Here is a 258796-nt window from a genome sequence, read left to right on the forward strand (position 1 = left end):
AGACAGAAGCATTGCCTTTCATGGGGCAACTTGGGCCCTGCATGCACTACTGAGACATGTTGAGGACAACCAGTCTATCACATTACAGGAAGAATAATTATTGGTCCATATAGCCGCCCGAGCAGCTTTGACCTCCAACCTCCTCTCCATACCTCCCCTTCACATCTCCCCATCACACCTCCCCACCACGCCTTCCTACTAGCTTGATTTAGATTTAGGTCAAAGGGTTGGTTGTTTGGTCAATAACCAATAAGAAATACCACAGAAACTTCTTCCATTCCTATCATTGACACTTCTGTATCAATTGTTGTGTTTCTCAGACAAGTCAGTCAATGAATGGGTATTGGATAAGATATATTTTGCCTCGTGGCATCACCAGTGATCCATGATCTGGGATGGAAAGCTGGATCCCACTGAAGGATGGAGACAGAGGCCAAACTCAGTGGGGAAGACACTGTTCTGGTAAGAACCCAGCAGTTTGATACTTTATGTATCATTGTCGTACTGGATGATTATTTACTTATTTCAAGCAGACAATGTATCCATGAAATAAACTGACAAAGTTAACTTTTTTCCACTTCCCAATAATAGGAAGTGCTATTACATTGCTCATAATTGTTTCCCCCTCAGTAAAATAGAGCTCAAACATGACAAGCCAATTAACAGAGTTCTGAAACAAATACCCAGTGGTGATTATTTTATTTTATTATAAAATCACACATTAAAAGCACATCATCACCACATCAAAGTCATAAGTCTTTGTCAGGACAGCTCTGGGGTCTAAGTAACCCCCTATCAGCCATTCTCAACATGGGTATGGACACACACACACACACACACACACACACACACACACACACACACACACACACACACACACACACACACACACACACACACACACCAGATTTCCTCAGGGTTGGAAACCAAAATAACCTACAAGTGCATGTGTGGTAGTATAACTCAACCAAGCCTGGTGCAGAACCATTAAATTAAAACAATTAATTTGTGAAGTGTTGCGCAGTCGGTCTATTCATCTGTCAGCTCAAACATTGACCTCTCCCCCTCTGGCCAGTCTAAAGGCTCTCTAGCCTTGTTGTTCTCTCTCATTTCTCACCATGAGGCATCTGATCCTCCACTTCCCATTCCAGAGACATGGCATCCTCACAACAGAGACCTTGGTGACAAATCTCAGTATGGCACGGCAACCAATTAGGCTCTTTAATGGGACTCCGGCAAATATGGGTATAGTAGGCGACTAGGCGTGCATATCCAAGTACAAGTGCCTTGCATGAAGCATAAGAATGTCAATTTGCTAGATATTGCTCTCCACCCAGCTCTATAACATTTCATGAACTCTGAACTCATCATGAGGGGCCCAGATGTAAAGATAGACAGGGCATGATGCTTGATTAACATATGTAGGATACGGTTCTGAGAGGTGTTCCAATAGCCTGCCAAAATGCTTCAACTAAGTCTACATGAGCCTACATGGCATTGCTGCATACATATCGTATGGTTTGTATTGTAGCTACCTTAACCCAACACCTGGTGATCTCATCAGAAGGTTTGGACATCTTGGCGTAATGGTTATAGTGTTTGCTTGACGAGTCCGGATCAGGGCTACCCACCGAATTCGCTACGGTACATTACAGGCAGTAAAAACTAAGGACATGAAAGTAACCCACCGTGCGTTTCTGATTATTTCCTCACCACGCGCACAGAGAGTGGGAACCTTGAACGAATAGACTAGATAGCAGACACCGACAGGGGAGGCGGAACTTAAAACAAGCCATACAGCTCAGCTATAGTCCATTTACAAATGCGGTTCATCTCTCAATGAACATTTTTCTTTTACTACAAACTACATGAGATAATTGAGTGCGCGTTATTATCTTAGAGATAAAAAAGAGAAGAGACCGAGGAGTCAAGAAAAGAAGAGGACAGCGTTGAGAGTAAAGAGTTGTAAAATATATAATTAAACGCGGAATTAATTCACAGCGTGGCACTCGACTCAACTGGTAAGATTTTAACAGTATTTCAACGCTTGCCTCTGTGTTAAGAAACACGATTCATTGATCACTGAATTGTCGAATGTTTTGATTGATTGTTCCACAATTGAATACATAGTTCATTCAAAACTGAAGTTCAAGAATCTATTCCATTTATGAAACCCAATTGACGCGTACTGCCAACACGTTGGTGAAGACAATGAAGAATAAAAATAACCATTCCTTATTCACATGAATGAGCAATGCCTTCATATACCATATACGATTTAATGTGCCTTATTTCTTATCCATTAGTTTAGTTTTTCCCCTCACAAATATTAATAGGCCTATGGAGTGACGCGCAAATGTCACCAACATGTGCCTTCTTAGAAGAAAAGTGTCAGTTCGTTTAATTGTGTCTTACTCGTCCAGACCTTGGTGCCTTGAAGACTACATAAAAAACACATTTCCATTTGATTTTGCCACCTTCACAATATCTTGTGCACTCCATGTGTGTTGGCACATGTGACTCAAGTTTCATTGCCAGATAGCATAACCATTAAAAAAACAGAGCATGCATGGCCCCTGAGAGTACCTAAATGAATGGTATAATGGTCTATGTATATGATTTTGTAAGGAAACCCCCTCACTGAATGAGACAACATGTGATGGGTATGTGGGATAAATGATATCCATTGTGCTAATCAATTTATTTCTATTCAATCAGATTTTTTAAAGAGCAAGTCTCTTGTTGTATATAGGTCCCCCCTCTCCCCCACATAATGGAGCAATAGTACCTCAGACATTGGGGACTTGAAGCGCATGATTCTTAGTCTGTGCATAATGGCATTCTTTGATTTTAAACAAGCTTTTTCAGGCCAGTATAAGTAGCCTTTGCCCATACTTTGTTGAAATATGAGTCCTGGTCATGTGGAATGTAGCAGTGGATAAGTATCATAGACCGCATGGGGGACCATTTATTTCCCAGTATGCCTACCTCCCACACTCCCACCTCAAAACCAATGATGTATATAAACCCTGGATTGCTGATGCTATGTATTGGCCATTGAGAGGCTCTGAAGCCACTGGTCAGCTGTATTGACACTCCCCAGAAGAAGCAGTCCTCCTTAGGAATGAATGTAATTCTACAGTATGTCAATTATATGTTTTAAGTACTAAATTACATGTATTTAAGTGTGTTGTTGTTGTAGTGGGGACAGTACCAGAACTTTCCAAAAAATATACTTAAAGGAAAATGTTTTTATATATATTTTTTATGTTAATGTTTAGCTCATATACTATTGTTTAAATGTATGCACTAGGGTGTCTGTAATATAATAAACATGGCAAAAACAAATGTAGACATTAATAAATGTATTTCTATAGCTTCCAAAATAGGTTTTACAATGGTAGTTTGAAAGTGCCAAGATAGACGGGTGGAGGCTTCAAAACAGCACCCCCTGTCAGTCATCTAGTGTATATATAAATCAATGACCATGTTTACATGCTCACAGTATTCCAGATAGTGGCTCATAACCCTCTTCAGGTCTTATTCAGGATCAGCTGTTTACATGCACCTTTGAAATCCCACTCACGAGTATCCCTGTATCCATGAATTAAATCATATTTATCATTTAAGTTCATATGGGTTTAACAGAATGGTAAGTGAAATGTGGACACTGACTATAGGCCTATAACATCTCACATGTAGTATAATATGATATTCACTCCTGCAGAATTATGCATTTCTTGCAGTAGAATTGTACAACAAATGTTAATTTTGTCTCGGAAACAGGAGTGGAGAAATATGACTTATTTCTTTCAGCACCTCTTGAGAAAATGCAAATGCGTGTGTAACGTGTTACCTGTGACACTGTCAATGCAAGCACACAGTCTTTCAACCTCGTAAAATATGCACTCGAGACAAACTGAAGTCTTATCAGAAACATGTTTAATCTTTTCCTCAGCTTTTCATTTCCTTAAAACCGGTTAAACTGATGACCTTTGGACATTTTGCACGTGAACAATCTTTTCCCTGTTTTGGAGTTATTGCGTTTTCTCTCCGGTCCGTAAATGAAACAGAGAACTTTACCAGTGAGGCTGGAGAACAGGGCTGATAAGCAGGGCTCCAGTCATTGACCCCCCACCCCAACTAGGGCATGGCGTGTTGGAGTAGCTGATTGGTTGACCTGGCTCCGCATTCAAGATGGGATTGGAGGGGAGGCTGGTGGGTCTGTCCTGAGATTGGAGGGGTGGCTGGTAGGTCTGTCCTGGGACCAGGCTGGATGGGAAAGAGGCAGCTGTGCTCTCCTGTCAGTCTGAAGTGAAGAGCCCTGTGAATAGTTCTGTTTGAGCCAAGCCGCCAGCTCCGTTAAAGTGGAGTTTATTCTTATCCCAGTCCTTTCCCTATCTGGCCCGGATGGGTCCCCTTCAGACATGACCTTGTCATTTGACATTCTGTATTTATATGGATCAAGTCACAGGACAGTTACCCGTCTTTGTTTATATGTTTTTATGTATTGTTCCAGCCACCTATAGGGTCCTTATATAGCTGCTGGTGCCTGACTGAAGTTGTACTGTTGAGGTTTCCAGCCCAGCATATTCCAAAGGATGCCAAGCCATGCCATTGCTTTCATGAAGGAATGCTGATAGTTATGACTGTATAATTTTCCTAGTTGGTACAGTACTGTAGTATGTCACCGGCCACGTCTGAAATAATATTTAAATATTTAGATAAGATCATATTCTGATCTTCCATGAAAAGAAAAACTAACAATATAACAGCTGAGGTATAAAGCAGCTGTAAAGAGGCCTTACTGGAGCCTCACAGGGAAACTGGCATTCTGGCTGCTGCTGTACAACTCCTGATATACCGCTTCATTAAAACACTACAGCCATTAAACTATGATTGTGCAGCGATGATTGAAGGTGTTTTATTCCGACAGGGGCTTTGAATAACGGGAGTAAATCAGAGTGAACTATGCTGAAATCTCACACAGACGGAGACCGACAGAGCGTGTGATGTTACAGAGTCGTGTGAGGCAGACCTTTAGTTTGCACAGTCACAAGTGTAAGCCGAGCCAGTGGAGCTAACCTGACCTGGGCTCAGACCCAAAGTTGTGCCTCAAGTGTCAGAAGAAGCGAAGAAGGGCCTGGAGTCTTATTGCAAAGTTGCCCTGTGGCTAACACTCTGTTACTAGGCTGTTTCTTAGAGCTATATTCTAAGCAGCCAGCTAACCTCTATAATGAAGTAAGCTCAGAATGTTTGCCAGAACCAAACCAGAGAGGAGGGAGGGAGTTCGCATCACAAAATGGTTTGTGTTGGCTTTGCTTAACCAGGTTTGTAAAAGGGAGGGGTTCATTTGCGTAAAACAATTTTCCCATGTTGTGTTTTTACCAGGTTTGAAAATGCTTTGGTTGCCCTTTGTTTGCTTGGTTTGAGGACAGGGGTAAAACACTTTTGTAGTGCACTCCTCCTGTGTCTGTTTGGTTGGATCAGGTTTTAGGTGAAAAGTATCTGTGTAGCTCTGTTAATATTGCTTACGTGCCTGGCACTCACCATATTCTAGAGCTCTTCTTATGACTCTTGACCTTGACTAACCTTCTGTGTGTAGACGTCACATTCTACACCAGTGTGTTGTCATAGAGCTACTATATCCATTAACCATGTGTTACTACGCCATGCTATGTAAATTGAGAAATCATGTGACTAAACTGAATAATAAGAAGAAACTACACTATGATACCATCACATTTAAGGTATGACCCAGATGCAGACAGTGTTGAAGAAACAAAAGTTTATTCCTTAAACGGGGGCAGGCAAACAACAGGTCAAAGGCAGGCAGGGGTCAATGATCCAGAGAGATGGGGTAAGTGTTAGATTAATTTACTTCTTACGTGTTCATTAACCAATTCAATTAAAACACTGTCTGTTTCTGAGAATTTGTAAGGTTCTTATTTGCATAAAATGGACAGAGACCAGCCACCAAAATTAGCCAAAAGCGTTTATTCTTGAGAGCTCTGGTCATAATACCATGTACATTGGTTTATATACCTCACATTTCATCATACATGTCCCTCCTCCTCTCAGATACAATGGCAATATAGTTCACAAGCCTTCTCACATTGTCTGCCACCTGTTAAACAATCTACTACAAGCCCACGGTCTCTCCCCTCCCTGGGTAGAGACAGAATGTCCTGTAAGGAACACAGTATTCCAGCCGGTCTGACGATAGCTCCATTAGTTCTAACAAGGAACAGAAAGTCCTTGTTCTAATTCTTGACTAAAACTACACACATTATATTCAATATTATGATTATAATAAGATTCATACATTCATACAGTAACAGAGTAGTATTCTGTTTAGTTATAGTTCTAAGTTAAATGTATACATAATTTAGTCATTCATAAAAATCGCAGGCAGTCTTAGGGTCAGGGCAGGCAGAGTGGTCAAAACCGGGAAGGACTCAAAAACAGGAGCAGGGGAACAAACGCTTGTAGGTTTCACAAAAAAATCGAACTGGCAACAGACAAACAGAGAACACAGGTAGAAATACACAGGGGATAATGGGCGACACCTGAAGGGGGGTGGAGACAAGCACAAAAACAGGTGAAACAGATCAAGGTGTGACAGAAATAAAGATTAATGCCATAAAGAATGATAGTAAAAAGATTTGGAACACCTTAAATTATATTTTGGGGAAAAAAGCAAACTCAGCTCTGTCATTCATTGAATCAGATGGCTCATTCATTACAAAACCAAATAATACTTTAATGTTTTTTTTTCATTGGCAAGATTAGCCCATTTAGGCATGACATTCCAGCAAAAAAACGCTGACACTACACATCCAAGTATATCTGGCCAAATTATGAAAGACAAGCATTGTCATTTTGAATTACGTAAAGCCCCCTACCCTCGTGCCTTGAACCTCGCGCGCCCACCTCTATTTCAGTGGATACAGCTGGAGAACTGCAAGGCAATCCCATTGTGTGCCACTCGAGAGCCATGACCCATATGACGATATATATTGTCCTGGTAATAATGGGGTTAATAATATATCTGTGTGAATGTCCAAGGGGCTTTTATATAATTCTAAATTAATAAAAATAATAATTGCTTTGTTTAAAAAAATAACAATATTTTGGAGATGATTTCGTTTTCAAATAAAGTAAAATGAGTGAGAAAAAGGCCACTCTTGAACATGGGGTGAGATATTGTTACTAATTTGTAAATAAAGCCAGTTTGTTATTTAGAATGATTTATTTCTGTTTTTAGAGGGAGAGAAACCAAAAACTACAGTCATATCATGGATCTCCCAGTTGAGACAGGCTCAGATATTGAACCAGCATCTGTAACAACACAGGCTGCACTGTCTTAGACCACTGCGCCACTAAGGCACTGTACAATGTGACTGGCCGGGAGTAGGCTCCAGTACTACAGAGACACCAAAAGCATAATCAGAGCTTTAACTCCCCCTTGCGCTGGCCTGGAGAAATGAAGTAGTGACACAGGGTACTGTACTAAACCACAAATTACCTCTAAGTCCCGCAGCATAATGGCAAAACTTTTAGTGGAGCAACCACTGTATGTATGCGGATGACTCAATACTATGCATGTCAGCTACTACAGCGACTGAAATGACTGCAACACTTAACAAAGAGTTGCAGTAAGTTTCAGTGGGTGGCGGGGAATAAGTTACTCCTAAATATTTCTAAAACTAGAAGCATTGTATTTGGGACAAATCATTCACTAAACCGTAAACCTCAACTAAATCCTGTAATAAATAATGTGGAAATTGAGCAAGTTGAGGTGGCTAAACTGTCATGGTCAAAACATATTGATACAACAGTTGCTAAGATGGTGAGAAGTCTGTTCATAATAAAGTGTTTCTCTACCTTCTTAACAGCACTGTCAACAAGGCAGGTCCTACAGGCCCTAGTTTTGTCACACCTGGACTACTGTTCAGTCGTGTGGTCAGGTGCCACAAAAAGGAACTTAGGAAAATTGCATTTGGCTCAGAACAGGGCAGCACAGCTGACCCTGGGATGTACACAGAGATCTAACATTAATAATATGTCAATCTCTCTTGGCTCAAAGTGGAGGAGAGCTTTTCTTCATCATTACTTGTATTTATGAGAGGACACCCATGGGGCGGCAGGTAGCCTATTGGTTAGAGCGTTGGGCCAGTAACTGAAAGGTTGCTGGATTGAATCCCCGAGCTGACAAGGTAAAAATCTGTCGTTCTGCCCCTGAACAAGGCAGTTAACACACTGTTCCTAGGCCATCATTGAAAATAAGAATTTGTTCTTAACTGACTTGCCTACTTAAATAAAGGTTCAGTTTAAAATTACCCCACAAAACCTGCCACAAGGGATCTCTTTACAGTCCAGAACAGACTATGTGAGGTGCACAGTACTACATAGAGCCATGACTACATGGCAGGGTAGCCTAGTGGTTAGAGCATTGAACTAGTAACTGGAAGGTTGCAAGTTCAAACCCCTGAGCTGACAAGGTACAAATCTGTTCTTCTGCCCCTGAACAGGAAGTTAACCCACTGTTCCTAGGCTGTCATTGAAAATAAGAATTTGTTCTTAACTGACTTGCCTACTTAAATAAAGGTCAAATAAAGAATATTCCACATCAAGTAACTGATGCAAGCAGTAGGATGTGATTTAAAAAAGAGATAATAAATACACCTTATGGATCAGCAGGACTGTGAAGCCACACAGGCATATATGTACACATGGATTTTGTACTGTAGATATGTAGTGGTGGAGTAAGCACCTGAGGGTGAACAGTGTGGGGAAATCTGTGAATTTATTGTAATGTTTTTAAAATTGTATCAACTGCCTTAATTTTGCTGGACCCCAGGAAGAGTAACATCACTCAGAGGGTGTTCTTTAATGGAAGCCTCTCCAACATAATCCATAATAAATAAAAATACAAATGGTCTATGGAAAGTACCACAGCTATCATGGTTTTCCATTACAGTGGGATCACTGAGTTACATATCAAATATCATGTCACCCTGGCTTCAGTACATTTCAATGGTTTCCCGCAAGCTATTATAATTGTCGCCTGACGTGACAGAATTTGATGAGACGTGTAACGGAGAAGAACAGCTGCATTTCTCAACGTGGACTGTCTGTGCCCATGTCCCAGGGGCACCCCAATCCCATCACACAGTCGCTGGATCCAGTCCACTTGGCTGTGTTCTCTGTGTATGTATCTCCGTGCACAATTCTCCATGCACACTTAAGGTGTCAGGTAGCCTAGCAGTTAGACTGTTGGGCCAATAACTGAAAGGTTGCTGGTTTGAATACCTGAGCCGACAAGGTGAAAAACACAACCCTAATTTGGGAGGCGTAAGCCCAGGCAGTGTGAGAATGGGATGGTGGGTGAGATGTCTACAGCGTTCATCCCAGTTCTATTGCTGGAAAACGGTTTGGTTCCACTCTCTCTGAAATACAAGGTAATTAACTAGCGAACAACTATGAACAAACTGCTGATGGGAAAAGTACATTACAGACAGCCCAAGGTTCATCTAGGGAGGAAGAGATGCAAATCCAAACTAGAACATTTTGCCCCACAAATGAATCGTCACACAAATTATGCCAAATATTTTATATTGGCATTATACTGCTGATTAACATTACTCACGTAATCACAAGCCGCATAACACAAGTGATGATGTCGTCATGTCAAAGCAAATGTTAAGTATGAGTTCATGTTTTTTTTAACTGTAGGTTGCATAACCCGCTTCTGCAACGAGACAATACCCCTCCTACACACACACACACACACCCTATTGTCAACTTTGCCAATGTGGACTGCAGAGGGTCCCATCCCATTCAGAGGGCTGCCAGGCAGGAGGGAAAGTGATCATGTGTCCCTTTGTCTCTGAGCACTCAGCGGGCACGTGGCTATGGAGGGTGAGGAGCAGGCACTACCAGGATCTTTGTGTTGGCACCTCGTGGTGGCTGCTCCTGACACACGGCCTGGGCAGTGGGCATCTCCTCATCCATCCACATGTGCCCATTGCCCACTTAGCCCCTCTCACCCCCGGCTCCGTGCTGGATTAATTACAGCACTCAGGCTCTTTCAACTCACCTCATGTCAGAGGGGTGTCCTATGAAGCAAGCTAGATCTACTCAGGGTTTTCTAAAGCTGACCATTTTCAGTTAGTTTCACATTCCAGCTCAGGCTCCATCTGTACTACGATATTGCTTGTCCGCCTGCCGCTAACACTAGCAGGTTTGTAACTGCTCGTGCATGTCACACGTGGCTAGTGAATGCTGAACTTTTCATTGAGACAATGCTGAAACATCAATCCATGGGCAAGTCAATGCCACATTTTCATTTGTGCTGAAATCCTAATGAAAGTGAAGTTATCTTGTGAATTCAGCAGGCTATAGTGTGAAATAGGCTTTTAGAAAGTGTTGTCTTTATTTGATTAGTAATCGTTAATGCTTTGGTGTTTTTATCACAACCATAAGCACTGTTTTTCCCACTCTTATCGATTGTATTGATTATACAGAAGTGTTACTGGCGTGAAGTTTAAAATGCGTAATGTAATATATTTTAACACAACTATTTTTAAACAAATAACATTTGATTAAAATGCACCATACCGGCTGTATTTCTATATGGTTACTTTTACCCCCCAATTTTGTGGTATCCAATTGGTAGTTACATATTGTCTCATCGCTGCAACTCCCATACAGACTCGGGGAGAGGCAGAGGTTAAAAGCCGTGCGTCCTTCGAAACACAACATAACCAAGCCGCACTGCCCACCCGGAAAACCAGCCACACCAGTGTCAGAGGAAACACCATGCACCTGATAGGCTAATTGACACCATTTGAGTCAATTGGAGGTGTACCTGTGGGGAAATCAAAAGAAATCAGCCAAGACCTCAGAAAAACAATTGTAGACCTCCACAAGTCTGGTTCATCCTTGGGAGCCATTTCCAAATGCCTGAATGTACCCTGTATGAAGACCATGGGACCACGCAGCAGTCATATCTCTCAGGAAGGAGACACGTTCTGTCTCCTAGAGATGAACGTACTTTGGTGCGAAAAGTGCATATCAATCCCAGAACAACAGCAAAGGACCTTGTGAAGATGCTGGAGGAAACAGGTACAACCGTATCTATATCCACAGTAAAACAAGTCCTATATTGACATAACCTGAAAGGCCGCACAGCATGGAAGAAGCCACTGCTCCAAAACCGCCATAAAAAAGCCAGACTACGGTTTTCAAATGCACATGGGGACAAATATCATACTTTTTGGAGAAATCTCCTCTGGCAGAACAGAATTGTTTGGCCATAATGACCATCGTTATGTTTGGAGGAAAAAGGGGGAGACTTGCACGGCGAAGAACACCATCCCAACCGTGAAGTATGGGAGTGGCAGCATCATGTTGTGGGGATGCTTTGCTGCAGGAGGGACTGGTGCACTTCACAAAATAGATGGCATCATGAGGTAGGAAAATTATGTGGATATATTGAAGCAACATCTCAAGACATCAGTCAGGAAGTTAAAGCTTGGTCACAAATGGGTCTTCCAAATGGACAATGACCCCAAGCACACTTTCAAAGTTGTGGCAAAATGGCTTAAGGACAACAAAGTCAAGGTATTGGAGTGGCCATCACAAAGCCCTGACCTCAATCCTATAGAAAATGTGTGGGAAGAACTGACAAAGCATGTGCGAGCGAGGAGGCCTAAAAAACTGACTCAGTTACTACAGCTCTGTCAGGAGGAATGGGCCAAAATTCAACCAACGTATTGTGGAAAGCTTGTGGAAGGCTACCTGAAACATTTGACCCAAGTTAAACAATTTAAAGGCAATGCTACCAAATACTAATTGAGTGTATGTAAACTTCTGATCCACTGGGAATGTGATGAAATAAATAAAAGCTGAAATAAATCATTCTCTCTACTATTATTCTGACATTTCATATTCTTAAATTAAAGTGGTGATCCTAACTGACCTAAGACAGGGAATTTTTACTAGGATTAAATGTCAGGAGTTTAAATGTATTTGGCTAAGGTGTATGTAAACTTCAGACTTCAACTGTATGTAATGGGGAGTTGATAAAAATAAACAATCAAATGGCCAACAATGCACACAATGAAACAGTGAATGTGCAAGAATTGTCGGGAGACAGCCGAGTCATTCTGGAAAGCTGAGCGCATGCATTCTGGAGAGAGGCATGCCTATATCTTTGCCACACACCCCTCCCCTTCGTCTTGTCTCAACATTTTTATTTATTATACTCCAGACACATTATCTTAACACATTTTAGATGCTTTTCACTGACAGCCACAACTCAATAATCAGCTAGTCCTATTGCCACGTGTACTGCCCAAATTGTGCGCTTCCCAAAGAGTCATACTGTAGTACAAGCTTGTGATTTGAAACAAAATAAGCTAATGATCCTCTGTACCTAAGTCATGCTTTCTGGTGAAGTATTTTGAATTACTTTATTTATTTCTGTATAGGAAGGAGTAAATGTATAATTTTGGTAAATGTATTTAAATGTACTTCAGGGGAAGCTTAGTTTATTAGCCCATTGGACGCACCACGTATTCAAAAGTAGGTTACATTCACTTGTTCGTCCAAAATAATTCCAGCTTTTCCAGCTTCCAGCCGACTTTAATTCAATTCACAAGTGGCTGAAACTATTTCACCGGAGAAAGCATCCGAGCGAGCAAAACAGCACCCCTCTGTCTTACAATGTGTAGCCAATGTATTTGAGGGGGATAGTATTTTTGGCCGGACAGCATCAGATAAATGGGCTACACATACTGAGCTAGAGAGTTCAACAAATCAAAATATATTTTACATTTGAGATTCTTCAAAGTAGCCACCCTTTGCCTTGATGACAATTTTTCTCTTAGCATTCTCTCAACCAGCTTCATGAGGTAATCACCTGGAATGCATTTCAATTAACAGGTGAGCATTGTTAAAAGTTAATTTGTGGAATTTCTTTCCTTTTTAATGCGTTTGAGCCAATTTGTTGTATTGTGACAAGGCAGGGGTGGTATACAGAAGATATTTGGTAAATCCAAGACCGTAGACCATATTATGGCAAGAACAGCTCAAATAAGCAAAGATAAATGAGAGTCCATTATTACTTAAGACATTAATGATAGTCAATCTGGAAAATTTGAAGAACTTTGAACGTTTCTGCAAGTGCAGTCGCAAAAACCATCAAGCGCTATGGTGAAACTGGCTCTCATGAGGACCACCAAAGGAAAGTAAGACCCAGCATTACCTCTGCTGCAGAGGATAAGTTCATTAGAGTTACCAGCCTCAGAAATTGCAGCCCAAATAAATGCTTCACAGAGTTCAAGTAACAGACACATGTCAACATCAACTGTTCAGAGGAGACTGTGTGAATCAGGCCTTCATGGTCAAATTGATGCTAAAAAACACCAATACTAAAGGACAAGATAAGAAGAAGAGACTTGCTTGGGCCAAGAAACACGAGCAATGGACATTAGACCGGTGGAAATCTGTCCTTTGGTCTGTGAGATTTTTGGTTCCAACCGCTGTTTCTTTGTGAGATGCAGAGTAGGTGAACGGATGATCTCTGCATGTGTGGTTCCCACCGTGAAGCATGGAGGTGTGATTGTGTGAGGGTGCTTTGCTGGTGACACTGTCTGTGATTTATTTAGAACTCGAGGCACACTTTACCAGCTTGGCTACCACAGCATTCTGCAGCGATACGGCATCCCATCTGGTTTGCGCTTAGTGGGACTATCATTTGTTTTTCAACAGGACAATGACCCAACATGCATCAGATGACCTGGTCTCCACAATCACCTGACCAAACCCAATTGAGGTGGTTTGGGATGAGTTGGACCGCAAAGTGAAGGAAAAGCAGTCACCAAGTGCTCAGCATATGTGGGAACTACGTGAAGACTGTTGGAAAGGTATTCCAGGTGAAGCTGGTTTAGAGAATGCCAAGAGTGTGCAATGCTGTCATCAGGGCAAAGGGTGGCTACTTTGAAGAATCTAAAATCTAAAATATATTTGTTTAACATTTTTTAGGTTGCTACATGATTCCATATGTGTATAGTTTTGCTGTCTTCACTATTATTCTACAATGTAGAAAATTGTAAGAATAAAGAAAAACCCTTGAATGAGTAGACGTGTCCAAACTTTTGACTGGTACTGTATATTTAATTTGGAAGGGCAAGGAGGTGTGGTAATGTATACAAACTCCTCCGGGATCGGATGTGGTACATAGTGTGGTACTGTAGGGACATCCTTGCATCTGTTCCTCTCCCAGGGGCAGCAGCACCTGCAAGACAGCCAGGCAGGGGGCTGGTGCTGATTAAATGTTTGTTAACCTCCCATGTGGCTCTGTGTGGCACCAGAGCAGGTCAATACTGGCTGATTAACTATGTTGACTCTGGTGTAAAAATGGAAAGACACCTACGATTACTAATGGTGCCCACTCACCTTAACTTCCCCCCTGAATCACAGTACGAAAATCAGGGATGCCTGGGGTGTATTCATTAGTGGACACTAGCAAACTGTAGCAAATATTTTGCAATGAAAACAAGCTAGTTCCATTTCAGCCGTTTTGCTTCCTTTTGGATCCTAGTGAATAGACTCCTGGTTTGTGTGTTTGGTTGGATTGGGTGGGGCTACGGATGCCAGCTGTAGGTCACTTGCCATGCTCTCAGGAGCATCTGGCATCTGGATTGGCACTGAGTAAGGAAACAAATAGCACAGGGCCACATACGGTACAGTGTAATACAGCGTCATAACAACCTACGATAAATATACCAATATGGAAAGAAGTGTGCATGTAAAGATGGAAGACGTCTTACCTGTGGACCCATCTCTGTAACAAGAGTACATTTACATTTGTGTTATTTAGCAGACACTCTTATCCAGAGCGATTTATGGGAGAAATTAGCATTAATTGCCTTGCTCAAGGGCACATCGACACATTTTTCACCATTTTTCACCTGGAACCAAAATGGTTTGAATCTATGTAGAAGCATTTTGGGTTCCATGTAGAACCCTCTGTGGAAAGGGTTCTACATGGAACCCAAAATGGTTCTACCTGGAACCAAAAAGTGTTCTCCTAAGGGGACAGCTGAAGAACCCTTTTGGAACCCCTTTCTCTAACTCTCTAAATGCGAATCCTTTTATCTGATCCCGAACTGACCATCTCATATTTTCCAAAAAGTGTGGCCTGCCAGTGACCTATATCACCATTCACCACCCAGGGTCATGCATATAAAGGCCTAAATGTACCAGTGTTTGAATACACACAGCTACATCTATATCTAGCCTTCTGCTGGCTTATCTGCTCTTTAATAACATTTGATAGATGAACTCCTGGATCTATCTGCTTGATCCAATTCTTGCCAGGCAAGCCCTGCAGTCTACCAAGTTGGGCTGTCCCCGCTGTCCCCGACTAAAAATCTTGGTTGACTAAGAGTCGTCTGTTCTTTCGACCAACCGATTGGTTGAAGATTTTAAACTTGTATTTTTCCATTTCCTATGTGTTTTAATCAAATCAACTATATTCACTGAGCTTGTCTGATGCTTTAAGCACACTGTTTGATTAAATAATGAAGACACACAAATTACTAGAGGGAGTCCGACCAGCAATTGATTTGATTGCGCCGGGCCAGGCTCAGACTTGCTGCACTGTGTTTAAAAAAACAAAACTGTGAGTGACTGTGTGACTAGCACCCTTTGTCTCTCTCTCCTTCCTGCTGCAGCAATGTCACAGAACATCAAAGTGTTTATCGCGCTGTCCGTGTTGCTGACGCTGCAACATAATTACAGCCATTTCTGACTGAAAAGTAATGTTACCGAAATCCCTAGTTTTTAGGAAAAACATTCCCTATTCCCTCAACCCTTGCTTTCTTTACGTGACACATGTATGTATCTTATCGGCAGACTCAATAGCCTTGGTGTCACGCCCTGACCGTAGAGAGCTTTTTATGTCTCTATTTTGGTTTGGTCAGGGTGTGATTTTGGGTAAGCATTCTATGTTCTCTTTTCTATGTTTTGTATTTCTTTGTTTTGGCCAGGTATGGTTCTCAATCAGGGACAGCTGACTATCGTTGTCTCTGATTGGGAACCATACTTAGGTAGCTTTTTTCCACCTGTGTTTTGTGGGTAGTTGTTTTCTGTTTAGTGTTCTGCACCTGACAGGACTGTTTTGGTTTCGTTTTGCACTTTGTTATTTTTGTTTCAGTGTTCAGTTTAATAAAAGTCATGAACACTTACCACGCTGCGCTTTGGTCCGATTCTTCCTGGAGTGGTGGTTGATTGATTAACAGCTGTGTGGCGAGCTGCGACTAAAGATACTCTGGCAGGCAGGGGGACACTTGTTGTGGTGACACAATGGGGCTGCTGTCTGCTGTCTTCACCCAGGAAGCTGCTCCCATCACAACAACACTGCCCATTGTCTGTCTGTGGAACTGACCCCTTGTGAGCCTCTGAGATCACAGAGGAAATTGGAAATGAGGTGAATCATTGTCACTGAGGGCATGCAACCTGGTGGGGAGTAACTATACCATCACTGCAGAAAGGTTAACACCCGCACATACATTATTACTCTGCAGGTTTAGTGTGTTGACCTTTCAGACAGAGATCGTATATCATAGTCGTCTCCATCTCCTTACCCTCCAACTCAACCTCTCATCTTTACCTTCATACCTTCAGACCATGGTCAAAACCCGAAACATTTACAGTTACATGACCAGCTATGTTAGCTTAAGGATTTATCTATACTGAACAAAAATATAAACGCAACATGTAAAGTCTTGGTCCCATGTTTCAAGAGCTGAAATAAAAGATCGCAGAAATATTCCATATGCACAAAAAGCTTATTTCTCTCAAATTTGGTGCACAAATTTGTTTACATCCCTGTTAGTGAGCATTTCTCCTTTGCCAATATAATCCATCCACTGAACAGGTGTGGCATATCAAGAAGCTGATTATACAGCATGATCATTACACAGGTGCACGTTGTGCTGGGGACAATAAAAGGCCATTCTAAAATGTGCCATTTTTCCACACAACACAATGCCACAGATGTCTCAAGTTTTAAGGGGGCGTGTAATTGGTATGCTGACTGCAGGAATGTGCACCAGAGCTTTTGCCAAATAATATAATGTTCATTTCTCTACCATAAGCTGCCTTCAACGTCGTTTTAGAGAATTTGGCAGTACGCCCAACCGGGCTCACAATCACAGACCACGTGTGACCACGCCAGCCCAGGACCTCCACATCCGGCTTCTTCACCAGCGGGATCATCTGAGAGCAGCCACCTGGAAATCTAATGAAACTGAGGTGTATTTCTGTCTGTAATAAAGCCCTTTTGTGGAGAAAAACTCATTCTGATTGTCTGTGCCTGGCTCTCCAGTGTGTTGGCCTGGCTCCCAAGTGGGTGGGCCTATGCCCTCCCAGGCCCACCCATGGCTGCGCCCCCACTCAGTCGTGTGAAATCCATAGATTAGCGCCTAATAAATGTATTTAAATTGACTGATTTCCTTATGACTCAGTAAAATGGTTGACATTTTTGCAAGTTGCGTTTATATTTTTGTTCTGTATAGTTCCATTCACGTCACTATCCAGCTAGCACATTTGGTTCCTTGGAAGTTGTGCAAACTTATATTTTTGGTTTCACATTGGTTGTGGGAACGAAGCCATATGTTTCCTGACCAGAAAACGGAGCGTTTTTTAAACATTCTGAGAATGGTAGGGAACATTTTGCCTGTTCTTGGAACATTTATATTTAGGTTGCTTCTGATAATGCTTTAATCTGTTTCCTGGAAGGTTTTATTAAGGCTCTGAGAATGGAAATTATAGGTTATTTGGAGTGTTTTAATAACTTCCTTAACTTTCACTGAATGTTTCAATAATAATTTTAATTACACCATTAGCTTATTTTGGATAAAATGTTTAAAGCACAGATGGAAATGTTTTCATTAAGCATGCCAACACAATTATTTTTGTGAGATTTGAACTAGTGAAACTGGTTTCCTTGTCCTCATCCATTGAATTAGTCCACTGCGCCACAAGGCTGGAGCTAGCATGCCATGTTTTTTTACACATACAAAGCTGTTTATTTTAGCCTATTCAGACAGACCCCATTTTAAAGGAAACAAGCACTCATTGAGATCAGGTGTGGCCAACACACCTACACACACTTAACAAGATGTAGTGTAGAGAGAGTTTTGTTGATGCTGAGTGTCACACCCTGATCTGTTTCACCTGTCTTTGTGCTTGTCTCCACCCCCCTCCAGGTGTCGCCCATCTTCCTCTTTATCCCCATTGTATTTATACCTGTGTTCTCTGCTTGTCTGTTGCCAGTTTGTCTTGTCTGGTCTGAGCAGTCTGGTCTGAGCAGTCTGGTCTGAGCAGTCTGGTCTGAGCAGTCTGGTCCGAGCAGTCTGGTCCGAGCAGTCTGGTCCGAGCAGTCTGGTCCGAGCAGTCTGGTCCGAGCAGTCTGGTCCGAGCAGTCTGGTCCGAGTCCTGGGCCTGCCTGACTGACTCTGACCTGTTTACGAACCTCTGCCGGTCCTGATCCTGCCTGCTGTTCTGTACCTTATTGACTCTGCCCTGGATTATGGACCTTTGACCTGACTTTTGCCTGCCCCGTTTGGGTCAATACACATCTGTGACTCTAGCTGTCTGCACCTGTGTCTTATCCTGAGTTCTGATACTGAGAGCAGAATGTATATGTATATGAATAACATTCTTAGACGTTACAAAAGTTTTCTTGTGGTTTTTATGGAAAGTTTAATTAATGTTCTTGTAACAATTTGAGAACATGACTAAATAGAACCACGAGGAAACGTTATGCAGAAGTAATGAAATTCCAACATGGTATGTGATACTTGGGTAGGTTATGTGTGGCTGGTGTAGTTTGTGTACATAGGCTAGGCGTGGGAGGAAAGTGTCTGTGTGACAACATTACGTGGGACCTGAACTGAGGGTTAAGTTGAACCACCTCCGTTCTCAGCTCTGAGAAGCTGACAGGCCTTGTGACATCACTGAGTGGAACACCATGAGCAAACAGTGTAATGATGATGTGACGTTGGCTCAAACACACAAACTTTGACCCCATGCTTTGGACCTATTTGCATTACTTGGTATTGTAGTAGCCCAAAAAGCATAGTGTCGTGGCTTGAGTTGATTCAGAATTATTTATACCATAAGTAAGTGTGTGAAACAGGTCAGATCTTGGATGTTGAAGTGACAGTTTTACTGTGTAAATAAATGAGTCACCACAAATCAAATTCAAATTTTATTGGTCACATACATATGGTTAGCAGATGTTATTGCGAGTGTAGCGAAATGCACACAGTCATTAGCAGAGAGAGAGACTAGCCGTTGAAGTTTATTGTTGGATGTTTTTTTTAACTGAATGCCTATTTATACATATACAAGTGTCACCACGTGCACTGTATCCTGTAGATGCACAACAAGACAGATAGGGGAGTAATTGTGGGATCTGTGTCAATGAAATGCCTTCTCTCTCTGCTCTAGATACCGGAGGGAGCAGACTGAGAGGACCACACGCAGTGTATCATAACTGCTGCTTAGAGCATGGAGCCAGACCAATCAGAGATGAGCATCTTGGGACAATCGCCCAATGGGAAAGGTCACGACCTAGAAGATGACGCATATGTGTCCATGAAGACCATGGCAGAGGAATTAGACACGTGAGTTTACTTCTCCTGTCCTTTCTTTTCCCCACACCGCTCTAACACCTACCTCAATTATTGTTGTTAGACTATTGAATTGTTCAACAACTACCACAACTATAAAAAAATCTCTGTCCGATGAGCAGCTGAGAAGGGCCATACACTTGGCTCAAAACAATGACTTTAGTCACAGATTACACCTGATTGGTGCGGCAGGTTATAGCGGTTAGAGCATTGGGCCAGTTTTACAAAGTTTGCTGGTTTGAATACCTGAGCCGAAAAGATGAAAACCTCTCAATGTGTGCTTGAGCAAGCCACTTAACCCTAATTTGCTCCAGTGGCGCCAACCTACTTTGGGTTGTCCCTGTAAAACAACACATTTCACTGCACCCATCTGGTGTTTATATTTTTTTGAATGTTGTTGCCTCTACTGCATACCACAGAAACATTACATTGTATATTCCATTCCAATTGTTTTTGAAGGGATGCTTTGATCTTACTGTCATATAAGGGTGGTGACATTTATTTTGCCCACTGCATGCAGTGTTATGCCCAGCCCTCGTTATTCCAGTACCTTAGACTGGAGAGAGTAATGGCTTTGTCCTCTGTTGTGTTAGTTTGTGAATGTACCATGTGTTGCTGTCATCTATCTACCTGTGTGGAAACCAAAAGCCATTAAACAGCCTGTAAATGTCACCGGTCAATACAATATATTCATCCACATTATTCCAAACACTGGTAATTAACCATAAAATACAGAGACACTGTTTGTATCACAAATGGCACCCTGTTCTCTACATAGTGTGGTACTTTCCCTATAGTCCCTGGTCAAAAGCAGTGCACTATAAAGGGAATATGGTGCCATTTGGGATGTAGAGGTCTTATACAAGGACCTCATAAAACTCTGTTTCAATTTCCGCCATTGCACATTGTGTTTGCTTGTCCTGTCCTCCTTGTGCTAAGTGTATGACATCAGTAATGAGTATGAAGTGTTTATAGAGCGTGAATGACGTCTGATTTCCTGAGTGGTGTTTGTGTTTCTAAGTGCATGTTTGCCTTGTTTTTGTCCTTCCTACGCCCCGTGGACGCTCTGTTTCCAACACAGAAATGGTACTCAAAACGTCAGGTAGGTTTCTACTTTCTACACACAGTCACACCGACAATCTCTACCTAGTAGGCCTACTGACGATGTCAAATCATTACTCACAAACAATCCTTTAAGTGAAGCATTTTTAACACTGTTTTAACAATTAACTCCCTCCTGTCTGTGTAGCTTGTGTCCCCATTTTAAGCTGCAGGTTTTGGAGACTTTCGATTGTAACAAGGTTTTTTGTTTCATCCAGGTTTGATGATCCTGATGCCATCCTGGAGAATGAGGAGTTTCTGCCCAACGGAGATGGGAGGAAGCCCATGCGCTTCGCAGATGTGAGTGTAGCTGACTTCATTAACTCCACATGTACCTCAACTCAAACACCACTCCCTGGCTTTGTTCCAAGTGGGTACCCTATTCCCTATGTAGTGCATTACTTTTGACCATAGGGGTTTGTTCAAAAGAAGTGTACTATATAGGGAATAGGGTGCCACTTGGGATGCACACACTATGTGATTGGAATCTGGTAACACATTCTGCCTGTCACGTTCCACTTGATAAAAATCATGAGTTTAAAAATGTAAGAACAGCAGCAATTTTCTGCTTTACCTCAGTATTGAATGAACTGAATCTGAGATTGTTATATTTGTTTTGATCAGTTTGAGGGAAAGACGTCTTTCGGCATGTCTGTGTTCAACCTGGGGAATGCTATCATGGGCAGTGGAATCCTGGGACTGGCTTATGCCATGGCCAACACTGGCATCCTCCTCTTCCTGTAAGTCAAACCGTCAGCGATATAGCACTGTACTGTGAGTCGCTCTGAATAAGAGTGTCTGTTAAACAGTGGAGGCTGTTAGTAGGAGCTAAAGGATGAACAGCTCATTGTAATGGCTGGAATGGAAGAAATGGAACGATATTAAACACATCAAACATATATAAACCACATGTTTGGATCTGTTCCATTAATTTCATTCCATCCATTATAATGAGCCTGTCCTCCTATTGCTCCTCCCACCAACCTCCACTGCTGTTAAATGAGCCAAAATATAATGTAAATGTAATCTAAATGTAATGTCTAGTCCTGCCCCTTGCTTCTTAACTGTCTCCTAGTCTCTCCTTTCCCCAGGTGGCTTAGTGTTTCTTCATTCCTCACCTCATAAAACCCTGAAACCGCAAGTGACACACTGAGCACCAACACAGTAGGAGTCACACATTAGCCATTGGTCTGTTGCTAGTCGCACTGCCTCTGCCAGCTTGTTGTGGTGTGATCTCCCTTTGCCTAAGCAGAGAGCCTGTGGAGAACGTACTCCCCAGTCCCAGTGATAGCCTTTAGGCTGCACATAGATACCACACAGTGGAAAGGGCTGGAGTGGGAGTTGAAAATAGCCACAACCTTCGCTTGCAGGAGGGAGCTGAGACGATCAGAAATGCTCTCTGCCCAGAGGCCTAGCCTGCCTGCTTCAAGAGGGATGCTGGGCCAGGATGGGGTGAGAAGGGGCCAGGGTGGAGCTGGGGGGTCTGTGGTGAGGTGGTCCACACTATCCTCTCCCTCCCATCCTCCCCCATTGCTCCAACTCTTGTTCCCGCCCCTGTGAACACAAGCAGACCCTAGAAAGGCTACAGCCCAGAATAGCCCCGCCTTCCAGTCCTCACTCCCCCCCTCCATTCATGTGACGCTGTGTTGGTTTGTTTAGCTGCAGGGAGCAGGACTTCAGTCACAACTCTGCATGGGAACACAACCTATTCTATGGATTCTAAAGAGTTTCTCCTCTAAAGATGGAGTCAACAGCAGAACCCTTCCTTAGAGCTCACGGTCACCTGACGCATCATCACCATCGCCATGGTGATTGTTATCATCTTTGTTGCAAATTTTGTCCCAATGACATGGTGCTCATGCTGAACTTATGCTTTTCCACAAAGACTAATGTCAAACAAGGCCACCTTTGAGAAACTTTGGTGAATGAAGAAACCCTTCGACCTGAAAATAAATGTTACCAAGTAACAAAGCTGTCTTCATGAAGGCTTTCTTCTTTATGAACCTACTAGGAATTGTTTTAGTGAGATTGCAGCAAAGAAAAACCTATTGTTTAAGTCTCTAATGCAGCTTTTATGAAATAAATCCCATTAACAGAGGCATTTCTCTGGCTTTGTGACTTCAGGTTATTGTTCAACAGCTTCAGATGGATGTATTTGTTAGAAGCAGGAATCAATTCACATGGATTTGTTTGTCTGTGTATTCTGACCCAAGGATGTTTCTTCCCATCTAAGTATAGTATTACCGACTTTGGACTCGTCTTCTGGTAAAAGTATGTCTCGATTCCGGTAGCAAACAAAATGTGATTACAAGTCATTGGTCCAAGTCCTTTCTTTTCCCATGGAAAAACAGACTATTTTATATTGAACAACTATATTGTAGATTTGTGGCATTGTTGGTGTGACCGACGCAGAACCTTCTTTGTGTCTCAATGGTAACCTACTGTAACTCAACATAGAAAACCCCCATTTCTCAAGAGAACTAGGAGACCCAAATATAAGTTATCTGCCTCCTCAGCACATGGGAGCCGTTTCAGGGCTCCCCCCACATCACTTGGAAATGCCATACACCGTAGCAGTCCTCAGGGGACGTGGGGGGGAGCCCTGAAACCAGTCCCATTCGCCTTGCAGGAGTGATATGTTATGATCTTCCATGATGCATCACTTAGCGTTTCCACGATGCCTTACTCAAGTTTTGAGTTTTAGTCGTATGTATAGGATACACATGGTATACACCGTCCACGAAATGCTTACTTGCAGGTTCCTTCTCGACAATGCAACAAGAATATGAAATAAAATATAAGAACATAAATGAAATGGTTCAGTAAAGTATAATAAACATTTTAGCATAGGTATAATAGAGGATGGAACAATTTATAGTCCAGCATTTACACGTGTTTTGGGGGATGGGGGGCATGTCCAGCATCACTCAGCGTTTCCATAATTTCTTTCTCATCAACTCTCAGCGTTTCAATGATTTCTTTCTCAGCATCACTCAGCGTTTCCATGGTGTCTTACTTAGCATCACTCAGCGTTTCCATGATTTCTTACTCAGCATCACTCAGCATTTACATAATCTCTTAATCAGCATCACTCAGCGTTTCCATGATTTCTTAGTGTCACTCAGCGTTTCCAGGATTTCTTACTCAGCATCACTCAGCATTTACATAATCTCTTAATCAGCATCACTCAGCATTTCCATGATTTCTTAGTGTCACTCAGCGTTTCCAGGATTTCTTACTCAGCATCACTCAGCATTTACATAATCTCTTAATCAGCATCACTCAGCATTTCCATGATTTCTTAGTGTCACTCAGCATTTACATAATCTCTTAATCAGCATCACTCAGTGTTTCCATGATTTATTTCTCAGCATCACTCAGCATTTCCATGATTTCTTAGTGTCACTCAGCGTTTCCATGATTTCTTACTCAGCATCACTCAGCATTTACATAATCTCTTAATCAGCATCACTCAGCGTTTCCATGATTTCTTACTGGGCATCACTCAGCGTTTCCATGATTTCTTACTCAGCATCACTCAGCATTTACATAATCTCTTAATCAGCATCACTCAGCGTTTCCAGGATTTCTTACTCAGCATCACTCAGCATTTACATAATCTCTTAATCAGCATCACTCAGTGTTTCCATGATTTATTTCTCAGCATCACTCAGCATTTCCATGATTTCTTAGTGTCACTCAGCGTTTCCATGATTTCTTACTCAGCATCACTCAGCATTTACATAATCTCTTAATCAGCATCACTCAGCATTTCCATGATTTCTTAGTGTCACTCAGCGTTTCCAGGATTTCTTACTCAGCATCACTCAGCATTTACATAATCTCTTAATCAGCATCACTCAGTGTTTCCATGATTTCTTACTCAGCATCACTCAGCATTTACATGATTTCTTAGTGTCACTCAGCGTTTCCAGGATTTCTTACTCAGCATCACTCAGCGTTTCCATGATTTCTTACTCAGCATTTACATAATCTCTTAATCAGCATCACTCAGCGTTTCCATGATTTCTTACTCAGCATCACTCAGCGTTTCCATGATTTCTTACTCAGCATTTACATAATCTCTTAGTCAGCACCACTGAGCATTTCCATGATTTCTTACTCAGCATCACTCAGCATTTCCATGATTTCTTAGTATCACTCAGCGTTTCCAGGATTTCTTACTCAGCATCACTCAGCATTGACATAATCTCTTAATCAGCATCACTCAGCGTTTCCATGATTTCTTACTCAGCATTTACATAATCTCTTAGTCAGCACCACTCAGCATTTCCATGATTTCTTACTCAGCATCACTCATCGCATGATTTCTTACTCAGCATTTACATAATCTCTTAGTCAGCACCACTCAGCGTTTCAATGATTTCTTTCTCAGCATCACTCAGCATTTACATGATCTCTTAGTGTCACTCAGCGTTTCAATGATATATTTCTCAGCATCACTCAGCATTTACATGATTTCTTAATCAGCATCACTCAGCGTTTCCAGGATTTCTACTCAGCATCACTCAGCATTTACATAATTTTAATCAGCATCACTCAGCGTTTCCATGATTTCTTACTCAGCATCACTCAGCGTTTCCATGATTTCTCAGTGTCACTCAGCATTTCCAGGGTTTCTTAATCAGCATCACTCAGCGTTTCCATGATTTATTTCTCAGCATCACTCAGCATTTCCATGATTTCTTAATCAACATCACTCATCGTTTCCATGATTTCTTACTCAGCATCACTTAGCATTTACATGATTTCTTAATGTCACTCATCGTTTCCAGGATTTCTTACTCAGCATCACTTAGCATTTACATAATCTCTTAATCAGCATCATCTCAGCGTTTCCATGATTTATTTCTCAGCATCACTCAGCATTTCCATGATTTCTTAATCAGCATATCTCAGCATTTCCATTATTTATTTCTCAGCATCACTCAGCATTTCCATGATTTCTTAGTGTCACTCAGCGTTTCCATGATTTCTTACTCAGCATCACTCAGCATTTACATAATCTCTTAATCAGCATCACTCAGCGTTTCCATGATTTCTTACTCGGCATCACTCAGCGTTTCCATGATTTCTTACTCAGCATCACTCAGCATTTACATAATCTCTTAATCAGCATCACTCAGCGTTTCAATGATTTATTTCTCAGCATCACTCAGCATTTCCATGATTTCTTAGTGTCACTCAGCGTTTCCAGGGTTTCTTAATCAGCATCACTCAGCATTTCCATGATTTCTTTCTCAACATCACTCAGCATTTCCATGATTTATTTCTCAGCATCACTCAGCATTTCCATGATTTCTTAATCAGCATATCTCAGCGTTTCCATGATTTCTTACTCAGCATCACTCAGCATTTCCATGATTTCTTAGTGTCACTCGGCGTTTCCAGGATTTCTTACTCAGCATCACTCAGCATTTACATAATCTCTTAATCAGCATCACTCAGCGTTTCCATGATTTCTTACTCAGCATCACTCAGCATTTCCATGATTTCTTAGTGTCACTCGGCGTTTCCAGGATTTCTTACTCAGCATCACTCAGCATTTACATAATCTCTTAATCAGCATCACTCAGCGTTTCCATGATTTTTTAATCAGCATATCTCAGTGTTTCCATTATTTATTTCTCAGCATCACTCAGCATTTCCATGATTTCTTAATCAGCATATCTCAGTGTTTCCATGATTTATTTCTCAGCATCACTCAGCATTTCCATGATTTCTTAATCAGCATATCTCAGCGTTTCCATTATTTATTTCTCAGCATCACTCAGCATTTCCATGATTTCTTAATCAGCATATCTCAGCGTTTCCATTATTTATTTCTCAGCATCACTCAGCATTTCCATGATTTCTTAATCAGCATCACTCAGCGTTTCCATGATTTCTTACTTGGCATCACTCAGCGTTTCCATGATTTCTTACTCAGCATCACTCAGCATTTACATAATCTCTTAATCAGCATCACTCAGCATTTCCATGATTTCTTACTCAGCATCACTCAGCATTTCCATGATTTCTTAGTGTCACTCAGAATTTCCAGGATTTCTTACTCAGCATCACTCAGCCATTACATAATCTCTTAATCAGCACCACTCAGCATTTCCATGATTTCTTACTCAGCATCACTCAGCATTTCCATGATTTCTTAGTGTCACTCAGAATTTCCAGGATTTCTTACTCAGCATCACTCAGCCATTACATAATCTCTTAATCAGCACCACTCAGTGTTTCCAGGATTTCTTACTCAGCATCACTCAGCATTTACATAATCTCTTAATCAGCATCACTCAGCGTTTCAATGATTTATTCCTCAGCATCACTCAGCATTTCCATGATTTCTTAGTGTCACTCAGTGTTTCCAGGGTTTCTTACTCAGCATCACTCAGCATTTACATAATCTCTTAATCAGCACCACTCAGCGTTTCCAGGATTTCTTACTCAGCATCACTCAGCATTTACATAATCTCTTAATCAGCATCACTCAGCGTTTCAATGATTTATTCCTCAGCATCACTCAGCATTTCCATGATTTCTTAATCAGCATCACTCAGCATTTCCATGATTTCTTAGTGTCACTCAGTGTTTCCAGGGTTTCTTAATCAGCATCACTCAGCGTTTCCCATAGCACTAACAACAGAGTGGGAATAATGGTCCTATAACAGGACATTTAGACCTGAGACCTGAGAACTGTGACTTCCTGGACATGGAACCAAACCAACCATTGAGCAGCTCATACTCAATGCTGTGGTCTCATTCACCGGCTGTTGTGACTCATGGAGGAATGGCCACATAGGCCTACATACCCAAGGCCCTGCTCTTTTGGTGGTCAGTGGAATGTCAGGGCTTAACCTCTGTGCCCACGCTGACTGTGGCCAGATGCTAGGATCCTCACCTCTGCTGTGGTCAGTAGTCAAGGGGCCTCCATCTGGCTGTAGGGGCCAGACTCTGAGGTCTGGGAAAGGTGATGGCATCGAGAGTGCCCTCTGACCCTCTAGGAATGCTGATCGAAGGGGTCAGTGTTCTGTAGGCGGACTGCGACTCCGCTCTGCGCTCCCTTTGGCACAGGGGCATAAGGGGAAGAGCAGTTGTGGGAAGCACTGTTTCTCAGAGTATTACAATAGACCAGGATGGCTGGACGCAGACTTACGTCCTTTATTAAACCCCCCCACACCTAGTTCCTAAGTTTTTACCCTTGACATGATTTTCTCAGACTCATACAGCATTACCTTTTTCATGACTTTGAGAGTCTGCTGAGAAAGCGCTTGCCTTTATTAACTGTCTGTACTTGATCCTTTAGATCAAATGGCTACAGTTGGACATTACAGTTGGTGGTTAGCCAGCCAAAGTTGGCTTTGTTCGAGCTGTACTTTTTCACTGTTCATCCTAGTAATCCCATCATGATACAATTAATGTATTTCAGTAAAACCTTTAAATGTATATCATTGGAATTATACCCAGACAGTTGTAATCTCAAACTGTAATTTATTTTGTTCTATTGGCTCCTAGTCAAGCCACTAAGTGCAGGGCTTGACGTAGAAATGTGTGTGTTTGTACTGTATTATTACATATTGTCAGAAAGAAGTTCACTTCCACAGTTAATAATGAGCTTGCTCAACTAAAGACCTTTCACTGCATTGAAATGAGGTATTGATGTGTTTATCATGTACTCTTTCTCTCTCTCCTCCCAGGTTTCTTCTGACTGCTGTGGCGGCTCTGTCCTCCTACTCCATTCACCTGCTGCTCAAATCCTCTGGCATTGTGGGTAAGCTGACCCTCGTCTTCAGTGGACCTCATGCTTGAATGGTGCTTGTGTAGCTATGTGTACTGTAGTTATACATACACATCATTGTTTGATCCAGTGGCAACACTCCAAGATGTAGGGGTGTGTGACACTATTGCTGAACCATTGAGAGGAGATGACGGTACTACATATGTTGGGCTGCTGCTGTGTCCAGTCACAGGGACAGGGCCAAATGGAGAAAAAGTGATGGCTGGCATATAATTACCGTTTTAGCATTCGCATGTCTTGATTGCAGCTTGGATAGATTAGCTTGGGGAAGTAATGTGCTATTACAATGTAATGGATCCCCAATGGCCCAGCATTAAGGATGTTGACAAATGTTTATATATTGTTGTGCGTTTATATTCCGGGATAGGGGCCTAGTATGGAAATAGAGGCCTGGCATGGAAATAGAGGCCTGGCATATTAACTTCTGTAGATTAACCTGTAGATTCTACACGGACTATATAACTAAGTGTGGTTTGATTTACTACCTGGGTGTCCCCCTGTAAAGCTGTGTAATGATGATGTTGCACAACCCTCTTCCTCTTCCAGGAATCCGAGCTTATGAACAACTAGGCTATAGAGCCTTTGGCACCACAGGCAAGATGGCCGCCGGTATCGCCATCACACTACAGAACATTGGAGGTGAGAGGACACTGTGGTCACTGGTCTAGTTTATCTCAACAATACACATCTGTGTGTATTTGTAGTGGTTATAGTGTTATGATGAATCACAAAGCTCAGTAGTAGACAGGCAGGCAGACTGTTTGGTCTTCCTGTTCACTTGGAGTTCAGGCCTTCACATTAGCCCCCCCCCACCCCCACCCCATTCTCCATATTTATATAGTACTAGTAATACAGCTCTAGCCCTCACTGTCTCTCTCTCTCTTTCTGTGTGTGTGTATATATGATATGGCAGTGTATTAAGGAGCTAAGGCCAGCTGTCCAGTTAGCTAACAGCTGCTGCCTTGGTTACGAGGTGGTGTGTTGGCGTTGGCAGTGTGTTGGCTGCCTGCCTTCCTGCGTGGTCTGATCCCTAGCTTTGACTGAGGCACAGGCAGCACCAGCCAGCACCAACCAGCCAGCCATGTTACCATTGTGTTTCTTACTGTAGCAGTGAAGTGAAGTGTCTCCTTGTACCACACAGAGAACACATAACACAAAGTACTGTCTGAGAATCATGAATCAGGTTGTTTTAGGTCAAGGCGAGGAATTACACATGGAGAGTAAGAATAGAATAAGAACAGTTTGATCAAATTCAGAATGTAGACATTAATTACATGGACAATGCATGGTCACTTATTCAGTTGGATGTGAGGGCACATGAGGGAATAACCACTTAATAACACATGAGCAGTGCACAATTGGCCCAGCGTCGTCCAGGTTTGGCAGGTGTAGGCCGTCATTGTAAATACGAATTAGTTCTTAACTGACTTGCCTAGTTAAATAAAATTTCAATAAAATAAAAATGTGCTGAAATGTGGACACATTATGAAGAAGAGGATGTGTTCTGAAATGGGGGAAAACTTTAATTTGCTTTGAGAACTGTTGAATAGCTTTTTATGTTTCTATATCGTTTTAATAATTCATGCCTTTTAGAAAATCTCTTTCCACACTGTGCAATTTGTTCTTTTCTAGACGTCTGTACGTCTGTCTTTCCCCAGGTGAATGTTCTATGTGGTGACTGAGTGAGTCATCCATATGTGAAGGTGTTAGCTACGTCTTGATTAAATGTCACTGACTGTGTCACTCATAGTTTCTGTCTGTCTCTACTCCTCACAGCCATGTCCAGCTACCTGTACATCGTCAAGTCTGAGTTCCCATTGGTCATCCAGGCCTTCAGTAGGGCAGACCCCACGGCTGAGTGAGTACTATTTTTGGTCTGTCCACTAGATCTAACATGTCTCTACATTCCAGGCCCACAGTAGGCAAATGTTGAACATAGAAAATGCAAGAGTAGAGTGGATGTGATACCTAATTTTGCATGTAAGTGAGACATGTTTGTTCTATAAAGTATATCGGAATGTTCCACAACATTGTTCCCTGCTAAACGCCCAGATGAAGGCCCTTTCTGCCTGTGGAGCTGTAGCTGGTAGCTTTGCATGGACCCTGGTTCACCTGGCATTGCCTCGTATTCCAGGTGAGAGGTGGGGCAGGGGTGGGAGCCTGCTGTCTGCTAGACAGAACAGAGAGGATTGTCAGGAATGGCTAGCACACGTCTCTTCGACCACCCATGGGTTGTGGTGACAACGCCTCCAAACAGAAGTGTTGTGGTGGTGATGCGGGGAGTGGTGTTTTGGGCACCCCTACGGTCCCTGGCTGTCTGAAGTGGTTTCCTGCACTGCTTCTCCCTCTGGCTGGATCTAAAAACAAACCCTGGACTGGACACGACAGGGAGTGGAGAGAGCTGAGCCCTGTCCTTCCCTACCCAGCCAGCCAGCCAGCCAGGCTGCTTTAGGAAACATCACAGCTCCCTTCTCTATTAGCCTGGTCAAAGGGCTCAGCCCTGCATCAAAGCACACTGGCTGTAGTTGACACGGGGAAGTTGAATACATGAAAGAAATGTACAGTAGTGCAGCCAGAAGAGCAGTGAAAATGACTCATATTTATCTCAATGGTGTTGGCCTCCTGACAAATGGAGGTGAGATGAGACGGCTTCTCCGTCCGTCCTCTGTGCTCTGGCTTAGAGCCCTCTGTTATCCAGCTAGTCTGATGCTCAGACCACATGTCTCAGTGGGTTTCTGTGTGTCCTGTAGCTAAGTGATTGTAGTGTGTTGAACTGTTGTTATGGGTGTGCGTTTCATTTCTGGGAGAGTGCAGGTATTTCTCCATGGGGATATTAGAGTTCTCTGAAGGCCTGTCATCACCCTTTGTTGTTGATGAGGAGGGGTGTGACAGGGTCAGATTGTGACGCGTGTGTGTGTGTGTGTGTGTGTGTGTGTGTGTGTGTGTGTGTGTGTGTATTTGGGGAAGGATCAAACACATATCAAGCAAACACACATACACACATTCTCAGGTGACAGCTGAGAGCTGTCTGGCCTGGGGGGGCAGCTTCAGTTCAGGTCACACTAAAGGACAGGTCAACTCAGGCACAAACACATACACAGGAAACTTTATGGCCAGACATTTAAACAGTACACACACAACAGTATGCATACACAACAGTACACACACAACAGTATGCATACACAACAGTACACACACAACAGTATGCATACACAACAGTACACACACACACAACAGTATGCATACACAACAGTATGCACACACAACAGTATGCACACACAACAGTATGCACACACAACAGTATGCACACACAACAGTACACACACACACAACAGTATGCATACACAACAGTACACACACACACAACAGTATGCACACACAACAGTACACACACACACAACAGTATGCATACACAACAGTATGCACACACAACAGTATGCACACACAACAGTATGCACACACAACAGTATGCACACACAACAGTATGCACACACAACAGTATGCACACACAACAGTACACACACACACAACAGTATGCATACACAACAGTATGCACACACAACAGTATGCACACACAACAGTATGCACACACAACAGTATGCACACACAACAGTATGCACACACACACAACAGTATGCACACACACACAGTACACACACACACACAACAGTATGCACACACAACAGTACACACACACACAACAGTACGCACACACAACAGTACACACACACACAACAGTATGCATACACAACAGTACACACACACACAACAGTATGCATACACAACAGTACACACACACACAACAGTATGCATACACAACAGTACACACACACACAACAGTATGCACACACAACAGCATGCACACACCCATACTTCTTTAGCTCCCTCTATACATACATGGTCAGTACATATATTCTCTGGTTTCAGGTGCTTTTACATTTGTGGAGTAAGGGTTTGTTTATGGCCCAAGGTTATTAAAATAGAAATGGGTTTACAGTGATTCATACAGTGTGTCTGATTGGATAAGTGCCTGTCACTCACTCTCACACAGAATAGTAGAGGGCTACATATGAAGGACGAGGATAGTAGAGGGCTACATATGAAGGAAGAGGATAGTAGAGGCTACATATGAAGGAAGAGGATAGTAGAGGCTACATATGAAGGAAGAGGATAGTAGAGGCTACATATGAAGGAAGAGGACAGTAGAGGCTACATATGAAGGAAGAGGATAGTAGAGGGTAACATGAAGGACGAGGATAGTAGAGGCTACATGAAGGAAGAGGATAGTAGAGGCTACATATGAAGGAAGAGGATAGTAGAGGCTACATATGAAGGAAGAGGATAGTAGAGGGCTACATATGAAGGAAGAGGATAGTAGAGGCTACATATGAAGGAAGAGGATAGTAGAGGCTACATATGAAGGAAGAGGACAGTACAGGCTACATATGAAGGAAGAGGACAGTACAGGCTACATATGAAGGAAGAGGATAGTAGAGGCTACATATGAAGGAAGAGGATAGTAGAGGCTACATATGAAGGAAGAGGATAGTAGAGGCTACATATGAAGGAAGAGGATAGTAGAGGCTACATATGAAGGAAGAGGATAGTAGAGGCTACATATGAAGGAAAAGGACAGTAGAGGCTACATATGAAGGAAGAGGATAGTAGAGGCTACATATGAAGGAAGAGGATAGTAGAGGGCTACATGAAGGAAGAGGATAGTAGAGGCTACATATGAAGGAAGAGGATAGTAGAGGCTACATATGAAGGAAGAGGATAGTAGAGGCTACATATGAAGGAAGAGGATAGTAGAGGCTACATATGAAGGAAGAGGATAGTAGAGGCTACATATGAAGGAAGAGGATAGTAGAGGCTACATATGAAGGAAGAGGATAGTAGAGGGCTACATGAAGGAAGAGGATAGTAGAGGGCTACATGAAGGAAGAGGATAGTAGAGGCTACATATGAAGGAAGAGGATAGTAGAGGCTACATATGAAGGAAGAGGATAGTAGAGGGTAACATGAAGGACGAGGATAGTAGAGGCTACATATGAAGGAAGAGGATAGTAGAGGCTACATATGAAGGAAGAGGATAGTAGAGGCTACATATGAAGGAAGAGGATTGTAGAGGCTACATATGAAGGAAGAGGATAGTAGAGGCTACATATGAAGGAAGAGGATAGTAGAGGCTACATATGAAGGAAGAGGATAGTAGAGGCTACATATGAAGGAAGAGGATAGTAGAGGGCTACATATGAAGGAAGAGAAGAGGCTACATATGAAGGAAGAGGATAGTAGAGGCTACATATGAAGGAAGAGGATAGTAGAGGCTACATATGAAGGAAGAGGATAGTAGAGGCTACATATGAAGGAAGAGGATAGAGGCTACATATGAAGGAAGAGGATAGTAGAGGCTACATATGAAGGAAGAGGATAGTAGAGGCTACATATGAAGGAAGAGGATAGTAGAGGCTACATATGAAGTAGAGGATAGTAGAGGCTACATATGAAGGAAGAGGATAGTAGAGGGCTACATATGAAGGAAGAGGATAGTAGAGGCTACATATGAAGGAAGAGGATAGAGAGCTACATATGAAGGAAGAGGATAGTAGAGGCTACATATGAAGGAAGAGGACAGTAGAGGCTACATATGAAGGAAGAGGACAGTAGAGGCTACATATGAAGGAAGAGGATAGTAGAGGCTACATATGAAGGAAGAGGATAGTAGAGGCTACATATGAAGGAAGAGGATAGTAGAGGCTACATATGAAGGAAGAGGATAGTAGAGGGCTACATATGAAGGAAGAGGATAGTAGAGGCTACATATGAAGGAAGAGGATAGTAGAGGGCTACATATGAAGGAAGAGGATAGTAGAGGCTACATATGAAGGAAGAGGACAGTAGAGGCTACATATGAAGGAAGAGGATAGTAGAGGCTACATATGAAGGAAGAGGACAGTAGAGGCTACATATGAAGGAAGAGGATAGTAGAGGCTACATATGAAGGAAGAGGATAGTAGAGGCTACATATGAAGGAAGAGGATAGTAGAGGGCTACATATGAAGGAAGAGGATAGTAGAGGCTACATATGAAGGAAGAGGACAGTAGAGGCTACATATGAAGGAAGAGGATAGTAGAGGCTACATATGAAGGAAGAGGACAGTAGAGGCTACATATGAAGGAAGAGGATAGTAGAGGCTACATATGAAGGAAGAGGACAGTACAGGCTACATATGAAGGAAGAGGATAGTAGAGGCTACATATGAAGGAAGAGGATAGTAGAGGGTAACATGAAGGAAGAGGATAGTAGAGGCTACATATGAAGGAAGAGGATAGTAGAGGCTACATATGAAGGAAGAGGATAGTAGAGGCTACATATGAAGGAAGAGGATAGTAGAGGCTACATATGAAGGAAGAGGATGATAGAGGCTACATATGAAGGAAGAGGATGATAGAGGCTACATATGAAGGACGAGGATAGTAGAGGGTAACATGAAGGACGAGGATAGTAGAGGCTACATGAAGGAAGAGGATAGTAGAGGCTACATCTGAAGGAAGAGGATAGTAGAGGCTACATATGAAGGAAGAGGATAGTAGAGGGTAACATGAAGGAAGAGGATAGTAGAGGCTACATATGAAGGAAGAGGATAGTAGAGGCTACATATGAAGGAAGAGGATAGTTGAGACTACATATGAAGGAAGAGGATAGTAGAGGCTACATGAAGGAAGAGGATAGTATGTACAGTACAGTATAGACAAAATCATAGGCAGCTGGATAGAACATAAGGTAAGGGACTCTTCCTCAAAGACAGAGCAGGAGATGGACAGGTGGATCAAAAGTGGGTTTGACACAGGGTCAAGACCCCCCACCCCCACCTCCTGATCTCTAATAAAACATGATCATAAAGATTAAAATGCCATGAAAGTCATTCTCCAGGGACTCTCTAAAGTTTCTCTCCCCCCACACAAGAGCAGACACGCCCACGTACAGTGGAGCAAAAAAGTATTTAGTCAGCCACCAATTGTGCAAGTTCTCCTACTTAAAAAGATGAGAGAGGCCTGTAATTTTCATCATAGGTACACTTCAACTATGACAGACAAAATGAGAAAAAATAATCCAGAAAATCACATTGTAGGATTTTTTATGAATTTATTTGCAAATTATGGTGGAAAATAAGTATTTGGTCAATAACAAAAGTTTATCTCAATACTTTGTTATATACCCTTTGTTGGTAATGACAGAGGTCAAATGTTTTCTGTAAGTCTTCACAAGGTTTTCACACACTGTTGCTGGTATTTTGGCCCATTCCTCCATTCAGCAGATCTCCTCTAGAGCAGTGATGTTTTGGGCTGTTGCTGGGCAACACGGACTTTCAACTCCCTCCAACACGGATTTTCAACTCCCTTCTATGGGGTTGAGATCTGGAGACTGGCTAGGCCACTCCAGGACCTTGAAATGCTTCTTACGAAGCCACTCCTTCGTTGCCCGGGAGGTGTGTTTGGGATCATTGTCATGCTGAAAGACCCAGCCACATTTTATCTTCAATGCCCTTGCTGATGGAAGGAGGTTTTCACTCAAAATCTCACGATACATGGCCCATTCATTCTTTCCTTTACACGGATCAGTCGTCCTGGTCCCTTTGCAGAAAATCAGCCCCAAAGCATGATGTTTCCACCCCCATGCTTCACAGTAGGTATGGTGTTCTTTGGATGCAACTCAGCATTCTTTGTCCTCCAAACACGACGAGTTGAGTTTTTACCAAAAAGTTATACTTTGGTTTATCTGACCATATGACATTATCCCAATCTTCTTCTGGATCATCCAAATGCTCTCTAGCAAACTTCAGACGGGCCTGGACATGTACTGGCTTAAGCAGGGGGATACGTCTGGCACTGCAGGATTTGAGTCCCTGGCGGCGTAGTGTGTTACTGATGGTAGGCTTTGTTACTTTGGTCCCAGCTCTCTGCAGGTCATTCACTAGGTCACCCCCGTGTGGTTCTGGGATTTTTGCTCACCGTTCTTGTGATCATTTTGACCCCACGGGGTGAGATCTTGCGTGGAGCCCCAGATTGAGGGACATTATCAGTGGTCTTGTATGTCTTCCATTCCCTAATAATTGCTCCCACAGTTGATTTCTTCAAACCAAGCTGCTTACCTATTGCAGATTCAGTCTTCCCAGCCTGGTGCAGGTCTACAATTTTGTTTCTGGTGTCCTTTGACTGCTCTTTGGTCTTGGCCATAGTGGAGTTTGTGACTGTTTGAGGTTGTGGACAGGTGTCTTTTATACTGATAACAAGTTCAAACAGGTGCCATTAATACAGGTAACGAGTGGAGGACAGAGGAGCCTCTTAAAGAAGAAGTTACAGGTCTGTGAGAGCCAGAAATCTTGCTTGTTTGTAGGTGACCAAATACTTATTTTCCACCATAATATGCAAATAAATTCATTAAAAATCCTACAATGTGATTTTCAGGATTTCTTTTTCTCATTTTGTCTGTCATAGTTGAAGGGTACCTATGATGAAAATTACAGGCCTCTCTCATCTTTTTAAGTGGGAGAACTTGCACAATTGGTGGCTGACTAAATACTTTTTGCCCCACTGTACATGCACACACTCACACAGAGGACAGCGCATTCGCACACTGTATTCTGTAGGCCAGCCCTGTTTGTTGTATGGCCTGGCTCACAGAGAGTGTTAAGAATAACAGGTTTAGCAGCTTAACCAGAGACCCTCTGATACCCAGGCTTTAGAAGACAATATGCTGTAGTCTATAGGCAGTGGCGGTTCTAGCTTGTATGGCTCCCTGGGCGAAACCCCCTTCAGCACCATTCTATACTAACTGTCATTTTTATTCAGACATTTGGAACAATGCAAATTAATAATCATAACATTTAAAATGATATAAATAAACTCACGTCCTCTCATTGTCAACTGCGTTTATTTTCAGCAAACTTAACATGTGTAAATATTAGTATGAACATAAGATTCAACAACTGAGACATAAACTGAAGACGTTCCACAGACATGTGACTAACAGAAGTGGAATAATGTGTCCCTGAACAAAGGGGGGTTCAAAATCTAAAGTAACAGTCAGTATCTGGTGTGGCCACCAGCTGCATTAAGTACTGCAGTGCATCTCCTCATGGACTGCACCAGATTTGTCAGTTTTTGCTGTGAGATGTTGCTCTTCGCTGGCCATGGCAGAACACTGACATTCCTGTCTTGCAGGAAATCACTCAGAATGAGCAGTATGGCTGGTGGCATTGTCATGCTGGAGGGTCATGTCAGGATGAGCCTGCAGGAAGGGTACCACATGAGAGAGGAGGATGTCTTCTCTGTAACGCACAGCATTGAGATTGCCTGCAATGACAACAAGCTCAGTCCGATGATGCTGTGACACACCGCCCCAGACCATGACGGACCCTCCACCTCCAAATCGATCCCACTCCAGAGTACAGGCCTCGGTGTAACGCTCATTCCTTCGATGATACGCAAATCCGACCATCACCTAAAAAAATAAACGTCCCTTTTTCAGGACCTTGACATTCAAAGATAAAAGCAGTGAGGGGACGTTTATTTTTTTGCTGAGTTTAGCTTGTTCCCTTGATGTTAATGTTACTAGCTTGTTTCCTTGGTGTTATTGTTACTAGCTTGTTCCCTCGTGGTTATTTATTGTAACTAGCGTGTTCCCTTGGTGTTAATGTTACTAGCTTGTTCCCTTGTGGTTATTTATTTAACTAGCTTGTTCCCTTGATGTTAATGTTACTAGCTTGTCCCCTTGATGTTATTGTTACTAGCTTGTTCCCTTGGTGTTATTGTTACTAGCTTGTTCCCTTGGTGTTAATGTTATTAGCTTGTTTCCTTGGTGTTAATGTTATTAGCTTGTTCCCTTGGTGTTAATGTTATTAGCTTGTTCCCTTGTGGTTATTTATTGTAACTAGCGTGTTCCCTTGGTGTTAATGTTATTAGCCTGTTCCCTTGGTGTTAATGTTATTAGCCTGTTCCCTTGGTGTTAATGTTACTAGCTTGTTCCCATGGTGATAATATAACTAGCTTGTTCCCATGGTGATAATATAACTAGCCTGTTCCCTTGGTGTTAATGTTATTAGCCTGTTCCCTTGCTGTTAATGTTATTAGCTTGTTCCCTTGGTGTTAATGTTACTGGCTTGTTCCCTTGGTGTTAATATAACTAGCTTGTTCCCATGGTGATAATATAACTAGCTTGTTCCCTTGGTGTTAATGTTACTAGCTTGTTCCCATTGTGATAATATAACTAGTGTGTTCCCTTGGTGTTAATGCTATTAGCCTGTTCCCTTGGTGTTAATGTTATTAGCCTGTTCCCTTGGTGTTAATGTTATTAGCCTGTTCCCTTGGTGTTAATGTTACTCGCTTGTTCCCATGGTGATAATATAACTGGTGTGTTACCTTGGTGTTAATGTTATTAGCCTGGTCCCTTGGTGTTAATGCTATCAGCTTGTTCCCTTGGTGTTATTGTAACTAGTGTGTTCCCTTGGTGTTAATGTTATTAGCCTGTTCCCTTGGTGTTCATGTTACTAGCTTGTTCCCATGGTGATAATATAACTAGTGTGTTCCCTTGGTGTTAATGTTATTAGCTTGTTTCCTTGGTGTTATTGTTACTAGCTTGTTTCCTTGGTGTTAATGTTACTAGCTTGTTCCCTTGGTGTTATTGTTACTAGCTTGTTCCCTTGGTGTTAATGTTATTAGCCTGTTCCCTTGGTGTTACTGTTACTCGCTTGTTCCCATGGTGATAATATAACTAGCTTGTTTCCTAGGTGTTAATGTTACTAGCTTGTTCCCTTGGTGTTAATGTTACTAGCTTGTTCCCTTGGTGTTATTGTTACTAGCTTGTTCCCTTGGTGTTAATGTTATTAGCCTGTTCCCTTGGTGTTAATTTTACTCGCTTGTTCCCATGGTGATAATATAACTAGCTTGTTTCCTAGGTGTTAATGTTACTAGCTTGTTCCCTTGGTGTTAATGCTATTAGCCTGTTCCCTTGGTGTTAATGCTATTAGCCTGTTCCCTTGGTGTTATTGTAACTAGCTTGTTCCCTTGGTGTTAATGCTATTAGCCTGTTCCCTTGGTGTTAATGCTATTAGCCTGTTCCCTTGGTGTTAATGTTATTAGCTTGTTCCCTTGGTGTTAATGCTAGCCTGTTCCCTTGGTGTTAATGCCTAGCCTGTTCCCTTGGTGTTAATGCTATTAGCCTGTTCCCTTGGTGTTAATGCTATTAGCCTGTTCCCTTGGTGTTAATGCTATTAGCCTGTTCCCTTGGTGTTAATGCTATTAGCCTGTTCCCTTGGTGTTAATGCTATTAGCCTGTTCCCTTGGTGTTAATGCTATTAGCCTGTTCCCTTGGTGTTAATGCTATTAGCCTGTTCCCTTGGTGTTAATGCTATTAGCCTGTTCCCTTGGTGTTATTGTAACTAGCTTGTTCCCTTGGTGTTAATGCTATTAGCCTGTTCCCTTGGTGTTAATGCTATTAGCCTGTTCCCTTGGTGTTAATGTTATTAGCTTGTTCCCTTGGTGTTATTGTAATTAGCTTGTTCACAGGGCAGCGGCAGCAGCAGGACATGGCCGAGCAAGCCTGAGGTGTTTCACATAGACACTGTTGTGGCGAGACTTATTAAAAACCAATTAGATGTTAGGAATGGTTCTCTCAGACTGAGCCTGGGGTGAACAGTTACTGGCCCTCAACCTGTCCCAAGCCACCATGTGATCTGACCATGGGGTCACCCTGTGTCCAACATTCTCAGCGCTGAGAATGCAACGTGACATATCTCAATGCCTGTTGACGTGCACATGGAGACCGTTATGCATTATTAGTGGCTATTTAGAAGCCTCAAATCCGTCTGGATCACGTATGTTATGATGTAGCAGACCTCCCAGATGAGGATAGAGCATATAGAGAGCACTGTCCTTGCCTGTGTTTGGCTGGTGGCAGGGAGCTCGTACTGGTGCTCAGGCCAAGGCCCTGTGGAAGGAAAATATGCTTGGGTGGAAAGTATGTGTGGGGTGGGTCCCTATATGCTACCCTTATTGGAACTATCAACGCCCATGTAAATCAATAGCCTTTATATAAGAGAGTGCTTCAGACCCCCGTGCCAGATGAAAGAGCAATGTCACGCAGAAACAATAGTCAGAAATAGACATATTTCCCCAATAAGCCCAACAGGCGTTCCACTGTAAACCTAGCCTGGCTCTTACATAATAGACCAGAGCAGAACTATTAGACAGACTATATTCTGACTCTGTGGCAGTGACTCAATCAATCAATCAGAACATTTAGTGTGGTGTTATGCAATTTCCTCTCTAATACTGTAAGTTATCTCCCTTCTCTCTCTCTCTCTCTCTCATGTACACAACATGCATGCACATACTTTGCCAGGGGTGATGTCAACGAGGTGGGCTGAGTTGTTTGGTCCAAGCACTTCCCCAAAAGTTGCCAATTGACAAACAGACAGCTGAACTCCAATGGGGGATCATACATGGGGCGATAGACACCAATATAAATTTGGTGCACCTAGAGCCAAGCGTTTAGGAAGGTTGTCTGTTTTGTTCTGAGTTTTTTGTCAGAAGTAGCCAAGCTAGCCATCTAGAAGACCAGAAAGAACTGTACGGACAGGCGTTTCATCCATACATAGGGCCTTCAGAGGGGATTGTGCTCTGTTGACAATGAGGGGGATCTTGTCCTTATAAACACTCTCAAATGTCTGTTTTTTCTTACATGAGCACAGTGGTGCATGATTCCTGAGGGTTGAATGTTCATGTGCCTACTCAATAAAGGGGATTTTAAAATTCTCTCTCTCTGCCTGTCTCTCTCTCTCTCTCTCTCATTCATATATATATATATATATATATATATATATATATATATATTGCTCTTAGTTTGTGGTACCTGAATGGGAACTACCTGGTGATCATGGTCTCCATTAGCGTGATCCTTCCTTTGGCCCTGATGAAGCAGCTGGGTGAGTTGCACCTCTTCTTCTCCCTTCCAACCTCTTTGTTTTCCCGCAAAATAACAGCAAGCTCATATGTGACACTAACCACGTAATAAACCTGGGTTGTCCACAACACACAACTGAATACTGTGTTAGCTAACTAAGCTAAAGGCCAGCCGTTAGGCTCTGGGAGCTAACATGAATCTTCGGGTCTCAGGCAAGGCTAGTCATCAAGAGAGTGTAGTTCACTGAACCACCTCCACTACATAAGGACATATGCGCAGCTGTCCTGCTGGGCCAGGTCTTATGAAAGCCTCAGATAGCTTTACATTAGGTTATAACAGGTACATGTGGTTAGATGTGAGAGCTACACTCTTACTGAAGCAAGGTGGAGGTGAAGGTGGAGGAATACTGCAGGGTGTATTAAGGCTTCCATTGCCGTGTGGAGGTCCTGACAGCATTGTCAACTCTCCTGGGTCACACAGCAGCCAATCAGACCCTCACACCGCTCCTGCTACCCTGGCCCGGTATTGGTTCTGCCGTGGAAACGGCAGGGATCCAATTAGCCTCCTATGTCTCTATGGAGCCCAGAAACACAGAGTCGTAGACGACCAAGTCAACACTAACACAGATGAGATGCTGCATTGTGGTGCGGTTACACACACACACACACACACACACACACACACAGTGCAACACAATGTGTGGGTTGCACTGGCAATCATGATTGGTCCACGCCCCTGCAGCACACTGATTACATTTTAAGAAATGAAGCGCAGCAATCTCCTCCTGTCACTGGTACTCATTTCCATGTTAAAGGCATGTAATTGGATGTGGTCTTTCCACCATTAGTAGCCTACATCTAATGTGACCACCAAACTTAAATAGCTCACAATTCTATTCCATTATTTCTAATATGTCATTGTTTTGTGCTCTACAGGCTACCTGGGCTATACCAGTGGTTTCTCCCTTAGCTGCATGGTCTTCTTCCTCAGTGCGGTACGTTTGTTTCTTCACTCTCCTCTCCCTCCTCTCCTTCCTCTCCCCCTTCTCTCATTCCTCTCTCCCTCCTCTCTCCTCCCTTTGCTTCCTCGCCTCCTCCCTCCCTCGTTCATCTCATTCCTCTCCCTTCCTCTCAAAGACTGAGTCATCTAATCATAAGAAATAGCTTTTCTGAGCTCCATAATACTCCCTCTCCTTCCCTCCTCCTTCCTCCCTCATCCCTCCTTCATCTCTCATACTCATGTCTATTCCCTGTGTGTGTATGACACTGATCTCAGACATGTTGCTGTGTTGCTTGATGTGTATCCTACCTCTCTCCTCCTCCCATTCCAACTCCCTCTATCTCTCCTCCCCTCCTCCTCCCCATCTCTCCCTCTATCCCTTCTCCTCCTCCTCTCTCTCTCTCTCTCTCTCCCTCTACCCATCCTCCTCCTCCTCTCTCCCTCTATCCATCCTCCTCCTCTCTCTCCCCCATCTCTCCTCTCCCTCCTCCTCTTCTCTCTCCTATCTCTCCTCTCCCTCTCTCCCTCCCCCTTCTCCTGTCTCTCTCCCTCTATCCCTTCTTCTCCTCCACTATTTTCTCTCTCTCTCTCTCTCTTCTTCTCCCCCTCTTCTCTCTCTCTCCCTCCCTCTCCCTCTATCCATCCTCCTCCTCTCTCTCCCATATCTCTCCTCTTCCTCCACCTCCTCTCTCTCCCTCCTCTCCCCTTTTCCCTCCTCCTCCCATTCTCCTCTCTCTCCCTCTATACCTCCTTCTCCTCCTCCTCTCACTCTTCCTCTATCTCTCCCCCTCCTCCTTCTCTATCCCTACTCCTCCCTTTCTATCTCTCCTCCCCCTTTTCCTCCTCTTTTCTCTCTCCCTCTTCCCCCTTCTCCTCCTCCTCCTCTCAATTTAAATTCAATTAAAGGGGCTTTATTGGCATGGGAAACATAAGTTTACATTGCCAAAGCAAGTGAAATAGATGATAAACATAAGTGAAATAAACAATAAAAAGATGAACAGTAAACATTACACTCACAAAAGTTCCAAAAGAATAAAGGCATTTCAAATGTCATATTATGTGCAAATAATTACTGGTTCTTCACTGGTTGCCCTTTTCTTGTGGCAACAGGTCACACAACTTGCTGCTGTGATGGCACACTGTGGTATTTCACCCAATAGATATGGGAGTTTATCAATTTGTTTTCAAATTATTGTGGGTCTGTGTAATCTGAAAGAAATATGTGTCTCTAATATGGTCATACATTTGGCAGGAGGTTAGGAAGTGCAGCTCAGTTTCCACCTCATTTTGTGCGCAGTGTGCACAAAGCCTGTCTTCTCTTGAGAGCCAGGTCTGCCTATGGCAGCTTTTCTCAATAGCAAGGCTATGCTCACTGAGTCTGTACTTCCTCTGTAGGTGATCTATAAGAAGTTCCAGATCCCCTGTCCGTTTGAGGAGTTCTCTGCAGCCAATCACACGGTCTCTCACCTGGACATCCACCTGAACGTCACTGATAACCACGCTCTCCATGATAATGGTCTGTTGCACGAGGTGGATGACTCCCACTGTGGTGCAAAAATGTTCACCATGAACTCTCAGGTACAGTAGACCAGACCACAGGGCCAATGTTTCACCAGCCCTGGGCTAGGGTTAGGACTGTTTCCCAAATGGCACCCCATTCCCTATATAATGCACTACTTTTGACCATAGTCAAGCTCATTAGGTGTTTGTGTGTTTCCTTCACAGACAGCATACACCATCCCGATCCTGGCCTTTGCCTTTGTGTGCCATCCTGAGGTTCTGCCTATCTACACTGAGCTCCGCAAGTGAGTATGCCTACCTTACCCAACCTTGTTCCATCTGTCTCCACACGGTGCCTCCCTAGTGTCAGCACTAAACCTCTGTTCATAGGTTCCTACATGCATATAGTATACGGTGCATTTGGAACAAATTCAGACCCCTTGATCTTTTCCACATTTTGTTACATTACAGCCTTATTCTAAAATGGATGAAATAGTTTTTTGTCCTCATCAATCTACACACAATATTCCATAATGACAAAGTGAAAACAGGTTTTTAGAAATGTTTGCAAATTAATAAAAAATAAAAAACAGAAATACCTTAATTACATAAGTATTCAGAACCTTTGCTATGAGAAATTGAGCTCAGGTGCATCTTGTTTCCATTGAACTTGGAGTCCACCTGTGGTGAATTCAATTGATTGGACATGATTTGGAAAGGCACACGCCTGTCTATATTAGGTCCCACAGCATGTCAGAGCAAAAACCAAGCCAAGAGGTCGAAGGAATTGTCCGTAGAGCTCGAGACAGGATTGTGTCGAGGCACAGATCTGGGGAAGGGTACCAAAAAATGTCTGCAGCATTGAAGGTCCCCAAGAATACAGTGGCCTCCATCATTCTTAAATGGAAGAAGTTTGGAACCACCAAGACTCTTCCTAGAGCTGGCCGCCCGGCCAAACTGAGCAATCGGGGGAGACGGGCCTTGGTCAGGGAGGTGACCAAGAACCCGATGGTCACTCTAACAGAGCTCCAGAGTTACTCTGTGGAGATGGTTGTCCTTCTGGAAGGTTCTCCCATCTCTGCAGCACTCAATCAGGCCTTTATGTTAGAGTAGCCAGACAGAAGCCGCTCCTCAGTAAAAGGCACATGACAGCCCACTTGGAGTTTGCCAAAAGGCACCTAAAGAACTCTCAGAACATGAGAAACAAGATTCTCTGGTCTGATGAAACCAAGATTGAACTCTTTGGCCTGAATGTCAAGCATCACATCTGGAGGAAACTAGGCACCATTCCTACTGTGAGGCGTGGTGGTGGCAGCATCATGCTGTGGGGATGTTTTCAGCAACAGGGACTGGTAGAGTAGTCAGGAAAGGTGAATGGAGCAAAGTACAGAGAGTTCCTTGATGAAAATCTGCCTCAGAACGCTCAGGACCTCAGACAGCCCGAGACTGCAGTGCAGTAGCCCGAGACTGCAGTGCAGTAGCCCGAGACTGCAGTGCAGTAGCCCGAGACTGCAGTGCAGTAGCCCGAGACTGCAGTGCAGTAGCCCGAGACTGCAGTGCAGTAGCCCGAGACTGTCGCTCAGTAGCCCGAGACTGCAGTGCAGTAGCCCGAGACTGCAGTGCAGAGAGCAAAAGAAATATCAGCCCGTGAAGAGAAGCATGAGATTGAACTTCACTCAACTTTCTAGTTTTCCTTGTTAACACTAACACTGTTTTCCTTTACTGTAGCAACTGTGATTGAATCAAGTCAATATTAGCCACTTTCAATGCAGCATACCGAAACAAAACTAACTATGCAAGAGATTTTGTTGTAGGCAGAAAGCAGTAGGATTCTATTGCATTGACACCCACTACTCAACCCCTACTCTACACAGACCGGTGCGACATAACCAATCAGCGCTGCAGTAGGCCTATATTTATTTTTATTTTATTTTATTTTACCTTTATTTAACCAGGTAGGCAAGTTGAGAACAAGTTCTCATTTACAATTGCGACCTGGCCAAGATAAAGCAAAGCAGTTCGACAGATACAACGACACAGAGTTACACATGGAGTAAAACAAACATACAGTCAATAATACAGTATAAACAAGTCTATATACAATGTGAGCAAATGAGGTGAGAAGGGAGGTAAAGGCAAAAAAGGCCATGGTGGCAAAGTAAATACAATATAGCAAGTAAAACACTGGAATGGTAGTTTTGCAATGGAAGAATGTGCAAAGTAGAAATAAAAATAATGGGGTGCAAAGGAGCAAAATAAATAAATAAATAAAAATGAAATACAGTTGGGAAAGAGGTAGTTGTTTGGGCTAAATTATAGGTGGGCTATGTACAGGTGCAGTAATCTGTGAGCTGCTCTGACAGTTGGTGCTTAAAGCTAGTGAGGTAGATAAGTGTTTCCAGTTTCAGAGATTTTTGTAGTTCGTTCCAGTCATTGGCAGCAGAGAACTGGAAGGAGAGGCGGCCAAAGAAAGAATTGGTTTTGGGGGTGACTAGAGAGATATACCTGCTGGAGCGTGTGCTACAGGTGGGAGATGCTATGGTGACCAGCGAGCTGAGATAAGGGGGGACTTTACCTAGCAGGGTCTTGTAGATGACATGGAGCCAGTGGGTTTGGCGACGAGTATGAAGCGAGGGCCAGCCAACGAGAGCGTACAGGTCGCAATGGTGGGTAGTATATGGGGCTTTGGTGATAAAATGGATTGCACTGTGATAGACTGCATCCAATTTGTTGAGTAGGGTATTGGAGGCTATTTTGTAAATGACATCGCCAAAGTCGAGGACTGGTAGGATGGTCAGTTTTACAAGGGTATGTTTGGCAGCATGAGTGAAGGATGCTTTGTTGCGAAATAGGAAGCCAATTCTAGATTTAACTTTGGATTGGAGATGTTTGATATGGGTCTGGAAGGAGAGTTTACAGTCTAACCAGACACCTAAGTATTTGTAGTTGTCCACGTATTCTAAGTCAGAGCCGTCCAGAGTAGTGATGTTGGACAGGCTGGTAGGTGCAGGTAGCGATCGGTTGAAGACCATGCATTTAGTTTTACTTGTATTTAAGAGCAATTGGAGGCCACGGAAGGAGAGTTGTATGGCATTGAAGCTTGCCTGGAGGGTTGTTAACACAGTGTCCAAAGAAGGGCCGGAAGTATACAGAATGGTGTCGTCTGCGTAGAGGTGGATCAGGGACTCACCAGCAGCAAGAGCGACCTCATTGATGTATACAGAGAAGAGAGTCGGTCCAAGAATTGAACCCTGTGGCACCCCCATAGAGACTGCCAGAGGTCCGGACAGCAGACCCTCCGATTTGACACACTGAACTCTATCAGAGAAGTAGTTGGTGAACCAGGCGAGGCAATTATTTGAGAAACCAAGGCTGTCGAGTCTGCCGATGAGGATGTGGTGATTGACAGAGTCGAAAGCCTTGGCCAGATCAATGAATACGGCTGCAGAGTAATGTTTCTTATCGATGGCGGTTAAGATATCGTTTAGGACCTTGAGCGTGGCTGAGGTGCACCCATGACCAGCTCTGAAACCAGATTGCATAGCAGAGAAGGTATGGTGAGATTCGAAATGGTCGGTAATCTGTTTGTTGACTTGGCTTTCGAAGACCTTAGAAAGGCACGGTAGGATAGATATAGGTCTGTAGCAGTTTGGGTCAAGAGTGTCCCCCCTTTGAAGAGGGGGATGACCGCAGCTGCTTTCCAATCTTTGGGAATCTCAGACGACACGAAAGAGAGGTTGAACAGGCTAGTAATAGGGGTGGCAACAATTTCGGCAGATAATTTTAGAAAGAAAGGGTCCAGATTGTCTAGCCCGGCTGATTTGTAGGGGTCCAGATTTTGCAGCTCTTTCAGAACATCAGCTGAATGGATTTGGGAGAAGGAGAAATGGGGAAGGCTTGGGCGAGTTGCTGTTGGGGGTGCAGTGCTGTTGTCCGGGGTAGGAGTAGCCAGGTGGAAAGCATGGCCAGCCGTAGAAAAATGCTTATTGAAATTCTCAATTATGGTGGATTTATCATTGGTGACAGTGTTTCCTATCTTCAGTGCAGTGGGCAGCTGGGAGGAGGTGTTCTTATTCTCCATGGACTTTACAGTGTCCCAGAACTTTTTGAGTTAGTGTTGCAGGAAGCAAATTTCTGCTTGAAAAAGCTAGCCTTGGCTTTTCTAACTGCCTGTGTATAATGGTTTCTAGCTTCCCTGAACAGCTGCATATCACGGGGCTGTTCGATGCTAATGCAGAACGCCATAGGATGTTTTTGTGTTGGTTAAGGGCAGTCAGGTCTGGGGAGAACCAAGGGCTATATCTGGTCCTGGTTCTAAATTTCTTGAATGGGGCATGTTTATTTAAGATGGTTAGGAAGGCATTTAAAAAAAATATCCAGGCATCCTCTACTGACGGGATGAGATCAATATCCTTCCAGGATACCCCGGCCAGGTCGATTAGAAAGGCCTGCTCGCAGAAGTGTTTCAGGGAGCGTTTTACAGGGATGAGTGGAGGTCGTTTGACCGCTGACCCATTACGGATGCAGGCAATGAGGCAGTGATCGCTGAGATCTTGGTTGAAGACAGCAGAGGTGTATTTAGAGGGGAAGTTGGTTAGGATGATATCTATGAGGGTGCCCGTATTTAAGGCTTTGGGGAGGTACCTGGTAGGTTCATTGATAATTTGTGTGAGATTGAGGGCATCAAGTTTAGATTGTAGGATGGCTGGGGTGTTAAGCATGTTCCAGTTTAGGTCACCTAGCAGCACGAACTCTGAAGATAGATGGGGGGCAATCAGTTCACATATGGTGTCCAGAGCACAGCTGGGGGCAGAGGGTGGTCTATAGCAGGTGGCAACGGTGAGAGACTTGTTTTTAGAGGTGGATTCTTAAAAGTAGAAGTTCAAATTGTTTGGGTACAGACCTGGATAGTAGGACAGAACTCTGCAGGCTATCTTTGCAGTAGATTGCAACACCGCCCCCTTTGGCAGTTCTATCTTGTCTGAAAATGTTGTAGTTTGGAATGAAAATTTCTGAATTTTTGGTGGTCTTCCTAAGCCAGGATTCAGACACAGCTAGAACATCCGGGTTGGCTGAGTATGCTAAAGCAGTGAATAGAACAAACTTAGGGAGGAGGCTTCTAATGTTAACATGCATGAAACCAAGGCTATTACGGTCACAGAAGTCATCAAAAGAGAGCGCCTGGGGAATAGGAGTGGAGCTAGGCACTGCAGGGCCTGGATTCACCTCTACATCGCCAGAGGAACATAGGAGGAGTAGAATAAGGGTACGGCTAAAAGCTATGAGAATTGGTCGTCTAGAACGTCTGGAACATAGAGTAAAAGGAGGTTTCTGGGGGCGATAAAATAGCATCAAGGTATAATGTACAGACAAATGTATGGTAGGATGTGAATACAGTGGAGGTAAACCTAGGTATTGAGTGATGAAGAGAGAGATATTGTCTCTAGAAACATCATTGAAACCAGGAGATGTCATTGCATGTGTGGGTGGTGGAACTAATAGGTTGGATAAGGTATAGTGAGCAGGACTAGAGGCTCTACAGTGAAATAAGCCAATAAACACTAACCAGAACAGCAATGGACAAGACATATTGACATTAAGGAGAGGCATGCTTAGTCGAGTGATCAAAAGGGTCCGGTGAGTGGAGAGGTTGGTTGGTGATTTAGACAGCTAGCCAGGCCATCGGTAGCAAGCTAGCATAGGATGGAGGTCTGTTGTTAGCCACCTCTTGCGTTCCGTCAGTAGATTAGTGGGGTTCCGTGTGGTAGAGGGGATTAATCCAAATCACACAACAACAACAAAAATAAAAACAATAGATATAGTTATAGAGGCCCAAGAAGAAAACATAATAATAATAAAAATAAATAAATTGTCCGATATGCAAACAGACCATTGCCATATATGGATCTGTGCCATTCTCTTTGAACTGGATTGTGTTTACAGCATGAGCGTGAGTAGATACTGCTTGTTTTGACATCAAAGCGAGAGCTGCATGTAGCCATGTGTGCACATTTGTTCATATTCTTTGCTAGTTAGTGAGTTCTTAGCCCAGTTATAGATCATCTGTAGTCAGCAACGGGGGAGTATTTGCTTCCAACAAGAGCACAAAACATGTACATTTCTAGACATCTTAGGAAAAGGGAGTCGGGTAAAGAGGTTTTTTGTCTTAAAGGGGCAGTGTTGTGTTTTGAGACAGGTTTGAATAAGCTAAGTAGCCAATAGGCAGAGGGTAGAATAGTTTGTCTGATTCTCTGTAATAACGGTATGGGAATAATAATGCATTTTATTTTGTAAAGTAGTTTCTTGCATCAAACAACACAACAACATATTCTGTCACCTCCTTGTCAGAAGGACAAGTGGATAAACAGACTCATGTCAAGCCCTGCGTGTTTTTTTTCTTTTAAAAAGTCTCATGGAATGTAGGCTTACATTGAACACCACACGTTGGCTGCTACTGTAGGCTGAATGATAGAACAGCTATTTCCCTGTTAAAATGTTATTGGATGCATTTTCTCCATTGTTTTTTAGGGTAGGCCACTCTGGTAGGCCTTACATTATGATCAAATAGCCACAGTAGCCTACTTGGCCACTGTTCAAACTGTAATTTTAAGCAGGTACAGCCTCAGTTTGCGCTGGAAGTTTGCGCTCAGCAGACCTGAAATTTGCTCAGTGACGGAACAAAATTTGAAAGAACATTGCTCTTACCCTAACCCACTGAGCCATTGGATTGGAACCACAGGATTTTCCAGTCAATGTTGGCTGTTAACCAGTGTGTGTGTGTGTGTGTGTGTTATCCAGCCCTTCTCAGAGGAGGATGCAACATGTCTCCAACCTCTCCATCCTGGTGATGTACACCATGTACTTCCTGGCTGCTCTCTTCGGCTACCTGACCTTTTACGGTGAGCACCTCCTCTTCACCACTTAAACTCCTGCCCTTTCCTCAGGCTGAAATATACCGTAGTCATGATTATGTGTGCCGTAGTCTCAGAAGCCCAGGCTTATCACGTTAAGTTGGAAAGCCTGGGAGGATCTCCTCAGAAAGTAGTCTCACGTATCTGGTGTTAAGTAGAGTGTAAATGGAAACTAGTTAAACTTGCCACTTCTCCAACCAATCAAGTATTTTGCATAGGTTCTAAAGAGACATTGTATTTCTAAATAATTTTCTGACTTGCAACAAGCTAGCATAAGATACAAAACAAATGCCTCATAGGCCACGAGACTATATTTGCAGTAATGTACAGTTTAAACATAAACACAATATCCATATTGGACACTCCTCCTGTTCCCTCCTGAACATTTGCAATGTTATTGAACCGAAACAGTAAGTGCGTTTTCTCAGTCTTTTGGAAATAAGAGCATAACTCCCCCTTGTGGTCATTATTGAATACTACACATTGTAATATTATTGTAGCTTGAGACACATGTTGTTTTTATGGCTTTCAACGAGGAACAGCAGACCTCAATGTATGAGTCAACATAAGTAAGGCTACGTTTGGAGGTTCAGTGTGCAATACTGTGATTATTGATTTTACCCCTGTTACCTCTAATGTTTCCCTGATGTTATCTCTAATGTTACCTCTAATGTTTCCCTGATGTTATCTCTAATGGTACCCCTAATGTTTCCCTGATATTATCTCTAATGTTACCCCTGATGTTATCTCTAATATTACCCCTAATGTTTCCCTGATGTTATCTCTAATATTACCCCTGATGTATTCTCTAATGTTACCCCTGATGTTATCTCTAATATTACCTCTAATGTTTCCCTGATGTTATCTCTAATGGTACCACTAATGTTTCCCTGATGTTATCTCTAATGTTACCTCTAATGTTTCCCTGATGTTATCTCTAATGGTACCCCTAATGTTTCCCTGATATTATCTCTAATGTTACCCCTGATGTTATCTCTAATATTACCCCTAATGTTTCCCTGATGTTATCTCTAATGTTACCCCTGATGTTATCTCTAATATTACCCCTAATGTTTCCCTGATATTATCTCTAATGTTACCCCTGATGTTATCTCTAATATTACCCCTGATGTTTTCTCTAATGTTACCCCTAATGTTTCCCTGATGTTATCTCTAATGTTACCTCTAATGTTTCCCTGATGTTATCTCTAATGGTACCCCTAATGTTTCCCTGATATTATCTCTAATGTTACCCCTAATGTTTCCCTGATATTATCTCTGTTACCCCTAATGTTTCCCTGATATTATCTCTAATGTTACCCCTGATGTTATCTCTAATATTACCCCTAATGTTTCCCTGATGTTATCTCTAATATTACCCCTAATGTTTCCCTGATATTATCTCTAATGTTACCCCTGATGTTATCTCTAATATTCCCCCTAATGTTTCCCTGATATTATCTCTGTTACCTCTAATGTTTCCATGGTGTTATCTCTAATGGTACCCCTAATGTTTCCCTGATATTATCTCTAATGTTACCCCTAATGTTTCCCTGATGTTATCTCTAATGTTACCCCTGATGTTTCCCTGATGTTATCTCTAATGTTACCCCTGATGTTATCTCTAATATTACCCCTAATGTTTCCCTGATCTTATCTCTAATGTTACCCCTGATGTTATCTCTAATATTACCCCTAATGTTTCCCTGATATTATCTCTAATGTTACCCCTGATGTTATCTCTAATATTACCCCTAATGTTTCCCTGATATTATCTCTAATGTTTCCCCTGATGTTATCTCTAATATTACCCCTAATGTTTCCCTGATATTATCTCTAATGTTACCCCTGATGTTATCTCTAATATTACCCCTGATGTATTCTCTAATGTTACCCCTGATGTTATCTCTAATATTACCCCTGATGTTATCTCTAATATTACCCCTAATGTGTCCCTGATGTTATCTCTAATATTACCCCTGATGTATTCTCTAATGTTACCCCTGATGTTATCTCTAATATTACCCCTGATGTTATCTCTAATGTTACCCCTGATGTTATCTCTGTTACCCCAGATGTTATCTCTAATATTACCCTAATGTTTCCCTGATGTTATATCTAATGATACCCCTGGGGTTATCTCTAATGTTACCCCTGATGTTATCTCTGTTACCCCTAATGTTACCCATAATCTTACCCTGATGTTATCCCCTGATGTTACCCCTGATGTTACCCCTGATGTTACCCTTGATGTTACCCCTGATGTTACCCCCTGATGTTACCCCCTGATGTTACACCCTGATGTTACCCTCTGATGTTACCCCTTGATGTTACCCCTGATGTTACCCTGATGTTACCCCCTGATGTTACTCTGATGTTACCCCCTGATGTTACCCCCTGATGTTACCCCTGATGTTACCCATAATCTTACCCTGATGTTACCCTCTGATGTTACCCCCTGATGTTACCCTAATGTTACCCCCTGATGTTACCCTGTTATCTCTGATCTTACCCTGATGTTACCCTCTGTTTCTCCCTGATGTTACCCTGATGTTACTCCCTGATGTTACCCTAATGTTTTCCCCTGTTCTTACCCTGATGTTACCCCTTGATCTTACCCCCTGGTGTTACCCCCTTATCTCTAAAGTTAACATCAGGGGTATCTCTAATATTACCCCTAATGTTGCCCTGATGTTATCTCTGTTACCCCTGATGTTATCTCTAATGTTACCCCTGATGTTATCTCTAATATTACCCCTGATGTATTCTCTAATGTTACCCCTGATGTTATCTCTAATATTACCCCTGATGTTATCTCTCATGTTACCCCTAATGTGTCCCTGATGTTCTCTAATGTTTCCCTGATGTTATCTCTAATGATACCCCTGGGGTTATCTCTAATGTTACCCCTGATGTTATCTCTGTTACCCCTAATGTTACCCATAATCTTACCCTGATGTTACCCCCTGATGTTACCCTGTTATCTCTGATCTTACCCTGATGTTTCTCCCTGATGTTTCTCCCTGATGTTTCTCCCTGATGTTACCCTCTGATGTTACCCTCTGATGTTACTCCCTGATGTTACCCTAATGTTATCCCCTGATGTTACCCCCTGATGTTACCCTAATGTTATCCCCTGATGTTACCCCTGATGTTACCCCCTGATGTTACCCTCTGATGTTACCCCTGATGTTACCCCTGATGTTACCCTGATGTTACCCCCTGATGTTACTCTGATGTTACCCCCTGATGTTACTCTGATGTTTCCCCCTGATGTTACCCATAATCTTACCCTGATGTTACCGTCTGATGTTACCCCTGATGTTACCCATAATCTTACCCTGATGTTACCCTCTGATGTTACCCCCTGATCTTACCCTAATGTTTTCCCCTGTTCTTACCCTGATGTTACCCCTGATGTTACCCCTTGATCTTACCCCCTGGTGTTACCCCCTTATCTCTAAAGTTAACATCAGGGGTATCTCTAATATTACCCCTAATGTTTCCCTGATGTTATCTCTAATGTTACCCCTGATGTTATCTCTAACGTTATCCCTGATGTTATCTCTAACGTTACCCCTGATGTTATCTCTAATGTTTCCCTGATGTTATCTCTAATGTTATCTCTGATGTTATCTCTAATGTTTCCCTGATGTTATCTCTAATGTTACCCCTGATGTTATCTCTGTTACCCCTAATGTTACCCCTGATTTGACCCATAATCTTACCCCCTGATGTTACCCTGTTATCTCTGATCTTACCCTGATGTTACTCCCTGATGTTACCCTAATGTTTCCCCTGTTCTTACCCTGATGTTACCCCTGATGTTACCCCTTGATCTTACCCCCTGGTGTTACCACCTGACATTACCCCCTGATGTTACCCCCTTATCTCTAACGTTACCCCTGATGTTATATCTAATATTACCCCTAATGTTTCCCTGATATTATCTCTAATGTTACCCCTAATGTTTCCCTGATATTATCTCTAATGTTACCCCTAATGTTTCCCTGATATTATCTCTAATGTTATCCCTGATGTTATCTCTAATATTACCCCTAATGTTTCCCTGATATTATCTCTGTTACCCCTGATGTTATCTCTAATATTACCCCTAATGTTTCCCTGATGTTATCTCTGTTACCCCTGATGTTATCTCTAATATTACCCCTAATGTTTCCCTGATGTTATCTCTAATGTTACCCCTGATGTTACCCCTGATGTTATCTCTAACGTTATCCCTGATGTTATCTCTGTTACCCCTGATGTTATCTCTAATGTTTCCCTGATGTTATCTCTAATGTTATCCCTGATGTTGTCTCTAATGTTACCCCTGATGTTATCTCTAATGTTTCCCTGATGTTATCTCTAATGTTATCTCTAATGTTATCCCTGATGTTATCTCTAATGTTACCCCTGATGTTATCTCTAATGTTTCCCTGATGTTATCTCTAATGTTACCCCTGATGTTATCTCTGTTACCCCTAATGTTACCCCTGATTTGACCCATAATCTTACCCCCTGATGTTACCCTGTTATCTCTGATCTTACCCTGATGTTTCTCCCTGATGTTACCCTGATGTTACTCCCTGATGTTACCCTAATGTTATCCCCTGATGTTACCCCCTGATGTTACCCTGTTACCCCCTGATGTTACCCCTGATCTTACCCTGATGTTACCCTCTGATGTTACCCCTGATCTTACCCTGATGTTACCCCTTGATGTTACCCTCTGATGTTACCCTCTGATGTTACCCCCCTGATGTTACCCCCTGATGTTACCCCCTGATGTTACCCCTGATGTTACCTCTGATCTTACCCCTGTTCTTACCCTGATGTTACCCCTGTTCTTACCCTGATGTTACCCCCCTGATGTTACCCTGATGTTATCCCCCTCTGATGTTATCCCCTGATGTTACCCCTGTTCTTACCCTGATGTTACCCCTGATGTTACCCTAATGTTATCCCCTGATGTTACCCTCTGATGTTACCCTAATGTTACCGTTACCCCCTGATGTTACCCCTGTTCTTACCCTGATGTTATCCCCTAATGTTATCCTGATGGTACCCCTTGTTCTTACCCTGATGTTACCCCCTTATCTTACCCCGTGACGTTACTTTGACATTACCCTGATGGTACCCCTTGACGTTACCCTGACAGGTAAGACTGAGCCAGAGCTGCTACACACATACAGCAGAATCGACCCTTATGACACGCTCATCCTGTGCGTGCGATTGGCTGTCCTCACCGCTGTCACACTGACTGTCCCCATCGTGCTCTTCCCAGTAAGTTACACCCACCCCCTCCCGTTCTCCACTATAGCCTCTTCCCTCTTCTGACAGACATAGAAAACTGATATTGTATACTGGCCGTTGGGGTGGGATTGGTGGGGTGTCTGGGGGTTCCGTGGGTGGCTTACAATTAGTTTGATTCCTCATGTCTTAATTTGAAATGGTGGGTGTCATGGCTTGATGAATTACAGTAAAATGCTCATTTGAAGAGGAATGACACGGTTGTTTCTGACAGTAACTCTGCCCCTTTCCCTCCTTATTCCTCTCCCTCCCTCCCTCCCTCTCTGCCCCCTCAGGTGCGCAGTGCCTTGAACCAGATGTTTTTCTCCAGTAAATCATTTAACTGGCTTCGTCATGTGGCCATCGCCATCACTCTGCTCTCCTTAATCAACATTCTGGTCATCTTCGCCCCCAACATCCTGGGAATCTTCGGCATCATCGGTTAGTTACACAGATTAAATTTAGTCCTGGACTAAGAAGTACAGAATAAAACCTAGTCCTGGACTAAGAAACACAGATTAAACCTAGTCCTGGATTAAGAAGTACAGATTAAATTTAGTCCCAAACTAAGAAATACAGATTAAACCTAGTCCCGAACTAAGAAATACAGATTAAACCTAGTCCTGGACTAAGAAGTACAGATTAAACCTAGTCCTGGACTAAGAAATACAGATTAAACCTAGTCCTGGATTAATGACAATTCAATGATGATTCTCCATTGAAAGTGCTTTTTAGTCCAGGAACAGAAACCATCCCTTTAAATTGACATACTTTACCTGACCTAGCCAAAAATATTTGACATGTAGAAGTTGCTGTTGTCTGGGATGTTTTACATGGTTAAATGTGTGGTTATGCACCTGCACCTGCACCTGTAATTCTTGATTCACTTTCTCTCTTTTGCTCTAATCGAAGTGAGCAGTGGATCTCTGTTTTGATAATATCTCCACTGTGTCTGGCCTTAAAACACAACACAAAACGTGACCAGCGGGCCAGTGTTTATTGACTCAATGATAAACACATGACCTTTAGTCAATATTTTTTTACATCTCTTTCCCTTGAATGAACAACATGTTTCATGTTATGGAGGTCAAAGTCAAGGTGGTTAAAGGTCATGGACCAAGCCACAGCACCAATCATCATCCACTAAAAGAGGGAAATCTGACAGTGTTTGTGAATGTTGGCCTTGGCCCATATTCTGTTTTTGGACAGTTTGTTCTACTGGATGTCCTGTGTAAAATGATCTGTAGCTCTGACCTTCATCTCTCCTCCTGTTCCTCCTCCAGGTGCCACATCTGCCCCCTGTCTCATCTTTATCTTCCCTGCCGTCTTCTACATCCGCATTGTGCCTAAAGAGCAGGAACCTATGTTTTCCACCCCCAAGATACTGGTGAGCACATATCTCATCCTCTCCATGATAATTGTAATATTCTCATATCTTGATTTGATCTGTGTAAGATTCTTCATCATTACTGTTATTGTGTGTCCTTATGACTATGGTTAGAGTATGGTTCTGGTTACCATATACTAATAAATATTCTAATGATGGTGTTTCCTCTGTCTTCCCAGGCTGCCTGTTTCGCTGGTCTGGGCGTCGCCTTCATGACCATGAGTTTGAGCTTCATCATCATTGATTGGACAACAGGGAGCAGCAACTCTGGCGGTGGTCACTAGAGGCCGTCCTCTGCTCTTCACATGCCGGGGTCATCTGGGGGTTGGCAGAGGCTTTAAGGGGATGCCTAGGTGTGTGTTTAGAACTGTTTTCATGTAATTGATGCACTATCCCCTCCGTGGTAGAGCAAAGGTCAAAGGCTTCAGTGAGGTTGGGGGTAGGGAGGGGGAGACATAATCAACCCGCTGGGAAAAACCATGCTGAACATTTCAGTCCTCTTGAGACTAAAGACTCGGACAAAACAGTCTGTACTATTGTAAAGCAGTAGAGAACTTATTTGAACAAAAGGTTTCATAATCACTGTATGTAGGCCATCACAGAGGAGTACTTTTACATGAATCATCAGGACTAAACAGGGTCTTTTTTTAAAATCATGCTGATTATTATTATTTATCAGTGGGATAGTGCATCCAAGTCAATGGAAAATCCAGAAGAAAGAAACTCATGCTGGTTCCACCTTCTTCACTCCCTCCTTCCTTCCCTCCATCCTTCTCTTTCCATCCACCTGTTTCTTTCTCCCTGACCACTGTATTCATGTGAACTGCAGCTACATGTACTGTAGTACTGTACATATGTAGATATGGTGGAATCTATATGTAAAGAAGACAAAGGAAGCACATGACTACATGATAGGGAAGTGACTCTACATTATGCGTCATATGGTATTTTTGTACTATAGAAGAAATGGTTACATCTATAGGTTAGGTAAGTGCTGTAAAACATACAGTCTGTGGTTCTCTTGGTATTCCTGTCAATCACTTTCTGCCATCAGCACGTACTTTAACCATCAAAGTTTACCACGCTTTTCCAAATATTCTATTTGTGCGGGCATACACAGATAAAGTATATGTTCACATATAGGAGTGCCATTAGCCTGTGTTGTTTTATCTGCCAAAGCTAAGGGTGCATGTGGTTGTTGGGCTTAGTTCAAGAATATGTCCCATGATGCATTATGTTATTGAACTCTTCCTGTGTGCCTGGTACCTACAGTACACTCAGATGATGGAAGAATGACTCAACCAACCACACAAATAGCCTATACAGTGAAATAGTAATCTCTATTTATTTTACTAGATGTATCCATGTTTTTTAATTTCACAAGGTGTGCTAATGGACTCCGAACAGAGTATTTAACTATATGATCAGGTATTTTGATAGACTTTATAGATGGTATGTACAGTCCGTAGTGTATTGTATGATATTGCATATTGGAGGGTTTAGATGACCGTTGAAAGTGTAGGAGGCATCTCGAGGGCAATGAACTGATTAAGAAGAAAAAGATAAACAGCCTTTTACATTCATGTTAGTTAGATGATCAACTGACATCCTAGATACAGTATTGACAGATTTTTATGATCAATTGTGCTTTTATCAATTTAAGATGAATGACTTAAACTGACCTTTTTAACACTAATAGCACATATTCAATTAATACTTACATTTCTACAATGAATTTGTAAACCCTTGTCTAAATTCAGAACAGTTCAACTGTGACCTTTCAGTTACAACTGGGGTTTGGCTTACTGTTTTTGGCATGACGAAATATGGAGGAAAGTGTTTTGGTTATGTGGTTATGTTGTATTGTATATTAACATCTCTTTTCTACTTGTTTTGTGATTGGTGGTTGAAGTTTTAGTGGAGGAAGCAAGAGTGTCACCTGTCTGTTGATTGGCTGATTTATTAATTGATTAATTTAACACACTAAATGAACTACTGTGATATTCCAGGCATAGTATGCTGATATCAGGACTCTATTTCCAAAACGTGTGGCTATATGGCTGTATCTCCTAATGTATCTGGTTTCTAAACGTAAGGTCTTGTGATTAAGTACAGTTTTTAAAGCGTTGATGATGAAGTGAACTGAGATTGTTAGATTTTAATGTGATTCAAAACCCCTTCTTTAGGCTTCTCAATTTCATAACGCAGCATTTGATACATGATTTTCAAAACAACACTGTGACATCTGTTCTCTCAAAAAACTGGGATAGCATTGTAATAACATTGTAATAACACTAACTTTGTTAGTGGTGTTTTCTCATCTCAAACGTATAATTTGCCAAGTCCTACATATGTAAGACAATTGCTATTTTATATTTCATTATTCTTATACACTGCTTCTGATGTTGCTTTGTCTTTGTGCACAATAATTGATTTTAATTTTTGAATCAAGAGAATATTGTTGAGCGGTCTTTCTTTTACTCAACGGCTAAAAAGTTAATGCATGTATCTGCCTCAAACCCATATTTCTCCTGGTCTTGCTGAGGCAGTGGTTGTGGTATAAAGGAGGCAACACCTTGCCATAGATCAAGAACAGGCAACTCAACAGTCTGCTGGTTGTCTCTGCTCCCTGGTACTTCATTGATCCATAACGATCATTGGGTTCTCAGGTCTCTATCAGTCGCTGAGTTGAATGAATAATACAACAATAACCAGTGGACACTATGGTCCAGCCCGTCCCTGCCATATATTATAGTGTAATACCTTAATCCTTAGGCCTCTTCTGTCTGGGAATGTGCCTATAGTATCTAGCTACTACCAACTGTTTCTCTCTGAGAGCCCTTGCGCTTCAACTTTCGAGCTTTGCTATCACTGTTAGAACGTCTGGGGCAACATTTTCAAAATGTTCTCTTGTACCCAACCCAAACTATGCAAGCCAGTTAACATGTTGTTATAGCTCTTGTTTTAACTTTGCAATTTATTTCTGAGGAAATGACAGCACTATGCGTGAATAACAAGTTATGTATGAACTTTGGGCTTATATAAATAATGTATATAAATGTAAACCCTTTATATTTCTGATGCATATCTAGCTTTTATAGTGTAAATAGCAGGGACAGTTTCAGTCTGACAATAAAACAAATGTAAAAGTTTTTACACCTGAGTCATTTCTGTCCTTATTTGTTGTCTGTATTATCACCACACATACGCACGCACATGCGCGGGCACACACACACACACAGGTTTGTTATAGCTTCTGTCAAAGGGTTTCTGCTCTATGGTCAAGTAGTACATGGTCTATCGTCTGCCATACTGCTCAAGGTAAAGATGTGTTTAGATAAACACACTTAAACTTGCCCTGGATCAGTATGCCCCTGTCCTTGCCTAACAACACTAATGTTTACGGGACAACTATGGGAGATTTTCTTGTCAGATTCCAGTTAGGTCTGGTTTTACTTTTATTTATGCGTTACCAAGAAAAATCTCACTGAATATTCCTAATTCCCAACACATGGGGGCGCTACAAATAACTCCATAATATACTCTTGCACACCAGGTCATTAGAATGTGCCTTCTTGGATGGATGTTTCATTCAAAAAAGTACTATAAAAAACATGCTCTCTTTTCATCTTCCAGTGCAAATCAAATCCATTTGCAGTCTTGCCACTATTCTCAGATGCATGTGCAAATGAAGCCCCTCGAGAGGTCACGAGCACTATTCAGCTCAGTTAACCATGAACAATTAACACTTTTATTTTAAATTAATATTATACATAAATACATTTTATTTAGTCTCAAATAAATAATGAAATGCTTAATTTGGTTTAAATAATGCAAAAACACAGTGTTGGAGAAGAAAGTAAATGTGCAATATGTGCCATGTAAGAAAGCCAACGTTTAAGTTCCTTGCTCAGAACATGAGAACATATGAAAGCTGGTGATTCCTTTTAACATGAGTCATCAATATTCCCAGTTAAGAAGTTTTAGGTTGTAGTTATTTTAGGAATTATAGGACTATTTCTCTCTATACCATTTGTATTTCATACACCTTTGACTATTGGATGTTCTTAAAGGCACTATAGTATTGCCTAATCTCAGGAGTTGATTGGCTTGAAGTCATAAACAGCGCTGTGCTTCAAGCATTGCTAAGAGCTGCTGGCAAACGCAGGAAAGTGCTGTTTGAATGAATGCTTATAAGCCTGCTGCTGCCTACCACCGCTCAGTCAGACTGCTCTGTCAAATATCAAATCATAGACTTAATTATAATATAATAAACATTAGATCTTAGTCCTGTATTGACGCTTTGCCTGTTTGATGGTTTGGCGGAGGGCATAGCGGGATTTCTTATAAGCTTCTTGGTAAGAGTCACGCTCCTTGAAAGCGGCAGCTCTAGCCTTTCGCTCAGTGCGGATGTTGCCTATAATCCGTGGCTTCTGGTTGGGGTATGTACGTACGGTCACTGTGGGGATGACGTCATCGATGCACTTATTGCTGAAGCCAATGACTGATGTGGTGTACTCCTCAATGCCATCGGATGAATCCCGGAACATATTCCAGTCTGTGCTAGCAAAACAGTCCTGTATCCAAACATTTCAGACACAGTAGTTATTCATATGAATCATAAATCTTCTTTAATCAGTATTAAAACAACATGCTTATGAAGAGGACTAACTCTTCCCTGTAGGCCTACATGAAACAGTCAAAAATCAGTGTGAGGGTCCCTTCAACAGAACATTGCTTAGTTGTTGGCAGTAAGGTTGTTAATTAAGTTATAGGATATGTGTTCATGAGTAGGCTTTTGAACATGAAACCATATGAGCATAGTTTGGATACAAAGAAATCACTTAAGAAAAATACAGCCATCTGTTTTATGTGTTGTAAGACTCCCCCTTGTGTCCAGATCAATGTATCAATTTACCTACACTGTAATAACACTAGAACTATACCTGCCGTGTAACTAGCCTACCATACAATTGTAGGCCACTTAATGTAAAGTGCAACAGATCCATTTAAATGTTTAGTGCAGTCCATTGCTGGTGGAGAGGTTTCATAGTCATCCCATCCCATGTTCATTTAGATATATGGACACATTTCTTATTTATCATCTGGAAAAAAACATGGATTCCTATAATTAGACCACCATGAATATTATCCCAGTGAATGATGATGCTCACGCAGATCATTGCAGTGCTCACCCTCTACCTAACCTATTTACAGTATATTCCCATAATTGCTCGCCAAGTAGGCTGCCTCAACTTTGAGCGCAGACTAGTTTTTTTTAAATGAATACGACTCCCGAGTCGCTATTAGTCGAAACTTCAAACATGTAAATTCTTAAACCCTTGTCGTGTACCTATGTTTGTCCACTGATGATTAGTGCCTTCTTTATTTGCTGAAATCCATACTTTTTAATAAAACGTCAATCAAATAAAACCACAGACTGTTTTTTCGTATTGCTGTTGCTCTAAAATGGCAACAGCGCGAATGCGCATGTGCCAATTAAAACAAGGAAACAGTCGGTGGTTGAATTTGATTACCATTTACTAAAAGGTATGTGTACTCCATGGAGTTGAGGTAGGCTACTACAGAATTGCCTACATTTCCCATAAGACAAGAGACGTGCAAATCACGGCATTTACAGCAGGGTTTCAAATAGATAGGATGCATTTGGCACTAGGCTATGTATTTAATTTTTTATTTTACTAGGTAAGTCAGTTAAGAACAAATTCTTATTTTCAATGAGGGCCTAGGAACAGTGGGTTAACTGCCTGTTCAGGGGCAGAACGACAGATTTTACCTTGTCAGCTCATCTTGCCTCCATTTACTGCAGAAAACGTACCAACAGTGGTCTATCAACCATTTGTTAAATCTACGACACACAATGTTGATATATTATATCAACTGAGCACAGAAAGGGTGTCAACAAATCCCCGTAGAAGGCAAGCAGCAGGTTGGCAGCTGAAGGGCGCCAGTTTGTCTGGATTTCCACTGGATATGTTCACTTGACTGCGCGGTTGAGTCTGGGAGCGCAGTCGCTCGCTAGGAACACATCCATGTGATTGAATCCACCTACCTTCACTTGGTCGAAAGAAACGAACGAACGAGGAATACGATTGACTAGCTTATATCGGTGCGACTGTCAGAATTTATTACCAATGGTCAATACTACAGAACCAATTTGTATACGCCACCTGAGAATTGACTGCAACTTTCAGTGGTATTCCTTGAAGTAGCATCTCCAAGAAGATTGCTCTGCGACCAAAAGGATATAGCTAGGTATTGACCGAACATTTGTTTATATCACTCAGAATAACGACAATTTGTGCGTGCCATTTGGATTGAACTAGACTACAACATTTTCACGCGTACGTCTCTTGAACAGGACAGGAAGGATTTTGAATAACCGTTTCTTTTTTGTTGGCGTATCAAACAGCAGTCAAGACGAAATCCTTCAAGAATCCTTGCGCCGGCCGTCAGTGCGCGCGTGCTTTTGGAAACATGGGTTGTACATTAAGTGCAGAAGATAAAGCGGCCGCGGAGAGATCAAAGATGATTGATAAAAATCTCCGCGAGGATGGAGAGAAGGCGGCAAGGGAGGTGAAACTGCTCTTACTAGGTATGGGATGCCGTTTATTCTACTAATTTGCTTGTCCGAATGGACGACTAGCCAGTGTAGGTTTACGTTCCTTGTTGGGCTCTGTTTCGAGGTTGAGTGCTTCAAACTCTTAAACAGAATTGTCCACAATTTTGATCATAAGTGGTAGCTTAATGGGCTGCATCACAAGCCATCATCACTTTGCCTTTTGGCACCGGTAGGGTGTCCATCCGCCGCGCGTCTGCTAGGCATCAACCCACAACGCACGCATTGTTTATTTTCTACGGAGCGTTGACTGCTATGTGGTCGACTGTTGATGCTGAGCTTGCTCTGCCAACGCCTTAGAACAAATTACATAATTACTGTAGCAAAGAACAATAAGCAATTATCCTAGTGCAACATAGCTCTCGGTCAAGCAGAGATGTTGTATTCATTCATCAATGTGGTCCTAAATTGCTTCTCCTTGTGTGACAATGCATATGCCATGTATCTGTTTGGGTGAAAATCACTGGTTCCCAGCGGTGGTACTTGGCCTATCCACAGGGGGTACTTGAGAAGAATGATGAGACCATAGACTTACTGGTTAAATGCACACGAGGTAAAATGCTCATGAGGTGGTACTCCAGGGGTACTCGTGGCAGAGTAAAATTTGGTTGGTCATACAGTAACCGAAAAAGGTTGGGAATGGGAACCACTGAATTAGTCAGTCAATATTTTGTTCAGAACAGGTAGCTACATACTTATTATTACACAGGCTGTGTTAAACAGGCATAGTAATGTATGTTGGAGCGTATGACATTGCAATCAGGAATTTGACTGAGCAGGGGCAGAAAGTAGTAAACACTTCACCTCCTCTAAGTCACATTTTTACACAAATGAAGGTTTTGGGCTTCAGCAAAACAATGTAATAATCTAAACTAATGTGATGTCACTGTGCAAGGCTAAAGAGATAGAGTCAGTGTATTGGGGAGTGTGTTTATATAATAATCTAAACTAATGTGATGTCACTGTGCAAGGCTAAAGAGATAGAGTCAGTGTATTGGGGAGTGTGTTTATGTAATAATCTAAACTAATGTGATGTCACTGTGCAAGGCTAAAGAGATAGAATCAGTGTATTGGGGAGTGTGTTTATATAATAATCTAAACTAATGTGATGTCACTGTGCAAGGCTAAAGAGATAGAATCAGTGTATTGGGGAGTGTGTTTATATAATAATCTAAACTAATGTGATGTCACTGTGCAAGGCTAAAGAGATAGAATCAGTGTATTGGGGAGTGTGTTTATATAATAATCTAAACTAATGTGATGTCACTGTGCAAGGCTAAAGAGATAGAATCAGTGTATTGGGGAGTGTGTTTATATAATAATCTAAACTAATGTGATGTCACTGTGCAAGGCTAAAGAGATAGAGTCAGTGTATTGGGGAGTGTGTTTATGTAATAATCTAAACTAATGTGATGTCACTGTGCAAGGCTAAAGAGATAGAATCAATGTATTGTGTTGTTCACAACAGCAGTATTAGGCCTAGCCTACCCTGGGTAGCCTTCTTGTTATTGCTGATTCTTATCTCAGACTCTAATTTGTTGGTAGGCTGCAAAATGCCCCACTCCTTCCAGCTGCAGTGCTGGATTCACAACAACACATTCACCTCTAGTGAATATGAGTATTTTGCATTATGATTGATGCCACACATTCCTACCAATCACAGTACTGTGAACAAAACACAGAGGTTTTGAAAATGCCTATTTGCAATATGATTGACATTGGAACCGTCCAAGGTGCCCAAAACAAAGCCAAATAAATTATGGAAATATGGAGTCGATTGCTTAGGGTCCCGACTTGCACAGGTTCCCGGTTTGCAGAGGGAACCACACTGGAGTTGTTATGACCTGGGATGGGCATAAATATATTACAGTAACCTCTGCTGACATTGCTTGGCTGTACAGTACCTCTCTGGTCCTTTTAGCCAATGTTCTGAAAGAAATACGGTGTGCCTCAATATAGAAATCCTCCATTTACACACTGGCTTGGTCACAGAAAATGGGCCAAGTTGAAAGACCTACATTTGGGAGCTGCTTGGAAACTAAAAAAGCTATGGCATAAAAAGGAAAGGGGCTAGTGTAGTCCTATGGATTTTCAGGCAAATCACCTGGTCATCTTGTCACATCTATAGGCTAGCCTACACTCTTAGAAGTAAAGGAGTATAACCTTTTGCGTTTCACTTGCCACATCATCACAATGACCCAAAATGCATAATTTGATTTAAAAATGCATCATCATGATGATGTGGCAAGTGACACTTTGCTTCTTCAAAGTCCAATATCTTATTAACTTGACTGCTGACATGCAAAACATGTTGGGACTGTATCAACAGCGGACTAATGAAGAAAATACCAAAATATAGTTTTTAGGAAGATTTTTCCATCAATAACTCAGCAGCAACAACCCAACAAAGTGACCCAATGCCTGCAACCCAGCAGTTGGGTCATCTGAACAACCCAGCATTCTTAAGAGTGTAGGCTAGGTTGAAGATACTGTAGCTGGCTAGCGACTTAAGCCAACTAATAATTATCATCATAAACAATTCATTACCATCACAATATTCAGGTTTTTTTGTAGAAAATTATTGAACTATTACATTTGTTTAATAGTACTATTAAATTAGTACTCATAAAGGAATGGGTAATTGTTTACAAGTTGCTAGCTATCCCATAAAGCCATTGCCCGAAAACCACATATTTTCATCTTCTTCTGAGTCTGGCAGCGCAACAAATCCATTGACAAAATAAATTCAACGTGTCCTGCACGACTCTGACAGTATCTGGGTAAAGATTTTACTGAGAAACAGTCATATGTCACCACCAGGCTTAACACCTGGAGACATGATAGGAAACGAAGATAGCCACTGTGGATAAGAACTGAATAGGCTCTCTGCAGATGGGATTCTGCCCATAAAGTCTTGTGCAGCAGTTATTGCCTGTGCAACAGGGACACAGTCAGATTTATTTTTTATTTCACCTTTATTTAACCAGGTAGGCTAGTTGAGAACAAGTTCTCATTTGCAACTGCGACCTGGCCAAGATAAAGCAAAGTAGTGTGACACAGACAACAACACAGAGTTACACATGGAGTAAACAATAAACAAGCCAATAACACAAACAAGTCAATGACACAATATGTCACGCCCTGACCTTAGTATTCTTTGTTTTCTTTATTATTTTGGTTAGGTCGGGGTGTGAGATGGGTGATATGTGTGTTTTTGTCTCATATAGGGTGTTTGTACTGTCTAGGGTTTTTTGTAGATTCATGGGGTTGTTTCCATCTAGGTGTTTATGTAGGTTTATGGTTTCCTAGATTGGAGGCAGGTGTTTATCGTTGTCTCTGATTGGGAACCATATTTAGGCAGCCATATTCTCTGGGTATTTTGTGAGTGATTGTTTCCTGTGTCAGTGTTTGTGCCACACGGGACTGTTTCGTTTCCATTTCACTTTGTTCTTTTGTATTTGTGTCATGTTCAGTCTTTTCTATTAAAACATGGACACTTACCACGCTGCGTATTGGTCCGATCCTTGCTACACCTCTTCAGACGAAGAGGAGGAAATCTGTGACACAGTAGAAAAAAAAAGTCTATATACAGTGTGTGCAAAAGGCATGAGGAGGTAGGCAATAAATAGGCCATAGGAGCGAATAATTACAATTTAGCAGATTAACACTGGAGTGATAAATGAGCAGATGATGATGTGCAAGTAGAGATACTGGTGTGCAAAAGAGCAGAAAAGTAAATAAAATAAAAACAGTATGGGGATGAGGTAGGTAAATTGGGTGGGCTATTTACAGATGGACTATGTACAGCTGCAGCGATCGGTTAGCTGCTCAGATAGTTGGTGTTTAAAGTTGGTGAGGGAAATAAAAGTCTCCAACTTCAGTGATTTTTGCAATTCGTTCCAGTCACTGGCAGCAGATAACTGGAAGGAAAGGTGGCCAAATGAGGTGTTGGCTTTGGGGATGATCAGTGAGATATACCTGCTGGAACGTGTGCTACGGGTGGGTGTTGTTATCGTGACCAGTGAACTGAGATAAGGCGGAGCTTTACCTAGCATAGACTTATAGATGACCTGGAGCCATTGGGTCTGGCAACAAATATGTAACAAGGGCCAGCCGACTAGAGCATACAGGACGCAGTGGTGGGTGGTATAAGGTGATTTGGTAACAAAACGGATGGCATTGTGATAGACTGCATCCAGTTTGCTGAGTAGAGTTTTGGAAGCTATTTTGTAGATGACGTCGCCATAGGTAGGATAGTCAGTAATATGAGTCTGGAAGGAGAGTTTACAGTCTAGCCAGACACCTAGGTATTTATTTTGTCCACATATTCTAGGTCGGAACCATCGAGGGTGGTGAGGCTAGTCGGGCGGGCGGGTGCGGGCAGCGAACGGTTGAAAAGCATGCATTGGGTTTTACTAGCGTTTAAGAGTGGTTGGAGGCCACGGAAGGAGTGTTGTATGGCATTGAAGCTTGTTTGAAGGTTAGTTAGCACAGTGTCCAAGGAAGGGCCAGAAGTATACAGAATGGTGTCGCCTGCGTAGAGGTGGATCAGGGAATCGCCCGCAGCAAGAGCGACATCATTGATATATACAGAGAAAAGAGTTGGCCCGAGAATTGAACCCTGTGGTACCCCCATTGAGTGGGGCAAAATAGATAAGTGATATCCCAGACAAACAACCCAATCAGCGCAAGCCAAAAAGCGTCTGCTCATAGAAGATGCGTGACTTTGCGTAATCTTCATAAAATAGGCATATTTTCTGGAAGTATATACAGTATTTATCAGTGTTTCCCTTAAATAAATTTAGCAAAGGCGGGCCGCAGCTGCTAAATCATGGCTGCCATAAAAATAAGATGTTCTGGATGCTATAATGTTTTCAGTGTCAACTTAAATGACTAAAATCATATATAAAGTATGTAGAAAAGATAATGGTGCTGTATAATTTTTAATAAGATCATATTTGAGAACTAACAATCATCCGAATAAAAAACAGACAGTGAGGGAGAATTGATTTTGATATAATGTTTGAGTCACTCAGATAGCCATGACATAAACCATGGCAAAATGTGTACTGTAGAATTGCAGGAAACAGATTCTAAAACTGTTAAATGTTCTCTCTGCCCCATAGAGACAATTTGTAATAAAAGGAATCATATTTCATAGAAATCTGTAAACACTGGGCAGTTACATTAAAACAGAAACATTTTGTCTAACCACTGTAGCTAGTATTGACATTATAATAAAATCACAATGGATCTATTTGCATGAAACAGGGGTCTGTGTTAGCTGCCGAGTTAGTGCAGTATCCTTAGCTAGCTAGCTATGTTTTGCTAGCTAGTGAATATGCTAACGTTTATCTAGCTAGCTAAACATTTGGCGATGGGCTGGCACTGGCCGTATGGCATTATGGAGAGTGAATTCATTTGTTTCTTCATCGTCTTCTCAGGTATCTGGAGGTAGGGAAAGGTATTTAGGGAAATTAAATATAATGCTTTGACTAAGTGTCAATGTCACTTTTATTTTGTCAACACTGCCATGCGCCAAGAAAGGATATGAGCAAGGTACATTTCCCTGTGTAAGTGTAGCCAAGTCCAGTGTAAAGGGATTTTTTGATTGCAGAACAATGTAGGGGCACTTCTCTTGGACACTGTAGACATCCAAGGGAATATCTGAGTAGGCTGGAGAGCAACTTACAATAATGCGTGCATAAATTATTTGTATGGGTGGCCCCAGCAAGAATCAAACCCACGATTCTTGGCGTTGTGAGCGCCCTGCTCTATCAACTGAGGCACACAGGTTGTGTGTTAGTAAACGCTGTAGATGGCATGTGTAAAATATCGCCGCCATCCATGGTAACTCGCCTTCATGCAGTATCTCATGCATGGCCAATACAGAGTTTTAAAAGGAGAGATACTGTAGGATAGATCAAGTGCATATCCATCTGTTATATACAAAACAGTGTAACCTGTCCTCATCTACACTTTCTCTGTCATACTAAACTGATGGGAGGGTGGAAAAAGGGTTCATCTCTCGGTCCTACCCTCTTGTTCAACAACATGTTTTTCTTTGTCAGACATTGACCTATAGGTAAGCCTTAGGTCTATCCTTTCTAAAATAGTTTCCCAGCTGTTCTTACCTATTTCATTCCCCTTTTCCACAATTTCTGTAATGCCTCTTGCAGTTCAACAGCTGAGTGGATGTCTTCTCGGCACTTGCACTCCCCAATTATTTGGGAGAGAGAGAGAGATATGAGGGACAGTGTCTGACAAACCAACCAATCAGCATATGTCCTCTATGCTTATTGTTAAATGTATGGTTATTTTGACCCTTGATGATTGTTGTTACTGTTATCCCGTTGACAATATTTATTAACATTATTAATTATGTTAATATTGTAAATCTCCAAGGTAAGCTTTGGCAATATGTACATTGTTACATCATGCCAATACAGCAAATTATAGAGAGAGAGAAAGAGAGAGAACAACATGATGAATCTCTCAGTGAACTAAGCGTCTCAATTTCCATACGGGCCTCCACTCCTCAATGCAGACATTATCCCTGTGGTAATTGGATGGTCTGGCACACACTCATACATATGAAAAGACATGCAACAGAGGCAGCTAGCCCTGGTGGGAAGTGGAGGAGTCTAAACTGTACTATCCTGTAGCCTATCCTATACTATGTTGTGTATACCACCAGCTGTTTCCTGAAGTGTGTGCCGTGTGAAACTTTAATGTTATTCTGTCACGACCATAGGAGGTGGCCATACATTCAGCTTAGTGACAGCAGCTGACTGTTTGGCTGTCAGGGCTGCTTTGTGTGACAGTACAGTCACGCCAGGGGCCAGGTGTGACAGCCACACATTCAGCAAAATATAAATTCCTCTGCTTGGTATCTTCAGGAAATGACTGAAAAAGACAGGGAACTAGTGTGAGGAGCTAGAGGAGAGGGAGTTAGGAATGAGTTGAAACACTAAGAGAAAGATGATAGAAATCATGCCCTGTAATGTTTCCTTGTCTTGAGGTTCTTATGACTCATCAGAACCATTGGGAAATCCCAGAGCAGGGTTTTTCCAAGCCTCAAATGAAGACAAACCTATTCTACTCTGTTCTGACCCTGGCTCCAAAAATTCTTCCTCCACCAAATCTACGCAAATGACATTTAATTTCATGAGTGTCAGTACAGGCCCCTTGTCCCTATTTTGGGACCACTTGAGATGTAGGAGAACAAACATTATTATAGCCTGAGAGAACCCAGACCGTTGAAAGATTGAGTTTGAAGTTAATATTTCCACTTTTAAAGTCAAATCAATCAACTTCAATTACCTGGTCTCCAGAAAAGGTTATTATAACATGGAGGTCAATGTTATCCTGTTCGCTGAGAACAAAGATAGAGAAAGGTAAAGCCATCAGAGTTCATTAAAAAACAATTCACTCTCAGCTCCTGGGTCACCCCAGACTAATAGCCCAAGATTAATTGAACGTGAATACCCTATTATTTTGAAATCAACAAATGCTCTACTCTCTTTCCTAGAAACACAACAGAAGGCATTAAGCTAGCTCTCCCCTAGTGTTATCAGGAAAACCATTTGTTTTGGGACATGGTGACATGTTACCCCCTAGCCTCTAGCAAGATCTCTTGTGACCGTAAAACAACTCATCCCATACAAGTGACAGAGATAACATTGCCAGCTGTGACAAATAGTGACTGTCTGGTCATGTGTTTTATTTGTGCTATCCAGCATGCAATCCTATGTGTGCAGATGTGTAGAATGAGAGAGGATATTTAGATTTTTGATTTATCAGGATCCCCATTAGCTGACGTCAATGGCGACAGCTAACCTTACAGGGTTCCGAAACATAACAAAAATATATATTACAGACTAAAGACTTTACAATTTACATACATAGACATGTAGTGTGTGTGTGTGTGTGTGTGTGTGTGTGTGTGTGTGTGTGTGTGCGTGTGCGTGCGTATTGCTCTGTTCTTGGCCATCTGCAGCTTAACTCAGTCTTTTTTTGCATCACTTGACCATATAACTGGACTCAAGATAAATAAAACTAGAGCCAGAGGAATATGTCGATGATACCCCTACCCCACATTATGAACGTTAATATTTTTCATAATAATTGAAACACTAATTGTCCCAGAGGGATTTGGGTGTGTGAAATGGGAATGACTGTAGGCTCTCTGAAATACGAGATCAGAGAGTTAGATTACAGGTCTGTAATCTAGGAATCATGTTATAATCTATAATCTGATTACACTCTGAACTCGTTTTAACACCACATGTAATTCTTCTTGCCCTTTTAATTATGTGGTGCCGTCTGTAGGCCTCAGACCAGTTCAGAGTTCCCAGAGTACACCACACCAGCCCGTGCCACTGCAGGGAGCTGGGAATGGTTCTGCTAATGGACTTTTACATTGAGGGTCAGCTGAGCACATGCAGTGGAGTGGACTGCAATCACAGTATTAGGATCATTTCAGTTGTACACAAGGAAACAGGGCTGCTTGCCACTATCCAGTCAGGCCTGAAGGAAGGGCTATGATACGTCAGACTCTTTACTAGCATCGTGGTCTCTGACCGACTGAGCCTGCTGTTTGTCATCGCAGGGCCAGGAAAACAAAACCGCTCCTTTTTCTCAGTAAACTGAGTAAACCAGGTATATTGATCAGAGCCCTCGGCCCTCTCCGTGTCCAACCTGGCTGAGTTGATGATTTGTCAATGGACCAGCTACGCAGTACCCACAGTGACTAAGAACTGACTGGGCTGGTTGGGCATGGTCAGACAGCTACTCAGAAACAACAAGTTCAGAGAAGTGGATGAGGAAGGTACAATCTTGATTAAGAGCATTGTGGAACTGCTGTCGGCGTACTGCCAAATTAAACTGATTGATTTGTTGCTTTTTCTATGAATAGGTTGAGTTTTCAAGAATTACTGTTGACAACAGGACATTTTTCACAGAATTTTCAGTTGAACTACTCTGTGTTCCCAAACAGAGCAAACATTGTCTGGAAACCATGTTTGATTGTGCCACACACCAGATCTGTAACTTAGAAGTTGGAGCCAGCTAGACCCTTGTAAATAAACGATATGATATAATGTGTTTCTCACACTGTGAACAGTACTCACAGCATTAGTTAGATGAGTAGCAGTCCATACTTGTCATTTCAATGCTGTGAAACATGGGAGGGCTGTGTTACCTTAAATGGGCAGTTTTGAAATTGTTGTATAGATGTCATACTGTACACCAGTCAGGCTTGTGGTCTGTGCCATTTTTGTTGGTCAAAAAATAGTATCTTGTGTCACTAATCAATCTGGCCCAATTCTGCTGACATGAAAGGACAAGTCTGAAACTTTAAAAGAGCTATGATTCAATACTATAGAACCCTCAAATTCAACTATGGACCTAGAAACCTGTTCCACTGCTTTTATTCAGGGCCTTGGCTACAAGTTCAGAGGTTTCTCCCCTTTTACGTTTCTCTCTTTGCTCACCCTCTCCTGGACCATGATGATGTGGACTATCTCTGCCTCATACTCCTGAACAGCTGGAATAAAAAAAAACTGCAGCGATTTAAATAAACATTCACATTTTTGTTGTTGTTGAAGGCTATACAACCTTCTCTGTCTGTTGTAACGGATATTGCAATTGCACAAGCAGGACACAATCCCTACACATTGCATTGGAGCAAAAACAATGAACCTTTTGTGTGATCATTTAGGCTAATCTTTATAGTTGCTGCCATATCGTAGCCACAAGCCAGAGTTCCTCACTTGAGTTTTGCACTGGGGCAAAAAACGATCTGTGTTTTAACCACTCAAAGATCATGCAAGTACCACATGAATAGACTACCTAGCTGTTCCACCTCTGGGCAGCTGAATGTTCTAGGCAGCCGAGCATGTACGGTACCAGTCAAAAGTTTGGACACACCTACATTCCAGGCCTTTTCTTTATTTTGACTATTTTCTTCATTGTAGAATAATAGTGAAGTCTTCAAAACTATTAAATAACACATATGGAATCATGTAGTAACCAAAAAAGTGTTAAACAATCTAAATATATTTTATATTTGAGATTCTTCAAAGTAGCCACCCTTTGCTTTGATGACAGCTTTGCACACTCTTGGGATTCTCTCAACAAGCTTCATGAGGTAGTCACCTGGAATGCATTTCAATTAACAGGTGAGCCTTGTTAAAAGTTAATTTGTGGAATTTCTTTCCTTCTTAATGCATTTGAGCCAATTAGTTATGTTGTGACAAGCTAAGGGTTGGTATACAGAAGATAGCTCTATTTGGTAAAAGACCAAGTCCATATTATGGCAAGAACAGCTCAAACAAGTGAAGAGAAACTACAGTTCATCATCACTTTAAGACATGAAGGTCAGTCAATGCAAAACATTTTAAGAACTTTGAAAGTTTCTTCAAGTACAGTCACAAAAACCATCAAGCGCTATGATGAAACTGGCTCTCATGAGGACCACCACAGGAAAGGAAGACCCAGAGTTACCCAGAGTTCAGTACCAGTTCATTAGAGTTACCAACCTCAAATAAATGCTTCACAGAGTTCAAGTAACAGACACATGTCAACATCAACTGTTCAGAGGAGGCTGTGTGAATCAGGTCTTCATGGTCGAATTACTGCAAAGAAACCACTACTAAAAGAAGAAATAATAATAAGAAACTTGCTTTGGCCAATAAGAAGAAGAAACTTGCTTGGGCCAAGAAACACAAGTAATGGACATTAGACCGGTGGAAAGATGTCCTTTGATCTGAAGAGTCCAAATTGAAGATTATTGGTTCCAACTGCCATGTCTTTGTGAGACGCAGAGTAGTCGAACGGATGATCTACCCTTGCGTGGTTCCCACCGTGAAGCATGGAGGAGGTGTGAAGGTGTGGGGCTGCTTTGCTGGTGACACTATCTGTGATTTATTTAGTATTCAAGGCACACTTAACCAGCATGGCTACCACAGCATTCTGCAGCAATACGCCATCCCATCTGGTTTTCGCTGAGTGGGACTTTAATTTGTTTTTCAACAGGACAATGACCCAAAACACACCTCCAGGCTGTGTAAGGGCTATTTGACCAAGAAGGAAAGTGATGGAGTGCTGCATCAAATGACCTGGCCTCCACAATCACCCGACCTCAACCCAATTGAGATGGTTTGGGATGAGTTGGACCACAGAGTGAAGGAAAAGCAGCCAACAAGTGCTCAGCATATGTGGGAACTCCTTCAAGACTGTTGGAAAGGTATTCCAGGTGAAGCTGGTGGAGAGAATGCCAAGGGTGTGCAAAGATGTTATCAAGGCAAAGGGTGGCTACTTTGAAGAATCTCAAATATAAAATATGTTTTGATTAACACTTTTTTTGGTTACTACATCAAATCAAAGGTTTTTTGTCTTTTTTACCCCGTTTTCTCCCCAATTTCGTGGTGTCCAATTGTTTAGTAGCTACTAACTTGTCTCATCGCTACAACTCCTGTACGGGCTCGGGAGAGACGAAGGTTGATTAACCACTGCGCCACCCGGGAGGCCCAAAGTTTGTTTGTCATGTGCGCCGAATACAACCTTACAGTGAAATGCTTACTTACAGGCTCTAACCAATAGTGGTATTAGGTGAACCATAGGTAAGTAAAGAAATAGAAACAACAGTAAAAAGACAGTGAAAAACAGTAGCGAGGCTATAAAAGTAGTGATGCTACATACAGACACCGGTTAGTCAGGCTGACTTGATTTGTGTTATTTAATAGTTTTGATGTCTTCACTATTATTCTACAACATAGAAAATAGTCTAAATAAAGAAAAACCCTTGAATGAGTAGGTGTGTCCAAACTTTTGACTGGTACTGTATATCCGGACCGCTAGCCAGAGTCTGACATTGGGTGAGTTAATTTTGCATCGCTCAGTGCACTATTATTCCTTACTTTATTTGTATACTGTTACAACAGACAACAAAGTTTGTACCAACATGTAGGCTACATCATGAAAAAATAACATGAAATTGTGGTTGAGGCATGGAATGCATAGTTCGAACATGTCGACCATATCTTTATTTATTTTTATTTCACCTTTAATAAAGCAGTTAGGCCAGTTGAGAACAAGTTCTCATTTACAACTGCAACCTGGCCAAGATAAAGCAAAGCAGTTCGACAAAAACAACAACACAGAGTTACACATGGGATAAACAAATGTACAGTCAATAACACAATAGACAAATCTTTAAACTGGAGTGTGTGCAAATGAAGTAAGGAGGTAAGGCAATAAATAGGCCATAGAGGCGAAGTAATTACATTAGCAATTAACACTGGAGTGATAGATGTGCAGATGAGGTGCAAGTAGAAATACTGGTGTGCAAAAGAACAGAAAAACAAAACAAATATGGGATGAGGTAGGTAGTTGCTTGGATGGGCTATTTACAAATGGGCTGTGTACAGCTGCAGCGATCTATAAACTACTCTGACAGCTGATGCTTAAAGGAAAGGCGGCCAAAGGAGGTGTTGGATTTGGGGATGACCAGTGAAATATACCTGCTGGAGCACGTGCTACGGGTGGGTGTTGCTATGGTGACCAGTGAGCTGAGATAAGATGGAGCTTTACCTAGCAAAGATTTATAGATAATCTGGAGTCAGTGGGTTTGGCACTGTGATAGACTGCATCCAATATGCTGAGTAGAATGTTGGATGCTATTTAGTAAATGACTTCGCTGAAGTCAAGAATCGGTAGGATAGTTTTACGAGGGTATTTTTGGCAGCATGAGTGAAGGTGGTGTCGTGTCTTTACTATCATTAACTGAAGACTGATAGTTTTTATCAAAGATTCTCTGTAATTAGTTATTACGCGATTAGACTGATTAATCATGTAACCGTAATTACTAGGAAGTCGGGGCACCAAGGAAAAATATTCAGATTAGAAAGTTATTTCCTAAAATAACTTTTCAGATATTTTATCTGATCAATTAGTCTTCGAATTAATGAATTATTTACTTTACCTCACGTTAGTCTCATTCCAAACGCCATAAATTGTTGGTTATCTGCAAGAACCCAGTCTTCACTATGAGTCATCCATACATCAATTGTCTTAAATCATTTATTTATTACTAACTAAGTAATTCACAGAAATGCATAAACAAACAAGGTAAATGTGGTTACATGAAATGACAGGAGAATGTGACCTAGTGGGCTAAACCGGCATAGCGGCTTGTTAGACAAAAGGGGAAGTGGGGGTCGACTGAGAAGTCACTACAGAGTTAATAATTATAACAATTGAAATGCTAATCCTTTACACATGAACGCTCACTCATTCGGGAACAATTGCAATCAATCAATATATTTACGCTCAGTGTGTCGTCTTGATCGCTGGTGAAAAGTTTGTTTCTTTTGTAGAATTGTCTGTCTCTCCCTCTCTCGGTTGTGGTTAGAGGGGATTGTTCAGAGTGACATTTGTTATATAATGAATGTTTCGGCGGTTGTCGTTCTTCACGTTCAATGATACCGAATTCCTAGCTGCAGACTAGTAATTAATATCAAAGACTTGTTCTTATTCTGTCGGCATCGATAGTCTAAGAGTTTAACCACGTGGTATGGTTAAAAGATTCAGCAATGGTCTACAACCCTTGTCCTCCTAATGGAGAAAAACATGGTCTGCAACCTTTAGCCATCTCGTAATTGAGGTAAGCTCGGTCTGCTGATCAAAAACCAGAGTGGGGTTTTTATTCAGAATGGCAGAAAAGGGCTGTGCCAGGATGTCTGACCCTAACTGGGCTCAGGGGCGGTCCTCTGATTTAGTTCAAATCCAATTCCCTTTTTGAGTTTTCCTTCATTAAACAGTCCAAAATCACATTGTAAAATTGTGTAAACAGTATCATACTCACTCATTCATCTTATACAACAATTAGGTGTAAACCTCACATCTGAGGCTATTATATAAACAGCATTATGGTAATGTTGCCACACCGTCTCTGTCACGGTCGTCCTCCTCTTCATCTGAAGAGGAGAGGCGAGAAGGATCGGAGGACCAAAATTCGGCGTGATACGTGTTCATCATGAATTTTAATAAAGAAAACACTGAACACTATACAAAAACAGTAAACAAAATAACAACCGTGAAGCTAATGCGAGCTGCGCTGAAACAAGCCATCAACATAGACAATCACCCACAAACAAACAGTGCAACCCAGGCTACCTAAGTATGATTCTCAATCAGAGACAACTAATGACACCTGCCTCTGATTGAGAACCATACTAGGCCGAAACATAGAAATACCCAAATCATAGAAAAACAAACAGACTGCCCACCCCAACTCACGCCCTGACCATACTAAATAATGACAAAAACAAAGGAAATAAAGGTCAGAACGTGACAGTCTCCCATGAGCTTCCCCAAGTTGTGACAAACGGACCAGTTCGTAGCTGGATTCTTCACCGATCTTTTATACTTTCTCCGGAACATGAAATTTGTTCGTACTTCGAGTTCTGTGAGGTGGAAGGATTTCCTTTGTTTTCCATGAAAATCTACTCTCTCCATACTGTGTGTCCATGTGGCAGGGTCTTCTCAGGAATTTACGACCTCTGACCACAGCAGCCTAGTTGAAGGAGGCAAGGGGGAGGCAGGGAGAGGGGGATGGGGTTGCTATACCCAAAGAGGCCAACGTCATGACAGTGGCTTTGTTGCGAAATAGGAAGCCAATTCTAGATTTAATTTTGGATTGGAGATGCTTAATATGACTCTGGAAGGAGAGTTTACAGTCTAGCCAGAAACCTAGGAATTTATAGTTGTCCACATATTCTAAGTCTGAACCGTCCAGAGTAGTGATGCTAGTCGGGCGTACAACATCAAGTCTTTACCCCTTCATGTCAATGAGGGGGAAGTGGCAGTGGGAGTTCTGAGAACCAGCAATGTAAAAGAAACATCCGCAGAAATCTCCCTATCAATAGCCATGGTAAGTCGGGTTCCAGAAAATCCCGCACATCCGCAGAAATCTCCCTATCAATAGCCATGGTATGTCGGGTTCCAGAAAATCCGGAATCTAAGCCACTTCATTATTTTCGTTGTTCCCCTCTAATCCGGGACTGATTTAGACCTGGGACACCAGGTGTGTGCAATTAATTATCATGTAGAACAGAAAACTAGCAGGCTCTGGACCTCGTATCGTAAAAGTTGAATAGCCCTGCTGTAGAACATAGGCTCAATTGCATATACTTAAGTCAAGAATAAACTTACAGTTGACCACATATACAGTACATCGTGTTCCCTCAGACAGAAGGACTACAGAAAGGGAATAAGGCATTCAGAGGAGTGTGACTTTGAGTCTGTAGTGTCAATAAGTCTGTCTGTCCATCTGAAATGTGACTCAGGTCCCGCAGCTCTCTTGCTGGGTGGCTGAGCTCAAGGACAAAGGAGAGCCATCGCTCCGAGCCTGCCTAGCTTAAACAGGTGATAGCCCCATCTCACTGCACTGACACACTTACTAGTTGTCATGAACCTGTATGACTCCATTTCTCTGACAGATACTTGCTTTTATGAACTTTCCTCCCAGATATGTATCTAACTTACCGTATAACATAACACAGACCACCTCATGAAACCAATTGACCTCTGTGCTTCCGTTTCGCTAACTTCAATAGTTGAACGACGCTGCTGTTCCATACTCACGGAGCACATTTAGAGGCATAAGGATTGGTTAATAAATGACTAGATAGATTCCGATAGGCATGTCTAACGTTGGCCGTATTGTGGAGCTGGGGAGTTTCTCCTCAGTGTTACAAGCCACCATTTATTAACATCTGCTGCTGTTGGCCTGGGGGTTAGAGGCCAGACCAGTCCACCCAGTGTGTGTTTCATTGCCTGTATGACATTGCCTGTATGTGGGTGTGAAGTGAGGGTGATTGTGGGGAAGAGGGTGGCAGTAAACATTAGGAGTAAGTATTAATGACTATTTTAGTACTAACCGTTGCGTAACACAACCTCATCATCCCCTTAGGTTTTCTCTCAAACTCAGTGCCCCTTCAGCTTCTACGGCCAACGTTAGACTGTCTGACTAGTAATGATATGGGTGGCCACACCAGTTATCATTGTGTCTCTGTGGCATTAAAATGCTCAGATAGAACACGGGCTCGTAGCCTACTGTGCTTTCTTCTCATTCATTGTGTGTGTGTGTCACACATTACAACAACACACACAACTACACAAACCCTTGCATGCCATTATCAGATATTTTCCGATCTCTTCTGAAACAGCATGTCATCTCCAGACGACTTCAGCAGCACCACATGCGCCTATACTAGCACTTCCTCCTTACTGCTACGTGTAGGTGTGAATGAATGAATATCGCCAGGCTTCAGCCCACTTGTAGGTAGACTTGTATATGGACCTTGTGATTGGTGCAGAAAGATAGATGCTTGGATGTAGGGCCATACGGTACACACTGTATTCCACCAATGTATTCCATCACTGTATTCCACCTGACCACCACTGTATACCCTGCCTGTACCCTAAGGTCTAGTTTAAGCCCAGGAGTTTGGGCCTACTCAAACCATGCTGACCAAACGATCCACAAACAGGTCACCTGAGACAGTGTGAGTTAGCAAGAGAGAGGAACAAGAAGAGACAGTATCTTATTGAAATGCAGCTTGGCCCCCACACTGTGATTTATTCGGTCGTCATTAATTTATGCAAGTGCCCTGGATAAAGGCAAAAAAGGAGCAGGGTTTGAAAATGTCTATCTTCCACAATGTATTTTTCATGAGTCAGGGTAGAGAGAGACATGCTCTGACTTCTCTGTGGGCGATGTAGAGCGGGATACCGAGAATTTCTCTGGGTGTCTCTGGTCAGATATGGACATTGGATGGCATTGGGAATACCCCTTTCCAGAGGCATCAGATATGGGTTTCCCTGTTCCATTGTTTGTCTCGTGCATGTGATGGGACATAATATTCTTCTTGCCATGTTTCCTGGGGAATGAAGTGTACTTCCCCCATAGCCAACACACCTCATATTGAAGTGTACTTCCCCCATAGCCAACACACCTCATATTGAAGTGTACTTCCACCATAGCCAACACACCTCATATTGAAGTGTACTTCCACCATAGCCAACACACCTCATATTGAAGTGTACTTCCCCCATAGCCAACACACCTCATATTGAAGTGTACTTCCACCATAGCCAACACATCTCATATTGAAGTGTACTTCCCCCATAGCCAACACATCTCATATTGAAGTGTACTTCCCCCATAGCCAACACATCTCATATTGAAGTGTACTTCCCCCATAGCCAACATATCTCATATTGAAGTGTACTTCCACCATAGCCAACACATCTCATATTGAAGTGTACTTCCCCCATAGCCAACACATCTCATATTGAAGTGTACTTCCCCCATAGCAAACATATCTCATAGTAATGTGACTCTAGGAATACCTCCAACAAACAACCACCCCCTGCTGCCCTGGTAACAGGGCTGGAGGAGTAATTACATCATCTCCCTGAGCCAACCCCTGCTGGGGAGGAAAGACTATTCGTGGGAGGGCTTAAATTAGGCTCTGCAGGATGGCCTTTTGAAGTGCCTGCTCAGAAATGGTTAGAGGTCAACTCAAAGTTTCTCAAAAAGTAGTACAGCTGAACCATTGAGAGCATCTTGACTGGCTGCATCAACGCTTGGTAAGGCAACAGTGGCGGTCAGTGCTGTTTATGATGAGGGAGGCACATTTTCCTTTCATGAGCATGGTCTTATTTCTATTCCAGCATGTTGGATGACTGTCAGTCATATTCCATTCACCTAGTTCAATGTGACAGCGATAGGTTTTTAGGCTACTACATCAAATCAAATCAAATGTATTTGTCACATACACATGATTAGCAGATGTTAATGCGAGTGTAGCGAAATGCTTGTGCTTCTAGTTCCGACAATGCAGTAATAACCAACGAGTAATCTAACCTAACAATTCCAAAACTACTACCTTATACACACAAGTGTAAAGGGATAAAGAATATGTACATAAAGATATATGAATGAGCGATGGTACAGAACGGCATAGGCAAGATGCAGTAGACGGTATCGAGTACAGTATATACATATGAGATGAGTAATGTAGGGTATGTAAACAAAGTGGCATAGTTTAAAGTGGCTAGTGATAAATGTATTACATAAGATGCAGTAGATGATATAGGGTACAGTATATACATATACATATGAGATGAGTAATGTAGGGCATGTAAACATTAAATTAAGTAGCATTGCTTAAAGTGGCTAGTGATATATTTTACATAAATTTCCATCAATTCCCATTATTAAAGTGGCTGGAGTTGAGTCAGTGTGTTGGCAGCAGCCACTCAATGTTAGTGGTGGCTGTTTAACAGTCTGATGGCCTTGAGATATAAGCTGTTTTTCAGTCTCTCGGTCTCTGCTTTGATGCACCTGTACTGACCTCGCCTTCTGGATGATAGCGGGGTGAACAGGCAGTGGCTCGGGTGGTTGTTGTCCTTGATGATCTTTATGGCCTTCCTGTGACATCAGGTGGTGTAGGTGTCCTGGAGGGCAGGTAGTTTGCCCCCGGTGATGTGTTGTGCAGACCTCACTACCCTCTGGAGAGCCTTACGGTTGTGGACGGAGCATTTGCCGTACCAGGTGGTGATACAGCCCGACAGGATGCTCTCGATTGTGCATCTGTAGAAGTTTGTGAGTGCTTTTGGTGACAAGCCAAATATTTTCAGCCTCCTGAGGTTGAAGAGGCACTGCTGCGCCTTCTTCACGACGCTGTCTGTGTGGGTGGACCAATTCAGTTTGTCCGTGATGTGTACGCCAAGGAACTTAAAACTTACTACCCTCTCCACTACTGTCCCATCGATGTGGATAGGGGGGTGCTCCCTCTGCTGTTTCCTGAAGTCCACAATCATCTCCTTTGTTTTGTTGACGTTGAGTGTGAGGTTATTTTCCTGACACCACACTCCGAGGGCCCTCACCTCCTTCCTGTAGGCCGTCTCGTCGTTGTTGGTAATCAAGCCTACCACTGTAGTGTCGTCCACAAACTTGATGATTGAGTTGGAGGCGTGCATGGCCACGCAGTCATGGGTGAACAAGGAGTACAGGAGAGGGCTCAGAACGCACCCTTGTGGAGCCCCAGTGTTGAGGATCGGCGGGGTGGAGATATTGTTACCTACCCTCACCACCTGGGGGCGGCCCGTCAGGAAGTCCAGTACCCAGTTGCACAGGGCGGGGTCGAGACCCAGGGTCTCGAGCTTGATGACGAGTTTGGAGGGTACTATGGTGTTAAATGCTGAGCTGTAGTCGATGAACAGCATTCTCACATAGGTATTCCTCTTGTCCAGATGGGTTAGGGCAGTGTGCAGTGTGGTTGAGATTGCATCGTCTGTGGACCTATTTGGGCGGTAAGCAAATTGGAGTGGGTCTAGGGTGTCAGGTAGGGTGGAGGTGATATGGTCCTTGATTAGTCTCTGAAAGCACTTCATGATGACGGAAGTGAGTGCTACGGGGCGATAGTCGTTTAGCTCAGTTACCTTAGCTTTCTTGGGAACAGGGACAATGGTGGCCCTCTTGAAGCATGTGGGAACAGCAGACTGGGATAAGGATTGATTGAATATGTCCGTCAACACACCAGCCAGCTGGTCTGCGCATGCTCTGAGGACGCGGCCGTCTGGGCCTGCAGCCTTGCGAGGGTTAACACGTTTAAATGTTTTCCTCACGTCGGCTGCAGTGAGGGAGAGTCCGCAGGTTTTGGTAGCGGGCCGTGTCAGTGGCACTGTATTGTCCTCAAAGCGGGCAAAAAAGTTATTTAGTCTGCCTGGGAGCAAGACATCCTGGTCCGTGACGGGGCTGGTTTTCTTTTTGTAATCCGTGATTAACTGTAGACCCTGCCACATACCTCTTGTGTCTGAGCCGTTGAATTGTGACTCTACTTTGTCTCTATACCAACGCTTAGCTTGTTTGATTGCCTTGCGGAGGGAATAGCTACACTGTTTGTATTCGGTCATGTTTCAGGTCACCTTTCCCTGGTTAAAAGCAGTGGTTCGCGCTTTCAGTTTCACGCGAATGCTGCCATCAATCCACGGTTTCTGGTTTGGGAAAGTTTTAATCGTTGCTTTGGGAACAACATCATCAATGCACTTTCTAATGAACTCGCTCACCGAATCAGCGTATTCGTCAATGTTGTTGTTGGACGCAATGCGGAACATATCCCAGTCCGCGTGATCGAAGCAGTCTTGAAGCTTGGAATCAGATTGGTCGGACCAGCGTTGAACAGACCTGAGTGCGGGAGCTTCTTGTTTTAGTTTCTGTCTGTAGGTAGGAAGCAACAAAATTGAGTCGTTGTCAGCTTTTCCCAAAGGAGGGCGGGGGAGGGCCTTATATGCGTCGCGGAAGTTAGAATAGCAATGATCCAAGGTTTTAACCAGCCCTGGTTGAGCAATCGATATGCTGATACAATTTAGGGAGTCTTGTTTTCAGATTAGCCTTGTTAAAATCCCCAGCTACAATGAATGCAGCCTCAGGATATATGGTTTCCAGTTGGCAAAGAGTCAAATAAAGTTTGTTCAGGGCCATCGATGTGTCTAGTTCAAGTTTACACCGTAGGTGCACAGGTTGAGAGAAACATTTGAGATGACAGACAGTGACACATGGACAGACAGTGGCACATTCAATACCACCTTGCCTGCACCTTGCCTGCATCTAGCTTGTCTAGGGTGTAATCATTATTCCAATAGTTGCAAACGAGAGTTTCTAATGGACAAATTGTGGTATTTGTATTGCCGTTTCGTTTGCTTCCGTTTAAGAAACGTTTTTCAACAGAATCGGCAGAATGAATACACCCCTGATCACGCATAAACACAGTTCACAATCAAGGCAGCCACGTTGTATTACTTCTCACCTCTATGCACTCTCCTCCTCTCACTTTTTCCCTTTGTTTGTGGACTACAATGCACAACACATCAGCTGTATGTGACCAGGTGAAAAAAAACTTTCCAAGCCAAACCATGTCATAACCACTACACACAGCCTACATCGTTTTCCCCATATTAGCTAAAGTAACGTCCTAGTCAACATAGCTAATAGAACTAATGTGTTAGTAAACCCACTACAATCATGCAGTAAGGTTACACTGTATTGGCAGTAAGCAGTTCCACGGCTGGTCACGGTGGCAATAAATTCCTAAAAACCAAAAGCTTACCTTAACTTGGAAGAGCTCCAGTGTTGTGTTGGATAGTCATAGCCAGCTAGCAAACATAGCATCCCTCTGTTTGAGCTGGGTGTTAGAGTAACTAAAATAGCCTGCTGCATTTGCTGGCTAAGTAAGTGAAACTGAAAGTTTTAAAAAATAACAATCTCTCTCCTGCTTCTTAATTTTTTGAAAACTTATCCTTTCAGTACTATATTCATTCTCTGATCCTTTGATTGGGTGGACAACAGTCAGTTCATTCTGCAAGAGCTCTGCAAGGTTGGAGGACCTCCTCTGGAAGTTGTCATAATTACTATGTAAGCCTATGGAAGGGGGTGAGAACCAAGAGCCTCCTAGGGTTTGTACTGAAGTCAATGTACCAAGAGGAGGACCGAAGCTAGCTGTCCTCCGGCTACACCATGGTGTTACCCTACTGTTGAGGCTACTCTAGACCTTCATTGCAAAACAGTGTGTTTTATTAAATTATTTGGTGACGTGCATATATATATGTCACTTATTCCTAGTTGGTGTACATGTCTTATCTAAAAAGGATATATTTTTCAATGTTTTACAATTTGTATTTGTATTAAATTCACTGAGGAGGATGGTCCTCCCCTTCCTCCTCTGAGGAGCCTAAACTGTATGGCAACTGCTTGGCATCCACAAGGATACAGAGGGTAGTGTGTATGGCCCAGTACATCACTGTACAAGGCCCTAAAAATTGTCAAAGACTCCAGCCACCACATCTGGAACCAACAGCACCCTGAACAGCATCTGCCGCCATGCCATAAGACTCCTAAATAGTTTGTTAAATAGTTCACCAAATACCTACCCGGACTATCTGCATTGACCCTTTTTGCACTAACTTTTTTGAGTCATCCAATATGATACTGCTACTGTTTATTATCTGTCATGTACATATCTACCTTAATTACCTCGTACCCCTGCACATCCACTTGGTACTTGTACCACATGTAGCCAAGATATCATTACTTATTGTGTATTTATTATAACTTTTATTATTGTGTGTTTTACTTGTCTATTATTATTTTAAATATATTGTTTAATATATATTCTTTATTTTCCCCAAACCCTATGTTGGTCAGTATTGCCCTGAAGGCTCTAACATGACTGTAGAATCATGTGATGCCGTCTAAGAACACCATAGGCTATGCTACTGCTTTTTGCTTGTAACAGCAATGACCAAAGTCTTTGTGTGACCATACATTAACCCATAGCAGATTTGATGAAAGATTCAGCTGTGGTGTCATCACAAGTCAGTGGTTAATTCCACACTACCCCCCCAACCATTTCATTACTCCAGATCCAGAATAATGCCTTCTTGTTATTTTACTCTTAATTTCTCTCTCTCTTCAAACTGGAAAGTACCGGTTTAGAGAGAGTGATTACCATCATCAGCCAGTGTTTGACTTCAGTAGTCAGTCAGTCCCTGTCATTATGCTGTCTCATCATGACCTCTCAAGCTCATTGTGTGTCAGGCATAGGCAACTCTGTTGTAGTTCAGAGTCTATGACCTGAGGAGACACAGAGGAACACACACACTCACTCCACTATAGAGTAATGATGTGGCTGAGCCGAATCTGAAATAATATTGAATTAATAAGATGATAGCCCAGACGCCAGCACGTCTCACTGCCAGCCTAGCTGTGGATGGTAGCACAGGATCTCATTAACAAGGCTTCACCGCCACATTATTAACTTCTTGAAGGAGCCGCTTGATTAAAATATGAAATATCTTCTTTAATTTTGAGACAGAAGAAGATTTATGTTGGAGACAAAAGCAAAGGTTTCTTGTCAGGCGTGTTTAAAGTGGCTTATAGTGGGTTTAATCACACCCTTGCGAATGGTGTTGTTGGACACAGCTCTTGACAACCCTGAAAGCCCAGGGTTGTTAAACATTTTCCTGAGTGGAGCCACTAAGCAGGAATACACATGGCCATCTGCTCAGATGTACATTTGCATTGGGGGAGGGAGGGAGGGAGAGAGGGAGAGAGGGAGAGAGAGAGAGAGTCAGTAATGCATCTCTGTGCAGCCAATGGCAAAGTCCGCTTTAGGTATAATGCTGTGCGATGTTTGTGGATTTGACAGCTGGAACACTGGAAACAGTAGTGGTGCGTGGATAAAATTACTGAAAATGCCAAGCCAGGGGAAAAAGCCATATTACAACTTATGTCAAATCAAAGTTTACACCTTACAGTGAAATGCTTACTTAAGAGCCCCCAACCAACAATACAGTTTAAAAAAAATATGGACAAGAATAAGAGATAAAAGTAACAAGTAATTAAATGGTGGAAGTACATTTCAATATGAGATGTGTTGCAGTAAAACAACAATAGCGAGACTATATACAGGGGGGTACTGGTACAGAGTCAATGTGAGGGGACACCAGTTAGTTGAGGTAGTATGTACATGTAGGTAGAGTTATTGAAGTGACTATATATGACAACAACAGAGAGTAGCAGCGGTGTAAAGAGGGGGATGGGGCAATGCAAATAGTCTGGGTAGCCACTTGATTAGATGTTCAGGCGACTTATGGCTTGGGGGTATAAGCTGTATAAGCTGCCTCTTGGACCTAGACTTGACGCTCCGATACCGCTTGCCGTGCGGTATCAGAGAGAACAGTCTATGACTAGGGTGGCTGGAGTCTTTGACAATTTTTAGGGCCTTCCTCTGACACCGTCTGGTATAGAGGTCCTGGATGGCAGGAAGCTTGGCCCCAGTGATGTACTGGGCCGTTCGCTCTACCCTCTGTAGTGCCTTGTGGCCGGAGGCCGAGCAGTTGCCGTACCAGGCAGTGATGCAACTAGTCAGGATGCTCTCGATGGTGCAGCTGTAGAAACCTTTGAGGCTCTGAGGACCCAAGCCAAATCTTTTCCTGAGGGGGAATAGGTTTTGTTGTGCCCTCTTCATGACGGTCTCTGTGTGCTTGGACCATGTTAGTTTGTTGGTGATGTGGACACCAAGGAACTTGAAACTCTGGACCTGCTCCACTACAGCCCCGTCGATGAGAATGGGAGCGGGCTCGGTTCTCTTTTTCCTGTAGTCCACAATCATCTCCTTTGTCTTAATCACATTGAGAGAGAGGTTGTTGTGACCTCTGACCTCCTTACTATAGGCTTTCTCGTCGTTGTAGGTGATCAGGCCTACAACTGTTGTGTCATCGGCAAATTTAATGATGGTGTTGGAGTTGTACCTGGCCATGCATTCATGAGTGAACACGGAGTCTAGGATGGGACTGAACACACCCCCCTGAGGGGCCCCTGTGTTGAGGATCAGTGTGGTGGATGTATTGTTAACTACCCTTACCACCTGGGGACAGCCCTTCAGGAAGTCCAGGATCCAGTTGCAGAGGGAGGTGTTTAGTCCCAGGGTCCTTAGCTTATTGATGAGCTTTGAGGGCACTATTGTGTTGAACGCTGAGCTGTAGTCAATGAATAGCATTCTCACATAGGTGTTCCTTTTGTCCAGGTGGGAAAGGGCAGTGTAGAGTGAAATAGAGATTGCATCATCTGTGGATCTGTTGGGGCGGTATGCAAATTGGAGTGAGTCTAGGGTTTCTGGGATAATGGTCTTGATGTGAGCCATGACCAGCCTTTCAAAGCACTTCATGGCTACAGAAGTGAGTGATATGGGTCGGTAGTCATTTAGGCAGGTTATCTTAATGTTCTTGGGCACAAGCGCTATGGTGGTCTGCTGAAAACATTTTGGTATTACAGACTCGGACAGGGAGAGGGAGAAAATGTCAGTGAAGACACTTGCGAGTTGGTCAGCGGATACTCGCAGTACACGTCCTGGTAATCCGTCTGGTCCTGTGGCCTTGTGAATGTTGACCTGTTTAAAGGTCTTACTGACATTGGCTGTGGAGAGCGTGATCACACAGTCTTCCGGAACAGCTAGTGCTCTCATGCATGATTCAGTGTTATTTACCTCAAAGCGAGCAAAGATGTAGTTTAGCTCGTCTGGTAGGCTTGTGTCACTGGGCAGTTCTCGGCTGTGCTTCCCTTTTTTAGTCTGTAATGGTTTGCAAGCCCTGCCACATCCGGCGAGCGTCAGAGCCGGTGTAGTATGATTAATCAAGCTTAGTCCTGTATTTACGCTTTGCCTGTTTGATGGTTAGTCGGAGGGCATAGCGGGATTTCTTATAAGCTTCCGGGTTAGAGTCCTCCTCCTTGAAAGCGGCAGCTCTAGCCTTTAGCTCAGTGCGGATGCTGCCTGTAATCCATGGCTTTTGGTTGGGGTATGTACGTACGGTCACTGTGGGGACGACGTCATCATCGCACTTATTGTTGAAGCCAATGACTGATGTGGTGTACTCCTCAATGCCATCTGAGGAATCCCGGAACATATTCCAGTCTGTGTTTGCAAAACAGTCCTGTAGCTTAGCATCTGCTTCATCTGACCACTTTTTTATTGATCTAGTCACTGGTGGTTCCCGGCTTTAATTTTTTGCTTGTAAGCACGAATCTGGAGAATGGAATTATGGTCAGATTTGCCAAATGGAGGGCGAGGGAGAGCTTTGTATGCTTCTCTGCGTGTGGAGTATAGGAGGTACAGAGTTTTTCACCTCTTGTTTCTAATTTAACATGCTGATAGAGATTTGGTAAAATGGATTTAAGTTTCCCTGCATTAAAGTCCCGGTCTACTAGGAGCGCCACCTCTGTGTGAGCATTTTCTTGTTTGCTTATGGCGGAATACAGCTCATTTATTAATGTCTTAGTTCCAGCCTCTGAATGTGATGGTATATAAACAGCTACAAAAGATACAGATGCAACTCTCTAGGTAGATAGTGTGGTCTACAGCTTTCATGAGATACTCTACCTCAGGTGAGCAATAACTTGAGCCTTCCTTAGATATCGTGCACCAACTGATATTTACAAAAATACATAGTCCACCGCCCCTTGTCTTACTAGACGCTGCTGTTATGTCCTCCGGGTATAGCGTGTAACCAGCCAGCTGTATGTTGATAGTGTCGTTGTTCAGCCATGACTCCGTGAAGCATAAGATGTTACAGGTTTTTAATGTCCCATTGGTAGTTTAATCCTTTGCGTAGCTCGTAAATTGTCTTCTCCAAAGATTGTACGTTTGCTAGCAGAATGGAGGGAAGTAGGGGTTTATTCGATCGCCTACAAATTCTCCGAAGGCAGCCCGCCTATTGGCCCCTTTTCTCTGCCTCCTCTTCATGCAAATTGCGGGGATCTGGGCCTGTTCCCAAGAACGCAGTATATCCTTTGCGTCGGGCTCGTCAGGGTCGTGAAAGGAAAAAAGGATTCTGCCAGTCTGTGGTGAGTAATCACAGTCTTGATGTCTAGAAGTTATTTTCGGTCATAAGAAACCGTAGCAGCAACATTATGTACAAAATAAGTAAAACAATAAGTAACAACAACGCAAATAATTGAACAACAGAACACAATAGGTTGGGGACATGTCTGCCTTCCTCTCCGGCGGCATCTTACTCGGTGTTGTGATAATTGTGTTGTTTGCTCTATAACCTGTTAGTTCATATGCATTGCCACTGTGATATACAGTGCATTCAGAAAACCCCTAGACTTTTTCCACATTTTGTTACATTACAGCCTTGCATTTCAATTAAAAGTTCATTTATGGAATTTCTTTCCTTCTTAATGTGTTTGAGCCAATCAGTTGTGTTGTGACAAGGTAGGGTTGGTATACCAAAGATAGCCCTATTTGGTAAAAGACCAAGTCCACATTATGGTGCAGCTTTCTAACTTTTTGAGGATCTGAGGACCCATGCCAAATATTTTCAGCCTCCTGAGGGGGAAGAGGTGCTGTTGTGGCCTCTTCACAACTGTGTGGGTGTGTGTGGACCATGTTAATTCCTTAGTGATATGGACATCAAGGAACTTGAATCTCTCGACCCGCTCCACTACAGCCCCAATCCGTTTCCTGTAGTCCACGATCAGGTCCTTTGTCTTGCTGATGTTGAGGGAGAGGTTTTTGTCCTCGCACCACACTGCCAGGTCTCTGACCTCCCTATAGGCTGCCACATTGTCGTCGGTGATCAATCCTACCACCGTCGTGTCATCAGCAAACTTGATTATGGTGTTGGACACGGCAACACAGTTGTGGGTGAACAGGGAGTGGAGGAGGGGACTAAGCACACGCCTCTGAGGCACCCCCATGTAGATGGTCAGCGTGGCGGATCTGTTGTTGCCTACCCTTGTGTGGCACAGCTTCAGTACATCCCCTCAAGCCACTACCTAAACAAGTGAATAGTCTATAGATTGCCATCACCATGTACTTCAGACTTGATGTAACACTATCTTTAGTAACACTTTGTAACATAGTTTAAGATGATAAGAATATCAATTGGCTGGTGCTTTCTGTATGTTATCAATAGAATACTGTCAGTAGACCTGCTGCCTATGATTCAGAAGATAGATGGTTATAGCTGAGTACCGCAGGCCTGGTATGGAGGCCTGGTGTGCTTCCCCTTTCATCTCTGTAGCCCTGACCTTTCTGACAGGCTCCTGATGAGTGCTGAATCGTGGGTAATTGTCACTGATGGCCCACGCCTGTGGTTCTCGTCAGTCTTCACTTTAGTTTATGTCATTCTTTGCTTATGTTTGTTGTATAGTAAATATTTCAGCTTTTATTTCCATTGTTTTTTTTTCTTGTTTTTTTTCTTTTGTGAAACACATTGCATTGCATTTCATGTCTGAAATGTGCTGTATAAATAAAGCTTGACTTGTTTGATTTAGACTATTTGCAGAGGCTTGGTTCAGAAGCGTGGTGCTGAATACAGGCAAACAAAGCTGACAGACACATCCGGGCCAGAGAACCATGCCTAATAGATTTGTAGAGAGGAACGCGCTGACTGTTTGAGAGGATTTATTCTGACGGTCCTGGGCACAGTGTCCAACTGTTGCTCCTGTCACCATTTCACACCCCCTGCAGGTAAAAATAAGCATTATTGTCGGTGTGCTTTTGCTTGTTTTGTAGGTTTTCTTATTACTTAATTTGACCTCATGAGCTTTCTTTAGAGCTGGTGTTATGGTGTCTTCACGTAGTAGTAGCTCTCTAGTAGATGATGTTATTCCACACCATCAAAATAACAAACCACTGGTGCAGAGTATGCGAGCAGAGTTGAGTTGGAGCAGAGCGAGGAACGGAGCGTTCCCAATTTGACTGGAGCTCAGAGCGAGATTCCCAAAGGCTAGAGCGTTAGCCTTCTCGTCCGCTTCGCTCCAGTCCGCTCCAATTTCGCTCCAGCAGAGCTCACTTCACGAGCTCATGCATTTGTAGTCTACTAGTGTGCTGCTAAATCCCCTTGCTTTAGCTACTGTCATGGAAATCGCAAAATATTTTCATAAAGAAACTGATAAAACACACAAGTGCAAAATCAAAGTGACTTACAAAGATGATGACCAAGAGCAAGAGGGAGTGCGGTGATACTACGTGCACATGCTAACAGAAAGGAACAAAGTGGGTAGCAAACTAAGTGTGTCATTGTAGGAAAGTATTTATAAATATTTTTTTTCTATTATAGGCTGTGATTGATTTCAGCTCCCGAGTGGCACAGCAGTCTAAGGCACTGTATCTCAGTGCAAGAGGCATCACTACCGTCCCTGGTTTGAATCCAGGCTGTATCACATCTGGCAGTGATTGGGAGTCCCATAGGGCGGTGCACAATTTGCCCAGCGTTGTCCAGGTTAGGGTTTGGCTGGGGTAGGCCGTCATTGTAAATAACAATTTGCCCAGCGTTGTCCAGGTTAGGGTTTGGCTGGGGTAGGCCGTCATTGTAAATAACAATTTGCCCAGCGTTGTCCAGGTTAGGGTTTGGCTGGGGTAGGCCGTCATTGTAAATAACAATTTGTTCTTAACTGAAAATACACTTAAAAAAAAAAATCCACTTTCAAGGAACTTTCTGTTTTGATTGGGTTATTTTGCCTAAAAACCTTTTAGGCCTACCTATAGAAAAGAAAAATCAACTCTACATCTCTGTGCAGCCTGGCAAGAGTAGCCTGAAGTGTGTTTAGCATCCCCAGTGGCTCTGCAAGCGGGGAGAGGATATTTTCCGCTGCTGGCCTGCTCACCAGGCAGGCACCATCGCATGAGTTCAAAGGCACTAATAAGGAATTTTTAATTGAATCTGTATTTAAGTTAGTCACAGCCTATATAGTCTATAAATTGCGCATAATTATTTAATAGAATGAAATGTTGTTAAAATGCTGAGCGCTTTATATCCCTGCCAGCCTAGTCTCACACTCGTAAATGCCTCACAAGGTATTTCTTTGGAGGCTATAGCCTTGAAATAATTGAAATAATGCCTAAATAATAATTAATTTTTGGCTCCTGATCTATTTAATGTTTTCATGCTATAATATGACATGTTGTAAGGACAGGCGCTGGGAGACGAGAAGCAAGTGCAGGAAGTGAACATTTAATAAACAAAGGACATGAAATGGAACACGGACAGCGTCTGGACAGGGGAAACAGAACTACAATAATGCTGACACAGGGAACAAACTGAGGAACAGACAGATATAGAAGGGGCAATCAACAAAGTAATGGAGTCCAGTCCAAAGACGCGCTGGTGCACGTAACGAGGATGACAGGTGTGTGTAATGTAATGATGGGCAGCCTAGCTCCCTCAAGCGCCTGGGAGCGGGAGCAGGCGTGAAAGTAGCCTCCTCCTATAGGGGTGCCACCCGGCATCACACCTAGGAGAGGCTGATGGGCCGGCCAAGACATGGGAGTCGGACGAGCCGGCAGAGGCGTGGGAGCCCGACGAGCCGGCTGAGGCATGACATGGGATAGGAGCCTGCTGAGCCAACCAAGGTAAGGAAACCTCTCGAGCCAGCTAAGGCGTGGAAGCCCGACGAGCAAGCTAAGGCGTGGAAGCCCGACGAGCCAGCTAAGGCGTGGAAGTCCGACGAGCCAGATGAGACACCCCCGGTTCCTTCGGGAGCAACAAAAACAAAAACTCCCTGATGCTTCAAATTGTGGTGTCAGCATTCTGTAAGGACAGACGCTGGGAGACAAGAAGACATGAATCAGGACACGGACAGCGGTACGGAGCTCAGTTTGGCCTCTTGTGTGCCTCCAGAGGCTCCCCAGTTGCTTCATACCATCCATTCAACGCCTTCCGACCACATTTTCGGATCAAGCATAAATTGGCTCTAATTTAGTCAATGCTTTTGCTTTCAGGTAATGTTTTGGCAGATAGGGAGTCTGGCCGATAGGGAGTCTTGGCCGGGTGGTGCCAGAATAACAACCTATCCCTCAACGTAACCAAGACTAAGGAGATGATTGTGCACTACAAGAAAAGGAGCACGGCCCCATTCTCATCGAAAGGACTGTAGTGGAACAGGTTGAGAGCTTCAAGTTCCTTGGTGTCCACATCAACAACAAACTAGAATGGTCCAAACACACAGAGACAGTTGTGAAGAGGGCATGACAAAGCCTATTCCCCCTCAGGAAACTAAAAAGATTTGGCATGAGTCCTGAGATCCTCAAAAGGTCCTACAGCTGCAACATCGAGAGCATCATGACTGGTTGCATCACTGCCTGGTACGGCAATTGCTCGGCCTCTGACCGCAAGGCACTACAGAGGGTAGTGCGTACGGCCCAGTACATCTCTGGGGCTAAGCTGCCCCCCCCGCAACCCCTATTTTTACACTGCTGCTACTCTCTGTTTATAATATATGCATAGTCACTATAACTATACACTCATGTACATACTACCTCAATTGGGCCGACCAACCAGTGCTCCCGCACATTGGCCAACCGGGCTATCTGCATTGTGTCCGACCCACCACCCACCAACCCCTCTTTTACGCTACTGCTACTCTCTGTTCATCATATATGCATAGTCACTTTAACCATATCTACATGTACATACTACCTCAATCAGCCTGACTAACCGGTGTCTGTATGTAGCGTCACTACTTTTATAGCCTCGCTACTGTATATAGCCTCGCTACTGTATATAGCCTCGCTACTGTATATAGCCTCGCTACTGTTTGTCACTGTCTTTTTTATTGTTGTTTTTATTTCTTTACTTACCTATTGTTCACCTAATACCTTTTTTGCACTATTGGTTAGAGCCTGTAAGTAAGCATTTCACTGTTGTACACTGTTGTATTCGGGGGGGCACGTGACAAATAAACTTTGATTTGAAGCACAAGGTTTGTTATTGAGCTGTCATCGATTGCAGAAACACTTGAGTCATTAGCATAGAGCCATTTCCATTCTCGCCCTCCAACGTGTGTTCGTGTGCGCGACCATTTCCATGTGTGTTCGTGTGCGCGACCATTTCCATGTGTGTTCGTGTGCGCGACCATTTCCATGTGTGTTCGTGTGCGCGACCATTTCCATGTGTGTTCGTGTGCGCGACCATTTCCATGTGTGTTCGTGTGCGCGACCATTTCCATGTGTGTTCGTGTGCGCGACCATTTCCATGTGTGTTCGTGTGCGCGACCATTTCCATGTGTGTTCGTGTGCGCGACCATTTCCATGTGTGTTCGTGTGCGCGACCATTTCCATGTGTGTTCGTGTGCGCGACCATTTCCGTGTGTGTTCGTGTGCGCGACCATTTCCGTGTGTGTTCGTGTGCGCGACCATTTCCATGTGTGTTCGTGTGCGCGACCACATGTGTGTACATGAGCAGTGTGTATCCCAAAGTGAGCTTGAGCCATATTCTGCTCATTTCTCGTTGTCTATTTGAATTTTAGAGTACAAAGCGGAACTATAATCATCACGATGTGTATTTGTGTGTTTTGAGCGATTATTCCTATGTGTACTATACAAGAGTGTGTTAATGTCCTCTCCTCTGGCATTATTAGAAAGGATGGGTGGTTGTGCTGGTATCCATGGCTACCTGTTGTAGCTGTGTTTCTGGGCTGCTGGTGCTGTTGTGAGTAGCAGGGTCAGCTGAGGAGAAAGCCAGGCCCCATCCCTGGCTCCATCCATCCCTGGCCTTTCCTTCCTGACCTGATCACATCAATAGTAGCTCCACAGGATAGCAGCCAGCACATACGTAGCACAGCCAGCCTCAGCTCATTTATCTTACTGAATACAGCATCAGGTGTAAATTGAGGGAGGTGGATGACATGCTGTGTTACAGAGATGTGTTTAAAAAGTGGCCATCAGATCTAGTTTTGAATACACAGCCTCACATGACAATGAACCAACGCTTTCTAGTGGACTCATATCATTTCCTTTTAGATGCTCTGCTTTCATCTGCATCCTTAAATGTCACTTTGAATTGGCTTCCTGGTCAGGCTGGTCACAAAAAAAGAGCTGTAGATTTCGGGCGTTAACCCTGTAACCATGCGGAATTAACCCTGTAACCACGCAGAATTAACCCTGTATCCACGCGGAATTAACCCTGTAACCACGTGGAATTGATGGACGGCAAATTCCGAAATTAAACTATGAGTTCAGGTTGTCCTGGTTGTGACCTTTAAACAAAGGCTTCCCCCTATTATCAGCCTGGACACACACCAAACAATATTCACCAGTGGCTAATGAGATGATCGATTCTAATGTCTATCTTAGTCTTGATCTCTCACTTACTCTCGCCATTGCCATTACCCTGGGTCAGTTTCCATTGAAACTGAAGCAGACACACAAAGCAGAGATGCTGTGTCTGTTCCTTGTTAGTCTGCTACAGCGGGCCTTCATGAACAGAGCCTGCCTTTGAGTGGAAGGCACTTTACAAGCAACCAGTCCCACAGCCATGTAATCACTCTGTAAAGTATTTACAACAATAATCCATTATTCATGAAGTGATGTGGGTCGTTGTGTTCCTGTTTAGTGTTTCCTCAAATCTAGTGCACAGGTGGCTGGTGGCACCTTAGTTGGGGAGGTCGAGGTCGGGCTCGTAGTAATGGTATTGACACATCAAACACAGGGTTTTGTTTTGTTTGATACCATTCCATTCACTTAATTCCAGTCATTATTATTATTATCCTCCCCTCACCAGCATCCTGTGATCTGGCATTTGGCATCGCAGAGCCAATTCTTGGCAGGGTAGTGAAATCAGAGCACCATACAATAACTGTCCATTCCCACTACTAATGATGAACTACCGCTCACTTGGCTTCACACACATCCAAAAACATCAACAGTCATATGGTCTCTCTTCATAGGAATCATGCTAGTCTTACTCATTCAACGTTTTCCTGCAGCTCTCATGCGGTATTGAACATTTGGTTTGTCATTCAAACAACCCAAGACATATGACATGTCTGGGGTGTTACTGTTTTACTGTAAGTAGGAACTTTGCAATGTTTTCAAGTTAACACTAGGCTCTGAAACTGGTCAGCTCAGCAATGACAGGCGTTTTTTTTCTTATTGCGTCTTTATTCAGCAACATGAATGTCAAAAATGTTCCAGCCTTGGTTTTACAGGACCAGCGGGATGGTGTCACTAAATGTCGAGGGCGTTTCAATGCTATGCCGATGTGAATGAGAAGTTACAGCATAGATGAATTGACTTTTTATACACCGTATTCATGAATACCTCAACAGAAGTTTACACTGAATGTACATAACATTAAGGACACCTGCTTTTTCCAAGACATAGACTGACCAGCTGAATCCAGGTGAAAGCTATGACTTCTTATTGATGTCACTCAACTTCAGACAGTGTAGATGAAGGGGAGGAGACGGATTAAAAAATGATTTTTAAGCCTGAGACGATTGAGACATGGATTGTGTATGTGTGTCATTCAGTGGGTGAATGGGCAAGACAAAAGATTTAAGCGCCTTTGAACAGGGTAGTAAGTACCAGGCGCACTGGTTTGTGTCAAGAACTGCAACGCTGCTGGCTTTTTCACACTCAACAGTTTCCTGTGGGTTTCAAGAATGGTCTGCACCTATAGGACATTCAGCCAACTTGACACAACTGTGGGAAGCATTAGAGTCAACATGGGCCAGCATCCCTGTGGAATGTTTTCGACATCTCTACATCTTGTAGAGTCCATGCACTGAGGAATTGAGGCTGTTCTAAGGGCAAAAGGGGGGTGGTGGCTTAACACTATTTGACAGCTGCTAGGCAAATGTGGCGATGTCACACCTGCCTTGCTGTCTGAGAAAGACGGGGAGCTGAAAGAGTGAGATAGGTCTCTGTCTCACTGCCAAGCAGCCTGCTGTGGTGATCTGTGACAGAGGAGGGGATGTCTGTTTGATGTGGCAGGTCTAGTTTCACTGTACAATTATTAGAACACTGGTTGGTTTGTCGTTGGCTTTGTTGCCAGATAGTTGATTTGTGGAGGTTTTCCTCTGGGTTACTTTTACTCTCCCCTCTTTCCCTCTGGTTTGCCCCACCCCAGCAGGGAGCAAACAGCAGCATATCTCTGGAGACCGGCCAGAGTGAGAGTGAAAACCTTTTTCCACACATCTGTAGTTTATATGATCCTTTTTTATGTTCTACTGTTATGAGCACTATAATGAATTGCAGCCCTGTATCACATCAAGTTCTTTTCACTGAGCTGCAGCCGGGTTGCTGCGGTGGTTTTGGAGCAACATGTCCTATTTGTATGGTACCTTGGTGTGCCTTCCCTCAATTGAGAACCTCTCGTGACCCAGTAACATTTAACCAAATGTAACCATTTACGTGATCCTTGACTTTTAAGGTCAAACTGATGGCCAGTTGCAGTACATACTGTATATTGTGTGGTGGTACATGTGTGTCTTCCTTGTAAGCCTGTTTATGTTCACTACCCAAATATGGAGGGGCTCTCTTTCTGTGTTAACATTCTGTGTTAACATTCTGTGTTAACATTCTGTGTTAACATCTGCAACATCAACATCCTCTGTGTTGGTTGTCTGTAAAAAGTGGAATCATCTTTATATTGATTATCACATCATCGTCACCATGGTGCTCACAAATGAGTAATGGGACAGTCGATGGTTTAAATCAAACCTTTAGTAGATGTATCTCTTATGAGAATCATTAATATGTATTCTCAGAGTTATGATGCAGTCTTTTGGTAGTTCTCCCTGTTTTTATCTCGTCGTTAAATCAGTAACGGGGCAAGGCATTAATGGGGAGAGAGAGAGTGTGAATGCAGGGAAACCAGAGGTGTCATGCCCATAGGGGGCACAGGGGCACGTGCCCCCTCAGATTTGTCCTGTAAACATATATATTTTTTAAAGTTTCTCTGTAATACTACACGGTTTTATGAAGTTGGCTTTAGTTAGCCCAGATAGTTTCCCAGTCTCCCAACCTTATAACTTGCTACCACGTGCCCCCTTTTTTTGACACCACACTGAACAAAGCAAGTCCTGCAGGCTCTAGTTTTATCTTATCTTGATTATTGTCCAGTCATATAGTCAAGTGCTGCATAGAAAGTTGCATCTGGCCCAGAACAGAGCAGCATGTCTTGCTCTTCATTGTAATCAGAGGGCTGATATTAATACTATGCATGCCGGTCTCTCTTGGTTAAGAGTTGAGGAAAGACTGACTGCGTCACTTTTTGTTTGCGTCGTCAACTTGCACACAGCGCTGACACACACACACTTACTCCACAGTCACAGTCCCCAGGTCCAGAACAAATTCAAGGAAACGTACAGTATTATGCAGAGCCATGAATGCATGGAACTCCCATCCATCTGCAAATTGTTACAGGTTTTCGTGTTTCCCCCGTTGCAGGCTTGCTTTTCAGGCCCTTACCCCGGAAGATATATTGTTGCTGATGGTGTGTGTGTCAATGTGCATGTACTTGTGCGTGAGTGTGTGTATGTGTGTGCATGTGCGTGTGTGTGTAGTGAGGTGGTAGAGCACGAGGGCTAGTCCATAATGTTCTTAGGAAATGTGCTTGCTGTTACAGCTTCAATGTGAACAGTACTGACCATACATTCCCAGGAAAGACGTGAGTGTGAAGGAATGGTTTCGTAAGTTATAAACCGCCACTTCACTGTAACCTGGCATGATGCCACCGCTAAAACTCTGCATACCTGGCCGGGCCATGTAGAGCAGACAGAAGGTATGGGTTCCTGCAGCTAATCTAATGAAAGGTCTGTTCAGATCTTTTATTTTCAAAGCCTTTAAGGGTAATTATTAAACAGATGGCTTTTCCCAGGGCTCCACTCATCCATTATGTAACACACAACTCATATAAATACATACAAATTGCACATTTGGGGCAGCGATAATCTGATTTGTATTTATTTATTTTTTATTTCACCTTTTATTTAACCAGGTAGGCCAGTGGAGAACAAGTTCTCATTTACAACTGCAACCTGGCCAAGGTAAAGCAAAGCAGTGCAACAAAAACAACAACACAGAGTTACACATAAACAAACGTACAGTCAATAACACAAAAGAGAAGAAAAATTGAAAAATCTATGTACAGTGTGTGCAAATGTAGGGAGGTAGGCAATAAATAGGCCCCAAAGTCGAAAATAATTACAATTTAGCATTAATACTGGAGTAATATATGTGCAGAGGATGATGTGCAAGTAGAGATACTGGGATGCAAAATACCAAGAGGGTAAGTAATAATATGGGGGATGAGGTAGTTGGGTGGGCTATTTACAGATTGGCTGTGTACAGGTACAGTGATCGGTAAGCTGCTCTGACAGCTGATGATTAAAGTTAGAAAGGGAGATATAAGGCTCCAGCTTCAGTGATTTTTGCAATTCGTTCCAGTCATTGACAGCAGAGAACTGGAAGGAAAAGCGGCCAAAGGAAGTGTTGGCTTTGGGGATGACCAGTGCAATATACCTGCTGGAGCGCATGCAAGGGTGGATGTTGCTATGGTGACCAGTGAGCTGAGATAAGGCGGGGCTTTACCTAGCAAAGACTTATAGATGACCTGCAGCCAGTGGGTTTGGCGACGAATATGTAGTGAGGGCCAGCCAACGAGAGCATACATGTCGCAGTGGTGAGTAGTATATGGTGTTTTGGTGACAAAACGGATGGCACTGTGATAGACTACATCTAGTTTGCTGAGTAGAGTGTTGGGGGCTCTTTTGTCAACGACATCGCCAAAGTCAAGGGTCGGTAGGATAGTCAGTTTTACGAGGATATGTTTGGCGGCATGTGTGAAGGAGGCTTTGTTGTGAAATAGGAAGCCGATTCTAGATTTAACTTCTAGCACAACGTTGGGAAATGTAGCTGGCTATATTCTTTCAATGAAAAACATGATGGCCATGCATGGTTTTTGCAAAAATGACCTGGCTTTTTCATTGTAAGCTAATTAACTTGTGTGACTGCTAACCAATTAGCGCTGCACTTCAGCCGAATGTGTTGCACTAACTATAGTTGCATGCCCCTGACCACTCTGTAGAAGCCCCCAAAAAACACTGTCAACTTCCAATATGGTGGTGAAATGGTTTCGAAAATGCAGGTTTCTGAAAGCTAATGCGAACCCCTGCTGGCTGCTGCTATGGAGGCACAGCGTTTGAACCAGGGAGAATAGCCTTTGTTACAATACAGGGAAAGTAGGTTAAGTTTCTCCTCCCAGTCTCAGCCAATCTGGGCCACTCTACTAACGCACTGTTCCAACTGAAAGGATGCAGTTATCTCCAGGAAAGCTGCAGAACAAAGCAGACTAAATGTTATTGGTCGCATACACATATTTTACAGATATGTTGCCCTGTAGGGGCCGTTGCTCAGCCCCCGCAGGGCAACATGCTAACACAGCCCCCACAGGGCAACGTGCCAACACAGCCCCCACAGGGCAACATGCTAACACAGCCCCCACAGGGCAACATGCTAACACAGCCCCCACAGGGCAACGTGCTAACACAGCCCCCACAGGGCAACATGCTGCCCCCACAGGGCAACACCAACACAGCCCCCACAGGGCAACATGCTAACACAGCCCCCACAGGGCAACGTGCCAACACAGCCCCCACAGGGCAACATGCTAACACAGCCCCCACAGGGCAACGTGCCAACACAGCCCCCACAGGGCAACATGCTAACACAGCCCCCACAGGGCAACATGCTAACACAGCCCCCACAGGGCAACGTGCTAACACAGCCCCCACAGGGCAACATGCTAACACAGCCCCCACAGGGCAACGTGCTAACACAGCCCCCACAGGGCAACATGCCAACACAGCCCCACAGGGCAACATGCTAACACAGCCCCCACAGGGCAACATGCTAACACAGCCCCCACAGGGCAACAGGCTAAAAGCCCCTGCAGGGCAACATTTTAACACAGCCCCCGACAGGGCAACATGCTAACACAGCCCCCACAGGGCAACATGCTAACACAGCCCCCAGGGTAACAGGGGCAACATTTTAACACAGCCCCCACAGGGCAACATTTTAACACAGCCCCCACAGGGCAACATGCTAACACAGCCCCCACAGGGCAACATGCTAACACAGCCCCCACAGGGCAACATGCTAACACAGCCCCCAGAGGGCATCAGGCTAAAAGCCTCCACAGGGCAACATCCTAACACTGTGGAGGAAGAATAGACTAAAATAAAAGACTAGGCAGAGGGAGAGAAGAAAGGGTGAAAACGAAAGAGAAGGCAGACTAAATATAAGAGCATGCTTCCAGACATGACAGACTGTGTTCTGCTCTGTGAGGTTGGTTGGTATGTAGTTGTAGCTATTGGTGGCTGACTGATGGTTTGATACTAGCTCTATAACACATGTACTGTATGTTCTATTTGAGAGAACAGAGTGGAGTCAGTGATCTTTACATGTATGTCTCTGTAGGTGCATAGGTGGTCCATGTCTCTCTCTCTCTCTCTCTCTCTCTCTCTCTCATAAACAGCACTTACTGCACTCATGTTCTCTTTGGCACCCCAGTAAGAGACATGGTATATGTTTTTCTAGTTTTTGGACACAAAAAACATCCTGCTGAGACATGGGTGTGTAGATTAGAGGGAGGAGAGAAAGATGAAACTCTCTACTGGCTCATCTTTGAACCAATATGAAGAAGAGTCTTCCATGTTTGCACCGTAAGCTGTCATGGTGGAGCACTAACAAAAACTGTGGAAGTGGTGGAGTTGTGTATGCATTGTGTATGTTATGTTAGCTGGTGTGGTTATGAGTAATTGTGTGTGTGTGTGTGTGTGTGTGTGTGTGACAGATTGATACAGAAATATTTTCCTCGTGTTTATCCTGTTGCAAAGTGAGGTGTTGTGAAGAATGATGTGGATGAGGCTAAATAAATATTTTCTTTTGATTTATTTCATAAGGCACATTTTATTTTAGCAGTATTAGGCTATTTAGATTATTATCTCTGAGCATCAATAAGTATTATGTTGCTAAGTAAAAACAAAGTGTGAAGTAGTCTATTATATTATTTCTTTCCACCTCAATAAAAAAATGATATTTGTCAGATACACTTACATTACCTCAAAACAGGCAAGGGAAAAGCAAAAATGCTAACAACTACCGGCTCTCAAAATAATGTCACGACTACTTGTGTTAATCTCTCGTCTGCAGTCAGCACAGAGCCTGGAGCAGTAAATAGCCATGGCGTCATTGTTGTTGTGTGTCTTGTTCAAATGTCACAAATGCCTGGAAATGGTTAACCTTCAATAGCTGTAACAACCAGGAAGTGGTATACTTTACCAGTCAGAAGTTTGGACATACCTACTAATTCCAGGAATTTTCTTTATTTTTACTATTTTCTACATTGTAGAATATAGTGAAGACATCAAAACTATGAAATAACACATATGGAATCATGTAGTGACTGCATTGATGACAGCTTTGCAAACTCTTGACATTCTCTTAACCAGCTTCATGAGGTTGTCACCTGGAATACATTTCAATTAACAGGTGAGCATTGTTAAAAGTTAATTTGTGTAATTTCTTTCCTTCTTAATGTTTTGAGGAAATCAGTTGTGTTGTGACAAGGTAGTGTTGGTATACAGAAGATCGCCCTATTCGGTAAAAGTCCAAGACATTTTTATGGCAAGAACAGCTCAAATAAGCAAAGAGAAAGGACTTGCTTCATCACTTTAAGACGTGAAGTTCGGTCAATCCGGAACATTTCATGAACTTTGAAAGTTTCTTCAACTGCAGTCACAAAAACCATCCAGCGCTATGATGAAACAGGCTCTCATGAGGATTGCAGCTCAAACAAATGCTTCACAGAGTTCAAGATTTTTTTATTTTACCTTTTATTTTACTAGGCAAGTCAGTTAAGAACAAATTCTTATTTTCAATGACGGCCTAGGAACAGTGGGTTAACTGCCTGTTTAGGGGCAGAACGACAGATTTGTACCTTGTCAGCTCGGGGATTCAAACTTGCAACCTTTCGGTTACTAGTACAACGCTCTAACCACTAGGCTACCCTGCCGCCCCAAGTAACAGGCACATCTCAACGTCAACTGTTCTCAGAGGAGACTGTGTGAATCAGGCCTTCATTGTCGAATTGCTGCAAAGAAACCCCTACTAAAGGACACAGATAATAATAAGAAGAGACTTGCTTGGGCCAAGAAACAGGAGCAATTGACATAGACGGGGGGAAATTTGTCTTTTGGTCTGATGAGTCCAAATCTGAGATTTTTGGTTCCAACCGCTGTCTTTGTGAGACGCAGAGTAAGTGAACGGATGGTCGCCGCATGTGTGGTTCCCACCGTGAAGCATGGAGGAGGAGGTTTGATGGTCTGGGGGTGCTTTATTGGTGAGACTGTCATTGATTAATTTAGAATTTAAGGCACACTTAACCAACATGGCTACCACAGCATTCTGCAGCGATACACCATCCCATCTGGTTAGTGCTTAGTGGGACTATAATTTGTTTTTCAACAGGACAATGAACCAACACACCTCCAGGCTGTGTAAGGGCTATTTGACCAAGAAGGAGAGTGATGGAGTGCTGCATCAGATGACCTTTCCTCCACAATCACCCGACCTCAACCCAGTTGAGATGGTTTGGGATGAGTTGGACCACAGAGTGAAGGAAAAGCAGCCAACAAGTGCTCAGCAAAAGGGTTTTCTAATGATCAATTAGTCTTTTTAAAATGATAAACTTGGATTAGCTAACACAACGTGCCATTGGAACACAGGAGTGATGGTGGCCTATTTAAATATTCCATAAAAAATCTTTCCAGATACAATAGTCATTTACAACATTAACAATGTCTACACTGTTTTTCTGATCAATTTGATGTTCTTATAATGGACAAAAAAATGTGCTTTTCTTTCAAAAGCAAGGACATTTCTATGTGACCCCAAACTTTTGAATGGTTGTGTGTGTGTGTGTGTGTGTGTGTGTGTGTGTGTGTGTGTGTGTGTGTATATAATGGTAGAAAAGGTTTGTACAGCAGTAGTTAAGTAGGATGACTAGAATACAGTATATACATATGAAGAGGGTAAAACAGTATGTAAACATTATTAAAGTGACCAGTGTTCAGTGACTATATGTACATAGGGCAGCAGTCTCTAAAGGTGAAGGGTAGAGTACCGTGTGGTAGACGGCTAGTAACAGTGACTATAGTTCAGGGTAGGGTACTGGGTGGAGGCCGGCTAGTGGTGACTGTTTAACAGCTTTAATAGCCTGGCTGGATGCGGTTAACTTTGAATAAAAAATACATGTTTTATTGTCACATACAACGTGTAGGTGCAATTAAATGATGCTTTGCAGGGTCAGACATAGTTACAGCACCCCTGGAACAAATTAGGGTTGCTCAAGGGCACATCAATAGTTTTGTTACCTTGTCAGCTTGGGTATTCAAGCCAGCGACCTGTCAGTTGCTGGCCCAACGCTCTAACCGCTAGGCTAACTGCCGCCCTGTTAATAGTTAGGCTGGATGTGGTTAACCTTGAGTAGCTGTAATAACCAGGCTGGATGTGAGCAGTCGTGATGCTGAGCTGGTGGGGGACTGGGGTGTTGGAAGAGGAATCGTGTCACAGCCAGCATGATGAGTCACTCTCTGATGATGATGATCTCTGCCTGTTAGCCAATAGACAGCAGGCTGTGATAGTGCCATATGTTTTGATGTGTGACTGTGGCATGATGAGGCTGCAGCTGCGAGGGTTGTGACGCTCAAGATTGTTTTTTAACTGGCGGAAAGACAGGGCTCCGGTTATACAATGAGAGGACAAAATAAAGTTTTCTTCACAGATGTTGTGGAGATAAGAGGAGTGATGTGATTGATTATCCTGTCTGCTCTGAGACAGAAAAGGTGAAATTGAGAGCAGGAGTGAAGTAAACTGTTATCAAGATAAATTCAACAGTAAAAGACAGAGTGTGCGGATAGAATTTCAGAAATGAAGATGCTTTGCGAAAAAAACCTCAATAGTGGTGCCTAACACACCCTTTTTTTTGCAATATAGAACTTGTTTCTCAGCTCTATGACTCTATGAATATGGCACATCTAAGCAGAGATAAGTCAATGCAGTAGCAATAGCAGTTTGACAACGCACCAGTCCCTCTTCAGACTCAGGCAGAATGTAGCAGCCGCTAACGAGATTTCAGCCTCACAGATTATGTTGTGCCTGCAGCCACAACAGGCCGTCACTAACTCATCCATTATGTACAATCTTCTGGGACGCACTTTGTTCTGCTTTAAAAGAGCGGCCTGCATCGGCTCAGTCCCTGCAGGCCTGTGATGTGTGGAATTGTCTTTGCCATCTGCGCAGTGCAAGCTGTCTCTCTGGTTCAACACAGGGGCCCTGGAGGTCCAACACACCTTTCTTCCTGTATCTCTCTCTCTCTCTGGTTCAACACAGGGGCCCTGGAGGTCCAACACACCTTTCTTCCTGCATCTCTCTCTCTCTGGTTCAACACAGGGGCCCTGGAGGTCCAACACACCTTTCTTCCTGTATCTCTCTCTCTCTGGTTCAACACAGGGGCCCTGGAGGTCCAACACACCTTTCTTCCTGTATCTCTCTCTCTCTGGTTCAACACAGGGGCCCTGGAGGTCCAACACACCTTTCTTCCTGTATCTCTCTCTCTCTGGTTCAACACAGGGGCCCTGGAGGTCCAACACACCTTTCTTCCTGTATCTCTCTCTCTCTCTGGTTCAACACAGGGGCCCTGGAGGTCCAACACACCTTTCTTCCTGTATCTCTCTCTCTCTGGTTCAACACAGGGGCCCTGGAGGTCCAACACACCTTTCTTCCTGTATCTCTCTCTCTGGTTCAACACAGGGGCCCTGGAGGTCCAACACACCTTTCTTCCTGTATCTCTCTCTCTTTCAACACAGGGGCCCTGGAGGTCCAACACACCTTTCTTCCTGTATCTCTCTCTCTGGTTCAACACAGGGGCCCTGGAGGTCCAACACACCTTTCTTCCTGTATCTCTCTCTCTCTGGTTCAACACAGGGGCCCTGGAGGTCCAACACACCTTTCTTCCTGTATCTCTCTCTCTCTGGTTCAACACAGGGGCCCTGGAGGTCCAACACACCTTTCTTCCTGTATCTCTCTCTCTGGTTCAACACAGGGGCCCTGGAGGTCCAACACACCTTTCTTCCTGTATCTCTGTCTCTCTCTGGTTCAACACAGGGGCCCTGGAGGTCCAACACACCTTCTTCCTGTATCTCTCTCTCTCTGGTTCAACACAGGGGCCCTGGAGGTCCAACACACCTTTCTTCCTGTATCTCTCTCTCTCTGGTTCAACACAGGGGCCCTGGAGGTCCAACACACCTTTCTTCCTGTATCTCTCTCTCTGGTTCAACACAGGGCCCTGGAGGTCCAACACACCTCTCTTCCTGTATCTCTCTCTCTCTCAACACAGGAGCCCTGGAGGTCCAACACACCTCTCTTCCTGTATCTCTCTCTCTCTGGTTCAACACAGGGGCCCTGGAGGTCCAACACACCTCTCTTCCTGTATCTCTCTCTATCTCTCTCGGAGCCTGCTCCTGAAACACAACCTAAACCAAGACATGCTACTGACTCTCTATTAAACCCCTTGCATCCCGCTACTATCAACATTGGACCAGCTGATTTTGTGTTGGACATGAGTCCGCACGGAAACACGGTCTTTATAACATCTACGAAAGGAATACAGTGTGTTGGCAAAAGTCAGGTTGTGTCTTTGCTTTGGGGTTTAGGGAGGCATTTTGGATAACCTGAAGTAACACTTTTTGTTTTCAGGTCTATATATAGAGCTCTCTGCCTTGATAAGAAAAGTTGTTTTTGTTTCCGCCGAGTTCGGTTACTGGTGGGCGGAATGAACTGAATCACTGCAGAGAGGGCTCCAGTGCACAACATACCTGCATTCGGAGAGGGAGAAAAAAAGACTTAATTTGAGTGTTATTTCTGTGACTTTCCTCTCATTCCCCTTTTTACATTATATCTCTGTATGCTTGAGCCTAGTCTCTACCCGACAGGCAATTGTGACCTGGCAAGAGCTCTTTAACTGGCAAGAGAGTCTAGATTGAGGGTAAAGTCACTGTCCATTAACTATTGAGTAGACAGGGTGGGGGTGGGGATTGGCCCTGGCATATAGGCTTTTACTGCTATTGATATCCTAACAGCCTTTATTTGCTAGTGTGACTGCGCTGGGCTTCCCAATAACACTGGCACGCATGGCTTTGGACCTTATTCCAGGTATGGGTATAGCTCCGTATTTATTGTTAACTGATCGTCATTCATGTTCCAGATGAGGATGCATAGACACACACACCAGCTTCTCTCTAAAGGCTCTCTCTTCAGTATCTCATTTGGGTGGCTGAGTGGCTCATATAACTGCTATAGGATGCTAGCTTCACAGATTCTGACTGTCTAGATGAAAAAAATCTCCCTCCGCTCTCTTTGGGGAAATTCCACTGTTTGATTGTAATTCTCTCTCTCTCTCTAGGCTTTCATCGGATAAGACAGGCATGTTTGATATGGTGCCTCTGGAGGATGGAGAGATTCTCCCCAAGGCCAGTAGCACTGGGGATTTAAAGAGGAAAAAGAACCCAGACTGCCGTCATTGTATTTGTTGCAGTCTAATTACCACTATGTCTAATGTCAAAGGGGCAGACTTGTTTAAGCTGGGTAGTTAAGCATTGAGTCTGATTATAGACTTAATTGGTCCCAAATTGATTCCTAAGTAGGATATTTGTTATAATTGCTATAAATGAAAGACAAGTTCTCAACTTCCATGAACTTCCCTTCAACGTCAGTCATCCCAATCCCTAAAACAGCTCACTGGGCTCGGTGAAGATGCACGTGTGTGTGTGTGTGTGTGTGTGTGTGTGTGTGTGTGTGTGTGTGTGAACCAGAGGAAGTGGCTGTAGCCAACCCACTCAGATTGCTGATTGTAAACACAACCTGGGGCCCTGTGAATAAGAAGAGGTGCTGCTCTCTCTCTGCTAATTGCCAGGGAGTGGATGTGGCTCAGCGTGGATGTGGCTCAGCGTGGGTGTGGTTCAGAGTGGATGTGGCTCAGCGTGGGTGTGGTTCAGAGTGGATGTGGCTCAGCGTGGATGTGGCTTCGCATGGGTGTGGTTCAGAGTGGATGTGGCTCAGTGTGGGTGTGGTTCGGAGTGGATGTGGCTCAGCGTGGGTGTGGTTCAGAGTGGATGTGGCTCAGCGTGGGTGTGGTTCAGAGTGGATGTGGCTCAGCGTGGGTGTGGTTCAGAGTGGATGTGACTCAGCGTGGGTGTGGTTCAGAGTAGATGTGGCTCAGCGTGGGTGTGGTTTAGAGTGGGTGTGGTTCAGAGTAGATGTGGCTCAGCGTGGGTGTAGCCAGCGTGGGTGTGGTTCAGAGTGGATGTGGCTCAGCGTGGGTGTGGTTTAGAGTGGGTGTGGTTCAGAGTAGATGTGGCTCAGCGTGGGTGTGGCTCGGCATGGGTGTGGTTCAGAGTAGATGTGGCTCAGCGTGGGTGTAGCCCGGCATGGGTGTGGTTCAGAGTAGATGTGGCTCAGCGTGGGTGTGGTTCAGAGTGGATGTGGCTCAGCGTGGGTGTGGTTCAGAGTGGGTGTGGTTTAGAGTGGGTGTGGTTCAGAGTAGATGTGGCTCAGCGTGGGTGTAGCCAGCGTGGGTGTGGTTCAGAGTAGATGTGTCCCCTTGTTTTGTTGAGTCTTACCGGTCTACTATACATGGGCATACCAACTGCTCTACATCTGCATTGCTTGCTGTTTGGGGTTTTAGGCTGGGTTTCTGTACAGCCCTTTGTGACATCGGCTGATGTAAAAAGGGCTTTATAAATACATTTGATTGATTGAACTGTGGTGTTAATCAACCAATGAGAAGAAACAAAAAAACATTTAGAACAGAACAAAAATTAATCTGAGATGCCATTTTGTTCTCATTGACTTACGTACTAGGTAAGTTAGCTACTTAGCTAGCTTGGTTCATTTAGGTAGACTTGTGCAAATGTTCACTTCAAGTGAACTCCTCTATGAGCATAGAGCGAGGGCAAAACAAAAGCATGGTAGACTAGATATAATGTATACTGTCAACCGTACAACAACAGTAAAGCCCCACTTTAAATATACAATCATTGTTGTCGATGCAATAGCCATGGCCTGTGGCTGAGTGCATTTTACAATTCATACCCTTTGAATGTTATTTCATTAAGTGCACCATCTGCCTCACACAACACCTCTCTCTCTCTCTAACACACACACACACACACACACTGTCCCCTCCTGTCTCTATGTAAGGGGCTAATAAATGATGAAGTGATCTCAGCCGGAGGGACACAGTGAATTAGCGTCCTATCTCCACTCTGTTATCCAGTCACGTAGCTGCTCCATCCCTCCATCCTGGAGCGTTACTATGGAGATTACCATAGTTACAACTTTAAACACACAGTATCAAACCAAACAGTCATCTAAGTTATCTGAACGGTGTTGCTCCCTTTCCTCATCAATGTGTAGTGATGATACACTGAACTGTTGAAGCCTAGAGAGGAAAGCCATTTCAATCAGCAGTTGCTTATTTTTCTCTGGCAATAGACACTAAAATCTTCCCAAGTTCTAGACAATTAGAGAAGACAATTAGAGAAGTAAGCCAAAACCCAAAAACAATTGTATCTCGAGCAGCCTCTGTCAGATATGAGCCAAACCAAATGAAGGAAATCAAATGTATTGACATACAAAATACATGTATAAATAGTTATTTAGCCCTTTAGGACTGAATACTTCTGTGAACGCAGATGTTACAGTTGTAACCATGAAAGACAGAACACTACTACGTGAACTTAGTAAACCATGTAATGGGTTACACCTGTGTATGGCAGCTTTAGTTTCTTCCCCTTAATAATTGTTACATTGTCTGCTCTGAGTTACAGTGTGATTCCCTTAGTGAGCTGAATAGCAGTCGGTAGTGTGTTCTGTTTGTTTAATATGGCACAGCCTTCAGTAAATTCGTCCTTTCACCTGTGTTCAATTTAAGCACCCTGTTTTTATTGGCTCATAACACTGTGATGATAACCTACTCAGCTGTAATTGATTAATCCTGTGTACATCATACTGTATCAAGGATAACCTCTTTCCTCCTGGTGATTGAGCTTTGTTTCGCCTATTAATAAGCTGAGCTGAGGTGAGCAGAGGTGAGCTGACACCCTGAATAAATAACTGGATTGTTATTCTGTGGCGTCCCTCAGGGATTCATCACAGGACTGCTATAGAATCCATTAGGAGATATTATGAGAGTAAACCTGGCCATCAGAGAGAACCTGATACTCTCAGGGTGGTGTTAGTTATTCCCCCTGCACTCTAGCTGCTAGATGTTTTGTCTTGAAGGGATCACAGGCAATGCTTGTTTTCCATGGGTCAGGTATTCCTCTCTGTGTCCTGTTGTGTTTCTCATCATGCATCTATAGTACATCTACGTATTATCCAGAGTGACTTATAGTAATGATACATTTTTGTACTGGTCCCCCGTGGGAATCAAATTCACAACCATGACGCTGCTCTACCAACTGAGCCACACAAATCCATAGTCTATCTGTACCATGACAGAAGTTTGGTTGAATTTTCATTTATTTTGGCTCGCTCATTGCTAGGTAGTCCTGAGCGATTAACCGAAATGTTGGTTATTTTTCATTTTTTAAACAACTTATCGACCAACGTTGGTTCAATTATTTGAATTCAATTTCGTATTTTATTTTTCCTTATTTTCTGTGAGCTCAATGTGCACATCGCACAGTTTCTCTAGAGGGTTATAGTCTCCAACAGGTCAATATTCTACATAGTTTAGCACATAAAATGTGGTAATTAACTACAGTGACCATAATCCATTGCACATCTACTTGTCCGGTCTGTGTTTCTTTTTAGGACTGCTAAGGAATAGACAAGAATGCTTAGCGAGGTATCCCTACCAGAAAATACATGATCTAAGTGATTGATAGTTGGTATTCAGCAGTCATAAATTATGCTACCAAAATAGTGAATTTGTCAGACAGCATATCCAGCAGCTCTATAGAGATGAGATGAGGACTTGGAATGAAATAACAAAGTCATCAAATAAAACAAATGTAATATACACAACTAAAATATTTTATTAAAGTAATGTGAATAAATGATGGTTAATAAGTGATAAGCAGTAATGGGAAGTCACTACCATTATTAATTGTTTTATTCTGTGTTGTTACAGCATTGAACCCACATAATGCACAGTGCATTTAATGTTTAAACAAATTATGGAACCCAAACCAAACCAACCTCAAAAAGCACTAATCACTCTGCACTATTGCCAGGTAGAGTGAAGCATTTATGTTGGTCGTGTTTTAGAGCAATCATGGGGCTGAGCAAACGGAATCCTGTTATGTGTGTCCTCATGCACTTCCTGCTGTTCACAGAGATAAGCAGAACATAATGTAATCATTATACTGTGTCCTCATGCACTTCCTGCTGTTCACAGAGATAAGCAGAACATAATGTAATCATTATACTGTGTCCTCATTCTTCCTGCTGTTCACAGAGAGAAGCAGAACATAATGTAATCATTATACTGTGTCCTCATGCACTTCCTGCTGTTCACAGAGAGCCAAGCAGAACATAATGTAATCATTAGACTGTGTCCTCATGCACTTCCTGCTGTTCACAGAGATAAGCAGAACATAATGTAATCATTATACTGTGTCCTCATGCACTTCCTGCTGTTCACAGAGAGAAGCAGAACATAATGTAATCATTATACTGTGTCCTCATGCACTTCCTGCTGTTCACAGAGAGAAGCAGAACATAATGTAATCATTATACTGTGTCCTCATGCACTTCCTGCTGTTCACAGAGAGAAGCAGAACATAATGTAATCATTATACTGTGTCCTCATGCACTTCCTGCTGTTCACAGAGAGAAGCAGAACATAATGTAATCATTATACTGTGTCCTCATGCACTTCCTGCTGTTCACAGAGAGAAGCAGAACATAATGTAATCATTATACTGTGTCCTCATGCACTTCCTGCTGTTCACAGAGAGAAGCAGAACATAATGTAATCATTATACTGTATGCTCATTCACTTCCTGCCGCTCAGAGATAAGCAGAACATAATGTAATCATTATACTGTATGCTCATTCACTTCCTGCTGTTCACAGAGATAAGCAGAACTTAATGTAGTCATTATACTGTATGCGTAGCGCAAGGCCAATTTGTCCCCCACCTCTGCTCTGCGTTCCAGTAACACAGCTCATTTACCCAAGCCAATTCATGCTCAGAGTAAAGACAAACATGTTTCTATAGTTTACCCAGTGAAATATTAACAGGCTGAATTCTAGGCAAGAAGGTGACCTTCGCGGAATGTGTACAGAGATTCTCGTCTCAGATGTCGTCATCCCCATTTTTCCCTACAAAGTATATTTTGTACTCAGGTCACCTCCAGTGTTGTCTTATTTATCTTTCTACTTTGCATTTGTCACAGCGAAGCCAACCAGAAGCAACAGGGGGAAGATAGACACACTACTTAGTCTCAAAAGTAGTCTTTATTCCTGCACAGATAGAGAGAGGAAGGAGAGATGAAAACATAGTCTAGTGTTGATCATCTGATAAAGCCTAGACAGGGTATGATATGAGCTGTGTGGACTAGAATATATCAGCACAAGTATGATGCGCTTTTTAAATGAGAGGAGCTTCTAGTGGAATTGTGAAGCTAATGTGTGTAGCCAGTGTGTTTGTGTGTGTAACATTTTCTACATTTACTAGTATGTTTCCTGGTGTCATGTGTTAGTGTGTTTTTCTGTCAGGTCATAGCAACAACCTCTCTCCGTATCGCTCATTCTCCTCACCGCCTCTCTCCTTATCTCTCATTCTCCTCACCGCCTCTCTCTGTATCTCTCATTCTCCTCACCGCCTCTCTCTGTATCTCTCATTCTCCACACCGCCTCTCTCTGTATCTCTCATTCTCCTCACCGCCTCTCTCCTCTCATTCTCCTCATCGTATCTCTCATTCATTCTGTATCTCTCATTCTCCTCACCGCCTCTCTCTGTATCTCTCATTCTCCTCACCTCCTCTCTCCATATCTCTCATTCTCCTCACCTCCTCTCTCTGTATCTCTCTTCTCCTCACCGTATCTCTCATTGTATCTCATTCTCCTCACCGCCTCTCTCTGTATCTCTCATTCTCCTCACCTCCTCTCTCTGTATCTCTCATTCTCCTCACCGCTCATTCTCCTCACCGCCTCTTCTCTCTGTATCTCTCATTCTCCTCACCGCCTCCTCATTCTCTCTCTGTATCTCTCATTCTCCTCACCGCCTCTCTCATCTCTCATTGTCCACACCTCCTCTCTGTATCTCTCATTCTCACCGCCTCTCTCTTATCTCTCACCGCCTCTCTCTGTATCTCTCATTCTCCTCACCTCATTCTCCACCGCACTCTGCCTCTCTCTGTATCTCTCATTCTCCTCACCGCCTCTGTATCTCTGTATCTCTCATTCTCCTCACCTCCTCTCTCTGTATCTCTCATTCTCCTCACCGCCTCTCTCTGTATCTCTCATTCTCCTCACCTCCTCTCTCTGTATCTCTCATTCTCCTCACCGCCTCTCTCCGTATCTCTCATTCTCCTCACCGCCTCTCTCTGTATCTCTCATTCTCCTCACCGCCTCTCTCTGTATCTCTCATTCTCCTCACCGCCTCTCTCGTATCTCTCATTGTCCACATCGCCTCTCTCTCTGTATCTCATTCTCCACCTCCTCTCTCATTCTCCTCACCGCCTCTCTCTGTATCTCTCATTCTCCTCACCTCCTCCTCTCTCTCCTATCTCTCATTCTCCCACCTCGCCTCTCTCAAATTGATGAAGCCAGATCTCATTCTCCTCACCGTGAAATTGTGAGATTCTCCTCACCTCCTCTGTATCTCTCATTCTCCTCACCTCCTCTCTCTGTATCTCTCATTTTGTGTAATTCTCCTCACCGTCACTGCTGAATCTCAACTATATGCCTTTTGTGAAGCAGAATGCATCAGCTAATCAACTTTGACTTTGTGTCAGAATGCATCAGCTATCAGCTTTGACTTGCGCAACTATGAGATATTGAGTAGTATCATGAGTAGTACTGTGTTAGTGTTAGTGATTTTTACATAATACATTTTGCACTAAATATGGACCCACAGGGGTGTTCCTGAGACAACTCAGTAAAACTTCAAGTTACCACATTTAGGTAATGGAACAACATGCCTTATAATGTATAAAGGGAAAGGAAGTAGTAAGTTATTCACCAGATCGTACTATTATTTTGGCTCAATGGAGTATGAACCCAGCAGCCAGAGTTCCACTATAAAACTAGAAATTCCTGTCGTGAAGTAAAACAAATCCACAATTTTAGGACTGTTTTTATCGTTATTCAAACAGACTCTGATAGCTGCCATTTCATTGCTGCTCTCTGTGTGTTTTTATCTGAAAACAGTAGAGTTTTCTAGCATCGTTGTGTTTGGCCTACTCTGTCACCAAGGTCTGTCCCTTCAGATCAATACATCATTCTCCATGGTCACCCCTACACTCCCTGCCCAAATACCCATACAGACTCATTCAGTACGCTACATTACCACCAAACCACTCAGCAGGATTAGGGCCAAGACTCTCCAGCCTGAGAGAAGCCTTGGTACGGTACGGTAGTGAAAGCCAAGAGGTTTGAGTGCATCTTTAGGATTGAGAGCTTATTCAAATTAAAGAGGAACAGTAGGTTGTCTGGATTTATTGCTCTTATCTCTCCTGCTTCCTCGGTACTCTATTTTGAGGCCACTCATCAAATCAACAGATGGAGTTAGATACCAAGGCAGTCCTAAATGGACTTGGCCTCAGGGATGTGCTTACTTCAATCAGTTATTTCCCATCAACTGTCCCAAAGTCAGTAACATATTTGTTTTCTGGTGATTTAGTCAGTCATTCAGTCCGTGCCTCAATCCATGGTCTTTAATTAGTATTTGAGGATGGTGAAAGAGGTCACCAGCTCTAAACCAGCTGAGTCTGAACCCACAATTCAGCTTGCATTAGATCCTGCCCTCCCTCTGCGTCTGTCAGCACACACAAACGGAATGGCTTGTCATGTTGGCACTGATAGAGGTGGAATTAGCTTTTTATAACTGTGTGGAAATCGCTCTCCCTAATTCTCCAACTCTGTCTCTACCTCCCTCTCAGGAAGGTGTGTGTGTGTGGGGGGGGGCTGGTAGAGTGCTGCTGGTCCCTCTGGGCTGTTTGTCAGGGTAGGGCTTGATGTACTGTGACTGGGCCAGGTCAGGTGGAGCACGGGGACACAACACGAAACTGTGGCACAGGGACACGACATGGTGGCACAGGGCTGTCAGTACAGGGACACAACTTGGGTTGAACATTTTGGTGAATATTCAGAGGTGGAAACGTTCCTTGGGAATTAACGGGAATATATGGGAATTAACAGAAATATATGCAAATTAATATATTTACCATATATGGAGACAGAAACATAAACCTTTTACCTTATCATACGTTGCAAATGAGTAAATCCTTCTAATAGATATGTAAAAAAAATGTTTAGTTATGAATTGAACTTGAATTAAATGAGTTGACCCTTCACATGCGATAATTTCACTGAACAACAAAAGAAAGGGAATATTGTATGATCCCCAATGATCCACTCCACAAATGTCTTGTTAACAAACTATAGTTTTGACAAGTCGGTTAGGACATCTACTTTGTGCATGACACAAGTAATTTTTCCAGCAATTGTTTACAGACAGATTATTTTACTTATAATTCACTGTATCACAATTCCAGTGGGTCAGAAGTTTACATACACTAAGTTGACTGTGCCTTTAAACATCTTGGGAAATTCCAGAAAATTATGTAATGGCTTTAGATGCTTCTGATGGGCTAATTGACATAATTTTAGTCAATTGAAGGTGTACGTGTTGAAATACATCAAGGCCTACCTTTAAACTCAGTCCCTCTTTGCTTGACATCATGGTAAAATCAAAAGAAATCAACCAAGACCTCAGAAAACAAATTCTAGACCTCCACAAGTCTGGTTCATCCTTGGGAGTAATTTCCAAACGCCTGAAGGTACCATGTTCATCTGTACAAACAATAGTACGCAAGTATAAACACGATGGGACCACGCAGCCGCCATACCGCTCAGGAAGGAGACACGTTCTGTCTCCTAGAGATGAACGTACTTTGGTGCGAAAAGTGCAAATCAATCCCAGAAAAACAGCAAAGGACCTGGTGAAGATGCTGGAGGAAACGGGTACAAAAGTATCTATATCCACAGTAAAATGAGTCCTATATCGACATAACCTGAAAGGCCGCTCAGCAAGGAAGAAGCCACTGCTCCAAAACCGCCATAAAAAATCCAGACTACGGTTTGCAACTGCACATGGGGACAAAGATCGTACTTTTTGGAGAAATGTCCTCTGGTCTGATGAAACAAAAATAGAACTGTTTGGCCATAATGACCATCGTTATGTTTGGAGGAAAATTGGGGAGGCTTGCAAGCCGAAGAACACCATCCCAACCGTGAATCACGGGGGTGGCAGCATCATGTTGTGGGGATGCTTTGCTGCAGGAGGGACTGTTGCACTTCACAAAATAGATGAGGTAGATGGCATCATAAGGGAGGAAAATGATGTGGATGTTTTGAAGCAACATCTCAAGACATCAGCCAGGAAGGCTGATTGGTCTCAAATGGGTCTTCCAAATGGACAATTACCCCAAGCATACTTCCAAAGTTGTGGCAAAATGGCTTAAGGACAGCAAAGTCAAGGTATTGGAGTGGCCATCACAAAACCCTGACCTCAATCCCATAGAAAATTTGTGGGCAGAACTGAAAAAGCGTGTGCCAGCAAGGAGGCCTAAAAACCTAACTCAGTTACACCAGCTATGTCTGGAGGAATGGGCCAAAATTCACCCAACTTATTGTGGGTGGCTTGTGGAAAGCTACCCGAAACGTTTGACCCAAGTTAAACAATTTAAAGGTAATGCTACCAAATACTAATTGAGTGTATGTGAACTTCTGACCCACTGGGAATGTGATGAAAGAAATAAAAGCTGAAATAAATCATTCTCTCTACTATTATTCTGACATTTCACATTCTTAAATTAAAGTGGTGATCCTAACTGACCTAAGACAAGGATTTTTTACTTGGATTAAATGTCAGGAATTGTGAAAAACTGAGTTTAAATGTATTTGGCTAAGGTGTATGTAAACTTCCGACTTCAACTGTATATAAGATCCCACAGCTGACAGTGCATGTCAGAGCAAAAACCAAGCCATGAGGTCAAAGGAATTGTTCTTAGAGCTCTGAGACAAGATTATGTTGAGCCACAGATCTGGGGAAGGGTACAAAAAAAATCGCAGCATTGCCTGGCTAGCCCACAGGAAGAACAGTCCTGAAGAACACAGTGGCCTCCATCATTCTTAAACTGGAAAAGTCTGACACCACCAAGACTCTTCCTAGAGCTGGCTGCCCATCCAAATGGAATAATCGGGGTAGTAGGTCCTTGGTCAGGAAGGTGCACAATAAAGATGGGGGAACCTTCCAGAAGGACAACCATCTCTGCAGCACTCCATCAATCATGCCTTTATGGTAGAGTAGCCAGACGGATGCCACACCTTAGTAAAAGGCACATGACAGCCCACTTGGAGTTTGTCAAAAGGAACCTAAAGGACTCTCAGACCATGAGAAACAAGGTTCTCTGGTCTGATGAAACCAAGATTGAACTCTTTGGCCTGAATGCCAAGCATCACGTCTGGAGGAAACCTGGCAACATCCCTACGGTGAAGCATGGTGGTGGCAGCATCATGCTGTGGGGATGTTTTTCAGCGGAAGGGACTGGGAGACCAGTTAGAATCGAAGGAAAGATGAACGGAGCAAAGTACAGATGAAAACCTTGATGAAAACCTGCTCCAGAGCACTAAGGACCTCAGACTGGGACGAAGGTTCACCTTCCAACAGGACAAAGACCCTAAGCAGACAGCCAAGACAACACAGGAGTGGCTTCAGGACAAGTCTCTGAATGTCCATCAGACATCTCTGGAGAGACCTGAAAATATCTGTGCAAGCTCCCTAAACACATGTTTTCCATGCTTGTAGCGTTATACCTAAGACTCGAGGCTTTAATCACTGCCAAAGGTGCTTCAACAAAGTACAGGGTAAAGAGTCTGAATACGTATGTAAATGTGATATTTTGCACCTTCCTACCAATAATTGTCTTTGGCTACTGAAAGTATTAGTCTCTGTGCACAGGACTTTTTCTGTGGTTACTGTAATGACTGGGATCAAACCATGACACTCAATTACACACTCACCAATGACGTATACAAAAAATTTGTGTGTATGTCTATGTCTCATTCTCACACACACTCCATAATGGCTTAATTATTCACATTCCTGTGGGCTAGCCAGGCGATGAATCAGTTTTTCATGAGTGTAGCGTACAGAATGTAGCTCTAAGCCCAGGTTATAAATACAGCCATACAAAACAACCAATGCCTGGGAGATAGACCATACCCATAATATATTTAATAAATGTACAAAGTGTTCTAGAAACCTGTTTACACTTTGTCATTATGGGGTATTGTGTGTAGATTGAGATTTTTTATTTATTTAATCAATTTTAGAACAAGGCTTTAACGTAACAAAATGTGGAAACAGTCGAGGGGTCTGCATTTTCAAACTCAGCCAAAAAAGAAACGTCCTCTCATTGTCTACTGCATTTATTTTCAGCAAACTTAACCTGTGTAAATATTTGTATGAACATAACAAGACTCAACAACTGAGACATAAACTGAAGAAGTTCCACAGACATGTGACTAACAGAAATTGAATAATGTGTCCCTGAACAAAGGGGGGGGGTCAAAATCAAAAGTAACAGTCAGTATCTGGTGTGGCCACCAGCTGCATTAAGCACTGCAGTGCATCTCCTCCTCATGGACTGCACCAGATTTGCCAGTTCTTGCTGTGAGATGTTACCCCACTCTTCCACCAAGCACCTGCAAGTTCCCAGACATTTCTGGGGGGAATGGCCCTAGCCCTCACCCTCCGATCCAACAGGTCCAGACATGCTCAATGCGATTGAGATCCGGGCTCTTCGCTGGCCATGGCAGAACACTGACATTCATGTCTTGCAGGAAATCACGCACAGAACGAGCTGTATGGCTGGTGGCATTGTCATGCTGGAGGGTCATGTCAGGATGAGCCTGCAGGAAGGGTACCACATGAGGGAGGAGGATGTCTTCCCTTTAACGCACAGCGTTGAGATTGCCTTGCAATGACAACAAGCTCAGTCCGATGATGCTGTGACACACCGCCCCAGGCCATGACAGACCCTCCACCTCCAAATCAATCCCGCTCCAGAGTACAGGCCTCGGTGTAACGCTCATTCCTTCGACGATAAACGTGAATCCGACCATCACCCCTGGTGAGACTAAACCGCATCTCGTCAGTGAAGAGAACTTTTTGCCAGTCCTGTCTGGTCGTCGAGCGACGGTGGGTTGTGCCCATAGATGACGTTGTTGCCGGTGATGTCTGGTGAGGACCTGCCTTACAAAAGGCCTTACAACCCCTCAGTCCAGCATCTCTCAGCCTATTGCGGACAGTCTGAGCATTGATGGAGGGATTGTGTGTTCCTGACAAGTGAAAATGATGGTCAGTAAAGAGAACTTTAAGCTCGTTGCCCCTTGATAACCAACGCACTTCTGTATGTTGTAAAAGCGGTACGTTGTTGCTGCCCATATCATTGCATAGTGCAGAAAATACACACGAGTTCGGGGCCTTGCTTTAACTTCTTAGGGCTGAAATCCCGTTAATGGGATCGATATGACAACAGCCAGTGAAAGTGCAGGGCGCCAAATTCAAAACAACAGAAATCTCATAATAAAAATTCCTCAAACATACAAGTATCTTATACCATTTCAAATGTAATCTTGTTGTAATCCCACCACAGTGTCCAATTTCAAATAGGCTTTACAGCGAAAGCACCACAAACGATTATGTTAGGTCAGAGCCAAGCCACAGAAAAACACAGCCATTTTTCCAGCCAAAGATAGGAGTCACAAAAAGCAGAATTAGAGATAAAATTAATCACTAACCTTTGATGATCTTCATCAGATGACACTCATAGGACTTCATGTTACACAATACATGTATGTTTTGTTTGATAAAGTTCATATTTATATCAACAAATTTCAGTATACATTGGCGCGTTATGTTCAGTAGTTCCAAAAACATCCGGTGATTTTGCAGAGAGCCATATCAATTTACAGAAATACTCATTATACATTTTTATGAAAATACAAGTGTTATGCATGGAACTTTAGATACACTTCTCCTTAATGCAACCGCGGTGTCAGATTTTTACGGAAAAAGCAAACCATGCAATAATCTGAGTAAGGCGCTCAGAGAACAAATACATATATCCGCCATGTTGGAGTCAACAGAAGTCAGAAATAACATTATAAATATTCACTTACCTATGATGATCTTCATCAGAATGCACTCCCAGGAATCCCAGTTCCACAATAAATGTTTGATTTGTTCAATAATGTCCATCATTTATGTCCAAATAGCTACTTTTGTTAGCACGTTTGGTAAACAAATCAAAACTCACGAAGAGCGTTCACTAGTTGCAGCCGAAATGTCAAAAAGTTCCGTTACAGTCCATAGAAACTTGTCAAACGATGTATGGAATCAATCTTTAGGATGTTTTTAACATAATTCTTCAATAATATTCCAACCGGAGAATTCCTTTGTCTTCGGAAAAGCAAAGGAACGGGAGATACCTCTCATGTGAAATGCGCGCGACCAGCGCCTGACTGCTGGCAGACCTCTGACTCATTCCCCTCTCATTCAGCCCCCCTTCATAGTTGAAGCATCAAACAAGTTTCTAAAGACGGTTGACATCTAGTGGAAGACTTAGGAAGTGCAACATGACCAATATCCCACTGTAACTTCAATAGGGGCTGAGTTGAAAACCGACCAACCTCAGATTACCCACTTCCTGTGTGGATTTTTTCTCAGGTTTTTGCCTGCCAAATGAGTTCTGTTATACTCAGACATCATTCAAATAGTTTTAGAAACTTCAGAGTGTTTTCTACCCTAATATACTAATAATATGCATATATTAGCAACTGCGACTGAGGAGCAGGCAGTTTACTCTGGGCATCTCTGGGCACCTGCCCCCCAGCCATAAGAAGTTTTAACAAAGTTAACCATTTTTACTGTATTGTACAAAACATATTTCAAACTGTCATGCATTCCCTTGGCAGCAAGAGCCCTTCGGTGGATGCTGCGGTGTACCAAAGTGGCGTTGGGAGCAACTGCTTGCACGCGCGTTACCTCTCCGCTATGTCTCCCTGTCATGGCTTTTGCGCCATCAGTACAGATACCAACATGAGCAGCAGCTACGTTTGGTTACATATGGACCGTTAGTGGAATTCCCGCGAGAGAGTAATGGTTAATGTGATTGGATGTTAATTATTTGACTAGGCTACCTGTATTTGACATTGTGTTATTTTGCTGAACACTAGGTGGTTCAATTTGATTTTTGGCAGTGAAACGAGGCTACTCGGGTGACCAAATACTTATTTTCCACCATAATTTGCAAATAAATTCATAAAAAATCCTACAATGTGATTTTCTGGATTTTTTTCTTCTCATTTTGTCTGTCATAGTTGAAGTGTACCTACGATGAAAATTACAGGCCTCTCTCATCTTTTTAAGTGGGAGAACTTGCACAATTGGTGGCTGACTAAATACTTTTTTGCCCCACTGTGTATATACAGATGAAGACAGAAGTTTATGTGCACTTAGGTTAGAGTCATTAAAACTTATTTTTCAACCACTCCACAAATTTATTTTGAACAAACTATAGTTTTGGCAAGTCGGTTCGGACATCTACTTTGTGCATGACACAAGTAATTTTTCCAACAATTGTTTACAGACAGATTATTTCACTTATCACAATATCACAATTCCAGTGGGTCAGAGGTTTACATACACTAAATTGACTGTGCCTTTAAACAGCTTGGAAAATTCACTTATAATTCACTGTGTTTCCTGTTCCTTCTACAGGTGCCGGGGAGTCTGGGAAAAGCACCATCGTCAAGCAGATGAAGTGAGTTACAGAGAGCTGTAACAGATCAGGACATGTCATGACCTCTTTAATAGATGATGCCCTCTATCCTCTAGTGGTTTATTCAGTCCTTATCCCAGTCCTTGTTGGATTGATCTACAATGCTACTGTACACTGCTGATCCAGAGCTGGCAAACAGTCAATCAGGCATGTTGAGCACAGGCATATTAATTTGCTTTTTAGGAAGACATATGGAGGGCAAATCTTCGTGTCTTCCTGTCTTTGGTAGTTGCGCTGGTTTTCTTGTGTCTTCCTACCCATAATTGTCTTTGGCTACTGAAAGCATGAGTCTCAGTGCACAGGACTTTTACTGTGGTTACTGTAATGACTGGGATCAAACCATGACACTCAATTACACGCTCAACAATGACGTATACAAAACATGTGTGTGTATGTCTCATTCTCACACACACTCCATAATGGCTTAATTATTCACATTCCTGTGGGCTAGCCAGGCGATGAATCAGTTTTTCATGAGTGTAGAGTACAGAATGTAGCTCTAAACCCAGGTTGTTAATACAGCCATACAGAACAACCAATGGGAGATAGACCATACCCACAACACAACACCGCCTGCTCTGCTCTGAATCACCAGCTCTATCTCTGACCACAGAGATCATGTCAACATAAAAGGAGAGCAGGGAGAATGGTTGCCTTTTTTCCCCATAACACCTGTAGATAGAATTATAATATTTATTGTGTAACTAACTGGGTTAAATCCCAGTACTTTTCCTAGCCACTAGTGTCAAGCTTACAGGCCTGTTTATTCATGAGGTGATATTGGCTTATTCATGTCCTTGTCTTGGTGCTACTGTGCTCTTTCTGCACTGCATCCTGCATTCTGATGAAGTCTGGATGCTATCATCCCACTGAAACACACACACATACACACACACACTTAACATGCAGGGCGTTCCCCTGTGCATGACAAGCTGAGGCATGGTCAGACACATCACCAACATGCAGAGGAGGTTTGCACAGGACTGCACTGACTGTCTATATCAGCTGGTAGCCTAGCGGTTAGAACGTTGGGCTAGTTACTGAAAGGTTGCTGGTTTGAATACCAGAGCTGACAAGCTGAAAAATCTGTTGATGTGCCTTTGAGCAAGGCAATTAACCCTTATTTGCTCCAGGGGTGCTGTACTACTGAGGCTGACCTTGTAAAACAACACATTTCACTGCACCTATCTGGTGTATGTGACAATAAATACATGTATTATTATCATCTTAGAGTAACTAGCCGTTCTACGAAACATTACGGTCATTGATTGAATACCCAAACTCTTAGCAGCTAGAAGTCCGAACATATTGAGCACATTTAACACTGTATGAAATACATAACCTGTCAACCATACTGCCCAATGACTGTATAAATGAATGGACAGAGTCATGGATCACGTGACACAATGTTTAACTATGTGAAGACTCAATAGAGCATTGAAGCTAAATGAAGTCGGTTAAGATGGTGTCTCATGGGGACATAACATGCTCAGTTTGAGCTACTCCAGGAAGTGACGTTACAGGCTAGCTCAGTGCTGCCCCCTCATATAAGTCAAGTTTTATGCCGACCTGGGTACTGCAGGCTACCATTAGCAACTCAATTATCCTTAGAACTTCTTCTGGGTGCGACTTTAAAATAATCGGTCAAAGTACATACATTTGGTCTATTAGAAGCAATTATTGGTCCATGAGTATCTTTGCAACATTTTTTAATTTACAAGAAGATTGACCACAAAGATTGACATTTTTCCATTTACTATAATGGGGGATCCTGTTTTCTGCTAACAATGCCTGCAGTACCACGGCCGGTCTTGAACCTCTGTGGCTTCAATTATTATTATTATTATTTTTTACATTGAACCTTTATTTAACTAAGCATGTCAGTTAAGAACAAATTCTTCTTTATGACAGCCTACCTCGACCAAACCCTGACGAAACTGGGCCAATTGTGCGCCGCCCTATGGGACTCCCGATCACAGCCAGACATGATACAGCCTGGATTTGAACAAGGGACTGTAGTGACGCCTCTTGCACTGAGATGCAGTGCCTTAGCCCTCTGCGCCACTCGGGAGCCCCAATGTGAGGGGGCAGTCAATGTGAGAGGACAGTCGTTCTCCACCTGTCCTCCTTTTCTCTTAGTAACATCTTGAGTGACATTAGTAGAATGCTCAGGTTTGTTCTCCTTCATCAGGATCATCCATGAGGATGGCTACTCAGAAGACGAGTGTAAGCAGTACAGAGCTGTGGTCTACAGCAACACCATCCAGTCCATCATGGCTATCATCAAGGCTATGGGCAACCTCAAGATTGACTACACAGAGGCCTCCAGAGAGGTAAGACACACACATGCAAACAAACACACACACACTTGGGCATGTATGTTAGGCTTCTCTGTTTCTGCAGTCAGATGATTAGAGAAGAGGTACAGCTTTGCTTCTACACATCCACTAGAGCTCTTGAGTAACAATGTCCTGGGCACTGAAGTGAAGGTTAGTCACTATCATCCATAACCCCATGAAGTCAAGGTTAGTCACTATCATCCATAACCCCATGAAGTCAAGGTTAGTCACTATCATCCATAACCCCATGAAGTCAAGGTTAGTCACTATCATCCATAACCCCATGAAGTCAAGGTTAGTCACTATCATCCATAACCCCATCCACTATATCATAACCCCATGAAGTCAAGGTTAGTCACTATCATCCCCATGAAGTCAAGGTTAGTCACTATCATCCATAACCCCATGAAGTCAAGGTTAGTCACTATCATCCATAACCCCATGAAGTCAAGGTTAGTCACTATCATCCATAACCCCATGAAGTCAAGGTTAGTCACTATCATCCATAACCCCATGAAGTCAAGGTTAGTCACTATCATCCATAACCCCATGAAGTCAAGGTTAGTCACTATCATCCATAACCCCATGAAGTCAAGGTTAGTCACTATCATCCATAACCCCATGAAGTCAAGGTTAGTCACTATCATCCATAACCCCATGAAGTCAAGGTTAGTCACTATCATCCATAACCCCATGAAGTCAAGGTTAGTCACTATCATCCATAACCCCATGAAGTCAAGGTTAGTCACTAGCATCATCCATAACCCCATGAAGTCAAGGTTAGTCACTAGCATCCATAACCCCATGAAGTCAAGGTTAGTCACTATCATCCATAACCCCATGAAGTCAAGGTTAGTCACTAGTTAGTCACTATCATCCATAACCCCATGAAGTCAAGGTTAGTCACTATCATCCATAACCCCATGAAGTCAAGGTTAGTCACTAGCATCCATAACCCCATGAAGTTAGTCACTATCATCCATAACCCCATGAAGTCAAGGTTAGTCACTAGCAAGTGCCAATCCAAGAAGCCATCACATGCAGTCACACAGTTTGAAAAGAATGCCAATTTCCGCTAATAGGAGACTGTGCTTACCATCATGTAACCGTTGACATACACCCCCCCAAAGAAGACTGAATAACACAACTATTTTTCTACAAGCACTGACTTCGCTCATAATATGGTTGTCCTTCTGCAAGGTTCTCCCATCTCCACAGAAGAACTCTAGGGCTCTGTCAAAGTGACCATCATGTTCTTGGTCACCTCCCTGACCAAGGCCCTTCTCCCCCGATTGCTCAGTTTGGCCGGGCAGCCAGCTCTAGGAAGAGTCTTGGTGGTTCTAAACTGTTTCAATATAAGAGTGATGGAGGCCACTGTGCTCTTGGGGACCTTCAATGCTGCAGACATTTTTTGGTACCCTTCCCCAGATCTTTGCCTCAACACAATCCTGTCTCGGAGCTCTACAGACAATTCCTTCGACCTCGTGGCTTGGTTTAAGCTCTGACATGCACTGTCAACTGTTGGACCTTATATAGACAGATGTGTACCTTTCTAAATCATGTCCGATCAATTGAATTTCCACAGGGGGACTTCAATCAAGTTGTATAAACATCTCAAGGATGATCAATGGAAACAAGATGCACCTGAGCTCAATTTCGAGTCTCATAGCAAAGGGTCTGAATACTTTGTCAATATGGGGTATTATGTGTAGATTGCTGAGGATTTTTTAAAAAACATTTTAGAAAAAGGCTGTAACTTCTAGAAATGGATGTTGAGAAATACACTAAAATAAGCAACGAACCAAATCCTGGTAAGAATGTGTTATTTAATTGTAACCATTGATTATGATAGCAAGATACTGTGTCCCTGTGCCATCCATGGTATGGACTGGTTAAGGTGCATGGTATTGAAGTTCATTGTTGAAAAATGTATATAATCTTGGATAGCAGAAGCAAGTCACAGGTCTAGGCTTGGGCTTGTTGCTACCAAAACTGAGTTCCATATCAATATTGCATATCAACAGTATCTATCAACCAAACATTCTAAATACTACTGAAGTTGCTGTATTTAATTGTGATATTATATTCAAATGTGAGTGTATTGAAATGAATTGAATTGCCAAGGCAAAGAAATAGAATGGGATTCTAAATCAACGCTCTTATCAAGCAAACATTCTAAATTCAAACATTCTACTAACTTTGCTTTGCTTTGCCCCCCCCCCCCCCACACACACACACACACACACACACACACACACACACACACACACACACACACATTACAGTGGGGACTCTTGAGGTTCAGACCTGCTCTCTCCTCAGTGCTCAGACAGAGAGCGAGAGAGCAGTTGAAAGAGAGATTGACAGAGGGTCCCTACCCCATTGAAGTTGGAATTTGTAAGGGTTATGGCTGTAAGATCCCGGATAGCACTGACCATTGAGAGAGAGAAAAGGTAGAGGCTGTGAGTGGGTTTTCCTGCAACCACGAGGGCAATGTAGGCTTGATCATGAAGAAACGTGAAGTGTGCTGAAAAGGGAGAAGGTGCGGTAACTAAGGGTTTTTATTTAAAGCTGCTGACTGGACACATTTTACAAGCAGATTTCCTTTGCAGGCAATTTCTGCAGCGTAGGCACTGTGCACCTCAAGTGAATAACCTGTCTCTCAAACTCCTGCTACTGCTGCCAGCCGCAAATACGGATTATTATCATTATACTTTTATTATTATTAATAATATTAAAACGATAGCATTAACACCTCAGGCTGATAGAAAGGTTTCATTCCCAACCCATATTCATTATTCACACACGCACGCACGCACGCACGCACGCACGCACGCACACACACACACACACACACACACACACACACACACACACACACACACACACACACAGCTTCACTGCTCTCACCTATCACACTCAATGAGTCAGCAATAGGATGCCCAGTGCTCCTGTGAAGAGGGTTCAGCCTGTGAACTAGAGATGGAGTACTTGAGTACTTGAAAGGAAGTCAAAACTCAAAACTCGATCTTTAAACAGAGATAAAATGTTGAAATACTGTCAAAGTATTTGGTGGAATGTGCTTTGTGGCTGCCTGAAAGGGCAAGTGAAATTTGCTTTGACTCTAGTGGTCCATATGTACATGTGCAATTGCGGGGCACAACAAAAAATAAACCAAGCCAAGCATCACATAGTTCTTCTCCCTAGTTTCCATTTCTCCTCTGTGTCTTACTCAGTTGCCTTCCGACCGCTCCCTCTGATAGTGCTGTGATGAGAGCAGTATCGCAATGGGTTTTCCATGGCAAAAATGAAAACATGAAGCAGATTCTACTTCTTGGTCCTTTAAAAACCTGCTGTATGTAAAATATTGTGTGCTATAGCTTGGAAAATAAACATGACTCTGGATGAGAACATAATAGCGCTTGTTTCCTACATTAGGGCTGTGTTCCAAAAGAAGTTAAATACGCTTTGTGTTTTGTTTCCTTTGCACAACCATAACGAGTATCGCATATTTTTATCAGAATCATTAAACCTAGGCCTACTCACCAAACTGATGTAGTGGCCGTAATTCATCAACATGCAGTGTTCAATGTTGAATTGTTAATCCATTTGGAAAAGTCCAAAGAACAGGCAGAATAAACTACATCGAACGTCTGTATATGGAAATGTAGTTTTGCAATCCAGATGTATTTATTTTGAACTCTCGAAGTGTAACCCTATTTCAAATCTTTGATAACTTTTCCAGATGTAAGATCTGTGTCACTTCGCACTCGCAGGTTTTTTCATTTGGAAAATATTTTGTTCTATTTCATTCTGTTACATGTTTTTTTACTATAACATAAGTGTGTCTTGACTGTGATAAGGGCTTGTGAAATAAGAGCGTCTTGTCTGCTAAATTAACAAAACAAGGCTATGCCATTTCACAGTCATAGGCTTCTACAAGCAAGCCCCACATTGCTGGTTAGTCCTTTTTTGAAGATTGTGTTCCACGATATAATATAATGAATCTTAAATGGTACTTTTTTTTTGAGTGATATACTGTATATATGGGGTAATTTAGCTATTAGGATTTATCTGTAATGGTTATAATAAATTAAGCATTGTTGTGCACTGATGGTATTGATAAATGGCCATATTTTTTCAAATGTTTTCCTAAAATATATATTTTTCCATTAGAGTTTCCATTAGAGTATACTCAAGTATATCACAAAAAATATGGTAGTACTCAAACAGTCAAAACATTTCAAATGCCCATCCATACTGTGAACAAACTGTCAACATGTTTCTCAAAGAGGGCTAAAACATTTTTAGGAAGCTCAAGTGTATTACAGTATATGTCATAGGGCTTCAGTCTCGAGTCTATAGCTGGAGGATGGGTGAATGTGCTTTACTACTGTAATCTAGTCTCCTGCATGACTGAGGAGAGAGGCTGCCGTGGTCATTACGGGAGGATGGATGGGTGCAAACCTCTGTGTCCTCAGACCATCGTTCATGCCACTGGACGTGTTGATACTTGCTCTGCCTCCTATGCAGGCATTTAGCGCACCAGCTGCCACAAACATACTCTCATACAGTACATTAGACAACAGCCAACATGTATGCACACATTAGACAGGGATGCACAAGAACACACATAGAACATTGCATAGACACACACACACACACACACACACGCACACACACACACTTGTACACGCAGGCATGCACGGACGCACACACACGGGTACTGGTGCCCAGAATTGGCTCAATGAGTCACCTAGTTCCCAGGGAGAGGAAATCGAGCCTCCATATGCTGTGTCATTTCATTTGCTTTGTCATTTCAAATCCAGAGAAAGATGCTGAAAACATTGCAAAATATCCTTTGTGAACTGCACTCCCAGTCTCAAATTGAAATGTACATTTATGACCATTTTGTTCCAGTTCACTAAATTGATTGATTATTCAATTTGAGCTTTGCTAATTTGCTATTATGGAAACAGGTGACACAGCAGATCTGCATACTGTATGTGTGTGTGGGTGGAGAGGTGTTGCCTCAGTGGACAGTATGCAGGGCTGTTCATCCGTCTGCTGAGTCTCTGGGCATGGAAGTGTCTGGTTCTCTGAGTCTAGCCAGCTGTTCATCCGTCTGCTCTGCTGAGTCTCTGGGCATGGAGGTGTCTGGTTCTCTGAGCCTAGCCAGTTGTTCATCCCTCTGCTCTGCTGAGTCTCTGGGCATGGAGGAGTCTGGTTCTCTGAGTCTAGCCAGCTGTTCATCCCTCTGCTCTGCTGAGTCTCTGGGCATGGAGGTGTCTGGTTCTCTGAGCCTAGCCAGCTGTTCATCCCTCTGCTCTGCTGAGTCTCTGGGCATGGAGGTGTCTGGTTCTCTGAGCCTAGCCAGCTGTTCATCCCTCTGCTCTGCTGAGTCTCTGGGCATGGGGGAGTCTGGTTCTCTGAGTCTAGCCAGCTGTTCATCCGTCTGCTCTGCTGAGTCTCTGGGCATGGAGGTGTCTGGTTCTCTGAGCCTAGCCAGCTGTTCATCCGTCTGCTCTGCTGAGTCTCTGGGCATGGGGGAGTCTGGTTCTCTGAGCCTAGCCAGCTGTTCATCCGTCTGCTCTGCTGAGTCTCTGGGCATGGGGGAGTCTGGTTCTCTGAGCCTAGCCAGCTGTTCATCCGTCTGCTCTGCTGAGTCTCTGGGCATGGGGGAGTCTGGTTCTCTGAGCCTAGCCAGCTGTTCATCCGTCTGCTCTGCTGAGTCTCTGGGCATGGGGGAGTCTGGTTCTCTGAGCCTAGCCAGCTGTTCATCCGTCTGCTCTGCTGAGTCTCTGGGCATGGGGGAGTCTGGTTCTCTGAGCCTAGCCAGCTGTTCATCCGTCTGCTCTGCTGAGTCTCTGGGCATGGAGGTGTCTGGTTCTCTGAGCCTAGCCAGCTGTTCATCCGTCTGCTCTGCTGAGTCTCTGGGCATGGGGGAGTCTGGTTCTCTGAGCCTAGCCAGCTGTTCATCCGTCTGCTCTGCTGAGTCTCTGGGCATGGGGGAGTCTGGTTCTCTTATGTTGTTCTTGTCTATAACTGTTCTGTACTCTGTCATGTATTTGTATGTTCTGTGTGGACCCCAGAAAGAGTAGCTGCTGCACACATCCTAATAAACTAAACTCATTATCTTCACATTGGCGACTGAACTGTGCTGTGTCATCATTGCCATCACGCCAATCATCCCTGTCTATTTACACTACACCACGGGAGGCTGGTGGCACCTTAATTGGGGAGGACAGGCTCATGGTAATGGCTGTAGCAGAATAAGTGGAATGGCTTGATTCCATTCACTCCGTTCAAACCATTATTATGAGCCGTCCTCCCCTCAGCAGCCTCCACTGCAGTACACAGATGGTAGAGGGAGAAACACCCAGAGGAAATATATATCCTGCCTGCCACTGGCACACTTTATTACAACACTACATTATTTATCATGGCACACAGCCTTGTCCACAGACACCAATATATCTCCCATATTAGCCATCCACACAGTGTAGATTACCTGGCCTCATTGGCCACCTGTCAAAACAACCCAATATTTATTAATTTAATCTGGTTCACTCAATCATTGTCTCTTATGGCTAGAATGACCCTTTAACGATTTATGATGAGATCTTGCATCATCACTGTAGATGCGCTTGCTTTGTCAAATCCTCTCCCCAGAGGTCCTTACACACAGCCATACCTCACTGCTCTAAAAAACAAATGTTTGATAGACTGTTGGCTGTACATTTGGTGATAATATGGGTTCTCCCTCCCTCCTCAGATTTAAACATTAGCCCTCTACCTCTGTCTGTTGCAATAACTGTTCCCTAGTACTGTGGTACCTGCAGCCTCCTAGCTTTGCCCATAATGTCCTCCTCCTGTCCCCTCACGCCCCCTGCAGGACGATGCCCGCCAGCTCTTTGCCCTGTCGGCTGCTGCTGAGGCGCAGGGCATCCTGCCCGACGACCTGTCCAAAGTGATCCGCCGCCTGTGGGCTGACAGCGGGGTGCAAGGCTGCTTCACACGCTCCCGGGAGTACCAGCTCAACGACTCAGCCGCATAGTGAGTAGACATAGTGTGTTTCAATTATGAACAAATTCTTATTTACAATGAGGCCTAGCAAGAGGCCTCCTGTGGGACGGGGGCTGAGATTATAAATAAATGTAGGACAAAACGCACATTGTGATAAAAGAGACACCACAACACTAGATAAAGAGAGACCTAAGACAGCAACACAACATGGTAGCAACACAACATGACAACAACACAACATGACAGCAACACAACATGACAGCAACACAACATGACAGCAACACAACATGACAGCAACACAACATGACAACAACACAACATGGCAGCAACACAACATGGCAGCAACACAGCAACACAACAACACAACATGACAACAAAATGGCAGTAACACAACATGACAGCAACACATGACAACAACACATGACAGTAACACAACATGACAGCAACACAACATGACAGCAACACATGGCAGCAACACAACATGACAACAACACAACATGACGACAACAGCAACACAACCTGGCAACAACTCAACATGACATCAACACAACATGGCAGCAACACAACCTGACAAGAACACAACCTGGCAGCAACACAACCTGGCAACAACATGACAACAGCACAACATGACAACCCAACCTGGCAGCAACACAACATGAAAACAACTCAATGTCCTTCAATGTCAACAACTCCCTTGAAGGAGTGGTACGCTCAATGATTCTCAATATAACCCACCTCCCTCCATCCTCTCCCTCACTCCTTACCTCCCTCTAGTTGACTCAGTATGCAATCTGCACCTGCACACATACCCTCATGCTACCACAATACAAATAAATGTGACCAGGAGACCAACACCAGTTAGAGCTACTCTCTATCTCCTCCTGCTGCTCGTTGAGACCAACACCAGTTAGAGCTACTCTCTATCTCCTCCTGCTGCTCTTGGAGACCAACACCAGTTAGAGCTACTCTCTATCTCCTCCTGCTGCTCGTTGGAGACCAATACCAGTTAGAGCTACTCTCTATCTCCTCCTGCTGCTCGTTAGAGCTGCTGCTCGTTGGAGACCAACACCAGTTAGAGCTACTCTCTATCTCCTCCTGCTGCTCGTTGGAGACCAACACCAGTTAGAGCTACTCTCTATCTCCTCCTGCTGCTCGTTGGAGACCAACACCAGTTAGAGCTACTCTCTATCTCCTCCTGCTGCTCGTTGGAGACCAATACCAGTTAGAGCTACTCTCTATCTCCTCCTGCTGCTCGTTGGAGACCAATACCAGTTAGAGCTACCAGTCTCTATCACCTCCTGCTGCTCGTTGGAGACCAACACCAGTTAGAGCTACTCTCTATCTCCTCCTGCTGCTCTTGGAGACCAACACCAGTTAGAGCTACTCTCTATCTCCTCCTGCTGCTCGTTGGAGACCAACACCAGTTAGAGCTACTCTCTATCTCCTCCTGCTGCTCGTTGGAGACCAACACCAGTTAGAGCTACTCTCTATCTCCTCCTGCTGCTCGTTGGAGACCAACACCAGTTAGAGCTACTCTCTATCTCCTCCTGCTGCTCGTTGGAGACCAACACCAGTTAGAGCTACTCTCTATCTCCTCCTGCTGCTCGTTGGAGACAACACCAGTTAGAGCTACTCTCTATCTCCTCCTGCTGCTCGTTGGAGACCAACACCAGTTAGAGCTACTCTCTATCTCCTCCTGCTGCTCGTTGGAGACCAACACCAGTTAGAGCTACTCTCTATCTCCTCCTGCTGCTCGTTGGAGACCAACACCAGTTAGAGCTACTCTCTATCTCCTCCTGCTGCTCGTTGGAGACCAACACCAGTTAGAGCTACTCTCTATCTCCTCCTGCTGCTCTTGGAGACCAACACCAGTTAGAGCTACTCTCTATCTCCTCCTGCTGCTCGTTGGAGACCAACACCAGTTAGAGCTACTCTCTATCTCCTCCTGCTGCTCGTTGGAGACCAATACCAGTTAGAGCTACTCTCTATCACCTCCTGCTGCTCGTTGGAGACCAACACCAGTTAGAGCTACTCTCTATCTCCTCCTGCTGCTCTTGGAGACCAATACCAGTTAGAGCTACTCTCTATCTCCTCCTGCTGCTCTTGGAGACCAACACCAGTTAGAGCTACTCTCTATCTCCTCCTGCTGCTCGTTGGAGACCAACACCAGTTAGAGCTACTCTCTATCTCCTCCTGCTGCTCTTGGAGACCAACACCAGTTAGAGCTACTCTCTGTCTCCTCCTGCTGCTCGTTAACTTTTTATTCAACCTGGAAAACAAAAGCCTGTCTACTTTGCATACAGCTTAACAACTCTGCTTTGTCTGCCAATTTCCTTTTTAATAACATTACAAACACATTAAGAGAATGAGTTGATTCTTAAAGGTCGGATCACAGAGAAGACTGGGTGTTTACCCTGATGCAATCACAGTGGCAGTTAGATTGATTGGTGGCTTGTCTGTCTCATATCAGGTTTAATCAGGAGTGTGTAAAACCTCTGGCCAGCCTCCCATTAGACTGATGTATGATGGTATTGTGTTCTGATTGATGGTAACAGAGGAGGTCTGTGTCTGGATTCTCCTCTTCTCTACTGCTCTCCTCTCCCATCTGCTGATGTGTGAAACCTGACATAATACTCCACAGGTAGCAGACTAAACTCAACGGTGACCGAACAGGCCCCCATTAACATAACAGGGGGCTGTAGTTGACCGGGTTGAGAGTTTCTTGGTGTCCACATCACCAACAGTCTATCATGATCCAAACACACCAAGACAGTCGTGAAGAGGGCACGACAACACCTTTTCCCTCTCAGGAGACTGAAAAGATTTGGCTTGGGTCCCCAGATCCTCAAAAAGTTCTACAGCTGCACCATTGAGAGCATCCTGACTGGGTACATCACCGCCTGGTATGGTAACTGCTCGGCATCTGTAAGGCGCAACAGAGGGTAGTGCGTATGGCCCAGTACATCACTGGGGTCAAGCTTCCTGCCATCCAGCATTGAGGGGGAAAAGTATTTGATCCCCTGCTGATTTTGTACATTTGCCCACTGACAAAGAAATGATCAGTCTAATGGTAGGTTTATTTGAACAGTGAGAGACAGAATAACAACAAAAAAAATCAGAAAAATTCATGCCAAAAATGTTATAAATTGATTTGCATTTTAATGAGGGAAATAAGTATTTTTTTATTTACATATATATATATATCGTTTTGCATTTAAGTATATTTTTTTTGTTAGAGTACTAATGTTACCATCTCCACTACAACAACAAAATACTTAACTACATGTATTTTTGTCCTTGGAAACATTTAATTGAAATACTGTAGAATTCCATTCATTCCTATGGAGGCCTGTTCCTACTGAGGAGTGCCGATATGGCCGACCGGAAGGATTCCAAACAGACATTACATTGAGCCAGTCCTCCTGTAGCTACTCCCACCAGCCTCCACTGCTGTAGAATTCCATTCATTCCTATGGAGGCCTGTTCCTACTGAGGGGTGCCAATATGGCCGACCGTTGGCGTCCAAAAACTTTCAATGGCCAATACATAGAATCAGCAATCCAGGGTTTATATACATCACTGGTGAAAACCCTTTGAAGTGATGTGTGTTGCCATAGAAATGTTCCCTTTGAGAAAAGTCGAGCGAGAGAGAGAGAGAGAGAGAGACGTATCATACACAAACACAAACACAGAACTCTGTGGTCGTGCATGAACCAAACAGAACCAATCCAGAATCACTGTTGTGCTAAAACACAACAACAGACAACAGCTGTGGTGTATGTGCTTGAGTGCCTCTGCTTGAATGTGTGTGTGTCTTGCCAATGTGTATGTGTCGCCACTCATCATCATCATCATCATCATCCTGTGTGTGTGGTCCTCACAGCTACCTGAACGAAATGGAGAGAATAGCCAAACCAGACTACATCCCCACACAGCAGGACGTGCTGCGGACCAGAGTGAAGACCACCGGCATCGTGGAGACACACTTCACCTTCAAGGACCTGCACTTCAAGTAAGGGCTCTTAGAACAAACCTGAAACCTGAATAGTGTCAGTCTCTCTATCTGGATGACTTTCTGTATTGGGACAGGGGCAAACATGTAACTGACCATTACTTTATTACATTAATGAGAAAACAAAATGTAACCAGTGCACAGATATAGAGAGGCCTGGTCTATTCCCTCTGTCCCCTTGTTTTTAACTTGCTGTGGATGAAAAAAGATTCCAAAAGGGTTCTTTGGCTGTCCCCATAGGATAACTATTTTTGGTTCCAGGTAGAACTATTTTGGGTTCCATGTAGAATCCTCTGTAGAAAGGGTTCTACATGGAACCCAAAAGGGTTCTACCTGCAACCAAAAAGGGTTCTTCAAAGGGGACAGACAAAGAACTCTTTAAGGTTCTAGATAGCACCTTTTTTTCTAAGAGTGAAGACTGCATATCCAAAGTGTCTGGTTTGTGTGTGTACTACATGTGCGTGTCTTTAATGGCATGTGCATATGGCTGACCAGGAAGTGTTGTGAGACACCCTCTACCTCCTGACTGTGAGCAGCCTGAGGCAGATGTAACACTGTTTAACAAGTTCATCTGATACAATGGGAGATCCGTTCCAGCTTCAATGCTTTTAACAGCCAGATAGACGATGAGAAACGTGGAAAAGAGTCACCTCTTTATATCTCTGTTCTGTTGGCTGTAGCTATGGAAACTCATCTCCAGGAAAATAACAACAGAATGAATGGCATAGAAATGACAACTGAGACATTTGGTTGAGGGAGAGAGATGGTGAAAAGAAGACATACTAAAATAGTGTTTGTTTCTTTTGTGTTACCTTCTCCATATTCTCCTGCAATGTTTCTGTCTTTAGAGCTTGTGTTGTTCTCCTCACAAAGAGACGAGCAGGAAGCCACTGAAGCTGCTGTGATTATCACGATCACCATAGACCCGGATGCCTGGCGGGAGACGCCGTTCTCCAGCTACAAAGTCCCTGCATTGGTTAGATACTGAAAGCCTCCAGGGATATTGGTCTGATGCGACCACATTAGACACGGGTCATTCTTATACAAGAATGCACTCACCAGTGCTACAGTGTTAAAATCCATGGATGTGAATCTGATGTAGTCAAATCAAATCAAATTGTATTTGTCACATGCGCCGAATACAACAGTGAAGTGCTTATTTACAAGCCCTTAACCAACAATGCAGTTTTAAGAAAAATAACAACAAAAAAATAACAAATAAAAGTAACAAATAATTAAAGAGCAGCAGTAAAATAACAATAGGGAGGCTATATACAGAGGGTACGGGTACAGGGTCTATGTGCAGGGGCACTGGTTGGTCGAGGTAATATGTACATGTAGGTAGAGTTATTTCAGTGACTATGCATAGATAATAACAGATTAGTAGCCGGGGGAGGGGATGCAAATACTCTGTCTAGTACACTCCTCTCACTGGGACTGTGAAGATACCAGTAGTGGGGCTGTAGGCTTGCCCAGTGTTTGTGATTTCATTGTGTAGACCAGTGAGATATCAGTATTGAAGGGTCCATGGTGATTATTTAAAGCAGCAGAGAACGCTACCTTTGTTCTACCTGCATTCTCTCTCCTCAGTTCTTCCAGTCTGGGTCCCATGGTGGACATTTCTGCAGATTGGGCAGTGATCTTGTTCTCCAGTTCCTTTACTTTGTCCTTGTATAAATGCAGTTCAGTCTTAATTATGCTCCACTCTCTGGTCCATCACCTCTGTCTTCAGCTCCTCCACCTGTCTCTCACTGGCTGTCACTATGGCTGCCATGTTCCTAAGCTCCATAATCATCTCTCTGGTCCATCACCTCTGTCTTCAGCTCCTCCACCTGTCTCTCACTGGCTGTCACTTTGGCTGCCATGTTCCTAAGCTCCATAATCATCTCTCTGGTCCATCACCTCTGTCTTCAGCTCCTCCACCTGTCTCTCACTGGCTGTCACTTTGGCTGCCATGTTCCTAAGCTCCATAATCATCTCTCTGGTCCATCACCTCTGTCTTCAGCTCCTCCACCTGTCTCTCACTGGCTGTCACTTTGGCTGCCATGTTCCTAAGCTCCATAATTATCTCTCTGGTCCATCACCTCTGTCTTCAGCTCCTCCACATGTCTCTCACTGGCTGTCACTATGGCTGCCATGTTCCTAAGCTCCATAATCATCTCTCTGGTCCATCACCTCTGTCTTCAGCTCCTCCACCTGTCTCTCACTAGCTGTCACTTTGGCTGCCATGTTCCTAAGCTCCATAATCATGTCTATCAGCAGTCTCCACTCACCGGAGATGTCAGCGCGTTTGTCCTTTTAGATTTTTTACATTACTGTCCATGCTCTCTCCTCATTTGCTGTGACCCTGTTCAAATCAAATGTATTTATTAAGCCCTTCTTACATCAGCTGATATCTCAAAGTGCTGTACAGAAACCCAGCCTAAAACCCCAAACAGCAAGCAATGCAGAAGTAGAAGCACGTTAAGTAATTGTTTTCTATGACCCATCCACTCTCTCCCTGAGTCCATTCCCCACAGAGGCAGAACAGCAACAGTCGCATTACAGCACACTACCCATTCTGAAATGAATACCTCAAACTAATGAAGCATACTGGACACAGTCCCTTTAAATGCACACTGGTCTTGGTGAACCTGTACATGGGAAATTAACATTTGTTCACAATGGAAATTTCAAGAACATTGCCAAAGACTGTGGATGATAACAGAATACGGGTATAGATTATTCCATGCCAAGTCATTGACATTTAGGTTGTTGACAGAGTCATGGGACAGTCAAACCTGTTACTCAGTTCTAAACCAGGTCATCTTAATCTTGTACGTCTGAGCCTGTGAATTCCCAGTATGTTGCAGGTTGAAGCTTTGTGCGGAATAGTGGGTCAGCTCGATAGAATCTACCTTCACATCAATGTCCATTAACGTGTGATAGAAAGGCTGTGTTGTTGGCACTAATCACAGCTCAGCGCCTGCCTTCCCTGAAAACCAATGTCACCTCATCTGTGTGGTGGGCTCATGTGGTAGAGCCTCGTCATCTCTCTCCCAGTTCCTTTACCCACTTCTTCTGGTAGACACCTGGTGTAACAGTCTAATGTGTCTCCAGTGTTGATGCGTCTGAACACTCAGAGTAGAAGTGCTGATTTAGGAGCAGTTTTCCCTTTCAGATCAAAATGAATGTGATTGCATGGACAGAGGGGAACCTGATCCTAGATCAGCACCACTACCCTGAGACGCTTGATACATATGGCCCCTGAGGGCTTCCTGTAGCAGTGTTGGCCCTGTAGTCTTTTATCACGGTCCAGCGTATCTAATGGATCTCTGTCTGGCTTTGTACTCAGAACAACCTCATGAAATGTTAATGCATAGCCTGAGATTGAATGTCACCCTCACTTTCTATCTTTCTTCCCCTTATCACGCTCTCTTTTTCTTCTCTACTTCTCTCCTCTCTGTACTTCACCTTATCACGCTCTCTTTCTTTTCCGGTGTTACTACCTTCATGTCTCTCTCCACCCTCTCTCCCTCTTTACCCTCATCCACCTCTCCGTCCTCTCTCTCCCTCTTTACCCTCATCCATCTCTCCGTCCTCTCTCTCCCTCTTTCTCCTCATCCATCTCTCAACCTCTCTCACCCTCATTATCCTCATCCCTCTCTCATTCCTCTCTCCCTCTTTACCCTCATACATATCTCCACCTCTCTCTCCCGCTCTCTCTCTTTCCACTCATCCCTCTCTCCACCTCTCTCCTGCAGGATGTTTGACGTGGGCGGCCAGCGCTCAGAGAGGAAGAAATGGATCCACTGCTTTGAAGGAGTCACAGCCATCATCTTCTGTGTGGCGCTGAGTGCTTATGACCTGGTGCTGGCTGAGGATGAGGAGATGGTGAGGAGGAAGAGTCACCTATCTTATCCACACCTTGGAAATAGACAATATTTCTGTGATCCACACATTATCAACTGGTCATACGTATACTTGTCATCTGGTACCAAAACACCCATATACTTTACATATTATAAAGCAAATATTACTTCTCTACATTTTGTTTAACAAGATATGTGCACTGGAATAGGCTATTAGATCGATTTTATTATATAGGGGTGTACGTGATATACTATACACACTGCTTACTGAAGTGTGGGTTGATGACTTAACCTGTGGAGGGGTTCAAGCTGCTTAGATAGCATCTCATTTCTGTGCAACGAGCCATTTGTTTTCCTCACTGTGGTGTCAAGCACCCAATCAATACACCACTTATGTAAGTACAGGACAAATGCTTGATGGGAGGAACCATCCGACCTCACAGACACTGCATTTTGTGAGAGAGTGTAACAATTTGATCCCACATTAATTCAATAGTCTTGTTGATATGCTATAGCTCACAAATTCTTAGGACCAAATAGGCCGTTGGTTTACTTCTATGGGAGTTCACCTGTTTTACTTCCTTTCAGTCAGTCCTTTTTTTTATACAGAACATACATTTATTTTTAACAGTCTGCTTGAACAATATGTTTCCTCTCACCATAGACACGTTCACAAAAGACATACTGTACCACTACCCTATACAGCTAGATTTAAAATGAGGCGTTTACTGCCCCCTTGTGGCAACCTCTATGTTTTATCCTTAGGTTGATGTCTTTGGTTGTGATGTGACCAATTTTGTATTTATTTTATTTAACCTTTATTTAACTAAACAAGTCAGTTAAGAACAAATGATTATTTTACAATGAAGGCCTACCCCGGCCTAACCCCGGGCAAACCCTCCCCTAACCCGGACCACTCTTGGCAAATTGTCCGCCGCCCTTTGGGATGTATTTATACAATGGGTGAGTCTAATCCTGAATGCTGATTGGTTAAAATTGCATTCCAGCCTGTGTCTATTCCACAAGTTACCACCGGCTAAATCTACAACGTTAAAATGCCTATTTACTCTGTTCCATCTAACTGCGCAAACCACTGTCTCATCAGTCCAGCCAGGCAATTTATAAACTTGACATCCACTATAAAAAGCATCTAGACATTAGCTCACATTTCTTTTAAACCTAACTTTTAGTTTTCAACAGCAGAGATTTGTATAAACCTTGCTGTCTGTTTCTCTGACATTTGCAACATTGTTTCAGTATTCAAATTTGATCTCCAGCTGTCCCATAGTAATGAATGTGTCGGAAGTTGGGACGAGACAGACAGACAGGCATGCAGCGTTTCTCATCCAGTCTAAATCATGAATCAGCTGGCATCATTTTTATGAATATATACAAAGAAATGTCAATTGAAAAAAGGTCAAACGAAACTTAGTGCGGCTAGTCTTTCCAGCTTCAGATTGAAGTAATTGTGTTAGCTGTGTTGTTGGCTAGCTCCTCTGAATAACAGTGTCCTGTTGAGAGAGCACATTTTCTATGCCAGGCGAAATCGCACCTCATTAGCTCATTGTTATAGATGTATCCAAATAAATGTCACTAGAAAACAGCTTAAACAAATGCAAATGCTACTGTTGTTATTCTGCGGCACTGTTTGACGTGACTGTATGCTAGCTTTAGTTGGCTAGCTAGCAAGCAAGCAAGGGATAAGAACGTTGCTAGCCGGTATGGCAATAGAACATTTAGAACGGACGACTGGGTCCATAGATACAGAACAAAAAGACTGAACGACTGGGGTCGCGTCTCTGGCAACCAAACCGATAGAACAAACGACCAGCCGGCTTGGGTAGCAACCCTAGATTTGTGTTAGGACTATATCTTGTGGAAGGATGAAATAGTATGAATAAAATAATCAAATGAATGTTTTTAATGATAATATGTAAATCATTATTTTAATATGTTGGTAATCTGTTGTATAAAAGTGATAATGCCCTTGGAGGATATATTGGCACGGTTTTCTGGCCCTCGACTAACAACACCTGTGCCAATATTTCCCCCAAACACCAGCTTTTCATGCATTATCAATTAAATAAACCCTTGCTGATTCTATGTATTGGCCATTGAGAGGCTTTGAAGCCACCGGTCGGCCATATTGGAACTCCCCAGTAGGAGCAGGCCTCCATAGGAATGAATGGAATTCTACAGTATTTCAATTAAATGTTTCAAGGACAAAATTACAAGATTTAGGTATTTTATTGTTGTAGTGTGGACAGTAAATATTTGTAATCCAAATACTTTAAGGAAAATGCTGTAGATGTTTTTATTTGTATGTTTAGATCACATAATATACATTAAAAGTATGTGTTAAGGTGTCTGTAATAGAATACATGTGTCAAAAGGTTATGTAAATGCTTTCTATAGCTTCCTAAATATTTGTTTTACTATTGTGGGGGAGTGCCAAGATGGAGGCACAGTGGCTTAAACACAACGCTCCTTATCAGTCATCTAGTGTAAATATACAGTTGAAGTCGGAAGTTTACATACACTTAGGTTGGAGACATTAAAACTTGTTTTTCAACCACTCCACAAATTTCTTGTTAACAAACTATAATTTTGGCAAGTCGGTTAGGACATCTACTTTGTGCATGACACAAGTAATTGTTCCAACAATTGTTTACAGACAGATTATTTTACTTATAATTCACTGTATCACAATTCCAGTGGGTCAGAAGTTTACATACACTAAATTGACTGTGTCTTTAAACAGCTTGGAAAATTCTAGAAAATTATGTCATGGCTTTAGAAGCTTCTGATAGATTAATTTACATAATTTGTGTCAATTGGAGGTGTACCTGTGGATGTATTTCAAGGCCTACCTTCAAACTCAGTGCCTCTTTGCTTGACATTATGGGGAAATCAAAATAAATCGTAAGACCTCGGAAAACAAATTCTAGACCTCCACAAGTCTGGTTCATCTTTGGGATGCCTGAAGGTACCATGTTCATCTGTACAAACAATAGTACGCAGATATAAACACCATGGGACCACGCAGCCGTCATACCACTCAGGAAGGAGACGTATTCTGCCTCTTAGAGATTAACGTACTTTGGATGTGAAAAAGGGGGAGGCTTGCAAGCTGAAGAACACCATCCCAACCGTGAAGCACAGGGGGTGGCAGAATATGTTGTGGGGGTGCATTGCTGCAGGAGGGACTGGTAAACTTCACAAAATAGATGGCATCATGAGGGAAGAAAATGATGTGGATATATTGAAGCAACATCTCAAGACATCAGTCAGGAAGTTAAAGCTTGGTTGCAAATGGGTCTTCCAAATGGACAATGACCCCAAGCGTACTTCCAAAGTTGTGGCAAAATGGCTTAAGGACAACAAACTCAAGGTATTGGAGTGGCCATCACAAAGCCCTGGCCTTAATCCCATAGAAAATGTGTGGGCAGAACTGAAAAAACATGTGCGAGCAAGGAGGCCTACAAACCTGACTCAGTTACACCAGCTCTGTCAGGATAAATGGGACAAAATTCACCCAACTTGTGGAAGGCTACCTGAAACGTTTGACCCAAGTTAAACTATTTAAAGGAAATGCTACCAAATACTAATTGAGTATATGTAAACTTCTGACCCACTGGGAATGTGATGATAGAAATAAAAGCTGAACTAAATCATTTTCTCTACTATTATTCTAACATTTCACATTCTTAAAATAGTGGTGATCCTAACTGACCTAAGACAGGGAACTTTTACTAGGATTAAATGTCGAGTTGTGAAACACTTAAATGTATTTGACTAAGGTGTACGTAAACTTCCGACTTCAACTGTGAATAATTGTACGTGACCCAGTATTTCTCCCCATCTATCTGTCTACCAGAACCGGATGCATGAGAGCATGAAGCTGTTTGACTCCATCTGCAACAACAAGTGGTTCACAGAGACCTCCATCATCCTCTTCCTCAACAAGAAGGATCTGTTTGAGGAGAAGATCACACGCAGCCCCCTGGCTATCTGCTACCCCGAGTACACAGGTAGAGAAGCCTTCCAATGTGTCTGTAGGACTGTAACGTACAGCAGGTTGAAGTGCAGTCTGACAGAGAAAGTGTAGTTGTGATTGTTGATGCTGTAGTTATTTCAGCAGCAGTAGTAGCTCTAGCAGCAGCAAATTGAAACAGTGACATAATAAACTTGCAATCCCTGGAGAATAAACTGGATGAGCTCCGTTCGAGACTATCCAACCGATGGGACATTTAGAAACTGTAATATTTTATGTTTCACCGAGTCGTGGCTGAAATACGACACGGATAATATACAGTTGGCAGGGTTTCCCCGTGCATCGGCAGGACAGAACTGCTACGTCCGGTAGGACGAGGGGTGGTGGTGTGTGTCTATTTGTCAATAACAGCTGGTGCGTGATGTCTAATATTAAGGAAGTCTCAAGGTATTACTTGCCTGAGGTAGAGTACCTCATGATAAGCTGTAGACCACACTATCTACCAAGAGAGTTTTCATCTATCTTATTCGTAGCCGTCTATTTACCACCACAAACCGATGCTGGCACTAAGACTGCACTCAGCGAGCTGTATAAGGCCATAAGCAAACATGAAAATGCTCCTCCAGAAGCGGCACTCCTAGTGGCCGGGGACTTTAATGCAGGAAAACTTAAATCCCTTTTACCTCATTTCTACCAGCATGTCACATGTTCAACCAGAGGAAGAAAAAAACTCTAGACCACTTTTACTCCACACACAGATGCATACAAAATCTCTCCCTCGCCCTCCATTTGGAAAATCTGACCATAATTCTATCCTCCTGATTCCGGCTTACAAGCAAAAACTAAAGCAGGAAGTACCAGTATAATTCGCTCAATACGGAAGTGGTCAGATGACGCAGATGCTACGCAACAGGGCTTTTTTGCTAGCACAGACTGGAATATGTTCCGCGATTCAGCCAATGGCATTGAGGAGTATACCACCTCAGTCACCGGCTTCATCAATAAGTGCATTGACGACGTTGTCCCCACAGGGATCGTACGTACATATCCCAACCAGAAGCCATGGATTACAGGCAACATCCGCACTGAGCTAAAGGATAGAGCTGCTGCTTTCAAGGAGCTGGACACTAATCCGGACATTTATAAGAAATCCTGCTATGCCCTCAGATGAACCATCAAACAGGCAAAGCATCAATACAGAACTAAGATTGAATCCTACTACACCGGCTCTGACGCTCGTCAGATGTGGCAGGGCTTGAAAACTATTACGGACTACAAAGGGAAACCCAGCCACGAGCTGTCCAGTGACGCAAGTCTAGCATACGGGCTAAAAGCATTTAATGCTCGCTTCGAGGCAAACTACACTGAAGCATGCATGAGAGCACCAGCTGTTCCGGACGACTGTGTGATCACGCTCGCCGTAGCTGTTGTGAGCGAGACCTTTTCAACAGGGCAACATTCACAAAGTCGCGGGGCCAGATGGATTACCAGGACGTGTACTCAGAGCATGCGCAGACCAACTGCCAAGTGTCTTCACTGACATTTTCAACCTATCCCTGACCGAGTCTGTAATACCTACATGTTTCAAGCAGACCACCATAATCCCTGTGCCCACGAAAGCGAAGGTAACCTGCCTAAATGACTACCGACCCGTAGCACTAACGTTGGTAGCTTTGAAAGGCTGGTCATGGCTCACATCAACACCCTCATCCCAGAAACCCTAGACCCACTCCAATTTGCATACTACCCCAACATATCCACAGAAGACACAATATCAACCACACCCCACACTGCCCTTTCTCACTTGGACAAAACAAACTTCTATGTGAGAATGCTGTTCATTGACTACAGCTCAGCGTTCAACACCATAGTGCCCAAAAAGCTCATCACTAAGCTAAGGATCCTGGGACTAAACACCTACCCCTGCAACTGGATCCTGGACTTCCTAACTGGCCACCCCAGGTGGTAAGGGTAACCAATAAAACATCTGCCAAGCTGATCCTCAACACGGGGACCCCTCAGGGGTCCATGCTTAGTCCCCTCCTGTACTCCCTGTTCCACCACAACTGCATGGCCACGCATGACTCCAACACCATCATTAAGTTTGCTGCTGACACTATAGTGGTAGGCCTGATCACCGACAGTGATGAGACAGATTATAGGGAGGAGGTCAGAGACTTGGCAGTGTGGTGCCAGGACAACAACCTCTCCCTCAACGTGAACAAGACAAAGGCGATGATTGTGGAATACAGGAAAAGGAGGGCCATTAACATTGATGGGTCTGTAGTGGAGCGAGTCGAGAGTTTCAAGGTCCTTGGTGTCCACATCACCAACAAACTATCATGCTCCAAACACACCAAGAAAGTTGTTAAGAGGGTCATGATAACGCCTTTGCCCCCTCAGGAGACTGAAATGATTTGACACGGGTCCCCAGATCCTCAAAAGGTTTTACAGCTGTACCATCGAGAGCATCCTGGCCGGTTGCATCACCGCCTGGTATGGCAACTGCTCGGTATCCGGCCATAGGGCGGCACAGAGGGTAGTGCGTACAGCCCAGTACATCACTGGAGCCAAGCTTCCTGCCATCCAGGACTTCTAGGCTGTGTCAGAGGAAGCACCAAAAAAATTATCAAAGACTCCAGTCACCTAAGTCATAGACTCTTCTCTCTGCTATCGCATGGCAAACGGTACCGGAGTGCCAAGTCTAGATCCAAAAGGCTCCTTAACAGCTTCTACCCATAAGCCATAAGACTGGTGAACAATGAATCAAATGGCCACCCGGACTATTTACATTATTATTTACACTATTTACATTTACATACCTTACAGTCCAGCCACACATCACATGTTATAATGCTTGTTTTTTTGTTTACCATTTTAACCTCTCGCTACTCAGGAGCCAACAAATATGATGAGGCAGCCAGTCACATCCAGACCAAGTTTGAGGACCTGAACAAGAAGAAGGACACCAAGGAGATCTATACCCACTTCACCTGTGCCACCGACACCAAGAACGTCCAGTTTGTCTTTGACGCCGTCACCGACGTCATCATTAAGAACAACCTGAAGGACTGTGGTCTCTTTTAGAGGCAGGGCCAGAGGAGGCGGGCCAGAGGAGGAGCTAAGGTGAGCACAAAGATTATGGAAAACCAAACAGCTAATCCAATGTTAGTGATGTCTCTTTTGGTCACTAAATGGCCATGTTAAAATTATTTAATAGTCAATATGGTAATTAACTAGCACTCTGTGTTCTGCACAATTTTGTGACATAGCAAGATTTTATCCTGTATTTTAAGGATAGAGAATGCAATTGTCTGAAGATGGTCCCGGACCATCTGACAAAAAAATAAAAGGGGACAGTTTTATGAAAAAGCTTTAAATAAAGGTTCAAATCCAGGCATATATGAGGTGTGATTTGTTTTCTGGTGGTTAGATTGACTTGGTTATATTGACTTGTGACACATTTTAAAAACCATACACAAACTGCACATCATCTTTAATAATTTACATCTGCTCAGCCATATGTCTGGGGTAGCTGACCTTTCCTACCTATGTCCTCCAGGAGTACAGCCCAGAAAGCCAACTGCCTGGAGGAGAGAGAGAGAGAGTGGGCAGACACACCACCATCACAGACACACTGTACTGGCACTTTTCTATATGGAAACAAACATAACAGACTGAGATGTTGGGGGGAAAAGCCTTGCAGAATTATTCCAACAATCTCTGATTCTCAACCGTCATGTCCTCCTTTCCCGCTTGTGTTTTTGTTTATTTTCTTTGTATGTTAGATATTTCATTTGATAGGTGTCTCTTTTGTTAGTGATATCTGGCAAGTCGAAATTTGATCTCAGATTTATAATTTTTCACTTGTATCTTTATTGTTTATAACTATTATCAGAGGTTAGAAATGCATTCACTTTACTTTAACATATGTCTGCATTTTATGAAACTTTAAATTGCATTAAGCTTATTTTTCTACAGGGAAACAAGCATGGAGAGAAAACAAATTGTGAGGAATTTTTGGGGGATATTGTTTACATAATGCCAACAAGGTTTGGGATCAATTTAATTTAAATTCCATTCAATTCAGAATGGAAATCAAAATTCCAATTTCAAATTTTCTTCATTGAAAACCAGTGAAGAGAATTGGAATTTCAATGTACTTCCTGAATTGACTGGAATTGAAATAAAATTGACCCCAACCGTGATGCCAACATTTTTCGCTGTATAATATTGCTTATTGTTCTGCATGACTGTCCATAGATGATCATAGCTGTATTTCTGTAATTCTCACAAACAATGTAACATTCCTTTAGAAAATAATAACAAAAAGTTAAGAAAAAAGTATCAATTTTGAAGATAAAAGATTTTTAAACAATATTTAATATACATGTGCTTTCCTAACATTATTCGTTTCTGTTTTTTCTGTTTCAATCCATGACTTTTGCAGTATGTTTGTGCCTTGATATCTGTTACTTGTAGAGACTTGCTTTCTCCATAGTGTGAATTAGGGCTATTTCTACTCCCATACTATTCCCATGACTGATCAAGTGGTAAAATATAGATCACAATAATGGCACAGAAATTAACAATGATAGTCTTTTGGTAAATATTAAAATGGTTTAAATGTCCTACTATTGTTTAATTTAAATAAAGTTTTAATTTAAATAAAGTCAGTTTCCATCCTCCTGGCCTGTCTTTAGGGTAATATACTTTTCTACATATTCCACTGTAAAAATGTCATTTAACAGCTAATAACGTTTTATTGGGGTCTTAAAGGTAAGTAGCACACCCCGTAAGGTACAAATTGCACAGCCTATTGTAGATAAATGTAAATTGGACTGTACCGACCGTCAAAACAACACTTCATCCCCCATACACATACACTAATCGTATACTTGAGAAACTGACAAATGTGCAGCTATGTATATGATCTGCCTAAAGTAGGGAGCTATCTATACAGATGGTGATGGTGAGTGAATGTAGCCTACAGGAGGACGTGTACAGTCTTGCTCTTTCTAATAAAGTGATTGGGGGACAATGTAACAGTCCAGCTCCAGCATTTTAATTGTAAAACAGCCTATTAGTCAAGAATACCACGAATGTTGTAGTCATTGGCACAACAATAGACTCCCCCTAACTGCCAAGGCAATCATTCACTCAGGTAATTCAGAGAGTGGAACGGTGATGTGGGTAGTTTGAGGGTTCATGCTGTTTGCAGTTCCATAGACTACCAGATAAATCCACAAGGTGGAGTTCATGTGTCTCTATGCACTTCACATGTAGAATCGCACCAACTCACCAGGCGAGACATTTCACTATGTTAGAAATAAGGGGATTTCTTATTACTCCTCTATAGTGAAATACAATTGATGCATAAAATAGGTAGGTTCTTCAAAAAAGCATCATGCTAAACTAAACATTTCACATTGGCAGAGGTGAAAGTACATTTCATTTCTTACCGGTAAAGGACACACAAGTGTGCGCACGCATTTTTTTTTGCAAAAAAATGTGCCTACTACAGAAATTTGAAATCTGATGGCACTGACAACGAGATCAATAAAAACGATATCTGATCTATATAATTGGCCTACGAAAAGGGGAGTCACAAATACAATATGACGTCCATCTAACCTGGCTAAGGAAATTATTGTCCAAAAACAAACGAAAGTGGCACTGACCCAATGATACAGACAATAAATATGCGCACTCACCCGGGATATGGCGGATGTTCTCTGCGGGGTACCAATAAGATAGGATACTGTTCGCTCAATTAGGTTAACAATGTTGATAACTAAAAAGACATACTGGAGTTGTTTCATCGTCATCTCTTTACATCAATAGTAATTTGCTTTGCAGACAGAGCAGTAAAGTACCTTATAGAAGTTGCACACGTGGGGAAAATGTTGGCCTTTTATAAAAGCATTTCATGCAATTCTACGTCATTTTACTTAACTGGAGACGTATTTTTTAATACCGTACAAATGCTCGAAATGGCAGTCTACTTTGACACTGACAAACAGAATCTGAGGTCGCTAAATTATCGGCTTTCTCGTGGTGTAGTAGGCTATTCGGAATGATTTAATTTATTTCTGAAGACAGCAGTAATTATATAACATTTGCAAATGTATTTTAATGTATCATAGGTGCTGAAGTTAGTTCAGAACCCTTCGTGTGGCTATGATTCTATAAGGCAATAAATGAAGTGCAACGCTGAACAGATGAGAGTTGCAGGCTCATGTCTATCAGAGTAGAGAGGGGGGAGATCTCATTCAAGAAGCACAGGCGCGCTTCTCACACAACCAGGACTACGTGTTGATCTCAAACAGGTAGAGACCAACCAAAATGATCTCTTTGAATACTAGGCCCGGTCTGAAAATCTTTTTTCTTCTTCTTCACATTACGTTTATTTACGGGGGCGGGAGAATGAACTAAGAGGCAACTCGAATGAACTTTGATCGCTTTTATTATAATTTTTAATTTGCAAAAAGTGTACATTATTTTTCATGCAAGGAGAGGTCCCGGATCCGGTCAAATAGGTTCCAGAACAAAACAGTCCAAAACTTAGAGGTACAGGATCCGGCTCAAATTAAGCACTGTCTATTTAGTAGCCAGCCTATCAATCTTCTTTCTGACCCCCCTGCCACACATCAGTACACTCTTTGTACACCGTGGCACGTGCAGCCACACAGACGCACACAATCAAGGAGGGTTTAATAACGAATATATCCTAATCATCACAATTCACAGATGTACACCTATACTATATATTTTGTTTGATGCTTTGCCACTACAATAGGCTATTATCATGTACCAAAAGAAATTGTTGGATTTAGCTTTAGACCGAGGTGCGCGGAGATGAGTGGCGGAGACCAAGGCGCGCGTGGACAACAGTGGATGCTTCAATTCAAGCTATAAGTGTAGGTCTAATGACAATCGCAGAATATCATTAGAATACACGTAGGTGTTTTATAACAGATGTCTCGTTCCATCTATTAAATTGCGGGTGCACAGTGCACTGTTGGAGTTCGTATGCTGAAATTATTTTGTGAGTGAAGAATGTGCGCGGGTAGCCTACAGAAGCGCCTTTGTTAAATTATTGTTTGACAATCAGACGAAAACGTCATGACTGGTTGTGTTTCTGCCACATAGGCGGCGTGTCCATAAGGCTAAGCTTCCCCTAAAGTCAATTTAATTAAATTGCCAAAAATATATTGCCCAATTAGCGTACTCCTGTTTATACAGAAATAAATACAATCACTCAAAATAGGCTACACCAGAAAGCATGATTTGGCCACAGAGGATCATTAGCTTCTTCTTTTTTTAAGGCTGTGGATTGTTTTACATCGCGTTGCCTAAAGTTGGAAGGCCCCGAGTTTTGGAAGCGCGCCCTGTAATTGCCTAGTGTGAGACAACTTCTGAACAACGTCGTCTCCACCATGATTGACACATGACTAAAATATCAACAAGCCCTGGTAATTGTTTTAATTCCGCAGATAATAAATTATATATTCTCAGGTGAGGGAGAAGTGTGATGTATTGACACGGTGTTTAGGTCTGGGGTCGTGTTTCAGGCGCGTTGCTATTGGCTGGTTCTGTGATGCGCGCCGTTGACTGGCTGCGGAGGAAGAGACTGCGCTCACAAAATAAACTGCCAGCCACATCACATGCACTCTTCTGTCTGAGGTGCGTTGAGTGGACATCGGACCTACTGAGGAAGTTGTGAACCGTTTTGGATTCATTGTTCTATTAGAGGAGTCAATTATTGACCAATGTAAGTAGCCTGGTATAGAGAAATGCATCATTAACTACAAAAACGCCGAATTATGAACCACGTGAGATCCATATTTTGTATGCTGACTGAACCCTTCTCTTTTTACAGGATAAAGTCATCAATTTGGAATTCAGACAGACACGATAAGAGCAATGGTACGTTTATTTTGTAACATTTGCAACAACAACAAAAAATGTGATATGTTATTTTATGTGTTGTGATATGAGTTGGAGAAACATGCTGGTACTGAAGTGCTCATGCATTTCTATAACCGTTGTACGGAACAGTGTGCACGGGGAGTTTATTACGGTGAGCAGTGAGCAGCCCAATGTTGTGGGAAACAAAACCAAATGATCGGTGCTTTTAACTTTCCGACCTTCCCGTGACAGTCAGGGCAGCAGAGAACAATGCATAGAAGCTGACTACAATGGTTAACTATATACTACAATTCGTTTGATAAATGGGAGCTCTCTTACAATTGTTCCATTTTATTTTGAAGGCCTGTCCTTTTTTTTAAACAAACTTTTGTTTTAGAAATTAAATCGTCTTGTTTGTCGCTTAATTCTTTATATATTTCTGTCAGATGCAGTTGCACATATCTGGAAATCAGAATATATTTTAGCTGGTTACATGCAATAGGGCTATTGAATAATGCGCTATTAATGTGTTTTTGATGAACAGTCAACCATAAATAATGACATACAAATGCAATTATCAACTATACATGCCTCCCTCCGACATCTGTGTTTTGCTCAGTGTTCTTCCTTCGGAGTGTTTCCTGTATCACAGATATGGCTATAGCTTGGCCTTGAAGCGTCATCTCTTAGCTCAACCAATGACGGGTGCTCTCTACCATTGTTTAACAACACCACAGTAATGAAAGGTTTTGGAAGGCTGGAGTGTTCACAGACTGATTTTAGGGTACTATTTTGATCCTCCCTAACTGCTACTCATACAGTTGGCTATGTGTTGAGCTGGGTGAGTCGGACCTCCACGCTATTGTGAAGGACTCTGCACATGGATGACCTTTCAGGGTTTGAAGCCCCCCTGTGGCCCTGCCTCACTCTGTCAAACAGAGCTTTCCTCTACAGCTGTGAAAACATCAGGGCATCCCCAGTGGGCAAAAACCGGTTGAATCAACATTGCATTTTCTTGTTGAAATGACATGGAAGCAATGTGATGACGTTGAATGAACATGGAATACTGTTTGAATTTGAAAAAAGTTTATCAACATAACTTTTTTTATACCCGACTTTTAATCTAAATGCAATGACGTGGTCACATTTTCTGTTGATTTCACGTTAGTATGACAACTCAACCTATTGTAAATCATAACTAGACAATGAAATGACGTCTGTGCCCAGTGGGTCATTTCTGCAGGCCTGGTCTCCTCACTGTGCCTGTAGACTGCACACTGGCCTGAGACAGCTGAGGGTTGGGATTTAACACACATTGTTGGAGTCTGTCTGCTTAACAAGCGTGCTAAAAAAACATGGAAAAACCTTGGAGCTGTCTAACAAGGGAGAGTGTATCAAATGACATCATTCTGCAGCTGAGGAACACGTTCTTTGTTGCACAGGGAAAGTTTTTTTTTTTTACACATGAAAAGTCCCTTGTATACAGTAGGCTTTGTTCTGTTAGCTACAATACCTAAGTGAAGTGGATTGATTTTAAAGTGTTGCCATGTCACCTTTTAACCTTGATGTGACAAGCTGGATTCAAAGTCATTCTTAGGGCTCTATTCAATCTGTACCGCTGAAGTGATAGAAAATGGAAAGGTAATTTCTGACACATGCAGCGTTTACCGTGAATGTAGTCTCCACCACCGAGGGAACATTGCCTTTAAATTGCAATCACACTAACGCAGCGATACCGATTGAATATAGCCCCTAGTCATTAAGACATCCTGAGATGCTGTTGTAATGTTACTGAATGCTATTGGACCTTAATCTTGAGGTGATCTTAGGAAATGCCATTGATTTTTCATATTGACTTTTTGTAAGACTTTCAACCTTTATGGTCAGTGATGTACCGGCAAAATAACAAAAACTAACGTGATTTATAAAAGTGGCATTCAGACTTGAGATGATTTGGTGCTGACTTTTAAATGAATCATACATGGGGTTTCTCACTCCCGTTGTCTAATCCCACAACAGTGATGTCATTTCCTGCTAGACAATATGGGCCAATCCCCAAGGAATCCTGTAATTCTAGTGTGTACCACAGGATGTGCACTTCTAAGCTCCTCTAAGATTCATCAGTCTCTAGGCTGTCCAACTTCCTCTCTGACTTAAAGAGGCAGAGAGCGTTTCCCTGTACATCCTGTTCCCACAAGCCATGTTCTAATAAACCCAGGAGCACTCGGTTGAGAAACCTCTCCATAAAGCTGCTCTGAGGTTTGGGTAGAATGAGGTGAGGGTACAGCTGCAGAAGGTGATCTCAGCTGGTTAGAATCTTGGTGCAGTGCTGGGTAGATGCGCAGGAAACTGTTTTAGCTTTTGGACCAGGAGTTGGTGTATGGACATATTTCTAATACAAAGTAGGATAGTGGGTTGGACTAACTTTAACATTCAGTGAAAATGAATGTGTCTGTGAAAGTGTGTAACATACTCTTATATATTTTATTATGTTCTCAAAACATAAACAGAGGAGACTGTCAGTTTCTAACCCGTTATCTCCCTGTCTCTCTAGTTGTGTCTTCAGGACTCTGAAGACTGTCTGGTGGACCAGACGCAGTACATGAGGTCCCTGCAGGACCTGAAGCACATGAGCCGACCGCTGAGCGATCCCTCTGGCCGCTCCTATGCCATGACCCGTGCCTGCCAGCAGAGGGCTCAGCAGCGGGAGCGCCTGTCACGCCTCCGTAGGCCCATCTCTGAGGCCAGTACTTACGACTCAGCTTGCTGCCTGGCCAGCCCCATGGAGGAGGAGGAGCAGGAAGGGCAGAAGCGGTTAATGCAGGGTTCCCCCAGCAGTGACAAGAGTCTGGAGTTTGACTCGGGCTACTCTGAGGCATCCTGGCAGGACGAGGATGTGGTGCTCAGGAGGACCAGGAACGTACGTGTGTCTAACTCCGCCTGCCTCCGCACCAACCGGGGAGTGGGTCCCGCCGGCCGGATCCGGCCCAAATCCACTTCTGACGCTTGTCTGGAGCGCTGGACGTCATTTGAGGCGAGCAGCGACCCAGAAGACTGGACCACGTCACTGCTGAGCCGCAGCAGGAACAGACAGCCCTTGGTGCTGGGGGACAACAGCTTCGCTGACCTCATTAAGAACTGGATGGACCTGCCAGAGTGTCCTGAGCCAGCAGAACCCAAGCCCCATGCAGGCCGGCGCCTGGCAAAGGACCTCCTGGTCAACATGAGGAGGAAGCTGGCAGGGATGTCTAAGAGCGTGGAGATGAGGGCCAGACCAGCAGACAGCACCAGGGTCAGCAGGGCCGCGGTGGCCCCCAAACGCATGTCCTGCCCCGTGGGCTTCCAGCCACGCAAACCGTTCTTTCACCAGTCCCACACAGGCCTGCACCAACTGGGAACAGACTTCTACCAGTTCACTGCTCTCATGAAGACAGGCAGCCGACAACCTATCATATGCAATGACATTATCGGGTACGTCTGATTGGAGTGATGTCAAAACTACAGATTCTTAACACAGATTTACATAATGTTATTTAATTTTTTTATATGTGCTTTATGTTTAAATAATGTTGAAATTGTTACAATAAAAATGTTTGTCTATTGAAAATATTTTTGGGGGACTGTAATAATTATTTACTTAAAGGTTTTATTCATAAATAACTAATGAAATGAAATAATGCATGTTTTAGTTTAGATTCAGCTTTCAGATATAGTGACATCTTGCCAAGAACTATGGCATAAACACTCTTTAGTTCATTATTTAAATGACCTGTCAACTGACCAACATCATGGCAGTCAATGTTGCCTTTGAATACCTGCCTATTTGAATACAAACAGCAGGGTGGGTGTTGCTGGGAAAGTGAAAATGGGCTTTCCAATGGTCCATTGTGATGGATCATTGTTATCGGACACAACTGGTCTATAAGATGTGTCACATGATGCTTAGATGTAAAAGGAGTAGCTGTGTAAATGTGCAGCCATGTTGTAAAAACACATCCATATTCAGTGTTCAATGTATCTGCATATACACTTCAAATATATTTGATTAACATGAACACATCAAATTAAACTACAAACACAATTAAAGCATCAGAGGACACACTGAGCATTAATTTTTTCTTCATCAGTCACCGAATCATATCCCTCAACATAGACCTATAGAGCAAAGCAGTGTATTTCAGAATAGATCTTCAGATCCAGCTGAGGGCTGGATGTTAAAGAGATTAGAATGTGGATGAGGCCTAGTGTTTAGGTAGGTCTCCACAGTGAGAGAGTGAAGGGAAGGCTGAAGACATCAGAGCTCCTGGCCTGGGTCCCCCTCAGAGGGGAGGGGTGTGTTGGGGGTTGGTAATTTGACTGGCGAGAGATTATTTTTACTCCTTTTTCACCCCAATTTTGTGGTATCCAATTGGTAGTTAGTCTTTCCTCGCCGCTGCAACTCCCGTACGGACTCAGCGAAGGTCGAGAGCCATGCGTCCTCCTTGGCATTACCCAAGTTGATAACAGTTAATGAAGTAACCAAAGCCAGGCATAGGCCAGAAGGAGAATCAGCTCTCCAAATCACACTCTAGCAGAGAGCCCCTATAACCACTTCAATCACTAACATTGCAGTGCATGGCTAATGGGATATGACTGTGGGACTGGACAGCACAGGAGTGTGAGGCGTGGAGATCATTATCCTCAGTCACCTGCTCTGTGCTCCATTTCCTTCGAAGCCTCTGTCTTTCACATGGTGATAGTTCTAAGGGGTAGATGGAGCAGGGGTGATCTCTGTGACTCAAAGACAGGCCGGCCAGAAACCAGTGTGGAACCCAACACACACAGAGCTTGATCACAAATCACAGGTGAATAATTTAATCAAATACAAATTAAACGCCATTCTTTATGATTACAACATGATTTTAATAGAAGCTTCTAGAAATCCATACATTTGCCCCAGAAAGGCCACAGGTCATGTTCTAGGTGAGAGACAACATATTACATACATATCAACATCAAAATGCAGCTTGTTTTAATTTACCAATATAATTCAATGGAGGTCCTTTCTTTAGTGATCTGAGCAGATAACTATGAGGTGGTTAGGAGTGTGGCTCTGTTAGGGCCTCTTTTAGGGCCTCTCAGGCTTGTCCCCTTTTGATGACATCATCTGAACAGGTACCTGATGGGAGGGACCGTCTCACAGTCCTTATCCTCGGCGAAGGAAGGGAACATCTCCAACATGTGCAGATGTTGGGGGACCTCGATCTTGGTCACCAGGCTGACCACATCAGACACACTGCCAGGACAGACCACAACACGCACATTGACAACAGCTTTTTAGTGACTGAAACAGTTATTAAACAATACTCCTTAGTCGTACATCTTACTTCAAAAGAGAATTGATAATTAGATCCCTGGTAGAAAAATGGGGGACATTGGTATTTTTTGGTGTGTATTTTATTAAGGATCCCCATGAACTGTTGCAGAAGCAGCAGCTACTCTTCCTGGGGTCCACATCCTTTGTTACATTACAGCAATTCAAAAAGCAGAAATAGTATAAACTGAGACTACACACGGACTGTGTTCTATAGCTAAATGGCCTTCAGACCAAACCAAGGTTCTTCATGTCATCTGGATCTTTAATACTGCTCCATACAGCCCACTAGGCCTGTAAACACAGGAAGCTGAATAGGGGCCAGGGCAGGTCCCCACAGCCCAGGATGTGGCTCCTGGAGGGGACATTTGTCAAAAGAGGCCTACTGTCCACACTGACGCCCCCCTACCCCCATATCTACCCTTAGCTTCCTCAGGCCAGGCACTGGGCTGACACTGGGCTCTCAAGGGACTGAGGTGTTAACATAAACCCCAGGAAGACATACGCTGTGTGTCAGGAGGAACAGCGGGAAAGGGGAGGCGGCTCAGAGAGGTAGAGGGGGCGAGTGTCAGGAAGAACAAGGCATAGACATGGGGGAGCGGGGGAGAGCCAAGAAATTGTCTGTCGTTTTACAAAGCTAAGCAGGATCTGATTAAAAGGGCCCGTTTCACTGTACACGTTCAGGGCTCCGAAACACTGCTCTGTTTGTGAATACAGGGGTGGAGAAAGGAATATGTATACTCAGTCATGTGCACACAGATAGGACAGGCCCTGAGCGAGTGAGAGAGAGCGTCATAAGTCGAGTGAGTTATTTCAAGCCGTCGCGTGCGAGTTGCTTTGCCTATTGGTATGTGCATACCTTAACAACATACAGTAGGTACTGCCATGGCAAGACAACAGGGCATGGCTCACTCTTGCGCCTCTCTTCACAGAGCACAGGAAGCCTACAGACTAGGAAGAGCCATATCTCAGTCAGCAGTCACTAGTGATGCACGTGACAGTGTGGAGATGAGTCCCTCCTTTTCTGAGGAAACAGCAGACAGCCATTGCCTGCTAAACAAACATCAGGGCTGCTGCATGTGTGTTTATGCCTGGCCTGGACATAACCCTTTTACCAAGCTCTTCCCACACGTTACCCCACCAGAAGACAGGCTAAGGTATGGTGATAATGTCTCGACTGGCTCAAAAGCTCTGTTTCAGGACATACCTCTTCACCAGCCTCTCCGTGTGATTGGAGCCATCGTACAAGACAGCATTCCCATAAAACAGGCCGGTGATCTCCAAGTTGTATGTTTTCTGCAAATTAAACAGTAATACCACATTACATTTAGGATCATGGAAGTAAATGCAATGTTCATTATAAAAAGTTTGATTTTAGTCTGAAGTTCCTAATCAGTATATACAGTGCCTTGCGAAAGTATTCAGCCCCCTTGAACTTTGCGACCTTTTGCCACATTTCAGGCTTCAAACAAAGATATAAAACTGTATTTTTTTGTGAATAATCAACAAGAAGTGGGACACAATCATGAAGTGGAACGACATTTATTGGATATTTCAAACTTTTTTAACAAATCAAAAACTGAAAAATTGGGCGTGCAAAATTATTCAGCCCCTTTACTTTCAGTGCAGCAAACTCCCTCCAGAAGTTCAGTGAGGATCTCTGAATGATCCAATGTTGATCTAAATGACTAATGATGATAAATACAATCCACCTGTGTGTAATCAAGTCTCCGTATAAATGCACCTGCACTGTGATAGTCTCAGAGGTCCGTTAAACGCGCAGAGAGCATCATGAAGATCAAGGAACACACCAGGCAGGTCCGAGATACTGTTGTGAAGAAGTTTAAAGCCGGATTTGGATACAAAAAGATTTCCCAAGCTTTAAACATCCCAAGGAGCACTGTGCAAGCGATAATATTGAAATGGAAGGAGTATCAGACCACTGCAAATCTACCAAGACCTGGCCGTCCCTCTAAACTTTCAGCTCATACAAGGAGAAGACTCTGATCAGAGATGCAGCCAAGAGGCCCATGATCACTCTGGATGAACTGCAGAGATCTACAGCTGAGGTGGGAGACTCTGTCCATAGGACAACAATCAGTCGTATATTGCACAAATCTGGCCTTTATGGAAGAGTGGCAAGAAGAAAGCCATTTCTTAAAGATATCCATAAAAAGTGTCATTTAAAGTTTGCCACAAGCCACCTGGGAGACACACCAAACATGTGGAAGAAGGTGCTCTGGTCAGATGAAACCAAAATTGAACTTTTTGGCAACAATGCAAAACGTTATGTTTGGCGTAAAAGCAACACAGCTCATCACCCTGAGCACACCATCCCCACTGTCAAACATGGTGGTGGCAGCATCATGGTTTGGGCCTGCTTTTCTTCAGCAGGGACAGGGAAGATGGTTAAAATTGATGTGAAGATGGATGGAGCCAAATACAGGACCATTCTGGAAGAAAACCTGATGGAGTCTGCAAAAGACCTGAGACTGGGACGGAGATTTGTCTTCCAACAAGACAGTGATCCAAAACCTAAAGCAAAATCTACAAAAAAATGGTTCAAAAATAAACATATCCAGGTGTTAGAATGGCCAAGTCAAAGTCCAGACCTGAATCCAATCAAGAATCTGTGGAAAGAACTGAAAACTGCTGTTCACAAATGCTTTCCATCCAACCTCACTGAGCTCGAGCTGTTTTGCAAGGAGGAATGGGAAAAAATTTCAGTCTCTCGATGTGCAAAATTGATAGAGACATACCCCAAGCGACTTACAGCTGTAATCGCAGCAAAAGGTGACGCTACAAAGTATTAACTTAAGGGGGCTGAATAATTTTGCACGTCCAATTTTTTCAGTTTTTGATTTGTTAAAAAAGTTTGAAATATCCAATAAATATCGTTCCACTTCATGATTGTGTCCCACTTGCTGTTGATTCTTCACAAAAAAATACAGTTTTATATCTTTGTTTGAAGCCTGAAATGTGGCAAAAGTTCGCAAAGTTCAAGGGGGCCGAATACTTTCGCAAGGCACTGTATAGGTTAACATTAAACAAGTGAAAATGAAAAGTCTTTATAGAGTCCTATGGTCCAGTGGACTACAGCAGTCCAAGGAAGTGTTGCAGGGTCTCCAAAAATAAACCTGCAGATCTCAGAGACAGGATGTCAAAGGTTAGGGGAAACTGAAGCAACTTTGTTTTTGCCAAATGTTATTTTCTGCCTCAAAATAAACAGTGGGAGGAATCAACAAGCCAATCCTTTGTTTTGGACAGCTACATGTGTACTACACAGCATGTGGTCGTTGTGATGAGACAGTACAACTGACCTATTTGTGTGGTTGTCCCACCTAGCTATCTTAAAGGTTAACTGTCCCTTCTCTGGTTTTAAAAACAGGCCATCAATAAGAGTCAGAAACATACATTCTAGTGAAACTGTAGGTCCAAATGTACTACAAAGTGTAAATGGGAACATTGGTCATATGGTCAGTCCAAGGCCAAAACTGAGTTTTGGGAGTTTGTCATGACTAATTGGTATGGATTAATAAGAGCATGTCCACTTGCCCAGTGCTCACTAACACAAGAGAAGCAGCTGTGTTAATCACAGCTCCCAGAACCTCCAGACAGTGAGACAGACCTGCCCATTACACAGCGCTTCAGACTTGTTTACATAAGACAACATGTCTCTAATGTTATGTTGAAATAACCCATGGGCCTAAGCCCTTTATGGAGTGGCCACTTGCTGATGTGTTTGATAGTGTCAATCACTCGAGTCTGCCACTTTTTGGGGCAAAATGAGAATTGAGACGATTACAGCGCACTCCTAGCCCAACTGCATCCTGTCAATATTACACAATTATTTTGCAAGCATCTTTGTTTTGTAACATGATTCCCTATGAAACACTGCTAGATAGACACAGGTAATAGCGAGAATGTTGAAAAAAACTAAAACGCCACCCACAGGATCAGAATGCCTACAGCCACACAGGATCAGAATGCCTACAGCCACACAGGATCAGAATGCCTACAGCCACACAGGATCAGAATGCCTACAGCCACACAGGCAGGAATAAACACACACTCAACCCTTTAGACTCAATCACCTGTAAAGGTATTGAATACATCTGTAGAAAGACTGGTAGTGCCCATCACTCAGACAGCCAGATGAGCCCCCCACCATCATCCCCTCTCCACTGCCCCCTCTTCACTTCAGTCCCATTGTGTTTGAAGAGATGAGGGTGACTAGGTTCGAGTAAGCTGTCCCAGAGACAAACCCTGCACTTCAAACTTTATGGTACTACAGACACATGAACAATGTTTACTGAACCAAAATATAAACACAATACAGTGCCTTGCGAAAGTATTCAGCCCCCTTGAACTTTGCGACCTTTTGCCACATTTCAGGCTTCAAACATAAAGATATAAAACTGTATTTTTTTGTGAAGAATCAACAACAAGTGGGACACAATATTGAAGTGGAACGACATTTATTGGATATTTCAAACTTTAACAAATCAAAAACTGAAAAATTGGGCGTGCAAAATTATTCAGCCCCTTTACTTTCAGTGCAGCAAACTCTCTCCAGAAGTTCAGTGAGGATCTCTGAATGATCCAATGTTGACCTAAATGACTAATGATGATAAATACAATCCACCTGTGTGTAATCAAGTCTCTGTATAAATGCACATGCACTGTGATAGTCTCAGAGGTCCGTTAAAAGCGCAGAGAGCATCATGAAGAACAAGGAACACACCAGGCAGGTCCGAGATACTGTTGTGAAGAAGTTTAAAGCCGGATTTGGATACAAAAAGATTTCCCAAACTTTAAACATCCCAAGGAGCACTGTGCAAGCGATAATATTGAAATGGAAGGAGTATCAGACCACTGCAAATCTACCAAGACCTGGCCGTCCCTATAAACTTTCAGCTCATACAAGGAGAAGACTGATCAGAGATGCAGCCAAGAGGCCCATGATCACTCTGGATGAACTGCAGAGATCTACAGCTGAGGTGGGAGACTCTGTCCATAGGACAACAATCAGTCGTATATTGCACAAATCTGGCCTTTATGGAAGAGTGGCAAGAAGAAAGCCATTTCTTAAAGATAACCATAAAAAGTGTCATTTAAAGTTTGCCACAAGCCACCTGGGAGACACACCAAACATGTGGAAGAAGGTGCTCTGGTCAGATGAAACCAAAATTGAACTTTTTGGCAACAATGCAAAATGTTATGTTTGGCGTAAAAGCAACACAGCTCATCACCCTGAACACACCATCCCCACTGTCAAACATGGTGGTGGCAGCATCATGGTTTGGGCCTGCTTTTCTTCAGCAGGGACAGGGAAGATGGTTAAAATTGATGTGAAGATGGATGGAGCCAAATACAGGACCATTCTGGAAGAAAACCTGATGGAGTCTGCAAAAGACCTGAGACTGGGACGGAGATTTGTCTTCCAACAAGACAATGATCCAAAACATAAAGCAAAATCTACAATGGAATGGTTCAAAAATAAACATATCCAGGTGTTAGAATGGCCAAGTCAAAGTCCAGACCTGAATCCAATCGAGAATCTGTGGAAAGAACTGAAAACTGCTGTTCACAAATGCTCTCCATCCAACCTCACTGAGCTCGAGCTGTTTTGCAAGGAGGAATGGGAAAAAATTTCAGTCTCTCGATGTGCAAAACTGATAGAGACATACCCCAAGCGACTTACAGCTGTAATCGCAGCACAAGGTGGCGCTACAAAGTATTAACTTAACGGTCCTGCAAAGTTCAAGGGGGCCGAATACTTTCGCAAGGCACTGTATGTAAAGTGTTGGTCCCATGTTTCATGAGCTGAAATAAAAGATCCCATATACACAAAAAAAGTATTTCTCTCAAAATGTTTGTTAAGCATTTCTCCTTTGCCAAGATAATCCATCCACCTGACAGGTGTGGCATATCAAGAAGATGATTAAACAGCATGATCATTACACAGGTAATGGGGACAATAAAAGGCCCTCGAAAATGTGCAGTTTTGAGTCAGCGTAGAATTGGCATGCTGACGGGAGGAATGTCCACCAGAGCTGTTGCCAGAGAATTGAATGTTCATTTCTCTACTATAAATCTCCAATGTTGTTTCAGAGAATTTGGCAGTACGTCCAACCGGCCTCACAACCACAGACTACGCATAACCATGCCAGCTCATGATCTCCACAGCCAGCTTCTTCACCTGCAGGATGGACTGAGACAAGGCGCCTTGACAGCTGATGAAACTGTGGGTTTGCACAACCGAAAACAGTCAGAAACCTTCTCAGGGAAGCTTATCTGCGTGTTCGTAGTCCTCAGCAGTCTTGACCTGACCGCAGTTCAGCCTCATAACCGATTTCATTTGGTAAATGCTCTCCTTCGATTGTCACTAGCACGCTGGAGAATTGTGCCCTTCATGGATGAATCTTGGTTTCAACTGTACCAGGGAGATGACAGACAGCGTCGTGTGGGCGAGTAGTTTGCTGATGTCAATGTTGTGAACAGAGTGCCCCCATTGTGGTGATGGGGTTATGGTATGGGCAGACATAAGATATGGACAACGAACACAATCACATTTTATTGGTGGCAATTTGAATGCACAGAGAAACTTTGACGAGATCCTGAGGCTCATTGTTGTGCCATTCAACCGCCGCTATCACCTCATTTTTCAGCATGATAATGCATGGCCCCATGTCTCAAGGATCTGTACACAATTCCATGGCCTGCATACTCACCAGGCATGTCACCCATTGAGCATGTTTGGGAGCCTCTGGATCGACATGTACGACAGCATGTTCTAACTAACTCAGTAACATCTTTGAAATTGTTGCATGTTGCAGAAGCCTGACCATTGCATATATTTGTGCTCTGAGTGTGTACAGCATCTGGCAATGTTGGTTTGAAAATGCATGCATACAATGCGTAGCTCTGTGTAATATGTATAACAGTGCGAGGCATGCAAGCTAAAACACGTTTCTATAATTGAGATATACAGTGCCAAACATGGTCTTGGCTGAGTAATAAAAGGGAGGCTGAGATACCTTGATGTGTAGCAGCAACTCTCCCAAGGTCATTTCCTGTCCATGGTCACATCTGCCATAAACCAGGAAGTCATCCCACAGGGAGTACTCCTTTCCTGCAACCTGCCGATAGACACAAAACACACAATCAGAACACCTGTCACATCACACACACTAATCGGTCAGGAGAGCAGGAGCATGGTCTAATATCTTCCCAAAACAATAACAACTGGTTAATGGTCAATGTCAGACTAAGCTCAGCAGTGAGATCAGAATTCAACTAGTTACTCAACATTTAACAAAACAAGACAATGTGTAATGAAAAATCTAATTCAAACATTCCTCACTACACTGGAGGAACACGGGGCCCATGTTTATGTCTCCACTAGGAGAGCAGTTAGGCCAGGGGTCTCCAAACCTGTTCCTGGAGAGCAAGCTACCCTCCTGTAGTTATAACTAGCCTGATCCAGTTACTGTAATTATTAGAATCAGGTGCGCTAGATTAGGGTTAGAGCGCAAACCTACAGGACAGTTGCTCTCCAGGAACAGGGTTTGAGATCCCTTCCCTAGACACAGTCAGGTCTGTCTAGAGCCCAAACACAGACTCCTCTGGAGTCACAGGGTGCTTGAATATTATATCTCACATGGGGAGAATAAACAGGAGTGCATAAATTAAAGTCCACACCTCTGTGAATATGAATCTGTGAAATAACAGCATAGGAACTTTCCAAAAGCCAGACAGCAGATCAAATAGCAGTAACAGTAAGGGGCTTTAGTCAAGAATTTTAGGGGCCAATTTTTCTTCAGTGTTTTCCTGAATCAATGTGTAACATATATTTATGTATATACAGTGCATTCGGAAAGTATTCTGACCCCTTGACTTTTTCCACATTTTGTTACAGCCTTATTCTAAAAATGGATTAAATTATCTACACACAATAACACATAAATGGAAATATTACATTTACTTAAGTATTCAGACCCTTTACTCAGTACTTTGTTGAAGCACTTTTGGCAGTGTTTACAGCCTCAAGTCTCCACCTGGTTGGTGGAGTGCTGCAGAGATGGTTATCCTTCTGGAGGGTTCTCTCTGTCAGAATCACCATTGGGTTTTTGGTCACCTCCCTGACCAAGGCTCTTCTCCCCGATTGCTGTTTGGCCAGGCAGCCAGCTCTAGAAAAAGTCTTGGTGGTTCCAAACTGCTTCCATTTAAGAATGATGGAGGCCAATGTGTTCTTTGGCCCCAGATCTGTGCCTCAACACAATCCTGTCTCAGGGCTCTACCGACAATTCCTTCAATCTCATGGCTTGGTTTTTGCGCTATATAGACAGGTGTTTGCTTTTCCAAATCATGTCCAATCAATTGAATATACCACAGGTGGACACCAATCAAGTTGTAGAAACATCAAGGATTATCAATGGAAATAGGATGCACCTGAGCTCAATTTTGAGTCTCGTAGCAAATGGTCTGAATGTCTGCCCGTTCATAAAAAGACTGTTTCTAAGTCTGGTTGTTGAACTGGAATAGTTTAGTCAGACCAGGGGATACAGGCAGGGTGGAAAATACAGATGTACTTTATCCTGTCCACAAGCTTAGCTTCCACTCCCCAAACCCTTCTTTTAGATATCACATATTCAAGAGGAAACACAAGTGTTGAAACACAACAAGACTTAATGTAAGTGAAAGTATCATTATAAATGTTAGGCTACAGGAGTGATTATTGAGTTGTGTACCAAACACAGATCAAGTCATCAATGCATCCAGAATGCAACACTAACGCCAATGAGCGCTGTGCACTCTCATGTTACGTTTACACCAACAGAAGGAGTGGCTGTCTGACACAAAGCCTGTTTAATAGGAGTAAGGAGAAATTACCAGAACTTAGAGCCTCTGTCAGTATCCTACTGAGCTATATGACGCTAAGCTCTTGGTGTGACTCCACCATCATCCTTAAGGTGTGCTGGCTAGGTGACCTCTGGTTTTATACCCTGATTACACCAGGCACTAATCTAGCGATCAAACCACCAGAGACCATCCATTTTCAATGGTTGGGAGGATACACAAGGACACATCCAGCGACTATGATCTCAGAAGCCAGAATTCAGAAAGTCCCAAGGTTATGCAAATGAGCAGCGACACAGGTGTATAATAACCAATCGGAGAAGGGCGTCTTGGTAGCTAGCTTTGACTCTATGCTAGATGACGTGATGTTATGCATGCTGTTTGGAAGATACACATACAAAGCGAGAACTTGAAGATTATTTTCAACTTTGTAGCTTTTGGTATAACTGGGCCGTAAGTGGACAAGAAGGAATGGTGATCCCAGAGAGGATCATAACGCAATGGCCGCTAACCCAAGCCACTGTTTATCTCTATAGGATCAATCCCAGTAGTCCAAACATAGACCAAGAATGCTTCATCTTCATGATCCAGTTGAAGCTCAGCTAACATAAACATTCCTGCTCCTCTGGCCACCGGACTGACATTACACTCCAGTGGCCTCACATGACCCATCTGTTTACCATCAACATCATAATCCTCTCTCCGGCTCCATCTGCACGACCGAGGGAAAGTGTCACGTCACCTGACCACGGCTCTGCCAGGGTTCCTCACTCCCAGGAGAATGTGTCAAAATATGTCACTTTTTGGGCCTAACCAACGCAGGATCTGTCTGGGGGTTTTGTGACAGATGAAAATTTGGCCTGAGACACCAATAACAAAACTAGAACAGAACCTGTGTCCAATTATCTGTGCTTCAGCAGCCAAGAGGAACGGTCAGAGAGTATCTTACAGTCTACTCCCACTGCCTGCCTGGTGGGGATAGAGTTCAGCAGACACACTCACAGCCTGCTACTCATATGGTCTTATTGGGTGTGTAGCTATAACCAGCAATGATCAAACAATGGGAGACGAAGGCATCATGGAATCTAACCCATCACCACATACTAAGTGAAGATTAAATGAAGATGTCAAATGATGTTGCTGCAGAGTGGATATGTTCCACTGCTGTACATCAGACAGTGGGTGACAGTGTTTGGTAGTAGCAGTGGTTTTGGGTGGATGGCAATGTTTGCCATAGGAGAGTTACATTATGCATTTTGGCATTGCCAGTTTTGGAACAGAGAGGTTGTCTTTGCCAAGAAAGAGAGATTGTTTGAACTCTATAAAAACACAGATGTGAGACTTTGTCGGCTTTGTGAAGAACTGCCTTGTTGAGGCTTTCAATAGAGATGGATCAGAGCAATGTTTGTAATTAAGGCCTTTGTGTAGATTGTTCAGAATATAAACTAGGCTATTTTTTTCTCTCCCTCCCTCTCTCACAGGCCTTTCCAGGAACTCCACAAGGAGCCTTCAGCCAATCGGCCGCCCAATCAGACTGTATGTGGCCACGTGTGACGTCATCCCCTCACCGCCTCAGAAGGTATAAACACAAGCAAGAACGGTGGAAGTTAGAACCAAAACCGGCTGCTGCTGGAAACAATTACAAGGCTTATAGACTCCTCTCTTAGACCCCCCACACCCCATCCAATGTTTCTTTGTGTTTGAATTCCTATAATAGAATACACAATCATCCCCACAGAACTATACACTAAAAGAAAGGAACCCAAAATGGTGGACAACAGCCTCTGCTTTGATGGCTCCAATAATGTCACACATCTGAGGGAATGTTCAATAAGGAAACCAACAGAAAGCCTGACGGCCTCCCCTTACTGGTGATGCATAATGACAGGCTTTGTTGGTAATCAAATTATAACTTTCTTGAATCCTAATGGGTTAAAACTCTCGCTTGGTCAATCAGACATCATAGTGAACGTCTAGGCCCACAGGGTCTTAAAGCTAGCTGAGACATCAATGGTTAGGTAAACCCCAAAACTGTCAGGGTATTGTGCTCAGATGGGACACTGCTTGGCTGCCACCCAAAGAGCAGCAATCCATATAAGGCCTTATGTCAGCACTATATACCAACGAGGGTGGATCTACAGAATAAACAGAGGACCGATGGTGGACAAGAGTGTGCTGTTCATGTCAAACACTGGCCCTCTGGAGTTTGTCCTGAGGTCTACTCTGAGACAGTCAGTGCAAAGCTGTTTAGAACCCGATCTGGCTGGTGAGTAGAGATGTATGAGGAGACAGACAGAGAGAGAGAGCGAGACAGACGAGACAGGCAGACAGAGACAGGCTGACAGATAGACACTCACGGACAGCATATGGCCCATGTGGAGTAGTCTCTGTTATGGACACGTGCATGTTTTCATGTAGCACTCTCCCTTCATCGAGCACAGCAAACATTCTCATCTGCTATCCACATATCAGAGCCTGCATTATTGCTGGGGCTCTCTACTCAAACACAGAACACCTGAGTATCAGTGTATGTATATCATAGGATTATTCACATACATACAGTGGGGCAAAAAAGTATTTAGTCAGCCACCAATTGTGCAAGTTCTCCCACTTAAAAAGATGAGAGGCCTGTAATTTTAATCTTGGGTACACTTCAACTATGACAGACAAAATGAGAAAAAAAATTCCAGAAAATCACATTGTAGGATTTTTTATGAATTTATTTGCAAATTATGGTGGAAAATAAGTACATACACATCAAAACGTCAGAGGAAGAAACATTACAACATTATCTATGCTTTCAAAATGTTGGCCTTCAAGTGCATTTCTCCCTTCATGAAGTACTACTGTACTCTCTTTAACCATCTATGAGTGAGAGGGACGCCACCAACTGATATTGTAAGATAGATAACCATGATCAGAAGTGTGTCCCTCTCCCAGACAGAGATGTTCCTCTCAGATTGAGGCAGCTCCCCCTCTCTGTCAGGATGTCCATTTGAACACCCTGCCACTGTGCTGTTAGGTGTCTCCTCTCCATTCTGGCAGGAAGCTGGGTGAGACATCCACTGAGGCTCCATAGCTACTTCCTGAAGAAAAGGAAACCAGGCTGTGGTGGCTTTCAGGACAAAAACGGACAGAAACTGAGGTGTCTTTGTGAGACGCAGAGTATGTGAACGGATGATCTCTGCATTTGTGTTTCCCACCGTGAAGCATGGAGGAGGTGTGATGGTGTGGGGGTGCTTTGTTGGTGACACTGTCAATGATTTATTCAGAATTCAAAGGCACACTTAACCAGCATGGCTACCACAGCATTCTGCAGCGATACGCCATCCCATCTGGTTTGCGCTTAGTGGGACTATCATTTGTTTTTCAACAGGACAATGACCCAACACACCTCCAGGCTGCGTAGGGGCTATTTGACCAAGGAGGAGAGTGATGGAGTGCTGCATCAGATGACCTTGCCTCCACAATCACCCGACCTCAACCCAATTGAGATGGTTTGGGATGAGTTGGACCGCAGACTGAAGGAAAGCATGTGGGAACTCCTTCAAGACTGTTGGAAAAGCATTCCAGGTGAAGCTGGTTGAGAGAATGCCACGAGTGTGCAAAGCTGTCATCAAGGTAAAGGGTGGCTACTTTGAAGAATCTCAAATATAAAATATATTGATATGTTTAACACTTTTTGGTTGCTACATGATTCCATGAGTTATTTCATAGTTTTGATGTAGTCACTATTATTCTACAATGTAGAAAATAGTAAAAATAAAGAAAAACCCTTGAATGAGTAGGTGTGTCTACATTTTTTGACTGGTACTGTATATAGTTCACAACCCTTTACCAGACAGACAGACACACACACACCTCACTCTGCATCCAGGCGAAGCCAGACATAAAACAGGGGGAAATAGAACAGCCTTTCATTAACAGACCGGACACATGGTCTAATGAACAGCAACACACACTTAGTATGACAGATAACAGAGCTCAGTGATAGACGAGATCGAGAAATAGCAACAACCCCTGACAGCAGATATACTGTACATGTTAACTAAACACATAGCTACACAGGAAGTTCAGGGAGCAGGGGTTCGCAGGGAAGCTAGGGGGAGTTCTGCCATTGAACCACAGCACTGGAGAGATAAAGCAACCAGAATGGACCTGACTAAGTCCCTGTCGAAGAGGACAATCGCGTGTGTTGGTCATTTTGAAAATGCCACATTTTCTAGCTGCTAGCTGTGGTACTGGGGCTGTAATCATGATGTAAGGCAGCAATCTGCCCTTTCACACAATGGCCCATTTTCCCAGGCAGGAACTGGTTCAGGGAGATAATCTTGATAAGTCCTCCTTCCTGCAGGGTGCTGCATCGTAAGAAATGGCAATTTCACACTGTAGACACAGCAACAGAGCCTGGCTAAAATTCAAATTAGAAACCAAACCATGAAAAAAATGGTATTGTATGCTCTGCATGAATGGATTCAACGTGTGCTTTGGAGGAGACTGATGGGGTACAATCAGTGTTCTTTTAGATCATAAAGTTATGACAGTAATCCATCCTGTTTTCACCCTCATTTCTTTCTGTAGTCTTCCTCTTTCCTTTCATAGCCTCAAATTAGAGAGAGACAGCTTTCACATTTTCAAATATCCTCCTCACACCCGGCCAGAATGTGACACAGGTAACTCCAGGAAATACCTCTCTCTGGGCAGCTCGCTCTTTCGAATGACAACAGCAGTGAAACCAGCTAAATAAGTGAACAATCAATTTCCTCTTGTCCCCGTTGAGTGCATCATGGCAGTATTACAAACCCTCCACTGACGTACTCTCTACGTCACACTGAAACCACACAGGGCATGTCTGACTGTGATGCAACCCATGTGTCTAAATATCAATAACTGCCAGCTGGGTCACCACAGTGTCACAGGTTTTTACTACATGCTACCTCTGAAAGTGGTGTAGTAGCTTGCCAATTGTGATAATGCAGAGATGCACTTGTTTGTTTTAGATTGAATTGGTGGTTGTGTTGTGCATCTACAGCCTGGGATGATATTGATCATGATTTCAACAGGAGTACTGCGCAGAGGCAGATGGCAGCCTAAAAGCCTCAACATCGAAAACTTCTGCACCCTCTCTACTCTCTTAAGGCGTCCGCATACATCGGCTAGGCGAAGCGAACATCTATACTTTCATACCCGTAAAGTATGAGAAAAGAGAAAAAAAATTGACAAAATGTGCATGTAAACTAATCGTCTCTCGTTAAATGACAACAAACACTCAATGTTCCCATTTCTACTAGGAGTAGTACTGTTGACCAATCACCGACGAGGCGGAGTACACTTAAACCCTCACGCAAGAAAGATACCAAATTAGGTCAAATATTATGAAGCAAACAGACCTAGACTACAATCCAATAAATACATCCACTTTATACTGATTCTAATTCTGTGAATTAGCATTCATAGAATTAGAATGAGTGTCAAGTGGCCATAAGAAACACACCCCATAGTTGACAGTGTCTGTCAGAGCAGAAACTATACCATTGTAACGATCCTCTTCGTCTGATGAAGAGTAGTCAAGATCGGTTCAAAACGCAGCGTGGTAAGTGTCCATTTTAATATTTATTTTAACTCCGAACACTTAGACAAAATAACAAAACTAGACCAACACGAAACAGTTCTGTCTAGCGCAGAACACAGAGACAGAAAACACCTACCCACAAACACAGGTGGGATCAGGCTACCTAAGTATGGTTCTCAATCAGAGATAACGATAGACAGCTGCCTCTGATTGGGAACCATACCAGGCCAAAAACGGAAATACAAAACATAGAACAAAACAGAATGCCCACCCCAACTCACGCCCTGACCAAACCAAAATAGAGACATAAAAAAGGAACTAAGGTCAGGACGTGACAACCATGCAGTCCAAGAGAACACTCACAGCTGTAATCGCCGGCGAAGGTGCTTCTACAAAGTATTGACTCAGGGGTATGAATAATTAAGTAAATTAAATATTTCTGTATTTCATTTTCAATACATTAGCAAAAATGTCTAAAAACATGTTTTCACTTTGTCATTATACGATATTGTGTGTAGGGGGAAAAAACGATTTAATCCATTCTGAATTCAGGCTGTAACAACTAAATGTGGAATAAGTCAAGGGTATGAATACTTTCTGAAGGCACCGTGTTTGATGCTGTCTGTCTGTAACGTTGCATATTGTATTTCCCCTGGTTCTATTGATCCACTCCTATTACAACAGGAAGTCACATCTATATTGTCATGCAATACTTAATAGAATGATGTAACAACAGTAACACCCCGGTGTTGTTATGGATAACTAGGGCTTCATTAGCCCTCATCTGATGTTCAATACGTGTAAATAGTACATGCTGCAGGCATATTTGGCCCTAGAGACCCACAGTCAGTGTGACATTTGACCAATCAATGCATTGCACTGTATTGATTCTAGAGCAGCTAGCAAGCTAGGAAGATCAGTAGAATGGACTATAAATTAGATGACTGTTGCAGAACATAAGATCAGTAGAATGGACTACAAATGAGATGACCGTGCTAGAACATAAGAACTGTCCCAGAGGAACTGCTGAGCCTCAGGACTGCTCAGGGCCTCAGTGGGAAACATGTAAGCATTAGCAGTAGCATTAGGAAAAGGCTCAAAAGATACACACAACCTCAATTAGGAGGAAATGACTAACCAAGTCTTAAGAGCAGTGTGTTGGGATAAATACCCAGGAGGCCTTGTGGTGGGGAAAGGAAGCGGTGAATATGTGTTAATCGCCTGTGTCCGGCTGCAAGGAGCCACTTTAGAGGGCTACAGTGAAACAGCCATGGAACCACAAATCAGGCTGTGGAGCTAGAGGCGTCAGCAGAGCCTAGGGGCCATAGAAGACAGAGAAAGAGAAAAGAGAGGAAAACAGAGTGAAGTAAGTTAGATGGAATTGGCAGACAGGACAAGGGGAGACACACATGCATATGCATACATGTCAATTCAACCACAGACAAACACAGCCCAGACAGGAAATGAGTTATCCACTAGGGACTGGTGTGACACAGGAAGTGTGTTCCTGCCAAACCCAGCCCTGACCTGCGAGGTGGTGCCCGCCTGACCCTTTCGCTTGACCTGTTCTCAGGCTGCCATGGTTCAGTGGGGACTGCGTTGGGGGGGTCACTCCAGATCCAAACCATCCCTCCCACCACACGTCGGCCCCATTCAGCCGAGCCACTAGTGCTTCTACATATGGTTCCATGTGTTATTCTGCTTGCTTAGAATATACTGGTGTTCTCCCTGGTGATTTGATATGATCGGAGGTTCTTGTTGCAGGTTTTGTAGCTTACATTACAAAAATTACTTGGCCTATACGCACCCCGGGACTTCACCTTGGCCTATACGCACCCCGGGACTTCAGCTTGGCCTATACGCACCCCGGGACTTCACCTTGGCCTCACGTTGTCTTCCCCTTCCATCTCAATTAGTTCCTACTTTCTACTTCATGAAGCTGTTGTTGACTGATTTGTTGACGGCCACCCAATGCCACTTTGTGACCCATACCGGAGATACTTCCCCTGTCAGTCACAGACAGCTACTCAACATTGTCCACTACTAGACCTATACAGACGGTGGACGAGGACGGTGTGTGGGACGTCAAATCATCTTGCATTGATAGCAAAATTAACTCACACCTATGCAAACACAAGAGTAATCACTACTGTATCACATGTCACAGTGTCCATTTCAGTTTCAGAGGAGGACAGTACACAGTGGTATGTCTTATCATGAAACCAATATTAACATCTAATCAAATCTTCTGCTCACTGTCTTAGCGCAAATAATAACTTTTATGAGGTAAGGTTAACAGTGGTGTAGAGAAACTTTGGTAATAGCCACTGTGTAAACCAGTCTCTAATTTGAGGCCCGGAGGTCACAGTTGATTTATTTAATCATAGAAGTCACGGTAGGGAATAGGTATTCCCTTTTGACTGTGATTGGGAACCGTTCCCAAAGTCTGTCTCAACAGTCACACTAGAGTCCTCTGAGCCAGTAGGTATCTGGACAGCAGTCCTCCAGGTTTGTTCTGACTGGTCCTCAGCTCTCCTCTTCTAACTAGCAGGAGCACATGCTAGTTTATTTTTAATACATTTGCAAAAAAAAATCTAAAGAACTGTTTTTATGGGGTATTGTGTCTAGATTGATGGGGGGAAAAAACAATTTAATCAATTTTAGAATAAGGATGTAACGTAACAAAATTTGGAAAAAGTCAAGGGGTATGAATACTTTGCAAATGCACTGTACATATCTACCTATCATTCCAGTATCCCTGCACATTGTAAATATGGTACTGGAACTGACTGACCCTCTATATATTATACTTACTTACTTTCTTCTGTTCTTCTTATTTGTATTTATTGTGTGTTTTTGTTCTACCTTATGTTATTTTTAGTGTTACATTGTTATTGATTACTGCATTGTTGGGTTTCAAACTTTTAAGAAAGCCATTTTCCTGAACTAGTGCACGTGACATCAAAACTTGAAACATCAAAACCAACCACTGCATTCCACTGTATGAACCTCAGACAGTGCCTTCAGAAAGTATTCACACCTCTTGACTGTTTCCACAATTTGTTGTGTTACAGCCTGAATTTAAAATGGATTAAATGTAGATGGGTTTTTTTGTCACTGGCCTACTACACACAATACCCCATAACGTAAAAGTAGAATTTTGTTTTTCAATTTTTTCACAGATTAATAAAAAATGAAAACCTAAAATGTCTTGAGTCAATAAGTATTCAACCCCTTTGTTATGGCAAGCCTGGCAATAATATTGTTTAACATGATTTTTGTATGACTACCTCATCTCTGTACCTCACACATACAATTGTGTGTAAGGTCCCTCAGTCGAGCAGTGAATTTGTAACACAGATTCACCACGAAGACCAGGGAGGTTTTCCAATGGCTCCCAAAGAAGGGTAGACCGGTAAAAATAATAAAAACATTGAATATCCCTTTGAGCATGGTGAACTTATTAATTACACTTTGGATGGTGTATCAATACACACAGTCACAACAAAGATACAGGCGTCCTTCCTAACACTGCTGCCGGAGAGGAAGGAAACTGCTCAGAGATTTCACCATGAGGCCAATGGTGACTTTAAAACAGTTACAGAGTTGAATGGCTGTGATAGGAAAAAACTGAGGATGGATTAACAACATTGTAGTTACTCTACAATACTAACCTAATTGACCGAGTGAAAAGAAGGAAGCCTGTACAGAATAAAACTATTCCAAAACATGCCTCCTGTTTGCAACAAGGAACTAAAGTAATACCGCAAAAAAATGTGGTAAAGCAATTCACTTTCTGTCCTGAATACAAAGTGTAATGTTTGGGGGCAAATCCAATACAACACATTACTGAGTACCACTCTCCATATTTTCAAGCATAATGGTGGCTGCATCATGTTATGGGTATGCCTGTATTTGTTAAGAACTGGTGAGCTTTTCAGGATAAAAACAAAACGGAATGGAACTAAGAACAGGCAAAATCCTAGAGGAAACCCTGGTTCAGTCTGCTTTCCAGACTGAACCACTGGGAGATGAATTCACCATTCATCTGGAAAATAACTTAAAACACAAGGCCAAATCGACACTGGAGTTGCTTACCAAGAAGACAGTGAATGTTCCTGAGTGGCCGAGTTACAGTTTTCTATGGCAAGACCTGAAATTGATTGTCTAGCAATGCTTAACAATCAATTTGACAAAGCTTTTAAGAATTTAGAAACAAATGATGAGCAAATGTTGCACAATCCAGGTGTGGAAAGCTCTAAGAGACGTACCCAGAATCGCTGTCAAAGGTGATTCTAATATGTACTGACTCAGTGGGTTGAATACATATCTAATCATGTAACTCAGCAGCTACGGTAAGGAGAACATGCAATTGCTAGACTGTCTGTTTGTGTCATGCTTATGTTTGCAATAGTGACAACCAAGTTTGTATGAACATGTCGATAATGTATTTTGTATATAAATAGCTGCATGTTCCCTACTCCCCTCATGAAAAAAATAACATGAAATCGGGCTTATGCTTACTGACGCATGGAATGCAATAGTTACAACAGTTTTGTGTACAACATTAAGTTTGTAGGCTACACCAGTGACCAGACAAAGGCGATCAAAGTGGGGGGAGGGGCAGCGGAGCACTCAGCACAGCCGCTAGGTAGGCAGCGGAACACTCAGCACAGCCACTAGGTAGGCGTCGGAGCACTCAGCACAGCCGCTAGGTAGGCAGCAGAGCACTCAGAACAGCCACTAGGTAGGCAGCAGAGCACTCAGAACAGCCACTAGGTAGGCAGCGGAGGTAAAAAAATAAATCTTGCACATGCACAGAAATATCCATATTTTTGGCCTGGGCAAATTGGATATAGAAACTCTGTATCTGTTGCAACTCCGTATATATACCTACATCAATTTCATGTTTTGGGTCTGCTGTAAAGCTTGGTGATTCAATGCAACATATGCTACTTCAGTCTCCGCTTTAAATTGATGAGTGAAATATCCATGGGGAAAGGTAATTTAAAGTATGTCATTTCATGAGACTTTCTTAACTCTCAGCATAAACACACCAGGTTTACTCATTAGCAGAAGTAAATACCATCTGAAACCACAGCCTACAGGTTTTTCCAATTGCTTACTACTGAATTCATGTGGAATTTAAGACCAATAAATATACATTGTATTTTCCATACAAGTTGTTCCATTTTGATCTACCCTATGCCCATGCATGCTTAACTTTAGAGCAACTTACTGGTGTCCTAAGGTGCACAATTGCACACACACACACATGAGACGCAATACACATTGTGAACTGCCCACAACCTTAAGAGCAAGGCCTTTGTTAAAGTCCTATTCCAGCAATTTAAAAAAATTACTTTTCCTGTTGAAAAACAATATTGCAAACAATTGCAAACGTCAAGGTATAGGCCATCAAAGGAGTTGGTCTGACTGTCTGATATGATGTCATCCTCCGCCCCTTGCTTGCGGGAACAATTGAGACTCAACACAGGACAAAAGAGGAAAGGCCCACCCCCCCACTTGTGCCATGTGATGTCATACCTGGACCACCTATTGAGATGTGCCTTTTATTAAGTAAATCAGGTGATAAATGAGGTGAAAAGGAGCCTGGAGTGCAGCTTTAAGCCTGTCTCCTACCCTCCAGGCCTGTCTAGCCTTGTTCTACAGAGGAGGTCTGAGTATGTCTGTGAGTAATCCGTCTCATCTGGAGTAGAGATCTGAGTGTGTCTGTGAGTAATCCGTCTCATCTGGATTAGAGATTTGAGTGTGTCTGTGAGTAATCCGTCTCATCTGGAGTAGAGATCTGAGTGTGTCTGTGAGTAATCAGTGTCATCTGGAGTAGAGATCTGAGTGTGTCTGTGAGTAATCCGTCTCATCTGGAGTAGAGATCTGAGTGTGTCTGTGAGTAATCCGTCTCATCTGGAGTAGAGATCTGAGTGTGTCTGTGAGTAATCAGTGTCATCTGGATTAGAGATCTGAGTGTGTCTGTGAGTAATCCGTCTCATCTGGAGTAGAGATCTGAGTGTGTCTGTGAGTAATCAGTGTCATCTGGAGTAGAGATCTGAGTGTGTCTGTGAGTAATCAGTGTCATCTGGAGTAGAGATCTGTGAGTAATCTGTCTCATCTGGAGTAGAGATCTGAGTGTGTCTGTGAGTAATCCGTCTCATCTGGAGTAGAGATCTGAGTGTGTCTGTGAGTAATCAGTCTCACCTGGAGTAGAGATCTGAGTGTGTCTGTGAGTAATCCGTCTCATCTGGAGTAGAGATCTGAGTGTGTCTGTGAGTAATCAGTGTCATCTGGAGTAGAGATCTGAGTGTGTCTGTGAGTAATCAGTGTCATCTGGAGTAGAGATCTGTGAGTAATCTGTCTCATCTGGAGTAGAGATCTGAGTGTGTCTGTGAGTAATCCGTCTCATCTGGAGTAGAGATCTGAGTGTGTCTGAGTAATCTGTCTCATCTGGAGTAGAGATCTGAGTGTGTCTGTGAGTAATCCGTCTCATCTGGAGTAGAGATCTGAGTGTGTCTGTGAGTAATCCGTCTCATCTGGAGTAGAGATCTGAGTGTGTCTGTGAGTAATCAGTCTCACCTGGAGTAGAGATCTGAGTGTGTCTGTGAGTAATCCGTGTCATCTGGAGTAGAGATCTGAGTGTGTCTGTGAGTAATCAGTGTCATCTGGAGTAGAGATCTGTGAGTAATCTGTCTCATCTGGAGTAGAGATCTGAGTGTGTCTGTGAGTAATCAGTGTCATCTGGAGTAGAGATCTGAGTGTGTCTGTGAGTAATCCGTCTCATCTGGAGTAGAGATCTGAGTGTGTCTGTGAGTAATCAGTCTCATCTGGAGTAGAGATCTGAGTGTGTCGGTGAGTAATCCGTCTCACCTGGAGTAGAGATCTGAGTGTGTCTGTGAGTAATCAGTGTCATCTGGAGTAGAGATCTGAGTGTGTCTGTGAGTAATCCGTCTCATCTGGAGTAGAGATCTGAGTGTGTCTGTGAGTAATCCGTCTCATCTGGAGTAGAGATCTGAGTGTGTCTGTGAGTAATCAGTCTCATCTGGAGTAGAGATCTGAGTGTGTCTGTGAGTATTCAGTGTCATCTGGAGTAGAGATCTGAGTGTCATCTGGAGTAGAGATCTGAGTGTGTCTGTGAGTAATCAGTCTCATCTGGAGTAGAGATCTGAGTGTGTCTGTGAGTAATCCGTCTCATCTGGAGTAGAGATCTGAGTGTGTCTGTGAGTAATCCGTCTCATCTGGAGTAGAGATCTGAGTGTGTCTGTGAGTAATCAGTCTCACCTGGAGTAGAGATCTGAGTGTGTCTGTGAGTAATCCGTCTCACCTGGAGTAGAGATCTGAGTGTGTCTGTGAGTAATCAGTGTCATCTGGAGTAGAGATCTGAGTGTGTCTGTGAGTAATCCGTCTCATCTGGAGTAGAGATCTGAGTGTGTCTGTGAGTAATCCGTCTCATCTGGAGTAGAGATCTGAGTGTGTCTGTGAGTAATCAGTCTCATCTGGAGTAGAGATCTGAGTGTGTCTGTGAGTATTCAGTGTCATCTGGAGTAGAGATCTGAGTGTGTCTGTGAGTAATCAGTGTCATCTGGGGTAGAGATCTGAGTGTGTCTGTGAGTAATCCGTCTCATCTGGAGTAGAGATCTGAGTGTGTCTGTGAGTAATCAGTCTCATCTGGAGTAGAGATCTGAGTGTGTCTGTGAGTAATCAGTCTCATCTGGAGTAGAGATCTGAGTGTGTCTGTGAGTATTCAGTGTCATCTGGAGTAGAGATCTGAGTGTCATCTGGAGTAGAGATCTGAGTGTGTCTGTGAGTAATCAGTCTCATCTGGAGTAGAGATCTGAGTGTGTCTGTGAGTAATCCGTCTCATCTGGAGTAGAGATCTGAGTGTGTCTGTGAGTAATCAGTCTCATCTGGAGTAGAGATCTGAGTGTGTCGGTGAGTAATCTGTCTCATCTGGAGTAGAGATCTGAGTGTGTCTGTGAGTAATCAGTGTCATCTGGAGTAGAGATCTGAGTGTGTCTGTGAGTAATCCGTCTCATCTGGAGTAGAGATCTGAGTGTGTCTGTGAGTAATCAGTCTCATCTGGAGTAGAGATCTGAGTGTGTCTGTGAGTATTCAGTGTCATCTGGAGTAGAGATCTGAGTGTGTCTGTGAGTAATCAGTGTCATCTGGGGTAGAGATCTGAGTGTGTCTGAGTAATCCGTCTCATCTGGAGTAGAGATCTGAGTGTGTCTGTGAGTAATCCGTCTCATCTGGAGAAGAGATCTGAGTGTGTCTGTGAGTAATCAGTGTCATCTGGAGTAGAGATCAGAGTGTGTCTGTGAGTAATCCATCTCATCTGGAGTAGAGATCTGAGTGTGTCTGTGAGTAATCCGTCTCATCTGGAGTAGAGATCAGTGTGAGACTGCATGAGGCCTCTCACCAACTGTCATATACAGTAAGTCTTGCCGTGTGTGTGTTTGTGCGTATGTTTTTTGTCCATGCGTATACAATATCTGTTTAATCATAACACTAGACCAGGGATCATCAACACCTGTGGGCCTATTCTTTTCTTGAGCGGATGGTCGGGGGTCCGGAACATAATTACAAATAATTTGTAGACTACAAATTGACCGCAAGGATCCCAAACAGACATTACAATGAGCCACTCCTCCAGTAGCTACTCCCACCAGCCTCCACTGCTGTAGAATTCCATTAATTCCTATGGAGGACTGCTCCTATTGGGGAGTGCCAATATGGCAGACCGGTGGCTTCAAAGCCTCTCAATGGCCAATACATAGAATCAGCAATCCAGGGTTTACATACGTCATTGGTTAAAATCATGGTTAAAATCATGGGTAAAAATATCTTGTCTTGTGGATCCACAGTGGTTCCCAAACTGTGCCCCCCCATTTAAAAAAAAAACAAACTCTTTCAATGAACTCTTGAAAGTTGCAATAGTAGAATGCACAAGGTGCAATTTCAAAATTGGGTAGTGCATCATCAGTTATCCTCCTCATGTAATTTATTGCATACCTAAGAGAGCTATTTATGTCAGAAATGTCCAGATCAACTAGCCCATATCAGCTTACTGTCACGCCTACTCGTGATCCCTTCTTCCAGCGCTCACTGTGCCAGTCTACTAACCACCGGCCCTGGCAACTATTATTACGCACACCTGCTCCCCATCATGACGTACACCTGGTCATCATTTCTCTGTGATTACTCCGCCTTTCTTTAGCCCTCAGTTGACATCAGTCATTAGGTAGTATTGTTGTCTTTCACGTTCTGTACACTCATGTTTGTTCATCTGTATAGGTTCTTTATAAAACAAAATCACCTTATGCACTACTTCCTGACTCCCGGTGTATTACGTCACACTAACGTTTTTTAGCGTATAGATTTTGTTGTAACGTTTGAGTCAGTCAAATATCACATCAATACACATTAGACATGGCAAAATGTTCAGAATTGCAAGAAAATGAGCTAAAAACTGCAAAATGTTCTCTGCACCCCATGACAAAATGTGTAGAATTGCAGGAAATAAGCTTTCAACCTGCAACATTTTATCTCCACCAACATGAGGTGTGTGAACAGTTTGTGTCATGAACAGTGCTTGTGTCCATAGAAATAGACCTGACACGCAGGGGGGCCTGAGTGAAAAGGTTTGGGAACCCTTGTTGTAGAGTACAGGAGTCTGGATAAGCAGGGCTCCCACGTTCATTAGCCCAGGTTGTAAAAATAATTTCATCTGTGGTCTTTTGAAGCTAACGGTCGTGTGAAAACCCACCATCAGCAACCAACTAACCACATGGAAGAGCTAGCTACGGTGCTAGAGAGGCAACGCATTGGAGAGTACACTAGTCAGTTAAGTGTTCCTTTGGAGCAGAGCGGGGATGCAGGGTGTGATGTGTATGGAGAGATCTGGACGGACGCCAGGATAGCAGGGCCTCTTTGACGAGGCCTCTCTTTCTCTCTCTCTCCCTCTCTCTTGCTCTCTTTTACCAGACCATGCCAGGGTTTATAACTTTCTTCCCTGTTTGAAGTGAGGATTGAACATGATTTGAAAATAGATAGAGGAGCCCATGGTTATATGGTTTAGCTGACAGTGAGTATGCATGCTGAGCTTTTGGGCTGAAGTCATAATGTTACTGGCTAAATGAATTGGAGAAGTGAACTTACTAAACACATGGAACACACAGACCAGCTCTAAAGAGGAGCTGTTTTTTATTCACTGGTAATCTCCTGGCTATTGTACCCTGCATGGGTTGTGGAATACAAGACACTCACACCAGATTAGACAGCCACATCTGCACAGGTGAGTGATCCTACTTCTACAAACGTTCAAGTAGGCCCAAGTGACACTCCCTGTCACAAAGATGACATGACAGGGAAGTGAGGGGAGTGCACAACAGGGTGTCAAGTTCTCCCTAGGAGAGGTGGGTGTGGAGTCAGGCGCAGGAGAGAGCGAATTGCAAGAAAGGGCGTTTTATTTACAAGTCCAAAGAACAGGAACACAACAGTAGTCACAAAACAACAGGAACGTAGTCCCGAAAAACCACCTGTTCAACAGAACAAACCAAAACGCAACCCAAACAAATGTCAGCTACACAAAGAATCCCGCACAAAACGAAGAGGGTAGGTCGGGATTAAATACCCTACTAATAACCCAAACTATACACAGGTGAACAACAGGACAGACAAAGCCACACAAAAAAGAAAGGGATATGTGGCAGCTACTAGACCGCCTACGACGACGCCGCCCGAACAGGGAGAGGAGCCACCTTCGGTGGAAGTTGTGACACAGGGTGAGACAGGGCAATGATGAAGTCAACAGCCATGGGTAGTGGACAAACAGGATGAGACAGGACAATGATGAAGTCAACAGCCATGGGTAGTGGACAAAAAGGGTGAGACAGGACAATGATGAAGTCAACGGCCATGGGTAGTGGACAAATAGGGTGAGACAGGACAATGATGAAGTCAACAGCCATGGGTAGTGGACAAACAGGGTGAGACAGGACAATGATGAAGTCAACAGCCATGGGTAGTGGACAAACAGGGTGAGACAGGACAATGATGAAGTCAACGGCCATGGGTAGTGGACAAACAGGGTGAGACAGGGTGATGAAGTCAACAGCCATGGGTAGTGGACAAACAGGGTGAGACAGGGTGATGATGTCAACAGCCATGGGTAGTGGACAAACAGGGTGAGACAGGACAATGATGAAGTCAACAGCCATGGGTAGTGGACAAACAGGGTGAGACAGGACAATGATGAAGTCAATAGCCATGGGTAGTGGACAAACAGGGTGAGACAGGGTGATGAAGTCAACAGCCATGGGTAGTGGACAAACAGGGTGAGACAGGACAATGATGAAGTCAACGGCCATGGGTAGTGGACAAACAGGGTGAGACAGGGTGATGAAGTCAACAGCCATGGGTAGTGGACAAACAGGGTGAGACAGGACAATGATGAAGTCAACGGCCATGGGTAGTGGACAAACAGGGTGAGACAGGACAATGATGAAGTCAACGGCCATGGGTAGTGGACAAACAGGGTGAGACAGGGTGATGAAGTCAACAGCCATGGGTAGTGGACAAACAGGGTGAGACAGGGTGATGAAGTCAACAGCCATGGGTAGTGGACAAACAGGGTGAGACAGGGTGATGAAGTCAACAGCCATGGGTAGTGGACAAACAGGGTGAGACAGGACAATGATGAAGTCAACGGCCATGCGTAGTGGACAAATGCCAATGAATAAGCTCTAACATACCCAAATTCAAACATAAGGCCTGAAACCAACAATTAAAATCCCCCTCTAACCAAACAAAGAAAAGAAAAACAGAAGTGTTCCTCACAGATGATTCTTTATCCAGTGAGTGCTATTCATGCCTGAGTCTTGAGTTACAGCTCCACAACACAGTTACATGCTGCTGGGTCTCCCTAAGGAGGGCTGGAAGCCACAGATCAGGTTCACCCAACAGTGTTCCTTAAAATTAATGGCACAGTGCAAGGAGGCTGACACACATACGCACAACCGCAGGCGCATGCACACAAACACCCAAGCACATGCTGCGGTAAAAACCTCTCCCGCTCTCTCTCCATCTCTCCTTTTCAGCCAGCCCATTTGATTTCTGTGGTATATGTGTACCGTGATCTAAAAAATGGCCCCGGCCTCTCACAATTTAGGTAGCTATTAACATTCCCCTCTCTACGTGTAAACAGAGCACCATCCAATGTGGAAAACAACACTGAAGAGCTGACATTCTTGTCTCTCCCCTGATTTCTTACTTCAGACATATTGTCATGGCAGTCAATGAGAGATAATGAGTATGAGATCCTTCCAAACTGAGCAGTGAATGAAGGAGTTTTGCAGCAAGGGCGGGCAGGCAGGCATGCAGGCAGGCAGAGATTCAGAGTGTTTATAGTCAAATGTACAGAGTTTCAGGTTTGATTGCAGGGTACGGTGAAAATATTAGGCTCCGAGCTCCAACATGCAGGACTAAGTTAAAACAAAAATCAGACTAAGTTAAAACAAAAATCAGAAACAGCAACAATATAAATAGCACTATATACATAATAACAGACAGACAGACAGACAGACAGACAGACAGACAGACAGACAGACAGACAGACAGACAGACAGTCAGTTTCATATTTACTTTTCATTTTTATTGTTTATTTCACTGTTGTTTATTATCTATTTCACTTGCTTTGGCAGTGTAACCATATGTTTCCCATGCCAATAAAGCCCCTTAAATTGAAATTGAATTGAATTGAGAGTCAGCCAGAGTCTGCTGTCTCCTCCTCCGCTCTGACACAGTTAATTCAATTAGGAAAGAGAGAGAGAGAGAGAGCAAGGTGGGTCAGGAGGAGAGCCATGGGAGGAAGGAAGTGTGGGATGGTAAGAAAACCCAAGGACGGGGTGCAGCAGGGGGACACGTGGGGGGGTGATGAAGGGCTATGATGTGGGCTGTCTAAAGCAGACAAGCACCGCTGCAGGCAGACTAGTAACGATTCTCTCCTAGAAAGCTTACACCACCAGCCAGAGCAGAACAGGGCAGCCCAGTCAGACGGCTAGACAACATCTGAACGCCTAGCTAGGCTCCTCACTCCCCACTCCATCGATGCCAGGGCAGGGTCACATTTCTGCTCCGCGCGCCTTCCTTCTCTGGTTTAAGGGTCAGCGGCTCACCTTACAGCTAACAGCACCCAGGGGCGTCATTAGGGGCCCGCTTCTCCTCCCCCCGCACCCCTATCAACACGCAGGCCAGAGATGGTCCGGATAACAACACCCGTTACACTGACTGAAGTAACACTACCAGCCTGCTGGACCTCCGGATATCGTGACTGTTTTATAGTGTAAGAGAGCTCGGTTGAAAAAACAGAACTTTGATCAAATATGGAATTCTGGGTTGTATTAATGCAGTACGCTTTGGACAATTACATTTGAGAGCTGAGTGTTAGCCCTATTCTCCCTCTAGAAGCTGAGAGTTAGCCATATTCTCCCTCTAGAAGCTGAGTGTTAGCCCTATTCTCCCTCTAGAAACTGAGTGTTAGCTCTATTCTCCCTCTAGAAGCTGAGTGTTAGCTCTATTCTCCCTCTAGAAGCTGAGTGTTAGCTCTATTCTCCCTCTAGAAGCTGAGTGTTAGCTCTATTCTCCCTCTAGAAGCTGAGTGTTAGCTCTATTCTCCCCCTACAAGCTGAGTGTTAGCTCTATTCTCTCTCTAGAAGCCGAGTGTTAGCTCTATTCTCCCTCTAGAAGCTGAGTGTTAGTTCTATTCTCCCTCTAGAAGCTGAGTGTTAGCTCTATTCTCCCTCTAGAAGCTGAGTGTTAGCCCTATTCTCCCCCTAGAAGCTGAGTGTTAGCTCTATTCCCCCTCTAGAAGCTGAGTGTTAGCTCTATTCTCCCCCTAGAAGCTGAGTGTTAGCCCTTTTCTCCCTCTAGAAGCTGAGTGTTAGCTCTATTCTCCCTCTAGAAGCTGAGTGTTAGCTCTATTCTCCCTCTAGAAGCTGAGTGTTAGCTCTATTCTCTCTCTAGAAGCTGAGTGTTAGCTCTATTCTCCCTCTAGAAGCTGAGTGTTAGCTCTATTCTCCCCCTAGAAGCTGAGTGTTAGCCCTATTCTCCTTCTAAAAGCTGAGTGTTAGCCCTATTCTCCCTCTAGAAGCTGAGTGTTAGCTCTATTCTCTCTCTAGAAGCTGAGTGTTAGCTCTATTCTCCCTCTAGAAGCTGAGTGTTAGCTCTATTCTCCCTCTAGAAGCTGAGTGTTAGCTCTATTCTCCCTCTAGAAGCTGAGTGTTAGCCCTATTCTCCCCTAGAAGCTGAGTGTTAGCTCTATTCTCCCTCTAGAAGCTGAGTGTTAGCTCTATTCTCCCTCTAGAAGCTGAGTGTTAGCTCTATTCTCTCTCTAGAAGCTGAGTGTTAGCTCTATTCTCCCTCTAGAAGCTGAGTGTTAGCTCTATTCTCCCTCTAGAAGCTGAGTGTTAGCCTTTTCTCCCTCTAGAAGCTGAGTGTTAGCTCTATTCTCCCTCTAGAAGCTGAGTGTTAGCTCTATTCTCCCTCTAGAAGCTGAGTGTTAGCCCTTTTCTCCCTCTAGGTCATATCAAATGAATCCAACGGGCAAGAATGTGACCAGCGACTACCATTACACTAAAGAGGCACATTAAACTTTATTGTGAAGTTTAAACACTCCCTTTGCAGTTCTAAACCACAAATATCAATAAATGTGCCAAGAAAACATAAATGCCAGGAAAGAGAAGAACGAAACGTGAGGAAAGTTAGCTAGTTCGAGTTGGACGTGGCATTTCTGCATGTCAATCTCAGAGATCACAGCATCACGTTTCAGTGCTCTCCAAATGTTATGACCCATGCCCGAACCCCTAGTGAAAACCATCAACACTTAGTGGAAAGCGATACTCAGAGTCTCTCTGTGGGGCTGACGAGGGCTGCCTCCTATTCTTTTACATTACACACTTACACTACTATTCAAACGTTTGGGGTCACTTAGAAATGTCCTTGTTTTTGAAAGAAAAACAAATTTTTTTGCCCATTAAAATAACATAAAATTGATCAGAAATACAGAGTAGACATTGTTAATGTTCTAAATGACTATTGTAGCTGGAAACGGCTGATTTCTAATGGAATATCTACATAGGCGTACAGAGGCCCATTATCAGCAACCATCACTCCTGTGTTCCAATGGCACGTTGTGTTAGCTAATCCATGTTCATAATTTTAAAAGGCAAATTTATCATTAGAAAAGCCTTGTGCAATGATGTTAGCTCAGCTGAAAACTGTTGTGCTGATTGAAGAAGCAAAAAAAGTGGCCTTCTTTAGACTAGTTGAGTATCAGCATTTGTGGGTTCGATTACAGGCTCAAAATGGCCAGAAACAAATAACTTTCTTCTGAAACTCGTCAGTCTATTCTTGTTCTGAGAAATGAAGGCTATTCCATGCGAGAAATTGCCAAGAAACTGAAGATCTCGTACAACGCTGTGTACTTCTCCCTTCACAGAACAGCACAAACTGGCCCTAACCAGAATAGAAAGAGGAGTGGGAGGCCCAGGTGCACAACTCAGCAAGAGGACAAGTACATTAGGGTGTCTAGTTTGAGAAACAGACGTCTCACAAGTCCTCAACTGGCAGCTTCATTAAATAGTACCCGCAAAACACCAGTCTCATCGTCAACAGTGAATAGGCGACTCCGAGATGCTGGCCTTCTAGGCAGAGTTCCTCTGTCCAGTGTATGTGTTCTTTTGCCCATCGTAATCTTTTTTTTTATTGACCAGTCTGAGATATGGCTTTTTCTTTGCAACTCCGCCTAGAAGGCCAGCATCCCGGAAAAGCCTCTTCACTGTTGTGCTTTTCTTTCAAAAACAAAGACATTTTTAAGTGACCCCAAATTTTTGAATGGTAGTGTACATTACTACACTTTCCGTAAAAATACAGTCCACTACACATATCACTCAAAGGTAAATGTGTGTACTTTCTACGTCGTATCGACCACTACCTCAGGAGGTAACGCACAACCCTCGGCCCAACAGTTGCCCTCCTTGAAGCAGGGCAGTGTAAACACAAATGTCTTAGTGAGCCAACACTCCTACAGTATAAATGGTAATAGCAGAGCAATGTTTTAGAAACAGCTGAAATATAAACATTTTCCTCATATTTAAGAAATGTTTTATTGGGTTTTACATGAAATTGCAGTAACAGCCTGTTACATTATTAAATTGTCGCAGAAGCTGCTGGTTGCACTGAGCCATGTAAAACTACGGAAGCCCATCCCCACCACCCAACAAATATAAAATGTACATCATACAAATAGGATATGTTTTTTCATTTGTAACATTGTGTGGTGATTTCAGAGGTGGCACCACAGGTCCCAGAGTGGTGGCGGTGGGGGGAATTATTTTCCCGGGGCCCAGAGTTATTCCTGATCTGGTAGTAGGCTAACCAAACCAACTCTGGACCTAGTTGTAGCATATGACATAGTAATAACTCAGCTGTAAAAACATGTTTTATATGGGCTATGATGGGACCAGATCATTTTTCTAATCAGGTCACATGCTTTTATAAACAACATTAAAACCCTTTAAACGGACAAAGAGACAAATGCGATTGGACAATAACACTAACAGGGCTGAGCTCGCTGTATGTAGGCCTTTGCATCTGTAACTATAAATAACACTCATACAGTATGTCATCACTGTTGTGTTGATTCATTCCAGTCAATCATTTTTTATAAAAAAATGCCTTGGTGACTTAGCCACCCGAAGTGTGAATTTAAACCCAATTTGATCATTCACATTTTCTTAGAACACAAATAAATGGGCATATTTTAGGCTATAAAAACATGACATTACATTTATAGGCTAACGTCACTTGATGAAGCCTGTTATACAACTCTGTGCTTTGGTCTTGAAGCTAAAATGTAATGAGTGTAGCATTCAGATGAGAAAATAAACCATTTAATTGTCTGCACATACATGCTTGTGAATTGTTTCATTATTCAAGAGTGTAATATGGATTTGTTGCATTATTTAACAGTGTAATATGTTTTAGAAGAAAGGTTTGTCATACTGTGATATTTACGGTCAATTTGAGATGTGGACCAACAATGTGGCATTGCCAGCCACAACGAAAGGTAGGCCAGGATGTCATGTGAATTGAAAAGTAGAATTCTCTTTCAAATCTTGTAGTGGGAATAGGGTCTTAATTATCTATATAGAGGACAACAACAGTAGGGGGAAACAGCTGTTTAAAACCCACAGTCCCTGGGGATGAAGGGGGATGCTAGGGGCATTGGGGAAAGGTGCAGGCATTTTGTTATTTTGTTATTGCCAAAGTATGGCTATTAGCCAGCTAAGCCCCATTTCCTGTTTTAGAATAGCAAAAAAGCACGCTATTGTTACAGACAAATACACCACTTCAGTTGCACCAAAAGTGTATTCACAACAAAAAAACCTTATACACTCAGCAAAAAAAGAAACATCCTCTCACTGTCAACTGCGTTTATTTTCAGAAAAATTAACACGTGTAAATATTTGTATGAACATAACTAGATGCTGAGACATTAACTGAACAAGTTCCACATACATGTGACTAACAGAAATTGAATAATGTGTCCCTGAACAAAATAAAAAGTAACAGTCAGTATCTGGTGTGGCCACCAGCTGCATTAAGTACTGCAGTCCATCTCCTCCTCATGGACTGCACCAGATTTGCCAGTTCTTGCTGTGAGATGTTACCCCACTCTTCCACCAAGGCACCTGCAAGTTTCCGGACATTTCTGGGGGGAATGGCTCTAGCCCTCACCCTCCGATCCAACAGGTCACAGACATGCCAATGGGATTGAGATCCGGGCTCTTCGCTGGCCATGGCAGAACACTGACATTCCTGTCTTGCAGGAAATCACGCACAGAACGAGCAGCATGGCTGGTGGCAATGTCATGCTGGAGGGTCATGTCAGGATGAGCCTGCAGGAAGGGTACCACATGAGGGAGGAGGATGTCTTCCCTTTAACACACAGCATTGAGATTGCCTGCAATGACAACAAGCACAGTCTGATGATGCTGTGACACACCGCCCCAGACCATGACGGACCCTCCACCTCCAAATCGATCCCGCTCCAGAGTATAGGCCTCGGTGTAACGCTTATTCCTTCGATGATAAACGTGAATCTGACCATCACCCCTGGTGAGACAAAACCACAAATCGTCAGAGAAGAGCACTTTTTGCCAGTCCTGTCTGGTCCAGAGACGGTGGGTTTGCGCCCAAAGGCAACATTGTTGCCGGTGAGGACCTGCCTTACAACAGGCCTACAAGCCCTCAGTCCAGCCTCTCTCAGCCTATTGTGGACAGTCTGAGCACTGATGGAGGGATTGTGCGTTCCTGTTGTAACTCGAGCAGTTGTTGTTGCCATCCTGTACCTGTCCCACAGGTGTGATGTTCGGATGTACCGATCCTGTGCAGCTGTTGTTACACGTAGTCTGCCACTGTGAGGACGATCAGCTGTCCGTCCTGTCTCCCTGTAGCGCTGTCTTAGGCGTCTCACAGTACGGACATTGCAATTTATTCCCCTAGCCACATCTGCAGATCATGCCTCCTTGCAGCATGCCTAAGGCACATTCACACAGATGAGCAGGGACCCTGGGCATCTTTCTTTTGGTGTTTTTCAGAGTCAGTAGAAAGGCCTCTTTAGTGTCCTAAGTTTTCATACCTGTGACCTTAATTACCTACGGTCTGTAAGCTGTTAGTGTCTTAACGACCGTTCCACAGGTGCATGTTCATTAATTGTTTATGGTTCATTGAAAAAGCATGGGAAACAGTGTTTAAACCCTTTACAATGAAGATCTGTGAAGTTATTTGGATTTTTACGAATTATCTTTGAAAGACAGGGTCCTGAAAAATTGACATTTCTTTTTTTGCTGAGTTTATTATATCACCTTTATGGTTGCAATAACCATCTACCAGTCTCCGTGGCCAGATGTTAATGGTCCATTTATATGGGGCTTTCACTGCAGGCCTTCTCTTAGCCAACGTTTAGCTCATCGGTACTGTGTACAATCTCTCTTTCTCCTAGACTGATATCTCTATATGCACAGAGCATGTTTCTGTAGAGAAGGAGGACTGTGGCATGCAGACAAAATATCTAAAGATGAGGTTATCTGCTGGTCAAGCTAACAGACTACCAAACCCATTTAAGGCTCTAGTCCAGTTATTTGATATAAAAAGCTGACTGATCTCATGGCAGGGGTGGTCTACATCCATGCATGCGTAAGTTGATCCCTTGATAGTTGTCAGATCACCAGTGAGATGTAACAGCTGCACGCCTGCACTCACTTCAAAAGCAGACTAATAAAATCGGCAATAATCCTGAAGGATATTTAGTCTGGCAGGGAAACAGGCTGAGATGAAAATGATAAAGTAGCATGTTGCAGCAATGACTAAAGCAGACCATGTGGTCCAGCTGCGATTCAGCGCTGTGTCGAAGAGGCAAAATCTTGATACTTATCAATGTGTTCATGAAACATTTGTTTATGAACAAAACATTGTAAAAGCAGGTATAATTATAATAAATACACTGTGCAGAGTGCTAGTGTATACAAAGAATATAAACATTCGTATGACCTTATTAACAGTGTATTTGCTAAAGTATCTTTTCTTGTTCCTCCGGATAACGTATACAAATCATTTCTCTACCTAATTACTGGTGCTGCAGACTGTACGCTTCCCCATGCACTTCTCCTTCATGTTGCCATCTCTCCATCTGGCCTGACAGCTTGTCTTCCACACACCTCCTCCTCCCCCCCACACACACCTCCTCCTCCCACACATCTCCTCCATCTAGCACACAAAGGCTGCCAAGGTGAGCTGAGGTAACCAGACCCCAGGACTCCCTCCAGATGGCTCTGGCCACACCTTCCAACAGGCTAGCTGGGCAGCTGTCCTTTACAACACTCAGGAGAAAGGGAGCGGCTATCCTCATATCTTTGCCTCGGACAAGGTGAGAGGCTATCAAACACCTTCGCCATTTTAAAGTAGTAATATCTATGATAAGAGGGGGGGTTGACTGACAATGTGCTTTGAGAACAGTGACTGGAGTGAGGTAAGCTTGTATGTGAGAGCATGTCATTCCTAAAGACAGGAAAGGAAGCAGCAGACAGAAGTATGTATGAGCTGAAGTATTGAAAACAAACCCACAGGAAGCTGAGGTCTGTCTGGGCCTTCCGTTAACCCAGTCTACTCTCAGGAGGACTAGGGGAGATGCACGCACACGTTCCTCACATAAAACAACATCCTCCCTCCCCGCCTGTCAGGAGGGCTGACCTGGGACCTTTGGGTTCAGAGGTCACTCACGTGCCATGATCATGATGACCACTATGCTATGAATGTCCATAAACCCAGATACTATCAATTTTGGCATAATCAAGTTGCTTTGCTTCTATTGTACATACAGGAAACATGGACACAAAAGAGGAGGCAGAGTGTTAGTCTGCATCACCATATTTCAGCAAAACTATTCCAACACAAAAAGCAAGGTAAGCCTGTTTTTTTTTGCAATGGAGGAAATTAGGTGACATTTGTTCTCTTTAGTCAGTTTCCAGTCTGACTGAGACACAAGTTGCGACCATTTGGGAGGGGTGGGGAGCATGAGGAGAGACTGTATGAGGATCAGAACACCTCTTACCATTTGTGTGTTCTGGACACTGCGAACACAAGTGTATTGGTGAAGACAGGTGTGTGTGTGTGTGTGTGTGTGTGTGTGTGTGTACAATATACACTGAGCATACAAAACATTAGGAACACCTTCCTAATATTGAGTTGCACCCTCCTTTTGCCCTCAGAACAGCCTCAATTCATCGGGGTCCACCCAGACCCAGACCTAACACGCCTCTGTGTTCTCCCCATCTGGAGACCTGTATTCTGTCTACTCTGGCCTACGTGGCTCCTTCACTCCTACTTAGTCAGCCATACACTAGCCCAGCTCAACACAGCACAACAACAGAGCTCAACACATTACAGCTCAGTCCAGCTCAACACAGCACAACAACAGAGCTCAACACATTACAGCTCAGTCCAGCTCAGCCCAACAATACAGCTCAACACAGTACAGCACAGACCAGCTCAGCTCAGCCCAACAAGAGAGCTCAACACAGTACAGCACAGACCAGCTCAGCTCAGCCCAACAAGACAGCACAGACCAGCTCAGCTCAGCCCAACAAGAGAGCTCAACACAGTACATACAGCTCAGCACCGCACAGCCCAGTCATTAGCTGCAGTTGGATGGCTTCCTGTGCATTGAGACATGAGGATACTTATTTAGAAGCTGAACTAAAATATATGCTGATGCCACAAAAAAATAGACTTGAACAGTTGGGGTCTGGAAAATATTGTCCCCCTCATCTCTGCAGTGTGTTATAAATCTTTAGGTTCTAGTTATTTAAAGTGCTCTCACTGCATGACTGCTAACATTCACGGTGAATCAACTTTTTTCCATGCAGTTCTGACTAGGTTTGGAATGTCTGGACAAGGGACAAGTACAAGAGGAAAAACAGAACTTCCCTACACAGAACTGGTGAAACATGATTTCCAACATTAATCATAACAAAAGGCCATTATGTCTGTGCTGTCCCCGCCTCATATGCTCCCATAGGTCTCATAAACAGGCCTACATATTGCCATAGCTACCTAACTGCTCAACAAGCTTTTAGCATACCAAACCAAGAGAGGCCAGAGTTGGTCTGAACTGAGCAAGAGGACAGTGTACAGTTCAACAACCCTTGTACTGTCGGGATTTGGGGGCGCCTACGGGAGGAAGATGCCCGCTTCCCGGGTCAGACCCTTCCAGAGGTGAGCTATCCTGGGACAGGGAAGGAGGGCGTTGTGGGCGTCACCTTACCTCATCATCGGGCGTCCTCCCAATCTATGACCCAGAACTAGACCCAGAGTTCTGTTTGGCTTTCTAATTGGCAAGTGCCCATTCTTGTTCTAGGTTCCAGTGTGGCCATTGTTCCATAGAACACAATAAGCCAGGCATTACATCTGAAGCAAACTGGAGATGTGGTCCTGAAAGCTCTCTCTTCTTAGAGCACACTTTTCTCTGCTCTTTTCTCTGCTTCTGCTCTATTCTCTTGCTTCACACTTGGGTGCCTTTGTGCATTGAAGGTCTCCTGGATTGTGCAAACACAGCTCCAGGCAGGGTGGTGCGGGGGTGGGGGGTGTACAGTTACTCCCTGCCTTACCTGGATGCAAACACCCTCTCGGATTAGACTGAGCTGAGTTAACCCATCCCTTATGGGCCGTGGATTCTCAGGTTAGCTGTAGTCTCTTACACTAAGGGCAGTCACTCACTGTTGGAACTAACTCTCTGTTTATAAAGCGGAACAGATTTAGGCCTAAATGCTGAAGTAACAGTAGCAGTTAAGAGGCAGACTGAATACAGTCTCTGTTTTATTCTATTTTAGCAATGTAAATACTGTCAGTTCAATTCCCTCTCCTGTAAAAAAAAAAATTGCATTCATCCCTTTACACTGTGTGTGTGTGTGCTGACCGGTCACTCACTGTGAAGCGCTGTGGCCCGAGGGGCTCTGACAGGACACAGTACTGGACAGCCAGGTTGATGTAGCTTGAGCGGTAGGAGCTGATCTTCCTGTGGCCCTGGACCAGCTTGTACAGCTCCACACACATCAGACCTGCCACCGCAGCCGTGGTCGTGGCTATAGCCGGGATGATGCGACCCGCGATCAGCTTACTCTGTGGATGAGGGGAGAAAGAAGCTCCAGTTAAAAGAGTGTGTGTTTGGTTTTACTATCCTTGTGGGGACCAGAAGTCCTCACAAGGATAGTAAAACAAAGAAAAGTGAGAGGGGGGGCATTTGTGGGGACATTTCGCTAAGAGTTAGAGTTAGAGTTAGGAGTTAGGGTTAGGGTTAGAGTTAGGGTTAGAGTTAGGGTTAGAGTTAGGGTTAGAGTTAGGAGTTAGGGTTAGAGTTAGGAGTTAGGAGTTAGGGTTAGAGTTAGGGTTAGGGTTAGAGTTAGGGTTAGAGTTAGGAGTTAGAGTTAGGAGTTAGTTAGAGTTAGGAGTTAGGGTTAGAGTTAGAGTTAGGGTTAGAGTTAGGAGTTAGAGTTAGGAGTTAGAGTTAGGAGTTAGGGTTAGAGTTAGGAGTTAGGGTTAGAGTTAGGAGTTAGGGTTAGAGTTAGAGTTAGGGTTAGAGTTAGGAGTTAGGGTTAGGAGTTAGAGTTAGGAGTTAGGGTTAGGAGTTAGAGTTAGGGTTAGGAGTTAGGGTTAGGAGTTAGGGTTAGAGTTAGGGTTAGAGTTAGAGTTAGGAGTTAGAGTTAGGAGTTAGGAGTTAGGGTTAGAGTTAGGGTTAGAGTTAGGGTTAGAGTTAGGTTAGAGTTAGGGTTAGAGTTAGGGTTAGAGTTAGGGTTAGAGTTAGGAGTTAGGAGTTAGGAGTTAGGAGTTAGGGTTAGAGTTAGGGTTAGAGTTAGGGTTAGAGTTAGGGTTAGAGTTAGGGTTAGAGTTAGGAGTTAGGAGTTACAGTTAGGAGTTAGGGTTAGGAGTTAGGGTTAGGAGTTAGGGTTAGAGTTAGGGTTAGAGTTAGGGTTAGAGTTAGGGTTAGTTAGAGTTAGGGTTAGAGTTAGGGTTAGAGTTAGGAGTTAGGGTTAGGAGTTAGGGTTAGAGTTAGGAGTTAGGGTTAGAGTTAGGGTTAGAGTTAGGAGTTAGGGTTAGAGTTAGGAGTTAGGGTTAGAGTCAGGGTTAGGGTTAGAGTCAGGGTTAGAGTTAGGAGTTAGGGTTAGAGTTAGCGGTTAGGGTTAGAGTTAGGAGTTGGGGTTAGAGTTAGGAGTTGGGGTTAGAGTTAGGAGTTAGGAGTTAGGGTTAGAGTTAGGAGTTAGGGTTAGAGTTAGGAGTTAGGGTTAGAGTTAGGGGTTAGGGTTAGGGGTTAGGGTTAGGGTTAGGGTTAGAGTTAGCGGTTAGGGTTAGGAGTTAGGGTTAGAGTTAGGAGTTAGGGTTATAGTTAGAGTTAGGGTTAGGAGTTAGGGTTAGGAGTTAGGAGTTAGAGTTAGGAGTTAGGGGTTAGGAGTTAGGGTTAGAAATAGGAGTTAGGGGTTAGGGTTAGGAGTTAGGGTTAGAAACTGGAGTTAGGGGTTAGGGTTAGGAGTTAGGGTTAGAAACTGGAGTTAGGGGTTAGGGTTAGAAACAGGAGTTAGGGGTTATGAGTTAGGGTTAGAGATAGGAGTTAGGGTTAGAGTTAGGGGTTAGGGTTAGAAACAGGAGTTAGGGGTTAGGGTTAGGAGTTAGGGTTAGAAACAGGAGTTAGGGGTTAGGGTTAGAAACAGGAGTTAGGGGTTAGGGTTAGAAACTGGAGTTAGGGGTTAGGGTTAGGGTTAGAGATAGGAGTTAGGGTTAGAGTTAGGGGTTAGGGTTAGAAATAGGAGTTAGGGGTTAGGGTTAGGAGTTAGGGTTAGAAACAGGAGTTAGGGGTTAGGGTTAGAAACAGGAGTTAGGGGTTATGAGTTAGGGTTAGAGATAGGAGTTAGGGTTAGAGATAGGGGTTAGGGGTTAGGGTTAGAGAAAAGAGTTAGGGTTAGAGTTAGGGGTTAAGAGCTAGGGTTAGAGTTAGGGGTTAGAGTTAGGGGTTAGAGTTAGGGTTAGAGTTCGGTGTTAGGGTTAGAGTTAGGGGTTAGAGTTAGGGTTATAGTTAGGGGTTAGGAGTTAGGGTTAGAGTTAGGGGTTAGGGTTAGAGATAGGAGTTAGGGTCAGAGTTAGGAGTTAGGGTTAGAGATAGGAGTTAGGGGTAGGGTTAGGGGTTAGGAGTTAGGGTTAGAGATAGGAGTTAGGGGTTAGGAGTTAGGGGTTAGGAGTTAGGGTTAGAGATAGGAGTTAGGGTTAGAGATAGGAGTTAGGGGTAAAGTTAGGGGTTAGGAGTTACGGTTAGAGTTAGGGGTTAGGAGTTAGGGTTAGAGTTAGGGGTTAGGGTTAGAGTTAGGTGTTAGGGGTTAGGGTTAGAGTTAGGAGTTATGATTAGAGTTAGGAGTTCGGGATAGATTTAGGAGTTAGGGTTAGAGTTAGGAGTTAGGGTTAGAGTTAGGGGTTAGGGTTAGAGTTAGGAGTTAGGGGTTAGGGTTAGAGGTTAGGAGTTATGATTAGAGTTAGGAGTTCGGGATAGATTTAGGAGTTAGGGTTAGGGGTTAGGAGTTAGGGTTAGAGGTTAGGAGTTAGGGTTAGAGGCTAGGAGTTAGGGTTAGGGGTTAGGGTTAGAGTTAGGGTTAGAGGTTAGGAGTTATGGTTAGAGTTAGGAGTTCGGGATAGATTTAGGAGTTAGGGTTAGAGGTTAGAAGTTAGGGTTAGAGGTTAGGAGTTAGGGTTAGAGTTAGGGGTTAGGAGTTAGGGTTAGAGGTTAGGAGTTAGGGTTAGGGGTTAGGGTTAGAGTTAGGGGTTAGGAGTTAGGGTTAGAGGTTAGGGTTAGGAGTTAGGGGTTAGGGTTAGAGTTAGGGGTTAGGGTTAGAGTTAGGGGTTATGGTTAGAGTTAGGAGTTAGGGTTAGAGTTAGGAGTTAGAGTTAGGAGTTAGGGTTAGAGTTAGGGTTAGAGTTAGAGTTAGGGTTAGAGTTAGGAGTTAGGGTTAGAGTTAGGAGTTAGGGTTAGAGTTAGGAGTTAGGGTTGGAGTTAGGGTTAGAGTTAGGAGTTAGGGTTAGAGTTAGGAGTTAGGGTTAGAGTTAGGGGTTAGGGTTAGAGTCAGGGTTAGGGTTAGAGTCAGGGTTAGAGTTAGGAATTAGGGTTAGAGTTAGCGGTTAGGGTTAGAGTTAGGAGTTGGGGTTAGAGTTAGGAGTTGGGGTTAGAGTTAGAGTTAGGAGTTAGGGTTAGAGTTAGTGGTTAGGGTTAGAGTTAGGGGTTAGAGTTAGGAGTTAGGGTTAGAGTTAGGAGTTAGGGTTAGAGTTAGAGTTAGGAAGCCAGTTAGGTTAGAGTTAGGAGTTGGGGTTAGAAATAGGAGTTAGGGGTTAGGGTTAGGGTTAATAGGAGTTAGGGGTTAGGGTTAGAAATAGGAGTTAGGGTTAGGGTTAGGAGTTAGGGTTAGAGTTGGAGTTAGGGTTAGGGTTAGGAGTTAGGGTTAGGGGTTAGGTTAGATTTCGTTAGGGGTTAGGGTTAGGGGTTAGAGTTAGGAGTTAGGGTTAGAGTTAGGGTTAGAGTTAGAGTTAGGGTTAGGAGTTAGGGTTAGAGTTAGGAGTTAGGGTTAGAGTTAGGAGTTAGGGTTAGAGTTAGGAGTTAGGGTTGGAGTTAGGGTTAGAGTCAGGGTTAGGGTTAGAGTTAGGTGTTTAGGGTTAGAGGTTAGGAGTTAGGATTAGTTAGGGTTAGGGATAGATTTAGGAGTTAGGGTTAGGGTTAGGAGTTAGGTTAGAGTTAGGGTTAGGGTTAGAGTTAGGAGGGTTAGGGTTAGAGGTTAGGAGTTAGTTAGGGTTAGGAGTTAGAGTTAGGAGTTAGGGTTAGAGGTTAGAGTTAGGGTTAGAGGTTAGGAGTTAGGGTTAGAGGTTAGGAGTTAGGGGTTAGGGTTAGAGTTAGGGGTTAGGAGTTAGGGTTAGAGTTAGAGTTAGGGTTAGGGGTTAGGGTTAGAGTTAGGGTTAGGGTTAGAGGGGTTAGGTTAGAGTTAGGGTTAGGGTTAGGGTTAGAGTTAGGGGTTAGGGTTAGGGTTAGGGTTAGGTTAGGGTTAGAGTTAGGGTTAGGGTTAGAGTTAGGAGTTAGGGTTAGGGTTAGGAGTTAGGGTTAGAGTTAGGAGTTAGGGTTAGGAGTTAGGGTTAGTTAGGGTTAGGGTTAGAGTTAGGAGTTAGGGTTAGAGTTAGGGTTAGGGTTAGAGTTAGGGTTAGGGTTAGAGTTAGGGTTAGAGTTAGGAGTTAGGGTTAGTTAGGGTTAGTTAGGGTTAGGAGTTGGGGTTAGGGTTAGAGTTAGGGGTTAGGGTTAGGTTAGGAGTTAGGGTTAGAGTTAGGAGTTAGGGTTAGAGTTAGGGTTAGGGTTAGAGTTAGTGGTTAGAGTTAGGAGTTAGGGTTAGAGTTAGAGTTAGGAGTTAGGGTTAGGGTTAGGAGTTAGGGTTAGAGTTAGGAGTTAGGGTTAGAAATAGGAGTTAGGGGTTAGGAGTTAGGGTTAGAAATAGGAGTTAGGGTTAGGGTTAGGTTAGGAGTTAAGGGTTAGGGTTAGGAGTTAGGGTTAGAAACTGGAGTTAGGGTTAGGGTTAGGTTAGGGTTAGGGTTAGGTTAGATTAGGGTTAGGAGTTAGGGTTAGGGTTAGGAGTTAGAGTTAGGAGTTAGGGTTAGGTTAGGGTTAGAGTTAGGGTTAGGAGTTAGGGTTAGAGTTAGGAGTTAGGGTTAGGAGTTAGGGTTAGAGTTAGGAGTTAGGGTTAGAGTTAGGGTTAGAGTTAGGAGTTAGGGTTAGAGTTAGGAGTTAGGGTTAGAGTTAGGAGTTAGGGTTAGAGTTAGGAGTTAGGGTTAGAGTCAGGGTTAGGGTTAGAGTCAGGGTTAGAGTTAGGAGTTAGGGTTAGAGTTAGGGTTAGGGTTAGAGTTAGAGTTAGGAGTTAGGGTTAGAGTTAGGAGTTAGGGTTAGAGTTAGGGTTAGAGTTAGGAGTTAGGGTTAGAGTTAGGAGTTAGGGTTAGAGTTAGTGGTTAGAGTTAGTGGTTAGGAGTTAGGGTTAGAGTTAGGAGTTAGGGTTAGAGTTAGTGGTTAGGGTTAGGGGTTAGAGTTAGGAGTTAGGGTTAGAGTTAGGGGTTAGAGTTAGGAGTTAGGGTTAGAGTTAGAGTTAGGAGTTAGAGTTAGGAGTTAGAGTTAGGGTTAGAAATAGGAGTTAGGGGTTAGGAGTTAGGGTTAGAAATAGGAGTTAGGGGTTAGGGTTAGGAGTTAGGGTTAGAAACTGGAGTTAGGGGTTAGGGTTAGGAGTTAGGGTTAGAAACTGGAGTTAGGGGTTAGGGTTAGAAACAGGAGTTAGGGGTTAGAGTTAGGGTTAGAGATAGGAGTTAGGGTTAGAGTTAGGGGTTAGGGTTAGAGTTAGGGGTTAGGGGGTTAGAAACAGGAGTTAGGGTTAGAAACAGGAGTTAGGGTTAGAGTTAGGTTAGAGATAGGAGTTAAGGTTAGGGTTAGAAATAGGAGTTAGGGGTTAGGAGTTAGGGTTAGAGATAGGAGTTAGGAGTTAGGGGTTAGGGTTAGGAGTTAGGGTTAGAAATAGGAGTTAGGGGTTAGGGTTAGAAACAGGAGTTAGGGTTATGAGTTAGGGTTAGAGATAGGAGTTAGGGTTAGAAAGGAGTTAGGAGTTAGAGTTAGGGTTAGGGTTAGAAATAGGAGTTAGGGGTTAGGAGTTAGGGTTAGAAATAGGAGTTAGGGGTTAGGAGTTAGGGTTAGAGATAGGAGTTAGGGGTTAGGAGTTAGGGTTAGAAATAGGAGTTAGGGGTTAGGGTTAGAAACAGGAGTTAGGGGTTATGAGTTAGGGTTAGAGATAGGAGTTAGGGTTAGAGATAGGGGTTAGGGTTAGAGAAAAGAGTTAGGGTTAGAGTTAGGGGTTAAGAGCTAGGGTTAGAGTTAGGGGTTAGAGTTAGGGTTAGAGTTCGGTGTTAGGGTTAGAGTTAGGGGTTAGAGTTAGGGTTATAGTTAGGGGTTAGGAGTTAGGGTTAGAGTTAGGGGTTAGGGTTAGAGATAGGAGTTAGGGTCAGAGTTAGGAGTTAGGGTTAGATTTAGGAGTTAGGGTTAGAGGTTAGAAGTTAGGGTTAGAGGTTAGGAGTTAGGGTTAGAGTTAGGGTTAGGAGTTAGGGTTAGAGGTTAGGAGTTAGGGTTAGGGTTAGGGGTTAGGAGTTAGGGTTAGGAGTTAGGGTTAGGGTTAGAGTTAGGGTTAGGTTAGAGTTAGGGTTATGGTTAGATTTCGTGGTTAGGAGTTAGGGTTAGAGTTAGGGGTTAGGAGTTAGGGTTAGAGATAGGAGTTAGGGGTAGGGTTAGGGGTTAGGAGTTAGGGTTAGAGATAGGAGTTAGGGTCAGAGTTACGGGTTAGGAGTTAGGGTTAGAGATAGGAGTTAGGGGTTAGGAGTTAGTGGTTAGGAGTTAGAGATAGGAGTTAGGGTTAGAGATAGGAGTTAGGGGTAAAGTTAGGGGTTAGGAGTTACGGTTAGATTTAGGGGTTAGGAGTTAGGGTTAGAGTTAGGGGTTAGGGTTAGAGTTAGGTGTTAGGGTTAGGAGTTATGATTAGAGTTAGGAGTTCGGGATAGATTTAGGAGTTAGGGTTAGGAGTTAGGGTTAGAGGTTAGGAGTTAGGGTTAGAGTTAGGGGCTAGGAGTTAGAGTTAGGGGTTAGGGTTAGAGTTAGGGGTTAGGGTTAGAGGTTAGGAGTTATGGTTAGAGTTAGGAGTTCGGGATAGATTTAGGAGTTAGGGTTAGAGGTTAGAAGTTAGGGTTAGAGGTTAGGAGTTAGGGTTAGAGTTAGGGGTTAGGAGTTAGGGTTAGAGGTTAGGAGTTAGGGTTAGGAGTTAGGGGTTAGGGTTAGAGTTAGGGGTTAGGGTTAGGGGTTATGGTTAGATTTCGTGGTTAGGAGTTAGGGTTAGAGTTAGGGGTTAGGAGTTAGGGTTATAGTTAGGAGTTTGGGTTAGGGTTTATGAGTTAGGGGTTAGGAGTTAGGGTTATAGTTAGGAGTTTGGGTTAGGGTTTATGAGTTAGGGGTTAGGAGTTAGGGTTATAGTTAGGGGTTAGGAGTTAGGGTTATAGTTAGAGTTTATGAGTTGGGGGTTAGAGTTAGGGGTTAGGAGTTAGGGTTAGGGGTTAGGAGTTAGGGGTTAGGAGTTAGGGGTTAGGAGTTAGGGTTAGAGTTAGGAGTTAGGGGTTAGAGTTTGGGTTTATGAGTTGGGGGTTAGGAGTTAGGGTTAGAGTTAGGGGTTAGGGGTTCGAGTTAGGGGTTAGGAGTTTGGGTTAGAGTTAGGGTTTATGAGTTGGGGGTTAGAGTTAGGGTTTATGAGTTGGGGGTTAGGAGTTAGGGTTATAGTTAGGGGTTAGGAGTTAGGGGTTAGGAGTTAGGGGTTAGAGTTTGGGTTTATGAGTTGGGGGTTAGGAGTTAGGGTTAGAGTTAGGGGTTAGGGAAAATTGGATTTAAAATGGGAATTAATTGTTTGTTCCCCACAAGGACAGAAAAACAAATCTCAAAAATCTTTTGAGATACTGGGAAATCTCTTTCTCTCACTCTCTGTTGTGTCGCTGTGATAGAAGAAAACAATGAAGATTCTAACCTTGTGACGATCAGCTGTTGGGATGTCGTAGTTCTCTGCCCTCAAGTTAGAGGCAGCCACTATGTAGTCTATGTGGAAGTTATTATCATCATCCTGTAAACACAATTGATCCTCTTTATAATACATGAATGCATTAACCGTTAAAATCCAAAGACCACTAGATTGTTATATTTTCAGGGAACACCTGCCACAGGAGCAACATGGTTCTGAAGAGGAGACAAATGGAGAAACATTCTGACATACATTACATCAACAGCTGTGAGATGAAGATGAGATCAACTGATTCCAGGCCAGAATTACTTCTCAGCACTTCCTTGTCTATTAAAGCCAAATGAGTCAGTGATGTGATGCCGTGGTTCGTCTGCTTTGAGCTCTAAGGCCTTTGTGTCTGTGTCACTTTAATTACACTAGTACATGACTGATCACCCCTCTGCCATGTAGTGGAAATCAGATTCCCCTGTTAGCGACACTGTCTATGAGCTCACACCTCAGCCAGCACGGCCCTACAAAGAGGGCGACAAACAGTCAGGGGCAGCTGGAGGGTTCATGAGGTAGTCTCACCTGGCAACCCGATACTGCCGGAATCCGTTTCCTCACATGCCAGGCATCTGTAGCATGACCTGTCCAGTTAGCAGAGGTAGAGAGTAGGTGGAGGATGTGGACAAGGAGGATGAGGAGGTGGACGAGGAGGATGAGGAGGTGGACGAGGAGGAGGGTCTCAGTCACATCCAAGGCAAGGTGACATCTAATACCCGTCTTACCTCAGCCACCCTACACACTTCACCAGCCACCCTACACACTTCACCAGCCACCCTACACACTTCACCAGCCACCCTACACACTTCACCAGCCACCCTACACACTTCGCCAGCCACACTAATCAGTCATCTGTACTACACAGCTCCAAACCTCCTTTAATGATGGATAGATGAGGCGGGGGAGTGAGAGAGAGGAGAGAGAGAGGCTCCAGTTCCACTGCATGACAGTGACTGGCTGTACAATGGAAGTGTTATGGAGGAACTTTTGCCCTCGGGGCTGTGTGAGTGTGCTGCTTCACAGGGCTGGGTGACATGGTGGTGGTAGACCATGTGAGATGGGGACCCTACAGCCCCACAAACAGAGCTAGAGGTCCTCAGGCCTAGTCTCTGTAGACTGTTTATTCACCACTGTTCTGTAGACTGTTTATTCACCACTGTTCTGTAGACTGTTTATTCACCACTGTTCTGTAGACTGTTTATTCACCACTGTTCCGTAGACTGTTTATTCACCACTGTTCCGTAGACTGTTTATTCACCACTGTTCTGTAGACTGTTTATTCACCACTGTTCCGTAGACTGTTTATTCACCACTGTTCCGTAGACTGTTTATTCACCACTGTTCCGTAGACTGTTTATTCACCACTGTTCTGTAGACTGTTTATTCACCACTGTTCCGTAGACTGTTTATTCACCACTGTTCCGTAGACTGTTTATTCAACACTGTTCTGAAAGCTGTTAATAACAAGATATGCACTCTCTAAAATACTACCCCTTACAGTAGCAGTGCAACAGAGAGGACCCAGAACACAGGACAGCCCTGTTTCCTTTGACACTGAGCCACTGCAGTGTGTATCCCGTTAGGGACTAGTACAGACAAGGGTCACTGAGGACCCAAAGACCAAACTGCTATTTTTTGTTGTTGCCCCATATAGAGTTCAACATGGACCCCTGCTCTCTGTGTGGCCCCTAGCACTATGCAGTGTTGCCAGTGGAGATATGGCGAGCATGGCGCTGGGCTCTTATTACCTTCTCAAAGTCAATGGGGTGCATCTGCAGGGCTGCACTGTTCACTGGAGGAGAGGACAGTTTCTTCTGCAACTCCTCCAGTCGGCCTGTGTCTGGTCAAATGGAACAGAAATACAGAGTAACACAAAGGCCTGAGAAACAGGCTTATAACACAACATACAGTAGATAAATGGACAGTTTACTCACCCAAATGTCCACTCTCCCTCTCCTCCTCCATCTCCTTGTCAGTGAGATGGATCTTGACGGTAGACTTGGGGGTGAAGGCAGGTATGTGGACCGTCTCTAGGATGCTCCTGATTGCAGAGCTGTCTCGTGTACCCACAATCCCATAGATCTGCCCATAGAGGTTGGCTGCTGCCACCACATAGTCCATATGGGTGGTCTACAATACATGACAAGATAACACAAACTGTTAATGACCCCCCACCTCTCCATCTCAACAGTCAGAACCAGACCTGCTGAGGTAAAATAAATAATTACATTACACACATGCTGCTAACTCAAACAAAACCCACAAATCCACTTTGGCCATATTAGGGGTGGTACAAAGACCACTTCCTACCAGTTGCACGCGAGGAGCTAAAGCTATGGAAAATGTTAATATCTGACAGGATGTTCATCATGGATAGAGTTGGGTAGGTTCCTTTCTAAATGTAATCTGTTACAGTTACTAGTTAGCGGTATAAAATTGTGACCAGTAACGTAACTTTTAGATTACTCAAAATCAGTAGCACAATCTGATTACTTTCAGTTACTTTTGGATTACTTTCCCCGCCAGAGGCATTAGAAGAAGACAAAAAGGATTCATCAAACACATTTGGTGTGTCATCATAGTGGTCTGTGACTTGTGGTCAGACTCGCTCAGGTGGAACAAACTTAAACTTGTGCCGTTTTTCAATGCTGACTTGAAAATCATTGAGAAATCAGAAAGGTGTCATAGTATATTTTCTGGCAAACATTGTTCTGAATTTAAAAGTAATCCAAGAAGTAATCATCTGTTTTTTCAAAAATATCTGTAATCTGATTAGAATATTTTTGCTGGTAACCTAACTGATTACAGTTAGAGTTTTTGGTAATTGGATTACATGTAATCTCCAACTCTGCTCATGCAATATGTCCACCACATGATGACTGGGTTATATGAGCTATCAGCAGAGTCACCCAGTAGTTACCAAAGGAGAAAACCCTCTGGACTTAACCAAAAAATATAAATATGTTTTATTGTCACATACACCAGATAGGTGCAGTGAAATGTGTTGCTTTACAAGGTCAGTAGTAGTAGTGTGGCAACCCTGGCTGGAGCAAATTAAGGTTAAGTTCCTTGCTCAAGGGTATATCAACAGATTTTTCACTTTGTCAGCTCGGGTATTCAAACCAGCAACCTTCCGGTTACTGGCCAAGGCTCTAAAAGCTAGGCTACCTGCCCCTTGTCAAGGCAGAAAACAAGTAAGAAAACAATCGCAATTTACATCAGTTTAAAACCTCCCATCGGTGACCAACAAACCCCCTTGTGATTCATCATGTAGTTTTAAATAGTAATGTCTACCATTGAATACATCAGAGGACTATGAAAGATTCATAGGGTGGTTCCACTGATTTACAACTGCTACTAAATGGCATTCAACAGTCCATGAATAGGCTCTATGCTCTAGAAGCAGTCAGTGGGTTTATTGAGTGTGTTGATAAGAGGCATTCCTAAAGAACATTGTTGTTGTCCTATTGTCTGCCTGTGAGAGCTGCAGGCCCAGACCTGAGGACAGGTGAGGAGACAACCCCTCATACCAGGAGAGGAGGGTAACAGAGAGGAGATAACAGAGAGTAGAAAATAGAGAGGAGAGAACAGAGAGGAGGGGAACAGAGAGGAGGGGAACAGAGAAGAGAAAACAGAGAGTAGAAAACAGAGAGGAGAGAACAGAGTGGAGGGGAACAGAGAGGAGAGAACAGAGAGAAGAGAACAGAGAGGAGAGAACAGAGTGGAGGGGAACAGAGAGGAGATAACAGAGAGTAGAAAACAGAGGAGAGAACAGAGAGGAGGGGAACAGAGAGGAGGGGAACAGAGTGGAGGGGAACAGAGAGGAGAGAACAGAGAGGAGAGAACAGAGTGGAGGGGAACAGAGAGGAGATAACAGAGAGTAGAAAACAGAGAGGAGAGAACAGAGAGGAGAGAACAGAGAGGAGATAACAGAGAGGAGAGAACAGAGAGGAGAGAACAGAGTGGAGGGGAACAGAGTGGAGGGGAACAGAGAGGAGAGAACAGAGAGGAGAGAACAGAGTGGAGGGGAACAGAGAGGAGATAACAGAGAGTAGAAAACAGAGAGGAGAGAACAGAGAGGAGGGGAACAGAGAGGAGGGGAACAGAGAGGAGGGGAACAGAGAGGAGGGGAACAGAGAGGAGATAACAGAGAATAGAAAACAGAGAGGAGAGAACAGAGAGGAGGGGAACAGAGAGGAGGGGAACAGAGAGGAGATAACAGAGAGTAGAAAAGAGAGAGGAGAGAACAGAGAGGAGGGGAACAGAGAAGAGAGAACAGAGAGGAGGGGAACAGAGAAGAGAGAACAGAGAGGAGAGAACATAGAGGAGAGAACAGAGAGGAGGGGAACAAAGAGGCGGGGAACCGAGATGAGAAAACAGAAAGGAGAGGATGGAGAGGAGAGGAGAGAACAGAGAGGAGAGAATAGAAAGGTGGGGAACCGAGAGGAGAGAACAGAAAGGAGAGAACGGAGAGGAGAGAACAGAGAGGCGAGAACAGAAAGGAGAGAACGGAGAGGAGAGAACAGAGAGGCAAGAACAGAGAGGAGAGAACAGAGAGGCAAGAACAGAGAAGAGAGAACAGAGAGGATAGAACAGAGAGGATAGAACAGAGAGGAGAGAACAGAGAGGCAAGAACAGAGAAGAGAGAACAGAGAGGAGAGAACAGAGAGGAGAGAACAGAGAGGCGAGAACAGAGAAGAGAGAACAGAGAAGAGAGAACAGAGAGGCAAGAACAGAGAAGAGAGAACAGAGAAGAGAGAACAGAGAGGCAAGAACAGAGAAGAGAGAACAGAAAGGAGAGAACAGAGAGGAGAACAGAGAGGAGGGGAACAGAGAGGAGGGGAACAGAGAGGAGAGATAAAAGAGGAGGTGAACAAAGAGGTGGGGAACAGAGAGGAGAGAACAGAGAGGAGAGAACAGAGTGGAGGGGAACAGAGAGGAGAGAACAGAGAGGAGGAGAGAGAGAACAGAGTGGAGGGGAACAGAGAGGAGAGAACAGAGAGGAGAGAACAGAGTGGAGGGGAACAGAGAGGAGAGAACAGAGTGGAGGGGAACAGAGAGGAGAGAACAGAGTGGAGGGGAACAGAGTGGAGGGGAACAGAGAGGAGAGAACAGAGGAGGGAACAGAGAGGAGGGGAACAGAGAGGAGAACAGAACAGAGTGGAGGGGAACAGAGAGGAGGGGAACAGAGAGGAGGGGAACAGAGTGGAGGGGAACAGAGTGGAGGGGAACAGAGTGGAGGGGAACAGAGTGGAGGGGAACAGAGAGGAGGGAACAGAGAGGAGAGAACATGGAGGAGGGAAACAGAGAGGAGGGAAACAAAGAGGTGAGAACAGAGAGGAGGGGAACAAAGAGGAGAGAACAGAGAGGAGAAAACGATTTTTCACCTCTATAGCTCCATTGTGTGTGCCTGTGTGTGTGTGTGTGTGTGTGTGTGTGTGTGTGTGTGTGTGTGTGTGTGTGTGTGTGTGTGTGTGTGTGTGTGTGTGTGTGTGTGTGTGTGTGTGTGTGTGTGTGTGCATGCACGTGTGGGCGTATATGTGTACGTAATGTTGGGGTAGATTTTATCCACCTTGCTTTGTCAGCAGCAGAAGGTAAGTGGGTCTCACAGGTTAGATAAGAACCAATCCAATATACAACCAGAGAGAATGTGAGGGGTGTGTTATCAGCTAAGATAATGACATTTCAAATCATTCCCGCTGACCGGTTCGACAGGCAAATGAGACAACTGCAGTGCACTGTGTGTGTCTGAGACTGAGGAGAGATACAGTAGGTTGTGTAAAACTTACATTGCTGGGGTCAAAGGTCAAGGGATGGGGACATCTCTTTGCTCCAGACCAGAAAGGCAGACCTGACCTCGTCAACTGAGAAAACACAAACAAAGAGTGAATATTAAATTAAATCAATCAATCAATAATTAACCAATACAATGACGGTATTCAAAGCAAAGGGAGTCTTGAGACTGTCCACACCAATCCATAGGAAATATACATCACTACCTAGATGATCATGGGATTATATGATATCTTCATAACCACAGAGTAAATATGGAAAGGGATGTGTCCTTGTGCTTGGTATATGAATGACAATCACATTCTAATATAATACTTTCCCTGGGTCATTATCTGACACATTCCCAGAGGCCATGCAGGCAGACAGAGAGACAGTTGTGTTGACCACACCATTTGTTGTCCTGATAAAAGAAGAACAGAGGAGCCTGAGAGCTTTGATCCCGAGTGGTGCAGCAGTCTAAGGCACTGCATGTCAGTGCTAGCGACGTCACTACAGACACCCTGGTTCGTATCCAGGCTGTATCACAACCGTCCGTGATTGGGAGTCAAATAGGGCGGCGCACAATTGGCCCAGCGTCGTCCTGGTTTGGCCGGTGTGGGCCGTCATTGTAAATAAGAATTTGTTCCCAACTGACTTGCCTAGTTAAATAAAGGTTACAAAAAAACAAACAAAAATAGCCAACAGTCCCAACAGTCCAAACAGTCTAAACAGTCCCAACAGTCTAAACAGTCCCAACAGTCTAAACAGTCCCAACAGTCCCAACAGTCCCAACAGTCTAAACAGTCCCACCAGTCTAAACAGTCTAAACAGTCCCAACAGTCTAAACAGTCCCAACAGTCTAAACAGTCTAAACAGTCCCAACAATCTAAACAGTCCCAATAGTCTAAACAGTCCCAACAGTCCCCCAACAGTCTAAACAGTCCCAACAGTCTCAAACAGTCTAAACAGTCCCAACAGTCTAAACAGTCCCAACAGTCTCAGTCTAAACAGTCCCAACAGTCTAAACAGTCCCAACAGTCTAAATAGTCTAAACAGTCCCAACAGTCTAAACAGTCCCAACAGTCTACCAACATTGCCAACAGTCTCAACAGTCCCAACAGTCTAAACAGTCCCAACAGTCTACCAACATTGCCAACAGTCTCAACAGTCCCAACAGTCTACCAACATTGCCAACAGTCTCAACAGTCCCAACAGTCTAAACAGTCCCAACAGTCTACCAACATTGCCAACAGTCTCAACAGTGCCAACAGTCTCAACAGTCCCAACAGTCTACCAACATTGCCAACAGTCTCAACAGTCCCAACAGTCTAAACAGTCCCAACAGTGTACCAACATTGCCAACAGTCTCAACAGTCCCAACAGTCTACCAACATTGCCAACAGTCTCGACAGTCTAAACGGTCCCAACAGTCTACCAACATTGCCAACAGTCTTGACAGTCTAAACAGTCCCAACAGTCCCAACATTGTCTTGACCAACAGTCCCAACATTGGCAACAGTCTAAACAGTCCCAACAATCTAAACAGTCCCAACAGTCTAAACAGTCCCAACAGTCCCAACAGTCTAAACAGTCCCAACAGTCTAAACAGTCCCAACAGTCTAAATAGTCTAAACAGTCCCAACAGTCTAAACAGTCCCAACAGTCTACCAACATTGCCAACAGTCTCAACAGTCCCAACAGTCTAAACAGTCCCAACAGTCTACCAACAGTCCCAACAGTCTAAACAGTCCCAACAGTCTACCAACATTGCCAACAGTCTCAACAGTCCCAACAGTCTACCAACATTGCCAACAGTCTCAACAGTGCCAACAGTCTCAACAGTCCCAACAGTCTACCAACATTGCCAACAGTCTCAACAGTCCCAACAGTCTAAACAGTCCCAACAGTGTACCAACATTGCCAACAGTCTCAACAGTCCCAACAGTCTACCAACATTGCCAACAGTCTCGACAGTCTAAACGGTCCCAACAGTCTACCAACATTGCCAACAGTCTTGACAGTCTAAACAGTCCCAACAGTCTACCAACATTGGCAACAGTCTAAACAGTCCCAACAATCTAAACAGTCCCAACAGTCTAAACAGTCCCAGTCCCAACAGTCCAGTCCCAACAGTCTAAACAGTCTAAACAGTCCCAACAGTCTAAACAGTCCCAACAGTCCCAACAGTCTAAACAGTCCCAACAGTCCCAACAGTCTCAACAGTCTAAACAGTCCCAACAGTCTAAACAGTCCCAACAGTCTAAACAGTCCCAACAGTCTAAACAGTCCCAACAGTCTAAACAGTCCCAACAGTCTAAACAGTCCCAAACAGTCTAAACAGTCTAAACAGTCCCAACAGTCTACCAACATTGCCAACAGTCTCAACAGTCCCAACAGTCTAAACAGTCCCAACAGTCTACCAACATTGCCAACAGTCTCAACAGTCCCAACAGTCTACCAACATTGCCAACAGTCTCAACAGTCTAAACAGTCCCAACAGTCTACCAACATTGCCAACAGTCTCAACAGTCCCAACAGTCTACCAACATTGCCAACAGTCTCAACAGTCCCAACAGTCTAAACAGTCCCAACAGTCTACCAACATTGCCAACAGTCTCAACAGTCCCAACAGTCTACCAACATTGCCAACAGTCTCGACAGTCTAAACGGTCCCAACAGTCTACCAACATTGCCAACAGTCTTGACAGTCTAAACAGTCCCAACAGTCTACCAACATTGGCAACAGTCTACCAACACTCTTCCAACAGTCCCAATAGTCCCAACTAGGGCTGTGGTGGTCACAACAATAATCAGCCGGTGATTGTCAAGCAAATAACTGCCGGTCTCACGGTAATAAACTGTTAATTAACATAAAAACATTTAGCATCTCCTGGCTTCCTACAAGCCACTGATGCAGACCTTTGGAACCTCTACATTTTAAATAAGTCTAACAAATCTATGTAATATAGCCTACACCTTCACAATAAAGTCATTATTATTTTAGACAGGTCTAAAGAAGTATGATAGGAAGAAAATGTAGTGTATTTCAGAAGAACAGAATAACATACTCTGAGTTGTCTTTATGTCAGGTCCTGATCTAGCTATGCCATATAGTTGTGGGATACACTAGTTCATTTAGCAGACAAAATTAGTTTAGAATTCCATGGCATTGTTTTTTTGCGCAGGCTGTACACACTTCATCAGTCTCATTCACAATTTGACAAGCACTTGATAATGCCTTGAATTCACAGCGGCATCCCCTTTGTGTGTCTCCGTAATGCCTCCTAACAAAATGTCTTTGGGCTAAATATATTAATTATAATTCCCTTCTCCCTGAGTCCTGTTTGCTCCGAAGCACCTCTCACTCACATGGCTCTTCATCAAATGATCTGGTCTTTTACAAGTGAAGACAGACACATCGGGGACGTGCATCCTTATCCAATTCCTAGTTGCACATTGAAGATATTGGAAGAACTGTCCACATTTACATTTCGTCAGCCAACAAGATGAGTAGGACTAACGAACAGCAAAAGCACTAGTCTATGTCAATCTACTATCCCCCATACAAAAGTTGACCTGTTCTATTCTGTTCGAGAAACACATATTCCAAACATAGTCTGGGACAGTCATGTGATGCGATAGATCCCAAATTAATACAACCACTAGCATCAAAAAAACTTTTTTACACAACGTTGATAAACTATTAGGCTATTTCTTCATATTATAAGCGCAGCAATGCGGACACTACAGTAGGCTATATGAGCGAATGTTCCATTATCAAAAGTGACCACAAATGCGATTATGCATGTGATTATCTTCCCCAAACTTGAAACTCCACACACTGCTTATGTATGCCAGTTAGGCTCTACACCCCTTGTAAAGCGGTTTCATGTGCTTCATTTAAAGTAGTTATTTGGCCACTTTAGTTGTGATACAAACCTTATCAAAACATACAGGCATGTGGGCCTGAGGTGAGGTGTGCGACTATGATTTGAAAAAGTAATCAAAAAAGGCATAACTTGTGATTGATACAAGTGACAGGCTAATATTGTCACCCATCAGACTATTCTTGATTTAATCTTGTCTTTACATATACAAAAAAATATATATGTGAAATTAGTTTTGACTTAGAATGGACCATTATCATGTACCTGTCTGGAAACAGGGGCAGGGGAAAATGGACAAGTCATCTACACACTTACAGTTGAAGTCGGAAGTTTACATACACCTTAGCCAAATTCATTTAAACTCAGTTTTTTCACAATTCCTGACATTTAATCCAAGTAAAACGTCCCTGTTTTAGGTCAGTTAGGATCAACACGTCATTTAAGTAATGTGAAATGTCAGAATAATAGTAGAGATGATGATTTATTTTAGGTTTTACTTCTTTCATCACATTCCTAGTGGGTCAGAAGTTTACATACACTCAATTAGTATTTGGAAGCATTGCCTTTAAATTGTTTAACTTGGGTCAAATGTTTCGGGTAGCCTTCCACAAGCTTCCCACAATAAGTTGGGTGAATTTTGGCTCATTCCTCCTGACAGAGTTGGAGTAACCGAGTCAGGTTTGTAGGCCTCCTTGCTCGCACACGCTTGCCAACCCATTTTCTATAGCATTGAGGTCAGGGCTTTGTGATGGCCACTCCAATACCTTGACTTTGTTGTCCTTAAGCCATTTTGCCACAACTTTGGAAGTATGCTTGGGGTCATTGTCCATTTGGAAGACCCATTTGTGACCAACCTTTAACTTCCTGACTGATGTCTTGAGATGTTGCTTCAATATATCCAATTTTCCTCCCTCGTGATGCCATCTATTTTGTGAAGTGCATCAGTCCCTCCTGCAGCAAAGCATCCCCACAACATGATGCTGCCACCCCCGTGCTTCATGGTTGGGATGATGTTCTTCGGCTTGCAAGCCTCCCCCTTCTTCCTCCAAACATAACGATGGTTATTGTGGCCAAACAGTTCTATTTTTATTTCATCAGACCAGAGGACATTTCTCCAAAAAGTACAATATTTGTCCCCATGTGCAGTTGCAAACCGTAGTCTGGCTTTTTTGTGGCGGTTCTGGAGCAGTGGCTTCTTCCTTGCTGAGCGGCCTTTCATGTTATGTCGATATAGGACTCGTTTTACTGTGGATATAGATACTTTTGTACCGGTTTCCTCCAGCATCTTCACAAGGCCCTTTGCTGTTGTTCTGGGATTGAATTGCACATTTCGCACCAAAGTACCTTCATCTCTAGGAGACAAAACACGTCTCCTTCCTGAGCGGTATGACGGCAGCGTGGTCCCATGGTGTTTATAGTTGCGTACTGTTGTTTGTACAGATGAACGTGGTTCCTTCAGGAATTTGGAAATTGCTCCCAATGATGAACCAGACTTGTTGAGGTCTCCCATTTTTTTCTGAGGTCTTGGCTGATTTCTTTTGATTTTCCCATGATGTCATGCAAAGAGGCACTGAGTTTGAAGGTAGGCCTTGAAATACATCCACAGGAACACCTCCAATTGACTCAAATTATGTCAATTAGTCTATCAGAAGCTTCTAAAACCATGACATCATTTTCTGGAATGTTCCAAGCTGTTTAAAGGCACAGTCAACTTAGTGTATGTAAACTTCTGACCCACTGGAATTGTGATACAGTGAATTATACGTGAAATAATCTGTCTGTAAACAATTGTTGGAAAAATTACTTGTGTCAGACACAAAGTTGATGTCCTAACCGACTTGCCAAAAGTATAGTTTGTTTTAACAAGAAATTTGTGGAGTGGTTGAAAAATGAGTTTTAATGACTCCAAACTAAGTGTATGTAAACATCCGACTTCAACTGTACATAGCGAATGGAGAACGCTTCTCCCGTGGTTCATTTTCATACCAGCCAGGTAGGCTGTACAGTTGTAAAGGGAAGCAATGTTCTTAATATTAGGAAAGTTGAGAAAAGTATATAGTAGGTGTAGCCTATAGAAAGCTGATGGGATCTTCCTCTTTTTCATTTAACTAGGCAAGTCAGTTAAGAACAAAGTCTTATTTACAATGACGGCCTACCCCGGCCGACGCTGGGCCAATTGTGCGCCGCCCTATGGGACTCCCAATCCCAGCCGGTTGTGATACAGCCTGGAATTGAAACAGGGTCTGTAGTGCCGCCTCTGGCACTGAGATGCAGTGCCTTAGACAGCTGCGCCACTCGAGAGCTCAATAGAGGCCATCACTCTGTTTTCTCAAACAATTGCATAGCCTACAGAATGCTCTCACGAAGTGTTTGATTAGATTTTAGGATACATTTGCATTGATGTCAGAGTGATTAGAGGGACAATAGAGTGCTGAGTACCAGGCAGTTAGAAGTTTGTTAGGCTACTAATGACCAGCAGCATCAGAATTTGGAGAAGCCTAATTACTGTGACTAAACGGTCACATGGAATTTGACTGTCTTCATGAATCCTGATCGCCGGTGTGGCGGTCTACCAAAAGTCCCAACAGTGTACCAACAGTCACAACAGTCTAAACAGCCTACCAATAGTCCCAACAGTCTACCAAAAGTCCCAACAGTCTACCAACAGTCACAACAGTCTACCACTAGTCCCAACAGTCACAATAGTCTACCAATAGTCACAACAGTCTACCAATAGTCACAACAGTCTACCAATAGTCTACCAATAGTCTACCAACAGTCACAACAGTCTAAACAGTCTACCAACAGCCACAACAGTCTAAACAGTCTACCAACAGTCACAACAGTCTAAACAGTCTACCAATAGTCTAAACAGTCCCAACAGTCTACCAACAGTCCCAACAGTCTACCAACAGTCACAACAGTCTAAACAGTCCCAAAAGTCACAACAGTCTACCAACAGTCCCAACAGTCTACCAACAGTCCCAAAAGTCTACCAAGTCACAACAGTCTACCAATAGTCCCAACAGTCTACCAATAGTCCCAAAAGGCTAAACAGTCTACCAACAGTCTAAACAGTCTACCAACAGTCCCAACAGTCTACCAACAGTCCCAATAGTCTACCAATAGTCCCAACAGTCTACCAACAGTCTCAACAGTCTACCAACAGTCCCAACAGCCTACCAACAATCACCCAACAGTCTACCAACAATCACCCAACAGTCTACCAAGTCCCAACAGTCTACCAAAAGTCTTCCAACAGTCCCAACACTCTACAAAAACGCCCAACACTCATAACAGTCTACCAACACTCCCAACAGTCTACCAACAATCTCCCAACAGTCTACCAACAGTCCCAACAGCCTACCAAAAGTCCCAACAGCCTACCAAAACTCCCAACACTCATAACAGTCTACCAACACTCATAACAGTCTACCAACACTCCCAACAGTCTACCAACCATCTACCAACAGTCCCAACAGCCTACCAACAATCACCCAACAGTCTACCAACAATCACCCAACAGTCTACCAATAGTCCCAACAGTCTACCAAGTCTTCCAACAGTCTACCAAAAGTCTACCAAAAGTCCCAACACTATACAAAAACTCCCAACACTCATAACAGTCTACCAACACTCCCAACAGTCTACCAACACTCCCAACAGTCTGCCAATAGTCTACCAATAGTCCCAACACTCTACCAAAAGGCCTACAACAAATGGGCTTTCCCCCTCCAGCTGGGAGAGAGGGACTTATCACTGAGTATGATCTCAAATCAGTCTACCTGCAGGGGGCACTTCTTATAGCAGCTCAGGGTAATCTGCCATCATTATACCCTACAGAGAGGGGTACCTACCATCATTATACCCTACAGAGAGGGGTACCTACCATCATTATACCCTACAGAGAGGGTTATCTACCATCATTATACCCTACAGAGAGGGGTATCTACTAGAGGTCGACCGATTGTGATTTTTGAACGCTGATACCAATACCGATTATTGGAAGACGGAAAAAAAGCTGATACTGATTAATCTGACGTTTTTTTAAATGTATTTGTAATAATGACAATTACAAAAATACTGAATGAACACTTATTTTAACTTAGCCTCAAATAAATAATGAAACATGTTCAATTTGATTTAAATAATGCAAAAACAAAGTGTTTGTTGGAGAAGAAAGTAAAAGTGCAATATGTGCCATGTAAGAAAGCTAACGTTTAAGTTCCTTGCTCAGAACATGAGAACATATGAAAGCTGGTGGTTCCTTTAACATGAGTCTTCAATATTCCCAGGTAAGAAGTTTTAGGTTTTAGTTATTATAGGAATTATAGGACTATTTCTCTCTATACAATTTGTATTTCATATACCATTGACTATTGGATGTTCTTATAGGCACTTTAGTATTGCCAGTGTAACAGTATAGCTTCCGTCCCTTACCTCGCTTCTACCTGGGCTCGAACCAGGAACACAAACACAACAGCCACCCTCGAAGCAGCATTACCCATGCAGAGCAAGGGGAACAACTACTCCAAGTCTCAGAGCGAGTGAAGTTTGAAACGCTATTAGCGCGCACCCCGCTAACTAGCTAGCCATTTCACATCGATAACACCAGAAGAATATCGGGAGTTGATAAGATTGAAGTCATAAACAGCACAATGCTTGAAACACAGCAAAGAGCTGCTGGCAAAACGCACGAAAGTGCCGTTTGAATGAATGCTTATGAGCCTGCTGGTGCCTACCATCGCTCAGTCAGACTGCTCTATCAAATCATAGACTTAATTATAACATAATAACACACAGAAATACGAGCCTTAGGTCATTAATATGGTCGAATCCGGAAACTATCATCTCGAAAACAAGATGTTTATGCTTTCAGTGAAATACGGAACCGTTCAGTATTTTATCTAACGGGTGGCATCCATAAGTCTAAATATTCCTGTTACATCGCACAACCGTCAATTTTATGTCATAATTATATACAATTCTGGAAAATTAGGCGGCCCAAACTGTTGCATATACCCTGACTCTGCGTGCAATGAACGCAAGAGAAGTGACACAATTTCACCTGGTTAATATTGCCTGCTAACCTGGATTTCTTTTAGCTAAATATTCAGGTTTAAAAATATATACTTCTGTGTATTGATTTTAAGAAAGGCATTGATGTTTATGGTTAGGTACACACTGGAGCAAGGACAGTCCTTTTTCACGAATACTCACCGCATCGATTATATGCAACGCAGGACACGCTAGAAAAACTAGTAATATCATCAACCATGTGTAGTTAACTAGTGATTATGATTGATTGATTGATTGATTGTTTTTTATAAGATAAGTTTAATGCTAGCTAGCAACTTACCTTGGCTTACTGCATTCGCATAACAGGCAGGCTCCTCGTGGAGTGCAATGAGAGAAAGGTGGTTAGAGCATTGGCCAAGTTAACTGTAAGGTTGCAAGATTGAATCCCCGAGCTGACAAGGTAAAAATCTCTCGTTCTGCCCCTGAATCAGGCAGTTAACCCACTGTTCCTAGGCTGTCATTGAAAATAAGAATGTGTTCTTAACTGACTTGCCTAGTTAAATAAAGATGAAATAAAAGTGTAAAAAAAATATAAATAAAAAAAATCGGCCAAATTGGTGTCCAAAAATACAGATTTACGATTATGAAAACTTGAAATCGGCCGTAATTAATCAGCCATTCCGATTAATCGGTTGACCTCTAGTATATACCATCATAATACCCTACAGAGAGGGGTACCTACCATCATTATACCCTACAGAGAGGGGTATCTGCCATCATTATACCCTACAGAGAGGGGTATCTGCCATCATTATACCCTACAGAGAGGGGTATCTGCCATCATTATACCCTACAGAGAGGGGTATCTGCATACCACCCTGCATACTACTGCTTGATTCTGAAGCTAAGCAGGGTTGGTCCTGGTCAGTCCCTGGATTGGAGAACAGATGCTGCTGGAAGTGGTGATGGATGGCCAGTAGGAGGCACTCTTTAAAAAATATCCCAATGCCCAAGGGCAATGATTGGGGACACTGCCCTGTGTAGGGTGCTGTCTTTCGGATGGGACGTTAAACGTTGACTCTCTGATGTCATTAAAGATCTCATGGCACTGATCGTAAGAGTAGGGGTGTTAACCACGGTGTCCTGGTTAAATTCCCAATCTGGCCATTGAACCATCACGGTTCTCAGTCAACTTACCTGGTAAAATAATGGATAAATAAAAAATAAATAAAAAATAGCCTACAGAGAGGGGTATCTACCATCATTATACCCTACAGAGAGGGGTATCTACCAGCATTATACCCTACAGAGAGGGGTATCTACCATCATTTTACCCTACAGAGAGGGGTATCTACCATCATTTTACCCTACAGAGAGGGGTATCTACCATCATTTTACCCTACAGAGAGGGGTATCTACCATCATTTTACCCTACAGAGAGGGGTATCTACCATCATTATACCCTACAGAGAGGGGTATCTACCATCATTATACCCTACAGAGAGGGGTATCTACCATCATTTTACCCTACAGAGAGGGGTATCTACCATCATTATACCCTACAGAGAGGGGTATCTACCATCATTATACCCTACAGAGAGGGGTATCTACCATCATTATACCCTACAGAGAGGGGTTTCTACCATCATTATACCCTACAGAGAGGGGTATCTACCATCATCATACCCTACAGAGAGGGGTATCTACCAGCATTATACCCTACAGAGAGGGTTATCTACCAGCATTTTACCCTACAGAGAGGGGTATCTACCATCATTATACCCTACAGAGAGGGGTATCTACCATCATTATACCCTACAGAGAAGGGTATCTACAACCATTTTACCCTACAGAGAGGGGTTTCTACCATCATTATACCCTACAGAGAGGGGTATCTACCATCATTTTACCCTACAGAGAGGGGTATCTACAACCATTTTACCCTACAGAGAGGGTTATCTACAACCATTTTACCCTACAGAGAGGGGTATCTACAACCATTATACCCTACAGAGAGGGGTATCTACCAGCATTATACCCTACAGAGAGGGGTATCTACCAGCATTTTACCCTACAGAGAGGGTTATCTACCATCAATATACCCTACAGAGAGGGGTATCTACCAGCATTTTACCCTACAGAGAGGGGTATCTACCAGCATTTTACCCTACAGAGAGGGTTATCTACCATCAATATACCCTACAGAGAGGGGTATCTACCACCATTTTTCCCTACAGAGAGGGTTATCTACAACCATTTTACCCTACAGAGAGGGGTATCTACCATCAATATACCCTAAAGAGAGGGGTATCTACCACCATTTTACCCTACAGAGAGGGGTATCTACCATCAATATACCCTAAAGAGAGGGTTATCTACCATCAATATACCCTACAGAGAGGGTATCTACCAGCATTTTACCCTACAGAGAGGGGTATCTACCAGCATTTTACCCTACAGAGAGGGTTATCTACCATCAATATACCCTACAGAGAGGGGTATCTACCACCATTTTTCCCTACAGAGAGGGTTATCTACAACCATTTTACCCTACAGAGAGGGTTATCTACCATCAATATACCCTACAGAGAGGGGTATCTACCACCATTTTTCCCTACAGAGAGGGTTATCTACAACCATTTTACCCTACAGAGAGGGGTATCTACCATCAATATACCCTAAAGAGAGGGGTATCTACCACCATTTTACCCTACAGAGAGGAGTATCTACCATCAATATACCCTAAAGAGAGGGGTATCTACAACCATTTTACCCTACAGAGAAGAGTATCTGGTTTCTTAGGGGCGTCTTCAAGATCCAGTAAGTAATGTCAGAAGGTAGCAGAATAATGTCTTACCAACAACAGCTGCCAATTCAAATGAAACTACATCACGTTTTGAAGTTCAATTTCTTTGCTTTGTTTAACAACACTATCATGTTTCTAGCAAATATGTTTTGTGGTCCAGAATGCAAACCGGACGCGCGTGTGAGTATAACCAATGAGGAGAAGGCACGTGGGTATACGCTTCTATAAACCAAGGAGGAGATGGGAGATGCAGGACTTGCACCGCGTTCAGCATCACAAATAGAACTGACTTAGTGTGGGTGCAATGATTGAATAACATGTATGTGTACATTTATTTTGCCATTTGTCTAAAGTAAATTTGACGACATGATAATGCAAGAAAAGCTGTTTTCTTACAAAATATTTGAATACTTTAACTATGTCATCATATTTCCAGGCATTATATTGTCATTTAGAATTAACAGTCGCTAGCCCCTGTCCAGAATGACTGGGCTTATCAAGACATTAGGGCTCCACTATAGCGCAGCCGTAAGAGGGGGGCTTGAGAACGTTCCTAACAATGGCATGACGCGACCGAGTGACGGAGGTGCAACCTATGACTAGGGGGAAGTATCGAACAAAACAACTACATTAAGTAATTCACTAATCATAAACTATTTACATACAGTATAATAGAAATGTTGGTACATTTGTGGACAACATTTGAACTTACTCAAACTTTAATACCATTCAATCTGCATAAGGGCAGTTTCTGTTGGTAAAGGGGTGGGGAACATAAAACGCATGCCTGTAAAATAGATTTGCATTTCTCTTCCCAAAAAGCATTTCAGCCTACTGGTAAGGCAGTTGGACATTGTATTTCACTCATTGACATTTTGTGGAAGTTAACCAACACTAGCCTTATCACACTTCCCCAGAAAGCAGCTATGGTTAGAATCGACTCTCTGGGAGGATACAGAAACCACAGCCAGCCTAACTGTACTAATGACCTTTTAAAACAGAGAGAAAACGGGGAAGAAAAACAGGAACCCAAACATTTTACTGAAACCAACAACAAATGTCTGTCCTTTTAATACATCTAAACCCAGCTTCCTACTCTCATACGGCTTGTGCCACTGCAGAATAACAAGTTACACTACATGACTTAATGCAAACACAAAGGGATCTTTTCTCTTTGTTTCGATACATTACAATATTTTGGGTGATGTAATGCAGCCACTCATCAGAACTGTAACCCAGAAATTTGAGTGCTTCAGAGCATGAGGCACGGCCTGGTCAATTGTTTAACAATGACTCATTTTCCTGCTAAATGAGTCCAATACCAAACGGGCTTATCTCAGGGGACTTGGAGCAAAAATGCTATGCATTTCTTCCAGACAAAAATAATAAGGCTTTAAACAGGATATGAGTGGAATGGAATCGGTTGTCTCGGTCAGAGGAATTTTTATTGACCCATATTATATGAAGCAAGAGAAGGGAGATAGTGTTTATCAGACCAGGCCAGACAGGTCCAGTTGTCAGTGTCCTGTAAAAAGGTTAATCCATATGATCCATGGGTCACAAGGGGAGTGTTTGGTTAGACACCCCCAGGTATAACAGCATGTAATGTGATGTCACTCTGTAATCTATATGCCTCAGAATATTATATGGATCCCAACAGACATTTTTGAGGATACCATATCAGTGGGTTGGTAAATACTAACTATCCCATGATATGTTCATGATGTGTTCAATATGCTTAAAAAACAGCTTAGGGTGATATATTCTTGGATTATGTCTTACAAGGTAAAAATGAGAATGGGTATCTGAAAATGTGGAACCATTTCTAATTATTGGACATTTTGCTGTATATAAACTTGCCACTACATATGGCATATGTCTTGAGCATGTATGAGCACACTGTCAAATGTAACAGAGATCAAAAGACAGGCTTAATACCAGTATCTGTCTATCATATGCAGATTCCTCAACAGGCAAGGTGTGTGAGCAATAGTGCCACCAAGTGTTCAAATTTATAAACAATGTTAAAGAAAACCCTTACGTTTGGGGATTTAGGAGCGATGCCCCTGGATGTCCAATGATTTTCCAGTGTGTGTTGTGTTACTCTTACCTGGTCAGAGGGGAAACAGTGCAGCAGCTGTGCGATGTCGTTGTTGTAGAGGGTCTCCCACTGGCGACGGGCCCACCCGACACAGTCCTCCCAGCCTTGGGGCCGCTGTCCCCCCACACCTCCCCACACACACTCCAGGACCTCCAGAGCCTCCGCCTCCCCCCGACTCAGGGTGCGCTCCAGGAAACCAGCAGCATCCCTGCAGGGAACAATAGCATAAGCATCATTAGACCTGGACCTCTCCCCTAATGGACCTTCTTGTAATCTCCTTCAAGACGATGTTTCTCCAGAAAGACTAAAAACATAAACGCAAAGGAAACCAATAGGGATGATGTAAGATGGGTGGGCAGGATGAGTTGGCCTTTAAAATGAATTTAAACCATCAAGGTCTCATAACATACTCCTCTCGCCCCCTCCCAGGGTTTATCATTGGAAGATCGAGAGAGAGAGTTCTGCCTCGGCTTTCAAATTCCAACAGTAATTGTGTAACACCTGAACAGTGGTGGAAGGAGCAGCCATGTCACATTCAACAACACTGGTTTCTGGATCCTATTTCGGTCAAACATGGACACATACTGTAACTATCCTCTTGTGCCCTTTACCTGCATTCGTCTAAGGTTATCACACCTACTCTGAGGGGATTCCTATGGGTGAGGCAGTGCATGGCAAACCCAAGATATACTCATTCACCCTTCCTAATGTCTGTTTAACAGGAAGATGAACAACACTGAACAGTCAGTCAGTCAGTCGGTAGTATTGTTACTGAGAAGTGAGAGGGGGTTAGGGGTGCTGCCTTTGAAACTGGCCCAAGGTCAGAGGTCACCCTGCATCTGAGGGGGAAGGAAGTGTTTGGAGTGATGGTGGTGTGTATTGTGTGTGGTGTGTGTGGTGTGTGGAGGGTGTGTGGAGTGTGTGCAGAGCTCCATGGGTAGTATCTACCAGCCTGAGTCACATGTATGCCTGGTTCCTGTTAACACAGCATATATCCTGCGTTACACAGTCTCACCATCCTCTCCTACACCTACTCTGTTAGTCTGAGATGCTGGAGTGATTTTCAGCTGAGTCTGTGGGGCCTGCTCTGTGAGGTCTGCGCTCGTCTCCAGAGGACACTACTCTCCACAGGAGACAGGGGGCTTTTCCATCACTAAAGGGGCCTATATTACATCTCAGTAAAATACACTGAGCCTGGGAAAGAAACACAGGCAGGCCATGAGTCTTAACTGAACTCTTACTGGGGCAGATTAACAGAGTTTTGGAGCAGCTGATGGACTCTTACTGGGGCAGATTAACAAGGCTCCGGAGCAGCTGATGGACTCTTACTGGGACAGATTAACAGGGCTCCGGAGCAGCTGATGGGCTCTTACTGGGGCAGATTAACAGGGCTCCGGAGCAGCTGATGGACTCTTACTCGGACAGATTAACAGGGCTCCGGAGCAGCTGATGGGCTCTTACTGGGGCAGATTAACAGGGCTCCAGAGCAGCTGATGGACTCTTACTAGGGCAGATTTAACAGGCCTCCCCTTGCAGTTGATGGACTCTTACAGATTAACAGGGCTCCGCAGATTAACAGGGCTCCGGAGCAGCTGATGGACTCTTACTAGGGCAGATTTAACAGGCCTCCCCTTGCAGTTGATGGACTCTTACTGGGGCAGATTAACAGGGCTCCGGAGCAGCTGATGGACTCTTACTAGGGCAGATTTAACAGGCCTCCCCTTGCAGTTGATGGACTCTTACTGGGGCAGATTAACAGGGCTCCCCTTGCAGCTGAGAACAATTGTCACTCTCACAGACCCACAGACCATTAGACACAATACATACAGAATACACAGCAAGACTCCAACTGCATTCCAAAAGTTTTGTAAAAACCAACCACAACAAAACCATGAGGACAGCGCTACTTCATTATAACACTTACTTTCCTCTTTCAGCAGGAAGTAAACTAGTCCTCAGGCCTGTAAGTAAGGGGCGGCAGTGTAGCCTAGTGGTTAGAGCATTGGACTAGTAACCGAAAGGTTGCAAGTTCAAATCCCCAAGCTGACAAGGTACAAAATCTGTCGTTCTGCCCTTGAACAGGCAGTTAACCCACTGTTCCTAGGCCGTCATTGAAAATAAGAATTTGTTCTTAAACTGACTTGCCTAGTAAAATAAAGGTAAAAAAAAAAGTGAATGGATGTATATGAGTTAGACATCTCTGCCTAATTAGCTGACTGACTATGTGCCAGATGTTTAACCCAGGAGATTGTTAATCTAGAAGTTCCCTGGTGGGAGGGTGGCTTCATCCAGAAGACATCTCTTCCCTGAGCTTTACTGCAACACTGGCTGTTCTTTAGAAACAGCACTAACTACTGCATTACCATCTGTAGGGCTCACTACTTATTTGGGGCATGTAGAGGTCCTTCAGAAAGTATTCATTCCCCTTGATTTATTCTACATTTTGTTGTGTTCAACGTGGATTAAATAGATGTTTTTCACCCATCTACACACAATACCTCATAATTATTTATTTTTTTAAATGTATTGAAAATGTATTACAGAAATATTTCATTTACATACAGTATTCACACCCCTGAGTCAATACTTTGTAGAACTATCTTTGGCAGCACTTACAGCTGTGAGTGTTTCTGGGTAAGAGCTTTCCACACCTCGATTGTGCAAGATTTACACATTATTTACACATTATTATTATTTTATTATTATTTTCAAAGTTCTTCAAGCTCTGTCAAATTGGTTGTTGATCATTGCTAGACAACCATTTTCAGGTCTTGCCATAGATAATCAAGTTGATATAAGTCAAGTATTCTTGGTAAGTAACTCCAGTGTAGATTTGGCCTTGTGTTTTAGGTTATTGTCCTGCAGAAAGGTGAATCCACCTCCCAGTGTCTAGTGTAAAGCAGACTGAACCAGGTGTTCCTCTAAGATTTGTCCTGTGCTTAGCTCCATTCCCTTTCTTTTTTATCCTGAAAAACTCCCCAGTCCTTAACGATGACAAGCATACCCATAAGATGATGTAGTCACCACTATGCTTGAAAATATATAGAGTGGTACTCAGTAATGTGTTATATTGGATTTGTCCCAAACATAACACTTTTGTATTCAGGGCAAAAAGTGAATTGCTTTACCACATTTGTTGCTGTTTTACTTTAGTGTCTTGTTGCAAACAGGATGCATGATTTTTAGCATTTTTATTCTGTACAGACTTACTTCTTTTCACTCTGTCATTTAGGTTAGTACTGTGGAGTAACTAGAATGTTGTTGATCCATCCTCAGTTTTCTCCTATCACAGCCATTAAACTCTGTAACTGTTTTAAAGTCACCATTGGCCTCATGGTGAAATCCTTCCTGTCTGACAACAGAGTTAGGAAGGACGCCTGTATCTTTGTAGTGACTGTGTGTATTGATACACCATCCAAAGTGTGATGAATAAATTCACCATGTTCAAAGAGATATGTCTGTTTTTTTGTGTGTTTTTTTTACCAACATACCAATAGGTGCCCATCTTTGCGAGGCATTGGAAAACCTCCTGGTCATTATGGTTGAACATGCGTTTGAAATTCACTGCTTGACTGAGGGGCGTTACAGAAAATATGTGGGGCACAGTTATGAGGTAGCCAATATGTTAAACACTATTATTGCACACAGAGTGAGTCGATGAAAATTATTATGTAACTTGTTAAGCCGATTTTTTCTCCTGAACTTATTTAGGCTTGCCATAACAAAGGGGTTGAATACTTATTGACTGAAGACATTTCAGCTATTAACGTTTAATTAATTTGTAAAAATGTCTAAAAACACAATTCCACTTTGACATTATGGGGTATTGTGTAGTAGGCCAGTGACCAAAGAAAACTACATTTAATCCATTTTAAATTCAGGCTGTAACACAACAACATGTGGAAAAAGTCAAGGGGTGTGAATACTGTCTGAAGGCACTGTATGTATGAGGGCAGACTGAGGCATCAACATTGAATAGTGGTAGGCTGGATGATTGGCCTACGGCTGGTATGACTAGTAGCATAAGCCTGCGATCTGAAGCTAAAAGTTTAAGTGAAATACAGCACACTTTGGAATTTAAAGATTCCATTTCTGCTCATCGTGTTTGCGTGATTGCAACTGATTGAGTATGTTAGGAAAGAAGGTAGACTTACCTGAAGTACAGATTGACATGTTCAGCTGCTTGTTTATAGAGCCCCTCAAACTGGTCTCTGGCCCACTGCAAAGACACATGGTAGGTCTGACTTAATGAGGTTTTCATTTTAACTTCAGTCTGATGCACACTTTTCATTTAAGCATGGTCTCAATCACCCTCAAAATGCTTCTCCATTCTGGGGCAAGATTGAGAGTTAAGAGTGTAAAAAGCTTTGCATTTTAGATGAGTTGTGTGTGTGAGGGATTAAGAGATAAGTGGAGTATGGATGGATGGACTGAGTTAGGAGTTAGTACTGTACTGTATGGATGGAAATGGACTGAGTTAGGAGTTAGTACTGTACTGTATGGATGGATGGACTGAGTTAGGAGTTAGTACTGTACTGTATGGATGGAAATGGACTGAGTTAGGAGTTAGTACTGTACTGTATGGATGGAAATGGACTGAGTTAGGAGTTAGTACTGTACTGTATGGATGGAGATGGACTGAGTTAGGAGTTGGTACTGTACTGTACTGTATGGATGGAGATGCACTGAGTTAGGAGTTGGTACTGTACTGTATGGATGGAGATGGACTGAGTTAGGAGTTAGTTCTGTACTGTATGGACGGAGGTGGACTGAGTTAGGAGTTAGTACTGTACTGTATGGATGGAGATGGACTGAGTTAGGAGTTAGTACTGTACTGTACTGTACTGTATGGACGGAGATGGACTGAGTTAGGAGTTGATACTGTACTGTACTGTATGGATGGAGATGGACTGAGTTAGGAGTTAGTACTGTACTGTATGGACAGAGATGGACTGAGTTAGGAGTTAGTACTGTACTGTATGGACGGAGATGGGCTGAGTTAGGAGTTAGTACTGTACTGTATGGATGGAGATGGACTGAGTTAGGAGTTGATACTGTACTGTCCTGTATGGATGGAGATGGACTGAGTTAGGAGTTTGTACTGTCCTGTATGGATGGAGATGGACTGAGTTAGGAGTTAGTTCTGTACTGTATGGATGGAGATGGACTGAGTTAGGAGTTAGTTCTGTACTGTATGGATGGAGATGGACTGAGTTAGGAGTTAGTTCTGTACTGTATGGATGGAGATGCACTGAGTTAGGAGTTAGTACTGTACTGTATGGACGGAGATGGACTGAGTTAGGAGTTAGTACTGTACTGTATGGATGGAGATGGACTGAGTTAGGAGTTAGTACTGTACTGTATGGATGGATGGAGATGGGCTGAGTTAGGAGTTGATACTGTACTGTATGGACGGAGATGGGCTGAGTTAGGAGTTGATAGTGTACTGTATGGATGGAGATGGACTGAGTTAGGAGTTAGTACTGTACTGTATGGACGGAGATGGACTGAGTTAGGAGGTGATACTGTACTGTACTGTATGGACGGAGATGGGCTGAGTTAGGAGTTGATACTGTACTGTACTGTATGGACGGAGATGGGCCATACCTAAGTTAAGTCAACGTTGAGTCAAATTGTTTGGGGTATGTCGACATAAGGTTAGTGTTGTAAGGTTATGCTCTGGATAGCTTGCCAGCCATGTGCCAGTCAGCCAGCCAACCAGTCAGAGAGCAGCCATGTTTAAAATGTGTTAAACGTAACGTGGATGGCAGCTCAGGGTAGAGGAATGCCATGGCCTAAACTCCTTTAATATGCTAGGATTCCAGAATGATGGTTCAGGAGGTTGATATGACAATGCTAGGTTGCTGTGATGATGCTAGGCTACAGGGATGCAGTCAAAAACACATACAATCAGACTGTGGTTCCATGCCTCACCTGCAGGGTGTGCTCTATGCGGTGAGGGAAGTTCTTCAAGGTGCACAGTGGGATGGCATTCTGGGAGCCGGTCTTGGCTGGTCCATAGGACTCAGTCAGGTGGGGAACTACCACTAGAGTATGGCCCTTACTACCCAGGGTACCCCCCTCCAGCATGGGTCTCTGGTGCTGGACACAGCGGCCATCCAGGTACACTCCTGTAGTGCACACACACACACACACACACACACACACACACACACACAGAAATAGTAAACCAATAAGAACAGCTAAAAGTCACACAGCATATAAACAGGCTTGGGTTACTTTTAAAATGTATTTCGTAAATTGCTTTACATGTATTCCCCAACCGTGCCAATAGAGGACTAAAATACTATGTTATCTGTCTGTCTGCTCCCCCCACCATGCGTTCCACAATCCCTCTGAGCCAGCAGCTATCTACAGCATTACATAATAATAACCTAACGTAGCAGGCATAAAATAAACGCCTGAATCTACACTGAACAAAAAATCACAACATGCAACAATTTCAAAGCTTTTACTGAGTTACAGTTCATATAAGGAAATCAGACAATTGAAATAAATGCATTAGGCCTTAATCTATGGATTTCACAGGACTGGGAATACAGATATGCATCTGTTGGTTACAGATACCTTAAAAAAAAGGTAGGGGGTGGATCAGAAAACCAGTCAGTATCTGATGTGACCACCACTTGCCTCATGCAGCGTGAAATCTCCTTCGAATAAAGTTGATCAGGCTGTTGATTGTGGCCTGTGGAATGTTGTCCTACTCCTCTTCAATGGCTGTGCAAAGTTGCTGGCTATTGGCGCCATACACGCAGTTAGGTCAAGACCCTGGTGAGGATGATGAGCACGCAGATGAGCTTCCCTAAGATGGTTTCTGACAGTTTGTGCAGAAATCTTCAGTTTTGCAAATTCACAGTTTCATCAGCAGTATTGGTGGCTGATCTCAGATGATTCCGCAGGTGAAAAAGCCAGAGGTCCTGGGCTGGTGTGGTTACACGTGGTCTGTGGTTGTGAGGCCGGTTGAACATACTGCCAAATTCTTTAAAACGACGTGGGAAGCGGCTTATGATAGAGAAATGAACACTGAATTCGGTGGCAACAGCTTTGTTGGACATTCCTCCAGTCAGCATGCCAATTGCACGCTCCCTCAAAACTGCACATTTTAGAGTGGCCTTTTACTGTCCCCAGCACAAGGTGCACCTGTGTAATGATCATGCTGTTTATTCAGCTTCTTGATACGTGGATGGATTATGGATTATAGGTGGAGGGGATTATTTTGGCAAAGGAGAAATGCTCACTAACAGGGATGTAAACAAACTTGTGCACAAAATTTGAGAGAAATAAGCTTTTTGTGTATATGAAACATTTCTGGGATCTTTTATTTTAGCTCATGAAACATCACCAACACTTTTTACATGTTGCGTTTATATTTTTGTTCAGTATAGATCCCCTACATACTGGTCTTGACCATAAGAAAAAAACTGTCAGGGGACGTTCTGTTCTGCACTGTTTAACCAATCCAGTAAATGTGGAGGAGGAGTTAAAGTGTGTGTGTGTGATTTTCTCATTAATGTTGTCGCCCTGTAATGTCCAAACCGGAAGTTGCATCATAGGTTCTCTTTCTATGTCCCCTGAAAACCGGTTGTTGAGGACTCGGCAGTGGCTAGTTACATAATGACCTCAGAGTCAGAGCCATACTGGGGAATGAGTCAAGTCTGTCTAACAACACCAGACAGACAGACATATAGTTGCTAATGAACTGACCTTAGGCTAATAACTACACTGATTCTAGTACTAGTGGCATGCAGGCCTATGTGCTATTATTACCACAGCTATTACTACAGAAATAAAGGAGAATGAATTGCCTCTAGTGGTGTTTATTACTGATGCCGATAAGACTATGAGCCATTGGTTGTTGTACTAGTAATGTTATTGATGTCGATACAGCTAGACGTGTGTGTTAGTCCTGATATTGGCAGTAGCGTGGGTGTTGGACAGTGTATGGACTCTGTCACTAGTAGTAATATCATTAATAGGATCATGATACAGGGAGCAGCACAGGCACTGGTACTGACTGGCTTGCACGTTGTCCAGAGCTGCAGCTACTCCATCCAGGCCCATGAAGAAGGTGTGCCCATAGACCTGCTCACTGTCTGGGTCCAGGCGGTTCTGGTGGGCTGTGATGTTCATGTTGGGGTTCATGACTCTGACCGCCTGGGCTGCTACCTCTGACTTCTGTCTCTGTGGAAGTAGAGGAAGAGGAGGAAGTCGGTGAGTGAAGGGAAAATCAGCCTCTCTTGATGAACTTCCCCTCGTTCCCCCATGACTTACTCAAAGAATAGGTGGAATACAAAGAGAAACCTGAAGAGAAAACACAAACACTGAAGGCAGAAACACTAAAACACAGAAACATGAAAACACAAACACTGAAGGCAGAAACACTAAAACACAAAAACATGAAAACACAAACACTGAAGGCAGAAACACTAAAACACAGAAACATGAAAACACAAACACTGAAGGCAGAAACACTAAAACAACAGAAACACTGAAGGCAGAAACACTAAAACACAGAAACATTAAAACACAAACACAAAGGCAGAAACACTAAAACACAGAAACATTAAAACACAAACACTGAAGGCAGAAACACTAAAACAAAGAAACAGAAACACAAACACTAAAGGCACTAAGACTAAAACAACAGAAACATTAAAACAAAACACTAAAGAAAACACTAAAACAACAGAAACATGAAAACAGAAACACTAAAGGCAGAAACACTAAAACAACAGAAACATTAAAACACAAACACTAAAGGCAGAAACACTAAAACAACAGAAACATGAAAACACAAACACTGAAGGCAGAAACACTAAAACAACAGAAACATGAAAACACAAACACTAAAGGCAGAAAGACTAAAACACAGAAACATTAAAACACAAACACTGAAACACACTAAAACACAGAAACACTAAAACACAAACACTAAAGGCAGAAAGACTAAAACACAGAAACACTAAAACACAAAACACTAAAGGCAGAAACACTAAAACACAGAAACACTAAAACTAAAACTGAAGGCAGAAACACTAAAACAACAGAAACATTAAAACACAAACACTGAAGGCAGAAACACTAAAACAACAGCAGAAAACACAAAACTGGCAGAAACACTAAAACACAGAAACATTAAAACACAAACACTGAAACACTAAATTAACAGAAACACTGAAAACACAAACACTAAAGGCACTAAGACTAAAACACAGAAACATTAAAACACAAACACTGAAGGCAGAAACACTAAAACACAGAAACATGAAAACACAAACACTGAAGGCAGAAACACTAAAACACAGAAACACTGAAGGCAGAAACACTAAAAGACAGAAACATTAAAACACAGAAACACTAAAACACAGAAACATTAAAACACAGAAACACTAAAGGCAGAAACACTAAAGGCACTAAGACTAAAACACAGAAACATTAAAACACAGAAACATTAAATTACAGAAACACTAAAGGCAAAAAGCGAGAAAAAGAGCAGCAATGGTGTGAACTGGGTGACAAAGAAACTAGAGAACTGAGGGGAAGGGAAACCCAAATATTTACACAAGCAGCAAAGGAAATCAGGATACACATAAACTCATCATAGATGGGTCTTATATAGCAGTATCTTGTATATTTCTCCTTCTGACAGACATCTGGAAGATGGTATGAAAGCCAATGGCAAGCACTCGGTCACATTCAAATGAAGTGGAAAGGAAACCTAAATCACCATGACTGTGGCCTACGGATACATACATGGCTCACAGCCATTTAGTTATATAACAGTTTGCCGGACACAATTTTTCCTAAGCACAATATGTCCTAACTATATTCAGATTCAATCCAGACAGATATGTGTTTTTACCATTGGGGTGTGTAAGGTTGGATGTGGGAGTGCGTGCGTGCGTGTGTGTGTGTGTGTGTTTTTCTCATTAATTTCGTCTTGACTTGGCTGACAAGGCAGAAAAAACTAAATATAATAGGATCAGGCTGTACAATCTTTCCAATCAGCAATATATCCCTGTTTATGAATGAAAATGTGATATGAACTGGAAATAGATAAACATGTTGTTTTGCACTTTGATGAATTATTACGGGAATAAGTAAGAAACCTATCAGCATTCCTTATAGGTGTGCGTGCCCGACACACACACATCACCTGTAGCACTCCGATGTGAAGCACAGGTTAATTGTAGGCGAGTTGACTATTCATGAGGCAAGTCTGTCTCAAAAACAGTAGTTCATCCCTCTTTTCCACACGTTGTGTCAATATTTTTGTGATTGAAAAGTGCTGGGGGAAAATGCCAGCTCAACACACGTCTGTTTATGGGTGATAATACGAAGTGGATATGAACAGGAAATAGATATAAACTTGTTGTGTTATACTTTGATCAATTATAATGGGAATGTGTAAGAAACTTATCAGGAAAAGGAGCTTACAATTGTTGGGAATTGGCAGTTGTTTCCTTGTGGACATGTGAGCTACCTGTATAAAAGTGTTCCTCTTTCTCCATCTGAACAGAATCTACAGAAACTACCTGTGAAACACTCGATCGGAAAACTGTAACTATGGCGATAAAGACCATCCTGCTTCTAAGCGGTGCCTTTGCACTGGGCGATGCAAAGTCCTTGATGGAGGCCAACCTGGACCAGCTCCCTGCTTTCAACCCAGACTGGAGACCAATGGTGAACGTATTCATCATATGCAGGAGATGGGTGGTGAGGGAAACAGCATTGAACAGAGCCCAGGTCTCCAGATGTTTCAGGAAATTGATGCTGTTAAGTATCCAGCTGACGTGAATGACCTGGAAAGTCTGGAGCCCTCGGTAGAGATGGATGGAGAACAGGGCTTGTATCAGGAGGCTTTTCAGGGAACAGGGGAGAGGTTGGAGGGGACAGAGTGCAGGAGCGCATGTCCCTCTGGCTGGTCCAAATACGGATCCCGCTACTTTAGGTACCGAGTCTGAGCAGTTCTGTGTGTATCAGGGAGCCAACCTGGCATCCGTCCACAGCACAGCAGAATATAATTACATACAGGAGATGGTAATGATACAAACTGGGGGATTTCCTCGCGCCTGGATTGGAGGTTATGATCTTGCTCAGGAAGGCCTATGGCTCTGCAGCGATGGGTCCAGATTTGACTTTACCAACTGGAGCAAAGGACAGCCGGACAACTACCAAGGCAAACAAAACTGTCTGTACATTAATTATGGAGCTGAAAAACGCTGGGATGATGGAATGTGCAGTACAAGGTTTCCCTCTGTGTGTTCTAGAAGAATGTGATCTCTCGCCTGTGAGTCAGATTAATATTGATTTCTCTTTCCCATGGTAAACAAATCAGATGGTAAACAAATCTGTGTAAACATTAAACTTGTTGCCATGAATCATGATTAACAGAGAAACACACTCTCAGTATAAATGATACTTTCTGTCTCTCCTTCTCTGCATTTGTCATCAACATCCATCAATAATGATTTTGTCACAAATAAAAGATCAGTTCCATCTTAAAAAGGAAAATGTGTTGAAAATGAATAAAAACAATTCTACAACATAAAAGGCATCTGATCATTTCAATATCTAGTAAGCATTTTGAGAATTGCTTCTCTCTTACCCCAATGTCTTGAGACCTGAAGAGAAATTGTCGGTTTAGATTGGATCTCTCTATGGAGTCCATGTCTGTCACAGTGATGTGCCCACCCTCTCCAGCCCCCAGGCCAATCAGAGCAAAATTCTTGAGAAGTTCACAACCTATAGCGCCAGCCCCAACCTGACGACACATCATGACAGAAGACATGTTAGAATACAAAATAAAATAGAACAAATCAATTCAACCCAAGCTGCATTCATCTACTGCATTCATCTACTGTATAAATATCACTTAATCAACACATTTGTCATAGTATATGCCAAGCTAGTTTTTGCACATCAGAGGGTATTAAGACTTTCACTCCAACACACTCATGTGGAAACAGAAGTGGTGAGAGTGCAATAACACAAGCATGCACGCACAAACTCACGCGCACACACACAAAGCAAAACAAATAAAAGCTAGCATAACACATGCAAAGGAAGCCTGGTAGGTGAGGGCTTGGCAGGACCAAACGCTAACAGGAAATGCCACCTGAATCACAGCTGTTTCCTGCACGTGTCATTATCAACACTAGCAGGAGTGACCAGAGGGAAAGAATGACACTGCGGCCTGTTTGGCCATGCAGAGGGCACCCCCTGCTGGTGAGAGATGAGAAGACTGGCACTCACAAGGAAATACTTCTGTTCACCAAGCCTCTCCTGGAAGCCTGATCCAAACACTGCAGTCTGCCCGTCATACCGAGAGCCTCTCTGCAATAGAGACAGTAGAGCAGTGGTTAATGCAGACAGGCAGGGAATAAATATCCACCAACACATGCCAATTGATTATTTTCCTGATAGATAAAACATGGCTTCCTAAGGCTACATTAATTATTCTTTATGGGGGGAGATAGTAATCGATAGCTAGCTTTTGGCTGATATTATATATATATATTTATTTGAATATGTATTGGCTGATGTTAATATTTTTTTAATATTATGTATTAAAATCTTACTGGTGAACAAGTGCTCTCTGTCAGTTCCTCTCCCTCTCCACCGTTGCCTTCAGGAAGGCACTCCAGTGCATCAAAGTACAGCCACTGCTGAAGAGGGGTGAACTTCCCAGTGCACGCCTATAGGGACACCAAATATGAACATCAGGCACACAGGCAAACATATCAACACTATGAACCATACAGCACATCACAGGCACTTCACTATCCCTGGCAGTGCTTTCTGGAGTACAGAAACCGTAGCAGTTTGCTCATAAAGGTGTAATAAATGCATTCTACTGTCGAGGGGCTTGACTAGATCATAGGGCAGCTTTGAATTATTGGGACTGCTAGCTCTTCATATTTCTTTAGTGCCTAAATGTGTTGGATACCTATGTTCCTTCTCGGGACTTTTGTCCTCACCTTCATGACTTCTTGGGCGGCCAGCCCTCCGATGAAGGCGTTAACAGGGGCCAGGTCACCACAGGCAGTGAAGGACAGACTCTGCACCACATCTTCATCTAACTGATCCAGATGGGACACCTTATTCAGTTCTGTCACCATGGCTACCAGTAGCTCAGCATCCGACTGTAGGGGGATGGATGGACAGCCGACTCCATAGTAAGACAGAGCATGACCAGTTTCTGTAGGGATTCTATCCAACTTGAGCTACTGGTTCAAATATCTTTCACAGATTCTAAAGATGCTATCTTAGCCCACTGAACATCACAAAGCGTGGTGAGACAGGCAAATACAGTATAATGTCATAAGATTTCTTCTACCAACACATGAATGTTCCATACCAGAAAAATAAATATTATTTTGTATTGTCTTTCACTGACCTGGGACCTGGGCTTAGGTAGTCGTCCCACTCTCTTCACAAAGCCATGCAGGGCTTGGAAGGCCAGGTGCAGTGTCTGGTGCTTCGTCATCTTCCCATAGTCAGTCATTACTAGTAACTCAGGGTCAACCAAGGCCTCATCAAGGGGTTTCTGTAACAAGTACAGAAAGTATAGGCATAAAGTAAGCATAGTGAACTGAGTGCAATGTCATTGAACGCCATATTGGTAAGGTTGGCTTTCCATATGATACAGTAAATATCAAAATATTATCCTTGGGATAGATGAATGCCTAGTCCAACATAATTCATTTGATAAAATTAAGAAACAATACTTACAAATTGTAGTATTTTAGACTTTTTGACCTCAGTTGCTACGCCGCCTTTCTTATACTCAGAAAAGCTTGAGGTGTCACAAATACTGAAGGAATCAGGGCCTGGCAATGAAAGAACATGTCATCATTTACACACACATCATAATGTATGAATCATCATATTCATTTACATTTCTGTCCATATTAAATGTCATCACCACCACTGTCATGCCATTTCCTGTCATGTATTTAAAACATTTTTAAAGTAGCTTAGATATGCCTCATATTACAACAATTATATAATATTAAAAAAGGAGATGTACTTTCGAGAGAAACTAAAGTTGAAATATCTTTCTAGTAAACAAGTGTTACTGGTGGCACTTAAGGGGCAAAGTACATTTTCTGCATTCTTGTTCTAAACCACCATTATTTTGGATGCTTTTCCGCTGTGAATAAGAACTCACCAAGGACTTTGATGTCCACTGGTCCATAGCTATTGAGCTTTGTCATGCCACACACTTCAGAGAGGGACACAGTGCTGCCATCTACAAAGCCATGCCTCTGTTCAATGCATGTGACCACTCCAGGATCCGCCTATAGATGCAAGAGAACTATGTATAACAGTGGTTTTTGCTCTATGATCTTGTCCACTGACATACTGTATTCCCAGGTATAACATGCAAATGCCACCATCTTCAATAGTTAAGGAAAGGTAAGCATTGAATACCTTGGTGATATGATCTATCATGGCTGATGCAGGTGTCTCCCCATCAGTGTCCAAGACCTCAAACTCCTCCCCAAAGTCACAGAATAACTGACTGCAATAAAACCAAAAAAATAACCATTGGGGAACTGAACCAACGATGCATCACTCATATCTACTATGGATGAGGACTGTTACAGGAGAGGTTATTATTGGTTAAAGTAGAGATGGTGTGTCACCCCCCTCACCCACAAAGTCCTTTGGTATCAGCCACAATTAACTTGATGCCATTTGAATGACAAAACGTCCCAAAACGCTGCTGGTCATCCAGAGAGGAGTCAGTCAGCACCACCACCTAGGAAAACAAATAAGATATGTTCTCACCTTTAATGTTATTGCCATACCTAGGGCTGAAAAAATCTGGTCAGCTTCCTGAAAATTCCCAGGTTTTCCAGAAATCCTGGTTTCCTGTCTGTTCCCTCCTGATTCCGGCAATCTTCCAACCGGGTTTTCCAGAAAACCATGAAATTTTGAGAACGTTACCAGATTTTTGCAACCCTAGCTGTACTGTGTATGGCTAGTCCAGAGAGAAAGTGGGTAAATGCAAGGCAGGGTTCAGGCCTACCTGGAATTGTTGCAGCAGCGTCTCCTTCAGTGGCCCAGTGTGGGCAGACACATGGACATGGGGGTTAAGGGCAGACAGCCGAGATAGGGAACTCAGGGCTCGGTTCTGACCAAGGTGAGATGCCAGCAGGAAAAACTGGAAGGGAAACATTGGGGTTCAGGAGTAGTTTGACAAAATAACATCTGATCTGAATTAACATTTTCAGAATGTTATATGCCCCTGTATTCCTATTTCCCTCCTTTAATATCAGGTGCTAAATAGTTACAGAGACGGCAGTGTGATAGAGACGGCCTAACGTGGATTGCTCTAAATAGTTATTGTCCATGTTCCATCTTCAAATTACATATGAAATCATTATGCAGGTTTCCACTGACTTTTATTCGACAAAAGCAAAAAAAAATCTTTGTGACATGAGTAATGGAAACAGCAGATATAGGATATATTTTCTAAAGATTGACAACATTTTTATGGATTTTTCTTTTGTCTAACTTTATTGCGACAAATGATGATGGAAACTATAACGCTCCAATCCACATTTATGCTAATTCTTAATGCCTACTACTTGCAAAATAAAAAATGTAAACTTTAAAAATAATGTTTATTTGCAGGACATTATCAATCAAATCAAATGTATTTATAAAGCCCTTCTTACATCAACTGATGTCACAAAGTACTGTACAGAAACCCAGCCTAAAACCCCAAACAGCAAGCAATGCAGGTGTACTGTAGAAGCACGGTGGCTAGGAAAAACTCCCTAGAAAGACCAGAACCTAGGAAGAAACTGAGAGAGGAACCAGGCTATGAGGGGTGGCCAGTCCTCTTCTGGCTGTGCTGGGTGGAGATTATAACAGAACATGGCCAAGATGTTATGCATGAATTGCATGAATTGCTTTGCCTTGCTTCGCCTTCTGGTTGACTGGATGCAAGTTTCACCATCCGATTGTTTCAGATCCCCAAGTGTGCAAATTTCACCATGGCATGGCCCTTGGCGATACGTCGTCACATGAGAATTATTAGAATATGGCAAATATTAGTACATTCTTGCATTATATCCATGCTGGCTTCGCGGCTACAGTACTTGAGACATGAAACAGATAGGTGGGAGGGCATATTTTAATATTTTAAAAAAAATTTAACCTTTATTTAACCATTATTTAACTAGGCAAGTCAGTTTAGAACAAATTCAGACTGTCGCTAAATTATTGTTTGGGTTTGGAATTAGATCTGTTCATATAATTAGAGAATATATGTCACGGTCGTCCTCCTCTTCATCTGAAGAGGAGAGGCGAGAAGGATCGGAAGACCAAAATGCAGCGTGATATGTGTTCATCATGAATTTTAATAAAGAAAACACTGAACACTGAAACACTATACAAAAACAGTAAACAAAATAACAACCGTGAAGCTAATGCTAGCTGCGCTGAAACAAGCCATCAACATAGACAATCACCCACAAACAAACAGTGCAACCCAGGCTACCTAAGTATGATTCTCAATCAGAGACAACTAATGACACCTGCCTCTGATTGAGAACCATACTAGGCCGAAACATAGAAATACCCAAATCATAGAAAAACAAACATAGACTGCCCACCCCAACTCACGCCGTGACCATACTAAATAATGACAAATCAAAGGAAATAAAGGTCAGAACGTGACAATATATTCTGACCTTTAATTCATCGGCTAAGTTGTAGCAACCTCATGATGTGTACAGGGAAAATGTTAGTATCTTATAGTAGCCTAAATGTTCAATTGAGCTGGGTGAATGGAATATGAATGACAGTCATCCAATATGCTGTAATAGAAATAAGGCCATGTTCATTAAAAAAATAATAATCTTCCCTCATTTAAATGGCACCGACCATCACTGGTTGCACCCCCTTTTGCCCTCTGAACAGCCTCAATTTGTCGACTCCACCTGCGCCAGGTGATATTGGCAGGAATGCCTGCTAAGGCCAAGTAGTCTCTTTCTTGCTGTGACATGATGACATTGAGACCTTTCAAACCCTGTATTCCTAAATTAGTCTAGGGGGCAGATTATTTCTTGAACAGTATTACAGTATAACAGGGTTACTCTATGACACAGGTAGCCTACCTGTGAGGAGAAGTCCATCCACTCAGCCAGTCCCTCATCCTGCACAGTGACGGACTTCACTCCAGAGAGGATGACATTCTTGGCGATCTCCACCCCTAAACCCCGCATCCCCGCAATGAGGACATTAGCTGTCCCCATGCGACGCATCGCCTCATGACCCAACACATACCTGCCACACAGTGCCCAAAAGACAAGACTGTTACTAGATGCCAAGGTTATTATAGTAAACTGAAACTAAAATAAAAAATGATATTGAAATAAAATGTGTGAACTGAAATAAAATAATTAACAAACCCGTTTCAAAAACTAACTATACTGAAACTATTATCCAAACTTCGAGCAAAAATCGAATGGGGTTTTCAATGGGGTTTTCAGGCTTTTTGGATGTGGATATCGGGTCTGAATCTGGCGGCGAAATGCTGCCTGGAAATGGCGATGTTTCATCTAGGCCTGTGCATTATTATCTCTAGATATCACTACAGGTACAAAATCGTCACTAAAGTTAAAAAGCATTGGATTGGTGTTAACATGGGTGAGAGATTTTCCTTCCACCATATTTTTTGCACCAGTCTCAGGGTCGTCACTAGTTAACACAGCCACAAAGTAATAATTATGGATAAACTCCGCCCATTCAATTAACAGATAGCCATACACTTCCAGTCATTGCGCTAACGCCAGTTAGTATTGGCTCACAAAACTATGCTGTACCTCTAACTTCCTTCATATTGGACACAGAGACATAAAAATGGTATTCACAAGTTTATCTGACCCTGGGGAAGTAGACAATGGACCTCATTGCCAAAACCCCTAAGTATCCCTTTAGCCCTAAAATTAACCACACTGCTAACTTCATGCCTAACCCTAACCTTAAATTATGACCAAAAAGCTATTTTTGCAGCAAATTTTTACTTCGTGGCTGTGAAATCTGACTTTGTGGCTGTGTTAACTAGTGGAAAGCCAGTCTCTGCACTCTTCCTTTTAAATCCAAGTCACATTGAGACAGACATTACATTTTAAACCTAACCTAACCTATGACCTGAGACATCACCTTATGTATTACTGCCCCCAGTTGTAAGAAGTGACATCGCCCCAAAAAAACAAAGTCAGATTCCACAGTCTCAATGTCAGATTTGGCTACAAAAATTCGCTTTTTGGTCTTAATTTAATATTATGTTTAGGCATAAGGTTAGCAGTGTGGTCAAGGTTAGGGTTAGGTTTAAATCATGCTTTCTTCCCCTAACACTGAAACTGAAACCAAATAATATAAAAAAATATGTATTTTTATTTTTATAGTAACTGAAAATAAACTGAATTTAAAATATAAGTAGAGAAGCGAATAGAAATAAAACGCATATAAAAACTCAAAACTATAATAACCTTGCTAGATGCATGTCAACTGTCAAATTGTAGTTTCCTTTGGACATGACAGGCTATACTTACAGCTGTCGGGAGTAAAAGCCCTCGTCGATATCATTGCTTTCAGACATGTTTTGGAAGTGATCTAGTCTACAGCCTAACGTTTTATTGAGTAAAAGGTTGGTGATAATCCCGTTTTCGTTCTATTGTGCAGAGCCAAACTGTTCCCTATTCAAGTTTCTTAAATGTATTCCTGAGCAGGGTTTAGAACAAGAATGCTACCTGTAAAACTTTTTCAGTAGGACGATTATTTAACTTTCGCTTTTCTCTAAGTGACGTCATCACCTCTATCACCAGTGGGCATGTTCACAAGAAAGCAGTCAATTGCCGAGTGCGGTTTAGGCTGACAACTGTGACTCGCTTGTGCGGGTGCTGGCAGCATATAACACTGTTCGATTGTGCGTCAAGAATTCCGCATAGCAGATTTGTATGAAGGTCTGGTTATTAAATGGGTAAACAGTTCTATAGTAATATCCTCTAAAACGCTCCGGTGACAAACACATTTTGCTTCCCTGTTTCGAATTATCCACATGGCTGTGGGAACCAAGTAAATACATTTCGAAAATGTAAAAAAAACGATGTATTATTAGCTAACTAGCTACAGTGTAGGCTAACTCAAATGAGCTGCTAAAGGAGCTAGTTGGCTAGCTATCTAGCCAACTTTACATGCTGTATAAATAGCTAGTTAAGTGAATTAAACATCACCAGCTACATAACTTCACATTAGCTAGCTATCTTGATGTATTTATCACTGTAAAAAACAAACTCCAACTGCATTTGTAGGTAGCTAGTTAACTGCCATGGTGGAGGGTGAAAGGATAGCAGCCCCAACTGTCAATGTGAAAGAGTAGACTATTCTGGATAGAGCAGGTACTTGTGTAGTTCCAGTCCCTAGAAAGTTAGGATGGAGATAATAGTTTCATAATATTCAGTGTGGTGTAATTTGAGTATAATGAAGTTGTTTTCTGTCCTCGGATAAAGAGCTATGAAAGGCTGTCTACAGATGAACAGGTCATGGGGACTCCAAGGGGTGCACTTCTTTGTTTTTTCCTTAGCACAGCACAGCTGATTCAAATTATCAACTCGTCATCGAGCTTCAAGTGGTATTTTGTATTCATTTGGGATGCTATCCTTGATATGGTCCTGTTATTGTCACATGCTACACATGCATCTATCAATCCAATGTTAACATTATTTGTTTTAAGGGATATTATACTTTAGTAATCCACAATTACCTGGTGATGTAAAGTCTAATAATAACATTATCTTTCATATTCCTACAGATACCTTGTAACTGGAGAAGTCTGCAGGATGTTTCAAGGATGGGGTCCAACAACGCAGAGCGAGAGGCAATCTGTGCAGGAGATCTTCACCTCCTACTTCTTTGAAGAGGGTTCTGTTCCCTAGCAACACCATAGACTACACTATGCACAACCAAAGGCTCCTTTAAGAGCCATCCACATTGCAATAAGAGTATTCTTTAATGTATTTAGCTATGTCAACTGCAGTTATTCAATTCCCAGTTCAAATCTAAATTTATTTGTCACATACACATGGTTAGCAGATGTTAATGCGAGTGTAGTGAAATGCTTGTGCTTCTAGTTCCGACAGTGCAGTAATATCTAACAAGTAATAACAATTCCCCTACGACTATCTAATACACATCTAAAGGGGTGATTGAGATTATGTAAATAGAAGTATATGGATGAGTGATGGCCGAGCGGCATAGGCAAGGTGCAGTAGATGGTATAAAATACAGTATAAACGTGATACGAGTAATGTAAGATATGTAAATATTATTTAAAGTGGTATTGTTTAAAGTGACTAGTGATCCATTTATGAAAGTGTCCAGTGATTAGGTCTCAATATAGGCAGCAGCGATCTGAGTTAGTGATTGCTGTTTAGCAGTCTGATGGCCTTGAGATTGAAAAACATCTCTCGGTCCCAGCTTTGATGCACCTGTACTGACCTCGCCTTCTGGATGATAGCGGTGTGAACAGGCAGTAGCTCCTTGATGTTTGTTGTTGTCCTTGATGATCTTTTTGGCCTTCCTGTGACATTGGGTGCTGTAGGTGTCATGGGGGACAGATAGTTTGCCCCCAGTGATGCGTTGTGCAGACCGCACCACCCTCTGGAGAGCCTTGCGGTTGAGGGCGGTGCAGTTGCCGTACCAGGCTGTGATACAGCCCGACAGGATGTTCTCGATTGTGCATCTGTAAAAGTTTGTCAGGGTTTTGGGTGACAAGCCAAATTTATTCAGCCTCCTGAGGTTGAAGACGCGCTGTTGCGCCTTCTTCACCACACTGTCTGTGGGTGGACCACCTTCTCCTCAGCTGTCCCTTTGATGTGGATAGGGGGGTGCTCCCTCTGCTGTTTCCTGAAGTCCACGATCATCCTTTGTTTTATTGACTTTGAGTGAGAGGTTGTTTTCATGATACCACACTCCGAGTGCCCTCACCTCCTCCCTGTAGGCTGCCTCTTCGTTGTTGGTGATCAAGCCCACTAATGTAGTGTCGTCTGCAAACTTAATGATTGGGTTGGAGGCGTGCATGGCCACGCAATCGTGGGTGAACAGGGAGTACATGAGAGGGCTGAGCACGCAGCCTTGTGTGTGCTCCATTTGATTTCTATTTCTCAGGTGAGGGTGCTGTTTAAGTAACGGTGTGATGTCTATACAAAAACAAAGCAGGCTATTTTAAGCCACCCATATTGAAAACAATTAGAACAATTAGACACCCTATAACCCACACCTACACACTCATGTATCAATCTGATTGATGGATTGTGTTGTGCAGTAAGCAGGCTCAGGTGTATAACTGTGGCTCCTTCTACCTTCAAAGAATAGGCAAGAGGGCCAACCAGGGAGAATAGTAAGACACTTAATTATTTCTATAACTATGCTATATTGTTTGTCGTCGTGTGTCTGTACATGTTTTCAATATAAAATACTCTGCAGCCACTTAGTGTGGACACCAGGTGAGGCCACACGCATAGATTCCTGTTGAACACTGTCTCTTTAACTACCTTATTTTCTCATTAATAATCTCTCTTTCACTTCATCCCTCTCGCCCCTTTTCCCTAAATCCTCTAGGTTATATCAGCTGTGTCGGTGAACCCCTCCCACATCTGAACTGTCTACATAGAGAGCACAGCATCAAAGGTGAGAGGGCACTTGGTCTGGTCAACATGAAGTGTTATTAAAGAGATGCTTTACACAGGGATGCAAACTGCTGAGGGCCCAAAAAGGTGACACTTTTTTGTTGCACTGAAACATGCAAATATTCCCTGCAGGGGGGAAATGCAGGTTTTAACTAATTTAACAACAAAGAATATGATCTACGTGATAAGTCTGTGTAAAATAAAAAGTGGTTAATGTGAACCTAACTCACAGCTAAAAAATGTAAAGAAAGCAATCCAATGTTATTTGTTGCCTAGACTTTACTGCAAATGACACTCAAGTCTTGAAAAAAAAAACAATACACTAATATTGCAGTTAGTCATGACAGCCTTTATAATGTAACACTTGTGACCACACACACAAACTTTGCACTTAAAGTAGAACATGTGTGCAAAAATAATGTTCACTAAGTTTTAAAAAAGTACCCTCACTCACACGTGTTACTGTCAAGTTCAACACAACAAAACAATATCTTTGGGCTACACTGCACATTATTACATTGTACACTTTCTTCCTGTGGACATCTGTTCTACAATGTGTCAGCAAAAGTGAGAAAGAGGGAAAGTGTGTGTGGTGTTCCTTTCACCTCTATAGTAGCATCCAGATTAAGCCAGGCTCCAGCTACACTTGATCCCTGAATCCACTTGTTTAACAAGCAACGCCTCATTTTCACCTAATTGTCTCATTCTGAAAATTAACCACATACTGCAGAGGGAAAACATTAGTTAATAGATAGTGGTTCGTTAACTAGCTAACGAACTAACCACTAACATTTCACACAGATTGCCAGGGTCCAGTAAGCAACTAACACGTTATAACTTGAGGAACGGTGTTGTGTCGAAACGCTCCCCCCTGTCAGAATTCTCCCTCCCTCAGCGTGAACGTGCTCGCAATCAATTCTTCATTGCTGCGACTTGCTTGCTAGTTGGGATTTCTGATCACATTAGGCTGCGTTTCATTTGATTTTTTTATACAGTATCTATGTGATCGCACTTATAATGTCTGCAGTTTTCGGTTTGGCTATTTGTTTCAAGTATATTAGTAAATAAATAAATCTCTTTGCCAAAATTCGTCATCTCTCCCATCTCTTATTCGACTAGTAGTTGTTCTGAAATGTTTATTGCTTGCCTACATTTTACTCCCTCCTGTTTAATATAACACAGTATTTGACTAGCCACAAAATTAAGGAAATTAGAAGGGGGGGGGTTCGGCAAGGCCATTTTCTTGCCTCAGTTTTGCATTTCACCTGATGATTGTGATGACTGACAGTGTTAGCATGTTTAAGCCTTTTTTCAAATTTGTATTCTGTCTCTCGTCTGCAGGTATGTTTTGATGTGAGAGAGGATACCAACCCCCAGTCCCGTCATTGCCACCTCACCCGCTCTTAAGATAACCTTCGGGCCGACTGGGAGCCCAGGACTGGTTAGGAGACACCACTAGAGACACTATTATGTAATTGTGTTGAACTGAGATAATATTAGGTCTCACTGTGATTCATTAATCATAAGCTGCCTTCCCTGCTCTTCTTACCTCTTTCCCTTTGTCTTTTACACCTCCCTCGCCACCTCTTTCTTCCTGTTTTTATAATGCACAACAGATGTGCATTGGAGTACAGATTGAACTTGTATTTATAATATTACAATTATAATATTTATATATTTATATTTTGCTACATATGACCAAATCAAGGTGGTCGGTTACATATAAACAACAGCCTAAATGTAGGCTAATATTTCTGGGGGGCAATGAGGAAACTCGGTTTCTTGCCACCAGGGCCCTTTCCCCCAAGCGTTTCCATGGCAATTCCATTATTTTGGTCGTGTTTGATTTTATGTTTAACGGCTGACTAGTATATTCGTGGTTTACTGTTTACACTTGGCTAAGAACTAGCCTACTATTAAATACATAATCTTTTTTTTATATAGGTTCCCATTTCATGAAAAGCCCAGGCTGCAGCAGTAGGTAGAAAATGTCAGGTAGATTCATTGCAAACCAACACAACACTCTCGTCCCTGTGCCCATCACTTTGAATATGAGTGTTTTCAGCATGATGACAAGGGAAATGTCCACCTCACCCCGACTGCGGTGCCCATCATTTTCTCCTTCCCTGATCGTCATCAAAAGTGGACACAATGCCCCAGGGAAAGATGAAGAAATACGGTAGATTTTTATTTTACCTTTATTTAACTAGGCAAGTCAGTTAAGAACAAATTCTTATTTTCAATGACAGCCTAGGAACAGTGGGTCAACTGCCTGTTCAGGGGCAGAACGACAGATTTGTACCTTGTCAGCTTGGGGGTTTGAACTTGCAACCTTCCGATTACTAGTCCAACGCTCTAACCACTAGGCTACTCTGCCACCCCACTTACAGAGGTAAGTTACGTCGATGAGGCTGGGGGTGCTTAGTCCTCTTGTCCCGGGTGGGACATAAGGCTGCAACAATCGTTAACCACTGGAGTCTGTCTTTGGCCACAGTTTGCATCCTGTCCCATGAAAGACCCATCTCTTCCAGCTCAGCCACCACTGTCTGTCGCCATGTTGTTTTTGGCCTGCCTCTTGCGCTTTTCAGTTGGTGTCCAACTTTGGGGATCCTTTCTGGCGGCTTCTTCAGCACATGACCAAGCCAATGCAACCTGCATATCTTTATTTCCAGGTGTTACGGATACAAGTATCCTGTGTGTGTATCCTGTGTGTGTTTCTTTTCTCTCCTTCTCCCCTCACAGGTGAACATCATCACTCCCCAATCAGTCAACAATCAATCATCAATCAGAAGACACACCTCCTCCTGTTTCCTACCCTATCACAGTTCCTTTCCCTTGGTTTAAAAACCCCATCAGTTGTTTGCTTTAGAGCTCAATCTCTCTGTAAATGCCATGTCTGTAGGTCTCTGTGTTTCACTCTCGCTTTGTGTCTTAACCTCTCTTTTGTTTGAGCACCTCCATAGCACTTTATCATCACCTGTGAGTATTGTTTTTGGTTATGGTGTTTGTTTGTTGCTGGTGGGAAAAGGGGAAACCAAGACAAGTCGCCCATGGGCATACACTACCCGTAGGTGAACTTTGTTAAATACACTAGTTAGAACTGGGCGGACCACCCACTGTATTTTTGGTTAGTTAGTTAGCTGTTGTTAAAGTAGGCTAGTCTAGCTTAGGGGTGTTTTTGTATATTTATTGTTTCTTTCCTTGGGTCCAGCTCAGCCCCTTTTCCTGCTCCCCCCCATTGCCGTGTGTTTATAAATAAACCTGGAGTTTGACGGTAGATTTCTGTTGTCGTGGTTATTTCGTTCACACTTTTACTTTGTCACAATAATAATTTGCATGAGATATGTTACGGGTCTCATTACCATCCCCCTAGACTGTCGGGCCAAAAGGGATTCGTAACACCAGGACAATGTTCTTACAGCACTTCCTCCTATTGTCACGACTTCCACCGAAGGTGGCTCCTCACCCTGTTCGGGCGGCGCTCTGTGGTCGTGGTCACCGGTCTACTAGCTGCCACCAATCCCTTTTTCTTTTCTGTTTTTGTCTTGATTGTTTTCACCTGTTGCTTATTTTGGTTCGTCAATAGTCTATTTAAACTTCTAGTGCCCCCCTGCTTTTGTGTGGGATTATCCTTACTGTCTGTGGTGAAGTTGTTTTTCGCCTGAGTATTTTGTATGTTCTTTTCATGGGTTTTGGAGACATACTTGATTTATGGTCATTGCCTGATTGTTGGCTAGACCAAGCGCAATATACGCATTAATTTGGAAGTATTGCTCTCTGCGCCTGACTCTACACCCACCACTCCTAGGAATCTGTGACACCTATACAGGTTCTCGTTGGAGATCTTGTTTGGCTAGAACATGTTGGAGATCTTGCGGAGGCAAGCATTGTGAAAGGCATCAACCTTGCTCATCTCACTTTTGACTACCCTCCATCACTCAGAGCCATATAAAAGCAGCGACTTCACATTGCTATTATAGAACCTGTTCTTAGTTTTCAGGCTGTAGACTTTTGTGCTCCATATGGGACATAATCAACTGAAAGCTCATCTGGGAGAAGACTGTCCACTGGATTCCTCAGGAATTGTCAGATGTTGTTTGACACATTACCCAGTTGATGGTAACAAGAAAAGTATTGGCGAGAGGATGCAGCCTTGTCTGACACCAAACTTAACTTGAAATGACTCTGTAAGAGGATTATCAAGGATGATGCTTCATTCAAAGTGTTCACAGAACTTCCCAACGGTTATCCTCTTCATTTGCGGAACCTTGCTTGTTCTTGTCTGAGTTTGTCATCGACAGCAGTGTCAATACTTTTGAGAAGTACTCTTCAGAAGTTTTTTTCTGGGGATGGAGAGGAGGGTTATACCTCTCCAGTTGTCACATTAGCTGAGGTTTCCTTTTTTTGGCAGTTTGATGATGAGGCCTTTTCTCCAGTCTTGTGGTATATCTTGCAAAAGAGAACAGTCAGCACCTTGGTGCTGGATTCTGCGCTCAGCAGTTTAGCAAGCTGTCTCATCTATTTTCTTCCATGTAGCTTGTGTTAACCACTTCTTGCCCTTCTTCTTTCTAAAGCCAATAACTTTCTTTGGCATTTCTGTGTATGCATTCTTGATGTTACTCCATGAGGTTTCAACTGTGCCCTGGTCTTCTTCCTTTGCATTGGCTAATGGACTGAAGCGATTTTTTTGCTAAATGGTGTTGGGATTCTAGCTTGAAATGTACTTATTGATGTTACCTTACAATAACTTAGTGATTACTTTACATGTATAATAAATGTATATGTTGGTGGTCAAGGAAGGGTAAAGAGGAACTTTTGTGGGAAGATACTGAGTGATATGAAAAGTGACTGAGTGAGAAAAGGGTAAGTGCAGAAAGTTCTGTTCAAATATATTATTGTAGAATATGAATGTTCCTAAGGAGGGAGGCAAAGGGAAACAGTATAGTTATTGATAAGGCAGACTAGCTGCTGAGGAACCAGGACCATGAGGGATAGTGCTGGAAGGGGGGCCACAGGGGCCCACACTGAAGAACATCTGATTCCAGTCCTGTCTCACACATACTGTATATACACATTTCCACACCCATGAGGGTCATAGACTTAGGCAGGGCCATGACAATACGAGTCAGGCAGAAACACAGTAGGTTCCTCTAACAACAGATAATGACTGTCTATCTTCGACATGCAAGGAGAGGACTAATTGGAAGGTATAAAGATGCGCTTGTGTGATTTGTATGTTGTGTTTGTAGCTGAAGCACCACATGGGTTGAATAAATTTGGTTTGAGATTTTTCTAGTCAGTTTTTTCTCTGTTTGTTCATAACCTAACAATGGGAAGAGCTTTATTTCAGGAGATGTGAGATTGTTGAGGTCAAATACTTTCTGTATTGTGTGTGTGTGTGTGTGGTTCGCAGCTTCAGCCTGACCTTGGCTTTTACCAGGTAGTGATTGCTGTTGACATCTGCCCCACGGTGGACCTTGACATCCTGCAGAGATCATCTAATTTCATTTCACCGTTGTTGTTGATGGCACCACAGCCGTGTTGCCCCATAGCCTGTTCACAGTCAGTGTTATCGGCTCCAACCTTGGCATTCAAATCTCCTATTGTTATAACGTTGTGTTGTGGGACCTTGAATACTCCTTGTTGTAGCTGCTCGTACCAGTCATCCTTGTCCTCCTCCTCTGCCTCGTTGGTGGGGGGACAGGTAGCATGTCCGGTGAACAGGTCAGGGTTCCATAGCCGCATGCAGAACAGTTGAAACTGGAGCATCAGCATGGCCAAGTAGACTTGGGACAGCAAGGAGTCATCAGGCCAGGTAGTCCTGAGGTATGGTCCTATAGCTCAGGTCCTCTGAGAGAGGGAAAGAAAGAAAGCAAGAAAGAACGAAAGAGAGAATTAGATAGAGCATACTTAAATTTACTTAGACACCGGATAAGACAGGAGAAATACTCCAGACATAACAGGCTGACCCTAGCCCCCCGACACAAACTATTGCAGCATAAATACTGGAGGCTGAGACAGGAGGGGTCGGGAGACACTGTGGCCCCATCCGACGATACCTCCGGACAGGGCCAAACAGGCAGGATATAACCCCATCCACTTTGCCAAAGCATAGCCCCCACACCACTAAAGGGATATCTTCAACCACCAACTTACCATCCTGAGACAAGGCCCCGTGTAGCCCACAAAGATCTCCACCATGGCACAACCCAAGGGGGGCCGCCAACCCAGACAGGAAGATCACGTCAGTGACTGAATCCACTCAAGAGACGCAACCCTCCTAGGGATGGCATGGAAGAGCACCAGTAAGCCAGGGACTCAGCCCTTGTAATAGGGTTAGAGGCAGAGAATCCCAGTGGAGAGAGGGGAACCGGCCAGGCAGAGACAGCAAGGGCGGTTCGTTGCTCCAGTGCCTTTCTGATCACCTTCACACTCCTGAGCCAGACTACACTCAATCATAGAACCTACTGAAGAGATGAGTCTTCAATAAAGACTTAAAGGTTGAGATGGAGTCTGCGTCTCTCACATGGGTAGGCAGACCATTCCATAAAAATGGAGCTCTAGAGGAGAAAGCCCTGTCTCCAGCTGTTTGCTTAGAAATTCTAGGGACAATTAGGAGGCCTGCGTCTTGTGACCGTAGTGTACGTGTAGGTATGTACGGCAGGACCAAATCAGAGAGATAGGTAGGAGCAAGCCCATGTAATGCTTTGTAAGTTAGCAGTAAAACCTTGAAATCAGCCCTTGCCTTGACAGGAAGCCAGTGTAGGGAGGCTAGCACTGGAGTTATATGATCAATTTTTTTGGTTCTAGTCAGGATTCTAGCAGCCGTATTTAGCACTAACTGAAGTTTATTTAGTGCTTTATCCGGGTAACCGGAAAGTAGAGCATTGCAGTATTCTAACCGAGAAGTAACAAAAGCATGGATTCATTTTTCTGCATCATTTTTGGACAGAAAGTTTCTGATTTTTGCAATGTTACGTAGATGGAAAAAATCTGTCCTTGAAACAGTCTTGATATGTTCGTCAAAAGAGAGATCAGGGTCCAGAGTAACGCCGAGGTCCTTCACAGTTTTATTTGAGACGACTGTACAACCATTAAGATTAATTGTCAGATTCAACAGAAGATCTCTTTGTTTCTTGGGACCTAGAACAAGCATCTCTGTTTTGTCCGAGTTTAAAAGTAGAAAGTTTGCAGCCATCCACTTCATATGTCTGAAACACAGGCTTCTAGTGAGGGCAATTTTGGGGCTTCACCATGTTTCATTGAAATGTACAGCTGTGTGTCATCCACATAGCAATGAAAGTTAACATTATGTTTTCGAATGACATCCCCAAGAGGTAAAATATATAGTAAAAACAATAGTGGTCCTAAAACGGAACCTTGAGGAACACACAAATGTACAGTTGATTTGTCAGAGGACAAACCATTCACAGAGACAAACTGATATCTTTCCGACAGATAAGATCTAAACCAGGCCAGAACTTGTCCGTGTAGACCAATCAGGGTTTCCAATCTCTCCAAAAGAATGTGGTGATCGGTGGTATCAAAAGCAGCACTAAGGTCTAGGAGCACAAGCACAGATGCAGAGCCTCGGTCTGATGCCATTAAAAGGTCATTTACCACCTTCACAAGTGCAGTGAACATACCTATTACTTATAAAATGTCCTACTAACAGATTGCAAAATGTCCACGCTAACAGATTGCACCACAGGATCCATCAACAACACTCTCACTAATCACCATATTTTGCACAAACGGAGCTGTACGATATTCGGACCAAGTCAAAATAACCGTTGAGGTGCCTGGCTAGCTCAGTCGGTAGAGCATGAGACTCTTAATCTCAGGGTCGTGGGCTGAGCCCCATGTTGTTTGATTATTTTCTCTGCCGAAGCACCAACTCACTTAGCAAACAGCCATCCGCTTGGACTTTCGAGCAGGCTTGCCACCCTGCATTGCTGACGTGTCAGGCATAGCTGGTGATTCAGAAGACTATAGACTTGAATCGTAGCTGTGCCTGTACTCTGACCTGTTATCTCAATGAAATAGATTGAATAAATGCTCCTTTTCTGGACAAGAAATAGACAGGCAGGGGGTTCAAGAAAAGCACTTGCTCCTGGTGAGGCTCGAACTGGTATCTGTTGCTTTTATACATGTCTTACTACTCGAAAGTCATCTTAATTCTCACTGAAAAACTCCTGTGGCTTATTTTTCAAATTGGCATGTTTTGTTTCTAAATGTCTGCGCAAGAGTGAAGGTTTCATTGAGTTGTGAGATAGTACTTTTGCACATATAACACACTGTGGCTGAGGAAAGGCACTACTCCCTATATAAGTGAACCCCAAATCAATGTAGTTCTCATCATATTTCTGCCTCTTCGATGGTCCAATGTCCCTGTCTGTTTTTCGGTGCTTTCCCAGGTACATACGGACCATTAGTGGAATTCCCGCAAGATAGTAATGGTTAATGTGATTGGATGTTAATTATTTGACTAGGCTACCTGTATTTGACATTGTGTTGTTATTTTGCTGAACACTAGATGGTTTAATTTTATTTTTGGCAGTGAAACGAGGCGACTCAGGCAAGAGAAAACGTCACCCAAATGTATAGCCCCGTTGGAAAATATAAATGGACTGTTTGAAAATGGGAAGAAAAAAAGAAGAAAAAATACATTTAATTTTTGTATATATTTTTATTTGGTGTAACCCTGATGGCATTGCGTGTACCCCAGTTTGGGAATAGCTGCTCTACTGCACGTGGATATTGCAGCCCTCCTGATCAAGTTCAACATGTGTGTGAATGCTACAGAGAAGTGGGCCTTCACCCCTGTCTACGAGCCGACTCAGAAGTGCCATCCTGCGCTGTGTGCTCTACTGCTGGCCCACAGAGCTGACCCTACCATGAAGAAACAGGAGGGACAGACCGCACTTGACCTAGCCACGGTACGCATCCTTCCTCTGCTAGTGTTAACATAGCATGAAGATGTCAAATAAAGTATTCAGTATTCTCTGATTCTCAATATAAACATGAGAACTCTCATACGATGGGTCGTGTTCTTACGCACAACGCATCGCAGAGTGCCAGGCACAGCCCTTAGCCATGGAGGTGCCTTATTGATATTATAATCTGGTTACCAACGTAATTAGAGCAGTAAAAATAAATGTTTTGTCATACCCGTGGTATACGGTCTAATATAGTCGCAGAGAAGAGGGATCACCAGCTCAGCTCATCAAACTGTCTAATTTCTGGAGGGAGGGGATGAAAGGTATTGCACAATCGGCGCTTGATTCGGCACATTTTCTACCGAAAGGATTAACATTTGAATCAATAAATCCTTTAGCTATTGTATTTTTGTGTGTATTTCTTAGGAGCTGACAGATTAATGGGGGGTTGTTCTGAGGTGCAAACACTTTCATTGTGCTTAATATCTGCTCATAATTAGTTATGAGCTATTACATATTAAAAGATTAACAGTGGAGGTTTCCACTATATTATGATATGATTGCTTTGTAACTCTCCGACTTAATCATATCCTGTATTTGTGTAATGTGGAGTGCCTCCTCCACCAATCCCAAGTTTCACAAGTGATACTAATGGGGAAAGGTAGCCTGTACAGCTGCTAGTGGGCGCTATTTACCTGTCTTTAGATGGATCTCACCCGGGAGCTACTGTACTGTATCTACTAATTGTACAGAGTGATGATGTGGTTTATTGAAGATCAGAGTATCAAGCAGAAAAAATATATATATAATTTTGCACACATCTTACTTTCAATGACTATGGATTTAGGGAGGGGTGGTTCTGCTGTCTCCTTTCCCTGAGATGTGGCAGAATAGGTTAATGGTAACTGAGTGGGTGGCCAAGCACTGCTGTAGAAGCCATGCATCAGGTCATTGACATGTTTCAGGAACTGTAAAGACAGAAGAATCCCGAATAACCATTACCTAAGGTCTTCACTAAATTAGACTTAGCCTAGCAAGTACATTGACTATGTTGACCCTCAGCAATCTGGCAGTCAAGTAGATAGACGGAGAGAGATAGAGAAAGAGATAGATAGATAGCAAAACATAGGCTATTTAAATGTCTTAGTCAGCATGCTGGATAACTTCTGTACTCATTCCCTTTGTTCACTTCTCTATCCTTCCATCCAAGCTAGAAGATTCCTGCAAAAAAATAGAATCAACAATTTAAAAAGGCAGTTGAGAGGTGTATTGTTAGATTGAGTATTGAGGTGGAGCAGGGATATGAAAAATGTATTGTGTGTATATATATATATATATATATATATATTATTTATTTATTTAGCTAGGCGAGTCAGTTAAGAACAAATTCTTATTTACAATGATGGCCTACCAAAAGGCAAAAGGACTTTTGCGGGGACGGGGGATAGGATTAAAAATAAAAATAAATTAAATAAAAATATAGGACAAAACACACATCATGACAAGAGAGACACCACAACACTACATAAAGAGAGACCTAAGACAACAACATAGCATGGCAGCAACACATGACAACAGAGCATGGTAGCAACACCACATGACAACAACATGGTAGCAACACAACATGGCAGCAGCACAAAATGGTACAAACATTATTGGGCACAGGCAACAGCCCAAAGGCAATAAGGTAGAGACAACAATACATCATGCGAAGCAGCCACAACTGTCAGTAAGTGTCCATGATTGAGTCTTTGAATGAAGAGATGGAGATAAAACTGTCCAGTTTGAGTGTTTTTTTGCAGTGTGTTCCAGTCGCTAGCTTCAGCGAACTGAAAAGGGGAGAAGGAGCGACCCAGGAATGTGTGTGCTAGGGGACATTTAATAGAATGTGACTGGCAGAACGGGTGTTGTATGTGGAGGATTAGGGCTCCAGTAGATATCTCAGATAGTGGGGAGTGAGGCCTAAGAGGGTTTTATAAATAAGCATTAACCAGTGAGTCTTGCGATGAGTTTACAGAAATGACCAGTTTACAGAAGAGTATAGAGTGCAGTGATGTGTCCTATCAGGAGCATTGGTGGCAAATCTGATGGCCGAATGGTAAAGAACATCTAGCCGCTCAAGAGCACCCTTACCTGCCAATCTGTAAACGATATGTGCATTCATGCATTTCTCCCTCTCTCACACAGAACACACACATAACTAGTATGAAAACATTGCCATGACAATGTTTTCTAAAGTTATTGTGATCACAATCTCTCTCACAAACACACACGCACGCACACACACACACACACACACACACACACACATTTAATATCAGACATGCTATAAACATATATTAAAATGTTAGCTAGCTAGATACAACCAATGCCTACAGGTAAAAATGTAAACTTACCATGTCCATGGAGGAATAGCCAGAGAGCTACGTTAATGTTAGCTAGCTAAAATTAGCCAGTTAAGTTCCATTTAGCAGTCCAATTTTTTAAAAGTTATTTGTATACGTTTTGAGAAACGGTAGTTTTCCAGCTGTGTTGTTGTGTAGCCTGCTGGGCTCTGTCCCAACTACATTCTGAAAACAAATTTAGTTACTCATCAAAACAGCATTCAGTGGAACAGAAGAAAATGTGCAACACAATAAAATGTGCAATGAGCTAACAGAGATAAAATATTAACATTGACTGCCAACACACACAGCAAGCTATCACTTTGTAACGAGTGCACTGCGTGGTGTCATGGGAAACAGGAGTGAAGTTATTTTTACGATGCATTGTTAAAACACTAGTAAGCCTAAATTCCATCGCTATCGGGAAACCGGGCCCAGGACAGGACTTGTACTTTGGATTCATAGGTAAATGTTTGACTGTGTGCACCATGGAGGGAGGATATGTTTTATTTTGTATGAATAAAGACAAGCAATAAGTGAGGACATTTTGAATATGAGGAAGTAAAACCAATCCAAGACAAGAGTACGTTTAAGACCACACTGACCCATGCCTGTTGTAGGCCTATTGGTCTGCAACCTGGTCTCAGAGGATTTCGTATTATTCTGTATGTAAATCCAGGACACTCACTTCGTATTGTATGTATTAATTGGTATTATATGTTACGAATTTGCAAAACGTACAATATCTTACGAATTTGCAAAAAGTATGATATCTTACATATTCTAGCTAGCTATCTGGCTAATGTTAGCTAGGCTAGGGGTTAGGATTAAATTTAGGAGTTAGGTTGAAGGGTTAGGGGACAGGTTAGCTAACATGCTAAGTAATTGCAATGTAGCGTGGTTGAAAGTTGCTAATTATCTCAACTTGTCCCTGATGAGATTTGAACTCACAACCTTTGGATTGCTAATCATTCACCTACCCTTCCACTCTGAGCAACCACCCTACTTTAGTTTTTGCCTTAAGTAACCATCTGTCTTATGTAACCATTCCAAAGGTAACATATGTGACTTGCTTCAGGAAACTAGGCATACTGTATGTTGTGGGTCACAACTTCACAGGAGAGCCATTTGAATGTAAATTTTTAGCAGAAATGCCTTCTGGAAAATGTGAACATTCATGTGCCTTAATAACAAACTTGTATGCTATCTGTAAATATGAATAAAATTGGTAACTTTCATTAAATCACACATGCAAGTGAGCAAATTCAATGTGTAGCCTAAACATGCTGTGAATTCAAATAAATTACATAAAAATCAAACTTTCATTAAATCATGCAAGTCAGCAAATTTCATGCAAATCCAGCCAACATGTCAGATTTCACAAAGGCTTTTCGGTGAAAGCAAACAATGCTATTATCTGAGGATATTACCTCCGTAAATAAAGAGAGAAAACGTATTTCAAACCTGCAGGCGCGACACAAAACACAGAAATAAAAATATAATTCATGCCTTACCTTTGATGAGCTTCTTTTGTCGGCACTCCAATGTCTCATGAACATCACACATGGTCCTTTTGTTTGATTACTTCCGTCGATATATATCCAAAATGTCAATTTATTTGGCACTTTTGATGCAGAAAAACACCGGTTCCAACTTGCGCAAAGTGACTACAAAATATCTCAAAAGTTACCTGTAAACTTTGCCAAAACATTTCAAACTACTTTTGTAATACAACTTTAGGTATTTTTTAACAATAAACAATCAAATTGAAGAAGGGATTATCTGTGTTCAATACAGGAAGAAAACAAACTGTAGCATGCTTTCTGGTTACGCACCTCTATCTAACAGTACACTTCAAGTGACCCTTGTTCAAGATGGCCGTACTTCTTCATTACACAAAGGAATAACCTCAACCAATTTCTAAAGACTGTTGACATCCAATGGAAGCGATAGGAACTGCAAGAAGGTCCCTTAGAAATCTGCATTCCCATTGAAAAGAGAGTGACCTAAAAAAACAATCTGAATGGTTTGTCAAATCAAATCAAATGTATTTATATAGCCCTTCGTACATCAGCTGATATCTGAAAGTGCTGTACAGAAACCCAGCCTAAAATCCGCCAACCCAGACAGGAAGATCAGATTGTCCTCTGGGTTTCACCTTCTAAATAAGTTCTGTTATACTCACAGACATGATTCAAACAGTTTTAGAAACTTCAGAGTGTTTTATATCCATATCCATTATATACTAATAATATGCATATCTTATCTTCTGGGGATGAGTAGCAGACAGTTGAAATTGGGCATGCATTTCATCTGGAGGTGAAAATACTGCCACCTGTCACCAAGAAGTTAAGAAATATATATTGCGTTGTGGAACTGCATAAGTGTTGCTCTCCACTTTAAGGAAGACCGAGTTTTGAAATAAGTGGAGAAAACAGCTGATGGAGAAAACACCTGTCTCTGGATTACATCTTCAAACTAAAGGCAACCATGGCATTGTGACAGGGAGAAGCGTCCATCCATGATGTATACAAATAAGATTTTCTGATATTACACATTTCTAATTTTGACAAAGTTGTTTTAATTGAAAGTTAAAGTGTACTGTTAGCTAGCTAATGTTAACTGGCTGGCTCCTTAACTAATGTTACTTGTATGATCTTATTGTTCGTATCTCAAAGCCATTTGCTTTGCAGGTTATAGCCTCATGTTAGCTAGCTAACGAGCTGTTCTCTTGTTTGTGTCTAGAAGTAGCTAGCAAGCTAGCAAATGTTAGTCAGTTAGCTTGGACGCTTGACTGCTGTTGTTAGGACAGAACGCTCGGGTCAACCCTTAAAGAGATGGGTGGGAATAAAGCTTAAGAGGGTGTGAATGATGCTGAATGGGTGTAGAAAAAGAAGAGCTCTCCAGTAGGGACCAAACTATTCAAAGGCCATTTTCTCAAAAGTGAGGTTACAAGTTTATCAACTTTCAGAGCAGAATTACTTTCCCATTGTTCTTCAAATGCAGTGTATGATATACCATTTTGTAGTTCTGTGTCTGCTTTTATCCAATGTAAAGACACCATTTCATATTTTGCT

At 43.0% G+C, this 258796-nt stretch overlaps 4 protein-coding genes across 8 annotated transcripts; 3 read left to right on the forward strand and 1 right to left on the reverse strand.

The window, feature by feature from the left end:
* The first annotated feature begins 1574 nt into the window (after window positions 1–1574).
* Window positions 1575–60838, forward strand: slc38a3b (solute carrier family 38 member 3b). Of its 3 annotated transcripts, none has more exons than XM_042330931.1 (17): window positions 1577–2021; window positions 19531–19706; window positions 20794–20814; window positions 21032–21113; window positions 21438–21553; window positions 28526–28599; window positions 29173–29265; window positions 30403–30484; window positions 41533–41615; window positions 42529–42587; window positions 43988–44170; window positions 44318–44397; window positions 50891–50991; window positions 56165–56289; window positions 56592–56736; window positions 57579–57682; window positions 57862–60838. In XM_042330931.1, exons 2-17 carry the CDS (start codon window positions 19591–19593, stop codon window positions 57964–57966), a joined length of 1569 nt encoding a protein of 522 aa, XP_042186865.1. In that variant the 5' UTR covers window positions 1577–2021; window positions 19531–19590; the 3' UTR covers window positions 57967–60838. The 3 variants fall into 3 exon arrangements, with proteins under 3 accessions (XP_042186867.1, XP_042186865.1, XP_042186866.1); XM_042330932.1 differs by lacking the exon at window positions 1577–2021 and adding an exon at window positions 5657–5860; XM_042330933.1 differs by lacking the exon at window positions 20794–20814 and having other exon boundaries at window positions 1575–2021.
* Window positions 60839–63467: 2629 nt separating this feature from the next.
* gnai2b (guanine nucleotide binding protein (G protein), alpha inhibiting activity polypeptide 2b) lies at window positions 63468–149804 on the forward strand. 3 transcript variants are annotated; one of them, XM_024383068.2, is made up of 10 exons: window positions 63468–63958; window positions 64116–64298; window positions 123831–123873; window positions 126083–126224; window positions 133126–133286; window positions 137140–137268; window positions 141012–141141; window positions 144997–145150; window positions 148010–148239; window positions 148676–149804. In XM_024383068.2, the coding sequence occupies exons 2-9, from the start codon at window positions 64181–64183 to the stop codon at window positions 148198–148200; spliced, it is 1068 nt and encodes a 355-aa protein (XP_024238836.1). In that variant the 5' UTR covers window positions 63468–63958; window positions 64116–64180; the 3' UTR covers window positions 148201–148239; window positions 148676–149804. The 3 variants fall into 3 exon arrangements, with proteins under 3 accessions (XP_024238836.1, XP_024238827.1, XP_024238847.1); XM_024383059.2 differs by having other exon boundaries at window positions 63468–64298; XM_024383079.2 differs by lacking the exons at window positions 63468–63958; window positions 64116–64298 and adding an exon at window positions 92247–92428.
* A 2944-nt stretch (window positions 149805–152748) lies between these two features.
* Window positions 152749–156633, forward strand: LOC112221005 (PAK4-inhibitor inka2). Its single transcript, XM_024383047.2, has 3 exons — window positions 152749–152887; window positions 152996–153042; window positions 155579–156633. Exons 2-3 carry the CDS (start codon window positions 153040–153042, stop codon window positions 156503–156505), a joined length of 930 nt encoding a protein of 309 aa, XP_024238815.1. The 5' UTR covers window positions 152749–152887; window positions 152996–153039; the 3' UTR covers window positions 156506–156633.
* A 1229-nt stretch (window positions 156634–157862) lies between these two features.
* On the reverse strand, window positions 157863–241481 carry uba7 (ubiquitin-like modifier activating enzyme 7). The gene is made up of 24 exons (XM_024383013.2): window positions 241262–241481; window positions 239822–239990; window positions 237724–237858; window positions 237347–237453; window positions 237123–237213; window positions 236860–236989; window positions 236421–236518; window positions 236086–236235; window positions 235667–235831; window positions 235268–235384; window positions 234942–235022; window positions 234295–234450; window positions 230702–230867; window positions 228600–228796; window positions 226820–226884; window positions 222675–222873; window positions 208870–208944; window positions 205015–205210; window positions 204829–204920; window positions 203045–203137; window positions 195369–195560; window positions 165418–165519; window positions 159585–159673; window positions 157863–158299 (listed from the first exon to the last, which is right to left on the reverse strand). The coding sequence occupies exons 1-24, from the start codon at window positions 241306–241308 to the stop codon at window positions 158167–158169; spliced, it is 3045 nt and encodes a 1014-aa protein (XP_024238781.1). The 5' UTR covers window positions 241309–241481; the 3' UTR covers window positions 157863–158166.
* Between the last annotated feature and the right edge of the window lie 17315 nt (window positions 241482–258796).

Source organism: Oncorhynchus tshawytscha, linkage group LG02 (genome assembly GCF_018296145.1).
Source record: "Oncorhynchus tshawytscha isolate Ot180627B linkage group LG02, Otsh_v2.0, whole genome shotgun sequence".
Taxonomy (NCBI): Eukaryota; Metazoa; Chordata; class Actinopteri; order Salmoniformes; family Salmonidae; genus Oncorhynchus; species Oncorhynchus tshawytscha.

Excerpts from the sequence above, each read along its gene's own strand:
- slc38a3b (XM_042330931.1), top strand. The coding sequence starts at position 19,591 with ATGGAGCCAGACCAATCAGAGATGAGCATCTTGGGACAATCGCCCAAT. Across the intron at positions 44,398-50,890 it reads ATCTACACTGAGCTCCGCAA|CCCTTCTCAGAGGAGGATGC; the intron begins GTGAGTATGCCT and ends TGTGTTATCCAG. Across the intron at positions 56,290-56,591 it reads TCCCCATCGTGCTCTTCCCA|GTGCGCAGTGCCTTGAACCA; the intron begins GTAAGTTACACC and ends CTGCCCCCTCAG.
- gnai2b (XM_024383059.2), top strand. The coding sequence starts at position 64,181 with ATGGGTTGTACATTAAGTGCAGAAGATAAAGCGGCCGCGGAGAGATCA. Across the intron at positions 123,874-126,082 it reads ACCATCGTCAAGCAGATGAA|GATCATCCATGAGGATGGCT; the intron begins GTGAGTTACAGA and ends CTCCTTCATCAG. Across the intron at positions 145,151-148,009 it reads CTGCTACCCCGAGTACACAG|GAGCCAACAAATATGATGAG; the intron begins GTAGAGAAGCCT and ends CTCGCTACTCAG.
- uba7 (XM_024383013.2), bottom strand. The coding sequence starts at position 241,308 with ATGTCTGAAAGCAATGATATCGACGAGGGCTTTTACTCCCGACAGCT. Across the intron at positions 237,214-237,346 it reads GATACCAAAGGACTTTGTGG|TCAGTTATTCTGTGACTTTG; the intron begins GTGAGGGGGGTG and ends GTTTTATTGCAG. Across the intron at positions 165,520-195,368 it reads TCGGGCCACAGCGCTTCACA|GTTGCAGGAAAGGAGTACTC; the intron begins GTGAGTGACCGG and ends GTCTATCGGCAG.